The 284,316-nt window shown below is 50.3% G+C and overlaps 7 protein-coding genes, 1 non-coding gene and 2 pseudogenes across 11 annotated transcripts; 6 read left to right on the top strand and 4 right to left on the bottom strand.

The window, feature by feature from the left end:
• Window positions 1-31,878: 31,878 nt before the first annotated feature.
• TRNAL-UAA (transfer RNA leucine (anticodon UAA)) lies at window positions 31,879-31,961 on the bottom strand. Its single transcript has one exon. It is a non-coding gene; the product is annotated as a tRNA-Leu (tRNA).
• A 22,482-nt stretch (window positions 31,962-54,443) lies between these two features.
• Window positions 54,444-69,257, top strand: LOC127052526 (N-acyl-aromatic-L-amino acid amidohydrolase (carboxylate-forming)-like). The gene is given in 10 exon segments (XM_050956343.1): window positions 54,444-54,531; window positions 54,534-54,634; window positions 58,106-58,125; window positions 58,127-58,224; window positions 58,866-59,109; window positions 61,587-61,782; window positions 61,868-61,961; window positions 67,598-67,705; window positions 68,096-68,205; window positions 69,066-69,257. Coding segments are annotated over 10 exon segments (1,251 nt in total).
• Window positions 69,258-75,651: 6,394 nt separating this feature from the next.
• Window positions 75,652-80,792, bottom strand: LOC127052643 (calcium-binding protein 1-like). Its single transcript, XM_050956527.1, has 4 exons — window positions 80,546-80,792; window positions 78,101-78,549; window positions 77,410-77,519; window positions 75,652-77,277 (listed from the first exon to the last, which is right to left on the bottom strand). The coding sequence occupies exons 2-4, from the start codon at window positions 78,120-78,122 to the stop codon at window positions 77,098-77,100; spliced, it is 312 nt and encodes a 103-aa protein (XP_050812484.1). The 5' UTR covers window positions 78,123-78,549; window positions 80,546-80,792; the 3' UTR covers window positions 75,652-77,097.
• A 34,415-nt stretch (window positions 80,793-115,207) lies between these two features.
• Window positions 115,208-234,128, top strand: GPR152 (G protein-coupled receptor 152). 2 transcript variants are annotated; one of them, XM_050956388.1, is made up of 2 exons: window positions 115,208-115,282; window positions 231,278-234,128. In XM_050956388.1, exon 2 carries the CDS (start codon window positions 231,328-231,330, stop codon window positions 232,279-232,281), a length of 954 nt encoding a protein of 317 aa, XP_050812345.1. In that variant the 5' UTR covers window positions 115,208-115,282; window positions 231,278-231,327; the 3' UTR covers window positions 232,282-234,128. The 2 variants fall into 2 exon arrangements, with proteins under 2 accessions (XP_050812345.1, XP_050812344.1); XM_050956387.1 differs by lacking the exon at window positions 115,208-115,282 and adding an exon at window positions 224,430-224,505.
• Window positions 126,430-127,398, top strand: LOC127052633 (probable G-protein coupled receptor 152; annotated as a pseudogene).
• Window positions 146,471-181,441, top strand: LOC127052552 (probable G-protein coupled receptor 152; annotated as a pseudogene).
• LOC127052593 (calcium-binding protein 2-like) lies at window positions 195,196-203,904 on the bottom strand. The gene is made up of 7 exons (XM_050956444.1): window positions 203,834-203,904; window positions 203,126-203,455; window positions 201,154-201,184; window positions 200,384-200,527; window positions 198,445-198,554; window positions 198,164-198,311; window positions 195,196-196,509 (listed from the first exon to the last, which is right to left on the bottom strand). Exons 2-7 carry the CDS (start codon window positions 203,369-203,371, stop codon window positions 196,481-196,483), a joined length of 708 nt encoding a protein of 235 aa, XP_050812401.1. The 5' UTR covers window positions 203,372-203,455; window positions 203,834-203,904; the 3' UTR covers window positions 195,196-196,480.
• A 1,668-nt stretch (window positions 234,129-235,796) lies between the features above and the next one.
• On the top strand, window positions 235,797-245,166 carry CORO1B (coronin 1B). Its single transcript, XM_050956266.1, has 11 exons — window positions 235,797-235,941; window positions 236,845-237,047; window positions 237,489-237,611; window positions 237,859-237,988; window positions 239,887-240,068; window positions 240,547-240,666; window positions 242,387-242,491; window positions 242,744-242,889; window positions 243,058-243,115; window positions 243,481-243,759; window positions 244,194-245,166. The coding sequence occupies exons 2-11, from the start codon at window positions 236,847-236,849 to the stop codon at window positions 244,317-244,319; spliced, it is 1,470 nt and encodes a 489-aa protein (XP_050812223.1). The 5' UTR covers window positions 235,797-235,941; window positions 236,845-236,846; the 3' UTR covers window positions 244,320-245,166.
• Window positions 245,167-246,912: 1,746 nt separating this feature from the next.
• PTPRCAP (protein tyrosine phosphatase receptor type C associated protein) lies at window positions 246,913-259,056 on the top strand. Its single transcript, XM_050956469.1, has 2 exons — window positions 246,913-247,058; window positions 258,037-259,056. The coding sequence occupies exons 1-2, from the start codon at window positions 247,056-247,058 to the stop codon at window positions 258,625-258,627; spliced, it is 594 nt and encodes a 197-aa protein (XP_050812426.1). The 5' UTR covers window positions 246,913-247,055; the 3' UTR covers window positions 258,628-259,056.
• RPS6KB2 (ribosomal protein S6 kinase B2) lies at window positions 256,113-267,011 on the bottom strand. Of its 3 annotated transcripts, XM_050956271.1 has the most exons (16): window positions 266,907-267,011; window positions 266,103-266,137; window positions 265,719-265,839; window positions 264,963-265,031; window positions 264,724-264,871; window positions 264,422-264,479; window positions 263,344-263,444; window positions 263,164-263,254; window positions 262,871-262,961; window positions 262,442-262,549; window positions 262,051-262,113; window positions 261,628-261,705; window positions 261,047-261,154; window positions 260,839-260,951; window positions 260,215-260,382; window positions 256,113-257,603 (listed from the first exon to the last, which is right to left on the bottom strand). In XM_050956271.1, the coding sequence occupies exons 1-16, from the start codon at window positions 266,976-266,978 to the stop codon at window positions 257,522-257,524; spliced, it is 1,506 nt and encodes a 501-aa protein (XP_050812228.1). In that variant the 5' UTR covers window positions 266,979-267,011; the 3' UTR covers window positions 256,113-257,521. The 3 variants fall into 3 exon arrangements, with proteins under 3 accessions (XP_050812228.1, XP_050812226.1, XP_050812227.1); XM_050956269.1 differs by lacking the exon at window positions 256,113-257,603 and having other exon boundaries at window positions 259,373-260,382; XM_050956270.1 differs by lacking the exons at window positions 256,113-257,603; window positions 265,719-265,839 and having other exon boundaries at window positions 259,373-260,382; window positions 266,907-266,959.
• Between the last annotated feature and the right edge of the window lie 17,305 nt (window positions 267,012-284,316).

Genomic DNA, 284,316 nt, shown 5'->3' with positions numbered 1-284,316 from the left:
GAGCGGCAGAGTGCCCCCTGCGGCATGACATCATGCTTGGGGTGGCAAAATGTGTAAAGCCGCCCCTGTCGACTGCTTATCTCATAGTTTGTGTGGTGGAAAATGCACCAATACGTCTGTTAGTCTATAAGGTGCCACAGGACTTTTTGCTTCTTTTATAGATCCAGACTAACACGGCTACCTCTCTGATACCATTCAAATGGAATTGCCCTGGTCACGAAAATGGCTGCTGCCCAGAGCACACCCATGTTTCAAGTGTGACTTCTGTGGGGAGGTCACTAAGCAATAGATCACCTGGTGAGGGACTCTAAGCACCTGATGAGGCTGCCAGGGTTTCACCTGGCAAAGGAGATGGGAGGTTGTAAAAGAGAGGGTTTGTTGGTGGCCATTTTAGAGACAGAGAACGAGGGCACTAACTGCAGAAGAAAGAAAGGGAGAGAGATTGCCTGGTTCAGAAGAGGAGCCATGTGCGGGATTGGGAACCTGGGACCCCTGAGGGACTTTGACCTTCACCCAAAGCATACATCTGTATGGTGAGGAAAGTGAGGCAGATTTCTTATTGCTTTGTATAGATAAGTATATTTCTTGCACTAGCTACAGTAATGAGTAATTGGTTTTAAACCCTTTTGCAAAGCCCATGTGTCTATTTGCTTCACTATCACGACCCCCTGAAGAGCTGAACTGTAAACCCAGAGTGCTGACAAGTTTGGTAGTCTTGGGGGGTCAGCACTGTTCCTGGGGGCGAGGGCTGCTGGGCTCTCTGGTCCCATTTCTGTGAAGGGCAAACAGAAAAAGAGCCTGGGCCCAGGAAATGTGCCAGACAGGCCAAGGGGAGGAAAATGCTGCAGCCTACTCAGACTGAGGGACGCTTGAGAGCACAAAGGGCCAGTGGGGTGGGACCCAAACCCAGCCTCCTGGTGAGTGTCCAGCTGGGGGAGCTTTGCCAGGGCTGGGTGGGACAACATGAATAAACATCGTGCTTTTTGTCTCTTGTCTGAATGGGAGCCTTTTGCAAAGGCCCCAATGTCCAGAAGGATCAGACCAAACAGGTTTTTATTCCTGGGGGTGCTCGTGGCATTTCCAGAAAGATTCTTCTCTTCTTCCCAAAAGAACTGAAAACCATAATTTCAGCAACGTCAAAACATTTGGACATTTTCTAATGAAAGCGTTTTGACATTTCATTTTGATGCACCATTTTCTAAGCAAAACATTGACTGGAATCGAAAGGCCATTTCAAAAGGACATGCGAAAACCTGCCTTTGATCTGACTGAATTGTCTTTTTGATGCATCGTTTCAGCAAGAAATACAAAAAAATCTTCTGTTTTGGTTAGAAACAAACCAATTTTCTTTTCCTTGGTTTCTCGGTTTGACCACATAGAGTGGCTACATGGATGCTCTTACATCAGCGCAGCTGCATCGGCACAGCTGTGCCGCTGTAAGCTCTCCACTCTAGCTATGGCCTAAAGATGTAGAGAAATTGTATGAGGTTCAACCATACTGTCTGAGGAACAGCAGGCACTTCTGCTATTACAGGCTGGGTCATAATGCAGACTCTTTGGGGACCAGGTGACATTCAGCTGCTATGGGACACATCTGGAGCCAGTTCGACACAGAGAGTGACAGCCTCACACTAATACCGTCCCCTGCTGCAAAACAAAATCAGCCCCTGAAAACTGCAGCACAAGGTTTGCCGGATTTTGTAAACATTGTTACTCACACAAGGAGCTGCTAGGGTGCTAATGGGGCTCAAACTCAGGACCGTCCCTCTGTAAAGCAGATGTGATAACCACTGCATTGCATATTCATTTCAGCAAAAATGGGTTAGCCATTTTTGAACATGAGATCAGGGGGAAATACACTCATTTTCTCATGTTAAAAAAATTCCCAACCCCATTTTGCCACAAGCCTCTAGCGCCCTCATGCTTGGGAGCAGAGACTTGAAATTTTGCTGGAGGATAGGAGGGGGATTGATCTGGTGTCAGGGATGTGCCTTTTAGTGTTTCCATGAAAAATCACCCACATTTAGCCAGGCTATGAACATTTTAAAAATCTCAATTTGCAAATGCTCCATTCCCTCCCAGCGCCTACATGTGACCAGACAGCACGTGCACTCACTCTACAAAGTGACTGAGCATGCTCCAACCTGGCAGTGGCAGAAACCAAGCAGGATTTTCACATGCATCCGACGAAGTGGGTCTTCACCAACGAAAGCTCATGCTCCAAAACTTCTGTTAGTCTATAAGGTGCCACAGGACTCTTTGCTTCTTTTACAGATCCAGACTAACACGGCTACCTCTCGGATACTTTCTCTGCAATTGTTCCCAGCTGCTGTATTGCTGGGCACCAGAAATGAGAGCAGGGAGACTGTCTCACGTGCATTCTCAGTGCTCCCGCCAGCACATAGGCAGCATGGAGAAGGGTGACGGAGCCAAACTCAAACATTGGGGAAACAGGAGCTAGACCTAGGCGATGTAGGGGAGGGGAGTACATTCAGGGAGCCTGGAGGCAGGGAGACTGGGACTGAGTGGGCAAAGAGAACAAGACAGGATGCTGGGGGGAAATCATGAGGACTAGGAGGCAGGTGAGGACAGAAGAATAAGACTAGATGAGGAACTCACGTTGGGGGAGACTGGGATTGGCGGGAAAAGGACAATGGTACAAAGAGCCTGAGAGAGTGAGAAGTGGTAGGGAGACCAGGACATGAGCAAGGCAGAGAGGATAGAGACAGTAGAGTCTATGCCCACTGAAGCATACTTCCTCCCAAGCCTGGAATGGAATTCCACCATTCCTGAGTCTCTCCATTCCTCTCTGCTGGCCAATATCACTGAAACACACTGGGCCACAGAGACGATGATAGCCTACTACTGCTAGCAGTTACTCCATTAACTGCAGTGGCAGAGGATGGTATGGTGGGTCTAAAGGGTCCAGACCTGCTGATGACCCATGTGAAAATCAATATGGTGCCACATGAAGGAATTGTCACAGAAATGAGTTAATTAGAAAAATTAAACATTAAGAAGGATCTTGATTCCATGCTAATTAACAGTCAGATTATAGCCTATGTACACTGTCCATGGCCCTTTAAACAATAAGTGTGGCTTTCTATCATTTCTGTCCCATGAGACTTAATCTCTAGAAGCCATCTCCTTTATGTTTAGAAGATCAGAAGCACTTAGCAGATCCCTGTTGTAGCTTGATATTATCAAACAGTCCAGTGCTCATGAGACCTCCTGATACTGCAATCACTTTGTCCTACCTTGCCCAGCGGGGGGAAGACATTTCTCTGGCAGGTACTAGGTGTCATACATTGCACAGGGACTGGCAGGGGAATTTTCCACGTCTGGATAACAGATCATTACTTGGAAAACTTTCCCATGTGATTGTATGGGGAGAATCTTAGTTAGTGACAGTGTAAAACTGAGATTCTGAAGCAGATCTTTTTCAGTCCAGCTCCCATAAACATTTGGATAAGGCCCCAGGGTGTTCAAAGAAGGATGGTAAGGGACTGCTGGATGGATTCTAAGCTCTTTACCCCCCTTTACCAGACATGATTGTTCCCTCTCTTGTTCTCCACAATTTCAGTTCTTAGTAGGAGATCCTCAGGGCAGATGTACTCAGAACCACTAGCCTAGAGTAGGTCTAAGACTTAGATTTAGATATCAATGATTTCAGTTCTGCATTATACAACAAGACTTCTAATAGAAACAAAATTTGCTCTATTATCCAGTGTCACGGAGTGTGGGGGAGTCCGGTCCTGCACCCCTCTTCCTGGGACCCACAGTGACTTTTAGTCAGCCAGTAAAACAGAAGGTTTATTGGACAATAGGAACACAGGTTACAGCAGAGCTTGCAGGCACAGTCAGGACCCCTCCACTGAGTTCTTCTGGGCTTTCAGGGTGCTTGGATCCTAGCTAGGATACCCTGAATTCCACCCACACAGGTCCAAATCCAAACTCAAAACTGCTTCCCTCCTGCCACTCCCTTCCTTTGTCCTCCAGCCCCTACTCCATCACATCCAGTAGCAACACTCCTCAAATACCTATTTCCAATCTCTGTTAGTTTACTAAGAGTTGGAACCCATCTCCCTTGCCTAGCGAGTACTACTTACTTGAGGGTGAATCCCTCAGTCAAAAAATGACAAGTACAGTTCTACTGTCCTTGATTCACATAACCAGGAAAACAACACTTCATTACTCCTGCCCCAATAACAAAGAGACTGGAGATCCCAAAGCACCCAAAGTGACCATTTGGGCAAGCAGTCCCATCATGCTAGGGAGGGTGGATGAGCCCATGCAAACAAGATTAGCCTCTGAAATCTTTTTCTAAAGCTCACCACCAGATGTCAGGGTAGAGCTCATTCTGACGCTGCTTACATAGAAATGTCCCTGACAAGCAATTTCAGTTTTGGTGGCAAGTTTCTCCTTGTGTCACCTGGTGGATGTTGTCTCTTCAGCAAAGAACTATTGTCAGGGACTCCTAGCAGCTTTGTGATTATCCCTGTAAATATGCTGAGTAAAATGCATTGGTCAGGAGAAATGGTGGTGGTGGAAATAACAAAACAACAGTGTTACAGGATTATCTCTCTGTAACTCATTCCCCAGTCAGCTCCCCTGCGCAGAGACACTCCCATGGAATGCTGTTGATCATTCTATGCAGCTCTGGACGCTCGCTAATCAGCTGATATTTGAACCTTTCACCTCCACGCTGAGGGAAACAATCCAAAATTGCTAGAAAGTAATTAGTAAGTTAAAATTCATCTACTAAAAATGCCTGGTACCTGTGCCCCCAAATCACTGTGGTAAGTGCCTGGTGTGAGTCTGTCTTTAATCCTTTTTCATCTCTATTCATCCTTTTGTTACTCTGTGTGACTATTTAGGGATCAGTTTACAGCTTATGAATTTTGTGTGTGGTGATGAACTTTCTGTATGTCTGTTTATCAAGCTATGAACTCCATTTTGACTGTAAGGCTGGTCTTTGCTTCCCTGTTGTCTTCTCCATCTTGGACTAAAATTCCAAGGGCTGGTGGCCCTAGGCTACCAATGGAAGGTTGTTTAATTTTGATGATTGTCCATTCAAACACAGAATCCTTGGACACAGAGATGGTTGCTGCCTGGGGTACATCATTTTTCAATTCTAAACTCCACAGTGGGAGGTAACTAGCCAACAGATCTCCCCATGAGGGACTTTGATCACCTGATGAGGCTGATAAGGGGGTTACCTGACAAAGGGGTCAGAAGGTTATAAAAGAGAGGGTCTCTCAATGGCCCTTTTTGGGGGGAGGGGATAGAATGGAAGGAACTGATTGCAGAGGAGAAAGAGAGACTTCCTGATTTGGAGAAGCCATTTACACAAGGGGGACCTGGGACACCCCCGAGGACTCTGAATGGAGCCCAAAGCATACTCCCAAGTGGCAAGGTGTGATGCTCTGTATCTCAGGGCAATGCCCTACACCGCCATGTTCATCTTTATAAAATGATTATGTGCTATCCAATGCAAAGTTTGTTGTGTTGGGTGTCTTCGGAAGGCTCATGATGAACATGGTTGTTATAGTGTTGTTATAGTAATGTTACAGTAATTGTTACAGTAAGGTTATAGGTTATAATTTCATGTATACAGTTATGAGGATGGAAAAGGTATCCTTATGGCTTAAAGCAAAGCCCAGGCAAAAACTCTCCAAGAATAGAGAGGCTGTTCATACCTCATCAGGGCATGTATGGGACAAACCCAGTCCAGCCTCACAGGAACAAAGGATGCTGGCCTAGGCAGCAACAAAAGGATCTGTTGGACTCTCAAGTGAGTCACCCTTCCTCCTTTGGTCAGTTTGGGACTGCGATGAGGTAATGCTCACCCGAATCAAGGGGGACAAAGCCAAGAGAGAAGAAAGGACATGATAAATGGGAGAGACACTTGCCATGATCGCTCGCTCTCTTCCACCTACATCTTCAGACACCACCACCACCAAGCAACTGAAGCACTGATCAAAGGGGAAAGCCTAACTGAAAGGCAACCAGCCAGCATGTGGTGAGAAGCATCTAAGTTTGTAAGGACATTGAAAGGGTTAAGATCAGCTTAGAATGCATTTTGCTTTTATTTCATTTGACCAAATCTGACTTGCTATGCTTTGACTTATAATTACTTAAAATCTATCTTTATAGTAAACAAATCTGTTTGTTTATTCTACCTGAAGCAGTGCGTTTGGTTTGAAGCATGTCAGAGGTTCCCTTGGGATAACAAGCCTGGGACATATCAATTTCTTTGTTAAATTGACAAACTCATATAAGCTTGCAACATCCAGTGGGCATAATTGGACACTGCAAGACGGAGGTTCCTAGGATTGTGTCTGGGACTGGAGATATTGGCTAGTGTCATTCGCTTGCACAATCCAAGGAGCAGCTTACATGCTGGAGGCTGTGTGTGAACAGCCCAGGAGTGGGGGTTCTCGCAGCAGAGCAGGGTAAGGCTGGCTCCCAGAGTCAAAGAATTGGAGAGGCCTAGCAGATCACTGGTCTGGATAATACCAGAGGGGAATGTCACACAAGGAAATGCGCATAGGTGTGTTGTTGTTTTGTCTAAATCTGTATATTTCTTGTGATAGTTAAAGAAAGGAGTGATTGGTTTTGGGAATCCTTTGCAAAACTCATGTGTCTGGTTTCTTCTTCCACTATCACTTGTCCCTGAAGAGGTGAACTGTAACTCCAGAGTGCTCATAAGATTGGAGGTCTGAGAAAGGATGATGTTAGCACCTAGGCCTAAAAGCTCTAAGCATTCTTCCCAGTTATACTAAGGGACTGTTAGTATATTGGCTGGAGTCCCATGAAGCTTTGCAAAAAGTAAAGCTACAAGAGAGAATTTACACTTACTAGTGGACAGAAGTTAAACGCCTTGTAGAATGGAAATATGTTTAAAAGCATGCATAACTTATATTTACAGCTGCTTAAGGTTGTTTCTGTGCTTTATGATTGGCTATGCTTTGTGAATAACAAGTTATGAAGTTCTAATCGAAACAGCAAGCCAGGGCATATTGGATGGAAATAGTTAAGCGGAACACTATTCACCTTGCAGATGCATGACCGCAGTTGACATTAACATAAGATTGGACAATGTATTAAATGTTCCAAACCATAAAGGACAAAATGAAATGATGGGTTACAGATTTGTTTATTGTTAAGCAAGTTAAAGTTGTTATGATGGAAGTATAGGCCCGATGGAACATGATATTTGATAATGATTGGATGATATACAGCTAAGCACAAAGTATTGAATGAGCTAAACAAGGGGTCTATAAAGACCTAGAGATTGCAAACCAACTCAAGCCAGGGTGAGCTGGTGGGCGCCTGATTGCCTTTCTGTTTGTGCTGACTATTTTTAGATGTCTAATCTTTGATTAAACCAGTTGAACTTGCCTATTTGATGTCTCATCGATCAATCAATCAAAACAAACCCATATATTGTACTGTCTTATCTACTAGGCAGGCTGGGGGTCAACCTGGTCCTGGGGCAGCTGTGCTGTGGGGTCTCATTTCTGTGAAGGGATAACAGACAGACAGGCTGGACCCAGGAATGTGTCAGAAAGACCAAGGGGCAGGACAAGTGTTGCAGTCTATTCAGACCAAAGGACACTTGAGATTTCAACAGTCCAGTGAGGTGGGACCCAAATCCAGCAGGCTGGTGAGTGTCCAGCTGGGGGAGCTTTTCCAGGGCTGGGTGGGACAACATAAATAAATACCATGTCACAGTCCCTCTCCTACACCTGTGGCTGCTCCTGGTCTCTTGCCCCAAACGGGAACCACACACAGGTTCCAGAAGGATCAGACCAAATGGGTTTGTCATTCTTTTGAGGGCTTGCAACATTTTCAGAAAGGTTTTTCTCATCTGGCCAATGGAATCTGAGTGCTGGGGGTGTCCACAGAAAGGGGCAGAATGGCGGCGGGTGGGGGATGGCGGCTAAGGTTCTGGCTACCAGCTGGGATTTTCAAATACCTGTACAGCACCCCTGCCCACATAGTCAATTCAGCTGGGATCCAGTCAGGTCAGGGCGCAGCTAACTCACCAGGCGTCAAGTAAGCCCTTCACCTAAGACGAACTCACTGACTGATTCAGAGACAACAACAGCTGCCCCAGACTCTGCACTGCATGCTGATTAGAAAGGGCCCGGAGGTATGATTGTGGTATGAAGTTATCTGGATCTGAGCCACACCTACCCCAAGTGTGTGACCAAAGCTAAGAGACGCATGGGCACCTTTAGGGATCCAACATGTGTCACTTCAGTGCTGAGTTGTGTAGGTTGTGGGGCACAGGGATCTTCTTGCCATGGAGGTCGTCAACAATGAGGTGAGAGGTGAGAATAGTCTTGTTTTTAAAGATGAGTGAGTCAGAGTATAGTGTTAGATGGAAACCTATGAGTAGGAATGAGAGGGGTTATAAAAGGATGTGAAGGGGTTTTAAAATGTAACAAACATTGAGCGGAGCAGGCTCAGTGTTTGAGCATGAAATCGGTGAGGGTAGCTCCTGTGCAGTACAGCTCACCTAAACACAAGGTCTGTCCTAGCAAAGAGACGGCCTTAGATGCTGTCCTACAATTGTCATGTGCCCCATTCCCTAAGTGATGTGCACTATCTGCAAGGCAGAGTGCAAGAACGGGTGTTCTAGGCATATTAGGTCATCAGTCAGAGAGGGCAGAGTTCAAATTGCTTTGACATGTACCTGACCTCTGAATTTTCTGGGTTGTCAAAGTTGAAGTTTGAAATACCTTAACACTGTGTTTCCTGGTTTTCAGAAGTTTAAGTTTTGTGGAACTCAATATTCTTCTAGGGCACAAGATACCTCTGGGCAACCTTTACTCAGCATTAATGAAGTTTTTTGTCAGTGAATTTCCTAGTTCTTTTAACAGGAAGAAAAATGTTTGGTGTAGGAGTTAATAGTAATTTAGGTGGTTGTGGTTCTTACCTGAGTTTGCAGCTGATACGCTGCTTTGACTAGGTAGTAACAACAAAAAGACTTAGCTCTGGTAAAGTACTTTTCACTAATAGATCTCAAAGAACTTCATTTCATCCCCTTTATACAGTTGGGAAACTGAGGCCCAGAAAGAGGAAATGATTTACATAAGGGCACTAAGTAGGGCAGTGGCAAAGTCAGGATTACTCCCAGTCCAACCACAGTTGCTGTGTGATGCCTCAGTGCTCCTTCCCGCTCCTGTACGTTTTGCTATAGTGGAATGATGCTAATGGTCATGCTTTGAAATGTTTGCAATGTGTAGCTGCTGAGAGGGCCTGAGAGAGCAATCTCAGGCATTGTCTACATCCCAAAATCTTGACAGTTCTATTACATGTTACAGTAACTTGAAGCACATACAAGAAAACCGGGGTGTCTCTCTCCTTCTCCACACCCCTCCTCATCATTCCCCACAAAGTGTCCCAACACGCACCCCAAGATTTCCAGCTCTCCCCCCCGCCTTCCATACTATTAAGGCATTAGTTGGAACTGTAGAAGCCACTAGAGAGAAGTTGCTTCTTTCTGCATTATGCTGGTGCATACACAGGCAGCAGTTTGGCCGCACACTACCTCAGATTACATAACCCGGGCTGCACTCTGAGCGTGGCCCCTCACCCCCACTACTCACCCCCAGCTGAGTCCCCCACCCCTACTTCAGCCTGCCTTTCCCAGCCATGCTCCAGGCCTTCCTAGTCTACCCCCACTTCAAACCAGCCCATCCACCCCACAGAGAGGTGAGGTGCACTTTAATTAATCATTTCCTGGTTTTCAGGTGTTTAAATGTGTATTACCTTCATCCTGCCCCCTCTAATCCTGGCTCACATTCGGGGGTGAAGAGAGAGGCAGGAGAAGAAGGGGATCAAAGTACAAAAGAATAGCACAAGTACATAGGGACAAAATCAGAAAGGTTAAAGCACAAAATGAGTTATTCCTAGCAAGGGACGTAAAAGACAGTAGAGTGAGTTTTTATAAATATATTAGGAGCAAGAGAAAGATAAAGGAGAGCTAAAAACACAGGAAGGCTAAGATATTTTGCTTTGGTCTTCACTAAAATGGTTCACGGTGACCAGATACTTAACATAGTTAACATTAATGACAAGGGAGAAGGAACACAAACCAGTATAGGGAAAGAACAGGTTAAAGGATATTTAGATAAGTTAGATTTATTCAGACAGAAGGAGCTAATTAAATTCATCCTAGGGTACTTAAGGAACTAGCTGAAGCAACTGCTAGCAATTATCTTCAAGAACTCATGGAGCATGGAGGAGGTCCCAGAGGACTGGAGAAGGGCAAACACAGAACCTATCTTTAAAAAAAGGAACAAAAAGGACCCAGGAAATTACAGACTAGTCAGCCGAACTTCAATGCCTGGAAAAATACTGGAACAATCAATTTTCAGCACTTGGAGGACAGTAGGGTCATAAGGAATAGGCAACATGGATTTGTCAAGAACAAATCATGCTAAACCAACCTAATTTCCTTCTTTGTTGGGATTACTGGCCTAGTGGATAGGGGTGAGCTATAGATGTGATAGATCTTGTTTTTAGTAAGGTTTTCAACAGTCCTGCACAATATTCTCATAAGCAAACTGGGGAAATGTGGTCTAGACAAAATTGCTAAAAAGTGGGTGCACAACTGGTTGAAAGATGGTACTCAAAGACTAGTTATCGATGGTTCGCTATCAGATTGGGAAGACATAGTGGGGGTCCCATATCTAGTGTTCTGGGTCCAATACTATTCAATATTTTCATTAATGACTTGGGTAACTGAGTGGAGGGTATGCTTGTAATATTTGCAAAGGATACCAAGGTGGGCAGGGTTAGAAGCACGTTGGAGAACAGGTTTAGAATTCAAAATGACCTTGACAAATTGGAGAATTGGTCTTAAATTAGCAAGATGAAATTCAGTAAAGACAAGTGTAAAGCAGGGCCAAGTTAACTCTCCTGTGGGCCATAGGCTATTAGATTTTGTGGGGCCCCTGTATACAAGCCTTTTTCCTAGGAGGGAGTTTGATGCAGGAGGAGGCTCCCGTTGGTTCCTGGCAAATGGGAGCTGCGGGGAAAGTGCGGGGGGTAGAGGCAGTGCACGAAGCTGCCTCTCCCCACCTCCGACAGGAGCCGCAGAGACATACTAGCAGCCAGCACTTCCGGGAGCAGTGTGGGGCCACAGCATGAAGGGAGCCTGCCTGAGCAGCCTGGAATTGGAGATCACTGCCTGTGATTTATTTTTGCGGAACCCCCCTTGAGCTGGGGACCTAGGCTGCAGTCCCTTAAGCCCTGGCCTTAATCCGGCCCAGGTGTAAAGTACTGCACTTAGAAGGAAAAATCAAATGCACTACTACAAAATGAGGAGTAACTGACTAGGTGGTAGTGCTGCTGAAAAGGACCTGGGGTTATAGTGGATTGAAAGTGAGCTAATCATGTGATGCAGTTTCAAAAAGGGCTAATATCATTCTGGGGTGTATTAGCGGAAGTATTGTACATAAGGAATGGGAGGTAATTGTCCTACTTGGTACTGTTGAGATCTCAGCTAGAGTATTGTGTCCAGTTTTGGGGCCAGACTTTAGGAAGGATATGGACAAATTGAAGAGAACCCAGAGGAGAGCAACAAAAATGATAGAAGGATTAGAAAACCTGACCTAGAGGAAAGGATACAAAAAATGGGCAAGTTTAGTTATAAGAAAAGAAGACTGAAGGGGATACTGATAAATCTTCAAATACATTGAGGGCTGTTCTGAAGAGGATGGTGTCAATTCTTCTCCATGTTCACTGAAGGTAGAACAAGTAATAAATTTAATCTGCTGCCCAGAACCTAGCACATACATAGAGGGGAGAAATACTGGGCTGATAGCCCACCCCTTCCTCTATCCCCACCCCATGTCACCCCTCATATTGTCGAATCACTCCTGTCTTCTACTCACTCAATCCCCCCAGTCATCTCTTTTCCCCTGTACCTGAGCCCCCAAACTCCTTTTCCCACCCCTACCACCCATTCCCATTTATCTCCCCATAACCCCCCATCTCTCACTCCAGACCCAAACCCCTCACCCCTATTCCAGCCTCCTCTGCCACTCCTAATCACCCCTCCCTTCCCAGCAAGCATTCACATGTGTAATTTATTTTCTTTTCAAAAACCACTTGAGTGCCTTCTGAATCATTTCCTTTCCTCAGATTACATTTCTCCAAAATAATAATAAAAAAAAGCCTTGACAGAGACAGATTTTAGCCAAATGTTTACAGTCCATTCACAGATTCCTGCCCTGGGTGGGTTTCAGATGCCAAAGTTGCTAGAATCTGTGAACTTTAAGAATTGCTATTTTAATGTTTTTCAGAGGGGGCAGGGAATCGTATTTCAGGAACCCTCTACTCAAATTACCCCAAATTTGGATCACTGAACCTACTCCACACCCCTATGAGGCACAGCAAATTTCAAGACAACCCATGTAATTACGGGGATTTTCGAACCCTTAGGAGAATCATCCGTTAAACAGGAAAAACTTCCCAATCTTAACCATAGCAGACTGGCACTCCACTGTAATATTGCATGAAATAGATCATCATCAGTTGCTTTGCTGTCCCCAAATCCGCAGCAGGGGGAAACGCTGAAAGGAGGAGTTTTAGGAAGGAGAGAGGAAAGGGTCCCTGCACATCCATCTGCAGTATAGACAGCTCCAAAAGATGTGAGGGGGCCCATTTATCTCAGTGTGAAGGACAGTGCCTATGGAGATGATACACCCTGAGACAATAGCTCCAGTCATCTCAGTGGGTGTTCTCAGTACCCCGTGCTCCCCCGGGTCAGTGTTTGGGAGCCTGTGCTAGGCACCAAGCCTGCCCATTCTCATCTCCTCATCCCAGTCTCAGCACTGTGCACTTGGTGCATGCTCCTAGCATGCCTGGACTCAGCTCTCCCCGCAAGAGGGGAGGGCTTCCTCAGCTGCTGGCTTGCATGGGGGGCTAGGGAGAAGGGGCTCAGACCCCTTCGGAGTAATAGGGGCCCCAAGATCTTGGCTCCACATGGAGGGCAGAGCAGGAGACAAGGCAGAGACACCCTCAGAGGGGCAGCCCTCCCAGATCCCAGCTCAGAAGCACTCAGTCCAGGGGATTAAAAGAGAACTTTATCGGGGGTTGGCAGAGAAGAAGCAGAGAAACTAGAATAAACTTGGGAAAGCAAGCAATTAATTACCAAAACCTATTAGATAAGGCTTCCTCCCCACCCCTTTGGTGTCTTACTCATCCACATCTCAGTCCTCCTCTGGCAGATGTCAGTGGCTTCCCTCCCCAGCAATCTCTGTCGCAGTTTGTTGTCCAGAGATGGAGGAATCTGACATTTCTGGCAGGTCAGTGTTTCCCGTGGTGCTACTGGGAGCTGATGAGATTTGTGTAAGAATTTTGGGTTTTATGATAAAAGCATGAAACTTGACAGTCTTAGGGCTTGATCTAATGAGGATTCTCAGATATGGGGGCATCACCAGCTCATGCCAGGTTGGCTCTGACAGCCATATGAAATTCTAAGATGTATTTTTTCTACTGATGTTTTTTCTGATACTGATTGTTTATGGTATTAAACCACCCAGTGGGTTTTCATTTTTGTATATTTATATTCCTATTGTCTTAGGTGTCCTAAAAATTAAAGCAATGAATTATTATGGATTGAGATGGGGGAGTCAATAAGCGGACCGCAGGCCAAATCTAGACCTCCAGATGCTTTTAAACAGATCCCAAATCTTTTTGTTTTTTATTATTATTATTATTATTATTATTATTATTATGTCTGATGTCTGGACCTTGACTATACATTGAACAAGAAATTTGGACCTTGACAAAAAGTAATTGACTTCCCCTGACTTGACATCATACAAGTATATTAAGAATTAACATGCTCGGTAGCATGCCACTAGGGAGTATTCATTAAAAAGTTAATGCTATAGAAAAATAACACAATCAGTTGAAAAGTTTATGTCCATGACCAGAAAGTTACATTTCTCTTTGCTAAGAATGATATTTCAGATTGATCTAGACGTAAAAGATGTTGCTGAGTGTCAAAAAGTTTGAATTAAAAAACAAGAAAGTTGTTCACAGGCCTCCATGTATTGAAACGTCGCATTCCCTGCCATTTTTCCAGGAGGAGAGCTGTAACTGGGTCTTGGAGATTTCCCTTGCAGGAGGTCTGTGGAACAAGGAGATTGTTTTGCTTGGTGGGCTCCATTAATGGCTTGGTTTTGTCTTGGTTTGTCTGTTACAAACATCGTTTGCTGCTGCCGCCCAATCTTCTCAGCTTCCCTAACAGAGACAATCACAGAAGGATTGGCAATGTTTTTGGTGTCCAGTTTAACTAAGTCTACACTCTCTTCTGACAGGGGCAGCAAGCTGCGGGGGACGGCCTGCTGGTCGCTGCGAGGGCAGCAGGCAGAAGGCTTTCGGAGGCATGCCTATGGGAGGTCCGCCGGTCCTGCAGCTTCGGTGGCAATTTGGCAGTGGACACGTCAATGGCGTGGCACCGGTGGACCTCCCGCAGTCATGCCACCAAAAGCCTCCTGCCTGCCGTGTTTGGGGTGGCAAAAAGCATAGAGCCGCCCCTGTCTCCTGAGAAGGGGTTGCCCCTGTGTCAAGGTTCCCTCCCCACTCTGAACTTTAGGGTACAGATGTGGGGACCTCATGAAAGACCCCCTAAGCTTATTTTTACCAGCTTAGGTTAAAAATATGCTGCCACTACCAAGCGTTTCAACCAAATATTTATGGAGAACCACTTGGACCTCTGCCTTTTCCCAAATATCTCCCAAGTCCCTAACCCCCTTTTCCTGGGTAGGCTTGAGAATATCCCCTCACCAATTAGTCCTGGTGAACACAGATCCAAACCCTTGGATCTTAAAACAATGAAAAATCAATTAGGTTCTTAAAAGAAGAATTTTCTTAAAAGAAAAGGTAAAAATTATCTCTGTAAAATCAGGATGGAAAATAACTTTACAGAGTAATCAGATTCAAAGAGCCCAGAGGAAACCCCTCTAGCCTTAGGTTCAAAGTTACAGCAAACAGAGGTAAACCCTCTAGCAAAAGGAACATTTACAAGTTGAGAAAACAAAGATAAAACTAATATGCCTTGCCTTGCTGTTACTTACAAGTTTGAAATATGAGAGACTTGTGCAGAAAGATTTGGAGAACATGGATTCATGTCCGGTCCCTATTAGTCCTAAGAGTGAACACCCCCCAAAACAAAGAGCACAGAAACAGAAGCTTTTCCTCCCGCCCAAGATTTGAAAGTATCTTGTTCCCTTATTGGTCCGTTGAGTCAGGTGACAGCCAGGTTACCTGAGCTTCTTAACCCTTTATAGGTAAAAGGATTTTGATGCCTCTGGCCAGGAGGGATTTTATAGTATTGTAAACAGGAGGATTGTTACCCTTCCCTTTCTAGTTATGACCCTGTCTTCTATGATGTCAACAAGTGCCTTGACATGTCATGCCAAAGAAACCTGAACACGTTTCACCTGCTCACAGTGCTTTGTGTTAGACCCTTTTTGGTTGGTTCATCTCTCTAGTGAAGTTTCAAATTCTCCTATCAGCCTGGCCACCCCTTGGCCCACTGTCATTGAGGAAAAAGGGCCTCTAGACATTGTGCTGACCAAGAGCTCCACCATCCCCTTTGATTATGGCATTATTTTGCTCATGAGCTTGGCCGAGTGCTATTGCAGAGCAAACGTTGTGGCTTGCAAATTGTGAAGATCACCTTTAGGAATGCTCTAGCTGTGTCTGAGTGCACTGTATGAAGGGTAACCATATCTCAGAGGTGAACAGTCACCCAATGAGTATAATTACTGTGATCTAATGCAAAGAACCAGGGTTGTAGCTTTCCAAGATGTTCAATGTATGGAGCAAAGTTTGCCAGGCAGATTGACAGCACATAGGTCAATACAAGACGCTCCCGATGAAGTCTGGCATGCCAGAAGTGGAACATAGGGTTTTCTAGTTTTTGCTTCATTTATCCTACCCCATGGTGGCCTCATCTTCCTTGAGACATTGGGTAGACTGCATGTGTGCATTCTTCAGCAAGATGTACAGACCGCTGGCAGTTGCTTCATGGGCATGCCTAGTACGTGTGACATGAGATACTTTCAAGAAGTCAGCTGTTCCTGGGGAGTCCACTTTGGCTTCCATCTCTCTAGTATCTTCTAGCCAATTGCCAGTCTCCAATGAGCTTTAGACTTGTCATTTCTAGTTCCAGCTTAATGACAAATTTGTCCTCTCCATCCCCAGCAGACCAGAACCACTGTATCTGTTTGGTTAACAGTGAAAAGGGGCTGCTCCACAGCAAGTGTATTTTCTCTGTAGTTCTTCTTTCTCAGTTCTTTTTTGTTAGTGTGTTTGTTTCTCAGCCCTTTTATATGTGGTGCTGTTAAACTTGATGTAGCAGGCCTTATGCCAACATCCAGTGTTCTTGTTTAAAGTCTTTGCAATTCCATCACCATCATCTAATCTGTACATGTCTGTGGCTAAGGGAGTCAGAAGGGACAAAGGGTGATGGGAAATGAGTGGGTGATATTGGGAACCAGAAGGGGCCAGAGATGATGCAGAGGTGGGGGGAGCCTGGAGAGGCAGTGGGGGCCAAGGGACATGGGGGGATGGATGGAGAAGCAGAGGCAGTCAGGGGGGCTGGGTGTGGGGGCTGGGGAAGGCAGCAGGGGCCAGTGGTGATGAAGAGATGGGGAGGATCCTGGAGAGGCAGTGGGGGACAAGGGGAATGGGGAAGCAGCAGGGGTCAGAGGAATGAGTGAGGAACAGGAAAGCAGTGGGGACCAGGGGCAATAAGGGTGTGTGTGGAGAGCCCAGGAAGGCAGCGGAGCCAGGGATGCCAAAATACAAATTCACACAGGGCACCGTTTGCCATAAGACTGGTCCTGATCTAGCTACTGCCTCTCACAGAGGTGGATTTACTACAGCGATAGGGGAACCCCTCCTGAGGCCATAGTAAGCGTCTGCATTGGAGTGCAGCAGTGTTTAAGGGTTGATGTAGCCAGAAAGGTCTGGTGGTTCCACTGTAGCACAAACCCGGGGCCTTCTTCAGGTAAAGCAGCTGTGATAAACATTACATCGGGGTAGGCAACCTATGGCACGTGCGCTGAAGGTGGCACGCTAGCTGATTTTCAATGGCACTCACACTGCCCAGGTCCTGGCCACTGGTCCAGGGGGCTCTGCATTTTAATTTAATTTTAAATGAAGCTTCTTAAATATTTTTAAAACTTTATTTACTTTACATACAACATTAGTTTAGTTATATATTATAGACTTATAGAAAGAGACCTTCTAGAAATATTAACATGTATTACTAGCACGTGAAACCCTAAATTAGAGTGAATAAATGAAGACTTGGCACACCACTTCTGAAAGGTTGCTGACACCTGCATTACATTGTGGCATCTCACAAGAAGACTCCAAGCATCTGGCTCAATGGTAAAGAAGAGAGGAGTTCCTCTCCCCCACTAGGAGAAGTGACACATGAGAAATGGTCTCCCAAAAAATCTAGCAAAACCCCTCCACATTAAAATTGACAGAGACACATCTACAGACTCCAACCTTCCTCTAGGAAGACCAACTTTTCTCCGCAGCCCAGAGAGGTAACTAGGTAACTAGAGCTAGAGGCACTCAATAATCCCTCTTTTCATCAATGGTCTTAATTAGAGCCAAGCAAATGATTGATGTTTTCATTCAGGGCCCAAACCAAAAAATCAAGAGCAAAAATGTGGGTTGATTTGAACCGAAACTGATTTTTTTTCATTTCGTTTCGGATGGTTTGGGGTGTTTTTCCATGTCTTTTTGAGGTATTTTTAATTAGCTAAATTTCTAAACAAACTACCCTTCAGAAATGAAAAGTTGTAAGGTTTTATTTTGAGATGATCAGAATGGGCCATTTAACTTTAAAAAATCCGCCCCCCTTTGTTTTTGGCCAAAACTATTCACTGAATTCAACCCAAATTTACAAGTAGTTTCAATGACCTGTACAATGTATTTTTTGGTGAATTTATTCTTGAGCAATTTTTTTGAAAAAAACCACCCAGCTCCAGTCTTAATTTCAAAATTCTGGATCATTCTCTGATTGTTTTCTTTGCTTTCCCTGCCCTCCGTTTTGTCATGATGACTCAGGGACCTTCAAATCTTCTGTCTGATGCCATATCTAGCCAGAACAGGTAGGGAAGTTAAGGAGAGCCAACTAAAGGTATGATGTCAGTGCACATAGGTTATAGTATGTTCTGGAGTAAAGTAGCCTTTGTTCTGTGTAACTTAATCCTCTGTTTGCCAGAAGCTGGGAAAGGGCAACAGGGGATGGATCACTTGATGATTACCTGTTCTGTTCATTCCCTCTGAAGCACCTGGCATTTGCCACTGTCAGCAGACAGGCTACTGGGCTGACTGGACCATTGGTCTGGCTCAGATTGGCCATTCTTATATTCTTTTTGCCTCCACACTCTATGATGTGCAACCCATCATTTCTTCCATTCTTTGTTTGTGTTGATAGACAAGCTGGGGCTTGAGTCCCTCAAGCTTCAAAAGCCTGGTAATTATGCAGTTAATTCCTGGGGCTGCTGGTGGTGTGGAGTCAGCCTCTGGTAGGTGTCTCTGTACTAGCAAGGAGCATTTCTGCACCACCTAGAATGGCTGAGTCATTAAGGTGTGGGCCTTAAATTCCTGTGGATGTGTGCCCCATGTGGGTTTGAGTCCCACTGTTAGTACAGCTGTTCTTTTATCCCTCTCAAAAGCAAGGTCTTCTCTATTTAACAACAAGGATATAGGTTTCAGAGATGGCGGGTCATTTCTCAGGACTTTCTCTACCTAGAAACCATCTGGGCAGATCTTTGGAACGATTGATTAGAACCATTTTCCTATTCCTCAGTTCTTAAGGTAATGGCTAAGCAATGAATTAATTGCAGTCCTCCTTTGAACAACAGTTTATGTTAAAATTCCATAGTAAGGCAGTTGAAGGTGGTTGGGGTGGGGCTAATGTGCTGTACTGTCTGCTCCATGGACTTAGCAGTTATTTCAGTCTGACAGTTCAGACTAGCCAATGGTGCTTCCAGGCTGAGGTCTGGGTATGTGACTATTTCAGTTTGTGTGTGTGATTTCTTGCCTGAAATAATTACACCAATACAATCGCTGGGAGTAAACTATGCTGGTACAAGCAGCACTTAATTTGTGCCAGGGTTGAGCGCAGCGCCTCTGCTCTTGGCATTTCATAGCCCCAGCACCTCTGACCTTGCTGTTTCAGTTATGAATGTAAAAAAAAAAACTGCTTGAGCCCCAGCACCCATTTCATTACAAATTAAGTACTGCATACAAGGCAACTTTATACTGATATAATTACATCTGTACCTCTATAGCTATCCTGGGATAGTATCCTTTTCTTCCAGACAAGCCCTTAAGGAGCTTCAGTTAGCTCAGGAATGTGACTTTAGGGCTGAGAGATTGTAATGCGAGCTGGAATTCAAAGTTCATCTCCGATTCATGGGGGATTTTGCAAAGGGGCATTTCTCATGAAGCTGTTGTTAGAACATGAGTGACTGAAATTCTCTTAATTCCAAAGAGATATAAATGAAAAAATCATGGATCTCACTCTGATTGTTTTGTGCTGTTTATTTCTTCTTTGCCCTGGTCTACATTTAAAATTTAGATCGATCTAACTACGTTGTTCAGAGGTGTGAAAAATTCACACTCCTGTGTGCCACAGTTAAGCCGAACTAACCCCTAGTGTAGATACAGCCACGTTGATGGAAGAATTCTTCCAGCAACCTAGCTACCACTGCTCAGGGAGGTGGGTTACCTACATCACTGGAAAAGTCCCCTCTGTTGATATTGTCATAAACAGATAGCTAAGGGTTAATGTCTCTTTCACCTGAAGCACCTGACCAGAGGACCAATCAGGAAACCAGATTTTTTCAACTTTGGGTGGAGGGAATTGAGTGTCTGAGTCTTTTGTCTTTGTTTTCTGTCTGCCTGCTTTCTCTGAGCTTTGGAGAAGTAGTTCTACTTTCTAGTCTTCTGTTTCTAAGTGTAAGGACAAAGAGATCAGCTAGTAAGTTATATGGTTTCTTTTCTTTGGTATTTGCATGAATATAAGTGCTGGAGTGCTTTGATTTGTATTCTTTTTGAATAAGGCTGTTTATTCAATATTCTTTTAAGCAATTGACCCTGTGTTGTATCATCTTAATACAGAGAGAACATTTGTACTTATTTTTCTTTCTTTTTATATAAAGCTTTCTTTTAAGACCTGTTGGAGTTTTCTTTACTTCAGGGAAATTGAGTCTGTACTCACCAGGGAATTGGTGGGAGGAAGGAATCGGGGAGATCTGTGTGTTGGATTGCTAGCCTGATTTTTGCATTCCCTCTGGGGGAATAGGAAAGTACTTTTTGTTTCCAGGATTGGGAACAGAGAGGGAGATTCACTCTGTTTGGATTCACAGAGCTTGTGTCTGTGTATCTCTCCAGGAGCACCTGGAGGGGGGAAGGGAAAAAGGATTATTTCCCTTTGTTGTAAGACTCAAGGGATTTGGGTCTTGGGGTCCCCAGGGAAGGTTTTTCAGGGGGACCAGAGTGCCCCAAAACACTCTAATTTTTTGGGTGGTGGCAGCAGGTACCAGGTCCAAGCTGGTAACTAAGCTTGGAGGTTTTCATGCTAACCCCCATATCTTGGACGCTAAGGTCCAAATCTGGGACTAAGGTTATTACATGAGTGGCAGCTGGTGGGAGATAGACAGAATCCAGAAGCCAGTAGAAATATTATATTTTTCTTTTCTCTGCTAAGGGCTTTTTAGCAGAGAGAAACAGTTGGTTTTAAAAGGGAACCAGAGAGAATTTTTTTTTCTGCTCTCTCTGGCAGTTTGTGGCTTGCATGTTAAGGGTCTTTTGTCATGCAATAGCCCTCCCATTAGGAGGCAAGTACCAGCACTTATAGGCATGCAAATAAAGTGGTTTTTCTGGTTTCCTTTCATTGAACATTAGCTAGAGAGAGAAAAGGAAAATTAGCTAAAGGCACTGTTGCTAGGCAGACTTCAGGAGGCAACAGAGAACCTGCAGTTCAGAAGATAAACACCGGAGGGCACCCCAACACAAGAAAACAGGAATCATGACTTCTAAGGCAAAAATTGAGGCCGAAGAACAAATCAAAGAAGCTGAACACAGGCGACAACTGGAAATAAAACAAAAAGAGATGGAGATGAAAGAAAGAGAAGAACAGATCAAAGAGGCAGCCTACCAAAGAGAACAGGCAGCCAAAGAGGCAGCCAAAGAGGCAGCACACAAAAGAAAACTAGAAGAAGAAGAGGTGGCCTACCGAAGGAAACAAGCAGAAGATGAGTTGGCCCACAGAAGGAAGCAAGAAGAAGAGGAGGCGGCCCACCGCCGAGACATGGAAAAACACCAAAAAGAAATGGAAAAACAACAAAAAGAAATGGAAAAAACAACAAAAAGAGAATGAAGAGAAGGAAAAACAGAGAAAACATGAACTGGAGATGGCAAAAGCTGGGCTGCCTGTGCCAGCCAACCCTAACAACCCGGCGCCAAATATTGCTCCACAGCACAGGAAATTTCCCACCTACAAGGCAGGTGATGACACCAAGGCCTTCTTGGAAAACTTTGAAAGAGCCTGTCTTGGGTACAGCTTCCCCGAAGACCAGTACATGGTAGAATTAAGGCCACACCTCAGTGGACCTTTAGCAGAGGTGGCAGCTGAAATGCCTAAGCAGCAAATGAATGACTATAAACTTTTTCAAACCAAGGCCAGATACAGGATGGGGATAACCCCAGATCATGCCCGTCGGCGCTTCAGAACCCAAAAGTGGAAACCAGAGGTGTCATTTCCCAAACACACCTACTACATTGCAAAAAACTATGAGGCCTGGATAACAGGAAACAACATTCAAACCTTGGAAGAACTGAACCTCCTCATACAAATGGAGCAGTTCTTGGATGGTGTTCCTGAAGACATCACACGGTACATACAAGATGGAAACCCCAAGAATATCGCTGAGGCGGGGGAGATTGGAGCCAAATGGATGGAACTGGCAGAAAGCAAGAAAGCTACTGTCAAGGGGAACGATTACCCCAGGGGGCACACAGACCATAAACCCTACAACCGAGGACAGCCAAAGACCCCACATACCACCCAAGTAAAGCCACAGATACCCTACCCTTCAACCTCACCAGTCTCCAGTAACTCACCTCGGCCCAGTGACCCATCAGATGGAAGATGCTTTAAGTGTAATGAACTGGGACATATCAAGGCCAAGTGTCCCAAGAACACCATGCGAGTGCAATTCATTACACCACCATCACACCAAAGATCCCCAGGCCCGGATGCCTCTCAAATACCCTTGGAGCGAAGGGAAAATTTGAGAGTGGGCGGAAAGAAGGTTACTGCGTGGAGAGACACGGGGGCACAAGTGTCAGCTATCCACCAATCCTTCGTTGACCCCAAATTCATCAACCCAAAGGCCAAAGTTACAATTTACCCCTTCATGTCACAAGCTGTAGACTTGCCTACAGCTCAACTGCCTGTCCAGTACAAAGGCTGGTCAGGAATGTGGACTTTTGCAGTCTATGACAATTATCCTATCCCCATGCTACTGGGGGAAGACTTGGCCAACCAGGTGAGGCGGGCCAAGAGAGTGGGAATGGTTACACGTAGCCAAACCAGGCAAGCTTCCAGACCCATTCCTGTTCCTGAGCCGTCCACAGAGGCCCCGTCTGTGTTACCAGAGACCCAGACAGAGGTAGTGGACCCGGATTCCATGCCAACCACTGAAACAGCCACAGCACCTCCAGTCCCAGGCCCGGAACTGGAACAGCAACCAGCACCAGCAAGTGCAACCACATCTTCAAACTCAACGCCAGAGGGCGCCAGCGAGCCACAACTGGCAGAAGCAACAGACAGCCATACCCAAAAGGCTCAGCCAGAGCCTGAAATACCCTCAGGTGCACCAGCGGAGAGCGGTTCACCAGCAACGGAAACAACCCCATCACCTACATCGCTTCCAGAGGGACCAAGCCCAAGTCCACAGTCTGAGGAAGAACTGGTGACCCCAGCCTCAAGGGAACAGTTCCAGACTGAGCAGGAAGCGGATGACAGCCTTCAGAAAGCTTGGGCGGCGGCACGGAGCACCCCACCGCCTCTCAGCTCTTCTAATCGATCCCGGTTTGTTATAGACCAAGGACTTTTATACAAGGAAATTCTTTCTGGTGGACACCGGGAAGAATGGCAGCCGCAAAAACAGTTGGTGGTTCCAACTAAGTACCGGGGGAAGCTCTTAAGCTTAGCCCATGATCATCCCAGTGGCCATGCTGGGGTGAACAGAACCAAGGACCGGTTGGGGAAGTCCTTCCACTGGGAGGGGATGGGCAAGGACGTTGCCAAGTATGTCCGGTCTTGTGAGGTATGCCAAAGAGTGGGAAAGCCTCAAGACCAGGTCAAGGCCCCTCTCCAGCCACTCCCCATAATTGAGGTCCCATTTCAGCAAGTAGCTGTGGATATTCTGGGCCCTTTCCCAAAAAAGACGCCCAGAGGAAAGCAGTACGTACTGACTTTAGTGGACTTTGCTACCCGATGGCCGGAAGCAGTAGCTCTAGGCAACACCCGGGCTAACACTGTGTGCCTGGCCCTAACAGACATCTTTGCCAGGGTAGGTTGGCCCTCTGACATCCTTACAGATTCAGGGTCTAATTTCCTGGCAGGGACCATGGAAAAACTGTGGGAAACTCATGTGGTGAATCACTTGGTTGCCACCCCGTACCACCATCAAACCAATGGCCTGGTGGAAAGGTTCAATGGAACTTTGGGGGCCATGATACGAAAATTCATCAACGAATTCTCCAATAATTGGGACCTAGTGTTGCAGCAGTTGCTGTTTGCCTACAGGGCTGTACCACATCCCAGTTTAGGGTTTTCACCATTTGAACTTGTGTATGGTCACGAGGTTAAGGGGCCATTACAGTTGGTGAAGCAGCAATGGGAGGGGTTTACGCCTTCTCCAGGAACTAACATTCTGGACTTTGTAAGCAACCTACAAAGCACCCTCCGACACTCTTTAGCCCTTGCTAAAGAGAACCTAAAGGATGCTCAAGAAGAGCAAAAGGCCTGGTATGACAGACATGCCAGAGATCGGTCCTTCAAGGTAGGAGACCAGGTTATGGTCTTGAAGGCGCAACAGGCCCATAAGATGGAAGCATCATGGGAAGGGCCATTCACCGTCCAAGAGCGCCTGGGAGCTGTAAACTACCTCATAGCATTTCCCAATTCCTCACTAAAGCCTAAAGTGTACCATGTTAATTCTCTCAAGCCTTTCTATTCCAGAGACTTACAGGTTTGTCAGTTTACAGTCCAGGGAGATGATGCTGAGTGGCCTGACGGTGTCTACTACGACGGGAAAAAAGACGGTGGCGTGGAAGAGGTGAACCTCTCAACCACCCTGGAACGTCTGCAGCGGCAACAAATCAAGGAGCTGTGCACTAGCTTCGCCCCATTGTTCTCAGCCACCCCAGGACGGACTGAACGGGCATACCACTCCATTGATACAGGTAATGCTCACCCAATCAGAACCCCACCCTACCGAGTGTCTCCTCATGCCCAAGCTGCTATAGAACGGGAAATCCAGAACATGCTACAGATGGGTATAATCCGCTCATCTACCAGTGCATGGGCATCTCCAGTGGTTCTGGTACCCAAACCAGATGGGGAAATACGCTTTTGCGTGGACTACCGTAAGCTAAATGCTGTAACTCGTCCGGACAACTATCCAATGCCACGTACCGATGAGCTATTGGAAAAGTTGGGATGTGCCCAGTTCATCTCTACAATAGACTTAACCAAGGGGTACTGGCAAGTACCGCTAAATGAACCTGCCAAGGAGAGGTCAGCATTCGTCACCCATGCGGGGGTGTATGAATTCAATGTCCTTCCTTTCGGCCTTCGAAATGCACCCGCCACCTTCCAGAGGCTGGTAGATGGTCTACTAGCTGGACTGGGAGAATTTGCAGTTGCCTACCTCGATGATGTGGCCATTTTTTCAGACTCCTGGCCCGAACACCTACTACACCTGGAAAAGGTCTTTGAGCGCATCAGGCAGGCAGGACTAACTGTTAAGGCCAAAAAGTGTCAAATAGGCCAAAACAGAGTGACTTACCTGGGGCACCAGGTGGGTCGAGGAACCATAAACCCCCTACAGGCCAAGGTAGATGCTATCCAAAAGTGGCCTGTCCCACGGTCCAAGAAGCAGGTCCAATCCTTCTTAGGCTTGGCCGGATACTACAGGCGATTTGTACCACACTGCAGCCAAATCGCTGCCCCACTGACCGACCTGACCAAAAAGACCCAGCCAAATGCAGTTAAGTGGACTGATGAGTGTCAAAAGGCCTTTACCCAACTTAAGGCAACGCTCATGTCGGACCCTGTGCTCAGGGCCCCGGATTTTAACAAGCCATTCCTAGTAACCACAGATGCATCTGAGCGTGGTATAGGAGCAGTGCTCATGCAGGAAGCAACAGATCACAACTTCCATCCTGTCGTGTTTCTCAGCAAGAAACTGTCTGAGAGGGAAAGTCACTGGTCAGTCAGTGAAAAGGAATGCTATGCCATTGTGTACGCCCTGGAAAAGCTACGCCCATATGTTTGGGGACGGCGGTTCCAACTACAAACTGACCATGCTGCACTAAAGTGGCTTCATACTGCCAAGGGGAACAACAAGAAACTTCTTCGTTGGAGTTTAGCTCTCCAAGATTTTGATTTTGAAATTCAACACATCACAGGAGCTTCTAACAAAGTAGCTGATGCACTCTCCCGTGAGAGTTTCCCAGAATTCAGTAGTTAAAAAGTGTTCTTAAAATGTAGAAGTCTGTTAGTTATATACTTAGGAGTATATGTAAAGGTCTATGTGTTGTATTAATCTGTTTATTTTCAAGTTCTAGAAGGAAATCGCCGCCAGTGAGCTTCCCCACTGTCTGCAATTTGGGGGGCGTGTCATAAACAGATAGCTAAGGGTTAATGTCTCTTTTACCTGAAGCACCTGACCAGAGGACCAATCAGGAAACCAGATTTTTTCAACTTTGGGTGGAGGGAATTGAGTGTCTGAGTCTTTTGTCTTTGTTTTCCGTCTGCCTGCTTTCTCTGAGCTTTGGAGAAGTAGTTCTACTTTCTAGTCTTCTGTTTCTAAGTGTAAGGACAAAGAGATCAGCTAGTAAGTTATATGGTTTCTTTTCTTTGGTATTTGCATGAATATAAGTGCTGGAGTGCTTTGATTTGTATTCTTTTTGAATAAGGCTGTTTATTCAATATTCTTTTAAGCAATTGACCCTGTGTTGTATCATCTTAATACAGAGAGAACATTTGTACTTATTTTTCTTTCTTTTTATATAAAGCTTTCTTTTAAGACCTGTTGGAGTTTTCTTTACTTCAGGGAAATTGAGTCTGTACTCACCAGGGAATTGGTGGGAGGAAGGAATCGGGGAGATCTGTGTGTTGGATTGCTAGCCTGATTTTTGCATTCCCTCTGGGGGAATAGGAAAGTACTTTTTGTTTCCAGGATTGGGAACAGAGAGGGAGATTCACTCTGTTTGGATTCACAGAGCTTGTGTCTGTGTATCTCTCCAGGAGCACCTGGAGGGGGGAAGGGAAAAAGGATTATTTCCCTTTGTTGTAAGACTCAAGGGATTTGGGTCTTGGGGTCCCCAGGGAAGGTTTTTCAGGGGGACCAGAGTGCCCCAAAACACTCTAATTTTTTGGGTGGTGGCAGCAGGTACCAGGTCCAAGCTGGTAACTAAGCTTGGAGGTTTTCATGCTAACCCCCATATCTTGGACGCTAAGGTCCAAATCTGGGACTAAGGTTATTACAGATATAGGAAGTGTCTATACTACATTGGCAGAGCTACAGCTGTAACGCCCATCGTGTAGATATGGTCTTGGTCTTGCTGGGTTGCTGAGGCAGCATCTGCAGCTGATGAGTATGGTGTGACAGTGATCAAGGAGAAATATAAAGGTAGCAGTCAGATGTTCCTCTGAAGCATTTTTTCAGTTGATTGAAATAGGTGAGTTAGCCCTGGTCTACACTACGAGTTTAGGTCTAATTTAGAAGCATTGTATTGATTTAACCCTGCACCCGTCCATATGATGAAGCTGTTTTTTTTTTACTTAAAGGGCTCTTAAAATCAATTTCTGTACTCCTCCCCCAACGAGCAGGTTAGCACTGAAATTGACCTTGCCGGGTCAAATTTGGGGTAGTGTCGTCGCAATTCGATCATATTGGCCTCTGGGAACTATCCCAGATTGCTCCATTGTGAGCACTCTGGACAGCCAGAGTGCTCCATTGTGAGCGCTCTGGACAGCGCTCTCAACTCAAAGCACTGGCCAGGTAGACAGGAAAAGGCCCGTGAACTTCTGAATCTCATTTCCTGTTTGGCCAGCATGGCGATCTACGGGTGAGTGCAGATGTCATCAGAAAAGGTGGCCATAATGGAGTCCCAGAATCGCAAAAGAGCTCCAGTATGGACCGAACAGGAGGTACGAGATCTGACCGCTGTATGAGGAGATGAATCTATGCTATCAGAACTCCGTTCCAAAAGACAAAATGCCCAAACATTTGAAAAAATCTCCAAGGGCATGAAGAACAGAGGCTATAACAGGGACCCACAGCAGTGTCTGCCACATGAAACTTAAAGAGCCGAGGCAAGCCTACCAGAAAAACCAGAGAGGCAAACGACCGCTCCGGGTCAGAGCCACAGACATGCCACTTCTATGATGAGCTGCATGCCATTGTAGGAGGTGCAGCCACCACTACCCCAACTCTGTGCTTTGACTCTGTCAATGGAGTAGCATGCAACAGGGATATGGGTTTTGGGGACATGGATGATGAGGAGGAGGAGGTTGAAGATAGCTCACAGCAAGCAAGCAGAGAAACTGTTTTCCCTGACAGCCAGGAACCTGGATCTGGAGTCAGTACCCTCCAAACCCACCCAAGGCTGCCTTGCGGACCCACCAGGTGAGTGTACCTTTGTAAATATTGGACATGGTTTAAAAGCAAGCGTGTTTAATTATTAATTTGTCCTGGCATTCGCAGCCAGTACAGCTGCTGGAAAAGTCTGTTAACATGTCTGGTGATGGAGCGGAAATCCTCCAGGGACATCTCCATAATGCTCTCCTGGAGGTACTCCCAAAACCTTTGCAAAAGATTTCTGGGGAGGGCAGCCTTATTCCGTCCTCCATGGTAGGACACTTTACCATGCCAGGCCAGCAGCATGTAGTCGGGAATCATTGCAGAACAAAGCATGGCAGCGTATGGTCCCGGTGTTTGCTGGCATTCAAATAACATCCGTTCTTTATCTCTCTGTGTTATCCTCAGGAGAGTGATGTCATTCATGGTCACCTGGTTGAAATAGGGTGACTTTATTAAGGGGACATTCAGAGGTGCCCGTTTCTGCTGGGCTAGTTGCCTGTGGCTGAACAGAAATGTTCTCTGCTGTTAGCTACACGATGGGGGGAGGAGTGACATGATCATCCCAAAGAATTGGATGTGTGTGTGGAGAGGGGTTATGCACGTTAACCCCAAAACCGCAGCCCCTCCTTTTAAATTGCCAACTCATTTTAAATGGCCAACCCAACAGCTGCTTGGTATGGGAAATGAGGGCGCTGCTGTTTGAAACCATTCCCACATGTTATGAAGTTTAAAGCAGCCAAAAGACTGTATTTTACTATGGCTGCCTGCAAGCCGAATTCTGTTGCCCAGCCCTGTGTGAGTGATCTCTCACACCAAACTGGCATATCCTCAATAAGAGGCAAAATGTGACCTTGTACTGAAAGCACATGTGCTATGTAACGTTAACAGCAAGGTTTACCATGAAAGAGTCTACCTATTGTTCTCTAAAATGTGTCTTTTAAACTACCACTGTCCCTTTTTTTCCTCTACCAGCTGCAAACGTTTCAACACTCACACTATCTTCTCCTTCCTACAGGCTAGCGAAGATTAGAAGGCGAAAAAAAACGCACTCCCAATGAAATGTTCCCTGAGCTCATGCAGTCCTCCCACTTTGAAAGAGCCCAGCAGAATGTCTGGAGGCAGACTCCGTCAGAGTGCAGGAAAGCACAATATGAACACGAGGACAGGATGGAGGGCTGAAGATGTTAGGTGGTATCGGCTTGGTGACAAAAGGAAAGAGGCAATGCTGAGGCTACTGGAGGAAAATAATGGTATGCACCGGTGTATGGTTGAGCTGCAGGAAAGGCAGCATGAGCACAGACTGCCGCTGCAGCCCCTGTGTAACCAACCACCCTCCTCCCCAAGTTCCATAGTCTCCTCACCCAGATGCCCAAGAACACAGTGGGGGGGCCTCCGGGCACCCAACGACTCCACCCCAGAGAACTGCTCAAGCAACAGAAAGCCGGCATTCAATAAGTTTTAAAGTGCAAAGTGGCCTTGTCCTTCCCTCCTCCCCCACCCCATCCAGTGCTTCCATCCTCCCTCACCCCTCCTAGCCTACCTTGACAGTTATTCCGCTATTTGTGTAATGAATTAATAAAGAATGCATGAATGTGACGCAACAGTGACTTTATTGGCTCTGCAAGTGGTGATCGAAGGGAGGATGGGAGGGTGGCTAGTCTACAGGGAAGTAGAGTGGGGTGGGGGGTTTCATCCAGGACAAACAAACAGAACTTTCACACCGTAGCCTGGCCAGTCATGAAACTGGTTTTCAAAGCTCCTCTGATGCGCACCGCACCCTCCTGTACTCTGCTAACCACCCTGGTGTCTGGCTGCACATAATCAGTGACCAGGCGATTTGCCTCAACCTTCCACCCCACCATAAATGTCTCCCTCTTACTCTCACAAATATTGTGGAGTGCACAGCAAGCAATAATAACAATGGGAATATTGGTTTCGCTGAGGTCTCTCTGAGTCAGTAAACTGCACCAGCATGCTTTTAAACATCCAAATGCACATTCAACCACCATTCTGCACTTGCTCAGCCTGTAGTTGAATAGCTCCTGACTACTGTCCAGGCTGCCTGTGTACAGCTTTATGAGCCATGACATTAAGGGGTAGGCTGGGTCCCCAAGGATAACTCGAGGCATTTCAACATCCTCAATAGTTATTTTCTGATCTGGGAAGAAAGTCCCTTGCTGCAGCTTTTGAAACAGACCAGAGTTCCTGAAGATGCGAGTGTCATGTACCTTTCCCAGTCATCCCACGTTGATGTTGGTGAAATGTCTCTTGTGATCCACCAGTGCTTGCAGCGCCAAGGAAAAGTACCCTTCAGGTTTATGTACTCACTGACTTGGTGCTTGTGCCAAAATAGGGATATGGGTTCTGTCTATCGCCCCACCACAGTTAGGGAATCCCATTGCAGCAAAGCCATCCACTATGGCCTGCACATTTCCCAGAGACACTACCCTTGACATCAGCAGCATTTTGATTGCATTGACTACTTGGATCACAGCAGCCCCCACAGTAGATTTTCCCACTCCAAATTGATGCCCGGTTGACCGGTAGCTGTCTGGCATTGCAAGCTTCCACAGGGCTATCGCCACTCACTTGTGAACTGCGAGGGCTGCTCTCATTTTGGTATTCTTGCGCTTCAGGAGAGGGGAAAGCAAGTCACAAAGTTCCATGAAAGTACCCTTATGCATGCAAAAGTTTTGCAGCCACTGGGAATCATCCCAGACATAAAACACTATGTAGTCCCACCAGTCTGTGCTTGTTTCCCGGGCCCAGAACTGGTGTTCCACGGCATCAGTCTGCCCTATTAACACCATGATGTCCACATTGCTGGGGCCCGTACTTTGAGAGAATTCTGTGTCCATGTCCTCATCACTCTCATCACCACGCCGCCGTCACCTCCTCACCTGATTTTGCTTTGGCAGGTTCTGGTTCTGCATATATTGCAGGATAATACATGTGGTGTTTACAGTGCTCATAATTGCCGCGGTGAGCTGAGCAGGCTCCATGCTTGCCATGGTATGGTGTCTGTGCTTAAAAAAGGTGTGAAATGATTGTCTGCTGTTGCTCTGACAGAGGGAGGGGCGACTGATGACATGGCTTACAGGGAATTAAAATCAACAAAGGGGGTAGCTTTGCATCAAGGAGAAACACACACAACTGTTACACAAAATGGCCCCCTCAAGGATTGAACTCAGAACCCTGGGTTCAGCAGGCCGTTGATTTCATGGAGAGAGGGGGGAGCAAATTAACACAAAACAAAAATGGTTTCTTTCTTATTTTGGTCCACTCCATTTCTCTAATACATCTTAGGCTGGCAGTAGACCATGCAGTACAACTGCAAGCTGTTGTCGTCTCCTGGCTGCTCACTGATTACTCTCTGGGGACGATTTTCCAACCAGTTATGCACCCACCTTGGGTGCTCCATCTAGGTTGTATTTGCCTAGCTTGTTTATGCTAAAGTCATGCAATACAGTATCAAAAGCCTTACTAAAGCCAAGATAGACCATGTCTACCACTTCCCCCCATTCACAAGGCTTATTGCCCTGTCAAACTTCAAGGGGAAGTGTTGCCCATTGGGTGTTCCCAGGGTGGTATATATAGTTTCCTAGATTTCTAGGTGGGGAGGTGGAGACAATGTTGCTGGAGTTTTTGGCAGGAACCCCTATAAAATTGAGCCTGTACCTTTTTCCTGCTGCCAACATCTGCTAGAAGGATTATATGTTACGAGTGCTATTGAAAAAGCTGAGTCAGATTAAATGAGTTAGGAAGGGGCTAAATTGGGAATTTACTTTTGTGTTGGTTGATTGATGATTGAAAATCAAGAGGATTCATCTTTATCCACTAAATGAAAAACTGTGGGAAGGAAAATGGTTTTATTTATGGTGTTAAATGGTGGAGATTTTGGGTGCTTGAGAAACAAAAAAAACTTTTCTACCAGAAGTGGGGTTTGAACCCACGCAGACAGATGTCCATTGGATCTTAAGTCCAACGCCTTAACCACTCGGCCATTCTGGTAGTCACTGCAGTATGCCTCTTGTTATAATGAGCTTTGATCCCCAGAGCATCACTTTACCCACTACTGGTTTCCATGGATTTTTAACAGCTCTGGAGCAGGGAGTGAAACTGTAAGGTTGAGGATTCCCTCATCTCTCCCTTTTATTTCCTAAGAGTGGTTGCTTCATACAGTTTCTCTCGTGGCTCGCTAGTGAAACTCTGCTTAACAGTTGCCTTCGGGCTTCCAGCTTGCTACAAAAGAAGCTTCTTCTCGCAACGCCTGCCTTGGAACCTAGTATAAAGTGAATCTTGGCCACAGCTGGCACTTGTCCCAGCATCTTCAAATTTTTCTTGATGCTTGATGTACTTCCTCTCCAACCTTGCCAAATTCAGTTTATGGGTGCACCTCTTCCAGCATGGTAGGTGCCATCAAGCATTGTGTTTGACTAGGTCCTCCATGGTGGTAGTCCCCAAAGATTCACCTACTAGGTGATACACTTTGTCTCCCCACTGATGCCTAAAAATCATCAAGACCACAGTAAAATCAAGGATTTATGCAATAAATTACTTTGGGATTGTAATTAATTATGTTATGCAACTCTGCGTACTGCTTGCTGATGGACTCTCGTAATTTCTGGCTGGAAGCTGACGTCACAACCCTTTTGACATAATAAACAAAGCGCATAATCAATACCACTGAACCACTTCTTTTTAGCCAATGACAGCAATCAACTTGAAGCCTTCCTTCTATTTATAGTCATCTGTAACATAAAAAAAATTAATTAGGTGTCAGCATTAACTGATAATACAGTAGTGTCAGTCAAGGGTTATCCTTTAATTTAGTGAGGGCTGCATGGTTGACATGCCTGTGTTAACGTATAATTTAAAAAAAATATTTTTAACCATTTTCTCAAATATATATCTGCATAACGAAGGAGACAAATTGGAGAAAATCCAGAGAGAAGCAACAAAAATGATTAAAGGTCAAGAAAACATGATCTATGAGGGAAGATTGAAAAAATTGGGTTTGTTTAGTCTGGAGAAGAGAAGACTGAGAGAGGATATGATAACAGTTTTCAAGTACATGAAAGGGTGTTACAAGGAGGAGGGAGAAAAATTGTTCTTCTTAACCTCTGAGAATAGGACAAGAAGCAATGGGCTTAAAAAACAGCAAGGGTTGGACATTAGGAAAAACTTCCTAACTCTCAGAGTGGTTAAGCACTGGAATAAATTGCCTAGGGAGGTTGTAGAATCTCCATCATTGCGAATTTTTAAGAGCAGGTTGGACAAACACCTGTCAGGGATGGCCTAGATCAAGGGTGGGCAAACTTTTTGGCCTGAGGGCCACATCTGGGTGGGGAAATTGCATGCAGGGCCATGAATGTAGAGCTGGGGCACGGGGTTGGAGTGCAGGAGGGACTGTGGGGTGTGGGAGGGGGTGTGGAGTGTACAAAGGGGATCAGGGCAGGGGGTTGAGGTACATGGTGTTGGGGTGCCCAGAGGGGTGCAGAGTTTGAGAGGGGGCTCAGGGCAGGGAGTTGGAGTGCAGGGGGTTGAGGTGCAGGGAGGGATGCAGAGTGCAGGAGGGGGCTCAGAGCAGGCCGTTGGGGTGCAGGGAGGGGTGCAGAGTGCGGGAGGGGGCTTAGGGGTGGCTATCCTGTGGGCCCGAACCAAAGCCCTGAGGGCTGGATCTGGCCCACGGGCCATAGTTTACTCACCCCTGGTCTAGATAATATTTAGTCCTGCCTGAGTGCAGGGGACTTGACTAGATGACTTCTCAAGGTTCCTTCCAGTTCTATGATTCTATAATTGTTCTGGGTTTGTCATCTTTGGTACCATTGTGTTTGAAGGAGAAAGGGCTTTCAAATTATATCCAACTCAATCCATTTCTGCCAACATTGTGTCATCAAAATTTTTCCTCTTCCTGTGAACTTTTAAAATGCGAATGTTTAACAAAAATGTTGGACACTTTTTGTTTGGAAATGGAGGGGAAACTCCCCTCTTTCTCCCTTTTAAAAAACCAACAACAACTTTTCACAAGAAAAATGTGAAAAAAGAGGGTGTGGATGAGAGGGTTTAACCCTCCATGACCCCTTTTTTTTGAGGGAGGGGAATGAAAAATAAGAAAAAGTGTCTGAGGGATCCCACTGACATGAAATTTTGAGTTGAAATATGAAAAATGTTCTGAAAAATATCAAGTGAAACAAAAAACTTTGACTTTTTTTAATCAAAGATATTTTTTTTCTTTTTGTGGGATTTATTTCCTAGGTTTCCTCCAGCTCTAGGCCAGGCTGGGCAGCCCCTCATCTCCATGCTTCCTCTGACCTATGGCAATTTCTATTTCCATGTGGTTCTTTCATCTCCTCCTGAGGAAAAGTTGGTGTGACTATTGGTCCAGAACAGAACTCTTCCCATCCCCTCATGCTGCTTTCACCTTCTCCCGATCCTGACCAGGGACCATCTGTAACTAGAGCAGAGACAATCTGCAAGGCACTGTCCCCTCAGGATCAGGAATAGGCCCACTGCAGAAGGGGTTGGTCGACTCAGAGGGAAATTTGATGAGCAGGAGAGCCAGTAGCATGAGCCTTGGTAGAGGGAGAGTTGCTGAGAGACCTGCAGGTCAGTACTTCCTATATTTCTTCCCATCCCGCCTGGATGCCCTTCTAAGATCAGCATTAGTCAAACACAAGTTATCGGCTTCAATACAGGGCTGAGTGAGTCAGTTTCTCTGCCCTGTGGATATCAAGATAGTAATGTTGATTTAATGGCCCTGTCCGGTCTTAATATTTGTGAATTTCACACCTGATTGAGACTAGCTTAGAGGGAATAGGGGTTGTCCTGGTGTAATTATTTCATGAAAGGAATCACACCCCTCATTGAAATAGTTATGCCAGTACAAAACCTGAACATAGTCCAGACTTTGGTCTGGAAGTACCATTGGCTAGGCTGAGCTAGCAGACTGGAATGACTGCTAGGTCCATAGAGCAGACTTTAAAAACATCAAAATGGCCATACCAGATCAGACCAATGGTCCGCCTAGCCCAGTAGCCTGTCTTCCAACAGTGGCTAATGCCAGGTGCTTCAAAGAGAATGAACAGAACAGGGAAATAATCAAGCAATCTGTCATCCAGTCCCAGCATTAGGCAGCCAGAGGCTTAGGGACATGCAGAGCATGAGGTCACATCCCTAAGCATCCTGGCTAATAGCTATTGACAGACCTATCCTCCATGAACTTATCTAATTCTTTTTTGAACCCAGTTATACTTTTGGCCATCACAACATCCCCTGGCAATGAGTTCCAAAGGCTGACTGTGTATTGCATGAAGTACTTCCCTTTGTTTGTTTTAAACCGGCTGCCTACTTTATAGCACATTAACCACACCCCCTATAGGCTCGGACCAATCAGCTCCCTCCACCTGTCTCACAGTGGCGTTTTAATGCAACTCTCCTTCAATGTAGCCCACTTTCAGACCAGCTCCTGGGTCTCCATGCTCTTTGTGAGGGACCCACTCCCTCACATCTTTCATGTCCTCTTTGTGCTGACAGAAAGCTAGGGCTTGTGTTCCTTGAACTTCAAAAGCCACGTAATTACCCAGTTAACCCCAAGGGCTGCTGGATAGTGGCAATGCCTGAAATGTGGTGTGGAGTCAGGTTCCAGTAAGAATCTCTATGGTGCAATGCAGACTTTAAATGCACTAACCAGAATAGCCATGTGGTTAAGGTGTTGGACTTAAGATTCAATAGACCTGTGTCTGTGTGGGTTCAAACACCACTTCTGGTAGCAATGTTCTTTTCTCCCTTTCAAAGCCCAGTGTAGCCTCTATTTGACCATACCCTGCAAACTCACAGGGGCTAAAGGGAAGGACTGTTTAATTGCAAGGTATAACCCTTGAGGCTTGAGCTATTGCCCAGGATCTAGGACCCAGCAAGGTGGGAGGGTCCCAGAGTTTGGGCTGCAGCCTGATCCAGAACATCTACAGGGCAAGTAAACAGCCCCTTAGGCCAGCTGTGAGTTTTTAACTGCAGCATAGATTTACCCATGGATGCAGGACTGTCTGTGCCTGCCAGTTCCCTGGGCGAATCTTTGGAATAATTCATTGAAACCATTTTCCTGTTCCCCAGTTCTTAATGTAATGGATTAGCCAATGATCATTTTCAGTCTTCATCTGAATAGCACAGAGGTAAGTGATTAACTTTGGCCCCTCATTGACTCACTGGGTCTGGCTTAGCTTTTCTCTATCTCTTCCCTCAAACTAGTTCCCGGCAGTGAATTCCAGGGGCTGTCTGAGAAAGCTGAGATTTGAGTTACTTGGATGAAAGATGAAACCAGCCACTGCAAATCCCACCTTGTCTCCTGTCAGCCCCTTCCACCTGCCCACCATGGACATTTAACACCACTAACCCCTGTAGTCCATTCACAGCCCAGCTCCTCAACTCCTATGCTCTCTGTGAGGGACCCATCCTATCCCATCTTCCGTCTCCTATTCATGCTGACAGACAAGCTACAGCTTGAGTCCCTCTAATGTCAAAGATGCCCTGGAATTACTCAGTTAACTCCCGGGTATGTGTATTTTCCTTAAGTGAAGGGTGAAAGCAGCATGTTCTAGGTGGCCCTGCAGCAGACTGGATAGCATGCCTTCTAGGGCAGCGCAACAGTTCAAATGTTGTAGGCTTGAGTTAAGTCTTGTTCTAAATTAATTGATTCCAGCAGCTATCGCTTAGAAAATACAATTCATCAGGGAGGTATAGTCCAATACTTTACTTCTCATCAGGGCTCCAGTTCATCTCTCCTGGTATTGCTGATGTCTAGTGATGTGTTCTAGATAGATGTCCCTTGACCACCTGATGGCATCTGACACCATGAGTTGCTGCATCAGCCAAGCATAGCACTGATTGTACATTCTCACAACACTCACTTGTTACTGGGGTCTCATGCACCCCTACAATCAGCACATGAGTTTGAACCTCATAGCCCCTAGCTCTCAAGGTGTTGGTCAGAGGAGCATATTTCTCCCGCTTTCAAGATCGGGCATCACAGATCCTGTTTTCAAAGGGAACTGTGACATCCACTATGATGATCTCTTTCCAGTCCTCATTGGTGATGATGAGGTCCAGTCACAGTTGGTTGTTCATCCTAGGAATGGCAGAGTTCACAGCAACCTTTCCCAGCAGTGGCAGGATGGCTCTGACTAGGCAATTCTGGCAGTGCAGCTGTTAGGCTCAGGAACAGGGCTTGGTATTATACAGTGTCACTAAGACTGAACCATGAACCCAGGACCTTCGGGTTATAAAGCAGATGTGATAACCACTACACTACAGAACCTGCTGCTTAGAGGAACTGATGTCCTCTGTGCATTGGTCTATTGCTCCTAGCCAGGACTCTACAGGCCATTCCTGCCCCTTTTCCTAGCTCTTTAGCTCAAGCTGTAGGGACCCATCATTTTAGCTCAGGAAGCTTGCTGATCTTAAACACAAAAAAGAAGCTTACAAGAAGTGGAAGCTTGGACAAATGACCAGGGAGGAGTATAAAGATATTGCTCAGGCATGCAGGAGGGTTTCTACAGGTATGTTAGCAACAAGAAGAAAGTGAAGGAAAGTGTGGGCCCCTTACTGAAGTGGGAGGCAAGCTAGTGACAGAGGATGTGGAAAAAGCTAATGTACTCAATGCTTTTTTTTTGCCTCTGTTCACAGACAAGGTCAGCTCCCAGACTACTGCACTGGGCAGCACAGTATGGAGAGGAGGTGACCAGCCCTATGCGGAGAAAGAAGTGGTTCAGGACTACAGTATTTAGAGAAGCTGGACGAGCACAAGTCCATGGGGCCGGATGCGCTGCATCTGAGGGTGCTGAAGGAGTTGGCTGATGTGATTGCAGAGCCATTGGCCATTATCTTTGAAAACTCATGTTGATTGGAGGAGGTCCCGGATGACTGGAAAAAGGCTAGTGTAGTGCCCATCTTTAAAAAAGGGAAGAAGGAGGATCCAGGGAACTACAGGCCAGTTAGTCTCACCTCAGTCCATGGAAAAATCAAAGAGCAGGTCCTCAAGTAATCAATTTTGAAGCACTTTGAGGAGAGGAAAGTGATCAGGAACAGTCAGCATGGATTCACCAAGGGCAAGTCATGCCCGAATAACCTAATTGCCTTCTATGAGGAGATGACTGGGTGGATGAGAGGAAAGCAGTGGATGTGTTATTCCTTGACTTTAGCAAAGCTTTTGATACGGTCTCCCATAGTATTCTTTCCAGCAAGTTAAAGAAGCATGGGCTGGATGAATGGACTGTAAGGTGGATAGAAAGCTGGCTAGATCATTGGGCTCAAAGGGTAGTGATCAACGGCTCTAGTTGGCAGCCGGTATCAAGCAGAGTGCCCCAAGGGTTGGTCCTGGGGCCAGTTTTGTTCAGTATCTTCATTAATGAGCTGGAGGATGGCATGGATTGCATCCTCAGCAAGTTTCCAAATAACTCTGAACTGGGAGGAGTGGTAGATATGCTGGAGGGTAGTGATAGGCTACAGAGGGAGCAAGATAAATTGGAGGACTGGGCCAATAGAAATCTGATGAGGTTCAACAAGAACAAGTGCAGAGTCCTGCACTTAGCACTGAAGAATCCCATGCACAGCTACAGACTAGGGACCAAGTGGCTAGGCAGCAGTTCTGCAGAAAAGGACCTAGGGATTACAGTGGAGGAGAAGCTGAATATGAGTCGACAGTGTGCCCTTGTTGCCAAGAAGGCTAAAGGCATTTTGGGCTGCATAAGTAGGGGCATTGCCAGCAGATCGAGGGATGTGATCATTCCCTTCTATTCTGAATTGGTGAGGCCTCATCTGGAGTACTGTGTCCGGTTTGGGCCTTACACTACAAGAAGGATGCGGAAAAACTGGAAAGAGTCCAGCGGAGGGCAACAAAAATGATTAGGGGGCTGGACTTCCGAGGAGAGGCTGCGGGAACTGGGATTATTTAGTCTGCAAAAGAAAAGAATGATGGGGGATTTGATAGCTGCTTTCAACTACCTGAAAGGAGGTTCCAAAGAGGATGGATCTAGACTGTTCTCAGAGGTAGCAGTTGACAGAACAAGGAATAATGGTCTCAAGTTGCAGTTGGGAAGGTTTAGGCTGGCTCTTAGGAAACAAATTTTCATTAGGAGGGTGGTGAGGCACTGGAATGGGTTACCTAGAGAGGTGGTGGAATCTCCTTCCTTCGAGGTTTTTAAGGTCAGGATTGACAAAGCCCTGGCTGGGATGATTTAGTTGGGGTTGGTCCTGCTTTGAGCAGGGGGTTGGACTAGATGACCTCCTGAGGTCTCTTCCAATTCTGATATTCTATGATATTATAAGCTGCGAGTTGAGTCCCTCATGGACATCAAACTAGTAGCAATTACTGGGCAGCCTGCACCCCCACAGATGGGTAGACATCACTTTTTTTTCCTAAGGAGAGCACTCCTTTAGCCCATGTGCTACATCTGCTCCCTCCATTCTGAGCAGGCACAAACTGCATCTTGAACCCAGAACCTTTGCACATCCCTTCTAGCTCTAGAAGTCCAATGCACAACAGGACTGCAAGAAGTATCTCTCCACTGCAGTGAAAGCCAAGGCTTAGCAGGAACTAAGGGTTGGTCTACACTATGAAATTAAGTCTAATTTATAGAAGTCTTTTTTAAGAAATCGTTTTTACAGTCGATTGTGCGTGTCCCCACACAAAATGCTCTAAGTGCATTAAGTTGGCAGACTGCGTCCACAATACTGAGGCTAGCATCAACTTCCAGAGTGTTGAACTGTGGGTAGCTGTGGGTAGCTATCCCACAATTCTCACAGTCTCCACCGCTCATTGAAATTCTGCATTGAGATCCCAACGCCTGATGGGGCAAAAAGAGTGTCATGGGTGCTTCTGGGTACATGTCGTCAGGCCCTCCCTCCCTCTGGCACACAATGCAGACAATCATTTTGCGCCTTTTTTCCTGGGTTACCTGTGCAGACGCCATACCACAGCAAGCATGGAGACCGCTCAACTCACCATCACCATACATGTCCTGGGTGCTGGCAGACATGGGACTGCATTGCTATACAACACCAGCTCATTGTCTTTTGGCAGCAGACAGTGTATTACAATTGGTATCTATTGTTGTAGTACTCCTGGGTGCTCTTTTAGCCAATCTCAGTGAGGTTGGTCAGGGGGACCTGGGCAGACATGGGAGTGACACAGCCAGGTTATTCCCATCTTCTGCTGAGCACTCAGGAGATGACGATGGCTAGCAATTGTAATGCAGCATCTTTTACCAAGCACCCAGGAGATGATGTGACTTGCAGTCGTACTACACGGTCTGCTGCCATCCTAAGATGTAAAAGATAGATGGAGTGGATCAAAACAAGAAATAGACCCGATTCGTTTTGTATTCATTTGCTCCCCCCTCCCTCCCTCTGTGAAATCAACAGCCTGCTAAACTCAGGGTTTTGAGTTCAATCCTTGAGGGGGCCATTCTGTGTGACAGTTGTTTGTGTTTCTCCTTGATGCAAAGCCACCCCTTTTGTTGATTTTAATTCCCTGTAAGCCATGTTGTCAGTCGCACCTCCCTCTGTCAGAACAATGGCAGACAATTATCTCGTGCCTTTTTTTAGCACAGATGCCATAGCACTGGAAACATGAAGCCCGCTCAGATCACCACGGCAACTATGAGCACTGTAAACGCCACGCGCAGTATCCTGGATTTTTGCAAAACCAGAACCTGCCAAAGCAAAACCAAGTGAGGCGGCGATGGCAGCGCGGTGATGAGCGTGATGAGGAAATAGACGTGGACATAGACTTCTCACAAAGTATGGGCCCTGGTAATGTGCACATCATGGTGTTAATGGGGCAGGTTCATGCTGTGGAATGCCAATTCTGGGCCTGGGAAACAAGCACAGACTGGTGGGACCGCATAGTGTTGCAGGTCTGGGACAATTCCCAGTGGCTGCAAAACTTTCGCATGTGTAAGAGCACTTCCATGGAACTTTGTGACTTGCTTTCCCCTCTCCTGAAGCGCAAGAACACCAAAATGAGAGCAGCCCTCATAGTTCATAAGTGAGTGGTGATAGCCCTGGGGAAGCTTGCAACGCCAGACAGCTACCAGTCAATCGGGTTTCAATTTGGAGTGGGCAAATCTACTATGGGGGCTGCTGTGATCCAAGTAGCCAACACAATCAAAGTGCTGCTGATATCAAGGGTAGTGACTCTGGGAAATGTGCAAGTCATAGTGGATGGCTTTGCTGCAATGGGATTCCCTAACTGTGGTGGGGTGATAGACGGAACCAATATCCCTATCTTGGCACCAGAGCACCAAGCCAGTGAGTACATAAACCGCAAGGGGTACTTTTCAACGGTGCTGCAAGCACTGGTGGCTCACAAAAGACGTTTCATCAACATCAACATGGGATGGCCGGGAAAGGCACATGACACTCGCATCTTCAGGAACTCTGGTCTGTTTCAAAAGCTGCAGCAAGGGACTTTCTTCCCACACCAGAAAACAACTGTTGGAGATGTTGAAATGCCTCGAGTTATCCTTGGGGACCCAGCCTACCCCTTAATGCCATGGCTCATGAACCCGTACACATGGAGCCTGGACAGTAGTCAGGAGCTATTCAACTATAGGTTGAGCAAGTGCAGAATGGTGGTCGAATGTGCATTTGGATGTTTAAAAGCATGCTGGTGCAGTTTACTGACTCAGAGAGACCTCAGCAAAACCAATATTCCCATTGTTATTACTGCTTGCTGAGCGCTCCACAATATCTGTGAGAGTAAGGGGGAGATGTTTATGGCAGGGTGGGAGGTTGAGGCAAATAGCCTGGCCGCTGATTACGCGCAGCCAGACACCAGGGCAGTTAGAAGAGTACAGGAGGGCATGGTGCGCATCAGAGAAGCTTTGAAAACCAGTTTCATGACTGGCCAGGCTACAGTGTGAAAGTTCTGTTTGTTTCTCCTTGATGAAACTCCCCACCCCCCAGTTCACTCTACTTCCCTGTAAGGTAACCACCCTCTCCTCCCCTCTTCAATCACCACTTGCAGATGCAATAAAGTCATTGTTGCTTCACATTCATGCATTCTTTATTAATTCATCACACAAAGAGAGGGATAACTGCCAAGGTAGCGAGGAGGATGAAAGCACCGGGTGGGGTGAGAAAGGAGGGAAGGACAAGGCCACCCTGCACTTTAATCCTTAAAATCTTTAAAACTTATTGAACACCAACCTTCTGTTGCTTGGACAATCCTCTGGGGTGGAGTGGCTGGGGGCCCCCCCCACTGTGTTCTTGGGCATCTGGGTGAGGAGGCAATGGAACTAGGGGAGGAGGGCAGTTGGTTACACCGGGCTGTAGAGGCAGTCTGTTCTCCTGCTGCCTTTCCTGCAGCTCACCCATATGCTGGAGAATATGAGTGTGATGCTCCAGCAGCCTGAGCATTGACTCCTGCCTTCTGTCAGCAAGCTGATGCCACCTATCAGCCTGCCACCTCTCCTTGCATTCACATTGTGCTTTCCTGCAGTCTGATATTGTCTGCTTCCACACATTCTACTGTGCTCTGTCAGTGTGGGAGGACAGCATGAGCTCAGAGAACATTTCATCCCAAGTGCATTTTTTTTGCATTCTAATCTTTGCTAGCCTCTGGGAAGGAGAAATATATGCAGCTGGTGGAGGGAAAAAAAGGGAGAGTGGTAGTTAAAAAGACACATTTTATAGAGTAACGGGTACATTCTTTCATGGTAAACCTTGCTGTTAACATTGCATAGCACATGTGCTTTCGTTACAAGGTCTCATTTTGATGGCTTCACCCCCTCCCCCCACCGTCTAGCTAACAGCGGGGATGATTTCTGTTCAGCCACAGGCAAACAGCCCAGCAGGAACAGTCACCTCTGAATGTTCCCTTAATAAATTTCCCCTATTTCAACCAGGTGACCATGAATGATATCACTCTCCTGAGGATAACACAGAGAAATAAAGAATGGATGTTGTCTGAACGCCAGCAAACATCTGGACTATATGCTGCAATGCTTTGTTCTGCAATAATTCCCGACTACATGCTGCTGGCCTGGCATAGTAAAGTGTCCTACCATGGAGGATGGAATAAGGCTGCCCTCCCCAGAAACCTTTTGCAAAGGCTTTGGGAGTACATCCAGGAGAGCTTTATGGAGATGTCCCTGGAGGATTTCCGCTCCATCCCCAGACACGTTAACAGACTTTTACAGTAGCTGTACTGGCTGCGAATGCCAGGGCAAATTAATCATGCTTGCTTTTAAACCATGTCTAATTTACAAAGGTACACTCACCAGAGGTCCCTTCTCTACCTGATTGGTCTGGGAGGCAGCCTTGGGTTGGTTCGGGGGTTACTGGCTCCAGGTCCAGGGTGAGAAACGGATCCTGGCTGTTGAGGAAACTGGTTTCTCTGCTTCTTTGCTGTGAGCTATCTTCAACCTCCTCATCATCATCTTCTTCGTCCCCAAAACCCGCTTCCATGTTGCATCCTACTCCATTGACGGACTCAAAGCACAGGGTTGGGGTACTGGTGGCTGCACCTCCTAGAATGCCATGCAGCTCATTATAGAAGTGGAATGTTTGGGGCTGTGACCTGGAGCGGCCATTTGCCTCTCTGTTTTTTGGTAGGCTTGCCTGAGCTCCTTAATATTCATGCGGCACTGCCACAATTCCCAGTTATAGCCTCTGTCCTTCATGCCCTTGGAGACTTTTTCAAATGTTTTGGCATTTCGTTTACTGGAACGGAGTTCAGCTAGCACAGATTCGTCTCCCCATATAGCAATCAGATCCCGTACCTCCCATTCAGTCCATGCTGGAGCTCTTTTGCGATTCTGGGACTCCATGGTCACCTGTGCTGATCAGCTCGCCATGCTGACCAAACAGGAAATGAAATTCAAAAGTTTGCGGGCCTTTTTCTGTCTACCTGGCCAGTGCATCTGAGTTGAGAGCGCTGTCCAGAGCAGTCACAATGGAGCACTCTGGGATAACTCCTGGAGGCCAATACCATTGAATTTCGTCCACACTACACCAAATTCGACCTGGCAAGGTCAATTTCAGCACTAATCCCCTTGTCGGAGATGGAGTAAAGAAATCGATTTAAAGAGCCCTTTAAGTCAAAAAAAAGGGCTTCATCGTGTGGACGGGTCCAGGGTTAGATGGAGGTAATGCTGCTAAATTCAACCTAAAATCGTAGTGTAGACCAGGCCTGAGTCAGCAGACCCTGGCTTCGGGACCCAGGCCTTGAGCATCTACCCTGGTTGTCAGCATTCAGTTAAGGATTTTCTAACCTGGGTTTGCCCCTGGGGCTCTGGTGTGCATGCTGCAACATGAAAACCTGAGTCTAACCAACCATACCCCAGATTCACTAGAATCTTCCCCAAACATGGCTGCTCTGGCCCTTTGACCATGGTGAGATGTGGGAAAACTTGACTGTCCTCTCTGCGCGTTGCAGGAAGTTCAAACTGCCTGCTGACATGTCCTGATGAACTGTCCCTTTGGACTGTGCGGTCCCAGCAACGCAAGCCAGCAACAGGAAGAAGCCACCCATTGAAGAATTTCTCTTGCACTGTCATTCCTGTCAGGAGATGGACAGAGCTTCCTTGAGATGCTGGTGGACATTTTGGCAGCTTTTTCTGACCCACCAAAGGCACATGACAGAGCTTATGATGGAGCAGGAGGACATAGAAATGGCAAATTGAGATTGGCTGATGCTGCTTGTGACAGCTGCTGATGTGCCCTCTGTAGACCTGGAGCAGGGCCACAAGCCCAAACGGGTAGGATTACATCATCACGCAGACCTGGGGTGACCAGCAGTGGGGCCAGAACTTTGGCATGAAGAAAGCTATGTTGTTGGAGCTTTGTGAGCAGCTTGCCCCAACCCTCCAGTATAAGGACACTTCCCCATGCTGATTGAGGAACAGGTTCCTGGAATGGGTTGCTATAACTGTCTGGAACAGGGGCCGGCAACCTTTCAGAAGTGGTGTGCCGAGTCTTCATTTAATCACTCTAATTTAAGGTTTCATGTGCCAGTAATACACTTCAATGTTTTTAGATGGTCTCTTTCTCTAAGTCTATAATATATAATGAAACTATTGTTGTATGTAAAGTAAATAAGATTTTTAAAATGTTTAAGAAGCTTCATTTAAAATTAAATTAAAATGCAGAGACCCCACCCCACCCCCCACCCCCCGGCCACATCAGGAGTATTGTAGGCCCCCCACTACAGAAGGGATGTGGACAAATTGGAAAGAATCCAGCGGAGGGCAAGGAAAATGAGCAGGGGGCTGGGGCATATGCCTTACGAGAAGAGGCTGAGGGAACTGGGCTTGTTTAGTCTGAAGAAGCGAAGAGTGAGGGGGAATTTGATAGCCTTCAACTATCTCAAGGGGCTAGGTTGTTCTTAGTGGTACCAGATGACAGAACAAGGAGCAATGGTCTCAAGTTGCAGTGTGGGATGTCTAGGTTGGATCTAGGTTGGAACTATTTCACTAGGAGGGTGGTGAGGCACTGAAATAGATTACCTCAGGAGGTGGTGGAATCTCCATCCTTAGAGGTTTCTAAGGTCCAGCTTGACAAAGCCCTGGCTGAGATGATTTAGTTGGGGTTGGTCCTGCTTTGAGCAGGTGGTTGGGCTAAATGACCTTGTGAGGTCTCTTCCAACCCTAATCTTCTATGATTCTATGCCAGCCTTCATGGACTACAGAGGGAATTAATGAATGTTAGCATGGGTTGCACTGGAAAAGTTCATGATGCCAGGATTTTTCGCTGAGCGGTAATTTATATTCAGAGACAGGCTGGGCTTTGTCATAACTGGACTTACTGGCCCCACAGTTATTCTGGGGGGCCCAGTGTACCCTGTTTTGCCTTATGAACAGAGCCGGCTCCAAGCACCAGCACAGCAAGCTGGTGCTTCGGGTGGCCCATGGAAGGGGGCGATACGTCCATGTCTTCGGCAGCAATTCAGTGGTGGGTCTCTCAGTCCCTCTCGGAGGGAAGGACTGGCCGCCGAATTGCCACCGAAGAATGAAGCGGCGTGGGAGAGCAGCCATTGAAGTGTCACCAGTCACAGCTTTTTTTTTCTCTCTTCGCCGCTTGGGGAGGCAAAAAAGCTGGAGCCGGCCCTGCTTATGAACCCTGATATCAGAGGCCCTGGCAGATTACACTCTCAGCTGGTGCAGAATGATTGTTGAATGTGCTTTTGGCGGTGTGAAATCCCTTTGGAGATGTCTACAAACCCCTTGCCAGGTAGGCCCACTGCCATTACCACACCAAGCCACCAGTAAGAACACAACATTACCGAAAGAAAAGGTGCATGAACAAGTGCAAACAGTGAAACCATGCACAAGATAGACACTGTCTACCATTGCCTGGCACCTGTCTCCCCCTTTTCCTTCCCCTTCCCCTTCCTTCCCCATTTGCCATGACCCTGGGTCAGCCTTTCATATGGCTGGCTTTCTTCCCTGGGTTCTCCAGCTGATGACCTAATTACCTCCTTAGCTCATCAGGCTCCCTACAGTTCTAAGTGATTTTCTACCCTGCCATAACCAATCAAGCCACCCAACTCCCTCCTACTCTAACCACACCTGGTGTCCTGGGTGATTAAGTGACCAGCCACTGGCCTCCAGGCAGCTCCATTTGTAGCTGCTCACAGCCCCCTGTCCCTGTTGCAGGGCTGACCCTGCAAAACACACTACAGGGTGCAAGCATAGAAGCATTGGGGATTGGCCCTGCTTTGAGCAGGGGGTGGGACTAGATGACCTCCTGAGGTCCCTTCCAACCCTGATATTCTATGATTCTATAATTCTAAGCAGATACAACATACACAAATGGAGCCAAACTCTATTAGCTGAACCTCTGCATTATCTGAAGCCCTTTCTAGCCCCCTGGCATGAGATAGCTCCCTCTGCTGCATGTAGCTCCTGCTAGGGGACAAGGAGAGGACTTGAATAATGGAGCAGAGACCAGCCAGGATTGCAAGGAGGAGGAGCCCTGGGCCATGGAGGAGGACCCCCTGCTGCTGAATGACTCCTGCCACCTTGATTATCCAAACTCCCAATTATCTGAATAAAATCTGTGTCCGCCCTGCTATTCGGAGAATCAGCAGTGTACTGGAGACAGTACCATGGCACTCACCCTGTGCTTTTCACCGGTTCCTATAGTCCCAGGCCAGAAGAGACCATTGTGATCATAGAACTTCCCCCAAATCATTGCTAGAGCAGAGCCATTAGTCCAACATCCCATCTCGAGTTAAACATTGCCAGTGATGGAAAATCCACCATGCCCTGGGTAAATCATTCCAGTGGTTAACTGCTGTCACCCATAAAAATATACACCCTCTGGATTTGTCTAGCTTCAAAGTCCACCAATTGAGTGGTGTTAGACCTTTGTCTGCTAGACTGAAGAGCCCATTGTTAAACATTTGTTCTCCATGTAGGTACTTACAGACTGTGATCAAGTCACTCTTAGCCTTCCCTTAGTTCAGCTAAATAGATTGAGATCCTGGAATCTAGCACTATAGTGTTTTCCTCGCTGTCCCACCACGGGATACCAGGGATCCAATTCTGATAGGAAGGCTGATGGATAGGGCCTCATGGTGGGGAACTCAGGAGACCAGAGTTTCATTCCTTGCTCTACCCAGACTTCCTGTATAAAGTTGGGTAAGTCACTTTGCTGCCTCGTGCCCAGGGATGAAAGTAACTTAAAGGACTTACCAGTACTCCAGAGTCCTGTGGAGGGGGAGGGGCCTCAACTGGAAGAGGCGTGGCCTCTTTTGGAAGAGGTGGGGCCTTTAAATCCTGGGGCATTTAATCAGGATTTAAAGGGCTCAAGGATTCGGTTGAAGCTAGGAGCCAGGCCCTTTAAATTAACCCCAGAGCTACCAGCTGCAGAGGCGGCTGGGAGCCCTGGGGTTTGGGCAGGGGTGAGAGTAATTTACATTTCTTACTCATATGGTCCAATCGCAAGCAACACACCCACCTCACCTATGTACTTCATGGATCCCTCCCATTGCATGACAGAGATAGAGAAAATAAAGCTACTATTACTACTACCAGTACTGTCTGTAATAAAACTTTACTATTGGAATAAGCCTGAAAAAGTGAAAACTCACTGTCACATTTTTCTCTGTGTCTTCCCTCCTCCTCCTCCAGCCAGGCTGCTGATTCAAGGCTCTGTGCTTTCTCCCTGTCTGGCACTCAGCAGCTGCTGCTGCAGAGGCTTTCCTCTAGCTTGCAGCAGGGAGACTGCCTCCTGCATAAGAACAGTTTAAACTCAGTTGTTCCCTGATGCTTCAGCCCCCAGGGTTAAGAGAGGTTTCTGGCATCCTTGTTAATTTCACTCCCAGTTGTTGGGGGGCGGGGGGAAGCTGTGTGTGACCTTGGCAAGGGCAGTTCTTTTCTGCCCCCTGGATTAAAATACAATAGTAGGAGCCGGTTGCTGGGATCGGGCAGTTGGTGGCAGGCTGCAGCTGCATTGTTTGTGACACACACATTCATACATACACATACATACTGTATGTATGTGTATGTGTATGAATGTGTCATAAACAATGTAGCTGCAGCCTGCCACCGACCAGCAGCTAACCCAGCAACTGGCCCCTGTGGACTGCTGCCTGCAGAGAGCCAGCAGGTGCCGCTGGGCAGGGTCTGTCAAGGAGTAAGTAACCAAGGCAAAAACCACAGCCAGCCAGCCAGGGAGGGAGCCAAGGGTGGAGGAGGAGAGGAAGGGAAAGTCAGGGGTGAAAGAAGGACAACTGGAATAGCCTTCATGAAATCTACAAGATATTTAGAAAGTTTTATCAATTTAAGCCTCTGCACTCTGCAGGCAGGACAAAACAAAAAGAGATCTGAGATTGCACCTGATGTCCTAAGGACATTTCAGGTGTTTAAATCAATATAGAAAGAGGGTGAATTGGAATAAAAACTACTATTTCTTTCAAAGGAGGCACAATAATTTAGCTGAATATTAAGTTTTCCCCTCCAATCCCTTTGTGGTTTTGTCTATGGGGGCTATTTGCTTTCCCTGTAAATCTTTAGTTGCTTTAGCAAAATTGGTTTGCCCAAAATAAATCCTAATCATCACAACACATCTTTCCACCATGTTCTCCATGTTTTTTGTGTTGTTTTTTTTAAACAGTAACATTTCAAAGAGGATCTGCAAGCAGTTTGGACATCACAACCATGATCCTCTGCTGGGAAGGAAATGGAATATATTTGAACTTGGAAGTGGTTCCTGATTTTGATCGTGTTTAGGAGATCCCCTCATCCCGGGGGCAGAAAAGAACTGCCCCTGCCATGGGCACACACACCCAACAACAACTGGGAATGAAATTAACAAGGATGCCAGAAACAGCTCCTAACTCTGGGCACTGAACTGCACAGGGAACAGCTGAGTTTAAACTGTTCTTTTGCAGGCAGCAATAGCAGGCATCTCAGCCAGTGTCCCTACTGCAAGCTAGAGACTAGAGGAAAATCCCTGCTGGGGGGAATGGGGAGGAATTCAGAGCCTTGTCTGCTGCCTGGCTGGAGGAGCGGGAGGGAGGAGGCAAGAAACCAATGTGACAGTGAGTTTTCCCCTTTCACTTGCTTTTATTAGCTCAGGATTTAAGCTGTGCAGCCAAATGCTTGTATTTGTTGTGTATATTAGTAGGAGAGTTCCCCTCATCCCCGGGGGCAGACAGGGACTGCCCTTGCCATGGTCAAACACACTCTCCCCTCGACCCCCTCCCCCCAGCTACTGTGAGTGAAATTAACAAGGAGGCCAGAAACCTAGCCCTGGGGACTGAACCATCAGGGAACAGCTGCGTTTAAACTATTCTTATGCAGGGAGCAGGCTTCTCTTTCCCTCCCTCAGTCAGTCTCCTTTTCTTACTGGTCCTCCCGTACCAGCGCATACCAGCTTACTTTCACCTCTGACCGTGCCTCAGTTTCCCCTGCTGTGAAAAGGGGACATTGCTGCCCTAAATAAATAAATAAAAATAATATTAATTGGAGATATACCTATCTCCTAGAGTTGGAAGGGACCTTGAAAGGTCATCGAGTCCAGCCCCCTGCCTTCACTAGCAGGACCAAGTACTGATTTTTGCCCCAGATCCCTAAGTGGCCCTCTCAAGGATTGAACTCACAACCCTGGGTTACAACCCTGCCCTACCTCACTTTGTGTGGGGAGGCAATTGTGATGACAAAGTCTATGACTGATTTGTAGATTTTAAGGCCAGAAGGGATCATTGAAATGTCTGGCCTCTCCCCCTGGATAACTCAGGCTGTAGGACTGCGCTGATTAGTGCCTGGCTGTGATGTGCCATGGGGTGAGGGACATACATGCACCTAAACAGCCCCATGTCAGTGCAGAGTGGCTCCCCTGATGAGAAAGGAGGCTGAGCAGTGCTTGACTCATGGCCTTGCTGCCTCTCTAGAGCACTGCTCTCTCCTTTACATGCCAGCCAAGACTGAGCACCTAAGGCTGGACTAAGTGGACCCCCACGGGGTATGGGGCAGCCAGGCCTGAGGCCTTCTGTGCTAATAATACTCATCCCTAGTACTTCTTTGCCATAAATCTTAGAGTGCTTTTCAAAGGAGGGCAGTATTATTATCCCCCTTTTCCAATGTGAAAACTGAGGCACAGAGCAGTGCAGTGACTTACCCAGGTCACCCAGCAGCCGAATCAGGAATAGAACCCAGGTCTCCATCCACTAGGCCATGCTGCCTCCAGATCAGGTGCATAGGCAGAGGAGACTGGGTGAAGGAGCTATTTGGGGTGAGTGCCCTGAATTCTAGGTCCCACCTCCCAGGTGGCAACTGAGGGAATGCTCAGGGGATCCTGGCCTTGGGCAGGCCTTGCGCTCAGACACCCACCTTGACCTTGATGGGTGTTTCCCACCCACACAGCAGCGAGGTGGCGTGGTCCACTGGTTAAGGCTGGGACTCGGGAGATGTTGGTTTGACTCCCAGCTCTGCCACAAACTCCCTGTGTGATGTGTGCCCATGCCTCTGTTTCCCCTCTGTACAATGGGATAATGGCACTGCCTTATCTCCCAGGGGTGTGGTGGGGATAAATACATTAACAGTTGTGAGGCCTCAGGCCTACAGGAGCCAGTTAATTGTGTGTGGAGCGGGTACGAATGTATGTCACTGCATCGTCCCCCCAGAATGCCCCAGTTTACAGCTGTATGAGCTGAGTCTGCAGCTGGAGAGTGACAGCCCCAGAGCACACTCAAAGCAAGGACTCCTCCCAGCTTGGACTGAGGCCCTGGGGGGTGGGGGAGCATGGCACAGGCTGGCATCAGCCTGACTCCCAAGCTCAGCACTTTCACTTCCACACTGCAGTTTCCTAACTTCCATCCACTAAGACAATAAATGGGGAACTGAGAAATCTATACTGCTGGGAAAGGATGGGGGGAAGATGCAGGTAGGGAATACTGCTGCCTTCACAAAACTAAATCTACCGACTTTAAAAAATAGCCTGTCTCGTGCTTTGAGCTTGTCACGCAGCTTGCTATAGAGCCAGCAAGCTGAGGGTCATCAGACCATCCACTGTGACCTCCTGCATAGCACAGGCCAGAGACTGTGGCCCATTTACCCCTGCACTGAGCCTCATCACTTGTGTTTGGCTAAAGCATCTTCCGGGAAGGCCTCCAGGCTGGTTTTGAAGCCACCAAGAGAAAGAGAATCCACTAGCAGTCTGTTCCGATGACTAACCACCCTCGCTGTTAAAGCCGTGCCTTGTTTCTAGTCAGAACGTGTCTGCCATCAGCGCCAAGCCTTTGGTTCCTGTCATGCCTGTTCTCTGCTCAAAGAGCAGCTGGTATTTTCTCACAGGCAGGTACTGATACGCTGTCACCAAGACCCCACTCTGCTTGATCTTCTACTCCATAAGCTAAACCCATGGAGCTCTGTCAGTCTCTCAGTCTCAGGCATTTTCTCCCACCCTTGAAGCCTTTCTGTGGCTCTTCCCAGCACCCTCTCCAATTTTTCTGTATCCTGAGTGCTCTCATTATGGGGCCAGAGAGACTGAGATGAGAATGAGGAAGCCCAGGTGGCAAGGAAAGGCAGGCCCTGCAGTAGCCCTCAGCAGCAATGGGGTCTGGGTTGACAGGGTCAGGAAGCTGGAAGAGAATGGAAGAGGTTCCCCGTAGTACATTTGGCACAGGGTGCTGGGGTATGGGAGGTGCAGGGTGGGAAGGTGACTGGCTCAGGGGTGTGCATGGCAGGAACTGAGCAATAGCCCCAGTGAAAGAGCCCAAAAGGGAAGGTGACACTGATTCACTGGCCCAGAAGATCCCCACAGCCCCAGGGACTAGCAGAAAGGGCAAGCTCAGCAGCAATCCCGCTATCTTTGTGAGGGAAGCTCCAATGAGGAGGCTGCATGGAGATTCCTGGGGACTGACAGCCCCTTTATGATGAGATAACTGGCTCCGTGGATGAGGGAAAAGCAGTGAACATGTTATTCCTTAACTTTAGCAAAGCTTTTGATATGGTCTCCCACAGTATTCCTGTCAGCAAGTTAAAGAAGTATGGGCTGGATGAATGGACTATAAGGTGGATAGAAAGCTGGCTAGGTCAGCAGGCTCAACAGGTAGTGATCAACGGCTCCAAGTCTAGTTGGCAGCCGGTTTCAAGTGGAGTGTCCCAAGGGCCAGTCCTGGGGCCGGTTTGGTTCAATATCTTCATTAATGATCTGGACGATGGCATGGACTGCACTCTCAGCAAGTTTGCAGATGACACTAAACTGGGAGGAATGGTAGATACACTGGATGGTAGGGATAGGATACAAAGGGACCTAGATAAATTAGAGGATTGGACCAAAAGAAAACTGATGAGGTTCAACAAGAACAAGTGCAGGCCTCATCTGGAGTACTGTGTCCAGTTTTGAGTCCCACACTACAAGAAAGATATGGAAAAATTGGAAAGAGTCCAGCAGAGGGCAACAAAAATGATTAGGGGGCTGGAGCGCATGATTTATGAGGAGAGGCTGAGGGAACTGGGATAGTTTAGTCTGCAGAAGAGAAGAATGATGGGGGATTTGATAGCTGCTTTCAACTACCTGAAAGAAGGTTCCAAAGAGAATGGATCTAGACTGTTCTCAGTGGTACCACATGACAGGACAAGGAGTAACGGTCTCAAGTTGCCATGGAGGAGGTTTAGGTTGGATATTAGGAAAAACTTTTTCACTAGGACGGTGGTGAAGCACTGGAATGGGTTACCTAGGGAGGTGGTGGAATCTCCTTCCTTAGAGGTTTTTATGGTCAGGCTTGACAAAGCCCTGGCTGGGATGATTTAGTTGGGGACTGGTCCTGCTTTGAGCAGGGGGTTGGACTAGATGATCTCCTGATGTTCCTTCCAACCCTGATATTCTATGATTCTGTGTAGCTGCTGACTGGCTATCCGGGCCACCAGTGTGCCCCCACCCCCGCACACACTGCCTCACCCCTTCCCTCTGCTCCCCTACCTCCTAGACAAAATATCTCACCCCTGCCATGGAGAAACGCCCCCTACAGGCATGTGAAGGAAATACAGTCTCTATCCCACCCGTAAGGCCAGATCCCTCGCTGGAGTCAGTTGGCCGTAGCTCCATTGGAGCCAATTGGCTGGATATCCAGTTGGGGTAAATCAGCGGTCGCTCTGTGGGAATCAATGAAGCAATGTCAATTTCCACCAGCCGAGGATCTGACCCTTTAAATGTCTCTGTCGCCTTAGCGCCAAGGATAGTGGCTGTTTTGTGGCACTGCAGCCTGGGTGAGCTCACTCCCTGTGTGGAAGGAAGACAGTCACAGCGCAGTCGCCAAAGTGGATGACTGTGCCTCATCTTCCAGGGAGCATGGGCACCATCAGTGGGAGGGGGAAAAGGAACTGTAGGCGCTGACTGCTGGGTCCCTCTCAACCGGATCCCTTTGGTGTTCCTGTCTATGTGTTAACTACATATCTCACACAGATGGGCATTAAGTTACTAGCAGTGACTTACTGTTCAGAATCGTGGATTACTCTTGAATATAAACAACACAACTCCAGGGGCTGGAATAGAGTGTGGGGGCTGCTCAAAGAAGAGATGGACACCACCGGGTCTTAGTACAAGGGAGCAATTCCTTTAAGGGAGAAGGGGCCCAGTCTAGCCAAGGCTGGCTTCATTAGAGAGAACAATCCCAACTCAGCCCACCTGTAGTGATTAACCATCGAGGTGGCTGGTTGGCAGCTCATTGAGTAAGGAGCACCTGGGCCTGCAAAGCTACCAGAGTGCAGTTTAAAGAGAGTGGGCACAATGAGAGGGATTCCCCGGGCACCCAGCCTGGCCCCAATCCTATCCCATGAGAGGAACCTGCCTGGTTTGTACCAACCCAGCTCCAGGGGCTGGGCTTGTGATTCCTGGAAGAGAGAGATGTGGCCTAACTGAGCCTTTATAGGGACACTAAGGAAGAGAGGTTTAGACTCACTCCAACAGCTAATACATCAGACTTCCCTCTGCTTGAGGTACTCTGCTGTGAGTAACTGATTGGTAGAATGGAGGGAGCTGAAGGCAATGCACCCTCAGGGCCACCAGGGGGCAGGTTGGAGGCCAGCACCACAACAAGCACTTGCTTGGGGAGCCGAGGCCATAGCAGTGAATCTGGCTTAGACACCCACTGGCTCCCATTAAGCTCCTGGGTGGAGTTTCCCTCTGGCCTTCTCCTGTTTTCCCTCCCCCGTTATAGCTGTGCAGCAGCCCTTAAGGTCAGTGCCATAACAAGGACGAGGTGAGTGAGGCACTTGCCCAGGGCGCACAAAGCCAAGGGGCGCAGAAAGCGGTGGAGAAAAAAAAAAGCCGCTGACACGGAGATATTTATAACCCAGGTCATCTCCCCCCGGCCCCATCTGCCGCCCCCCCCCCCCGAGTGTCCCCCGGCCCCGACTTGCTCCTCCCCGCCTTCCCGGCCCTGGAGCAGAGCCTCCCTGTCTCTCTCCTGCAGCTCCATGCTGCCTCCCTGCAGCAACTGCTGCCGCAGGGTCCTAGTGCCCGCTGTCCACATCAACTGCCAGGGCAAACTGACTCTGAGCCTGCCCTTCCACCTAAGACCCTTCCCTTTTCCGGCGTGACCCTCCACCAGCGTAGGGGGGCCCCCTGCCTGCAGTCACCGTTCCTGCCCCATGCTGGGCAAGGAGGCAGCCCCATCCCTCACCCCCAGTGAGGCTACAGTCAGGGGCAACAGCAGGGGAGGAGGTGCATGCAGAACCCCCCAGCAAGGGGGGCTCCTCCCCCAAGAGCTTGTTGCTGCCAGCAGGGATAGGGCTGGGGGAAGTCCTGCTCTCTGGCCCCTGTTGCAGAGAAGCAGCAGAGAATCCTGTGGCACCTCATAGACTAACAGACCTTTTGGAGCATGAGCTTTCGTGGGTGAATACCCACTTCTTCAGGTGCATCTGACAAAGTGGGTATTCACCCACGAAAGCTCATGCTCCAAAATGTCTGTTAGTCTATAAGGTGCCACAGGATTCTTTGCTGCTTTTACAGATCCAGACAAACATGGTTATCCCTCTGATACTTGTCCCAGAGAAGTCTGCCTGCACCCCAAACTCATCCCCAGCCCTGCCCCACCTCAGAGCCCACACCCCCAGTCAGAGCTTTCACCTCCCCACCACACCCTCAACCCTCTGCCCAACCCCTGAGCCCCTCCAGCACCCCAAACACCTTATCCCCAGTCCCAGTCAGAGCCCTCACCCCCCACACTCTTGCTCTTGCCCTGAGCCCCTCCCACACCCCAAACCTCCCAGGCCCAGAGAAAGCCCTCCCTCCTACTCTCACCCTGAGCCCCCCCCACTCCAAACCCCTCATCTTCAGCCACAACCCACAGCCCTCACCCCTGCACCCCATCCCTCTGCACCCCTCCCATCCCCAAACTCCCTCCCAGAACCTGCACCCCAATCCCCTTCCCCAGCCTAGGGCCTACACCCCAGACCTCCTTTCTCACCCAAACTCCCTCCCAGAGCCTTGGACGGGTGGGGGGGAGTGGAGTTTGGGAGGGCGGAGTTTGGGCAGGGGTGGGTTCTGGGCACCACCAAAATTTCTACAAACCTGCCACCCCTGATCCTGCCCTGCAGACCTGAACTACCAGCATTGTCAGGACACGTGCTGATCCCTAGTGGCCACTGCTGATATCCAGCCCCTCCCTCCTCTCTTAACCTATGAGTCCCTCTCTGGATTGGAACTGAACTGAAACCAAAGACCATCTTGGAAGCAACATTACCAGCCCAAGCAGTCAAAAATCATGAGTTAGACCCCCAAAATCACAGGATCTACCGCTGCCTCTTCATTCATTCTTCGGCAGCAATTCGGCAGCAGGCCCTTCCCTCCGAGAGGGACTGAGGGACCCGCTGCCGAATTGCTGCGGAAGAGCTGGCCCTGTGGGAGGGCACAATTTTATATTCTTACTTCGGGCATAAAAATACTAGATACGGCTCTGCTTAAGGTCTTCCATGCCCTCGGGGCCAGAGGCGGCCTTGTGGCCCTTAGACCTGCTGCGTCATGCTTTCTCTGGGCAGCTGCAGCCCAGTTCCCGGCTGGCTTGTCCCTGCCATCACAACCAGCTTAGTGCCACTCCCACTTTGGAAAGAAATCAGGGGGTCAGGATGGTGGGCCTTCAGCAGAGCAGGAGGAGCCCAAGACAGCAGGGGGGCTGTGAGCCAGGATTGAGGGGCATTGGCACAGCTGCAAGGGGCAGGGCTTGGATAGCTGGGGCGGGGTGGCTGCGGGTCAGGCCTAAGCTGCATTAGAAGAGTTGTTGTGGTGCTCCACCTGGAGTAGTGAGGGACAAGAGCGGATCAGCAAGGGGGCCAGTGGACAGTGGAGGGGCGGGGCAGGAGGCACTAGGGCAGGAACACTAGGGGGCTGAAATCAAGCTTGCAGGGATTTCCTTTCTATTCTACCAGCTCCCACCACCACCAGCAGATAATTCCACACACACACACACCGATCTCCCTGTGTGGGGCAGGCTGGGAGAGAATGCAGGACGCAGGAGAGGCACTGAGAGATCTGGGCAGGCTTTAGAAAAGCATGTGGGGCCTGATCCTCAGTGGGTGTAAATGAGCACTGACTCCAGTGGAGCGATACGGATGTATACCCGCTGGGGCCCTGTCCCTTGGACCCTGGGATATGGAGCCAGAGGAGTCCAGACAGTGCTCCCCAAACCCCTCAAGGTTCCCCTCACCCTTCCCAAGGCCTGGGGTTTGCCTTCATTTCCTGGGGACTGTACATCCAGCATCTGGGCCCCTGAGATGCCTGTGATCTGGGGATGGACTGCCCCCACCAACAGCGGAGGTGCAGCAGGTCTCCGGGCTGGAGGCCATGAGGGAGGCCTCAGTGCAGAGATCACTGCAAGCTTTAGGGAATAATTCATCCAAGTCCCAACAGCGGGAGGTAAATATTAAACACTGAGAGGCTCCATGGCTTGCACCTTGAGCAGATTCTCATATCTGGGAGCCCTGAGGAGGAATTGTTATGGATGGCCCTCGACCGGCAGTGAACAGGATAGGAGCTGAGGGGTCTTTCTTAACATACACTCCCAGCCAGCAGGTGGGCTGGGACCTTTATCGGCTGCCCGAGAGGTGAGTGTTCAGCACTTCCAGGATATGCCTTTGGCTGGACCATTTCTAGCCTGTTTCACTCACTGTCACCTTGCCCCCACATGGCAAAAAGAAGGGGCTGCGCCGTGGAATGGAGCCAACTGATCAGAGGAAATGCCTTTGTGCCCCACGCCCAATCAGCCTGCACAACTCATTGCCACAAGGTATTGCTGGTGCTTAGCAGGATTTCCAATAAAGACAGTCTTTTTGGAGGAAAACAAGACCATGCAGAGTTAGGTTACATGTTCAAGGAATAAGCTAAGGTTATGTAAGGACTTTAAACCCTCATGCTTCAAGGCACAACCTGCAGCCTCTAATGACTAGGGGCTAAAGTGACCTTTCTCTGGGGGGCTGGTGATCCCGCAACTGCAGCATTTCTTGCATGTGAAACAGCTGGGGCTGGCTATTGTGCGAATCAAGATGCTGGGCTAGATGAGGCATGGGTTGGAGCCAGTCTTGCTGTTCCTCAGCCCTGTGCCCCCAGGGGAAGGAGGCACAGGAGGGAATGGTGGAGGGCCAATCTCTGCCCTCAGTGCCTGGAAACTCCTCCCCATCCTTGTGGGCTTTTCTTTTTGGTGACCTTGGCAGATTTGGCTTCCTGCCAGTGGCATGTGTTCCTCTTATAACCCATTGGCTCCAGCATCCTGCTGAGGATTCTGTCCACATCTGGATCGTCCTGAGGTTCTTCCACACCTGCCTGAGAGTAAGTGCGACTGCCTGGGTATCACAGGGTGACTGGCCCTTTAAGAGGAGCAGGGATCCCCCTTGGCAGCAGGGAAGCCATCACAAGTGCTCCAAAACCCCACTCCCTCTTAAAGGGCCAATTGCCCTGTGTCATAGGTTCCAGCCTTTGGAGAGCCTGCTGTGGCAAGTGCACCTGCTGAAAGCCAGGAAGGCCAGCCCCAATGCCCCTGCCATGCGCTGTGAAGCCTGGCACGGGCACTGCCCCAGCAGATTCCCAAGAAGAGCAGGGCACCGTCCGTTGTCTGAGCGAGGGGAAGCCCAAGTAATGCCTACCCCGCTGAAAGGAAACCGTTCATAGAGGCGTGGAGACAGGAGTGGGTTCCGCACTCCTCTGGCTGAGGAAGCCCCACTAGATACTGATGGGGGAAGATTCCAGTAGTGCCTCCAGCTAGAGAGTGACTGTAGCAGAGAGCATCCCAGCTGGCTTCTGGGCATCAGTCCCCTACAGTTGCCCGGGTGGTGGCGGGTGGAGGGGGCCACAACCCCACCACCAAAGGCGAGGCCAGTGGAGATGACATCAGAAGAGCCACTGGATGGGGAAGATCCCATGTGGGCTCAGACCTGGGCAGCATTCTCTGTTCTTCCCCCTCCAACAGAAGCAGAGCAGCCGCAGAAATGGCAGCCTCTTGTCGTCTCAAGCCCTTGAGCTGTGTGGCGGTGTGTGGGGGCACCCACGGTAATGAGATGTCAGGCATCTACCTGGCCAAGCACTGGCTGCGGGATCCCATGGAGCTGCAGCGTGGCAGCTTTTCCGTCACGCCCTTCCTGGGCAACCCACGTGCCATTGAGAAGTGTGTGCGTTACGTGGGACAGGACCTGAACCGCACCTTCACCACCGAGTTTCTCAGGTGAGCTGCCCCAGCATGCACCGCTCTGCACTGATCCCCAGGGTGGTGGGAAGAGCTGTCCCAGCATGCACCGCTCTGCACTGATCCCTAGGGTGGTGGGAAGAGCTGTCCCAGCATGCACCGCTCTGCACTGATCCCCAGGGCGGTAAGAAGAGCTGTCCCAGCATGCAGCACTCTGCACTGGTCCCCAGGGGAGAGCTGTTCCAGGATGCAATGCTCTGCACTGGTCCCCAGAGTGGTGGTGAGAGCTGTCCCAGCATGCAGTGGTCTGCACTGGTCCCTAGGGTGGGGGAGTTGTCCCAGCATGATGCATTGTTTTGCACTGGTTCTCAGAGAGTGGGTGGGAAACTTATCCCGTGATGCATCACTGTGGAGAGGCTTCCAGTGATGAGTAAGGTTTCCCATGATGCATTCTTCTGCATGAGTTCCCAGGGTTGGGATGAGTTATCCCAGCATTCAACACTCTGCACTGCTATCCCAGGGGGTGGTGGGAAGCCGAGGGATCTTCCGTGAGCTAGGGCTTCGTAGTCCATGAGAAAGCATGGTGTGGGTGACGGATCACATGCCCCTCATCAGTGGATAGGCTTCCCCTCACACTGCAGCCCCTATGGAACCCCTCTTCACTCACACTACTCCCCCCCCCGCCCGGGATCCTGCCCCAGAGGGATCCTCCACCCCTCACACTGACCCCCTGGAACCTTTCCCACATCATGATTGGGGCCAGAGCAGTACTAGGTATTTTTGCACCCAAGGCAAGAATATAAAATTGCGCCCTCCCCCAGGGCCGGCTCTTCGGCAGCAATTCGGCAGCGGGTCCCTCAGTCCCTCTCGGAGGGAAGGACCTGCCACTGGATTGCCGCCGAAGAATGAATGAAGCAGCGGCGGTAGAGCCTGTGATTTTGGGGGGTCTAACTCATGACTTTTAACTGCTTGGGCTGGTAATGTTGCTTCCAAGATGGTCTTTGGTTCCAGTTCAGTTCCAATCCAGAGAGGGACTCACAGGTTAAGAGAGGAGGGAGATGCTGGATATCAGCAGTGGCCACTAGGGATCAGCACGTGTCCTGACAATGCTGGTAGTTCAGGTCTGCAGGGCAGGATCAGGGGTGGCAGGTTTGTAGAAATTTTGGTGGTGCCCAGAACTCGCCCCTGCCCAAACTCTGCCCCCCCCCAACTACACCCCCCCCCACCCGTCCAAGGCTCTGGGAGGGAGTTTGGGTGAGAAAGGAGGTCTGGGGTGCAGGTCCTAGGCTGGCGAAAGGGGATTGAGGTTCAGGCTCTGGAAGGGAGTTTGGGGATGGGAGGGAGTGCAGGTTCTGGGAGGGAGTTTGGGGATGGGAGGGGTGCAGAGGGATGGGGTGCAGGGGTGAGGGCTGTGGGTTGTAGCTGCAGATGAGGGGTTTGGAGTGTGGGAGGGGCTCAGGGCGAGTAGGAGTGGGGAGGGGTGAGAGCTCTGTCTGGGACTGGGGATGAGGTGTTTGGGGTGCTGGAGGGGCTCAGGAGAGGTTCAGAGTGTGGGAGATGGGGGCTTTTGCTGGGACTGAGGATAAGGTGTTTGGGGTGCTGGAGAGGCTCAGAGCTCAGGCAGAGGGTTGAGGGCGTGGTGGGGGAGTGAAAGCTCTGACTGGGGGTGTGGGCTCTGGGGTGAAGCAGGGCTGGGGAGGAGTTTGGGGTGCAAGCAGGCTTTTCTGGAACAAGGGCCAGAGAGGAGGACTCCCCCTAGCCCTTTCCCTGCTGGCAGCAGCAAGTTCTGGGGGAGGATCCCCCCTTTTCTGCCCCCCAGCAGCACACTCACTCCCACCACTGTCACTGCATGTGCTCCTATGACCCCTCTCAGGTCCAGAAATCTCCCTCACCTCCCCCGTGGTGGGTGCCAGGGAGTGCTCTGTGCACTTCCTCTCCGACTGTTGCCCCTGACTGTAGCCTCACTGGGGATGAAAGATGGGGCTGCCTCCTTGCCCAGCATGGGGCAGGAGCGGTGACTTCAGGCAGGGGGCCCCCCTACGCTGGTGGAGGGTCCCGCCGGAAAAGGGAAGGGTCTTAGGTGGAAGGGCAGGCTCAGAGTCAGTTTGCCCTGGCAGTTGATGTGGACAGGGGACACTAGGACCCTGCAGCAGCAGTTGCTGCAGGGAGGCAGCATGGAGCTGCAGGGGAGAGACAGGGATGCCCTGCTCCAGGGCCAGGAAGGCGGGAAGGAGCAAGTCGGGGCCGGGGGATACTCGGGGGGGGGGTGGCATGTGGGGCCAGGGGGGAGATGGCTTGGGTTATAAATATCTCTGTTCTGCACCCCTCTGCTTTGTGCGCCCAAGGCAAGTGCCTCACTCACCTTGCCCTCATTACGGCACTGATTGGAGCCGCCAATGTGAGCTGGAGGGGAGCAGGCTCCCAGTGGCATTGGGGGAGGGTAAGCCCTACTTGGAGCCGTTCCCTGGTTCCAGGGGCCCTGGTGGCTCCATATTACTTGTCTCTCCCTGTCCCAGCTCCACAGAGGCAGAGGACGAGCCCTATGAGGTGGTCCTGGCTCGCGAGATCAACCAGACCTACGGCCCCAAGGGCTCAGCCCAGGCCTTTGACTTCATGTTCGACCTGCACAACACCACGGCCAGCATGGGCACCTGCCTCGTCGTGGACTCAGAGGAGAGCCTGCTGCCCATGCACATGTGCCACTACATCCAGGTGGAGCCAGCCCCCGATTTCTCCACTCGCCCTGCATTTGGCCAGGGTCCCCCATCCTAACCCCTCTCCTCTCTCTCTCCCCCAGATGAACTACACACGGAGCCCCTGTCCCATCTACCTGTACAAGTTGCCAGGCGAGGAGACTTACTCCATCAACTCGGTGGCCAAAGCCGGGCTAGGTAGGGAGCAGGCACTGCCAGGGGTCAGGGAGAGCCCTGTGGAGTGAGCGAGTCTGTCCCAGGGCAGGGAATGGCATTGCTCGGCTACCTCCCAGAGCCCACCTTCCCATGCCCCTCTGGCACCAAGCACTGCTGCCCCCCACCGCGTCCTTGATCATGTCACCTCCTTACCACCCCATCACCATTCCATGAGCTTCACGCCCCTTCCCTCTGTGCCCCATGTCCAGCACCCACTGCACCCTCAAGCCCACCTCCCCATCCCCAAGTCCATCACTCTACTCCCAAGTTCTGCCCCCACTACTAACCCCTGCCCTTTTCTCCCCAGCCCTCAAGCCCTGCCCCTTAGTCACTTACCCCCAAGCCTTCGCTCCCTCCATTCCCAGTGCCCTCTCTTCCCCTCATTTCCATGGCTCCCCATCTCCTTGTCCTGGGAGACATACTCCCTCCCACTGCTGCTCCCAGCTAAGCCCCACCCTGATCTCCTCCCTCATAGGGCACTGCCTGCCCCAGCTCTGAGACTGGCTCCTTCGGGGCTCCCATGGCAAATGGGGTGAATTGGGGGTGGCTCGACAGAGTGCGGTAATGCTGTGTGGGGCTCTATCACCCTCTAGCGTCCATAATACAAATACAGGTTTCTGAGGCTGCTGCCTCCTGTAGCTCACACTGTAGTGGCTGTGATGGGCTGGATCACAGAAACCGCCCTGGGAGCTGCCACCCGATGTGCAAAGACTACCCCTGCTCTTATTTTCCCTGCCAGCTCAGGACTCCAGCACCCTGTCCTGCTGAGCCAAACACTGCCGTCTGCTCCAACACAGACCCAGGGTCTCAATTACTTGTCCAAAAGCTGCAGGTTTACCTGAAAACAGCTAACAGAAGTGTGCTTGTCTTTAGCACTCAGATGGCCAACTTCCAGTGGGGTCTAAACCCAAATAAATCCGTTTTACCCTGTAGAAAGCTTATGCAGGGTAAACTCATCAATTGTTTGCCCTCTATAACACTGATAGAGAGATATGCATAGTTGTATGCTTCCCCAGGTATGACATACTCTGAGTTAGTTAATAAGTAAAGAGTGATTTTATTATATACAGAAAGTAGGATTTAAGTGGTTCCAAGTAATAACAGACAGAACAAAGTAAGTCACTAAGCAAAATAAAATAAAATGTTCAAATCTATGTCTAATCAAACTGAATACAGATAATCTCACCCTCAGAGATGTTTCAGTAATTTTTTTCTCAGATTAGACACTGAGGCCTGGGCACAATTCTTTCCCCTGGTACAGATCTTATCCCAGCTTAGGTGGTAGCTAGAGGATTCTTCATAATAGTGCCTCCTTTTGTTCTGTTCCACCCCCTTATATATCTTTTGCATAAGGCAGGAATCCTTTGTCTCTCTCTGGGTTTCCACCCGCCCTCACTGGAAAAGCACCAAGTTAAAGATGGATTCCAGTTCATGTGACATGATCACATGTCACTCTAAGACCCCAAGCCTTCATTCCTCCCAGCCTGACTCTCAGGAAGTCTTGCTTGCAAAGAGAACCCCAGTTAATTGTCCTGGCTGATGGGAACCATTAAGATTCCAAGCCACCATTAATGGCCCACACTTTGCATAATTAGAATAGGCCCTCAGAGTTATATTTTATATTTCTAGTCCCAGATACAAGAGTGGTAAATTTATACAAATAGGATGATCACACTCAGTACATTATAAGCTTGGTAATGATACCTTACAAGAGAACTTTTGCATGAAGCATATTCCAGTTACATTATATTCACTTATATTTTTATAAAACCATATAAACTGCACAACGTCACACCCTCCTCCTGAACTTACTGCCAGAGACTTGGTCACTGGCCATGGTGGAGGCAGTATACCTAAAATTTGTTTCTGGGCTCCCCTTTGGGGCAGACTCTCCTGTGTCCCCCAAAAGGGAAAGAGACCCTGATCCAGCTGTAGGCTCACAGCTACCCACTATGAGAGACCTTTCGCTGGCCAGCAAAATCCCTCCCACTTTCACTCAGGTTGGGTTTGCTTCCATCTAGAGTCCTTGGGGTTTGTTCCCACCGCCGCAGTCACCAGGACCCCAACTTCCAGCTCCAGGTACATGTCTCTGTGCCCCTCTTTCACTCTATTAGAGCCAGTTCATGCTTCTGGGTCTTAACGGCTTTGTCTCTTAAGTCCAGGCTGGTGAGCAGCCTTTTCTTTTTCCAGGGAGGCCTTTTCACAGGCAAACTGTACATCAATTTTTATTTGTCTTCCCTTAAGACCATCACTAGATCACGCGATGAGCTGGGATACCACAGAGAACCCCCTCCTGCCAGAACAGGCACCCCTCCACTACTGTCTTGCTAAATTAGACACTCCAGTCGGCTTCAGCACAGACACAGAGGTTGTGCAACACCTGTCTGCAGTTCATTGAAACTGAGATGGACTTAGCTCAGGGGATTCTTAGGCCTTGGCTACACTGGCACTTTACAGCGCTGCAACTTTCGCGCTCAGGGATGTGAAAAAACAGCCCCCTGATCGCTGCAAGATACAGCACTGTAAGGCCTCAGTGTAATCAGTGCCGCAGAACTGGAAGCGCGGCTCCCAGTGCTGCAAGCTACACCCGTAAGGGATGTGGTTTACGTGCAGCGCTGGGAGAGCTCTCTCCCAGCGCTGGCGCTCTGACCACACTCACACTTCAAAGCGCTGCCGCGGCAGCACTTTGAAATTTCAAGTGTAGCCATACCCTCAGTTAACAGAGACTTTCACAGTGCCCAGTGTTCAGCCTTTCTGGCAATTTGCAACTTGTGTAGTTATAGCTTCTTCTGATCTTCCTTCTTACTTATTTTGCTTTCTTTTCTGTTCCTACTTCCCTTACCCGAAATAAGCAAACAGAAAATAACAAACCAGTAACCACTTTGTCTGTTCTCCAGCCACCACACTTAAAACTCACTTAAAATCACAACCAGTACCTCAAAGCAATCAGCTGTGCACAGACCTGCTCAACTACGCCACTGTGACGGGTTGGATCATAGAACCCCCCTTGGGAGCTGCCACCCGATGCTCAAGACTACTTCTATTCCTGTTTTCCCTGCCAGCTCAGGACTCCAGCACCCTGTTTTGCTGAGCCAGACACTCCCGTCTGCTCCAACACAGACCCAGGGTCTCAATTACCTGCCCCAAAGCTGCAGGTTTACCTGAAAGCAGCCAACAGAAGTGTGCTTGTCTTTAGCACTCAGATGCCCAACTCCCTATGGGGTCTAAACCCAAATAAATCCGTTTTACCCTGTAGAAAGCTTATGCAGGGTAAACTCATCTATTGTTTGCGCTCTATAACACTGATAGAGAGATATGCTCGGCTGTTTGCTCCCCCAGCTATTAATACATACTCTGAGTTAATTAATAAGTAAAAAGTGATTTTATTAAACACAGAAAATAGGATTTAAGTGGTTCCAAGTAGTAACAGAGAGAACAAAGTAAGTTATCAAGCAAAATAAAATAAAATGTGCAAATCTATGTCTAATCAAACTAAATACAGATAAGATCCTCACCAGTTCCAGAATGCTGCCTTTTACAGGCTAATCTCCTTTTAGCCTGGGTCCAGCAATCACTCATACCCCTTGAAGTCGCTGTCTTTTGTTCTAGTTTCCTTCCAGTATTCTGGGGGATGGAGATGCTCCTTCTTTAGCCAGCTGAAGACAAAATGGAGGGGTCTCCCAAGGGTTTAAATAGACTTTCTCATGTGGGTGGAGACCCCCTCCTCACCCTGTGTAGAATCCAGTCACAAAATGGAGATTTGGAATCACACAGGCAAGTCACATGCCCATGCATGACTCAGAACTTGCAAGTAGCGGCCTTTACCCACATGCTACCTTGAATGTCCTCAGGTAGACTTCTTATGAGGACTGGAGTCTTCCAAGCTCTTTTGTCTGTTAAGTGCTCCCTGATTGAGCACCTAATTTGCACATTCCTTTCCCAAGAAGTGACCAAATGTTCTAACTAAGACTACTGATAAATCAAGCAATTATACAGCCAATGTTCATAACTTTGAACACACAAATGGTACCTGCATACAACTAGGATGAACATAACCAGTAGATCATAACCTTTACATAGATATGTTACATGGCATATGTAGCAAAACCCTATCTCAGTTATATCATACATACATTTATGAGCACCTCCCCATAAAGCCTTATGGGGTACACTGTCATAGTGGCTTCTAGCTGTGACTATAGAGGCCAAGGGTTCAATCCCCATACTGAGGATCATTGCATAGGTGCTCTGTCTGAAGATAGTAGCCATCCTTTCTCCAGTCCTGCCTGGTTCATTGAATCCACATTCCTGCTGACACACATACCAGCTCACAGACTTACCATGCTCCATCTTAACCTTAATTAGTCATCACACTGCTTTTCTAAGCAAGAACATTTATTCCTAAGGTGAAAGCAGAACAGAGAAAACCTAAACCAAAAGAATCTAAACCACTGCTAATAAACTTCTCAGCAATCACCCTGACTCCTGCCATGGTTCTGCTCGGTAATCAGTCCTTCAGACTCCATCCATGGGTGTTTTTGTTCTCACCAGTTAATAATAGTGGGGGGGGGCTCAGAACAAGCATGAATGAATTCATGTGTCCCTCCTTCCTTCAGCTTGGCTCTCTGCTCTTGTCCTTATATAACCAGTGATCAGCAGACAAAGTTTCCATCATCAGGGCAAAGCTCCTGGCATAGCCCAGAGAAGTTACGTGTGCATCCTCCTCCCCCTTGAGATTTCCTGGGGAATCACTTCACTTGAAAAGCCCAGTCTTGCCTGGCCCATTGCTCCAAGTAGTCCTTTGAAGCGCCTAATGTGTACCAGGGTTTACATTAGTCCCGCCCCACCAAGAGACATTCCGTGCCATCCCCCAATAAAACACAGACATCTGTATTTTCAATACAAGCAACACCTAAGGTGCTTAAACATATCAGATTAAGTCAAACTTCCTTGAATGAAGTTTTGTCCAGGATATTGCGGGGAATTGCCCTACACAGACCCTCAACCCACTGGGAGGCTCATCTGGACACTCATTGCTCTGATGGATAGAACCCACCTTTCATTTCCAGCCTGTGTTTATTCATGGCTGGGTGATCCCCTTTCATTCTTGTGCTGACACTGCCCCTTTAGGTTCTTTAGCTCAGCCCCCGCCGTGGTGTTTGACCGCTGAGGTGGTTAAAGTTTTCCCAACCCCTGGGATTGAGCCAGGCTTAGCACGTCGGGCTGACGCTCTCCTGTTCAGGTGCCTTCAGAGAGGGATGAGTTCAAGGTCACTCCTGAGGTTGATAGCAGAGGCAGGGATGGACCCCATGGCTTCTGCATCCCTATCCAGAGCCTTTTCCACTGTCCCATGCATGGGAGTGTCTTGAGAGCAGTGAGGGCCGGGTGTGTGAGGTAGGTGTTGGGGGTGGGTGGGATGAAAGGACAGAGGTGGTATTTCAGCAGGCACCTGGAATGTAGCAGTGACTGAGGGAGGTGGTGGGTGCTGGGCAGGGCCCCAGGGGTAGCAATGGGCATTGGGGCATGTTCGGGGGACTCCTTGCAGCGTGCTCTTGGGAGGAGCGCTGGAGAGGGCACAGTAGCTGAGCCGTAACCGAGTCCTTGTGGTCTCCCTGCAGCGCTGGAGCTGGGGCCACAGCCCCAGCAGGTGGTGAGAGCTGACCTGTTCAGTCAGATGAGAGACCTCATAGCTTGCGCATTGGACTTCATTGAACTCTTTAACAAGGGTGAGTTACCCCAGAGGGGGCATGAGCTATCCCATCAGGCATCACCCTGGTGATGAATTGAGCTATCCCAACATTCATTGCTCTGCAGTGGCCCCAAGGATAGGTGAGGCTAGGGTGACCAGACAGCAAGTGTGAAAAATCAGGACGGGGGTGGGGGTAATAGGCTTCTATATAAGAAAAAGCCTCATATATCAGGACTGTCCCTATAAAATCAGGACATCTGGTTACCCTAGATGAGGCTCTCCTCCCATATCAGTACTTTGAGGGGGTCACCTTCCTCTCTAGCCACAGTGGTGGGAGCCTGTTATTAACTGGGGTGGGGTGGGAAGGACAGGGCAGCTTTCCTATGCAGTATCCCCCCCCACATTCTGAGCCCCCTTTGCCCCATAGGCACAGTGTTCCCTGCCTTTGAGATCGAAGCGTACAAGATCACTGGGCGCATGGACTATCCCTGCTACCCCGATGGAGAGATCTCAGCCATGGTGCATCCCAAGCTGCAGGTGGGTGTGGGCTGGGAATAGAGTGGTCCCAGCCCCTGCATTGTTGTTCTCTTTGGGAGGCAGAAATCACAGCTGTAGCTCCAGAATGCCCGCAAAGCCAACCTGGCAATGACAAGGACTGACTCACCAGCCTGGATTCTCCCCCAGCCCTTCTTTGAGCTCAGGGCAGAGTAGGGGGGAGTGGCTTTAAACCACCTCTGTGCCCTGCATTGTGGGCTGTGCGCCTGGCCCTTGGTGTGGGTTAAAGCAGCCCAAGGGCTGTTGTGAGCTATCCTTTGCTCTCCATGGTCCCAGGGAGCACAGAATAGCCAGAGCATAATGCACCCCTCCCCCCCATCCCAGTCTATCCCATAGTGGGGGCTGGGAGCTGGGCTCTTACACCAGCTCTAGAGCAGCCGGGATACCTCTGCTCCTGTTTCTTCTACTAAGTGGCACAAAGGGGCCTTAGCACAACTGAGGCTTGGACACCAAAGGCTCCACCATGGCAAGGCAGTGCCAGGGTTAGCCCCCGAGCTCAGCAGGGTGAAGCTGGGTTTACTCTGGGGCATCGGGTGAGTGGAGTTGATTTCATGATCTTGGAAGGGAGCTGTAGACTGTAGCTATACAGCATCAGGCTGGGTGACACTGGACAGCCAGGATATGAGTTGAGGTGGGCTTAGATCACAAGGCACTGTGACCTGCATGGGGTCTTGCCACATGTCTAATAAAATGTTTGGTTACCAGAAGGTAATTCCAGGACAGTGAGGATCTTGGCCTCAACCAGCAGGGGGTGCTGTAGGGAGCAGGGCAAGAGCGCTGGCTGTCAGGGGAGCTCCCGGCTACTCCAGTCCCAGCCTATCACCAAGCTGTTCCACCCTTAGGATAAGGATTTCCTCCCCTTGAACCCCAGGGACCCAATCTTCCAGACCTTCAGCGGGGAGGAGATCCTTTACGAGGGCAACACCACCATCTACCCAGCCTTCATCAACGAGGCTGCCTACTATGAGAAGAAGGTGGCCTTTGTCAAGACGGAGAAGAACACGTTCTCCATCCCCGGCCTGCAGAGAGATTGAGCCTGGGGCCAGGTGGGCCATGGGCTAAGAAGGAATAAACAGACTGAATGGATATGATGGTGTGTGCCATGAGGGATGGGATGGGGGTTACCAGGCGGACATCACCCTTGTGTTGTGATGGAGGGGCTGGGCTGGTTGTGGACTGCATCATCTGGTAGCACCACCTATTGTCCAGGTTCCGCGACACTTTCCAGTGCAAAACTCTTTGTTTTTTCTTTCTTATAACTTTGAAAAACTTTAACTCTTCAGGCTGAAACTTTCCAGGCAGGTCTGGCGTCTGCCTCAGGCAGACATTTTTGAGGAATGTTTCAGCCATTTGGCCTTTTCCCAAGAACGAGGCTAGGGCAAAAGCCATTGTTTTGCCAGGTTATTTTATACAACAGTTTCTTTGCAATGCTCCAGCGCTCTCAAGCAGCAGGGTGGCTTAGAGGAGGGGATGTGCCTTTTGCTGTCCCCATCAAAATCCACCCACATTTGGCCAAGTTATAAGTCTTTGGAGAATCTGAGTTTGCACATGCTCAGTAGAGTCTTTTTAATTCCCTGAAGATTCTGCTTCACCCCGTCCCAGCTCCTAGAATGGATTAGACTGCCCATGGGCCCGCCCTGCCGGGTGACTGAGCATGCTCCAGCCTGGGCCTGCAGGAGCTGAGCCTGATTTTCACTGCAATTGTTGTTGTTCCTGTCTGCTGTGGTGCCAGGCACCAGCACACAGAGCAGGGCACCTGTATCTCCTGTGTACTCAGTGACCCCCCTCAGGTGGTGTGGGGGAGGTGCGACCTGAGTTGACTGCAGTCTCAGGAGCAATGCAGGAGTGAGAACAGGAGCAGGGTGGGAGAGTGAAGAGGCAGGACCTGTCCTGGGGAAGGCTGTGGGGGAGGAAGGTGGGCAGGAACCAATGAAGCGGGATGGGGGCTGGAGCCAGGGAAGTGATGGGGTGGGGAAACAGGGCTAAAGGTGGGGGTGGGAGGTGTGGTGAGTCCCATCAGGCATGCCATGGCCCGGCTCAGAACTGAGCGATCATGGAGGCCGGTTCCAACCTGCTGAGGGGAAGCAGAAGAGGCTCAGGATAGCATGGGATGGGTCTGTCACAAGCAGGACTTACCCACCCCCACATACACACACACACAGGGGATCCAGTCCATTGTTTTCTTCTTCTTATGAGGGGCCAGGTCATAACCAGGATCGTCAACACTTCTCCAAAAAATCATGGCCTTGATCCAAGTGCCCCTTCCTGCCACCAGTGGGCCAGCTCCAGCGGCTGCCCCGACTTCACAGGGGATTGATTACTCAGCATGGCTCTGACACCCGGGGCATAGCCTGGCTTCCTGCACAGTACTGAGCCTGAGTGGTGGAGCCCTCTTTGGACACAGGATTTTGCCCCCTGCCAGGAGCAGATGCAGCTGGGGCCAAGAGCAGGGAATGGGCCCCACTTTGGGCTCAGCTGTTCCACACCCAGCCCTGGGGTTTAGCTTTAACCAGCCCCGTGGGAGGCAGAGAAGCTGCAGGTGGCTTCAGCCAAAGGCCAAAGTTAAAGATTAGCCCTGCAGACTGCTCCGGCCTGGGGCTGCCCTGTCTGCCTGCTGGCTCCCTTGGGGAGCACAGGACAAATGACACTTGCTCAGTGCTTCAGGGGCCAGGGGCGGCGCCAGCCTCTTCCTGGTGTGGGGCTGAGGTGGGCTAGACAAAAAAGCCGGGGCTCTGCCCCGCTCACCATGAGGCCTCACTCCTCTCTGTGGCCCCACCCCCTGCTACTTCACAAAAGGTTTCACCTCCTCCTTCCCCGTCCCAGGTCCCACTCTCTGGCCAGGTTAGAGGCTGGAAGCCGGAGTCAGGCAATTTGGGGCACTGGCTACTCGCAGCCAGTAGGAGATGCCTGGGCAGGGGGACTCAGCTCTAGGGCCAGCAGAGCCCTCAGGGGGCAGTGACCACGAGGGGTGGGGCCTAGGAGCCCCAGCCAGAATGGGTTAGGCCAGGCTGCTGTGGGGATCCCCAGACACTCCACTTGCCCTGCGCAGTGTACCTCAGCACGCAGGGCCAGGGGCTGCTCTCAGGCACGCCGGCTCCCCTGCACAGTCTTACTCCTGCGCTGCTGCTGGAGCTAGGTGCCCAGCCAGTAGCCACTGCTCTCTCTGCTCTGCCTTCAGAGCTGGGCGGCCGGAGAGCAGCAGCTGCTACAGGGGGCTATAGTGGTGGTGTGCTGGGGGGCAGGAATGCAAATTTTGCAGTGACTATAGCTCCAGCAAGTCCCCTCCCCTGCTGGAGACACTGTTGGACACATAAACCTCATTGTGGAGCAGCCACTGGAGGGAGACAGAGACCAGCACAGCGGTAACCTGGAGGATGGTAAACTCATCCCCATCATTGCTTTATCTTCCTAGGGCTGGACGGGAGCTGGGGACCTGGAGGAGAAAGGCCCTGGGTCCCATTCCCTGCTCCCCTGAGCCAGACAGTTCCACCCCCTGGGAGCACATTGGATCCAGCACCCCCAAAAGAAGAAAGACCCCGTAATCCCACTTCCCACCCCCTAGCCAGCCAGCCCCCTACCCTCTGGGGCTGGGTCAGAACACAGGAATGGCTAGACTGGATCAGAGCTGGTGCAGCGAGCCCAGTGTCCTGTTTTGGACAGTGGCTAACACCAGATGCATGAGTTTAGTAGTCACAGTACTTGCCACGATCAATGGCTCTGCATTGCTAGACACATTCACCTCTCCCTCCCACCTCTCCTAGCTCCTTTATTCATAGGAACGAGATGTCTCCTTCTACTAAACCTCAAAGAAGGGGAGCCATGTAGACTCCTCCCCCCAGCCAGAAGGGGGTGCTGCAGGGTTACAGGGATATAGCAAATTGTGACAGAAAAACATTCCATCCCCCTATGAAAAAAATCCCATCTCTGCCTTCCCAGGAATCTGGCCTTGCTTCCTAGAAGCAAGAAACAAATGACAAGCATGTGGGAATACCTCCATCCTAGAACCACCGCAGTATGTGGAGAATCTGGTGGGAAACAGGTTTGTTTCTATTTATTCTATTGTGCTGAAGTTTGGATGCAAACTGGCAGCAAATATTTCACCACCGTGAGAAAGAGCTCGTCTTCACAAGCTTGAGCCTAATTTATCCATAGCTGCTGTCAAGCCCCATGACTGAGCTGTCCCCCAGTATCTCTGGCCACCCTCTGAATAGGGACCTCTATCATAGGCAGCGGGCTCCTGTCTACTGCACACATAACAGGGGCTTTTTCCAGTCTTGCACAGTGTCACAGAGTGTGGGGGAGTCAGGGCCCTGCACCCCCCCACTTCCTGCGATTCACCAGGACTCTCAGCCAGCCAGTAAAACAGAAGGTTTATTAGATGACAGGAACAGTCCCAAGCAGGGCTTGTAGGTACAGCCAGGACCCCTCAGCCAGGTCCCTCTTGGCGGCAAGGATCTTAGACCCCAGACTTGGAGTTCCCTGCCTCTTCCCAGCCAGCCCAAAACTGAAAACAAAAAACCCTCCAGCAGGCTCTCTCCCCCTCCTTCTCTCCCCCTCTCCCACTGTCCAGTTTCCAGGGCAAAAGTGTTGACTCTCCCCACCCCCCTTCCTGGCTCAGGTTACAGGCTCAGGTACTGTCCCTCATCTAAAGTCATCCCCTGCTCTCCCATCCCCCATGCAGACAGTCCCAGTAAAACTAAACGACATTCCCAGGTCAATCTGCCCCGCTCCATATTGCATCACACATAGGAATCACATATTGTGCAGTATTCCTCAACGTTTGCCCTGTTCAGTGGGGAGAAGCCCCAGGGAAGGGTAAAGCAGCTGGACGGCAGCTACTGGACATGGCCACAACTTGTCAGGGCATGGCCATGGAACTGATGGGTTCTTCTACCCAAGAGAGCCTGAATCACAGCCCATCGGGGCAGGGGGCCCTAAGACAGGCCTCTGTCCTGAGGGTGAGGGCAATAGGATGATCCCACCAGCAGAAATGCATTCCCAACATATGCATAGCCCTGGCCTTGAGACACAGCTCCAGAGGGGGCCTGCCAGTATGGGGCATCCCCTGGAATCCATACCTAAGCGCCCCGGGACACCAGTGCCCCAGAGATATGGCTGGGTTAAGACCACCCTTGCAGGGGAACAAACCTACACTGATACCCCACCAAATGCTCATGGGGTCACTTCCTAGCCAACCTAGGGCTCAGGACACCCCAGGCTGCAGCCAGGAGGGCTGACCCATGGAGGAATGTGGGTTCCCTCCCCTCATCTTTCCCTGGAAGAAGACAGGGAGGAGGTAGCATCTGGACCCAGTTTCAAACCCAAAGGTTCTGGAGTGGCCAAAGGGCTGGGGGCCGCATGAAAACTTCCCATGTGCACCCTGCTCAGGTCATCAAACAGACCAGCCTGAATGAAGGACGTGAAACTGCTCTACCCTGTACTGTGAAAACTGTACACTTGATTAGAAACTGTGCTGTACGCATCTCACAAGTGGCAGGTAGAACTGCTGCCATGGAAATGGGCACTATGCTGGGGTGTCTTTGAATAACCATGGTGGACTCAAACCTCCCAGGTCAGAGGATAAAGCAGCCCTGCTCAGTTCAGCCCCCGAGGGAGAAGAGCTGTGATGAAGTGGGAATCTTCTGTAATATTTTTATGAATCTTGTGCGCCTTGGTTTCCCTCTGTACTCTGTGTTGCTAGCCAGTTTGGGAGTGGAGAGTTAAATCTGCTCTTGCGGGGCAGTGCAGGGCAGGAGAGGGAGTGTATGTGAGAGACCTTTCTGACTGGGCCCCAATGAATAGGGTCATCAGGGAACTAGTTGAAACTGACCCAGTTCAAGAGAGGGTCCTGAGGGACAATGGGAAGCCCTAAGGACTGGACACTGGACAGCAGGCAGGACTGTGAATTCTGCATGGCTTTGTCTGAAGCCAAAGAATTGGGAGGTGACCAGTGGAGGACCAAGAGTAGGCTTCTGGAAGAATTGGCCTGACTAAGGATGCCGGAGAGAGAGAGTGCCTGAGATGGAATCCACTACAGTGAGGCAGGTGGGTTGCTTGGGCTTGGCCAGAGGGATTGTGCTTTAACCTTCCTTTCTCTGGGCTACCCTCAGGACTTGGAAAACTGTGTGTCAGGGGACTAACCAACCCTGCTCTGGCTGGAAAAGCTGCCCTGTGTCACTGCAGACACCGGCTGGGGTGCATCAGAGTTACACATCCCTAAGAGGACATCTGGCTCAGTTGGCCTCACTGGCCAGAGCTCACCACATGAGGCAGGAAGACTGGAGCCCAGAGGCAAGTGAGGTTTTGTGGCTGGCCCTGGAGGAAGAGTGGGACCCCCTTGGGGGCCTGGTCCACTGAGCCGAGTCCCCCAAAGCAGTTGTTCCCAACATTTTTCTCTGCCATGGCACACCTTGATACTATCATGTGACTCCCATAACGTCAAGTTCATATGACCGTGGTGTAACATTGCATCTATCATAGGCCACTCTTAATTTGGACTCTTGAATATTCAGGAACCAATCCAGAACGAGGCTAGTAGGGTTAAAATCAAAACAAACATGGCAGCTAGTGTTAGATCGCGATCTGTTGTTTGTGCCAGAATTAACATTTTCAGACAGTGGAAACTAACATTAAAGCTAAATATAAGAACTCTGGACATAAGCATGCCCAGTGGAGACAGCGACATGCCCTTGAGAATAATGTTTGGAGATGAGAAGCAATTAATAGTTAAGCATTTCTGCTCATTCCCAAAATAGTGTTCCCACATGCGTGTCACTTTCTCCACTGTTTTTAAATGTGATATAATTACTTACAATTATATCACAATTACTTACTTCCAGGTCTGGCTGGTTCCAGCTATTACCCTAAGTCAAATGTAAATTTAAAACTTAGGCTTGAAATCTATGTCTTTTTTTACGTGCATCATCATCAAAGGCTCATTGCAGCACATTGCATTCATCAGGGCACATCCGTCTGTGTTTACGTTTTCTCCCTTAGCCTCACTGTGGGGAATGGAATGTGAGCTGTGCATAGTATTTGAAAGGGGCCTCGTACAGACTGCCATCCAGCTCTAACGCTCATTAGAATACAAGGGAAGGTTTTTTGTTCTCACATGTAGTTTTTCAAAAAATTCCACAGCCCACCTGCCAGCACAGCAGTGTGCCATGGCACACCGGTCGGGAAACTCTGCTCCAAGGAACTGTGGAAAAGCCAGGGTGTAACGCCGACCCTGTGGATCCATGACAGAGGACAAATGGAAACAGCACCACTGTTAATGCTCTGTCACCGCCAACCATTTTAGCAGAGCCATTCAGTGAACAAAGGGATGGGGTGGAGCTGGAGCAGTGAAGGGTTGGGTGGTCTCCTCCACTCCAGTCTAGCCACTGGTGGGGAGGGGGGATTTCCCTGACTTGGGGCAGGAGCAGGAAGGTGGGTACCTAGGGCAGCTCATGGGCTGGGCTGGAGGCGGAGACCAGCACAGGACAGAAGCAAAGGCGAGCTGCAGGGACAGTCTGATTGGGAGTGAGGGGAGATTATCTGGAATCCCAGATAAGGAGCAGGGCCTGGCCTAGTCAGAGCCTTAGCAGCCCCCAAAGGAGTTGCCAACTGGGCATTCAGGCCCCGCCCCCTGGCAACACACTGTGAGGGAGAGCGGCCAGCAGAGGGGCAGGCAGACCCAGAGGGAGGGTTCTTCTTAGAAAGGCCCATAAGGGAGTTGCAAGGGAACTTCCTGCTGGTGAAGAAGGGGGGTCACCAGCTGTCAAGAAGCGGGGATCCACTTGGAGCTGCTCTGTCCCCCTAGAGGCTGGAACGGCGACAGCAATGGGGGGTGAGGGATCCCCTCCCCCAGGCCTTGTTAGCGGTTTGACAACATCATCACAAACTCTGAGAGAGACACAACTGGGATCTGGAGTGAGTGTCTCCCTCTGCACATCCGGCACAACACAGCCTGACTGCACTGTCCTGTGCTGCCCCCCACTGCATCCCACTCCTCCACCCCTGGACTGTGCCCCCAGCCACAGCTCCCTCTACCAGGCTTCAGGATGCTGCAGCCCACCCCAAGCAAGTAGAGCTTCCACAGCAGAGGGCACGGGGCTTCAGGGGGGATGTGGAGAGCAGGGCGAGGGCTTGGAGCAGCCAAAGGGCAGGAATCATGCCCCTGGGAGGCAGGATGCTGGGGGAAGATTGTCCCCTCCACCTCCCAGCCATCACTGCCCCTCCTCTTATCTGCCCCTCCTCAGTCCTAGCTGTGGCTCCCTCCTCTGCTCCAGCCAATCCCACAGCAGGCAGCTCTGCCCCAGGCACCACCCACCCCAACTCTGTGAAAAAACAGCCCTCCTGGGGCTGCAGAAAGTGGGGCTGAGCCTCACCCTGTTCTGGAGAGGGTTGGGCATGGCTCTTTAGCCCAGGGCCCTAGACCCTATAGCTCTGGGTTGAGGGCCCAGCACACAACTAAACACAAGGGGAAGAGCACAGACAGGACTGATTGGTGGGTGTGTCACAGGAAGACACTGGCCGGCTCTACCACTTTTGCCACCCCCAGCAAAAAATAGCCGCTCGGACTGCCGAAGCAAAAACAAAACAAAACAAAACAAAAAAAAAACGCTGCTCAGACTGTGCCGCCCCAAGAATGGACAGAATGCTGCCCCTTAGCATGTGCCGCCCCAGGCATGTGCTTCCTCCGCTGGTGTCTTGAGCCGGCCCTGGCAGGGAGAGAAGGGGGAGGTCTCTGCAGGGATGAGTCTTTGCTGCGGGAGCAGAGAAGGTATCCCCAGGGCTCAATGTGGAGGGAGGTGGGGGGTCTCTGGCATCAGTGGGTGGGAGGCAGGTTCCCAAAGGCCAGTGCAGTCAGTGGGGAGAGTGGAGTCCCTGGAGTCAATGGGTGGGGGCTGCAGAGCATCTCTCACCGTCAAAATCCACATGGCCGTCCCCATTGAGGTCAACATCACGCAGGATCTCCTCCACCTCCAGCAGTGGGACCTGCTCCCCCAGCAGGGCCAGGAGGGCGTCCTTCAGCTCTGTGCTGCTGATCTCCCTGACCCCATTCCTGTCCAACTTGGCAAGGGGGCGGGGAGGAAGAGAACAGGGAGAGTGTGCAATGGCCTGGCTGGATGGGTGCCTGCCACATCCCCACCCTGCTCCCCCACCCCCGAGCCCATGTTCCCCCTTCTTCCTACACCCCCATACCTCATGGAAGGCAATCTTGAGCTCATGCACCCCCACCATGTGGGATGTCTCCCCATGCAGCTTCGGCCCCATCATCTCCACAAAGTCCTCAAAGTCCACGCGCCCACCCACTGCAGGAGAGACATGGAGATCAGTGCCCAGCCCCCGCAATGGAAGTTGAGTGAGGGGAGGAGGGGTCTCTCTGGTGCTGAAGCAGGTCCTACAAGGGTAACAGTGTGAGGGGAGGGGGCTGCCCAAGGTGAGTGCCTGGGCTCCCAACCATGCTTCTTTTTCCCAGAGATAAACCAGGCTCCCCACTTTACACTGGGCTTCAGCCCCACCCTTTGCCAGATGCTCTAGCTTGCACATAATCATCAGTGAGATCGGCTGCTTTTTGGACAGAATCCAGAGGCTTGTCCCAAATGGCTTGCCTGATCTCTTCAGAACAACATGCTCAGGAACTGTTCCTGAGTGAAGAGATCAAACAACTGGTCCTAATTCTCTGCCTGTCTCCTTGGCCCATTTTCTCATCAAATCACACTATTTATACACACATTCCCTATAACTCGTCTTGTCATTTGTTCTGAGGCCTCACCACTTCATCTAAATGCTTCAGGAGTAATTCACATCCTTTGCAATGCACCCTTTTAAAATTCATCATATTTCAAAGCTTGGTCAATTGGCATCTCATTAAATACATCCAATGCTTTACCCGAGAGCTTAGTAGTCAACATTGCATTGTTCTTCTGCTCTGGACCTTTATGGACTTCACAGAGCCTTTCAAAAGTGGTAAGGAATTCGTTAATACGGTCTACTCCTCTGTATGCAGGGCACAGCTTATCCCAGCTGGGTGTCCCTTGGGGAGAGAGAGCTCCTGTGGGTTGGGGGAATCTGTCCACGCCTTTCCTGCTCTTTCAGCTCCATCGCTCATTGGTGGGCAGCCACTTCCAGTTCCAGGGCCCAGCGATGTGCTTCTTTGGCTCTTCGCGCCACTTCCCATTTTGGGTATTCACACTTGCTCTCTCGTTGTTCAGCTTCCCACTCTGGTGTCCTCGTGCTGCTTGCTCAGCATCTCTTGTCAGAGCTTCTTCCTCCTTTTCCAGGCTAGCCAGCTCTTCTTTGCCGTTGCTTCACTGTCACTCATTTGAAACTTCCTTTGTTCTATTTCCACACCTGAAATAAACAGAAAATAATCAAACTGTAACCATTCTTCGATTTGTACGTGGGCATCACTTACAACTATTTTACAAAAAAATGACCCAACAGACCAAGGGTCTATCTAGCCCAGTATCGTGTCTGCCAACAGTGGCCAATGCCAGCTGCCCTGGAGGGAACGAACAGAACAGGGCAATTATCCAGTGAGCCGTCCCCCATCATCCAGTCCCAGTTTTTGGCAGTCAGAGGCTAGGGACACCCAGCACATTGGGTTGCACCTTTGCCCATCCTGGCTAATAGCCATTGATGGACCTATCCTCCATGAACTTATCTAGTTCTTTTTTGAACCCTATTATAGTTTGGCCTTCACAACATCTTCTGGCAAAGAGTTCCACAGGTTGATTGTGCATTGTGTTAAGAAATACTTTCTTTTGTTTGTTTTAAATCTGCTGCCTTGTTTTTGGGGTGGAATGACCAGAACTGCACACAGCAGTCAAGATGTGGGCACACCATGGATTCTACTAGTGCTTGAAGTGCAAACCCCAGTCAGATAGCAAGCTGTGTGTGTAAATCTTGTTTGACTACACCAGTGTGATGCTTGGGGATTCAACCCAGATCAGTAAGGGCTTTTGTCACCGCCTGCCCTATAACCCTGTTGTGCAGCTTTGAATAAGTGTCCTGACACCAGCAATGGGTATAACCAGGGCCTCCAGCACATCATCTCCCAGGGCCTCCTTCTGCACAGCCCCACAGCATTCTCCCTTATGGAGTTCAGGAGGTGGGGCCCTGAAACAAGGAGGAGGCAGGATTTCTCTCAGGACCTACATCTCCAGACTGTGGTTAATGAGCTGCAGGAGCAGAGTTACCATGAAACAACCCATGTGGTGGCATGAGGCCACCAATGACAAGGGGGCCCCCAAAATGCAGGACAAGTCTCATCTGACAACTTGTCCCCAAGTCCCAGCCAGCAGCGCAGCAAGGTTCAGGCAGGCAGGCTGCCTGCGTGCCGTGGTCGGTGGCCTTACTCCTGGAAGTGGCCAGTTGCTGGCATGTCTCTGCACGCCTCTGGTGTGGGGAGGTGGCTCTGTGCGCTGCTCCTGCCCCAGGCAGCACATGGAGACCCACTGCCCCCCTCTTCCCAAGGGACACGCAGAGATGTGCCAGCAGCAGGGCTAAGGCGGTTTGCTGCCCACTCTGCCTTCCTCCCTCCCTCCATGCTGCGCTACTCCCGGAAACGGCCAGCATGTCCCTGCAACTCCTGGGGGTGTGTGTCTTCACACGCTGCCCCCGCCTTAAGTACCAACTCCGCAGCTCCCATTGGCCTTACTATCTCGTGTGGCAGCTACCCTCTCTCCTGAGCTTAGCATATTCCCCTCTGAGCTACAGTGATAAGGGGAAACCACTAACAGACAGAGCCAGGGTGTTGTGGGGCTGCTTCCTCTTGCACATCTGATAAACCCCACTGACACTTGTTCTACGTGGTTGATAAGCTGTTCACTGCCCCGGTGATCTGGCCTTAACAGATCTTGGCTTTTTCTGTTGAGTTGAATTTTTGACTGGGATAGGAAATGCCAGATAGGCAGGCTAGGGAGGGGGCCCAGGGGAGCCAACTCAGGTCACTCACTTAGGGTGAACTGCAAAGAATGGGGCAGAAAATCCCCAAAGCTGGTGGATATTCCAATACTTAAATTTACCAAACTAGCCCAAAACAGCTTCTATAATATCTCACTGGTTACCCGGAAGCCAACAACATAGTTCCCTTAAATTAACCCAGCCTCAGGCTTCAACCTAGATACCCAAGTCAGATATGATGAGGATTTCTGAAAAACTTATACATCATATAAAAAAGCTCTACCAATCCCAAAGGATCGGACACATTACCTTCCAGGTTAATGAATATTCCAGATCTTACCCAAATACACACTTACAGCCAATTCTAATTAACTAAATTAAAATTTATTAAAAAAAGAAAAGAGAATGGTTAAAAGATCAGTATACATACAGACATGAGTACAGTTCTTGAGCTTCTGATTCATAGCAGAGATGATGAGCTTTGTAGCTGCAAAGAGTTTTTTCAGAATTAGTCTGTAGGTTATAGTCCAGTGTTTATATTCAGGATGGTCCAGTCAGGACTGGGATCTCAGTCCTTGGGACTGGTAGAACTCTTTTACCTGATGAATAGGATTTTCAGTAATCATCATCATATTTGACTTAGTTCTGTCTCATTATCTATTCCTTTGTCAATGGTTCCTAACATTCTGTTAGCTTTTTTTGATTACTGCTGAATGGCTTGACGGCAGGAGTATTTAAATATAGCCAGAACTGTGAGTTATTGTGTTATCCCTTGTGATAAATGAAAGGGGTGGGGGGTAGTTCTCTTTTATGGACACCCAGCCAGTGCTATAAAATCTCTCTTAGTAGTTGTTCTCTACTTGCTTTACTTGTAAAGGATTAAAAAGTCTCCCTGCATAAGTAAAAGGGAGTGAGTTGGCACCTGGCCAAAATGAGAAGGCTAGAACTCTTTAGAATTGAGGAAAAAACTTCCCCTTTGTCTGTCTGTGTTGTTCTTGGGGAGAAGCAGAGACAGGGCTGCAGCTATGTTGTAAGAGCTTGGACCAGGTAGGAAAAACCATCAGATCATACCTCATTCAAAACCCCAGATATGTAAGTAGATCAGGAAATGTCCAGGAAGACATGATTAGGTTTATTTCTTTATGGCTTGTGGATTCCTCTGTGCTAAACCCAAATGCATTTGTTTTGCTTGTAACCTATAAGCTGGACCTCAAGAAATCTATTCTTGATTCTTAATTTTTGTATTTTTTTTAAATCTAGCAATAGCCTGAGTTTTCAATGTATTTTCTTTTTTTTTGTTTTTAAATAAAATTTACCTTTTTTAAGAACAAGATTGGATTTTGTGCCCTAAGAGTCTTGTGCATGTTGTTTAATTAACTGGTGGCAACAGCTGATTTCCTTTGTTTTCTTTCTCAGCTCTTCCCTGGGAGGGGGGGTTGAAAGGGCTTGAGAGTACCCCACAAGAAGGCATTTCAAAGCATCTTCCTGGGTTCTCAAAGGGGTTTTCGCACTTGGGTGGTGGCAGCATCTACCTAGCCAAGGTCAGAGAAAAGCAGTAACCATGGGAGTTTAATACAAGCCTGGAGTGGTCAGTGTTAATTTTTTGAATCCTTGCAGGACCCCACCTTCTGCACTCAGAATGCCAGAGTGGGGAATCAGCCTTGACACCCCTGTTCCTCAGCAGCAGTGAGCTTTTCTGGCAATGAGACCGTGTGTCAGCTCCCAGCCTGTCTGCTCTCCCAGCAAACTCCTCAAGAGGCTGCCAGTCCAAACCTTGCCTTGCTGGTAACAATCAGTCCACTCCAGCTCCTGTGTTCCCCAGGGATGTCTCCCTGCAGCGTCCAGTCCCTCTCCCGGGACACTCACTGAAACCGCTATGTTTGCTTCCTGTAGAGAGACAGAGCACACACCAGCCTCATAGGTTAACTGGGGACTCACACCTACATTGGTACAACAGCCCTGAGATGGTTTATGGGAAAATGAAGATTAAGTTAAAGAACAGAGGGTTAAGTCAGGGGTTCCCACTCTGTGGGATGTGACACAGTCCTGGGAGGTCTGCCGGCAAGGGTGGAGATCGGGGATGGGGCAAGTAGGGGCATTGCCCCCCCTCCAAACTACCCTGGCCCTTCAGCACAGCTCCATGGCACACAGCCCTCTCCACCTGCCCTGCATAACAGAGCCTGCCTGGAGACCATGTGTGGGGGGAGTTTGAGGGGAATGGCCTGGAAGAAAGGGATTTTACAAGGTGGGAAGCTGGGGTCGGGGGAGCAGCAGAGGTGCAGCTGGAAAGTTTCCTCCTCCCTTCCTCAGCATCTGGTTTGCAGGAAGAAGTACCAGTAAGTGAGCCGCAGGGAGAGGGGGCCCATAACTGCCAATAGTGGAGGGGGGGCAGCATGAGGGCAGCCAGCTTCAGCAGTGTCACTGAGCATGCTCAGTATAAGCCAAGCAGCAAATTGGAGTGGGGAGGAATGTGACCCCACATGCATCACCGCGCCTATTGCAGTTGTACGAGTGAGTGTCAGGGAAAAAATTTGGGGAGCCCTGCTTTTAGTGATACTATGCTAGAGGAAAAGACAGGGCATGGGTACAAAACAAAAAACAAACAAAGAAAACAAAACAAACTTGCTTCCTAGGGTCCAAACCTTTCTTTTGGCCAGTCAATCTTTGTCTAAGCAGTTTTCTTACTCAGACCAGATGGTCAGCATCTCTAGCCCCACAAGCTAATGGCTCCAACTTTCACAGGCTCTGAAGGTGCTTTACCCTACGCCCCTGCAGTGATGGATAACTAGGGGGTCTCTCCCCTTCTTTTTCTAGTCCAGTAAACATTTTACAAGTATTCTTTGGGGGGTTTTCTCCCCTGTGTGTGTGTGTGTGTGTGTGTCTTCCTATGGATTTCCCATCCCCCTGCTGACTCATATGTAATTGGGGCTTCCATTGTTTAGGGTCCACAATGTTCCACATCCATTAGAGACAGGGAGACAGCTGCCCTCCCTGCCCATCTGCAGGAAAATCTGTTTCTCCCTTTGTTTGGTCACAGACTTTAAAGCTCAATGTCCATGAGTATCCATGATTCCACATGCAGTGATATTACAGACTGTGACCCAAGGTGCCTAGAGTAGCCCACACTGAAAATGCCAGGGTCAGGGCAGGCAGCCAAAACTGGTGGTTCACAGTGACATTAGATTCACCAATCTGTCACAAACTGCTCCTGATCCCCCATGCTAGTTATCAAGAAGCTGCAAAAAAGAAATCACACAGCTCCCTTTATTGCATTCCAGTTCTCTGGCTCCCAACTGGCTCATAGATCTGGTAAAGCGAGAAGTTACTTAAAACTCTATTCATTATACAAAATGTTAGTCTGATTCCGAAAGGGCAAGCTGCATTACCAGATCAAACTGAGAAGATATTAAACTGATAAGGATTACCCAAAATACCACTGCCAGCCAATCCTTTAGTACCTAAAACCAAAGGTTTTATTATAAAAGGAAAAAACAAGAAGAGAATTGTTAAATGGTCAAAGCAATCAGATACAGACATGTGACTTCAGAGTCCCTATATCAGGTTTTTAGCAGCATTGGTGAGTTTGCTGGTTTGTAAAGTCTCTCTGGAACACATCCAAAGCTTGGATGGGTCTATCAGTCCTTTGTCCAAAACTTCAGTTTGTAGAGAAGTTGCTCCAGAGGTAAGGCACAGGATTGAAGACAAAATGGATGTGATGAAGCTGCCTTCTTATATCCTTTGTCATGTGGCTTCTGCATCCTTTGTCCCAGACACAAGCTCATAGCATATGGGCATGGAAAAGTGTTTGCAGTTCCCTGTCGATAGGCATGTCCCTACATGTCCTGCTGACTCATAGGCTTGATAGGCCATCAAGCGGGCTGGATAGTGCTGATGCTAATCTGTCTGGGAGTGTCACCCAGATACACAGCACAAGTTTGAGATATCACATATTTGTACTCATGATACAAAGATGATACATACCTATTGTGACAAAGTTCCTCCTCTACCTTGGTGGATCCTGCGCTTATTGGCAGATTTGCTCGCCTCAGTGATTTACCCTGTGGATCAGGCAACAGCCTAGAGACCTTCCCCTCCGGTAGAATCCACAGTCCAGGTCAATTCCTGCTGTGTTTGAGGTTGGGAGGAACCTGTGCCCACCCTCTACTCCAGGTTCCAGCCCAGGACCCTGTGGACTGCAGCTGTCTAGAGAGCCTCCTGGTACAGTTGTACAACAGCTACAACTCCCTAGGCTACTTCCCTATGGCCTCCTCCCAACACCTTCTTTGTCCTTACCACTGGATCTTGCTCCTGATGTCAGATAATGCTTATACTTCTCAGTCCTCCAGCACTATGCCTACTCACTCTCAGCTTCTCACACCTCTTACTCCCAGCTCCTCTCACACACTCTTCCTCTTCCCTGGCTCTCTTTGGCCTGACTGGAGTGAGCCCTTTTATAGCATCAGAGGGGACTCAATTAGAGTCAGGTGCTTACCAGCCTCACCTGACTCTTAGAGGGTTAATTGGAGTCAGGTGTTCTCATTAGCCTGGAGTAGCCTCTGCTCTGGTCACTCAGGGAACAGACACCTGCTTTTCCAGTGGCCAGTATCTCTCCCATCTACTCCTCTGCTGTAGAGGGAAGGAGGGAGAGGGCTGCTGCTGCTGTTCCTGTTCCTGCTGGGCACTGGGCCCTTGCTACTGTTGCTGCCCCAGCTGCTCCCCTGGCTGGGTTAGAAGCCACAACCCACCCCCTTTCTCTGCTATCTGCTTGCTAGCTGGCTGACCCTCGATTGCTGCTGTTACTCCAACTGCAGACCCTTTGTGGGGGGGGTGCTGCTGGCCCGCTCCCCAGAGGAGGGGAGTGCAAGACCCCAGCTCCAGCCCTTGTTGTAGAGGATACCACCACTACCACCACCACCATCTGAGCAAGGTCCCTTCTGCCTGGCCACCAAACTGCCACCTGGAGCTGCTGTGTTTGCTGCTGGGGAGCTGCTGGAGCCCTGAGGATGAGAAGAGGAGGATGGCCTGCTGCTGGAGGAACGCACAGAGGCTCTGAAGACCACCATGGAGGGGACTCTTAAGGACTGAGTATTTTTTTGAACTGTGCTCTTGTGGTGGGGGTTTGGACTGTGTTTGTGAGGACACTGGAGGTGTGGTGTGGAGCCTGCCCCCGGTCCATCTGTGTCTCCCTTTGCCCCCACCACCACTGTTGCCCCCTCCACCACCCCCGCTGGCTGTTCTCCATCTGCCTCGACCTCCTGCCTCTGGGACTGAGCTGCTCGCCAGCTTGCTGCACCCACTTCCACCATTTGGGCCTGCAGCAGCAGCCGGCCTAACATTGACTTTTTGCACAAGTGCTCGTGGGTGCGCCCCCCGACCCCCTAAACTGACCCCCTCTCCTTTGCGACAGGCCCCCCAACTTTATCCCTTGCTACCTCTCCCGTTTGCCCCTGCAGCCTTTGTCCCTCCCCAACCTCAGCTCTGGGTTGTTTGTCTGCCCTGCCCGTTTCCCTCTGCAGCCCTGACTGTCCTGCCCCAGCCCTGAAGCCAGCCCTTGGTCCCTCCGCCCCGTTCCCAGTTTGATTCTTTTTCCCCTACCCCGTGGTTCCCCCAGCCCTGATTAGCCCCTCCCCTTGTGTGCCCATGCCCCCTCTCACGTGCTTGTGCCCCTCCCCTGTTTAAGCTTACCGTTGTTCACTGCACTCCCTTATGCCGTTATTGCCCCCAATCCCCTAGTGCAGCTAGAGGAGCTGGAATTCCCCTCTGAGTTGGTGACTGACACCCTCCCCCCACCCCCAAGTCCTTGATAGCTCCCCAAGCCCATTTAGCCTCCCTTTCTGGTGCCCTCCTCCCCTGCCTGCACCTAGCTGGGAGGGGTGGTTGCCTCCTCTCCCTCCCCTCCCCTCCCCTCATTGTTTGTCCCCCTTCCTGCTCTCATTATGGCGGAGGACATGGCGAGGGAGACTTCTCGCAATGCTCCCACCGCCCTTCCTCCACGTGCCCCCATGTCCATTTCCCAAGCCTCTATGTCAACCGCCGCTGCCGGTCCACCTGCCACAGTCCCCGCTGGGGCGCCGACAACGGTGAGTACCGGGGAGACCTCCACTGCTGCCACGTCCCTCTCCCCTTCCGATTCGGGGGGAGCCCCCCCAGACGTTGGGAAAGGTCAGGGAAGAAAAAAGGGTAAAGGCCCCGCTAAAAAATCCAGGCCCTCCATAGCAGGGGCTACCTCCGCTGCCGCAGTCCCGTTGCTCCTTACACTAGCTTTACGGGTGCCCCTCCCCCGGCCCCCAGAGTATATGCCCGGGTGGCGGCAGCCCCCCCGCCTGCCGCTGCTCCTCCGACCACCATTTCTATTATTATCTATAGCTGCCGGGGCCCCTTCCCCACCTTGACCAGGAAGCATGGCGTCCGTTGCCTCCTGGTGCCCACCTCGCCCCATGTGGAGACCTACGTGCTGGCACTGGCGAGGGTGGTGAGGCCCACGGCCATCATGGCAGCCTCCAAAATGTACGAAAGAGTGGTCTTCTTCCTAGCATTGGAGGCCGCCGCCCAGGAGGTGGTGGAGTCGGGCCTGGCGGTGGGGGGCATGTTCATCCCCCTGGAGCGGTTGGAAGACCTGGGGGTCCACTTAATCTTGACCTCTGTCCCTCCCTTCCTGCCCAATGCTGCCCTGCTGCCTGCCCTTTCTGCCCTGGGGCCATCAGACCTCTTCCATTGGGCTGCAAAGATCCCACCCTCCATCACTTCCTCTCGTTCCGCTGGCAAGTGCAGCTTCAACTGCTGCCAGAAGTGCGTGACGGAGAGGCGCTTGAGGGATCCTTTCTGGTCCCCTACCAGGGAGCTTGCTACCGGATGCAGTATTGTACGGGGGAAGCCCGATGCTACCTCTGCCGGACAATGTGGCACTTCTGGAGGGACTGCCCTTTGGCCTGGCACGGAGGAGCGTCTGGGACCCCTGAGCCCCGGCAAGGTGCTGGCCCTGTCATCGCCAATGCCCCTGGCTGCCCGGCACCCGAAGCTGCCCCTCCTCCTTCTCGGTCCATCGCTACTCCTGCTCGGGCCTAAGGGGTACTCCCCCTAGCGCGCCCAGATGAGCGGGAGAACCCTGCCTCCACTGTCTGCGATCTGGTAGGGCCTGTGGAGGAGGGTGTGGCGGAGATACCGCCGGGTGTGGGAGAGGGCCCACCCCAGGGAGAATCCTCCCTCCTTCATGCTGCCCTACTGTTGCCTCCCCGAGTCCCTGAGCCATCACCCTTGCCCCCCGACCCAAGCCCTGTTAGCCAGCCCCCGAATGATGCCATGCAGGGCTGGTCCGTAGTACAGGGGAAGCGGGGCAAACGGAAGGTTCGAGCCCCGTTCCATCCTTCAGATTCGGAGACCCCTGGAAGAGCAGGAAGGGGGGCACCGATACCGTGCCTTCCGCTTTTCCTCCTTGACAATGCCCATTCGTTGGTGCCAGCTGGGGACAATGTGGCAGCACCAGAAGGTAACATCACCCCTCCTCCGGAGTCCCTTCCTATGGAAGCCCCCAATGGAGCCTCTCTCGCCCCCCTACCATCCAAAGCCCTTCCAAGCACTGAGGCGAGCGTCACTTCGGGTGCTGGAGGGGAGAATCCTAGGGTGGTGGAACAGGATCTCCCCTCCACCTATGAGGAGATTGAGGCCCTGGGTCTGACCCCGGTCACCCAGGGGGAGGACGACCCTCTGCCAGCGGGCCTCGATCTGAGTGACTTCACCCCAGTTCCCCATTCCCCGTGTTCCCTTCCCCTAACTGCTGCTTCTGCTCCTGCTTCTGAGGATCCTCTGGAGTCTTCCATCTGCCTGGCTGCAGATGGAACCCCACTGACGGTCACTGAGCCTATTGAGGCGACGGGCGGTGCCATGCTGCTGGGATACGAGTCCCATGGGGTGTCCCTCTTAGGTTTGGGGCAATCGACCTCCTTCTCGGGCGGGGACCCCACTGACGACCATCCAACTCCAGATGCTATGGCTGCCACACCAGCCATAGTGGCTGAGTCTGGCACCATTAAGGATCCTCTTCCCATTCTCCAGATTCCTGAGCCAGACCGAGATGGGCCGCCTTCCAGCAGCCAACCTACTGGAGCTTGGGATCCTGCCTTTGCCCCCATCCCCAATTCTGTTCCTGTCCCTGCGCTGACCCTACTCCTGAACCCTGCCCTGTCTCTGATGCCAGCCCTATTCTTATCCCCCCCACCTCCCATGATGCCATTGCCGCCCCTGGGTCTGATTTCTTCCCAAACGATACCCCCCTGGGAGCGGCCTTTGTATTTCCCTGTTCCAACCCACCAGGGGCTGCTATTTTCCCTCCGCTACCCCCTGTTGAACCAGGGAGCGGGGCAGGCTGCGTGGCGTCAGCCCATCGGATGCCATGTCGGGGGTCTGCCCTCTGCCTGCCCACCTCGGTGAGCCACAGAGCTGTGATGGGGGCCCTGCTGGGGGAAAGTCATAGATCGGTAACCCCCCCCCCCCCATATGCTGAGAAAGGAGCTGAGGGAGTTCCTTGAGGACGTCCGTGGCTCCCATAACAAGGTCTAGCTTCCTCTCCAGCGGTGGGGGGATTTCCATCAGATCCTCCGGGCCACGAGGGCCCTCATCGGGGAGGGTAAGAGGACCGGGAAGCAAGCCGCCACGGCCTACCAGTGGGTCCGCCTCTTCCGTGATTCTTTACTCATCTACGGGGTAGGTCACGGATTGCTACGCTGCCCGACGGAGGCCGTGGGCATGTCTGCCGGTGAGGATCCCCCCCAACCCTCCTCATGGCACCAATCATCTTTGCAACATTAAACACCTGGGGCTGTAGGATGGGTCTCCGCAGAAACAGATGCTCTCCTTCCTTCGGGAGGGCGGGTACTCTGTGGTCTTCCTGCAGGAAACCCATACAGATCCGGCCGCTGAAGCTAGCTGGTGGCTGGAGTGGGGGAACAGGGTCTACTTTAGTCACCTCTCAGTTCACTTGGCTGGAGTGGCAACCCTGTTCTCCCTCGACTATGGCCCGAGGTGCTGGAGGTCACCAAGGCTGAGCTGGGCCTCCTGCTGCGCCTCCAGGTCCACATGGAGGGGCTTGCGGTCTATCTCGTTAACGTTTACTCCCCAACATCGGACTGAGAGAGGTTGCTTTTTTATCAGCAGGTGTCCGCCTTCCTCAGCTCTTTGGATCCTCGCTAGTGCCTGGTCCTGGGCGGGGACTTTCACACCACCCTCGAGGAACAGGACCACTCGGGGATCGAGCAGTGCCCGGCCGCCGCTGACGTCCTCCGGGAGATTGTCGAACGACACTCCCTGGTGGACGTCTGGCACGACCACTACCCAGACAATGTTTCGACATTCACCTTTGTCCAGGTGGAAGCCCATCGGTCGTGCCACTCCCGGCTGGACCACATTTACCTGTCACGTCTCCACCTTTCAGGGGCCCAGTCCTCTGGCATTCGGCTGGCCCCTTTTTCAGATCACCACCTTGCCACCGTGATGGCCTCTCTCTGCGCGGAGAGGCCGGGGCCGGCCTATTGGCATTTTAATAATAGTTTGCTGGAGGATGTGGGCTTCGTGGCATCCTTCCGGGAGTTCTGGCTGGCCTGGCGAGGGCAGAGGCGCGCCTTTCCCTCACCGCAGCGGTGATTGGACCTGGGGAAGGTGCGCACCTGGCTCTTCTGCCAGAACTACACCCGGGGTGCCAGCTGACCGAGGGATGCGACTACAGAGCAGTTGGAACAGGAGGTCTTAAAGCTGGAGAGGCATCTGGCCGCCATCCTCGAGGATCCATCCCTCTGTGAAGTGTGCTTTGAGAAGCGGGAGGAGCTCTGGGCCCTTGAGGACCATCGAGCCCAGGGCGCCTTTGTTCGATCCCGCATCCACCTCCTTTAGGAGATGGATCACGGCTTCCGCTTCTTCTATGCCCTGGAGACAAAGAGGGGGGCCAAGAAACACATCACCTGCCTCCTGGCGGAGGATGGCACCCCCCTCATGGATCTGGCGTAGATGTGCGGGAGGGACAGGACCTTCTACGCAACTCTTTTCTCCCTGGATCTGACAGATCCTAACGCTTGCAGAGTGCTCTGGGATGGACTTCTGATGGCTAGAGAGAGGCTAGAGCTGCCTCTCACTCTGGCCAAGTTCTCGGAAGTCCTCCGTCGCATGCCCATCAATAAATCTCCGGGCATGGATGGGCTGACCGTGGAGTTCAACTGCGTGTTCTGGGACATCCTCAGCCCAGACCTAGTCACCGTCTGGGCTGAGTCTTTGCAGGGTGGGGTCCTCCCTATTTCATGCAGGCAAGCTGTGCTCACCTTATTGCCGGAGAAGGTGGACCTCCGCAACTTACGGAATTGGCTTCCTGTCTCCCTCCTCAGCATGGAGTACAAAGTCATAGCAAAGGCCATCGCGCTGCAGCTACGGTCCATGCTGGCGGATGTGGTCCACCCAGACCAGACCTAAACCGTCCTGGGCCGCACAATATTTGATAACCTGTATCTGCTCTGGGACCTCCTGGAACTAAGGTAGAGATGGTCTGTTGTTCGCCCTCTTGTTCCTGGATCAGGAGAAGGCGTTCAACAGGGTGGACCATGGGTATTCTATCTCCTGAGCACTCTGTGAGAATTTGGCTTCGGACCCCAGTTTGTGGGTTTTCTCCAGGTGCTGTACGCTTCCGCAGTGTCTGGTCAGGTTCAACTGGACCCTGACTGAACCGGTCAGCTTTGGGCGAGAAGTGCGGAAGAAGTGTCCCCTCTCGGGCCAGCTGTACGCTCTGGTGATTGAGCCCTTCCTCTGCCTCCTCCGCCGGAAGCTGACGGGGTTGGTGCTCTGAGAGCCGGAGCTGTGGCTGGTTCTGTTGGTGTACACTGACGATGTGCTCCTTGTGGTCCAGGACCCAGGCGACTTGGTGCGGGTGGAGGCTTGCCAGGCCATTTACTTGGCAGCCTCCTCCACTCGAGTCAACTGGGTCAAGAGCTCTGGCCTGGTGGTCGGGGACAAGTGGCAGGCGAGCTCCCTCCCACCTGCACTTCAGGTCATCCAGTGGAATGCAGATCCGCTGCTCTATCTCCACATTTGCCTTTCTGCCACATGTCCGTCTCCACCAGAGAAGTGGCATGGCTTAGAGCGCAGGGTGATAGAGCGGCTCCAGAAATGGACAGGACTACTCCGGTGCCTCTCCCTCCGAGGGAGGGCACTGGTGCTCAGTCAACTAGTCCTGTCCATGCTCTGGTACTGGGTCAACACCCTGGTCCCGGTCCTGGATTTCCTGGCCAACTTCCGGAAGTCAGTTCTGGAGTTCTTTTGGCCAGGAGTGCCCTGGCTCTCTGCAGGCTTCCTCCACCTGCCCCTGGAGGAAGGAGGGCAAGGCCTGAAGTGCTTACACACCCAGGTCCATGTCTTCTGCCTCCAGGCCCTGCAGAGGCTCCTGTATGGTGCAGGTAGTCCGGCGTGGAGAGTACTGGCGCACGCCTTCCTCTGCCACTTCCGAGGGCTCCGATACGACCGGCAGCTCCTTCATCTCCATCCGAGAGGTGTTTCGCGAAACCTCTCCAGGCTGCCAGTCTTCTACCAGACCTCCTCCAGACCTGGAAGCTGTTTTCAACAACCAGGTCCATGGCAGCAGCTGTGGGGGCTGATCTCCTTGCGAAACTCCTGCTACACAACCCCCAACTCAGTGTGTAGGTGGCGGAGTCCCCCACAGTGCACTAGAGGTTGGTCCTGGCAGAAGTCACCAGGGTTGGAGACCTCCTGGACTATGACCGGGGAGACTGGCTGGATCCCCTGACACTCATTCAGTGCATGGGGGCTCTCCAGACCTCGTACTTCCCAGCGCATACTTCAGGAAGTGAAGGCCGCTTTGTCACCTGCTTGTCGGGCCTATCTCGACCAGGTCCTGCAAGAGATCACGCCCCGCCCACCCTCCACTCAAGGCCCTGTGGACCTTTTCATCGGGCCCCTGCCCTGTGGACCCAACCGGCCCCCCCACCGTTTCACTATGAGCCCGCTGCACGATTTGCAACCGGTTCTGTTCCAAGGAAACATTTGTACATGCTCGTGCTCCACACTCTTCACTTCCTCACACAAAGTGGTGGGACCTCCTGCCACCTCTTGGTGGGGAGGAGCCCCGGTGGGCCAGCCTATACTCCACCTTGGTTTCAAGGCCAGCCAGGGATATCAGTTGGTGGCTCCTTCATGGGACCGTGAGCACAGGTGTGTACTTGGTGTGGTTTACCCCCGTCTCAGCCCCTTCTGCAGCATGAGGGAGACCATGGCACAAGTTTACCTAGAGTGTGCCAGGTTACAGCCCCTATTCCGGTTCCTCTTAGATATATTATTATATTTTTGGTTGCACTTTTCCCCTCACTTGTTCATCTATGCACTCCCCATCCGTGGCCCTACAAAGTCACGGGACCTCCTTGTCAACCTCCTCCTAGCTCTGGCCAAAATGGCCATCTTCAAAACCAGGGAGAGGAGGTTGGCCCATGGGATTTCCTGTGACTATGGGGCCTATTTCCACTTCTCCATCCGTTCACATATCTGGGCAGAGTTCCTCTGGGCAGCGTCCGCTGGATCCCTTGACACCTTCGAGGAGAAGTGGGCGCTGTCTGGGGTTCTCTGCTCGGTGTCCCCATCAGGATCCCTTTGTTTAACGCTGTGACCTCACTCCCATTCCTGTTTTTTTCATTAGTTTTCCCCTGGAATTATTTGGTATCATGGACCTGTGGATCCTCCCCTTAGGCTGGGGGGAGGTCCTTTAGCAGTGGGTGGGCTTTGCCCGCCCACTCCCTGGATACCAACAGGTATACTCTGCTGTTCCCAACTGGCCTGGGTCTGTCACAATATAAACAAGCGTATCATATTTAACAAATTCTACCTTTTCCACTGATCACTTACATTGCCTATCCAGTATAAGATTCATTGCAATTTTGTGATATTGGTATCGATAATATTATAAATGGTCACCCATATTCCATACAGTGTCACACAGACATCTCACAATTATATTAATCACCAGAGTGTCCCTGGCTTCCCTAAAAGACCTTACTCACTACACTTTTATAAGTACAATGATATTGTAGACAACCAGTTGATTCAATTGCTTATTCTTTGAGGTTTAGATCCCCGTTGGGGTGTCTTGACCCTGATTGTCACTTATCCTTTTATGTCGTGATAGCTGGGGACAACAGAAGCCACCTCCCAAGGCAATCAACCACCAGGCAAAGCCTGAACTGAATTAAGATGTGTGGTTGGAAGGGTTTCCCTGTCTTGATTGACGGCAAATGCAGGGGCTAAGAGATTGCTTGGCAAATTCTGTGAGAGGCTGTTGCCTGATTTAGGAAGTTAATAATATTAATTTGGCTAGTATGCGTTTTCGGCTTGCCAATCTGTTTGATCAGAAGATAATAAGGTTCCTGTCCTCGGGGGTATAACAGGAAGGTCACATTGAGACAGATATAGCCTTAAAGACTTTTTATTAAGATAAATGACATAGTAATTAAATGGCAAAATAATCAAAGTTACAAAGTTACAATTGTATTACTGCTATTTAAAAGATACGTTGTATTATATGTTACAAAACTTTGATTAATATACTCGCACTCTTTCCTGATAACCTGGTGGTGAGAGACACAGGACCAGCCTTGCCTCTGGATGTTCAGGTTCCTTAATTCTTTGGTGAGAGGTGCAAAGCTTAGAAGAAGCTAGAGCTAAGAACTATCGAAGCTAACTTACAGTTTATTTAACTAACTTAAACTAACTAACTTAAAATTAAAACCCAATAAACGAAACTAAGAACAAAATCTTAGGGAAACTAAGCTTTTCCTAGTCCCCTTGGAACTTAGAAAGCTCTAAGGAAAACAAGCAAAGCCTCTCTAGCAAGGCCGTCTTTTATAGGGCACAGGTGTTTGAACCCTCCTTTTATGCCCAAACTTCATTGCTTACCCGCAAAAATGTTAGGGTACACTAATTCCATATACTAGTATGTTTGTACGTATTGATGACATGTACACACATATTAATGACATTAGAATAAACATACTTTTTTTTTTGTTTCCCAGTTCTTTCCTTGTGGTGTGCATGTTAAGTTTGAGGGTACAGACTTACAACCCCTCTATGCCAGTCTACCATTACCTATTTATCTAGGTGAAAGGTCCCAGACGTGTGTGTGTTGACTTTGCTATCTGGGTGAAAGGTCCCAGACATAGATATGCTAACTGTGCCTTAGCTCAACATACAAGATGTGGTCTGTAGGTGCCTTGCATTATAGCTGAACTTACTTTAATATAAATCTATAAACCTATTACAATATACCAAATACTTTAATTATAAGAAAAGATATAGATATAGATATATGCAAGCAAGCGGGTTAATCCTATAGGCTACATGCCTCCCTTTGACAGGGTGGCTTGCAACAATGAACCCCATCACATAGTTGCGGATGTAGATGGTGAAGTATCTGTGGGGACAGTTTTAACACCATTTTTCCTCGGTTGGGGTGGATGAAGGGTATTATAAAGATGGTATTCTGGACCCTGGCACATTTCTGGTGTGGGCACCATGTATACATATTTATTTTTCTCAATATTTGGTGCCCATCTAGGTCTCAGCTTGGGCCTTTTGGATTTATACTGCAGGCATCCTAAAGCAAAGAAATTAATTATTTGCAATTCCTTGGATAAAGACCCATTCTTTTAATCCAAAATTCTCCCCAGGAGTTGTTGCAGGCTCATTACCCTCATTTATTAACTGGGTAATAGCTTGTTTGGCTTTGTCCATATCTTTAGTAATTTGTATGAGGTGGATCTTCTTATGAGCCAATAATGACTTTAACTGTAACATAGTCGGGGAACGTAGATGAGAAAGGTGGGTGTACTTTGGATAGTTAAATCCTGATCGGCTGGGTCAGACTGGATAATGGTGATGTTTTCAAAAGTGGTATAGGGGAAATAGCTTGATTCCCTACCAAAGTAGGTTGCTTTGGAGTAAAACAAAAATTTGGTTCTGTCACAGGACACTCCAAGGGACATACTGGTACCTTTTTTGATTGCTAACCATGCAAAATTGGCTATTTCCAGCATAGGTCACCCTTTCCATCGGAGTCTTCCACTTGGTCAGCCTCATCAGGCATGACGATGATGAATTCTATCATTTTTTTCCCTGAATTTCACACAGAACAGTATCTGTCTCAAACATGTTACACCTACAGATACACTGAGGCCCTTTTTCAGAGCAACAGGCCATTTGTGGTACTTTTCACATCTGAGTTGGAGTGTGATAGACCACCAAGGGAGGTGCATTAATATGTTTCCTATAGATGTTGCCTTTGAGGTGACCTATAGAATGGACAACTACAATTGTCTGTACACACATTTTTGTCTGGGTCAAATACTGGTAACAAGACTGTGAATGAGACATAGAAGGATAGTGCCATCCTACGATCTTTAGAAAGAGAACAACCGTCTCGGCTGGGGTGAGGTGTCACAGATACCATCTCTCTCATAGCATCCACTGATAAATGCTGGCATGAATCCAAACATGTGAATTGTTTCTTTTCCAGCCTTTGAAAACATTTAGGACAGTACCAACCAACTTAATAGTTGCTCATCTTTAATTAAGTTAGGAACCTTTCCCAATCTTCAGGATCGTAATGTATCCGTGATTGCATTTACAATATATTCCCCATATCCCTGCATATCATCTTTTTTCCTAAATGTTGATCCCTGTGCTGATTTTTGTTTAAAGCAATTAGCTGATTAATTTTACGATGGGTCTCATTAAATACTTGGGTTATGTTATGCATATTATAAACAGTAAATTGCTCTTCCAGTGACAATCCCTTTATTTCCTGTAACATTGGATTGACCACTCGGTTGGCTTCCTCTTGTAACACATAATTTATGTTTGCGAATTTTCCAAATATCTGCACGGTTCCAAATTGACACTCCTGAACCAAATAGTCTTGTTAGGGATCCTAAACTTCCAAGAAGATTCAAGCTACGCTTTCTCCTAGAGGTATGTGGTTTATGGATTTCATTATCCATTCCCAACAGAACAACATTTTGCAGTTGTTGTTGATAGGCTGCAATTCTATCCACAAGTTGTACTGAGGAAAAAAAGAAGCCACTTTGGTATGCTGACAATAGCTAAATTTTTCTAGATACCAATGAGACAACTTTAACACTACAGGAATAAGCATAAACCAAACTTGAATAATCACTTCCCCTATTATGGGCGTTGTTGTCAGACCACTAGCAGGTTCTGGGTTTATCCTTGGACAAGTTACATCATTTGGTATTGGATTGCCATAATTGTATCAATAATTGGATTCTGAACCTTAAGTTTAAACGTTACATTTAGTACATATATTTTGCTTCTTGATTTGGTTTGAAAAGCAGCTATAATGAGCACTTTATATTGTCCTTTATACTTTATATATGGTTAACCTCCCCTCCGTTATTAGATTATTACAAATGGCTTTGTTTCTCCAAGTTCCATAAAGTATTTCGTGTCTTAGGGAAGCTGAATTTGTTGGTGACGAGGTATAGGTTTTACCAGTGGTGCAGCCAGGTTCTAACATCAGAGGGAGCAAACATATAAAAAAAGGCGCCACTCAACATATCAAACTACTAATTACATCCACTCCCTCCCACTTCCTGCCCCCCCTCAGAGCCCCCAACATCCCCCGCTGCTTGTCCCCTGACTGCCTCCTCCTGGGACCTCTGCCCTTAACTGCCCCCCAGGACCCCACCCCCTGCCTAAGCCTACCTGCCCTTTGTCCCCTGGCTGCCCCCTCTTGAGAACCCCTCCACCCTAACTTCCCCCCTAGGACTCTACCTCCTACCTGTCCCTGACTGCCCTGACCCTTATCCACACCCCTGCCCCCAGACAGACTGCCAGGACTCGCACACGTATCCAACCACTCCCCACCCTCTGACAGGACCCCCCAATATACACCAAGACACATCCCATAAACCAAAGTGTGTGGGGGGGGGCAAGGGACCACGCACAGATCCTGCCATTGAGGGTACATGGTAGCTGCTTCTGCCCTAGCACCTGGCTTTAGTGTTAAGCCAGAAGCCTTTGCGAGCAGGCTGAGGGATACTGCTATCAAAGAGAGCACTTGATTTTAGAGTCTGATCCAAACAGACCTAACAGAGAACATAATAATAGCGCTGCCTCTGCCATCCCAGCACAGAGCCCATAAACAAGAGAGGCAGAGATGTGCTTAATACAGTGCATGGGGTGGGGAGGTGTCATAACATTTTTTCCCAGATCTGGCCCTTAGCGTCCAAAATATGGGTGTTAGCATGAAAACCTCCAAGCTTAGTTACCAGCTTGGACCTGGTAAAGCTGCCACCAGCCAGGAAATTTACAGTGCCTAGCTCACTGTGGTCTCCCCAAAACCTTCCCTGCGGGACCCCAGACTCAGATTTCTTGAGTCTCACAACAAAGGGAAATAACCTCCTCCCCTTGTTTCCTGGTTACTTCCTCCCAGGCTCCCCTCCCTGGATGACCCTAGGAGATTCCCTGCTTCCAGTCCTGGAAACACAAGTACCAAGAGAGCTAATCTCTCTCCCCCTCACCCAGAGGGTATGCAAAGTCAGGCTTAGTAAATCTAACACAAAGAGATTTTCCCCCGACTTCTTCTTCCCACCAATTCCCTGGTGAGCTGCAGACTCAATTCCCTGGAGTCCCCACTAAAGAAAAACTCCAACAAGTCTTAAAAAGAAAGCTTTATAAAAAGAAAGACAAGTACATTAAAAATAGTCTCTGTATAAGGTGACAATCTACAGGGTCAATTGCTTAAAGGAAAAAAATGAATAAACAGCCTTATCCAAAAAGAATACAATTCAAAACACTCCAGCAACTACACACATGTAAATATAAAAAAAAACAATATAAACCTATTGTCTTACTATCTTTGTACTTGCAACTTGGAAACAGAAGATTAGAAAGGCAGGAGATAGAAAAATCACTCTCAGAGCCGAGAGGGCACAGACACAAAACAAAGAACAAAGAACTCACACCCCAAAACTTCCCTCCACCCAGATTTGAAAAAGTCTTGTTTCCTGATTGGTCCTCTGGTCAGGTGTTTCAGGTTACTGTTGTTACCCCTTTACAGGTAAAAGAACATTAACCCTTAGCTATCTGTTTATGACACGCCCCCCCAAATTGCAGGCAGTGGGGAACCTCACTAGCGGCGACTTCTTCCTAGAACTTTAAAATAAACAGATTAATACAACACATGCACCTTTACATGTACCACTAAGTATATAACCAACAGACTTTTACATTTTAAGAACATTTTTTAACTACTGGATTTTGGGAAACTCTCATGGGAGAGAGCATCAGCTACTTTGTTAGAAGCTCCTGAAATGTGCTGAATTTCAAAATCAAAATTTTGGAAAGCTAAACTTTAACAAAGAAGTTTTTTGTTTTTCCCCTTGGCAGTATGAAGCCACTTGAGAGCAGCATGGTCAGTTTGTAGCTGGAACCGCCGTCTCCAAACATATGGGCGTAGCTTTTCCAGGGCGTACACAATGGCATAGCATTCCTTTTCACTGACTGACCAGTGACTTTCCCTCTCAGACAGTTTCTTGCTGAGAAACACGACAGGATGGAAGTTGTGATCCGTTGCTTACTGCATGAGAACTGCTCCTATACCACGCTCAGATGCATCCGTGGTTACTAGGAATGGCTTGTCAAAGTCCGGGGCCCTGAGCACAGGGTCAGACATGAGCGTCGCCTTAAGTTGGGTAAAGGCCTTTTGACACTCATCAGTCCACTTAACTGCATTTGGCTGGGTCTTTTTTGTTAGGTCGGTCAGTGGGGCAGCGATTTGGCTGTAGTGTGGTACAAATCGCCTGTAGTACCCGGCCAAGCCTAAGAAGAATTGAACCTGTTTCTTTGACTTTGGGACAGGCCACTTTTGCACACCATCTCATAACATTTTTTCCCAGATCTGGACCTTAGCGTCCAAAATATGGGTGTTAGCATGAAAACCTCCAAGCTTAGTTACCAGCTTGGACCTGGTAAAGCTGCCACCAGCCAGGAAATTTACAGTGCCTAGCTCACTGTGGTCTCCCCAAAACTTTCCCTGGGAGACCCCAGACTCAGATTTCTTGAGTCTCACAACAAAGGGAAATAACCCCCTCCCCTTGTTTCCTGGTTACTTCCTCCCAGGCTCCCCTCCCTGGACGACCCTAGGAGATTCCCTGCTTCCAGTCCTGGAAACACAAGTACCAAGAGAGCTAATCTCTCTCCCCCTCACCCTGAGGGTATGCAAAGTCAGGCTTAGTAAACCTAACACAAAGAGAATTTCCTCCGACTTCTTCCTCCCACCAATTCCCTGGTGAGCTGCAGACTCAATTCCCTGGAGTCCCCACTAAAGAAAAACTCCAACAGGTCTTAAAAAGAAAGCTTTATAAAAAAAAAGCCAAGTACATTAAAAATAGTCTCTGTATAAGGTGACAATCTACAGGGTCAATTGCTTAAAGGAAAAAAATGAATAAACAGCCTTATCCAAAAAGAATACAATTCAAAACACTCCAGCAACTACACACATGTAAATACAAAAAATATATATAAACCTATTGTCTTACTATCTTTGTACTTGCAACTTGGAAACAGAAGATTAGAAAGGCAGGAGATAGAAAAATCACTCTCAGAGCCGAGAGGGCACAGATACAAAACAAAAAACAAAGAACTCACGCCCCAAAACTTCCCTCCACCCAGATTTGAAAAAGTCTTGTTTCCTGATTGGTCCTCTGTTCAGGTGTTTCAGGTTACTACTGTTACCCCTTTACAGGTAAAAGAACATTAACCCTTAGCTATCTGTTTATAACAGGAGGGAGTACAGACAAAGGGATGGGGCATGGAGAAAAATGGAGAGAAGGAGAAAGTGAGAAAGAAGGAGAAGCCAGGAGGCTGTGTCTCTGGAGGGAAGGCCTGAAGGATGGTCATTCGGATGCAGCATGTTAATGAGACCCTTACAAACACAAGGGAAAGAAGCAGGGAAGGGATTGCAGAGGACAAGTGGGGCTACTCACCCTGTCTCCCCTGTGGGGCCTTGTGGCATTGGGTAGCAGGGCCCAAGAAATGAAAATCTCTTAACCACACAGAATTGTTAACTGCTCTCAAATCCTTTTGTGCCATGGCTGCAAGCTTAGAAGAGCTTAACCTGTGAGATGCATAAACTGCCCCAATAAATATCTCTTGTGCAGTGCCTCAAGCAAGTTTGCAGTGTATTACCCAGATGAAGAGCCCAGCAGAGAAAGCTTGCAACTTTCCCAACTCTTTCAGTAGTGTTTTGGGCCTTTACATCACTCAGGCTGCATCTTCCAAATAAAATGCATTAATAATACAGCTCAGGCAAGCAGGCTGGGTGCCGTGCAGGCTGCCCGGGGCCAGCTGATAGTATTTCACAGTGAAGGCTGCTTTTATATGCTTGTGTTTTGCTGTTGGAAAGAGGCCCAGACTGCTTCCCATCTAACCTTCCTTGCTTCTTGACTGCCCCAGCCCCTCTCCACACCCCCAGAAAGTCCCCCCTGAACCATCCAACCCTTCTCCTGCTCCCTGACTGGCCCCCAGGGCTTCCCTTACTACTATGCAGCTCCAGCCCCTGGCTGCCTCTGGAGCCAAAGTTGAACACACTTCCAGCACACAGCCCCTCCTTCACAGCGTGCTGAGGCAGCCGGGGGGTGGTGGTGTCTGGCTGCTGGAGGCCCAATGGGAGCGGCTCAGTCAGGCCCAGGTGGCCAATCAGCAGTGCCACACTCTGCAGGGGGGGGAAGGGGAGGGGGGGAAATCCGGGACCTTTCTACCTTATTACAAATTCCTACTAAGGTGCCACTTTGGGGGAATGTGCTCAGTGGGGGAACTACGCCCCCCCTCTGCTCCCTCTCAGCTACGCTCCTGGGTTTTATATCCTCCCCTCTTTGAGTGATCATCCGAGCACCAAATCTTTTTCCAGCCACTGGATGGCAAAGAGATTACTCCAACCAATTGATATTCAAAGGTGACATCTTCCCCTCTAATTTCCTTAAACTGGTGGATAGGACTGTGGATGTTTTGGGTTGAGTATAATAGTCCATCCCTTTTGTGTCAGTATGTTCTGTTTCACATGCTCAGCCAACTGAGCACAACTGTGTCATCTGGTTTCATGGGGTTGTAACAGTTTTGTCCCAGATTTGTGATTTGGCTCAGTCTTACCCTTAGAGCAATGATGGGGGGGTAGTAAATCAGAAATTTCAATGTTCATTTTATGGTTGCAATTTGCTGGACTCCAGCTGTTGCAATTCTGTTGGATGCTGTTCACTGAAGTCCTGAGGAGGAAGTTGCTTCTGCGACCTAAATGATCTATACAGCTTTAACCGATTACTCTTGTCTCTATTACTCTTGCCTCCTGTTATTCTAATCTTATACACTGCTGAATTGAGTTTATCAATGACCCAGAAGGGTCCAGCCCATCGGTTACACAGTTCATGGTCTGGTGCTTTACATGGTAACAGCATTACCTGGTCTTTAACCTCCCAAGTATTCTCTCTCTGATTTTTTTCAAAGTAAACCTTTGCCTTTCATATGGATTTCCCCAATTTAGCTGCTACCCACAAGTGGACCTGATTTAAATGTTCTTGCAGATTCTTCAGGTAGGTATCCATTTTTATTTCCTCTAATTGAGTGCCACTGGTGTGCCAAATTAAGTGTTTCAGTAATCGCATTGTTTGGCCTGTTATTACTTTAAAGTGTGTTTTATTAGTAGATGCAGTCAGAGTCGCTCTCAATGCCATTAAAATTAGAGACATGAGAGTGTCCCAGTTATGCCCATTGGTATCAACCAGTTTCCTCAACATTACTTTTATAGTCCAATTGGTTTGTTCCACCATCCCAGATGACTGTGGTCTGTATGGAATGTGTAGTCTCTGCAGGACTCCCATTAATTTAAGGCGGTCCCTAAAGAACTGTCCAGTGAAATGTGATTCCTGGTCGAATTTTAACTTTGCAGGGATCCCCCATTGAGAGAAGACTTACTCTGCTAGGACCTTGGTGGTGGCTTTTGCAATATTGGCCTTAAGAGGAAATGCCTCTACCCACTTTGAAAAAGGATCGACAGCCACTAACTGGTATTGGTTACCTCTCTCAGTCCTTGGCAAAGGACCTACAAAATCAATTGCAAAGCCATCCAAGGACCTTCATGCACCTGAGATTTTAATGATGCAGTTCTTTTCAATGGAGTTGGATTGGCCTGAGCACATACCAGACAGTTATCACAATATTGTTGCACATTCATCCTAAGAAGTGGCCACCATTCCACAGATGCAAGATGCTGGACAGTTTTGTCCACTCCCTGGTGTCCTCCTGTAGGAGTGTCATGAACCATGTACATCATTTCCCTCTGTAAGTGAGCTGGAACTACCCACACAGGGAAAGGACCTCCTGTATACATGAGAACTCCATCCGCTACCTGCAAATGCTGCTCATATCTTCTGTACAAAGGATCCACTGTTAGCGACCCTTCTTGTGCCTTGGAAAGCTTTTGGATTACTTTTACTATGTCTTTATTTGATTTTTGCATTTCTTTTAAATGTGGTATGTCAGCCTGTACAACTTTAGTTGTGGCAATAGGGCATTTGGGTAGTAATAGAATATTTCTGATTTTTTTTTCCAGAATCCCCTAATTGGGCTCCTTTTGGGGCTAATTTATCAACCTTCCCATTTTTTGTAGCAAAGGGTTCTAATTTCCAGTGAGCTTTTATTTTTTTAACTTTAATTGGCCACCCTGGGACAGTGATTGTTACTGCTAACCAGTGGATATATTTCACCAGCGATGCATACCTAATAGGTGAGCCATTAGAAGATGTGAACCTATTTGTCTCCCAGCATGGTAGAAACTCTGTAAGAGAATTGCATACCCATGCAGAGTCTGAAAACGGACAGATACTTTGGTATGTGGTAATGATGAAGAACTGCAGACAGTACTCCAATTCACAAGCCACCGCTGCTAAATCAGCATATTGAGCTGAATGTGAAATGCATGAATATCCCTTTTCCCAAGGCTCTCCTTTTTCCTCAGGAGGAACTGCATAGACTCCAAACGCGATATAAGGTTTGCCTTGATGGTAATAACTAGAACAGTCAGCAAACCTCTAAACAAAATCTATCTCCTGGATCAATGGTCGGAGAAGCTTTTGTTTTTCCTCCTCCCTTAGATCCAATTGATCAAGATTGGGACACACATGTGGCTCCCTTGGTACAGTAGGGCAGTTGGTAACAAAGATAGTGTCCTAAAAGGTTTTACTGCAATATCTTTTCCTTGCCTCAGCAATGCCCTGTTGGCTAGGTGAGCATTTGAGACTTGCCCATCTTTTACCCTGTTGGACAGTAAGAACTGAAGGGGAGTGTGCGATGAGTGTAACATGATCGGGCTGAGGCCAATTAGAAAAGTGTTGTGTGGCCTAACTGGTTGCCAATAGGTGCTTTTCATAATTGTCATACTTAAGTTCAATTGATAACATTAAACATGAGGCATAGGCCACAGGTCTGATTTTCCCATGTCTGTCTTGTGAAGCCACAGCCGCTAATGCATTAACACTCACCACTACCTCCAGGTGATAGGGTGTCTCAGGATTTGGAGTGATCAACACTGGAGCCTTGACAATGGCCTGTTTCAGTTGGGATACTGCTTCTGTGTGTTGCTCATTCCATTTCCACTGGACACTCTTCTTTAACAGTTGGTACAAGGGACCTGCAATGGAAGCAATATTGGGAATGAAATCCCTATGGTACCCAGTTAAACCCAAAAAGGATTTTAAAGCCGTTGGGTCCCGTGGCAAAGGCAATGTTTGGATTTCATCCACTTTCTGTTGCGCCGGGGTTCTGCCCCATTTTGTCAGGGTGAGGCCCAAGAAAGAAACACTGTTGGCCATTAGCTGTGCCTTGGCTGGATTGCATTTTAGCCGTGCTTCCTTAGGATCTGCAAGAGCTCCTTAAGCCTTCCCAGATGCTCCTTCTTGGTCCGTGTTGCCAAACAAATGTCAGAAACAGAACAGTTGGTTTAGAAAATTGCGACAGTACCCACCTCATTTGCGCATGGAATAAAACTGGAGAATTTTTAAACTGGGGGTAAACTTGTCCAGGAATATTGGCCCCCTGGAAACTAAATGCAAAACGGTACTGTGAAATGTGGGCCAATGGTAATGTCCAAAAGCTGTTACTGATGTCAAGGACAGTAAACCATGTGGCCTCTGGATCAAAGGACTTGATTACATCTGGCATCTTGGCCACTGTAGGGGCACAAGTGGGAGTGACTTGATTCAGGAATCTGTAATTAATCGTGAGATGCCAAGAACCATTTGGTTTCTTCACAGGCCAAATATGGGAATTAGAAGTGGAAGTGCATCTAGTAGTACTCCCTATGTTAATAAAGACTTGATAGTCTTTCCTATGTATGAGTTTGCATGGTCTGGGTAAGGATATTGTTTTTGGGCTGATATATTTCCTCCTTCCACTACAATTGTGACTGCTATACATTCACAATCATGTTTGTGTTTAGCAAAGGCATCTGCATGCTTGTGAAGTACAGCCAGTAAGTCAGGTTGGGCTGTATGATTAGCCACTATTTTGTTCAAATCATACCTCTCAGGGTCAGGGTCCTCCACTGGAGACACCATGCCACACTCAGGTATGATTACTTGTGAGTCATCCTTTGCCTGTTCTACAGTCAGACACAACAATTGGTTAACCAAATCAAGAACACATTCCTGTTTGTATAATAAATCAGTTTCCAATAAGCAATTACTTGGGTCTGCTAATTTCATTAATGCAAAGGTATGAACTTTTCTTAGGTGACCTATCTGTACTTCAGTCAGTTTAGAACGTATGGTAACAACCTGATTGCTTGCAAAAGTTGAAAGTGTTTTTGTACGCCCTGATGACACAGAAGAGGATCTAGGAACCTTGACAGGGATAATGCTAATCACTGCCTCAGATTTTATAATAAAATTCCTGTGGCTGCCTCCTACCGCTGAAGATTCTGGGGGTCTCCCACTTGCATCCCTGCCTAAAGGGGCTATGACTACAGTTGGGGTCGGTTGGCGTCTTGCTGAGTAATTTGTAGAGTATGCAGACAAATAATCTACAGGTTCTCATTCTATCTCTTTGGAGCCAGCCAACTCTGGAGGAGGAGAGTCTGTCCATAGAAAAGTAGGAAATGGGTCTACGGAGACCACCGGACGGTTTGAGGGTGCTGGGCCTTGGTCCTCCATCATTAGCTCATTCACGCGTGCTTAGAGTTTCCGGATATTCTGTTGTTGAGCTTTAAGCATCTGCTGCACTATCTTAAACATTATTACAACTGAGTCCTCATCTCTGTGGGGAGGTGCTGACTTGGATCTCTGCAGGTGTGAACTGTTCTGGGCAGCATCTGAAAAGAAAGGAACACAGGCCCGGGCCCCTACATGGGGTCCAAATGCATGACCCTGTCGGAGGCACGCCCACTCGAAGGTCCAGTCTCATTTGTAGGTTGACCTGGGTCTGGGGCTTGATTCTTTGGGATTGAGAGAACCCTTTTTTTTCTTTATTGGGGTATTGGTTTTCATAACCATTTGTCCCCATAACAAGTGGCACTGGGGCTGATACTGGGAAACTGCAGTGTCTAAGGAGATTGCTTGTGTTACTTGTGGTTAGCCAGTGGGGTCTTCTTTGTCTGGGTGGTTTGGTTTGCCTTAGAGGTGGAAAAACCCCAGACTTGGGCTGTAACTGCCCTGTTTTAAGCAATTTGTCCTGAATTGGCACTCTCAGTTGGGTCCTGCCAGAACTCAGAGCTGGTGCAATGATTTAGGTGACCTAGGCAGTCGCCTAGGGCACTAGGCTTTGGGGGGGGTGCCATTTTCTTTGGCAGCAACTGCGGCAGCTGGATCTTTGGCTGCCTTGGTCGCTGCCAGCATTTAGGCAGAGGGAGCTGGGGCAGGGGAGCGCGGGGAGGACCATCTGCAGCAAGTAAGGGGGGGAACTCCCCACCCCAGCTCACCCCTGCCCCGCCTTCTCCCTGAGCACGCCGTGGTTGCTTCACTTCTCCTGCCTCCCAGGCTTGCAGATCCTTAGATGATTGGCTCTGCAAGCCTGGGAGGTGGGACAAGTGAAGCAGCGATGGCATGCTCGGGGAGGAGGTGAGGCAGGGGTGAGCTGCGTCATTTCTCCTGCCTCCCAGGCTTGTGGCACCAATCAGCTTAGGCACCGCAAGCCTGGGAGGCGGGAGAAGTGAAGCAGTGATGGCATGCTCAGGGTGGAGGTAGAGCAGAGGTGAGCTGGGGCAAGGGGGTCCTCAGGGCGGAGGGTGGGGAGCTGCCACTGGAGGCCACCTCAGGGCAGAGTGGGGGAGCTGCTGCGGCGGGGGCACCTCAGGGTGGGGGCTCAGGGATGGGGGAGGGCGCAAGGTGGAAGTTTTGCCTAGGGTGTGAAACATCCTTGCACCGGCCCTGCCAGAACTGCATTGTTACAGTGGCGTAGTTGGAAATCAGATCTTACCCACCAATCACTCTGTTGCCAATCCTTTAGAATCTAAAATCTAAAGTTTTATTCATAAAAGGAAAAGATATCTATGAGAGCTAGAATTGGTTAAATGGAATCAATTACATACAGTAATGCCAAAGTTCTTGGTTCATGCTTGTAGCAGTGATAGAATAAACTGCAGGTTCAAAATAAGTCTCTGGAGTACATCCCCAGGTGGGATCAGTCATTCAGTCCTTTGTGTAGAGCTTCCATTTGTAGCAAAGTCCCTCCAGAGGTAAGAAGCAGGATTGAAGACAAGATGGAGATGAGGCATCAGCCTTTTATAGTCTTTTCCAGGTGTAAGAACACCTCTTTGTTCTTACTGTGGAAAATTACAGCAAAATGGAGTCTAGAGTCACATGGGGAAGTTCCTGCATACTTTGCGGAGTTATAAGGCATATCTGCCTTCTCTCAATGGGTCATTTGTATAGCTGATGGTTCTTAATGGGCCATCAAGCAGGCTAGGCAAAGCTAACACCAACTTGTCTTGGATGTTATCCAGAAGCATAGCATAAGTTTGAAATACAGACAGGATATAGCCAACATTTATAACTTCAACTACAAAAATGACACATGCATACAGACAGCATAATTATAACCAGCAACCTATAACTTGGTCTTAGACACCTCATTTGACCCCCTTTATACAAGATTTGGTGCCACTACAGAACTTTGGTTGCAACCGTGTTCTATATGGTCCCAGATTATGTCAATAATGTCACATATGCATGTTAACCTTTTCCTGTAAGTGGGGAAGAGTTATTGACCACCAAACTAATGTGTGGTGGCTCATATGTTTCCTCTTTCATGTGACTATGCCATGCTGCACTTAACTGCAGGTGAAACTGATGTGGGGACTCATTAGGTCTCTGCTTTAAGTTAGACAGGATGGCCACTCCAGCTTGCTGATTATGTTTCAATAGGGCTACTGTGTCTTTAAAAGATCTCTTTCCTACTCTAAACTCAGGTGGCAAAGTACTCCATAATGCTTGATTTACTGTGAGTTGTAAGATTTTAATCCAGTCTTCCCTTGGTAAACCACTTTTGCTGTTTTTTGTACACGTTGTGCATGCATTGCAACCAAAGAATTCTCCATTATTCCTACTTGCTTAGCTACCAGATCTAGGGTCTTAATATCTGTAACAACTGCTACAGGGCAATCAGAATTAGAATTTGAGGATCTTCTCTTCAGATCGGGATTTGAGCTTCTATCTGAGTTTGAATCTATAATTCTTATGTTTTGATATTTTCTACCCAAATCCACATTTTCCTCATCAGAGCTATCAGAACTTTCCTCTGGAAATAATCCTGGATGAGCAGGGTAACTTTCCATAAAACCTCTACATCCTGCACTCAAAGCATTTCCACACTGATGCAGGATATCTCTCAGTCCATTAAGATCTGGTGTAGTAGGGTGTTCTACCCGTACATCAGGTGATACCGGCATATGCCAAGGGGATGTAGAGGGTCCATGAAATTCTAGGGACCTAGGCAATGCTGATGATAGCTCAAATGCCAATACATGTCTACTCAAAGGGACTGGGACTCTTGATCTATATGGTGCCAATGTAACATTGGGTGGAGGAGCAGGAATTGCATCCCTTGGTTGTTGTATCTCTCTCTGTTGTAATCTAGAGATTACTACATCACAGGCACCAGCAACTTGTGTCACTTGTGACATAGCATCTTCTAGTCCCTGAACAATCACTAAAGGCACTCCCTCTTTACTATCAGAGACGGACACTAACAGAGGAGAGGATATTTCCTCCCCCTTTGCTCTGCTCATCTCATTCTTTACATCATTAGTCTCCGCCTCTAGGATGACACTCAACTCCATCTTTTGTGATGCTGCCCTGGGACTTCCTTTTTCTATCTGCAGACTGCTAGTAGCTTCCACACTGCTAGCTTCCTCTTTTAACTCTCTCACAGAATTTACAAAGGATCCTCGGGGGCATGACAGGAAGCTCACACTTAATCTCCAACTCCGCTCCTAAAGATACTGTATTAGCTCTGGTCTACACTACAAGTTTAGGTCAAATTTAGCAGTGCTAGATCGATTTAACCCTGCACTTGTCCACATGATGAAGCCATTTTTTGTCAACTTAAAGGCTCTTAAAATTGATTTCTGTACTCTTCCCCGATGAGGGGATTAGCCTGAAATCAACCCTGCTGGGTTGAATTTGGGGTAGTGTGGACGCAATTCGATGGTATTGGCCTTTGGGAGCTATCCCAGAGTGCTGGATTGTGACCACTTTGGACAGCACTCTCAACTCAGATACACTGGCCAGGTAGACAGGAAAAGCCCTGCAAACTTCTGAATTTCATTTCCTGTTTGGCGAGCGTCGCAAGCTGATCAGCACAGGTGACCATGAAGTCCCAGAATTGTAAAAGAGCTCCAACATGGACCAAACGGGAGGTACTGCATCTGATCGCTATATAGGGAGAAGAATCTGTGCTATCCAAACTCCGTTCCAAAAGACGAAATGCCGGAATATTTGAAAAAATCTCCAAGGGCATGAAGGACAGAGGTTATAACAGTGACCTGCAGCAGAGCCCCAGACATGCTGCTTCTATGAGGAGCTGCATGCCATTCTAGGGGGTGCCTCTACAACGACCCCACTCCTGTGCTTCCCTCCTTCCCCACCCCTCCTGGGTTACCTTGACAGTTATCCCCCCCATTTATGTGACAAATTAATAAAGAATGTAACAGGGAAAAGTCAACCCTCCCCTTGTTGTAGGCCTGAAGCCTTTTCCCTGTAGGCCTTAAGCCTTTAGCTAAAAGCAAAATGTAGAGCTTCTGCTTAGCTTGTTTGTCTGTATAAGGGGCATACAGGGATAGAAAGGGGGTCAGGGCCCCAAAAAGAGGAACTGGAATTGGATAAAGGGGAACCAGGAGATCTGTTAAGTTACAACAGCTGAGCTTGCTGTCAGGACTACAGAAAAGGTATTAGAACAGTCAAACCGCAGACTTGACTGGCAAAGACAATAACAGGAAAAGCCATAGATGGAAAATTGGGGCTCTGCCATAGATGGAAAATTAATTGGTCAATTTGCTTGTTATCAACATTATATTCCAAATAAGGCAAATAACGTGTAACCAGCATGTTACATTTTGCGGTTTTAACCTTTATAAGCATGGTAAAATTTGTAGAAAACAGAGCAGCCTGCCTCTTGTGTGGGGCTATGCTGTCTCTCCCGGCATATATGCTTGTATAAAATAAAGGAGCCTCAGGCTGTCTGATCTAAAATCAACCGTGTGGTCAATTTTCCACAACAAATGCATGAATTTGAAACAAGAATGACTTTATTGCCTCTGCAAGTGGAGATCGAAGGGGGGAAGAGAGGGCAGTTGGCTTACAGGAAAGTAGAGTGAACCAAGGGGGAGGGGTTTTCATCAAGGAGATGAATTTTCACACCGTAGCCTGGCCAGTCATGAAACTGGTTTTCATAGAATCATAGAATATCAGAGTTGGAAGGGACCTCAGGAGATCATCTAGTTCAACCCCCCTGCTCAAAACTTCTCTGATGCACAGTGCGCCCTGCTGTGCTCTTTTAACCACCCTGGTGTCTGGCTGTGCATAATCAGTGGCCAGGTGATTTGCCTCAACCTCTCACCCCACCATAAATGTCTCCCCCTTACTCTCATAGTTTTATTGTGGAGCACACAGGAAGTAGTAATAACTGTGGGAATTTTGGTTTCACTGAGGTCTAATTGAGTCAATAAACTGCACCTGCGAGCTTTTAAATGTCCAAAGGCACATTCTATCACCATTATGCACTTGCTCAGCCTATAGTTGAACTGTTCCTTACTACTGTCCAGGCTTCAAGAGCCATGAGAGCAAGGGGTAGGCTGGGGTAGGCATGACCGCATGGTGCTGCCAACTGGGAGAGCAGCCTGAGGCAGAAGCCTCCAGCTGGCATGATATTCCAAGCAGGACTGAATCTCCATTAGACGAAACTTAAAGAAGAGAATGATCAGGAGTCATTTCCATTTTTGTCCAGGCGTTCCCAACTGACCTCACCGAGGCCGGCCAGGAGCACCCACATCTGCCCAGATGCCCCCAACCAACCTAAATGAGGTTGGCCAGGAGCACCCACGGGATGACAACAACAGCTAGCAGTTGTATTGCACTGTCTGCTGTCTGCAAGGCAAGGCAAGGGGATGCTGCTGTGTAGCACTGCAGTACCACGTCTGCCAGCAGCACCTAGGAGACATATGGTGACAGTGAGCTGAGCGGGCTCCATGCTTGCTGTGATATGTCATCTGCACCAGTAACCCAGGAAAAAATGTGAGAAACAATTTTTTGCCATTGCTTTCACGGAGGGAGGGAAGGAGAGGGCCTGACGACATGTACACAGAACCACCTGTAATAACGTTTTTGCCCCATCAGGCATTGGGAGGTCAACCCAGAATTCCAATGGGCACCGGAGACTCCGAGAACTGTGAGACAGCTGCCACAGTGCAACACTCCAAAAGTCAACACTAGCCTCAGTACTGTGGGTGCACACCACTGACTTAATGCGCTTCATGGGGACACACACAATCGACTTTATCAAATAGATTTCTAAAAAAATTGACTTCTGTTAAATCAACCTAATTTCATAGTGTAGACATAACCTTAGTCTGAACTAACTTTTTTGCCCTACTTCTAGTAATTGGCCCTGCAGGTTTCAATATTTCCATTGGTTCCACCATGCCAATAGGGATGGGAACCGATTCTTTGTCTTTCTCTAACAAATCTTCTACCTTTTCCAACTTTTTTATTCTTTCCAACAGCCGACCATGGTCTGATTTATAGCCATCCAGCAATTTTAAGCTGACATCCACTCACTTCTGCCAGCAACATGCTTCCTCTCCTGCTTCCTGTATCTGGAGGCTAAAGTAGGACCTACCTGAAATGTCTGCAGCAAGAGCCAGGCAGGGGTTAGGATGGAGTGAGCTGATCGAGAGGTCTCTTTCCTCTGTTAGGATCTGCCAAACAGCTGGGTGAAACTGAGGCAGGTGGATCAGAGGTGCAGCCTGGGAGAGTTATGGGGACTGAAATAAGGTAGCTCAAACCATACAACTGAGTTATTGCACCCTCTTGGTGGCAATTAATACATAGATCTATCAAGTTTCCTGCCAGCACAAGCGTGGGTCATTGGACCCGATGCTACTGCTAATATCTCATTGGTACCATTCGTTATAACTTCAACCTTTAACAAAGTCCCCTAAACCCACGTATCACTTTAAATAATAACACTATTAATCTTTATCTTATAAGATTAAATTTAAAACCTCTAAGCTAAAACTCTAAGTCAAACCACAGTACATAACAGGAAATACTGGGAACACTACCAAGAAGAAGTCAAAAGAAATCAGATTCCTTAAGAGTGAGTAAGACATACAATCTTGCTCTCTAACTCTAACTCTTTACTAATGCCTCAGATGAGATTCTCAGGGATCTAAAGATGCCTGGAATCCCTGAAAATCCCTGTCACACACTCCCCGAGTCTCCTGGCCACCTCACCAGTCTCTTGCCTGATTAGGAGGTTAATAATATTAATTTGGATAGTATGGGTTTTAGGCTCTCCAATCTGTTTGATCAGAAGATAATAAGGTTCTTGTCCCGAATCAGGCTTCACAGACTTTACAAAGGACCCTCAGAGGCATGACAGGAAGCTCACGCTGAGACAGATATAGCCTTAAAGACATTTTATTAAGATAAATGACATAGTAATTAAATAGTAAAATAATCAGAGTTACAAAGTTACAATTGTATTACTGCTATTTAAAAGATACATGTGGTATTATATGCCACAAAGCTTTGATTAATATACTCAGACCCTTTCTTGATAACCTGGTGGTGAGAGACACAGGAGCAGCCTCACCTCTGGACATTCAGGTTTCTTAATTCTTGAGTGAGAGGTGCAAATCTTAGAAGAAACTAGAGCTAAGAACTATCAAAGCTAACATACAGTTTACTTAACTAACTTAAACTAACTAATGTAAAATTAAAACCTAATAAACCAAACTAAGAACAAAATCTTAGGGAAACTAAGCTTTTCCTAGTTCCCTTGGAACGTAGAAAGCTCTAAGGAAAACAAGCAAAGCCTCTCTAGCAAGGCCATCTTTTATAGGGCACAGGTGTTTGGACCCTCCTTTTATGCCCAAACTTCATTGCTTACCCACAAAAATGTTAGGGTACACTAACTCCATATACTAGTATGTTTGTACATATTGATGACATGTACATACATATTAATGATATTAGAATATACACACATATGTTATTTTTGTTTCCCTGTTCTTTCCTTGTGGTATACCTGTTAAGTTTGTGGGTACAGACTTGGAAACCCCCTATGCCATTCTACCATTATCTATTTATCTGGGTGAAAGGTCCCAGACATGTGTGTGTGTTGACTTTGCTATCTGGGTGAAAGGTCCCAGACATATGCTAACTTTACCTTAACTCAACCTACAGGATATGGCCTGTAGGTCCTTTGTATTACAGCAGAACCTACTTTAATATAAATCTATAAACCTATTACAATAAACCATATACTTCAACTATAAGAAAAGATATATATATATGCAAGCAAGCAGGTTAATCCTATAGGCTACAAGGCAGAAAGGCATCAGACAGCAAGGGCACAAGTTGTGAGCATGGATGTGAGGAGCTGAGCTCCTTGGGACACAGGACTGGCTGGAGATTCAGGGTTCGGGATTTCTGAGCAAGGAAATAGTCAGCTGCTGATTGTTCCCAGGACCGGCGCCAGGGTTTCTTGCGAGCTAGACGCACGGCCATTTCTCCGCCCCCCGCGCTGATCCCGCGGCTCCGGTGGAGCTGCCGCAGGCATTCCTGCGGAGGGTCCGTTGGTCCGTGGCTCCGGTGGAGCTGACGCAGGCATGCCTGCGGAGGGTCCGTTGGTCCGTGGCTCCGGTGGAGCTGCTGCAGGCATGCCTGCTGGAGGTCCACCAGAGCCATGGGAGCAGCCGACCCTCCGCAGGCATGCCTGCGGCAGCTCCACCGGAGCTGTGGACCAACAGACCCTCCGCAGGCATGCCTGCGGCAAGTCAACCGGAGCCGTCTGCCACTTCTTCAATAATCCTGGCACCCTAGGCGATTGCTTAGACTGCCTAAATGGTAGCGCCGGCCCTGATTGTTCCTGCTGGTGCAGGAGCACAGGACTGTGAGAGAATTCAGTAAATAAACAGGACTGCACCAGGGAAATGCAGCTGGAAATAACCCGGCAAGGCCCCAAATACTGGGGGGTGGAGCAAACTCTGAGAGAAACCTGGTCTCATTGCACTGCTGTCCCCCCACCTGCAGCCGCGGTTTCTAACAGGCACTAAGCGAGGATCCTGCGGGCTGAGCTTCCCTTTGACTGCTCAGTTACCAAACCCATCTGCTCCCCCTCACCCACCCACACACCCACACACCAGGATCTGATTCTCAGAAATGCTCTCTCTTCCTTTAACCCAAACCCACATTTTCTCCCCAAAATAACCCTATCTCAGCATGCCTCTCTCTATCACTGGTTGCTGAGCAACACATGTTTTTTCTCTTCCTTTTCTCCCTCTGCTCTCAGCCCGCAACTCAGATCAGCGTGCTCCCCGGGCCAGGGCCAACTCCCTTGTTTAACCCCACACTTATCACCTGGAGCCAATCCCTGACAGTGATCAAAACCTCCTGCCCCAATTTTGCCCTAGGCTTTGTAGCCAGGCAGCGTTTGCAGCTGCGGTTTCCCAGTCTTGCTGGTCGGCAGTTTTCTTTAACCACATACCTGCTAGGGTGGCAAATCTTAACTCACCGCCCTCAGGACCCCCAAAGGAGAGGAGAGGAGCAGGCGGCAGACCGGCAGCACCTCCAGGACCCATCTGAGATCAGTCCCATCCCATCCCTCCCTTCCCCCATGCTGGGTGCTGTACAATCATCCTGTGAGACAGCCACTGCCCCAAAGAGCTTACAGTCTTAACAGACCACCCAGAAACAGGGTGGGAGAGGAAAATGAGGTGCAGGGCTGAGAAGTGACTTGATCCTAGTTACCCAGTAGGTCAAGGACAGAGCAGGTCTTCTGGCTCCCAGTCCAGTGCTCTATCCACTAGGAGACACTGCCTCTTAACTCATGTTATTCCCCAACTCTCCCAGACAAGACACTTGGTCACAACAGACTGTCCCTGCAGACATGCACTCCTAACCCTGTGAATTCCCCACCCCGAGATGGCAGGTGCCCTGTCCCTGTCCTTAGGGGCCATCCTTGGGCTTTCACTTGACAGAGTCTGCAGCCATGGGTGAAGCTAGCTGGACAGGTGAGGGCAGGATCCCAGGCTGGACGTCAGCTCTTCCCGACCCGACTGGGCCCAAAGGGCCTGAGACTTGGGGGTGGGGCCTGGAGGTGGGCTGTGGCAAGCGCTAGTTGGACTGCCACAGGGTTAGATGGTATCTGCCTCCCCTCCCCACTGGCTCACTCCATGTGCTTCCACCTCCCACCCCTCCCCTGCTTCTTCCTCCTTTGCCATCGAGATAAATCAGCGTCCTGCTCCTGTTGGCTTTCCTCCTTCTCCACAGACCGGGCAGCAATTGGACACCAGGCGGGGGCTCACTCCATCCTAACCCCTGCCTGACTCTCGCTGCAGACACTTCGGGTAGGTCCTACTTTATCCCCCCTTCCCATGGGTGACCTCCCAGCCTTTGGTGGCAGGTTGCAGGGGGGACTGAGACTCACACTTCATTAATGGCACTAATTAGCTGGCACCGGACCCTGCCTGGCTGGTCCTGCAGCCTTGTCTTGCTCTGAGGGGCTGGATATGACCCGGGAGCGTGTGACTGATGCCCAGGTGGCCCTGCCCATGGTCTCCATCTCAGGGACAGATGGTACAATTTGGTACTGGTGGGCACTGTGCCAACATGAGAGAGGGAATATCTTCTCCCAGCCTCAGAGTCAGGTCTTGGGGAGATCCCTGACCAAGGAGACAAGTTCTGCTGGGTCTCAGCCTGTTGGTACCAGTCTGAGCAGAGGGGCACTGGGGGCAGAGCCCAAGCCCCAGTGCCATGAGCTGCATGTCATGGCAATGTCCAGGCCCATCAGGCTGCAGCTGTGTGCTGTGGCAGTCAGAGGGAGCCGTCCCTTCCCTCCCTCCACTCTAGGCAAAGTCTCTCTCTCCCTGACACTCCATCCCTACCCCCTCCAGTCCTGTCCGTTTCCCCCAGGGGCAGATCACCTCTCCCTGGGGGCAGTTATGGGGCCTGATTCCCAATGGGGTAACCTTGGAACAGGGCAGGCAAGCAGCACAGGGGAACAATGACTAGCGTGGGTGCAGGGATGGATAGCAGCCACCCTCCTGGACAGACCCTCTGCTGAGCTGGCCCCCTTTCCCAGAGGAGGGGAGCAGTAGTGCCTGGATTTCTGATTGCCCCCCTGCAGGGTTATCAGGGAGGTGCTGGGGGTCATTAACCCTACTAGCTTCCATGGGGAGGCTCTGATGGGGCATAGGGTGAGGCCTCTGGGTCATGTTCTTTGAGCCAGGGATGGTGAGCAGATGACAAAAATCAGTCCCTGTGCCTTGCACAGATGGACCCTGCACCCAGATGGAATGAGCGGGCACTGGGTAGCCGAACAGGGCTGGTGCAAGGATATTTTGCACCCTAGGCGAAACATCCACCTTGTGCCCCCCCCTTCCCCTCTCCCTCCCCTCTCCCTGGATCTTCGCTTATTATAAACTTTAAAAAATGAATGGAGTGGAGTCACATCTTATGTCGCTGCCAGCCTGGGGTTCCGTTCACTCGGCTGGCAGCAGGCTGAGTGGGCCGGCAGCCGGGACCCCGATTGGCAGGAGCTGGTGGATGGAACCCCAGACCGGAATCCCAGGCCGGCTGCCAGGAACTGGTGGACGGAATCCCAGACCGGCAGCGGGCTGAGCAACTAAGCAATTGGTACCACTTCCAGTCTGGGGTCCCGGCGGCCAGCCCCGCTCAGCCTGCTGATGGTCTGGGGTTCCATTCACCCTGGCTGGCAGGAAGCTGAGCAGGGCCAGCAGCTGAGACCCTGGCTAGCAGTGGTCTGAGTGGGCTGAGTGGGGTCAGCGGCTGGGACCCCAGCTGGCAGCAGGCTGAGTGGTCTGAGTGGGGTCAGCAGCTGGAATCTCAACTGGTAACAGGCTGTGTGGGGTCAGCAGCTGGGACCCCGGCTGGCAGTGGGCTGAGCTGGCTGAATGAGGTCAGCAGCTGGGACCCCGGCTGGCAGGAGCTGGCGGATGGAACCCCAGACCTGTAGTGGGTTCAGCGATGGCTGGGACCCATAGCCCATTAAAAAAAAATTGGCTCACATCCCACCTCTAGTGTATACAGTGTATACGGTATATACTGTGTGTACTGTACTTTATGGTAATTTTCACTATATGCGATTTTCCTCTTACACACTGACCTTAAAACCTAACCCCTGTGTAAGATGTGACTCCACTGTAGTGTAAAAAAAATTGGGGCACTGCTTTTTGGTGCCCCTAAAACTTTGCACCCTAGGCGGCCGCCTAGTTCTCCTAGTGGTTACACCGGTCCTGTAGCCAGGGCTGGCGCCCTCAGCAGCAGCTGTCATGCCAATCAGAACTGCCTCACCCTCTCTCTGGAAGAAGCAGGATGGGCTGAGAGCAGGTGCGGGAAGAGCGGACCTAGATGCAGACCAAGGGAAAGGGATAGTGGCTGGATGGAGAGAGGGTGAAATGTGGGAGGGAAGGAGGGGAAGCCCCATACCAACCCCTCCTGCTCTGGCTCAGGAAGGCGGCCCCTGCCCCAAGATGGGGAACCCCTGCAAGCCGTCCTTGGGCACCTCTCCATCCAGGACCTTGTGCCTCCTGCTGCTGCAGTCCTCCCACCCACAGGAGACCTCACTTAGCACGGTGGCAGGGCAGCCCCTGCTCTCCAGAGGGGGAAATTGATTCACAGTGTTCATCTGGCCCATCAGCAGCAGACCTGGGGATAGGACCCAGGAGTCCTGACCACACCCTCCCCTCAATCCTATCACCACTGCTCGCTTACTGTTAGTGGCTAGGTTTCTCTGTTCTCCATACCTTGGGCACCCCCTCACTGGGCCAACGGTCCCTGACTGGCAGATCTATGCTGCCCCACAATGGGAGGGAGGGAGTGGGTCAGAGCTACTCTGTGCTATCCAGCTGGGAGCTAGTTAGAGCAGCCCTGAGGCTGCACAGCCTAGCACACACAGAGCCAGTCTCAGATCAGGGCCCCGCTGTGCCAAGGGCTGCACAGGGTAAGAGACAGTCCCTGCCACAAAGAGCTCATGGTTTAACTGGACAAAGGACGGCCCATCATTCCCTATGGTTGCCTGTGGGAGAGGCAGATATTGAAGCCAGATCTCCTGGGTCCCATCCCAGTGCATCAGCCGCAAGCCCAGCTGCCCCCGTCACGCTGTCTGGAATGGCTCATGAGTGCCAACCTCAGGGCAGGCTGTCAAACACAGGGCAGACACCTCAAACTGGTGGAGTATCTATCATTAGATTTCACCAAGTTCCAAATGTAATCTCCTGGATCACTATACCAGTGTTCCCTCAGAGTCACAGAAAGTCCTCAGACGCTCCACTCTATCTTGTCACCCAGACAAACTGGACTTAGTGATAAATGGTCACTTACACCAAAAATCACAGGTTGCTCCCAGTCCCAAGAGACCAGTCACTTACTCCAGATCAATTGGTACCCTAGATCTTACACCAAAGACAATGCCCTGCAATAAACTATCTAAAGGTTTATCAACTAGAAAAGAGAAATAAGGGAGTTATATACAGGTTCAAGTAAAGCAGATGTAAGCAGTCTGAATGAGCTCTCCCCTGACATCTAGTGGTGAGCTGTGGAAAAAGACTTCACAATCAGCTCTCGTTTGCATGGACACACACACCCTGCCTAGGCGCTCAGCATGATGGGATTGCTTCGCCAAATGATTACTTGATGGTGGTGTTGGATCCTCAGTCTCCTTGTTATTGGGGAAGGAGTAATAAAGCATTGTTAACCTTGTTGTGTGAACTGAGGGCAGCAGAACTGTACCTGACATACCCTGATGGAGGGACTCACCCTCAAGTGAAATACATTTGCTAGGCAAGGGACATCGATTCCAAACTCTAGGGAGTTGAAAGAGTAGGGATAAGAATGGGGGTGGTTTTTTGGGTTAATTAGTCTAATAGTCCTAGTTCTGTGATTTCAAGTTCTTATTTGAACCTAGATTTGTTGGGGGGGATTGTGTGATAGTATAAGAAAAATGAAGTGTTTTAGTTTTTAAGTGTTAGAGCTGTTTTGACACACTGTCTCTATTGCACAAGTTTCTCCAGTATCCACTAGTAGTGAGGCTCCCTCATTAACAGCTGAAATTACTGAGAGTTGTGTTGGTGGGGGGGGGGGTCAAGATATCTTGGCAAGCGGCCAGCAGGATGATGGGTGAATATTTGTATGTAAGGTGCCTTCTTCTGCTCCCCACACACACACACATATGGGGGGGGAGGAACTCTGTGATGAATCTCTGGACTCATGGGGCTCCACTGGCTAAGGACAGCAACTGTGAGTGGGGTACAAAGAAGGGATGGGCACGTTCAAAGCACTTTTGGGTTGTTGGACATAAGAACCTCAGGACACTGACCAACTTACTTGGGGGTGGGTTGTTTGTGTTTATGAACCCTAGTTGTGGTGTTTTCCCAAATTAATTCTTAGTTATTTCCTCCCTATTAAAAGTTTTTGCTACATTCCAGCTCTGTGCTTGTGAGAGGGGACGTATTGCCTCTTAGGCCTGGTCTACACTACGCGTTTATACCAAATTTAGCAGCGTTAAACCGATTTAACCCTGCACCCGTCCACACAACAAAGCCCTTTATATCAAAATAAAGGGCTCTTAAAACCGATTTCTGTACTCCTCCTCGACGAGGGGAGTAGCACTGAAATAGGTATTGCCATGTCGGATTAGGGTTAGTGTGGCCGCAATTTGACGGTATTGGCCTCTGGGCAGTATCTCACAGTGCACCATTGTGACCACTCTGGAAAGCCATCTGAACTTGGATGCACTGGCCAGGTAGACAGGAAAAGCCTCTCAAACTTTTGAATTTCATTTCCTGTTTGGCCAGTGTGGAGAGCTCACAAGCACAGGTGACCACGCAGAGCTCATCAGCACAGGTAACAATGCAGTCTCCTGAGAATCGAAAAAGAGCTCCAGCAGGGACTGCTCGGGAGGTACTGGATCTGATCGCTGTATGGAGAGAGGATTCCATGCTAACAGAACTCCATTCCAAAAGACAAAATGAAAAAACATTTGAAAAAATTTCCAAGGCCATGAGGCAGAGAGGCCACACCAGGGACTCAGTACAGTGCTGTGTGAAAGTTAAGGACCTCAGACAAGCCTACCAGAAAACCAAAGAAGCAAACAGAAGGTCCGGCGCAGGGCCAAAAACATGCTGCTTCTACGCTGAGCTGCATGCAATTCTAGGGGGGTTCACCACCACTACTCCACCCCTGTCCGTGGATTCCAAGGTAGGGGTAGAAATCTCAGCCATAGCTGAGGATTCTGCAGATGGGGAAGATGAGGAGGAGGAAGAGGAGGACGAGCTTGCAGAGAGCACATAGCACTCCATTCTCCCCAACAGCTAGGAGCTTTTTCTCACCCTGACGGAATTACCCTCCCAGCCCTCCCAAGCCACTGTCCCAGACAATGAAGCCATGGAAGGGACCTCTGGTGAGTGTACCTTTGTAAATATAAAATATGGTTTAAAAGCAAGCATTTTTTAATGATTAATTTGCCCTGTGGACTTGGGATGCATTCATGGCCAGTAAAGTTACTGGAAAAATCTGTTAACATGTCTGGGGATGGAGCGGAAATCCTCCAGGAACATCTCCATGAAGCTCTCCTGGAGGTACTCCAAAAGCCTTTGCAGAAGGTTTCTGGGCAGGGCAGCCTTATTCCGTCCTCCACGGTAGGACACTTGACCACGCCATGCATGTAGCAAGTAATCTGGTATCATTGCATGACAAAGCCTAGCTGCATTTGGTTTCAGTATTTGCTGGCATTCAACAACATCCATTCTTTATCTCGCTGTGTTAGCCTCAGGAGAGTGATATCGTTCATGGTAACCTGGTTGAAATAGGAGAATTTAATTAAGGGGACAGAGATGGCCATTCCTACTGGGCTGTTTGCCTGTGGCTTAAAAGAAATCCTTCCCTACAGCTAGCCAAGCGGGGGTAAGGGGGGAGGGGTGATTGGTGCTGAGCTTTTTCACGTTTGGCTAGCAGGGATCTTCCCTGCTACCAGCCACGCAGTGGGGAGGAGAGTGATTAGCAGCGATCTTCCATGATACCAGCCACAAGACTGGGGAGGGATAAAGCTATCATCCCAGAGAATTGGATGGGGGTAGTTCTGGTGCTGCACATGAACAGGAAAGAAGCAGCACTCAACGGGCTTTACTTGCTATTTGGGAAAGGAGGGCACTGCATATATGAAGGCTGCAGAAGCCGAAAAACAATGGCTTACCATGGCTGCATGCAAGCCGAATTCTGATGCCCGGACCTGCGTCTGTGATCTCTAACACCAAAGCCACAGGCACTCAATATTAAGATGCAAAATGCGACCTTGTAGTGAGATCATAAGTGCTATGTAAAGTGAATAGTGTTTTTCACCGTGAAAGAGTATAACCATTGTTCTGTAAAATGTATCTTTTTAAATATTTCTCTCTCTTTTTTCCCTCCCTCCTGCAGCTGCAAATTTTTCAAGTCTCCCTCCTCCATCCCGAAGGCTATCTCAGAGAAGGCGGCGGAAAAAAAAAGACACGAGACAAAATGTTCTTGGAAATCATGGAAGTGAGTCACAATGAAAAAGCTCATCTGAATGAGTGGAAGAACGTGGTATCAAAGGACAGGAAAGATGCCAGTGACCATGAGGACAGGAGGGACCAACGTGAGGATAGGAGGTACGAACGTGAGGAGAGGAGGGAAGCTCGAGATGAGAGGTGGTGGCAGGAAGATCTGAGGTGTCGAGATGCAACTCTGGGGCTGCTGCATGATCAAACGGAAATGCTTCAGTGTCTGGTGGAACTTCAGGAACGGCAGCAGGATCACAGAGTGCCGCTGCAGCCCCAGTATAACCTCCTTCCCCCCTCACCATGTTCCTTAGCCTCCTCACCCACCGGACGACTAAGAATGCATGGGGAGGGAGGCTCCGTGCACCCGCCCACTCCACCCCAGTGGACAGCCCAATCAAAATGCTGTCATTATTTTGAAATTTTTTTTAGTGACCTTCTCCTTCCCTCCTATCCTCCTCCCAAACCCCACCCGGGATACCTTGTCAGTTCTCGCCCTCTTTTTATAATTAATTAATAAAGAATAAATGATTTTTAAACGAGAGTGATTTTATTTCCTTAGGAAGCAAGCAGTAATCGAAGGGGGAGGGTGGGTGGCGTACAGGGAATGAGTCAATCAAGGGGGAGAGGGGTTTCATCAAGGAGAAACAAACACAACAGTCACTCCGTACCCTGGCCCGTGATGAAATTGGTTTTCAAAGCTTCTCTGATGTGTACCGCTTCCTGGTGTGCTCTTCTAATCGCCCTGGTGTCTTGCTGCACGTAATCAGCGGCCAGGTGATTTGCCTCAGCCTCCGACCCCACCATAAAGGTCTCCCCCTTATTCTCACTGAGACTGTGGAGCACACAGCAAGCAGCAATAACAATGGGAACATTGGTTTGGCTGAAGTCTGAGCGAGTCAGTAATGTGCGCCAGTGTGCCTTTAAACGGCCAAGTGCACATTCTACCACCATTCTGCACTTGCTCAGCCTATAGTTGAACAACTCCTGACTGCTGTCCAGGCTGCCTGTGTATGGCTTCATGAGCCATGGTATTAAGAGGTAGGCTGAGTCCCCCAGGATAACTACAGGCATTTCAACATCCCCAACTGTTAATTTCTGGTCTGGGAAGTAATTCCCTTGCTGGAGTCGTTTAAACAGAGTAGTGTTCCTGAAGACGTGAGCATCATGAACCCTTCCTGGCCATCCCACGTGGATGTTGGTGAAACATCCTTTGTGATCCACCAGTGCTTGCAGCACCATGGAAAAGTACCCCTTTCAGTTTATGTACTGGGTGCCCTGGTGCTCCGGTGCCAAGATAAGGATATGGGTTCCATCTATTGCCCCACCACAGTTAGGGAATCCCATTGCAGCAAAGCCATCCACTATGACCTGCACATTTCCCAGAGTCACAACCTTTCGTAGCAGCAGCTTAATGATTGCTTTGGCTACTTGCATCACAGCAGCCCCCACAGTAGATTTGCCCACTCCAAATTGATTCTCGACTGACCGGTAGCTGTCTGGCATTGCGAGCTTCCAGAGGGCTATCGCCATTCGCTTCTCAACTGTGAGGGCTGCTCTCATCTTGGTATTCTGGCGTTTCAGGGCAGGGGAAAGCAAGTCACAAAGTTCCATGAAAGTGCCCTTATGCATGCGAAAGTTTCGCAGCCACTGGGAATCGTCCCACACCTGCAACACTATGCGGTCTCACCAGTCTGTGCTTGTTTCCCGGGCCCAAAATTGGCGTTCAATGGCTAGAACCTGCCCCATTACCAGCAGGATCTCTAAAGCATAGGGGCCCACGGTTTGAGAGAATTCTGTGTCCATGTCCTCATCACTCTCATTGCCGTGCTGCTGTAGCCACCTCATCCTCGAACTGGTTTTGCAGATCCTGGTTCAGCATTGACTGCACGAGAATGCGCGAGGTGTTTACAACGTCCATGATTGCTGTCTTGAGCTGAGCAGGGTCCACGCTTGCCGTGCTGCACAGTTCACCCAGGGAAAAAGGCGCAAAATGGTTGTCTGCTACTTGCACGGAGGGAAGGGTGAGGCTGTACCCAGAACCACCCTTGACAATGTTTTTTGCCCCATCAGGCACTGGGATCTCAGCCCAGAATTCCAATGGGCAGGGGAGACTGCAGGAACTATGGGATAGCTATGGGATAGCTACCCACAGTGCAATGCTCTGGAAATTAACACTAGCCTCGGTACATGGATGCACACCGCCGAATTAATGTGCTTAGTATGGCCGCGTGCACTCGACTTTATACAATCTGTTTTAAAAAAGCAGTTTCTGTAAAATCGGAATAATCTCATAGTGTAGACATACCCTTAGAGGCACCCGGGAGGTGGTGTGTAATTGTCCCAGGTCACTGGGTGAGGGCTCGAGCCACTTTTGGTTGTATTGTTGAAAAGGAAGCCCTAGATACTGAACCCGGCCCTTGCTGCTGATGGCTCCACCTGGCAAAAGCACCAGCACAAACATGTACACACCAATGAGTTACCATCTAAATCCTAAGAGTGACAGAGTTGTCGAGAGCTGTCATTTCAAAGAGTCTTTCAGGGCAGATCCAGGAAGTAGCCCAGGGGTTCTCTGGCTTCAGAGTTAAAAAAACAAAAAAGAAGATGGAAAATTTTCCTTTGGCTTAAATTCATCCATTCAGCTTCCAAGCCCATATGACCAGCTTCCTGGCACCATAGCATTTCCCAGGTCTGACAGAGCCATTAATGAATCATTTGTATTGTGAGGTTCCATGATTCCCCATCTGGAGGGATAGAAGGGGTAGGGCATGAGAACGATTCCCAGGCCTGAGTGCACAAGCTCAGGCCAAACATTTTCAAAGTTATAAAGTAAAATGTACATATTTCTTCGTAGCATGGAGTGCCACCATGGCAAGTGAGATGAATGTAGGCAGCGACTCACAAGCATTTCACAGAGGCTAAACACTAAATATATTCTTGTAAAACTAATCCCTGTTTTGAGCAAAACTACTGTACAGGTGTGACCTGATCTGGGCTCCAGCTGCAAGAGTGTCAGTTCTTTGCTAACATCAGCAGCCTGGGCAAGAGCTGGCATCTGGCCTGCCAGGGTCACACCCGCTGGCATTTCTATGACATGACCGGTGTCTGCGGCAGTGGAGTGGAGGGGTTGTTCTCGGCGTGTGGTGAGGAGGGGACAGAAACCCTGTGAGGCTGCAGGCTCTGGGCCCCCATGGTCTCATGGATCCATAGATTGGAAAGGCAAAAGGGAGTGCTGTGATCATCCAGTCCAACACCCTCTTCCCACCCCTTGGTGACACAGCCTAGGAGCGTCCCACACATCAGACCCAGAACTCCATGGCAAATGCCCCAGCCTCTCCCCGGGCTCCGGGAGTTCTTCCCCTCCCCATTGTCCACAGCCTTGTTGCTTCCAGGCAGCTCATCAGGGGCAGCCTGCCAAGGCTCAGCTCATGAGGCACATTCTGATCCAACCAAGGGATGGGGAAATCTTAGCTGACAGCAGAAGCAGTGGCATGAGGCCACGACCAGCACAGATTAGCCTGCCTTGCCTCACCATAGCCTGGGAAAGGACACCTCCCCCCTCAATGGAGATGAGAGCTAGAGAGCTCCAGTGAGGTCTCCCCCGACTGTTGGGATACAAGGCCTCCCAGGGGCTCAGATTAGACAGCTCAGTCACTGCCTCGGGGAAAAATACCTTGATCTGCTGCCAGGGAGGCAGGCATAAGTCTGTCTAAGCGTAGAAGGAGGCACGAAAGAGAAACTGAGTCTGCAAACTAGGATTTGCACACGGTGAGACCCAGGGTTCCATATGTCCAGTGGCAGGGAGTTCCATAGGACTCATTCACAGTGCCGTCATCCTACAGGACCATGGTAGTATGTATGGGCATCTCTCCGGGATCCCTGGGAGTACATATCCTGCGAAGGTTGGGGTGGTGCATTTGCAGCAATCTGTATGGCTGTACAGTCAGGCAGCTGTGCTACAGCTGGAATCTTTTCACATCTGCTCCCAGTCAAAATAAGCCAGGCTGCAATGGCTGGATCCCTCTAGACAGGTCCATGTCCCTAGGACGGAGCGACCTCTGCTGGCCAGGGAGCATTTTGAGACAACATGGTTATTTGAGTACCATAACGAGTGGGGTGGTAATGCAGCCCAGTGGATCAGGATTCAGGGACCCATCTCTGCCCCCAAATCAGTGGGTGATCTCGAGTAACTCGTTTCCCACCTCTCTCTGCCTCAGTTTCCTCTCTCAAACTAACTCTCTGTGGGTTGTTGTTTAGATTGAGAGTTTTTAAGGGCAGGGACTGTCTCTCTGGAACATACCTGGTTCAGTCGGGTGCAGATCTCAGCTGAGGTATTAGCACAATGCCATTGACAAGGTAAATGTTCATTCCTAAATCTGACAGCTATCCTGTAGGGGCCCCAAAGGGGCTGGCAAACCAGTTAATCCCACAGGCATCAGAGCGAAAAGGGTGGTGCTGTTGAATTGAAACCCCTGAGGAACCAAAAGTATGCAGGATCCATGACCGGAGCAGCTGGCTGCATCAAAGCAGCTGGGAATAGAACTCAGGAGTACTGACTTTCCCCACCCCCAACACCTTCCTTCTCAAGTCATGTGCCAGCCTCTTCCTGACAGTGAGTTGGGGAAAAGTCCCCCTGGAGACAACGGTCTGATTACTATTCCTAGCACTTGGAGAGTGTGCGATAGACAGGCCCTCCTGCAAAGTGCTGTCAAGGTATATAGACTCAGAGTGAGGAAGGGAAACTGAGGCACCAGGGGGCCATTACTTGCTTAAGGTGGCCCAGGCCAGTGGCAGAACTAGGTCTCCATCTGCTGATCTAGCCACTGGACCACACTTCCCCTGCAGGAGATGAAGCTGGTAGTGCCCATGTCCTAGGGGCAGTGGTTGGGAGAGAAGCCCAGTGCCCACATCCTTTCCATTGGCAGGCTGGCTCGCCTGACGCTGCCCTCGCTGAGACTGCTGGGAGTGGTGGATGGAGCCATTTAACATCTCACAGTCCAACTGGACGCAACCCTTTATACCGGCATCATGGCGAGCAGCCTTCCTGATCACCACGCTGGCCATCGGGCTGCCAGCCAAAACATTCATCTTCTGGCTGACAGGGTGGCGGCTGCAGCGCCGGGGCCTGTCCATCTTCATCCTAAGCCTGGCCACCTCTGACTTCCTCTTCCTCTCCATCACGGTCATGCAGATCATGGAGACCTTGCTGGACGACAACTGGGTGCTGGGCACCCCCATGTGCCACCTGCGTACTTCCTCTACGACTTGAGCTACCACTGCAGCCTCTTCCTGCTGGCCGCCCTCAGCGTGGACCGCTGCCTGCTGGCGCTGCTGCCCCTCTGGTACCGCTGCCACTGCCCCCTGCGGCTCTCCTGCTACATCTGCTTGGGGGCCTGGCTGGTGGCCGCCCTGCTCACCATCAAGGGCTTCGTATTCACCGACGTCGTCCTGTATCCAGATGGGATGCTCGCCTGCTCCAGCAACTGGGGAAAATATGAGTGGCCCCTGCGCCTCCTGGAGGGGCTGCTAGAGGGACTCTTCCCCTTCGTCTTCATGGTGACCACCCATGTCGCCACCTTGTCCTGCACCTTCCGGCGCCACACCCGGCCCCCCAGCAAGTTCTACCACATGATGGCTGCCACCCTGTCAGCCTATGTGCTGCTCAACCTCCCCTTCCAGATCGTCCAGCTGCTCTTCCTGGTCTCCTGGGAGCACAAGGAGTTCAACAATCACGTGTCCTCCTTCATGGTCTACTTTGGCTACCTGATCAATCTCAACAGCAGCATCAACCCTCTCATCTACATCATCTTCGGCTCCAACATCTGCACGGCTGCAGCCGCCACACGACCTCCTCCCTTGCCATGGCCATCACTGAGGAGCAAGGGAAGAGCCCTCGGGACACGCCCAGCACGTCTTTCTCAGCTTAGCCTTGCCAGCAAGGCCCTGTTCTTCTCTCCCTCCATGGCCCAGACTCTGCTCTAGCAAAGTTTCAGTTACCAGTCGAGTGATCACTGGCTCCCCTCACAGGGCCTGGCCACAATGGGGGGGCAGGGTCTGTGCACAATTGTAGGTTCACTAGTGCAAAGACTTGTGTAAATTGGTGCAAGGTATGGGTTTGGTCAGGAGCAACCAGTTCCTGGAAGCTACCAGGAGAAGTCACACCAGTGCCAAGGCCCAATTTGCCCCATTTCCCCAGCCTAGACTAGCTCCCAAGAGGACAGATCCTCAGCAGATGCAAAGCAGGCCCAGCTCCACACGAGTCAATGGCCCAGGAACACCTGGCCCTAGGCAAGGCAATGTAAACACTGACGTGGCTGCAGCTGCCAACCCACAGATGCCAGGAGACACTGTGGTGAAGGGTTGCTTTGCAATCTTGCCTTTAGGTGTGGCTCCAAGGTCACTGTGTTCTAATACAGTGGCTGTTCTGTACATTACAGCCAGATACCCAGTGCTGAGGGTACAGTGCCCCCCTAACTCGGTCCCCCTGGGCACCTGCAGCCTGACTGTTCTGACGTGCTGAAAGCAGGCCCAGGCTCCTCTTAGCCCACATGACTATGACACAGAAGCTGCAGCCCAAGTGTATGTTGGGGGGGGGGGGGGGCTGCATCAGAACCACACACCCGAAGGGTCGGAATTAAGTCCACAGGGCTGTCCTGGGGATCCCATCTTCCCAAACCCATCAGGGGGCAGGTACTGCTCCCCCCTCCACTCCATGGGGGCAGGACACAACAAAGAGGGCCACACCCCATGGCTTTAATTCTGACCCCTTGGCCATGTGGTTCTTTAATTCTGACCTTCCCCCACACACAGACAGAGCTCCCCCCAGTTGCCCCAGCAGGGTGTCCAGTGTGTGGGCCTGGCCACCTGCCAGCACCTCCTGCTTAGGGACTCAGAGCCACCTTTGCCCCCACCAGGCAGGAGTGGGGTAAGAGAGGTGCCCTGGAGTTGCCCTGAGCTCATGTCAGCCCAGGGCTCCCAGGTGAGTGACCGCAGGTAGGGGCATGGGGGACCAAGAGGAGAAGGCTTCCCCCTGCTGAGCAATCTCAGCCACACTGACACTGGGCAAGGGGGCTGAGAGCAGCATCACAAGGTGTTGGAGGGGGAAGCGATTTTCTCCTACCCCCAGCTGGGGGCTTGCCCACATTTCCAGGGAGCTGCCCAATTGCATGGCAAAAGGGGAATCCATCGGGGGCCTTGGGATCCAGACCCCAATTAGTCTGGATCTGCCCCATGACCCCAGCAGGATGAGACAAGGGCTGCAAATTCATTCCTGGAGTGAAGAATGAGGAAGCAGGACAACAGCCCTGTCGTAAACAGATAGTAGGGTTTAATAGAACAGAAGTACTTCATATCTCTTTTGCCTGGAAAGGGTTAACAAGATCAGTGAGCCTGGCTGTCACCTGACCAGAGGACTAATCAGGGGACAAGATACTTTCAAATCTTGAGGGAGGCAAGTTTTTGTGTGTGCTGTTAGTGTTTGGTTGTTGTTTACTCTGGGGGCTCAGAGAAACCAGACGCGCAACCAGGTTTCTCTCCAATACAAGCTCTTATAAGTTCAGACTAGTGAGTACTAGGTAGATAAAGCGAGTTAGGCTTATGTTTGTTTTCTTTATTTGCAAATGTGTATTTGGCTGGAAAGAGTTCAAATTTGTATTTTGCTGAAAGGATTTTAATTTGTACTTGTATACTTAGGCTGGGAGGGTATTCCCAGTGTCTATAGCTGAAAGACCCTGTAACATATTCCATCTTAAATTTACAAAGATAATTTTTACTGTCTTTTCTTTCTTTAATTAAAAGTTTCTTGTTTAAGAACCTGATTGTTTTTTTTATTCTGGTGTGAGACCCCAGGGGACAGGGTCTGGATCCACCAGGGAATTGGTGGGGAGAAAGGTTAATTTCTTTCTGTGTTAGGATTACTGTCTCTCTCAGGGACAGTCTGGGAGGAGGAGAGAGAAGGAGGGGGAAAGGAGAATTTTCCTCTCTGTTTTAAAATTCAAGGAGTTTGAATCACAGTGATCTTCCAGGGTAACCCAGGGAGGGGAAGCCTGGGAGAGGCAACGGTGAGGGAAAGGGTTTACTTTCCTTGTGTTGAGATCCAGAGGGACTGGGTCTTGGGGGTCCCCGGGCAAGGTTTTGGGGGGGACCAGATTGTACCAGGCACTGGAATTCCTGGTTGGTGGCAGCACTACAGATTCTAAGCTGGTAATTGAGCTTAGAGGAATTCATGCTGGTACCCCATCTTTTGTACGCTAAGGTTCAGAGTGGGGAATTATACCATGACAAGCCCCTCTTTCCCACACAGGCCATTGGCAGGAGTGATTGAACCCGTGACCTTGGGAGCTAAAAGCATAAACCTCAACTGCTTGAGCTAACCTCCCCACTCTGGGAAGGGAGGGGTTGCTACTAAAAGTAATTTTCCCTCTGCTGATACTCACCCCTTCTTGTCAACTGTTTGAAATGGGCCACCTTGATTGCATTGGCCTCATTAGCACTACAAAAGTAATTCCCTTCTCCCCCTTGGGATTCACCCCTTCTTGTCAACTGTTGAGAATAGGCCACTTCCACCTTAATTGAATAGATTTGTTAGCACTGACTCTCCACCCACCCCCCTTGGTAAGGCAACTCCCATCTTTTCATGTGCTATAATATATATTCTGCTTACTGTGTTTTTCACTTCATGCATCTGATGAAGTGGTTTTTAGCCAACAAAAGCTTATACCCCAATAAATTTGTTAGTCTCTTAGGTGCCACAAGGACTCCTCGTTGTTTTTGCTGAGACAGACTAACACAGCTGCCCCTCTGAAATCTGCCCCCTGCTCTGTTAGCAGAGGTGGAGCAGGCCCAGCAAGCTGTAGCTAAGGCCCACGCACCCCAGCAAGAGCAGAGCACCATGGAGAACGGGCCTGAGTCACAACTGCTCCCCACAGTCCAATTCCACTCCCCTCCTTGGGGCCACATTCTGCCCCCTGCATCCCACAGGCCACCAGTCACCTCCTGCAGTCACAGTTGCTGCAACTTCACATCCCCATCTGAGGGCTCTTTTTACCCAGCGGTGCCAAGCTAGGGTGGGGACCCCATCTGTGTGTGTCCTGGACTGTAAGCAGGAGTGAAAGTAGAAATAGGAACTGTCATAAACAGATAGCTAAGGGTTAATGTCTCTTTCACCTGGAAAGGAGTAACCTGAAACACCTGACCAGAGGACCAATCAGGAAACAAGACTTTTTCAAATCTGGGTGGAGGGAAGTTTTGGGTGTGAGTTCTTTGTGTAATGTCTGACCCTCTCGGCTCTGAGAGTGATCTCTCTCTATCTCCAGCTTTCTAATCTTCTGTTTCCAAGCTGTAAGTACAAAAATAGTAAGACAATAGGTTTATATTGTTTTTTTTTTGTTTTGTTTTTACATGTGTGTAGTTGCTGGAATGTTTAAATTGTATTCTTTTTGGATAAGGCTGTTTATTCATTTTTTCCCTTTAAGCAATTGACCCTGTATATTGCCACCTTGATACAGAGACTATATATTATGTATTTTTTCTTTCTTTTTATAAAGCTTTCTTTTTAAGACCTGTTGAAGTTTTTCTTTAGTGGGGACTCCAGGGAATTAAGTCTGCAGCTCACCAGGGAATTGGTGGGAGGAAGAAGTCAGGGGGAAAATCTCTTTGTGTTAGATTTACTAAGCCTGACTTTGCATACCCTCTGGGTGAGGGGGGGAAGAGAGATTAGCTCTCTTGGTACTTGTGTTTCCAGGACTGGAAACAGGGAGGGTGGAGTCCCACTGTTTAGATTCACGGAGCTTGCTTCTGTATATCTCTCCAGGAATCCAGGGAGGGAACACCTGGAGGGGAGGAGGGGGAAGGGAAATGGTTTATTCCCCTTTGTTGTGAGACTCAAGGTATCTGAGTCTTTGGGTCCCCCAGGGAAGGTTTTGGGGAGACCACAGTGAGCTAGACACTGTATAAATCCCTGGCTGGTTGCAGCTTTACCAGGTCCAAGCTGGTAACTAAGCTTGGAGGTTTTCATGCTAACACCCATATTTTGGACGCTAAGGTCCAAATCTGGGAGAAAATGTTATGACAGGGACTTAGTGGCACAGGGCTGGACTGGGGCCAGTTCTGGCCCCTGGATGGGGCGGGGCCTCAGGCGGAAGGGGCAGGGATGGGGGGTCAGAGCCAGCCTCAACCCAGCCCCGTGCCAGTAAGTCCCTATTTCTAAGTGCCCTCCCCCTGGTAGCAGCAGCAGCAGCAGGGGACTCCAGTAGCAGTTTAAAGGGCCCAGGGCTCAGCCTTCACTACCGCCCCAGGCCCTCTGAACTGCTGCCGGAGCCCCCGGCTGCCGCTGCTACCTCAGGGCTCTGGCAGCAGGGCTCCAGTGGCTATTTAAAGGCCCAGGACTCCCCTGCTTCTGCTGCCCCGGCCCTTTAAATAGCCCCTGGAGCCCTGGGGTAGCAGCGGCGGGGCTCTGGCAGCTATTTAAAGGGCCCAGGGCAGTAGAGGCAGTGGGAGCCCCAGCCCTTTAAATAACCCCCAGAACTCCGCTGCTGCTACTCCAAGTTCCAGCAACAGGGTTCTGGTGGCAATTTAAAGAGTCTGGGCTCCAGCCGCTGCTGGGAGCCCCAGGCCCTTTAAATTGCTGCTTGGGGAAGCCAGGCCGCCCCAGTACGACGCACTGGCTCTTGTCGGTATGCCATTCTGGGGCGTAACGGCTTACTTTCAGCTCTGGCTTCAAGGAGACTGGGATCATCCATTGCATTTGCTATACTGCCATGTCCAGCACCAGTGGATTTGGTGGCTATGTGGCTCGGAGTGACTGGTACAGATGCTGCTTGGCCACCTGCTGCACCCCATATGCTAGTAAGCTTTTGCTCTGTTCTAAGGCCGCTGCACCAATCCAGCTAGGGAGGGGGTAGCATTAAAGCTGCTGTCACCCTCAGGGAGGAGGGATCATCTGTCAGTCGTGAGAGGGACATCCTGTGTTTGACGGCCCACAGCGAGTCTGTCCCCTGTTAGCCAGGCTCCGCGAGGAGTGCTGAGACCTGTGGATATGCCATAAGGCATCACCCTCGAGCTGAATTGAGCTGTCCCATCATACATTGCTCTGCATCATGGCCCTCCTCCCATATCAGTACTTTGAGGGGGTCACCTTCCTCTCCAGCTACAGTGGTGGGAGCCATCCTACACAGTGTCCTTTCCCCCCCAAATTCTAAGCCCCCTGCTGCCCCCTTTGCCCCATAGGCACGGTGTTCCCTGCCTTTGAGATTGAAGTGTACAAGATCACCGGGCGCATGGACTATCCCCGCTACCCCGAATGGGAGCTCTCAGCCATTGTGCATCCCAAGCTGCAGGTGGATATGGGCTGAGAATAGGGTGGTCCCAGCCCCTGCATTGTTGTTCTCTCTGGGAGGCAGAGCTCACAGCTGTAGCTCCAGAATGCCCACAAAGTCAGCCTGGCAACAACAAGGACTGACTCACCGGCCAAGATTCTCCCCCAGCCCTTCTCTGAGCTCAGGGCAGAGCGGGGGGGTGGCTTTAAACCACCTCTGTGCCCTGCATTGTGGGCTGTGTGCCTGGCCCCTGGTGTGGGTCAAAGCAGCCCAGGGGGCTGGGAGCAGGGCTCTTACACCCAGCTCTAGAGCAGCTGGGACATCTCCGCTCCTGTTTCTTCTACTGAGTGGCACAAAGGGGCCTTAGTGCTACTGGACTCCAAAGGCTCCGCCATGGCAAGGCAGTGCCAGAGTTAGCGCCCAAGCTCAGTGGGATGAAGCTGGGTTTACATTGGGGCATGGGGTGAGTGGAGTTGATTCCATGATCTTGGTTATGCAGCCCTCGGGCTCAAGGGAGCTGTAGACTGTAGCAATACAGCACCAGGCTGGGTGACACTGGACAGCCAGGAGATGAGTTGAAGTGGGCTTGGTTCACAAGGCACTGTGACCTGCATGGGGTTTTGCCACATGTCTAATAAAATGTTTGGTTACCAGAAGGTAATTCCAGGACAGCTGAGTGGTGAACAGCGGAGGCTAACAGAGGAAGTTTGCCGGGGATCTGTCCTAGAGGAGGTAAGCTAAATGCTGCATTAGGAGGGCTGTGTTGGTGAGTATCTGAGTGTCTGTTGCAGGGGACAGTTTGTCAGTTTGACCGTGTGCTTGATTGTTTGTTTGAAAAGTGTGTATTGGGAGTGCTTTGTTCCATGTGGGCCTTGAGTGGGCCTGACTGTTATAAAAGCAGCTAGCAGCGAACAAGCTGAGTGGTGAACAGCGGAGGCTAACAGAGGGAGTTCGCCTGGGAAGAGCCCACTGAGGCTTTCATCTCATGGGCTTCTGTGAGTTGCTGCAACAGCTGATGAAGCTCTTAGAAGGAAGAAATTATGGAAGGTGAGCATTCAGCTGTTGTAACCTGTACAGGTTGTGCCATGTTTGTCTTTCTTCCACAGTGTTGCCGGCAGATAACTGCCTGAGGCCAAGCAACAGCGGGGGGGTCCATTGCCTGGTGTGCCGCGCCAATAAACACACCAGGGTGGAGAAGCAAACCAAGTTTATCTGAGATCTCAAAGCGGTGCAGGGAGAATGACTCAAGTCAAGCACGTCTAAAACAAGCAGTCTGTTCCTTTATATCCATGAGAACTTTTCTTGCTGACTAGCAATCCCCCGTTTCCCCTCCCTCTTCTGTCCAGCTGCAGCATTCTCTTCTCACACATTTCTTTGTTTTTTCCCCTCCCTCTCCCCCTTTCTGCTGCAGAGACATGTATGCTGTATCTAAAAGTGGCCTTGAAACTTGCTTTAGCCTAGCTTCAATGTATTACAGCAGAGAACTGGCTGTTACAACCCAAAACTAACTGCTAACATTACATTTTTGCAACTATTAGTACACAAGGTTACACAAAGTGTTGAACATGGAGGAACAATGGTTCACTAAGGCCTACAACAGGAGGGCTTCATTGACACTTGTGATCTACCACTTTCCTGAGTTACCTAGATTTATACCTGGTGACACCAAGAACAGGACAGAAGCGACTTTGTCTGTATAAAGTGCAAGCTGGTCTCCATATTGGAAGAGAAGGTTCGCAGTCTGCAGCAACAAGTATCGACCCTGCATTGCATAAGAGAAAATGAAAATTTTCTGGACAGATGTCAGGATATGCTTCTACAGGCACAACGTCTTGAAGAATCGGAGCAGGCTGTGCAGAGGGGAGAGAGGGACAGTGAAGACATTTGGCAGCATGTGACCTCCAGAAGAAGAAAGAGGAGCGTCCATTTACCAGCAATGGAGATACAGATGAGCAACCGTTTTCATGTTCTTTCCACAGGTACTAATGCAGAGAGTGTACTAGATGATACACCTGAGGGAAGGGAGCAGAAGGAGACTCCACCGATTGGAAGGCATGAGATGCACTGTCCTAGGGATGAGGGTTCCACGACCACCCTTCCCAAGAGAAGGAGGAGGGTGGTGGTGGTTGGGGACTCTCTCCTCAGAGGGACTGAGTCATCTATCTGCCGCCCCGACCGAGTAAACCGAGAGGTCTGCTGCTTGCCAGGAGCTAGGATTCATGATGTGACGGAGAGACTGCCGAGACTCATCAGGCCCTGGGATCACTACCCTTTCCTGCTTCTCCATGTGGGCACCAATGATACTGCCAAGAATGACCTCGAGCGGATCACTGCAGACTACGTGGCTCTGGGAAGAAGGATAAAGGAGTTTGAGGCACAAGTAGTGTTCTCGTCCATTCTTCCTGTGCAGGGAAAAGACCTGGGCAGGGATCATCAAATTGTGGAAGTCAATGAATGGTTACGCAAGTGGTGTCGGAGAGAAGGCTTTGGATTCTTCGACCATGGGATAATGTTCCAAGAAGGAGGAGTGCTAGGCAGAGACGAGCTCCACCTAATGAAGAGAGAAAAGAACATCTTCGCAAGCAGGCTGGCTAACCTAGTGAGGAAGGCTTTAAATTAGGTTCACTGGGAGAAGGAGACCAATGCCCTGAGGTAAGTGGGGAAATAGGATACCAGGAGGAAGCACGAGCAGGAGAGTGCAAGAGGGGAGGACTCCTGTCTCAGACCGAGAAAGCGGGACAATCGGCGAGTTATCTTAAGTGTCTCTACACAAATGCAAGAAGCATGGGAAACAAGCAGGGAGAACTGGAAGTCCTGTCACAGCCAAGGAACTATGAAGTGATTGAAATAACAGAGACTTGGTGGGATAACTCACATGACTGGAGTACTGTCATGGATGGATATAAACTGTTCAGGAAGGACAGGCAGGGCAGAAAAGGTGGGAGAGTTGCATTATATGTAAGAGAGCAGTCTGACTGCTCAGAGCTCCGGTATGAAACTGCAGAAAAACCTGAGAGTCGTTGGATTAAGTTTAGAAGTGTAAGCAACAAGGGTGATGTCATGGTGGGAGTCTGCTATAGACCACCAGACTAGGGGGATGAGGTGGACGAGGCTTTCTTCCAGCAACTAGCAGAAGTTATTAGAGTGCAGGCCCTGGTTCTCATGGGAGACTTTAATCACCCTGACATCTGCTGGGAGAGAAATACAGCAGTGCACAGACAATCCGGGAAGTTTTTGGAAAGTGTTGGGGACAATTTCCTGGTGCAAGAGCTGGAGGAACCAACTAGGGGCAGAGCTCTTCTTGATCTGCTGCTCACAGAGAAGAGTTAGTAGGGGAAGCAAAAGTGGATGGGAACCTGGGAAGCAGTGACCATGAGAGGGTCGAGTTCAGGATCCTGACACAAGGAAGAAAGGAGAGCAGCAGAATATGGACCCTGGACTGCAGAAAAGCAGACTTTGACTCCCTCAGGGAACTGTGGAAGTAGGGAAAGAATTGACAAGGATTTGTAGGGGATCTTAATGCATATCAGTCTGTTAGCAAGAGTCAGGCTAGCAGTTAACAAGAGTTAGGCCAGCTGTAACCCTAATGACATGAGACTTGTAGAAGCGAGGATGGTGTGAGGCGAGTGGGAAAGAACTGTGTGAGATGTTGTCACGACCTTGCACTGATAACCAAATATGTAGACTGGCATCTTCTAGAAGTGAGAAAAATAAGACAGCAGGATGGCCTATGTATAAACAAAATGCAGCTGTTGCTTATTATTGTCTGGATTATTGCTTGTTATTGTCTGTAACAAAGGTATAAATGCTTGCTGTAATTGTTTACCTGTTGAGAGACCTGTCTGGGACTGGGGTGACCCTGTGTCCTAGGGCACTCCCTCCCTCTATTGCAATTGCTGGAGAAATAATAAAGTATTTGATTTTGCTGCACCCAAACAAAAAGCAAGAACTGAGTTTTTCTCCGACAATTTGGGGGCTCGTCCAGGATGGCAACGCCTACTGAGACAAAGGCAGCTGCTACGGATCGTTCCCCTTTGAACCCCATGGTGCCACAAGAGAGGTATGAGACCTTTTGAAATCTCTATTGGGGTGTCGTTGGAGGACTGTCCTTGGGGCCTTCTGTCTCTGTTGGGCTCACGCCATCTGAACTTATTGACTGTGCAGCAAGATCAGATGCAGAGTGGTTTTGGGGAAAGGCCCCAACAAGGTTAGTTTATAGCAGTACTGGGGAACTGCTTGGTTGACCAACAAGGTAATGCATAGGGAAACGCATTAGGTAATGCATAGGGAAATGCATTAGGTAATGCATCAGTGCTGAGGGGTTTTTACCGCCTCGAGAGGTTGTCATACCGCCTCATGGTATTGGGTCCGGACGTAAGGTACAGATGCATCGTGGTATTTGGAAATAAAGGCCTTGGTGTGTGTGTGTGTGTGTTTGTGTACACCAGTGTGAATGACTGTTACCAGAAGACACCCAGAGTACCCTGTGAAGCGAAAACTCGTGACCAAGACTACTCTAACGCAAGCCCGGTAACTGGAGGATCTTTAGAAGATCCGACCCACAGTGGGCTGACTCAGCCTGGCATCATCCGGCGAGGAAGCTACCTGGGTCTAGGAGCGTGTGAACCCATCTTCCCTTCCCCTTTCCTTCCCATGTGGGCTACTGACAGTCTGATCATCTCACTGGATGCAATCAGAGTAAGCGGCGCCATCTCCCAGAGACTAGCCGACGCTCTTTGCTGAAGGGAGATGTAGGAGGGTCGTGGCTATCCTCGTTAGCCTCTCCTGTGTGAGTACCCTATAGGGAGAGACCCTTAGTTTATGTGCCGCTAGCACGGACAGGGCATTCCCCCCGTGTGTGTGTGATTGGAAAATGGATAGGGGACAGTCTAAGCATTCCAGCTCACCTCCTAAGGGTACCCCATCTTATTTCATGTACATACATTATGGTCCAACAACCTGCAGGTATTTAGACAATTGGAATCTTTACACACGTGAAAATCCATCTAAACAATGCCCACTAGAAGGTACCTTCACTCTAGATAAGATCATACATCTAAGAGGACCTTTTAATCACCAAAAAGCCTCTGACAGTGTGAGCAATTTGTCTATTGAGAAAAGGAACGGGTTATTTTGAAATTCAGCTTGGCCCAGAGATAAAGAGAAAGTTGCTCTGCTTTCAAGATCAAGAATCAACGCAGACTATGCTAACTACAAAGAAAAACTGCTTTCGGCCCCAGCTGGCTGTGGAAAAAAAAATATAGACAGAGGCAAACCAAAGACAATACAAGTTACAGAACTGAGATTACATTTGCAAAGCTTAACTGTCCAGTGAGATCCAACAGAGTGCCTTTGTGACCCTGGAGACGGTGTGGCTTGGTGACACCAAAGAAGCCACAGGCAGCTGACCTGGACTGGAATCTCTGAAAGAGATGCCACAGGAGATTCCAGGGTGTAAAAGAACAGCCCTCCCAAGAGCGGAAGCATGTTGGAAATTCTGGACAAGCTGTATACAGGATAATCTCCTGTCCACCTCTCCCCCTATGTCTGTGTATAACAGACGTAGCCAGTCTGGACATGTGTGAGTATGAAAATGGCTTAGGGCCTGGGACATTAATGTTTTTCCTGAGTGATGTGGGTGTATTCCCAACACTCTCCATTGTTGTTTTATTATTTTATTAATGAAGCTTTAAAATTCAAGTCATGTGGTGTGTTTCCTTTATCTTCCCCCACCGTCCTGCAGTGTCAGCCTGATCACCTGACAGAAGGGATAGATTGGTAACAGACATTTGTCACAGTTTGGTGAGCAATTGAGACAGAAGGAGCCCTGCAGAATTTACACCATCTATTTGTTTTACCCTTGTTATTTTTATGTTTGCTTTGCTTGGTATTGTTGATGTTATATGTTGAGGATTGCATGATTAAAGGAGTGCCCACTCTCAGCTGCAGTAAGTTTGAGAACTGGAGAGGGGTTTAGCATTCCTCTCTCCACCCTGGTTGACCGGGAAGGGTGGCAGGTGGATCTACCCCAGTTGTAGCAGGACTGGGCAATAGAGAAGTTGGAGAAAAGGGAAGAGATGTGTACTTGATAACTAGAATTGAGCAATTAAGAGCATAGATCATGAACCAGGCAGCAACTCAAACCTATGCCTAGGGCAAGTTGCAGGCCTTGAGACAGGACTTCCAGGTAGAAAAGGAAGCCCTGGCTAAGCAAGTACCGGTCCTTCAGAGACTTGTCAAAATTTAACCGTTTGTGCTCAGCATATGCCATAATAGCAGTGTGTTTTGCTACAAGAGGAAATTTAATAGTTAAACGCCAATGGGCCATGCATTTCTGCCCAGGCGACAAGCCTCACGAGGGAGGACTTGGGTAGTCTTGTGAGTAAGAATGTTTAAGGGAAGAGACCAGAAAGGGTGGAGGCTAGTTGAGAAGCTCACCCTCCTAGCTAAACTGGTAGTGGAACAAGCTGGTGCCCATAGAAGGGACGGTTCAGCAAGAAAAGCAGGATCGGGCCCAAGCGGGCAGGAAACAGACAGACATTGGAAAACAGGTTGGAAAATGTTGAGGGCATAGTGGAAGGAAGGAGTAAGTAAGTGTAAGCATGGGGATTTCAAATACCCAGGACAATACTTGAAATGGTGATTTGAGTTGATAAAATTGGCTGTTGGGAGACAAGCAAGGGATTTGAGGAAGAGTGAGAAGTTAACTCTGTAGTTGCTGGAGGGAACAGCAGTTGAACTTTGTAAAAATGCTAAAGAGGAAAGTTCTTGGTGTCTTTAAAATGTTTGTAAATAAATCCAGGCAAAGAAATTATTTGATTGCAATTATTTGGCTATGAACAATTTAGTCGAATTAGCTAAAGAATGTATACAGTGCTATGTAACTGAAATCCTATTAGGCTCTAAGGGGCACTATAAGAAGTACTTTTCTTTCAGTGTTTGAAAGCAGGAGTTAGAATTAAAAAGGCATCACAATTCTGGTAAAGTTAATTATGTCCCTTTTAAGGTAAGAATCTTTAAGCTATGAATAGCTTTGGATCCAGAAGCAAACCAGAAAGCATCTGTATTAACGCAAATTATCTAACTGATAAGGTAGAAGCCACTGAAACCTGGGCTGGCAATTAAACAAATACAAGAAAATATGGGGTAATGCCTCTGTTCTGCCTGAAATCAACAAGGGTATTTGTATATTTTAAGTGATGATTGACTGCCCAGAAGGGGTAGATCTCTGTTTTTTGTCTTTCAGATAATCAGAGAAAACTGATGCCAGCTGAACAGCATTCAACGTATCATGCGTTTACTGGCACAATAGGAATTATGTTTTGTGTTCTATGTCCTGTCTTGTGGTAGTTGTCTCGTGGCCAGAATTGTTGTGTTTAATATTTTCAAAGGATAGTGTAGTTTAAAATCAAACAGAAGGGTTAAATTAAAATGCAGATACTTGTTTTATTCAACTTTGGAATACAAAGTGTCTGGATAAATCAGGAAAATGTGATATACTAAAGTCTAATACATTTACTTAAGTAAGAAAAAGAAACTTCATTGGCCAAATCATTTAATTGAAAATTGTTGTTTAAAATTTGCCTACAAACAGTCTTTGGAAGCAAGGACATGAAAAGTTAACCCACTCCCCATATTGTACATGGGATCCTTCTGGCTACCTCAGATTTCTAGCCAGAGGGCTGGAGATGGTGGGAAGCTATTGGACACCAGAGGTTATATTGAGTGAACTCCTCAAAGTGGGTGTGCTTGTCCTGGCTTGTTGCTCCAAAGCTCTGTAATAAAGCTATTTTAGTGGAAGGGTATATGTGGCATATATTAAATAATAAGACTAATATGCTGTATAATGGCAATGTTTTATGTGTTCATTGTTGGGAAAAGGTGTATGAGTGAAGAGTGAAAGTTTCCTTTGTAGGTTAAAAGAAAACAAGAAGGGAAGAAGGAAAATAGCATGCTTAGGCTAAAGATAAGATTGGCCCCATTCAGGGACACTCCTCACAGCTAAGACTTGGCTGACAGCCAAGAAATGGGGGGGCTTGAATGTGCCCAAACAGCTATGAGATCTGTAAAACAGTGCCAGGCACTAATGAAATGTGTTAGGTTTCCTTTCTCACAGGTGAAGAAGTGCTACCCAAAAACCCTAGCAGCCCTGCCACTCCTTGGAACCAGGAGACTGGATCTATGTAAAGGTCCACCAACGAAAGACTGCTTTGGCTCCATGCTGGAAAGGCCCTTATTAAGTCCTGCTGACTACCAACACCGCTGTGAAGTGCCAAAGACTGACTGCTTGGACCCATGATTCTCACTGCAAAAAGATCCCTCCACCTCGCGAGAATTCTCCTACTGATGATTAGCCTATTTCTCCTTCTGTGCCTTCTGGATAGCAGGAAAAAAGGACAAGGTGAAGTGCTGGTAACCTCTCCCTTGTCCACTGACAGACCTACTGTGCCTTTGGATTTTTCTAGAAGAAGCAAAACCATTACAGGGTGATGTGCTGGTAACCTCTCCCCTGTACGATGCTGAACCACGACTGTTTCGGGAAAGAAGAAGGAACACTCACTCCACCGAAATTGCCAAAGTCCAGGAATTCCTGACTAGAAAGGACATTAAGAACTGATCCTGGTGAAGAAACAAAGAATTATACACTGGGAGGAAGAAATTTGTGGGACCCTGCTTGGGAATGTAGTATTGATTGGATTTTCGGGTTTATTCTATAGGCTGCGCCCTGTGTTTTGGATAAATCCTTCAGCATATATTGCTCTCTCTAATTGGATTTTAAATGACAAGTACCAAAGGCACTTTGTTGCCACTGCCTCTGCCATCTCCTCCATTACCCCTGTAATACATCCAAATACAGACAATACCATATATTTGATAAAACCAATGGCCAAGGCCTTCACACTCGAGTGATTTATTTAAAGACTGTTTGGGAAAAAAAAGAAAAAAGTATTTTTAAAGTTCAGGATATCCCATATAAGTGAACAATTGAGTAGAGAATAAAAGGATCAGTGGAAATAGAAATCTATGATATCACTACAAATGAACCCCAAGAATCTGTAATTGAAATTGATGGGTTCCATAGTGAAGTAGATATGATGGCTATTCCTGGAATTTGTACTGTGTTACATGAAAGAAACCCTTATTGTTATTTGGTTACCCAATTAGTGAATAATCAAATGAATACCCAAAGAGTTTGTTCTGCCACTGGAAATTGTACTTGTATTGAAACCATTCCAGTGACTAATAATGTAACCTGTACCTTATTGCAATACACCCCCCCCCCATGCTATTAATGTCAATGCCTCTTGAAAGTACCTGAGATTAGTTAAAGGTATACAACCAACAGATGTGATATAGTACTGCACCAAAGAGATATGTATTAGGATATCAATGGACTGTGATTAATACAACACTAGGGACTGTCAAATTTACATTGCCCTCATCCAGTTTCCAGATCACCTCTACATACCCAAATTGCTCACAAGGGGCTGCCATTAGATTACGGTTTTGGGGTTCAGAACATGATGAGAAATTGGGACAACTAGAAAAGGCCACTAGCCTTATTTCTGGAGCTCAGGTAACCCAAGTACAGGCTAGAGTTGGTGAGTTACATGTTATTTCCACCCTTAGTTCTATGACCCAGAAGTTACTGACAGAGATGTTATTGAATATCACTGAGGCTGGGAAGGCATTGCAGTGGGATCTAGTGTGTTTAGAAATTCAGGATTTCCTGAATGACCAGCTGATGGCCATTTGGAGTGATCTTGAGCAGCAGACTTGACCCACTGCCCTTACAGACACATCAGGAGTACCATCTGATCAGAGGTCATGGAAACATACTTGGACACTTTCTGGGTGGAAGTGTGGACATTCACACTGCTCCTTCCAAGCATTTGGACTGGTTAGGGGGGTGTGGGCTCCCACATACCGAATCCTGATGGTCCATGGGGAGGATGCGTGTGGGATTGGATTATTCACCGAGATATCTGGGAAATTAGACCATCTAGTATGCCTAACTGATTTATAATCGGAGCCCCTAGAATAACACCTGATATTTTGGATAGAAATAGGGAGTCAATGGACATTTGGCGCAGCTTCAGTGTATCCATAAACTGAAGCCAGGGGCAATTGTTACTGTTCATGATAATGTTTGCTGGGAGGGTAGAGGACAAGGAACTATCCTGACAGGACACCAACTTTTTCAAGCTAATGATAGCTGTGTCTATGTTAAAACCACCACATTGCAAGATCTAAATTTTAATTTCATTACCACTGCAGGCAAACATATTGTTTATTGGCCTGCAGATAGAATTTTGCAAGTAGCCCTTAGTTTCCAGATACCCTCTAATTGGACCAGCTTAGTACCTGATTGATTTCAAAATTTGCTTTCATTGTTACCAGAGGTTCAAAGAATCTCTGAAATATAAGGGCAAATTCACATGCTTCAAAATATATATTAAACTGAAAAGAATGCCTTTCATACAGCTTATAGAGTGTCTACTTTGTGTACTAAGTATGATGTATTGTGCTTTGTAACCAAAGCTGTACAACAACCTCATCATATTATTGCTATGGGAATGATATTACTTACATTGCTGTTAGTTAGTTTAGGATTATGTTATTTTTGTTGTAAAAGACATAATAATAGTAATACCTTCCATGTCCATGCTAATCATTCATTGTCATTACATCCAATGAAAACCCCTAAGGTTGAAACATCTGATGTAGAATCAGAAATCCATGGCTTAATGCAAATAGAGATTTGAAAATATCTGTTGTACTAGAAGTACAAATGGGGGAATGCGGAAGTAGGGAAAGAATTGACAAGGATTTGTATGGGATCTTAATGCATGTCAGTCTGTCAGCAAGAGTCAGGCTAGCAGTTAACAAGAGCTAGGCCAGCTGTAACCTTAATGACGTGAGACTTGTAGAAGTGAGGATGGTGTGAGGCAAGTGGGAAAGAACTGTGTGAGAAGTTGTCACGACCTTGCACTGATAACCAAATATGTAGACTGGCATCTTCTAGAAGTGAGAAAAATAAGACAGCAGGATGGCCTATGTATAAACAAAATGCAGCTGTTGCTTATTATTGTCTGGATTATTGTCTGTAAAAAAGGTATAAATGCTGTAATTGTTTACCTGTTGAGAGACCTGTCTGGGACTGGGGCGACCCTGTGTCCTAGGGCACTCCCTCCCTCTATTGCAATTGCTGGAGAAATAATAAAGTATTTGATTTTGCTGCACCCAAACAAAAAGCAAGAACTGAGTTTTTCTCCGACAAAACTGATGGGCAGGATCTCCTGGGAAAATAGCATGAGGGCGAAAGGAGTCCAGGAGAGCTGGCTGTATTTTAAAAGAATCCTTGTTGAAGTTGCAGGAAAAAACCATCCCGATGTGTAAAAAGAATAATAAATGTGGCAGGCGACCAGCTTGGTTTAATAGTGAAATCCTTACTGATCTTAAACGCAAAAAAGAAACTTACAAGAAGTGGAAGGTTGGACAAATGACCAGGGAGGAGCATAAAAATATTGCTCAGGCATGCAGGAGTGAAATCAGGAAGGCCAAATAACACTTGGAGTTGCAGCTAGCAGGAGATGTTGAGAGTTGTCAAGCTTCCTTCCCCACTCTGAACTTTAGGGTACAGATGCAGGGACCTGCATGGACACTTCTAAGCTTAATTACTAGCTTAGATCTGGTATCGCTGCCACCACCCCCAAGCACTACTTTTCTTCCCTAGGTAGTCTTGAGAGACTTCCCCAATTTCCTGGTGAACACAGATCCAAACCCCTTGGATCTTAAAACAAGGAGAAATTTACCATCCCCCCCCCTCATTTCTCCCACCAACTCCTGGTGGATCCAGATCCAACCAACTTGGATCTAAAAACAAGGGAAAAATCAATAGGTAATTTTAAAAGAAGGCTTTTAATTAAAGAAAAGAAAGGTAAAAGAAAACCCTCTGGGAGAGATGATCATACCAGCTTCTCTCACAAACAACAGATTCAAAACACAGAGGATGTTCCCCTGGGCAAAAATCTTAATACACACAAGAATACGCAAATTTGATATTCCCTTAATGGTACCAAGACAAGTTACAAAGGAAATAAACATAAACCTATTTATCCCTTTCTAAAACTTACTACTCTGATAAGAGGCTGGTTCCTTGATCTTTTTCACTCCAGCTGAAACTGAAACTCTAAACAAAGGAAAACTTCCCTCCTTCCATTTGAAACATCTTGTTCCCCCATTGGTTCCTCTGGTCAGGTGTCAGCTAAGCTAGGTGAGCTTCTCAAACCTTTATAGTGACAGAGGATGTGGAAAAAGCTAATGTACTCAATGATTTTTTGCCTCTGTCTTCATAAACAAGGTCACCTCCCAGTCTGCTGCACTGGGCAGCACAGTATGGAGAGAAGGTGACCAGCCCTTTGTGGAGAAAGAAGTGGTTCGGGACTACTTAGAAAAACTGGATGAGCAAAAGTCCATGGGGCCAGATGCGCTGCATCCGAGGCTGCTAAAGGAGTTGGGGGCAGAGCCATTGACCATTATCTTTGAAAACTCATGGTGAACGGGGGAGGTCCTGGATGCCTGGAAAAAGGATTATGTAGTACCCATCTTTTAAAAAGTGAAGAAGGAGGATCCGGGGAACTACAGGCCAGTCAGCCTCACCTCTGTCCCTGGAAATATCATGGAGCAGGTCTTCAAGGAATCATTTCTGAAGCACTTAGAGGAGAGGAAAGTGATCAGGAACAGTCAGCATGGATTCACCAAGGGCAAGTCATGCCTGACTAACCTAATTGCCTTCTATGAGGAGAGAACTGGGTCTGTGGATGAGGGGAAAGCAGTGGACGTGTTATACCTTGACTTTAGCAAAGCTTTTGATATGATCTCCCATAGTATTCTTGCCAGCAAGTTAAAGAAGTATGGGCTGGATGAATGGACTATCAGGTGGATAGAAAGTTGGCTAGATCATCGGGCTCAATGGGTAATGATCAACAGCTCCATGTCTAATTGGCAGCTGGTTTCAAGCGGAGTGCCCCAAGGGTCGGTCCTGGGGCCGGTTTTGTTCAATATTTTCATTAATGATCTGGAGGATGGCATGGACTGCACTCACAGCAAGTTTGCAGATGACACTAAACTGGGAGGAGTGATAGATGCACTGGAGGGTAGGGATAGGATACAGAGGGACCTAGAGAAATTAGAGGATTCGGCCAAAAGAAACCCGATGAGGTTCAACAAGGACAAGTGCAGAGTCCTGCACTTAGGACTGAAGAATCCCATTCACTGTTACAGACTAGGGACCGAATAGCTAGGAAGCAGTTCTGCAGAAAAGGACCTAGGAGTTACAGTGGACGAGAAGCAGGATATGAATCAACAGTGTGCCCTTGTTGCCAAGAAGGCTAATGGCATTTGGGCTGTATAAGTAGGAGCATTGCCAGCAGCTCGGGGGACGTGATCATTCCCTGTTGTGTATTTGGTTGTCATGGTTTTTGTTCCTATGGCAACTGAGTTAGATTATTAGGGGATAGCCCAGCCAGCTTCGGCCGGTTAGGTGAGCTCCATGTCTGTAAATAAATGGTAGCTTTGTTAGCTGTTTGCTCTCTGGCCTCCAGTGATTTCTTCCTAGATCGGCTGTCCCCAAGGATATAACAAGTGGCGATGAGAGTGGGAACCCGGTGCTGCCCCAGCAACAGAAGGAAGTAGAAGTCAAGGTAAAGGACAAATAAACGAACAAAAAAACTGCTTGTTTGCACTGACTGTGAAAGTGAAACTAAAAATCATGGCTACTCTGACCGGGCCACTGGAACCTTTTCATAAGAGTATAGTGCAATGGCATGTGTATACTGAGCGTTTTGAGCTTTTTGTTATTGCAAATGACATTACAGAAGAGAAGAAGGTGCCAATATTCTTAAGTGTTCTAGGGGCTAAGATCTACTCCCTGCTACACAACTTACTACACCCTGTTAAGCCAGAGACTAAATCTTACAGTGACATTGTGGAAATCCTGGGGTCCATTTTTCCCCAGAACCACTGGTAATTGCTGAAAGATATAGGTTCCACAAAAGAGACCAGAAAGAAGATGAAACAGTTGTACAATTTGTAGCAATTTTAAAAAAACTAGCAGAACACTGTGAATTTAAGGAGATGTTAAATGATGCCCTGCGTGACAGGTTAGTGTGTGGCCTCTACAGTGAAGCTATACGGAAGCGCCTACTGACAGAGGCTCAGTTTACCTTACAGAAGGCTGTTGATATTGCTGTCTCCATGGAACTGGCTACAAGGGAGGCGCAGTACATCGGTGCATCCCCTAGGGTGCAAAAAGTGTCACAAGAACCTACCCACAAAACTGTGCAGAGTCAGGAATGTTACTGCTGTGGTAAGCCGGATCACCAGGCATCAGAATGCTGGTGTAAGGACCTGGTGTGTCGACACTGTGGCAAAAAGAGACACGTTAAGTGTGCCTGTAAACAAAAGAAAAAGAGGCCTGTGGTCTGGCCGACAAAAAGAGGAACCCTGCATACCCTAGAGCAGACCCAGGATGATCAAGGTGACACCTCATCACAAGAGGAAGTGCCACTGCATGTTTTGTCTTTGGCAGCGGGCTCACATGATTACTGGGTAACCCCGTTGTTGGATGGCCAACCTATACGCATGGAACTGGACACAGGTGCAGCCATCTCACTGGTCTCCGAGACAGTGTATAAAGAAAAGCTACAGCATCTTCTGCTTAAGGCAACAAAAACTGTTCTGAAGACGTATATGGGAGAAGCTGTGCCCATGTTGGGCACTATTGATGTTAAGGTGGAGCTCAATGGATAGGCTGCTAAATTGCCACTGTTTGTGGTGAGAGGTAATTACCCAGCCTTAATGGGTAGATCTTGGCTTGGGAAGATTCAGCTGAACTGGGCAGAAGTGCACCAGATGACTAAAGAAGAAACCAGTCTAACCCCTATACTAAGGAAACATGCTGCTGTTTTTGGAGAGGCTCTGGGAAGTATGAAGGGAATCACTGTGACAATCAAATTAAACCTGACAGTCCACCAAAATATCTGAAAACCAGAACTGTGCCATATGCCATCAGGCCAAAAGTTGAAGGAGACCTGGAGGCCTGGTCACCAATGGAATCCTAATACAAGTTACCTATAGCCCATGGGCCACTCCTATCATTCCAATAGTGAAGAAAGATGGCTCCCTCCGGATTTGCGGTGATTTTAAAGTCACTGTCAACCCAGTGTTGTATGCAGAGCAATACCCTCTTGCCCACATCGATGACCTCTTGCAGACCTGGCTGGGGGACAAAAGTTCGGTAAGATTGATCTGAGTCAAGCATATTTGCAGATGCATGTTGATGAAAAGTCCCAAGAGCTGTTGACTATTGTGACTCATAAGGGACTTTATCGATATTGTCGCCTACCCTTTGGAATAATGTCTGCTCCCGCCCTGTTCCAGAGGGCTATGGACCAGATCTTGTGCGGCTTGTCAGGAGTTCAGTGCTATCTGGATGATATCCTGGTCACTGGAAGGAATTAAAAGAATCACTTAAAGAATTTAGAGGTTACCCTACAAAGACTGGAAGAGTATGGCCTATGAGTTTGCAAAGACAAGTGTGAATTCTTCCAGTCCTCTGTTGAATATTTGGGACACATCATTGATGCTGCGGGTCTTCACAAGGCCCCTGCAAAAGTTAAGGCTATTGTGGAGGCTCCCCCACCTCGAAATGTAAGTCAGCTGTGCTCGTTTCTGGGACTACTGAGCTATTATGGAAAGTTCAGCTCACAGTTAGCCACACTGCCAAAACCACTTCATGAGCTCCTTGGGCAGAACGAGGCCTGGAAGTGGACTGAAGCCTGTGATGTTGCATTTAACAAAGCTAAGGATGCATTGCTAAATTCTGAAGTTCTAACGCACTTTGATCCATCCTTACCCCTACAATTGGCCTGTAATGCCTCCCCTTATGGAGCGGGAGCAGTCGTGTCACATATTATGCCTTCGGGAGAAGAGAGACCTATTGCTTTTGCTTCACGCACTCTAAGCAAAGCACAAACTAACTACGCCCAAATCGAACGTGAGGCATTAGGAATTGTTTTTGTAATTCGGAAGTTTCATCAGTACCTGTTTGGGCAGAAGTTTACTCTTCTCACAGAGCATCGACCTCTGATGTCAATTTTTGGACCCTATACAGGCATTCCCCCATTAGCTGCTAGTAGTATGCAACACTGGGCATTGTTACTTTCAGTGCACACATATGAAATCAAATATCAGAAATCCACTCTGCATGGCAATGCAGATGGCCTCTCAAGGTTGCCCTTGCCGGTCAAATATCAAGATAGTGCCCAAAAGGAAATCTTCTACTTTGAACAGGTAGAGAATACATCCATCACTGCTACTCAGATAAAGAAGGTAACTCGCGTTGACCCAGTATTGTCCCAAGTTATGGACCTGGTGATGCATGGAAAATCTCGACAAACCTCTCTGGTCTCACTTGACCTTGTTACCTACATGTCCAGGAGGACAGAGTTATTGGTCCAATCTGGTTGTTTGTTGTTGGGGAGACGTGTCATTATTCCACCACCACTGAGATCACAGATGTTAGAACAGCTACATTCCGGTCACTGTGGAATAGTGAGCATGAAGGAAATTGCACGAAGCTATTTTTGGTTGCCTGAATTGGACAGTGCTATTGAAGAGAAGGCAAAAGCTTGTATGTCATGTCAGGATGTGAGGAATGCACCCCAGTGGGCACCCCTACACCCATGGGACTGGTCTGAAAACCCGTGGCAATATATTCACGTTGACTTCGCTGGCCCCCTTGAAGGAAGCAAGTTCTTGGTGGCAGTAGATGCCCATTCTGAATGGCCAGAAGTCTCTATAATGCAGTCCACTACTGCAGAGAGTACTATCCAAAAACTATGGGGACTCCTTTGCCTTTTCGGTCTGCCAGAACAACTTGTGAGCGACAACAGACTGCAGTTCGTCTCTCAGGAGTTTCAAAATTTTACGAAGGCAAATGGGATACACCACATCACTTCAGCACCATATCACCCAGCCACCAATGGATTAGCTGTAAGATTTGTGCAGACAATGAAACACGCTTTGAAATCAGCAAGGGGATAACACTCCATTCAAAAGCGTCTGGATACCTTCTTACTTTCCAACAGAAACACACCTCATGCTACGACCCAGGCATCCTCGGCCTTTCTAATGATGGGACGACAGCTGCACACTTGCTTTGATCTGCTGAAACCTTCTGAACCCCGACAAATTGTGCAACTTCAGCAGCAATATCAAGTCATCAGGTGTGCACCCAGAGCAAAAGACTGAACCTTTAGCTCGGGACAGCCAGTTTTGGCTCAGAATTATACTTCCGGAGCTAAATGGGTCCCTGCCACGATCATCACTCAAACAGGACCTGTTTCCTACACAGTCCGGACTGCAGAGAATCTTACATGGCAGCAACATGTAGATCAGCTGTTGCCAGATCATGCCAGTCCTCAGGACACATCCGCAGTTGAGTGGTCTGATTTCACCTCTTCTGGTGAGACACTGAATCACGAATCATCTGTTCCTGCCTGTTCTCCTCCATTGCTGCCGGTGGCTGAGATACCCTTTTGCCCAGCACGAGCTGATACCACCTGCTCACCCATTCGTGCTGCGGACCCTTAGCCCATGGTACTTTCGGGTGCAACAACACCAGATGTTCACCCTAATCCACCTAGAAACAGAAGGCCTCTTCATCGGCTGGATCTTTAGCTAGGGCGAACCCATGGTTGTGGGGCAAAATATTCCTCGGTATTTAGCCGGGAATGGAGGCAGTCTACCCTCCTTCTCTAGTCTACTGTGTGTTTTATTTAGGGGATGTTCTTATTATGAGAGGAGGAATATGTTGTGTATTTGGTTGTCATGGTTTTTGTTCCTATGGCAACTGAGTTAGATTATTAGGGGATAGCCCAGCCAGCTTCGGCCGGTTAGGTGAGCTCCATGTCTGTAAATAAATGGTAGCTTTGTTAGCTGTCTGCTCTCTGGCCTCAAGTGATTTCTTCCTAAACCGGCTGCCCCTAAGGATATAACATTCCCCTCTATTCAACATTGGTGAGGCCTCATCTGGAGTACTGTGTCCAGTTTTGGGCCCCACACTACAAGAAGGATGTTCAAAATTGGAAAAGTCCAGCAGAGAGCAACAAAAATGACTAGGGGGCTGGAGCACGTAACTTATGAGGAGAGGCTGAGGGAACTGGGATTGTTTAGTCTGCAGAAGAGAAAAAGGAGGGGGATCTGATAGCTGCTTTCAACTACCTGAAAGGGGGTTCCAAAGAAGATGGATCTAAACTGTTCTCAGTGGTACCAGATGACAGAACAAGGAGTAACGGTCTCAAGCTGCAGTGGAGGAGGTTTATGTTGGATATTAGGAAAATCTTTTTCACTATGAGGATGGTGAAGCACTGGAATGGGTTACCTAGGGAGATGGTGGAATCTCCATCCTTAGAGGTTTTTAAGGTCAGGCTTGGTAAAGCCCTGGCTGGGATGATTTAGTTGGGAATTGGTCCTGCTTTAAGCAGGGGGTTGGACTAGATGACCTCCTGAGGTCCCTTCCAACCCTGATATTCTATGATTCTATGATTATATGACAGTAAGGATCCTGGCCTCAACCAGCAGGGGGTGCTGTAGGGAGCAGGGCAAGAGCGCTGGCTGTCGGGGGAGCTCCCGGCTACTCCAGCCCCAGCCTATCACCAAGCTGTTCCACCCTTAGGATAAGGATTTCCTCCCCTTGAACCCCAGGAACCCAATCTTCCAGACCTTCACCGGGGAGGAGATCCTGTACGAGGGCAACACCACCATCTACCCGGCCTTCATCAATGAGGCTGCCTACTATGAGAAGAAGGTGGCCTTTGCCAAGATGGAGAATCACACGTTCTCCATCCCTGGCCTGCAGAGAGATTGAGCCTGGGGCCAGGTGGGCCATGGGCTAAGAGGGAATAAACAGACTGAATGGATATGATGGTGTGTGCTGTGAGGGATGGGATGGGGGTTACCATGTGGACATCACCCTTATGTTGTGATGGAGGGGCTGGGCAGGGTGTTGACTGCACCATCTGGTAGCACCACCTATTATCCAGGTTCCCTGACACTTCCCAGTGCAAGACTCTTTGTTTTTTCTTTCTTATAATTTTGAAAAACTTTAACTGTTCAGGCTGAAACTTTCCAGGCAGGTCTGGCGTCTGCCTCAGGCAGACATTTTTGGGGCATGTTTCAGCCATTCGGCCTTTTCCCAAGAATGAGGCTAGGACAAAAGCCATTGTTTTGCCAGGTTAATTTATACAACAGTTCCTTTGCAATGCTCCTGTGCCCTCAAGCAGCAGGATGGCCTTGGAGGAGGGGATGTGCCTTTTGCTGTCCCCATCAAAATCCACCCACATTTGGCCAAGTTATAAGTCTTTGGAGAATCTGAGTTTGCACATGCTCAGTACAGCCTTTTTAATTCCCTGAAGATTCTGCTTCACCCCATCCCAGCTCCTAGAATGGATTAGACTGCCCATGGGCCCGCCCTGCCGGGTGACTGAGCATGCTCCAGCCAGGGCCTGCAGGAGCTGAGCCTGATTTTCACTGCAATTGTTGTTGTTCCTGTCTGCTGTGGTGCCAGGCACCAGCACACAGAGCAGGGCACCTGTATCTCCTGTGTACTCAGTGACCCCCCTCAGGTGGTGTGGGGGAGGTGTGACCTGAGTCGACTGCAGTCTCAGGAGCAATGCAGGAGTGAGAACAGGAGCAGGGTGGGAGAGTGAAGAGGCAGGATCTGTCCTGGGGAAGGCTGTGGGGGAGGAAGGTGGGCAGGAACCAATGAAGCGGGATGGGGGCTGGAGCCAGGGAAGTGATGGGGTGGGGAAACAGGGCTAAAGGTGGAGGTGGGAGGTGTGGTGAGACCCATCAGGCATGCCATGGCCTGGCTCAGAACTGGGCGATCATGGAGGCCAGTTCCAACCTGCTGAGGGGAAGCAGAAGAGGCTCAGGGTAGCATGGGATGGGTCTGCCACAAGCAGGACTTACCCCTCACTCACACACACACAGGGGATCCAGTCCATTGTTTTCTTCTTTGGAGTCAGGGCAGTAACCAGGATCGTTAACACCTCCACAAAAAAAATCATGGCCTTGACCTCGAGTGCCCCCTGCTGCCACCAGTGGGCCAGCTCCAGCAGTTGCCCGTGCCTTCACGGGGTATCAATTGCTCAGCATGGCTCTGCCACCCAGGGCATAGCCTGGCTCAGCTGCTCCACACTCAAACTTGGGGTTTAGCTTTAAGCAGCCCCATGGGAGGCAGAGAAGCTGCAGGTGGCTTCAACCAAAGGCCAGAGTTAAACATTAGCCCTGCAGTCTGCTCTGGCCTAGGACTATGGTATCTGCCTGCTGGCTTCCTTGGGGAGCGAGGTGCGAATGGCCCTTGCTCAGTGCTTCACAGGTAGTGTCTGCCAACTGGAGACCAGGGGCAGCGCCAGCCTCTTCCTGGTGTGGGGCTGAGGTGGACTAGACAGAAAAGGAGGAACTATAGCTCCAACAAGTCCCGTCCCCCAGCGCTGCCGCTGCTGCAGACACTGTTGGACACATAAACCACCAGGGATCAGCAACCTTTCAGAAGTGGTGTGCCGAGTCTTCATTTATTCACTCTAATTTAAGGTTTCGCGTGCCAGTAATACATTTTAACGTTTTTACAAGGTCTCTTTCTATAAGTCTATAATATATAACTAAACTATTGTTGTATGTAAAGTAAATAAAGTTTTTAAAATGTTTAAGAAGCTTCATTTACAATTAAATTAAAATGTAGAGCCCCACCTGGACCGGTGGCCAGGACCCAGGCAGTGTGAGAGCCACTGAAAATCAGCTCACGTGCCGCCTTTGGCATGCGTGCCATAGATTGCCTACTTCTGCACTGGAGGGAGACAGAGCCCAGCACAGTGGTAACCTGGAGGATGGTAAACTCATCCCCATCATTGCTTTATCTTCCTGGGGCTGGATGGGAGCTGGAACCTGGAGGAGAAAGGCCCCGGGTCCCATTCCCTGCTCCCCTGAGCCAGACAATTCCACTCTGTAATGGGGGTGAGACTCACGGCTGCGGCTCCTCCTGCTGTCGTCCTAGGAATTAGCTCATTCACGGCCTTGGAGTGCACTCCGCAGGCCCCTGTCTCATCTTGCCATTGGGTCCCCGTGTCCCTCCCGGATCCCGGTGCCCCTTTCCATTGGGGTGCTGCCCCTCACAGTACCTCTACAGTCTGGGTGAGTCTCCCCTCCCAGGGGAACCCCTACCCCCCATCCCCACTTTGCCTCAGTCCTGGCTACTGCCAGTCCCAATCTAGCCCCCGCTCACTGAGGCCCACTGCAGTATAATTGCCACTCATCGTTGGCAAGGAGGGTCTGAGCCTGCTGCCTCTGCCTACCCGTGGGCTGCCCTCTGTAACCCAGGGCCGGTGCAAGCACTAGGCAAACTAGGCTGCCACCTAGGGCACCGAGATATGGGGGGGTGACAAAAAGTGATGCCTAAATATAGGACCAGAGAGCAATCAAGACAGGCTGCAGATCACAAACTGTAGGGAGGATGTAGATAAGAACCACGTTCCCAATGAATTGCTTTCCTGCTGTTTAGACAGCCAGTGATTAGGGAAGTCCTTTGATTAGATCACAGACTATAGAGAGGTAATAAGTATCACGCTCCCAATTAATTGCTCTCTTAAGCAACATTTGGATCAATCAGAGAGCTATCCCTTGAAAAAGTACTGGAAGAAGCAAGGACTTCAATCTAGAAGTTGACTAATGAAGGCATTTATATTGAATCCTTAAGTGAAGAGGACAAGAAGTGTTTGTTAAGACACAGACTTGATTCTTAAAAATTTACAACAGCAACTTCTAGATTCTACTCAACCTCTACGTAGCTTTTACAGACCACCCCGCTGGTCTGGGGAAAGAGGCAACTTCCTAGGTTTACAGCCCCTCAGGCTAGTTATCTCTAATTTTGGATCAGACCAATCAGATGCTGTTCTACAGCTGTGTCATAGAATACATTTTCCTGAACCAATTCTATAGTCCCAAGATTTTTAAACAAGAGCCATCTACCTCCCCCACCTTTAACTGCCTTATTCTTATCTAAAAAAACAGGACCCCCCCCAAGCATCTTTCCTGCCCTTTTTCATAGAGGTTAAAACCATAAGCCCTCAGTAACAAACAATTTTTAAAAGTTTCCCCTATGTTTTAGCCTAAGATTGGTTATTTTTTAGTGAGGACAATTTGAAACTGCAGCAAAGCCCCTCTTAGCAAAAACAGCATCTGTGAGTCAGTGGATCAGAGATAAGAAGGCTGCTTCTTCCCCAACTTTTTAACAAATAGAGGTGAAAGTTATATTAAGTTTTGTAAAGGAATAAACACTTTAAAAAACAAGACTATATGAAGACAGAGCCCTTTATTTAACATTTTTACATGTGTTTTGATTTAAAAAAAAGAGCATGCAGAAACACCCCAGGTTTAAAACCACAGGACCTTAGTAACAGCTTGTTTATATTCCCCTTATTCTGTAATCCAGTGGATCAGAGAGAAGTTTATTTTCTTCCCCACTTTTTAACAAATCCCCTGGAAAGTTATATTAAGCTTTAATTTTCTTAGGATTCTTAGATTTAAGTATGAATTTTTCTGTTTCATTATCAGAATGTCTTTGTTTTTAAATGTTTGTAACCCGTTTGCTGAGACAGAGGTACAAGCTCTGTGTTTGTTTTGGGTCCATAGATTTTATTAAAATAATACATCACAGACTGGAACTGTGGCTTTCTCTACATTTAAAAAACAGATAAGACTAATTAGGCTAGCCAGTTATGCATGCACTATAGTCTGCCTTAGCACTGCTCTAGGGGTCACCCCTTCAGTTTGCTTGTTTTTCACACAGACTTCTTTCCTAACTTTTTCAATGCTGTTAACGTTTTAACAAATGGTGAGACTACATTGAAACACAGTTTGTGAAAGTTATAACAACTATTTTATTCCATTTTCTGATTGTAAAAGACAAAAACCATCGCTCCGTGACTGCATGAAGCTCAGAGATAGCCTGTCTGAAGAACACCCCATCTCTTGACTTTCCCCCAGTACTTTTAGCACTTGAAAAATATGCAGTGTTTCATTATATAAAGGTTTTTTAAACATTTAACATGAAAATACAGCTTTGACTGAGATGTAACATAACACGACCTTTTTTAAGGATATTTTGTATGCAGTGAAGGTTATTTGAAGCATTATGTTTGTTTAACATAAGAACATAAGAACGGCTGTACTGGGTGAGACCAAAGGTCCATCTAGCCCAGTATCTGTCTACCGACAGCGGCCAATGCCAGGTGCCTCAGTGGGAGTTGACCTAACTGGCAATGATCAAGTGATCTCTCTCCTGCCATCCACTCCATCCTCTGACAAACAGAAACTAGGGACACCATTCCTTACCCATCTTAGCAAATAGCCATTTATGGACTTAAACACCATGAATTTATCCAGTTCTCTTTTAAACGCTGTCATAGTCCTAGCCTTCACAACCTCCTCAGGTAAGAAGTTCCACAAGTTGACTGTGCGCTGCATGAAGAAGAACTTCCTTTCACTTGTTTTAAACCTGCTGCCTGTTAATTTCATTTGGTGACCTCTTGTTCTTGTATTATGGGAATAAGTAAATAACTTTTCCTTATCCACTTTCTCAACATCACTCATGATTTTATATACCTCTATCATATCCCCCCTTAGTCTCCTCTTTTCCAAGCTGAAGAGTCCTAGCCTCTTTAATCTTTCCTCATATGGGACTCGTTCCAAACCCCTAATCATTTTAGTTGCCCTTTTCTGTACCTTTTCTAGTGCCAGGACATCTTTTTTGAGATGTACACAGTATTCGAGATGTGGGCGTATCATGAATTTATATAAGGGCAATAATATATTCTCAGTCTTATTCTCTATCCCCTTTTTAATGTTTCCTAACATCCTGTTTGCTTTTTTGACCACCTCTGCACACTGCGTGGACATCTTCAGAGAACTGTCCTCGATGACTCCAAGATCTTTTTCCTGACTCGTTGTAGCTAAATTAGCCCCCATCATATTGTATGTATTGTTGGGGTTATTTTTAACAATGTGCATTACTTTACATTAATCCACATTAAATTTCATTTGCCATTTTGTTGCTCAATCACTTACTTTTATGAGATCTTTTTGAAGTTCTTCACAGCCTGCTTTGGTCTTAACTATCTTGAGCAGTTTAGTATCATCTGCAAACTTTGCCACCTCACTGTTTACCCCTTTCTCCAGGTCATTTATGTTTGTTTGTTTAAAAGTTTAACATGAAAAAACAGCTTTTTTTATATAAGCTACTTTTTCTTGTGTTTTTTGTATAAATCTAAACTTTAAAGAACAGTCTTGTTAATTTTTTTGTTGTTGTTTTGTTAATTAAAACACATATGTAAATTCCCCTAAATTGCCAGTTTTCATATTCTTACCCAGTTGCTGTTTTGGTACTTTAAAAACACTTTTTAAAAAAGGATAGTCTAGTATCTTAAGACTTTTTAGTTCACTAAACTTCTACAAAATATCCCTAAGCGTGGCCCTGCTTTGTTACATCTCAGTCAATACTGCCTTTTCATGTTAAACTTAAAAAAACCAAACAAACGTAATGCTTCAAATACCTATGGTTTTAAACCTGGGTGTTTCTGCATGATCTATTTTATTGAAACACGCCTGCAAATAAAGGGATGTGAATTCATATAGGTTTGTCTTTTAAAGTGTTTATTCCTTTACAAAACTTAATATAACTTTCACCTCTATTTGTTAAAAAGTTAGGGAAGAAGCAGCCTTCTTATCTCTAATCCACTGACTCACAGACACTGTTTTTGCTAAGAGGGGCTTTGCTGCAGTTTCAAATTGTCCTCACTAAAAAATAACCAATTTTAGTCTAAAACATAGGGGGAAACTTTTAAAAATTGTTTGTTACTAAGAGCTTATGGTTTTAGCCTTCATTAAAGCACCTATGTAAAAGGATGCTTGGAGTCTGTTTTTTTTAGATAAGAATAAGGCAGCTAAAGGTGGGGGAGGGAGATGGCTCTTGTTCAAAAATCTTGGGACTATAGGATTGGTTCAGAAAAATGTATTCTATGATGCAGCTGTAGAACAGCATCTGATTGGTCTGATCCAAAGTTAGCGATAACTAGCCTGAGGGGCAGTGAACGTGTGAAGTTGCTTCTTTCCCCGGGAACATTTGTAAGGGTAAGATCTCTCTCTCTTTCTGACTCAACCACATACTGTTTATCTTTGCCCATTGCAAAGGGGCTTTCATTTCCCTTTTCTTGCCCTGTTCTCTCTTTTAGCTCATTTGTATAGGTTTCTCTTTTATTTAACTCTTTTTAAATGCTCTGTTCTTAACCTATCCTTTTATGTAACAGTTTAAATGCTTTTCAGGGAGCATATGACTGATGCCCAGGTGGCCCTGCTCATGGTGTGCATGCAGGAGTGAAATCAGGAAGGCCAAATCACACTTGGAGTTTCAGCTAGTAAGAGATATTAAGAGTAACAAGAAGGGTTTCTTCAGGTATGTTAGTAACAAGAAGAAAGTCGAGGAAAGTGTGGGCCCCTTACTGAATGAGGGAGGCAACCTAGTGACAGAGGATGTGGAAAAAGCTAATGTACTCAATGATTCTTTTGCCTCTGTCTTCACAAACAAGCTCAGCTCCTAGACTGCTGCACTGGGCACCACAGTATGGGGAGAATGTGACCAGCCCTCTGTGAAGAAAGAAGAGGTTCAGGATTATATAGAAAAGCTGGACAAGCACAAGTCCATGGGACTGGATGCATTGCATTCGAGGGTACTAAAGGTCTTGACGGATGTGATTGCAGAGCCATTGACTATTATCTTTGAAAGCTCATGGCGATCGGGGGAGGTCCCGGATGACTGGAAAAAGACTAATGTAGTGCCCATCTTTAAAAAAGGGAAGAAGGAGGATCCGGGGAACTACAGGCCAGTCAGCCTCACCTCAGTCCCTGGAAAAATAATGGAGCAGGTCCTCAAGGAATCAATTCTGAAGCACTTAGAGAAGAGGAAAGTGATCAGGAACAGTCAGCATGGATTTACCAAGGGCAAGTCATGCCTGACTAACCTAATTGCCTTCTATGAGGAGAGAACTGGGTCTGTGGATGAGGAGAAAGCAGTGGACGTGTTATTCCTTGACTTTAGAAAAGTTTTTGATATGGTCTCCCACAGTATTCTTGCCAGCAAGTTAAAGAAGTATGGGTTGGATGAATGGACAATAAGGTGAATAGAAAGCTGGCTAGATCGTCGGACTCAACAGGTAGTGATCAATGGCTCCATGTCTAGTTGGCCGCTGGTTTCAAGCAGAGTGCCCTAATGGTCGGTTCTGGGCCAGTTTTGTTCAATATCTTCATTAATGATCTGGAGGATGGCATGGACTGCACTCTCAGCAAGTTTGCAGATGACACTAAACTGGGAGGAGTGGTAGATACGCTGGAGGGTAGGGATAGGATACAGAGGGACCTAGATAAATTAGATGATTGAGCTAAAAGAACCTGGTGAGGTTCAACAAGGACAAGTGCAGAGTCCTGCACTTAGGACAGAATAATCCCATTCACTGCTACAGATTAGGGACTGAATGGCTAAGCAGCAGTTCTGCAGAAAAGGACCTAGGGGTTACAGTCAACGAGAAGCTAGATATGAGTCAACAGTGGCCCTTTTTTTCCAAGAAGGCTAATGGCATTTAGGGCAGTATAAGCAGGGGCATTGCCAGCAGATCGAGAGATGTGATCATTCCCCTCTATTCGACATTGGTGAGGCCTCATCTGGAGTACTGTGTCCAGTTTTGGGCCCCACACTACAAGAAGGATGTGGAAAAATTGGAAAGAGTCCAGTGGAAGGCAACAAAAATGATTAGGGGGCTGGAGCACATGACTTATGAGGAGAGGCTGAGGGAACTGGGATTGTTTAGTCTGCAGAAGAGAAGAATGAGGGGAGATTTGATAGCTGCTTTCAACTACCTGAGAGGGGGTTCCAAAGAGGATGGATCTAGACTGTTCTCAGTGGTACCAGATGACAGAACAAGGAGTAATGGTCTCAGGTTGCAGTGGGGGAGGTTTAGGTTGGATATTAGGAAAAAAAAAATTCACTAGGAGGGTGGTGAAGCACTGGAATGAGTTACCTAGGAAGGTGGTGGAATCTCCTTCCTTAGAGGTTTTTATGGTCAGGCTTGACAAAGCCCTGGCTGGGATGATTTAGTTGTGAACTGATCCTGCTTTGAGCAGGGGCTTGGACTAGATGACTTCCTGAGGTCCCTTCCAACCTTGATACTCTATGATTCTATGATTCTATGGTCTCCATCTCAGGGCCAGATGGTTCATCTGGGCATCAGTGGGCACTTAGGCTCTGTGCCAACATGGGGCAGGGAGGAGAAATATCTTCTCCCGGCCTCAGAGTCAGGTCTTTGGGAGAGCCCTGACCCAGGAGACAAGTTCTGCTGGGTCTCAGCCCGTTAGTGCCAGTCTGGGCAGAGGGGCACTGGGGGCAGAGCCCAAGCCCCAGTGCCATGAGCTGCATGTTATGGCAATGTCCAGGCCCATCAGGCTGCAGCTGTGTGCCGTGGCAGTCAGAGGGAGCCGTCCCCACCCTCCCTTCACTCTAGGCAAAGTCTCTCTCTCCCTGCCACTCCATCCCTACCCCCTCCAGTCCTGTCCATTTCCCCCAGGGGCAGATCACCTCTCCCTGGGGGCAGTTATGGGGCCTGATTCCCAATGGGGTGACCCTGGAACAGGACAGGCAGGCAGCATAGGGGGGACAATGACCAGCGTGGGTATGGGGATGGATAGCAGCCATCCTCCTGGACAGACCCTCTGCTGAGCTGGCCCACTTTCCCAGAGGAGGGAGGCAGTAGCGCCTGGATTCCTGATTGCCCCCCTGCAGGGCTATCAGGGAGGTGCTGGGGGTCATTAACCCCACTAGCTTCCATGGGGCAGCTCTGATGGGGCATAGGGTGAGGCCTCTGGGGCATGTTCTTTGAGCTGGGGGTGATGGGCAGATGTCAAGAAGAGGTCCCCGTGCCTGGCACAGATGGGCCCTGCACCCAGACAGAGTGAGGAGTGAGCGGGAATAGGGTAGCCGAGGCTGGTGCCCTCAGCAGCAGCAGCTGACATGCCAATGAGACCTGCCCCACCCCCTATCTGAGAGAAGCAGGATGGGCTGAGAGCAGGTGCGGGGAAAGCAGACCCGCCGTAAACTGAGGGAAAGGGACAGTGGCTGGATAGAGAGAGGGTGAAATGTGAGAGGGGAGGAGGGGAAGCCCCATCCCAACGCCTCCTGCTCTGGCTCAGGAAGGCAGCCCCTGCCCCAAGATGGGGAACCCCTGCAAGCCATCCTTTGGCACCTCTCCACCCAGGACCTTGTGCCTCCTGCTGCTGCAGTCCTCCCACCCACAGGATACCTCACTCAGCATGGGCGCAGGGCAGCCCCTGCTCTCCAGAGGGGAAAACTGATGCACAGTGCTCATCTGGCCCATCAGCAGCAGAGCTGAGGATAGGACCCAGGAGTCCTGACCACACCCTCCCCTCACTCTTAACACCGCTGTTCACTCACTGTTAGTGGCTAGGTCTCTCTGTTCTCCATACCTTGGGCACCCCCTCACTGAGCCAACAGTCCCTGATTGGCAGGTCTATGCTGCCCCGCAATGGGAGAGAGGGGGTGGGTCAGAACCACTCTGTGCTGTCCAGCTGGGAGCTAGTTAGAGCAGCCCTGGGACTGCACAGCCTGGCATACACAGAGCAGGTCTCAGATCAGGGCCCCGCTGTGCCAAGGGCTGCACAGGGTAAGAGACAGTCCCTGCCACAAAGAGCTCATGGTTTAACTGGACAAAGGACAGCTCATCATTCCCTGTGGTTGCCTGTGGGAGAGGCAGACATTGAAGTCAGATCTCCTGGGTCCCACCCCAGTGCATCAGCCACAAGCCCAGCTGCGTCCGTCACACTGTCTGGAATGGCTCATGAGACTGTGAATGCCAACCTCAGGGCAGGCTATCAAACACAGGGCAGATACCGCAAACTGGTGAAGTGTCTGTCATTAGATTTCACCAACCAAGTTCCAAACTTAATCTCCTGGATAACTATACCAGTTTTCCCTCGGAGTCACAGACAGTCCCTCAGATGCTCCACTCTATCTTGTCACCCAAACTGGACTTAGTGATAAATGGTCACTTACACCAAAAATCACAGGTTGCTCCCACTCCCAAGAGACCAGTCACTTACCCCAGATCAATTGGTACCCTAGATCTTACACCTGCAATAAACTGTCTAAAGGTTTATCAACTAGAAAAGAGAAATAAGAGAGTTATATAAAGGTTCAAGCAAAGCAGATGTAAGCAGAGTCTGAATGAGCTCTCCCCTGACATCTAGTGGTGAGCTGTGGAAAAAGACTTCACAATCTGATCTCGTTTGCATGGACACACCCACTCTGCCTAGGCGCTCAGCTTGATGGGATTGCTTCCCCAAATGATTACTGGACAGTGGCGTTGGATCCTCAGTCTCCTTGTTACTGGGGAAGGAGTAATAAAGCATTGTTATCCTTGTTGTGTGAACTGAGGGCAGCAGAACTGTACCTGGCATACACTAATGGAGGGACTCAACCTCAGGCCAGACCATGTGCTAGGCAAGGGATATGGGTTCCAACAGCAAGTGACTGTAAGAGAGGGGGTGGATAAGAACATGGAGTTGTTGAGGTGGTTTAATTTAAGAGTCTTATTTTCGTATACTAGTGATTCTAGGTCTTAATTCAATCTATATTAGATTTTCTATCACAGTGTGAAAAGAATACAGATGAACTGATTTCAGATGCTATCTTTATTATAAGGACCTATCTAGTATCCACTGAGGGAGAGGGGGGTGAAGATACTTTGGCAAGTGGCCAGCAGGATGATGAGTGAGTATCTGCATGTAAGGTGCCTTCTTCTGCTCTCCCTGCACACACACATACAGAGTGAGAGGGGAACTCTGTGGATGAACCTCTGAACTCAGGGTGCTGTACTGGCCCAGTACAGGAACGGTGAGGTGGGTACAGAGAAAGGCCAGGCACATTCAAAGGACTTTGAGGTTGCTGGACTTAAGAAGCTCAGGACCCAGCCCAACTTACTTGGGGGTGGGTCGTTTGTGTTTATGAACCGTAGTTGCAGTGTTTTCCCAAATTAATGCTGAGTTATTTCCCTCCGTTTATTAAAAGTTTTTGCTACACTTATGAGAGAATGGAGGGTAGATAATTGTACTTGCTGGTGTGGGTCTTTGTTAAAGGCTCTAGAAACCATTTGTTCTGTCACTCTCCATGGTATGATAAAAGAGCTAATTTAGATTCAACTGAGAGTCTTGTTACACACAGCAGAGCTGAGATCACTGACACCCAGGTCTAAGTATTAGACCTATTTTGGGGCAGAGTCTCTATTGCAAGAGCCTACCCTGTGTGCACTAACAGCTGAAATCACTGAGAGCTAAAAGTGTTTGCTACACTCAGACTCTGTGCTTATGAGAGGGGAAGTATTGCCTCTTAGAAGTGCCCAGGGGCGGTGTGTAATTGTCCCAGGTCACTGGGTGGGGGCTTCAGCCACTTTTGTGTTATATTGTTGAAAAGGAAGCCCTAGTTACTGAACCCGGCCCTTGTTCCTGCTGGCTCCACCTGGCAGAAGGGTTACACAAACATGTACACACCAATGAGTTACCATCTAAATCCTAAAAGTGACAGAGTTGTCGAGAGCTGTCATTTCAAAGGGACTTTCAGGGCGGATCCAGGAGGCAGCCCAGGGGATCTCTGGCTTCAGAGTTCAAACAGCCAGAAAAAAAAAAAGATGGAAAATGACCAGCTTCCTGGCACATAGCATTTCCCCGTCTGATAGGGCTATTAACGAATCATTTGTATTGTGAGGTTCCATGATTCCCCATCTGGAGGGAGGAGGGGGGTGCGTGAGGATGATTTCCAGGCCTGAGTTCACAAGCTCAGGCCAAACATTTTCAAAGTTATAAAGTAAAATGTACATATTTCCCCGTAGCATGGAGTGCCGCCATGGCAAGTGAGATGAATGTAGCCAGTGATTCACAAGCATTTCACAGAGGCTAAACACTAAGTATATTCTTGTAAAACTAATCCCTGTTTTGAGCAAAACTACTGTACAGGTGTGACCTGATCTGGGCTCCAGCTGCAAGGGTGTCAGTTCTTCGCTAACATCAGCAGCCTGGGCAAGAGCTGGCATCTGGCCTGCCAGGGTCACACCCGCTGGAATTTCTATGTCACGACCGGTGTCTGCGGCAGTGGAGTGGAGGGGCTGTTCTCGGCATGTGGTGAGGAGGGTTCAGACACCCCGTGAGGCTGCAGGCTCTGGGCCCCCATGGTCTCATGGATCCATAGACTGGAAAGGCAAAAGGAGGTGCTGTGATCATCCGTCCAACACTTTCTTCCCACCCCCTGGTGACACAGCCTAGGAGCGTCCCATACATCAGACCCAGAACTCTGTGGCAAATTCCCCAGCCTCTCCCTGGCATCCAGGGGTTCTTCCCCCAACAGCCCCTGCTTCCCCTCCCCATTGTCCCCAGCCTTCCAGGCAGCTCATCAGGGGCAGCCTGCCAAGACTCAGCTCATGAGGCACATTCTGATCCGCTCGAGGGACGGGAAATCTTAGCTAATAGGAGAAGTTGTGGTGCAAGGCCAGGACCAGCACACATTAGCCTGCCTTGCCCCACCATAGCCTGGGAAAGGACAGTCCAACCCCCCATACCCCCAGAGTAGAGCGTTCCAGCGGTGTCTCCTCCCACTGTTGGGATACAAGGCCTCCCAGGGGCTCAGATTAGACAGATGAGTCACTACCTCGGGGAGAAATACCTCAATCGGCTGCCAGGCAGGCAGGCATGAGTCTGTCTAAGTGTGGAAGGAGGCACTAAGGAGAACCTGAGTTTCCAAACTAGGCTCAGCACATGGTGAGGCCCAGGGTTCCACATGTCCAGTGGCAGGGAGTTCCACAGGACCCATTCACAGTGTCGTCATCCTATGGGAGTGTCATAAACAGATAAATAAGATTTAATAGAACAAAAGTGCTTCATATCTCTTTTGCCTGGAAAGGGTTAACAAGAACAGTGAGCCTGGCTGTCACCTGACCAGAGGACCAATCAGAGGACAGGATACTTTCAAATCTTGAGGGAGGGAAGTTTGTGTGTGTGTTAGTTAGTTTTTGGTTGTTGTTCACTCTGGGGGCTCAGAGGGACCAGATGTGCAACCAGGTTTCTCTCCAATCTCTCCGATACAGACTCTTATAAGTTCAGACTAGTGAGTACTAGGTAGATAAAGCGAGTTAGGCTTATGGCTGTTTTCTTTATTTGCAAATGTGTATTTGGTTGGAAGGAGTTCAAATGTGTATTTGGCTGGAAGGAGTTTAAATTGATATTTTGCTGAAGGGATTTTAATTTGTACTTGTATACTTAGGTTGGGAGGGTATTCCCAGTGTCTATAGCTGAAAGACCCTGTACCTATTCCATTTTTTAAATTTACAAAGATAATTTTTACTGTTTTTTCTTTCTTTAATTAAAAGTTTCTTGTTTAAGAACCTGATTTTTTTTATTCTGGTGAGACCCCAGAAGACGGGGTGTGGATCCACCAGGGAGTTGGTGGGGAGAAAGGAGGGAAGGGGGAGAGAAAGGTTAATTTCTCTCTGTGTTAGGATTACTGTCTCTCTCAGGGGGAATCTGGGAAGGGGAGAGAGAAGGAGGGAGGAAGGTGGATTTTCCTTACTGTTTTAAGATTCAAGGAGTTTGAATCACAGTGATCTTCCAGGGTAACCCAGGGCGGGGAAGCCTGGGAGAGGCAACGGTGAGGGAAAGGGTTTACTTTCCTTGTGTTAAGATCCAGAGGGTCTGGGTCTTGGGGGTCCCCGGGCAAGGTTTTGGGGGGACCAGAGTGTACCAGGCACTGGAATTCCTAGTTGGTGGCAGCACTACAGGTTCTAAGCTGGTAATTGAGCTTAGAGGAATTCATGCTGGTACCCCATCTTTTGGATGCTAAGGTTCAGAGTGGGGAATTATACCATGACATGGTGTGCAACGGTGGGATAGATAGATAAGATAGAATCCAAAAGCCAGTGAGGTTTTTATTTCTCTCCCTGCTAGCTATCTGCAGGCAGACTGAGAGGTTTGGGTTTAGAAGCAAAAGCCAGTAGGATTTTTTCTTTCTTTTTCCCTGCTAGCTGTGGGTAAAGCAGGCTAGAGGAGATTGTTTTAAAAGCAAAGGTCTGCAAGTTTTTTGGTCTCTCCCTTCTGAGTACTCTGAAGGCATAGGTATTAAGTTTAACAAGGGTCTTTTGTTAAACAAAGGGACTCCAGTTGTGAGTTACCATACACCAGCAAAACACATTTGCAAATGAATGATTTTTTTTCTTTCTAACTCTGTCGGGAATAGCTAGGTAGAAGGAGTTAAAAAAAAGACTCTGTTGCTAAGCAACCCAAAGAAGGCAACAGAAAAGCAGCATTTCAAGCAGTAAACAGCAGAGGGCGCCCCAGCACAAGGAAGCCGGAAGTATGAGTTCCAAGGAACGGGCAAAACTGGAGGCAGAGAAACAAATCAAAGACGCAGACCACAAGCGAGACATGGAAAAGAAACAAAAAGAACTAGAAATAAATCAAAAAGAGATGGAGCTGAGAGAAAAAGAGATGGAGCTGAGAGAAAGAGAAAAAGAGGCTGCCCACAGGAGAGAGCTGGAGATAAAAGAAAGAGAGAGAAAGCATGAACTGGAATTAGCGCAGGCTAGGCAGCGTGCTCCAGCCAACCCTAACAACCCTTCTCCAGTTATTGTTCCACATCCCAAGAAATTTCCCACCTACAAGGCAAGTGATGACACTGAGGCCTTCCTAGAAAATTTTGAAAGGACTTGCCATGGGTACAGCATCTCTGAAGACCAGTACATGATAGAGCTGAGGCCACTGCTCAGTGGACCCTTAGCAGAGGTGGCGGCTGAAATGCCTAAGGAGAAATGAATGATTATAAACTTTTTCAAACCAAGGCCAGAATCAGAATGGGGCTAACACCTGAGCATGCCCGTCGGAGGTTCAGAGCCCTAAGGTGGAAACCAGATGTGTCATTCACCCGACACGCCTACCACATTGGAAAGAATTATAATGCCTGGATATCAGGAGCCAATGTTAAATCTCTGGACAACATGCACCTCCTAATACAATTGGAGCAGTTCTTAGAGGGTGTTCCTGAAAAAATAGAAAGGTACATCCTAGATGGGAAGCCCAAAACTGTAACTGAGGCTGGGGAGATTGGAGCCCGATGGGTGGAAGTGGCAGAAAAGAAATGAGCTACTATCAAGGGGAGCAAATACCACAGGGGGCACACCGACAATAAACCCTAAAACCGAGGGCAACCCAGGACCCCACCTGCAACCCCAGGAAAGCCTATTCTTTCCCTATTCTTTCACCTCACCAATCTCCAGTCACCCACCTCGGCCCAGTGACCAGTCAGCTGGGCGATGCTTTAAGTGTAATGAACTGGGACATATAAAGGCCAACTGCCCCAAGAACCCCAACCGAGTGCAGTTCATTACACCACCATCACACCAAAGATCCCCAGGCCCAGATGCCTCTCAAATACCCTCGGAGCGAAGGGAAATTTTGAGAGTGGGTGAAAAGAAGGTTGTCGCGTGGAGAGACACGGGGGCACAAGTGTCAGCTATCCACCAATCCTTAGTGGACCCCAAATTCATCAACCGGGAGGCCCAAGTGACAATTTACTCCTTCATGTCACAAGTGGTAAACTTGCCTACAGCTCAACTGCCTGTCCAGTACAAAGGCTGGTCAGGAATGTGGATTTTTGCAGTCTATAACAATTATCACATCCCCATGCTACTGGGGGAAGACTTGGCCAACCAGGTAAAGTGGGCCAAGAGGGTGGGAATGGTTACACGCAGCCAAGCCAGGCAAGCCTCCAGACCCATCCCTGTTCCTGAACTGTCTACAGAGGCCCCGTCTGTGTTAGCAGAGACCCAGACAGAGGTAGTGGACCAGGAACCCCTGCCTACGATTGCAACAGCCACAGTACTTCCAGTCCCAGATCCGGACCTGGAAACGCAACCAGCACCAGAACCATTGCCAGCACTGATGCCAGCACTTGCAAACACATCTTCAACCCCAACGCCAGAGGGCGCCAGCGAGCCTGAACTGGCAGAAGCAGCAGACAACCATACCCAAAAGGCTCAGCCAGAGCCTGAAATACCACCTGGTGCACCAGCGGAGAGCGGTTCACCAGCCACAAAAACAAACCCATCACCTACATCGCTTCCCAAAGGACCAAGCCCAAGTCCACAGTCTAAGGAAGAACTGGTGTCTACAGCCTCCAGGAAACAGTTCCAGACTGAGCATGTCATAAACAGATAGCTAAGGGTTAATGTCTCTTTCACCTGAAGCACCTGACCAGAGGACCAATCAGGAAACCGGATTTTTTCAACTTTGGGTGGAGGGAATTGTGTCTCTGAGTCTTTTGTCTGCCTGCCTGCTTTCTCTGAGCTTTGGAGAAGTACTTTCTACTTTCTAGTCTTCTGTTTCTAAGTGTAAGGACAAAGAGATCAGATAGTAAGTTCTATGGTTTTCTTTTCTTTGGTATTTGCATGAATATAAGTGCTGGAGTGCTTTGATTTGTATTCTTTTTGAATAAGGCTGTTTATTCAATATTCTTTTAAGCAATTGACCCTGTGTTGTATCATCTTAATACAGAGAGAACATTTGTATGTAATTTTCTTTCTTTTTATATAAAGCTTTCTTTTAAGACCTGTTGAAGTTTTTCTTTACTTCAGGGAAATTGAGTCTGTACTCACCAGGGAATTGGTGGGAGGAAGAAATCAAGGGGAGATCTGTGTGTTGGATTGCTAGCCTGACTTTGCATTCCCTCTGGGGGAATAGGAAAGTACTTTTTGTTTTCAGGATTGGGAACAGAGAGGGGGAGTCTCTCTGTGTAGTTTCACAGAGCTTGTGTCTGTGTATCTCTCCAGGAGCACCTGGAGGGGGGAAGGGAAAAAGGATTATTTCCCTTTGTTGTGAGACTCAAGGGATTTGGGTCTTGGGATCCCCAGGGAAGGTTTTTCAGAGGGACCAGAGTGCCCCAAAACACTCTAATTTTTTGGGTGGTGGCAGCAGGTACCAGGTCCAAGCTGGTAACTAAGCTTGGAGGTTTTCATGCTAACCCCCATATTTTGGACGCTAAGGTCCAAATCTGGGACTAAGGTTATGACATGGTGTAGCAGTGGTGGGATATAGACAGAATCCAGAAGCCAGTAGAAATATTATATTTTTCTTTTCTCTGCTAAGGGCTTTTTAGCAGAGAGAAACAGTTGGTTTTAAAAGGGAACCAGAGAGAATTTTTTTTTCTGCTCTCTCTGGCAGTTTGTGGCTTGCATGTTAAGCGAGAAGCCATTAAGAGACTGTTGAGGGTCTTTTGTCATGAAATAGCCCTCCCATTAGGAGGCAAGTACCAGCACTTATATGCATGCAAATAAAGTGGTTTTTCTGGTTTCCCTTCATTGAACATTAGCTAGAGAGAGAAAGGGAAAAAAGGCACTGTTGCTAGGCAGACTCCAGGAGGCAACAGAGAACCTGCAGTTCAGAAAATAAACACCGGAGGGCACCCCAACACAAGAAAACAGGAACCATGACTTCTAAGGCAAAAATTAAGGCCGAAGAACAAATCAAAGAAGCTGAACACAGGCGAGAGATGGAAAAACACAAACAGGAACTGGAAATAAAACAAAAAGAGATGGAGATGAAAGAAAAGGAAGAAAGCATGAAACTGGCAGCCTTCCAAAGAGAACAGGCAGCCCAAGAGGCAGCACACAAAAGAAAACTAGAAGAAGAAGAGGTAGCCTACCGAAGGAAACAAGCAGAAGAAGAGTTGGCCCACAAAAGGAAGCAAGAAGAAGAGGAGGCGGCCCACCACCGAGAAATGGAAAAACAACAAAAAGAAATGGAAAAAACAACAAAAAGAGAATGAAGAGAAGGAAAAACAGAGAAAACATGAACTGGAGTTGGCAAAAGCTGGGCTGCATGTGCCAGCCAACCCTAACAACCCGGCGCCAAATATTGCTCCACAGCACAGGAAATTTCCCACCTACAAGGCAGGTGATGACACCGAGGCCTTCTTGGAAAATTTTGAAAGAGCCTGTCTTGGGTATAACATCCCCGAAGACCAGTACATGGTAGAATTGAGGTCACAGCTCAGTGGACCTTTAGCAGAGGTGGCAGCTGAAATGCCAAACACGCCTACTACATTGCAAAAAACTATGAGGCCTGGATAACAGGAAACAACATTCAAACCTTGGAAGAACTGAACCTCCTCATACAAATGGAGCAGTTCTTGGATGGTGTTCCTGAAGACATCACACGGTACATACAAGATGGAAATCCCAAAGATATCGCTGAGGCGGGGGAGATTGGAGCCAAATGGATGGAACTGGCAGAAAGCAACAAAGCTACTGTCAAGGGGAACGATTACCCCAGGGGGCACACAGACCATAAACCCTACAACCGAGGACAGCCAAAGACCCCACATACCACCCAAGTAAAGCCACACATACCCTACCCTTCAACCTCACCAGTCTCCAGTAACTCACCTCGGCCCACTGACCCATCAGATGGAAGATGCTTTAAGTGTAATGAACTGGGACATATCAAGGCCAACTGTCCCAAGAACACCATGCGAGTGCAATTCATTACACCACCATCACACCAAAGATCCCCAGGCCCGGATGCCTCTCAAATACCCTTGGAGCGAAGGGAAAATTTGAGAGTGGGCGGAAAGAAGGTTACTGCGTGGAGAGACACGGGGGCACAAGTGTCAGCTATCCACCAATCCTTCGTTGACCCCAAATTCATCAACCCAAAGGCCAAAGTTACAATTTACCCCTTCATGTCACAAGCTGTAGACTTGCCTACAGCTCAACTGCCTGTCCAGTACAAAGGCTGGTCAGGAATGTGGACTTTTGCAGTCTATGACAATTATCCTATCCCCATGCTACTGGGGGAAGACTTGGCCAACCAGGTGAGGCGGGCCAAGAGAGTGGGAATGGTTACACGTAGCCAAACCAGGCAAGCTTCCAGACCCATTCCTGTTCCTGAACCGTCCACAGAGGCCCCGTCTGTGTTACCGGAGACCCAGACAGAGGTAGTGGACCCGGATTCCATGCCTACCACTGAAACAGCCACAGCACCTCCAGTCCCAGGCCCGGAACTGGAACAGCAACCAGCACCAGCCATTGCAACCCCATCTTCAAACTCAACGCCAGAGGGCGCCAGCGAGCCAAAACTGGCAGAAGCAACAGACAGCCATACCCAAAAGGCTCAGCCAGAGCCTGAAATACCCTCAGGTGCACCAGCAGAGAGCGGTTCACCAGCAATGGAAACAACCCCATCACCTACATCGCTTCCAGAGGGACCAAGCCCAAGTCCACAGTCTGAGGAAGAACTGGTGACCCCAGCCTCAAGGGAACAGTTCCAGACTGAGCAGGAAGCGGATGACAGCCTTCAGAAAGCTTGGGCGGCGGCACGGAGCACCCCACCGCCTCTCAGCTCTTCTAATCGATCCCGGTTTGTTATAGACCAAGGACTTTTGTACAAGGAAATTCTTTCTGGTGGACACCGGGAAGAATGGCAGCCGCAAAAACAGTTGGTGGTTCCAACTAAGTACCGGGGGAAGCTCTTAAGCTTAGCCCATGATCATCCCAGTGGCCCTCCTGGGGTGAACAGAACCAAAGACCAGTTGGGGAAGTCCTTCCACTGGGAGGGGATGGGCAAGGACGTTGCCAAGTATGTCCGGTCTTGTGAGGTATGCCAAAGAGTGGGAAAGCCTCAAGACCAGGTCAAGGCCCCTCTCCAGCCACTCCCCATAATTGAGGTCCCATTTCAGAAAGTAGCTGTGGATATTCTGGGCCCTTTCCCAAAAAAGACGCCCAGAGGAAAGCAGTACGTACTGACTTTAGTGGACTTTGCTACCCGATGGCCAGAAGCAGTCGCTCTAGGCAACACCAGGGCTAACACTGTGTGCCTGGCCTTAACAAACATCTTTGCCAGGGTAGGTTGGCCCTCTGAGATCCTTACAGATTCAGGGTCTAATTTCCTGGCAGGGACCATGGAAAAACTGTGGGAGACTCATGGAGTGAATCACTTGGTTGCCACCCCGTACCACCATCAAACCAATGGCCTGGTGGAAAGGTTCAATGGAACTTTGGGGGCCATGATACGAAAATTCATCAACGAATTCTCCAATAATTGGGACCTAGTGTTGCAGCAGTTGCTGTTTGCCTACAGGGCTGTACCACATCCCAGTTTAGGGTTTTCACCATTTGAACTTGTGTATGGTCACGAGGTTAAGGGGCCATTACAGTTGGTGAAGCAGCAATGGGAGGGGTTTACGCCTTCTCCAGGAACTAACATTCTGGACTTTGTAAGCAACCTACAAAGCACCCTCCGACACTCTTTAGCCCTTGCTAAAGAGAACCTAAAGGATGCTCAAGAAGAGCAAAAGGCCTGGTATGACAGACATGCCAGAGATCGGTCCTTCAAGGTAGGAGACCAGGTTATGGTCTTGAAGGCGCAACAGGCCCATAAGATGGAAGCATCATGGGAAGGGCCATTCACGGTCCAAGAGCGCCTGGGAGCTGTAAACTACCTCATAGCATTTCCCAATTCCTCACTAAAGCCTAAAGTGTACCATGTTAATTCTCTCAAGCCTTTCTATTCCAGAGACTTACAGGTTTGTCAGTTTACAGTCCAGGGAGATGATGCTGAGTGGCCTAACGGTGTCTACTACGACGGGAAAAAAGACGGTGGCGTGGAAGAGGTGAACCTCTCAACCACCCTGGAACATCTGCAGCGGCAACAAATCAAGGAGCTGTGCACTAGCTTCGCCCCATTGTTCTCAGCCACCCCAGGACGGACTGAACGGGCATACCACTCCATTGATACAGGTAATGCTCACCCAATCAGAACCCCACCCTACCGAGTGTCTCCTCATGCCCATGCTGCTATAGAACGGGAGATCCAGAACATGCTACAGATGGGTATAATCCGCTCATCTACCAGTGCATGGGCATCTCCAGTGGTTCTGGTACCCAAACCAGATGGGGAAATACGCTTTTGCGTGGACTACCGTAAGCTAAATGCTGTAACTCGTCCGGACAACTATCCAATGCCACGTACCGATGAGCTATTGGAGAAGTTGGGACGTGCCCAGTTCATCTCTACAATAGACTTAACCAAGGGGTACTGGCAAGTACCGCTAGATGAACCTGCCAAGAACAGGTCAGCATTCGTCACCCATGCGGGGGTGTATGAATTCAATGTCCTTCCTTTCGGCCTTCGAAATGCACCCGCCACCTTCCAGAGGCTGGTAGATGGTCTACTAGCTGGACTGGGAAAATTTGCAGTTGCCTACCTCGATGATGTGGCCATTTTTTCAGACTCCTGGCCCGAACACCTACTACACCTGGAAAAGGTCTTTGAGCGCATCAGGCAGGCAGGACTAACTGTTAAGGCCAAAAAGTGTCAAATAGGCCAAAACAGAGTGACTTACCTGGGGCACCAGGTGGGTCGAGGAACCATAAACCCCCTACAGGCCAAGGTGGATGCTATCCAAAAGTGGCCTGTCCCAAAGTCAAAGAAGCAGGTCCAATCCTTCTTAGGCTTGGCCAGATACTACAGGCGATTTGTACCACACTACAGCCAAATCGCTGCCCCATTGACTGACCTGACCAAAAAGACCCAGCCAAATGCCGTTAAGTGGACTGATGAGTGTCAAAAGGCCTTTACCCAGCTTAAGGCGATGCTCATGTCTGACCCTGTGCTCAGGGCCCCGGACTTTGACAAGCCATTCCTAGTAACCACGGATGCATCTGAGCGTGGTATAGGAGCAGTGCTCATGCAGGAAGCAACAAATCACAACTTCCATCCTGTCGTGTTTCTCAGCAAGAAACTGTCTGAGAGGGAAAGTCACTGGTCAGTCAGTGAAAAGGAATGCTATGCCATTAAGTACGCCCTGGAAAAGCTACGCCCATATGTTTGGGGACGGCGGTTCCAACTACAAACTGACCATGCTGCACTAAAGTGGCTTCATACTGCCAAGGGGAACAACAAGAAACTTCTTTGTTGGAGTTTAGCTCTCCAAGATTTTGATTTTAAAATTCAACACATCACAGGAGCTTCTAACAAAGTAGCTGATGCACTCTCCCGTGAGAGTTTCCCATAATTCAGTAGTTAAAAAGTGTTCTTAAAATGTACAAGTCTGTTAGTTATATACTTAGGAGTATATGTAAAGGTGTATGTGTTGTATTAATCTGTTTATTTTCAAGTTCTAGAAGGAAATCGCCGCCAGTGAGCTTCCCCACTGTCTGCAATTTGGGGGGCGTGTCATAAACAGATAGCTAAGGGTTAATGTCTCTTTCACCTGAAGCACCTGACCAGAGGACCAATCAGGAAACCGGATTTTTTCAACTTTGGGTGGAGGGAATTGTGTCTCTGAGTCTTTTGTCTGCCTGCCTGCTTTCTCTGAGCTTTGGAGAAGTACTTTCTACTTTCTAGTCTTCTGTTTCTAAGTGTAAGGACAAAGAGATCAGATAGTAAGTTCTATGGTTTTCTTTTCTTTGGTATTTGCATGAATATAAGTGCTGGAGTGCTTTGATTTGTATTCTTTTTGAATAAGGCTGTTTATTCAATATTCTTTTAAGCAATTGACCCTGTGTTGTATCATCTTAATACAGAGAGAACATTTGTATGTAATTTTCTTTCTTTTTATATAAAGCTTTCTTTTAAGACCTGTTGAAGTTTTTCTTTACTTCAGGGAAATTGAGTCTGTACTCACCAGGGAATTGGTGGGAGGAAGAAATCAAGGGGAGATCTGTGTGTTGGATTGCTAGCCTGACTTTGCATTCCCTCTGGGGGAATAGGAAAGTACTTTTTGTTTTCAGGATTGGGAACAGAGAGGGGGAGTCTCTCTGTGTAGTTTCACAGAGCTTGTGTCTGTGTATCTCTCCAGGAGCACCTGGAGGGGGGAAGGGAAAAAGGATTATTTCCCTTTGTTGTGAGACTCAAGGGATTTGGGTCTTGGGGTCCCCAGGGAAGGTTTTTCAGAGGGACCAGAGTGCCCCAAAACACTCTAATTTTTTGGGTGGTGGCAGCAGGTACCAGGTCCAAGCTGGTAACTAAGCTTGGAGGTTTTCATGCTAACCCCCATATTTTGGACGCTAAGGTCCAAATCTGGGACTAAGGTTATGACAGAGCAGGAAGCAGATGACAGCCTTCAGAAAGCTTGGGCGGTGGCACGGAGCACTCCACCGCCTCTCAGCTCTTCTAACCGATCCTGGTTTGTTATAGAACAAGGGCTTTTATATAAGGAGACTCTTTCTGGTGGACACCGGAAAGACTGGCATCCACAAAAACAGTTGGTGGTTCCAACTAGGTATCGGGGAAAGCTCTTAAGCTTAGCCCATTATCATCCCAGTGGCCATCCTGGGGTGAACAGAACCAAAGACCGGTTGAGGAAGTCCTTCCACTGGGAAGGGATGGGCAAGGATGTTGCCAAGTATGTCCGGTCTTGTGAGGTGTGCCAAAAAGTGGGAAAGCCCCAAGACCAGGTCAAGGCCCCTCTCCAGCCACTCCCCATAATTGAGGTCCCATTTCAGCGAGTAACTGTGGATATTCTGGGTCCTTTCCCAAAAAAGACCCCAGAGGAAAGCAGTAAGTACTGACTTTTGTGGACTTTGCTCCCCAATGGCCGGAAGCAGTAGCTCTAGGCAACACTAGGGCTAAAACTGTGTACCAGGACCTAATAGATATTTTTGCCAGGGTAGGTTGGCCCTCCGATATCTTTACGGATTCAGGGACAAATTTCCTGGCAGGGACCATGAAAGAACTGTGGGAAACTCATGGGCTGAATCACTTGGTTGCCACCCCGTACCACCATCAAACCAATGGTCTGGTAGAAAGGTTTAATGGAACTTTGGGGGCCATGATTCGTAAATTGGTGAATGAACACTCCAATGACTGGGACCTAGTGTTGCAGCAGTTGCTCTTTGCTTACAGGGCTGTACCACATCCCACTTTAGGGTTCTCACATTTGTGCTTATGTATGGCCACGAGGTTAAAGGGCCATTATAGTTGGTGAAGCAGCAATGGGAGGGGTATACACCATCTCCAGGAACTAACATTCTGGACTTTGTAAGCAACCTACAAAACACCCTCCGACACTCTTTAGCCCTTGCTAAAGAAAAGCTAAAGGATGCTCAAAAAGAGCAAAAGGCCTGGTATGATAGACATACCACAGAGCGTTCCGTCAAGGTAGGAGACCAGATTGTGGTCTTGAAGGCGCAACATTCCCATAAAATAGAAATGTCATGGGAAGGGCCATTCAAGGTCCAAGAGCACCTGGGAGCTGTTAACTACCTCACAGCATTTCCCTATTCCTTCCTAAAGCCTTAATTCTCTCAAGCCCTTTTATTCTAGAAACTTACGGGTTTGTCAGTTTACAGCCCAGGGAGGAGGTAATGCTGAGTGGCCTGACGGTGTCTACGATGAAGGGAAAAGTGACGGTGGCGTGGAAGAGGTGAACCTCTCCAAAATCCTGGAATGTCTGCAGCATCAACAGATCAAGGAGTTGATGCACTATCCCGTGAAAGTTTCCCAGAATCAACTGGTTAAAAATTGTCTTTGCAATGTGAAGAATTTTGTAGTTGTACATAATTAGTAGCATATGTAAGGGTGCATGTGTTTATTAATCTGTTTATTCTATAGTTCTAGGGAGAAATCACTGCCAGTGTGGTTCCACACTGTCAGCGATTTGGGGGGGGGTGTCATAAACAGATAAGTAAGAGTTAATAGAACAAAAGTGCTTCATATCTCTTTTGCCTGGAAAGGGTTAACAAGAACAGTGAGCCTGGCTGTCACCTGACCAGAGGACCAATCAGAGGACAGGATACTTTCAAATCTTGAGGGAGGGAAGTTTGTGTGTGTGTTAGTTAGTTTTTGGTTGTTGTTCACTCTGGGGGCTCAGAGGGACCAGATGTGCAACCAGGTTTCTCTCCAATCTCTCCGATACAGGCTCTTATAAGTTCAGACTAGTGAGTACTAGGTAGATAAAGCGAGTTAGGCTTATGGCTGTTTTCTTTATTTGCAAATGTGTATTTGGTTGGAAGGAGTTCAAATGTGTATTTGGCTGGAAGGAGTTTAAATTGATATTTTGCTGAAAGGATTTTAATTTGTACTTGTATACTTAGGCTGGGAGGGTATTCCCAATGTCTATAGCTGAAAGACCCTGTACCTATTCCATTTTTTAAATTTACAAAGATAATTTTTACTGTTTTTTCTTTCTTTAATTAAAAGTTTCTTGTTTAAGAACCTGATTTTTTTTTATTCTGGTGAGACCCCAGGGGACGAGGTCTGGATCCACCAGGGAATTGGTGGGGAGAAAGGAGGGAAGCGGGAGAGAAAGGTTAATTTCTCTCTGTGTTAGGATTACTGTCTCTCTCAGGGAGAATCTGGGAGGGGGAGAAAGAAGGAGGGAGGAAGGTGGATTTTCCTCTCTGTTTTAAGATTCAAGGAGTTTGAATCATAGTGATCTTCCAGGGTAACCCAGGGCGGGGAAGCCTGGGAGAGGCAACGGTGAAGGAAAGGGTTTACTTTCCTTGTGTTAAGATCCAGAGGGTCTGGGTCTTGGGGGTCCCCGGGCAAGGTTTTGGGGGGACCAGAGCGTACCAGGCACTGGAATTCCTAGTTGGTGGCAGCGCTTCAGGTTCTAAGCTGGTAACTGAGCTTAGAGGAATTCATGCTGGTACCCCATCTTTTGGATGCTAAGGTTCAGAGTGGTGAATTATACCATGACAGGGAGCATGGCCAATATGTATGGGCATGTCTCTGGGATCCCCGGAGGGACATATCCAGTGGAGACTAGGGTGATGCATTTGCAGCAATCTGTATGGCTGTGCAGTCAGGCAGCTGTGCTACAGCTGGAATCTTTTCACATCTGCTCCCAGCCAAAATAAGCAATGGCTGGATCCCTCCAGACAGGTCCATGTCCCTAGGATGGCGTGACCTCTGCTGGCCAGGAAGGATTTTGAGACAACATGGCTATTTCAGTACCATAATGAGGGGGCTGTGGGGTGGCAACGCGGCCCAGTGAATCAGGATTCAGGGACCCATCTCTGCCCCCAAATCAGTGGGTGATCTCAAGTAACTCATTTCCCACTGCTCTGTGCTTCAGTTTCCCCTCTCTAACTCTCTATGGGTTGTTGTTTAAATTGAGAGTTTTTAAGGGCAGGGACTGTCCCTCTGAACAGTCCCTGGTTCAGTCGGTTGAGATCTCAGCTGGGGTGCTAGCACAATGCCATTGACAAGGTAAACGTTCATACCTACTCCTGACTGCCACCCTGTAGGGGTCCCAAAGGGGCTGGCAAACTGGCTAATCCCACTGGCATCAGAGCAAAAAGGATGATGCTGTTGGACAGAAACCCCTGTGGTGCCAAAGCTACACAAGATCCTTGACAGGAGCAGCTGGCTGCATCGAAGCAGCCGGGAATAGGACCCAGTGGTCCTGACCTCCCCCAACACCTCCCTTCTCAGGACATGTGCCAGCCTCTCCTTGATAGAGAGTTGGAGAAAAGTCCCCCTGGAGACAAGGGTGTGATCACTGTTCCTAGCACTTGGAGAGCCTGCAATAGACAAGCCTCCTGCAAAGAGCTGTCAAGGTATATAGACTCAGCGTGAGGAAGGGAAACTGAGGCACCAGGGGGAAGTTACTTGCTTAAGGTGGCCCAGGCTAGTGGCAGAACTAGGTCTACACCTCATTCTCTAGCCACTGGCCCACGCTTCCCCTGCAGGAGATGAAGCTGGCAGTGCCCATGTCCTAGGGGCAACAGTTGGGAGAGAAGCCCAGTCCTGATTCCTTCCATGTCCTTTCCATTGGCAGGTTGGCCCAACTGGTGCAGCCCTCTCTGAGACTGCTGGGGGAGGTGGATGGAGCCATTTAACACCTCACATTCCAACTGGACACAACCCTTTACTACGGAAACCTTTATACCGGCATCATGGTGCGCAGCCTTCCTGATTGCCACGCTGGGTATCAGACTGCCAGCCAACACCTTCATCATCTGGCTAACAGGGTGGCGGCTGCGGCGCCGGAGCCTGTCCATCTTCATCCTAAGCCTGGCCATCTCTGACTTCCTCTTCCTCTCCATCACGGTCATGCAGATCATGGAGATCTTGCTGGACGACAACTGGGTGCTGGGCACCCCCATGTGCCACCTGCGTACTTCCTCTACGACTTGAGCTACCACTGCAGCCTCTTCCTGCTGGCTGCCCTCAGTGTGGACCGCTGCCTGCTGGTGCTGCTGCCCCTCTGGTACCGCTGCCACCGCCCCCTGCGGCTCTCCTGCTACCTCTGCCTGGGCGCCTGGCTGGTGGCCACCCTGCTTACCATCAAGGACTTCGTCTTCGCCGACATCGTCCTGTATCCAGACAGGATGCTCGTCTGCTCCAGCGATCGGGGCAAATACAAGTGGCCCCTGCACCTGCTAGAGGTACTGCTGGAGGGACTCTTCCCCTTCGTCATCATGGTGACCACCCATGTCGCCACCTTGTCCCGCACCTTCTAGCACCACACCCAGCCCCCCAGCAAGTTCTACCACATCGTGGCTGCCACCCTGTCAGCCTATGTGCTGCTCAACCTCCCCTTCCAGATCGTCCAGCTGCTCTTCCTGGTCTCCTGGGAGCACAAGGAGTTCAACAATCACATCTCCTCCTTCATGGTCTACTTTGGCTACCTGATCAACCTCAACAGCAGCATCAACCCTCTCATCTACATCTTCTTTGGCTCCAACATCTGCACAAGCTGCGGCCACCACATGATTTCTTCCCTTGCCATGGCCCTCACTGAGGAGCAAGAGAGGAGCCCCAGGGACATGTCCAGCAAGTCCTTCTCAGCCTAGTCTTGCCAGCAAGACCCTGGGGGGGGGTCTGTGCACGATTGTAGGTTCACTAGTGCAAAGACTTGTGTAAATGGGTGCAAGGTGGAGCTTGGTCAGGTGCAACCAGCTCCTGCAAGCTACCAGGAGAAGTCACACCAGTTCCAAGGCCCAGTTTGCCCCCTTTCCCCAGCCTAGACTAACTCCAGAAGGGACAAAGATCCTCAGCAGATGCAAAGCAGGCCCAGCTCCATGGAGGTCAATGGCTCGGGAACACCAGGCCCTAGGCAAGGCAATGTAAACACTGATGTGGCTGCAGCTGCCAACCCACAGGTGCCAGGAGACACTGCAGTGAAGGGGACTTTGCCCCTTTGTCAGGGCCGGCTCCAGGGTTTTTGCTGCCCCACGCAGCAAAAAAAAAAAAAAAGCCATGATCGTGATCCGCTCAACCACCACCGCTTCGGTATTCAGCAGCAATTTGGAGGCTGGTCCTTGGCTCCGAGAGGGACCGACGGACTGGCCGCCAAATTGCCGCCAAAGAGCCGGATGTGCCGCCCCTCACCATTGGCTGCCCCAAGCACCTGATTGCTGGGCTGGTGCCTGGAGCTGGCCCTGCCCTTTCGGGCCTATTTGTGCTTAGTAATCTTGCCTTTAGGTGTGGCTCCAAGGTCACTGTGTTCAAATACAGTCGCTATTCTGCACACTACAGCCAGATACTCAGCGCTGAGGGTACAGGTGCCCCCCTAACTCTGTCCCCCTGGGCCCCTGCAGCCTGATCGTTCTGACCTGCTGAAAGCAGGCCCAGGCTCCTCTTAGCACACATGACTACGACAGAAGCTGCAGCCCAAGTGTATGTTGGGGGAGGGGGCTGCATCAGAACCACGCACCCAAAGGGTCAGAATTAAGGCCACGGGGCTGTCCTGGGGATCCCCACCTTCCCACACCCACCAGGGGGCAGGTACTGTTCCCCACTACCACTCCATGGAGGCAGGACACACCAAAGAGGGCCACCCCCGATGGCTTTAATTCTGACCCCTTGGGCATGTGGTTCTTTAATTCTGACCTTCCACCCCCGCCACACAGAGCTTCCCCCAAGTTGTCCCAGCAGGGTGTCCAGTGTGTGGGCCTGGCCGCCCGCCAGCACCTCCTGCTAGGGACTCAGAGCCACCTTTGCTTTGAGTATGCAGGACAACAGCCCCTCTTTCCCACACAGGCCATTGGCAGGAGTGATTGAACCCGTGACCTTGGGAGATAAAAACATAAACATCAACTGCTTGAGCTAACCTCCCCACTCTGGGAGGGGAGGGGTTGCTACTAAGAGTAATTTTTCCTCTGCTGATACTCACCCCTTCTTGTCAACTGTTTGAAATGGGCCATCTTGATTGCATTGGCCTCGTTAGCACTACAAAAGTAATTCCTTTCTCCCCCTTGGGATTCACCCCTTCTTGTCAACTATTGAGAATAGGCCACTTCCACCTTAATTGAATTGGCTTCTTAGCACTGACTCCCCCCCGACCCTGCCTCCTCCTTGGTAAGGCAACTCCCATCTTTTCATGTGCTATAATATATATTCTGCTTACTGTGTTTTTCACTTCATGCATCTGATGAAGTGGGTTTTAGCCCACAAAAGCTTATACCCAAATAAATTTGTTAGTCTCTTAGGTGCCACAAGGACTCCTCGTTGTTTTTGCTGAGACAGACTAACACAGCTGCCCCTCTGAAACCTGCCCCCTGCTCTGTTAGCACAGGTGGAGCAGGCCCAGCAAGCTGTAGCTAAGGCCCAGGCACCCCAGCAAGAGCAGAGCACCATGCAGAACGGGCCTGCATCACAACAGCTCCCCACAGTCCGATTCCACTCCCCTCCTTGGGGGCTACGTTCTGCCCCCTGCATCCCACAGGCCACTAGTCACCACCTACAGTCACAGTTGATGCAGCTTCACGGCCCCATCTCAGGGCTCCTTTTACCCAGTGATGCCAAGCTAGGGTGGGGACTCCATCTGTGTGTGTCCTCCTGGTCTGCCAGCAGACTGGGATCATCCATTGCATTTGCTGTACTGCCATGTACACCACCAGTGGATTTGGTAGCCACGTGGCTTGGATTGACCAGTATAGATGCTACTTGGCCACCTGCTGCACCACATATGCTAGTAAGCTTTTGCTCTGCTCTAAGGCCGCTGCGCCAGTCCAGCTGGGGATGTGGTAGCGATAAAGCTGCTGTCACCCCTACGGAAGAGGCACCACACGCCAGTCGTGAGAGGGATGTCCTGTGTCTGACATCCCACAGAGGGTCTGCTCCCTGTTGGCCCAGGCTCCACGAGAGGTGCTGAGACAGACCTGCGGCTATCCCATCAGGCATCACCCTGGAGATGAATTGAGCTATCTCATCATGCATTGCTCTGCATCATGCCCTCCTCCCATATCAGTGTTTGACGGGGTCACCTTCCTCTCCAGCCACAGCACTGGGAGCCTGTGATTAACTAGGGCAGGGTGAGGAGGTGGGTAGAGGGAAGGGCAGCCTTCCTACCCCACCCCCCCCCCACCATTCTGAGCCCCGTTTGCCCCATAGGGACAGTGTTCCCTGCCTTTGAGATCGAAGCGTAAAAGATCACCGGGCGCATGGACTATCCCCGCTACCCCAAAGGCAAGATCTCGGCCATGGTGCATTCCAAACTGCAGGTGGGTGTGGGCTGGGAATAGGGTGGTCCCAACCCCTGCATTGTTGGTCTTTCTCGGGGACAGAGATCAGAGCTGTAGCTCCAGCATGCCCACAAAGCCAGCCTGGCAACAACAAGGACTGATTCACTGGCCCAGATTCCCCCTCAGCCCTTCTCTGAGCTCAGAGCAGAACAAGGGGGCATGGCTTTAAACCACCTCTGTGCCCTGCATTCTGGGCTGTGCGCTTGGCACCTAGTGTGGGTTAAAGCAGCCCAAGGGCTGCTGTGAGCTACCCTCTGCTCTCCATGGCTCCCGGCAGCAGAGAATAGCCAGAGCATAATGCACTCCTCCCCCCCATCCCAGTCTATCACATAGTGGGGGCTGGGAGCAGGGCTCTTACACCAACTCTAGAGCAGCCGGGATACCTCTGCTCCTGTTTCTTCTACAGAGCAGCACAAAGGGGCCTTTCAGCAACCGAGGCCTGGACCGCAAAGAGTCTGCCATGGCAAGGCAGTGCCAGAGTTAGCCCCCGAGCTCAGCAGGGTAAAGCTGGGTTTACTCTGGGGCACAGGGTGAGTGGAGTTGATTCCATGATCTTGGTTATGCAGCCCTCGGGCTCAAGGGAGCTGGAGACTGTAGCAATACAGCACCAGGCTGGGTGACTGGACAGCCAGGAGATAAGTTGAGGTGGGCTTAGTTCACAAGGCACTGTGACCTGCATGGGTCTTGCCACATGTCTAATAAAATGTTTGGTTACCAGAAGGTAATTCCAGACCAGTGAGGATCCTGGCCTCAACCAGCAGGGGGTGCTGTAGGGAGCAAGGCAAGAGCGCTGGCTGTGGGGGGAGCTCCCAGCTACTCCAGCCCCAGCCTATCACCAAGCTGTTCCACCCTTAGGATAAGGATTTCCTCCCCTTGAACCCCAGGGACCCAATCTTCCAGACCTTCACCGGGGAGGAGATCCTGTATGAGGGCACCGCCACCATCTACCCAGCCTTCATCAACGAGGCTGCCTACTATAAGAAGAAGGTGGCCTTTGTCAAGATGGAGAAGCACACGTTCTCCATCCCCGGCCTGCAGAGAGATTGAGCCTGGGGCCAGGTGGGCCATGGGCTAAGAGGGAATAAACAGACTGAATGGATATGATGGTGTGTGCCATGAGGGACAGGATGGGGGTTACCACGCGGACATCACCCTTGTGTTGTGATGGAGGGGCTGGGCTGGGTGTTGACTGCACCATCTGGTAGGACCACCTATTATCCAGGTTCCCCGACACTTCCCAGTGCAAGACTCTTTGTTTTTTCTTTCTTATAACTTTGAAAAATTTTAACCATTCAGGCTGAAACGGCAGGTCTGGCGTCTGCTTCAGGCAGACAGTTTTGGGGAATTTTTCAGCCATTCAGCCTTTTCCCAAGAACAAGTCTAGGGCAAAAGCCATTGTTTTGCCAGGCTAATTTCTACAGCTGTTTCTTTGCATGCTTTAGTGCCCCCAAGCAGTAGGGTGGCTTGGAGGAAGGGATGTGCCTTTTGCTGTCCCCCTTGAAATCCACCCAAATCTGGCCAAGTTATAAGCACATGTTCAGTAGAGCCTTTTTAATTCCCTGATGATTCTGTCCACACTGAGCATGTTCCATCCCCTCCCAGCTCCTAGAATGGACTAGAGCAGAGGTCTCAAACACCTGGTCCGTGGGCCACTTGTGTCCCGCGAGGTTATTTTCTGCAGCCCTCAAGCTCCTCGCGGCCCCCCTGCCTTCCCTCAGCGTTGACCTAGAGCGGCTCCGCCCGACATGCACTGGGGGCAGGGCAGGCTCCCTGCCTGCCTACCCTGTCCCCGTGCTGCTCCAGGAAGCGTCCAGAACCTGGGAGAGGAGAGGCACAGGGGTGTGTGTTGATGTTGCTTCAGGCACCACCCCCAGCAGCTTCCATTGGCCAATTTTCACTGCAATTGTTGTTGTTCCTGTCTGCTGTGGTGCCAGGCACCAGCACACAGAGCAGGGCACCTGTCTCTCCTGTGTACTCAGTGACCCCCTCAGGTGGTGTGGGGGAGGTGCGACCTGAGTCGACTGCAGTCTCAGAAGCAATGCAGGAGTGAGAACAGGTGCAGGATGGGAGAGTGAAAAGGCAGGATCTGTCTCAGGGCGGCTGTGGGGGAGGAAGGTGGGCAGGAACCAATGAAGCGGGATGGGGGCTGGAGCCAGGGAAGTGATGGGTTGGGGAAACAGGGCTAAAGATGGGGGTGGGAGGTGTGGTGAGTCCCATCAGGCATGCCATGGCCTGGCTTAGAGCTGGGCGATCATAGAGGCCGGTTCCAACCTGCTGAGGGGAAGCAGAAGAGGCTCAGGATAGCATGGGATGGGTCTGCCACAAGCAGAACTTACCCAACCCCCCACCCCCCGACACATGGACATGGGATCCAGTTCATTGTTTTCTTCTTCTCATGAGGGGCCAGGGCAATAACCAGGATCGTTAACACACACCCCCAAAAAAATCATGGCCTTGATCCTGAGTGCCCCCTGCTGCCACCAGTGGGCCAGCTCCAGTGGCTGCCCCTGCCTTCACGGGGGATTGATTGCTCAGCATGGCTCTGACACCTGGGGCATAGCCTGGCTTCCTGCACAGCCCTGAGCCTGAGCAGTGGAGCCCCCTTTAGACGCAGGATTTTGCCCCTTGCCAGGAGCAGGTGCAGCTGGGGCTGAGAGCGGGGAATGCGCCCCACTTTGGGCTCAGCTGTTCCACACCCAGCCCTGGGGTTTAGCTTTAACCAGCCCCGCGAGAGGCAGAAAAGCTGCAGGTGGCATTGAATGGCCCTTGCTCAATGCTTTACAGGTGGTGTGCCAGCTGGAGACCAGGGGCAGCCCCAGCCTCTTCCTAATGTGGGGTTGAGGTGGCCTAGACAGAAAAGGGGGGACTATAGCTCCAGCAAGTCCTGTCCCTCAGCGCTGCCCCTGCTGGAGACACTGTTGGACACATAAACCTCATTGCAGAGTAGCCACTGGAGAGAGACAGAGACCAGACCAGCGGTAACCTGGAGGCTGGTGAATTCACCACCATCATTGCTTTTTCTTCCTGGGGCTGGACGGGAGCTGGGGTGGTACCTGGAGGAGAAAGGTCCCATTACCTGCTCCCCTGAGCCAGACAATTCCACCCCATGGGTACACATTGGATCCAACACGCCCAGGAGGAGAAAGGCACCGTAGTACCATATGCATGAGTTTTATAGCCATAGCACTTGCCATGATCACTGTCTCTGCATTCCCAGACACATTCATCTCTGCCTCCCACCTCTCCTAGTTGCATTATTCATGGGAACAAAATGTCTCCTTCTACTGCACATCAAAAAAGGGGAGCCATGTGGACTTCTCCCCACATCCAGAAGGGGGTGCTGCAGGGTTACAGGGATATAGAAAATTGAGACCGAAAAACATTCCATCCCCCTATGAAAAAAATCCCATCTCTGCCTTCCCAGGAATCTGGCTTTGCTTCCTAGAAGCAGGAGACAAACAACAAGCGTGTGGGAATACCTCCATCCTAGAACCACCCCAGTATGTGGAGAATCTGGTGGGAAACAGGTTTGTTTCTATTTATTCTATTGTGCTGAAGTTTGGATGCAAACTGACAGCAAATATTTCACCACAATGAGAAAGAGCTGGTCTTGAACCTAATTCATCCATCACTGCTGTTGAGCCCCTTGACTGAGCTGTCCCCCAGTATCTTTGGCCACCCTCTGAAAAGGGGCCTCTATCATACAGAGCTGCCTCCTGGCTACTGCACACATATCAGGGGCTTTTTCCAATCTTGCATTGTAATCACATATTGTGGAGTATTCCTCAACTGTCTCGGTTTCCCCATTTTCGGCTAGGGTCTTGGCCAAAGCAATGCAGAATTGTGCCTCAATTTCCCCTTTTTCAGCTCAGTCTTGGCCGAAGCAATGCCAAGATGTGCCTCATTTTCCCCAAGGCTAACACAATCCTATCCCCTAAAGAATTTGGTTAAGGATCAGTGCTGGGATGCAGGAGGCCCAAGGTCAATTCCCTGCTCTGCCGCAGATTCACTGTGTGACATTACTCAAGTCATTTCACTTCTTCGGACTTCACTTCCAAAATCAGGATAACGATGCAGCTTCGGTTTGTTTAATCTATTTAGACTGCAAGCATTTCACACAGAGATGGCCCCTTCCTCTGTGCCTGGGACAGTGGGCCCCAATCTCGTTTACTGTGTCCATGCAGAGTCTAGCAGAACAGAACATCTCCATGACTGTCTGTGCAGCGCCCTACACAATGGCACCCTGATCTCAGCCAGAACCTCTGGGCACTGCCATAAATACAAATAGTAAGAATAATAGATTTAGAAGCTAGAAGGGATCATTATGATCAGCTGGTCACATGCATAACACAGGCTAGAATATCTTGTGGCAGAGGAACTCATTTATCTGCACTCACACAGAAACTGCTCTCTCAGGGGGTGAGAATCAGCAGTGTGTGTCAAACCCACAACCTTTCAATTGCTTCTAAGCTCTAAAAGGCCAACACACAATCCATTATCGCCACCAGTACAGGATGCTCACTGCACACTGAGCCAGACCCCAATGGGAGTGTCTTCAGCAGCCTCCGTGCGCTCTAGATTTCACCATTAGCGTATTTCCTCTCTCAAAGATGAATCGGGGTTTGCCAAAGCCCAGAACCGTAGAGTTTGAGATGGAAAAGTCCCTTTACTTTCTGAAAACTAAACCAGACACACCCTGAGGCTTATCTTCCTGCAGAGACTGACCGGGATAGCTATAGTGTAGCACACTGGAGCAGCCTCAAAGGGCTTAATGAGCATAAGCGCTGTGAGGAAGTTGCTGACTAGCAACAGCTGAGCTCATAGGCTGCTCCTGGAAAGAGAAGCCTCCTAGAGAGAGGGAGCAGCTGAGCTCCCAGGGGCAGAGAGACTCTGGCCAGAACAGCATCTGAGCAAGGGGTCTCCCAAGGAGCTGGAACAGGCCCAGCCTGCTAGGGGCTGTGTGGCCAGGCAACCTGAGCAGACTTGGCATCAGCCTGAAGGTAGGAAGTGGCCATGGGAGGTAGCATTGAGTGGGATGGATGGAGCTGCTTACTTCAGGGTTCCTGGGCTGGAAGAAAACCCAAGGAGTGGGAGGCCTGGGTCCCCATGTCACCCCTGCAGGAAGGGGAGGGCACAGCTCTGCCACAAGGGAGCACAAGGACTATTGAGCCCTGGGTGGGGATGATGGCTCATGCTCATTATTTTCTTGAGGAAGGGGCTGGGATAACTAGGACTGGGGATCTCAACTGGAGGTGTCGGGAGGTCACACCTGCCCTGCCCCTCCGAATTGCTAAATGGGAGGGATGGATGGTCTAGTGGTTAAAGCACTAGCCTGGGACTTTGGTTCAATTCCCTGCTGTGCTACAGACTCCCTGTGTGACCTGGAGCAAGTCCCTTAGCAGCTCTGTGCCTCAGTTTCCCAATCTGTGCAGTGGGGATCACATCACTGCCCTACCTCCTGGGGCGGGGACGTGATGGTTCATATATCAAAGATTGGAAGGCACTCCATTACTATGGTGATGAGGGGCAGATAAGGATGATGTCACACACAGCTGGGTGGCTTCTACTCCAGGGGCCTGGAGAACAGCTGATGCGCTGCTGAGATTGGCAGAGCTGGGTGACTGCGGCATCAGCAATGGAGGATGCTATGCAGTGGAGATTAGCTTGTCGCTGGGGTTAGAACCAGGGGCGAGCATGGATTTCCCTATACCCCCCCAGGAGTACACACTCTCCTGAATGTCCCCAACACCCCCCACAGTGTTGTGAACTAGTTACATGCAGTGTTGCCAATTTAGCGATTGGAAATTTGAATTGAAATTGAAACATTAATGCACACTTTAAAAGCATATAAAGTATCTGATAAAATACATGTGTCTAAAAAAGTATAATAGATTTTAAAAGTATGAACATAGACTAGCTTCCTTATACAGCTGTTGTTTTTTGTGACAATGTCAGTGCATTCATTTTGGTGATTTTGGCCAACCTAATCATTTCAAATGACGATTTGTAAGCAAAGCCCTTGAGCTCTCCCTGACAGCTAGTGATGAGCTGTGGGCTGGGGGGAAAGGTTTCAGGACCAGGTTGTATTTACATTCACACCTAATCTATCTAGGAATCCAGCAAACAGAGGTGCATTGCCCAAGTGATAGATTTTGGCTGGGGTTGGGTTACAAGTCACTTGAATGCGTGTGGTGGTGGGCGGGGAATGAAATGTTGTTGTTCTTATTGTATGACTAAAGGGCAGTCAAACAGTACTTAGCCTGTGCTGAATGAGGGCATCAAGAGAGAGGGTGGAAACAGGTGTTTTGCTTGATGGTCTGCCTGAGTCACAAGTACTATTTGACTTGCCCCTCTCCATTGTTGAAAGACAGAGCTGATCAGGCTTCATAGATAGTCTTTTGTTTTGTTAAAGTGACTACTACAGCTGAAATCACTGATAAGCAGGTCTAAGTGCTTAAAGCTGCTGTGGGACAGTTTTTCTGTAGAAGAGAGGGCCCAGTCTGCACTAGCAGTGAAGTTCCCCCACTGAGAGCTTAGCTGAAATCACTGAGAGCTGGGTGGAACCTCAAGAGATCAACTCCCAGAGGTCACAGTGGCAGATGGCAGCAGAAGGTGATGGCACAGGGCCATTGGCAACAGAGCAATGGACTGAACAGTGGCACAATGAACAACAGTGGCCAAAGCGAAGAGTAAGCACACTTGGGACTACCTCTGAACTAGGTAAGGCCAACGCAATGGCAGCCCAGTGGGGAAAGGGCAGTGCTAGAAGCAGCAGAGGGGAAGCACCCCATAGGGCAAAGAAAGGACATGGGGCTGACATGAGCTTTGAGGTCCCAGAGCAGAAATACAGTGAGTCTGGGGGAACTGATGCCATCCACTCCATCCCCCACCCCAATCGCATTGGGTAAATGCTGATGCGCGCACACCAAGGGAGCAAATCCAGATGAGGGCAGGGATTGCAATGGGGGAATACACTCTCTGGTGCCCTTCTCCCCCAGCCCCACCCTGACCCCTGGCTGTAACATGGGCAGAGAAAGAAATGAGACTACAAGCACAGAGATCTCCCTGTGGGTGTGTGACAGCCGACATGCTGGGAATTGAAGTGGGGTCCACCAGAGCTAAAAGCACAGAGCCACTACAGCTGGCGCTAGAGACCTGGAACATGTGACTCTGGATGGGCAACTGTAATACGCACTCACCATGCCCTCTGCTGGCTGGGATCACAACTGCTCATCTACATGCCATAGCCCCTCTACTGCTGGTGGGGATTCTCCTTTAGCTCAGCAGCCTGGGCAGAAGGCTCTCAGTTCTATCCCCACTGAAGAGCAGGGACACATGGAAAGGCCTAGGGGGCAACAGCCAGGTGATACCCTGTAGTGCAACAGTCAGCTGTTAGGCAGCATGTCAACCATGGTCCTCAGGACTGGCCCACGGGACCTAACCCGTGAGAAACAGCTTTTTGGGACCCAAGAGATGATTCCCTCTAGTGAGTTGGGAGCTAGGGGGCTTGCCCCAGGCCTGGAGCCTGGTCTGTTTCCAGCACGGAGATCCCCATGGTCCACAAAAAGAGTTAGGTCCCAGGGGGAAGTGCTAGAGCAATGGGGGGAAGTTGAGATGGAAGGCTTGCCCAGTGGTTAGGGCACTGGCTTTGGGGGGCCTGGATTCAAGTTTCAGCTTTCCCATGTGCTCCCTGGATAACCTTGGGCATATCACTTAGCCTCTCTGAGCCTCAGTTGCCTCATCTGTACAATAAGGATCACAGCACTGCCCTGCCTCATGGGGAGCTGCAAGGGTCAATACACTAAAGGGTGCACAGGTAGTAGCTTGTGTCAGCTCAGTGCACTGCATCGTATGGGTTCCTTGCATCCCTCCATCCCCCCACAGCTCTCTGGTGCCAATCTGCCATCCCCCTCTATTGCTGGGACTCTCTGCATCCACCCAGTCCCTATATGTCTCCATTCTCCCATGCTAGGGACTCCCTGTGCTCCCCACTGGCCCCTTCCCCTATATCAGGGCCACCCATCTCCCCCCCACATGCCAGGGGCTGTGTGCACCCCTCCATTCCCCTTTTATCCAATATCAGGTTCCCTCAATCTCCACCCCACCAGGTTCCCAGGTACCTCTATAGAGGGGTTGCTCACCAGCCAGTGAGTGGGGCTGGAGCAGCCTCTTCAGCTCCAGCGCCCCCTGGCCACAGTCACTCTTAGGCCTGAGTGGCCCCTTCCCATGCCTCCGCGCTCTGGCCAGGTCCCTTCCAGCCCCATTCCTTCAGGTGAGGTGAATCAGTCCCTGAAAAGTGGACAAGTCTCTACCAGGAGTCTAGCTCAGTTGGACTTGCTGGTCAGTGCTCAGAGCATGAAGCAGGAGGACTGAAGCCCTGACAAAAATCACGGCGTCAGTGAGGCTACAGGGCCTACCCTGGAGGAAGAGTGAGACCCCTTAAGAGTCTAACACACTGAAGGGGTTCCTCCAAGAAACTTATTAAAAGATGCAATGGAGCACCAATCCTGTGGGTCCATGGTAGTTAGTGTTAGCAGTGGGATACTGAATGCATCAGTAGTGTTTTGCAATGCGTGACTTGCTGAAGTAAAAAACAAGGTTAGTCAAAGGAAAAAGGAAGAAAATGGAATATAACCATCTCCCTAAGAAGGACATCATCAACCTGTGTGGGGCGAGAGGGTATTGGGAAGCTCAACAAGGAGCAACTGATTGTATGGCTGGAGAAGGATGATTGGACCAAGAACCAGAATCCAGACCCAGCTGAAGTTCCAAGGGGGTCTATGTGTGAGCTGCAGCCAGTCAGTCACACATGGATGATGCTCTGGCTTTCACCAGCCTTAACTATATTGCAGGGTGACACTAACACACCCCCAAGATCAAGAAAGGCTGCAGCCATGGCAGCAGCAGGGCAAGACCTGATTCCCCTTCCAGCAGGCACTTTCATGACTGGGTTCCCCATCAATTAACTTGAAGTGGTGAGAATTGAAGCTGGGAGCTTCATGTAGAGCATCAGAGACTGGAGGACCATGCAAGGGAGGGAGCAGACCAGGAAAAGCAGCAAAAAACCTGAGAAAGAACACAGAAGCATGAACTGGAGATGGAGAAATAGAAGTGGGGAAAGACCTCGGGATGCCAATCGTCAGGAAACCTAGATACCAAACAGTTGCCCCAGTTTAAGGGAATGATATAGATGCCGACATCACTGCCTTTGAGAGTACTTGTGATTTGAACCAGGATGACCCTGCTGACCAGCTCCAATGTCTTACCCCCTAACTTGGTACCCAGGGTACAATCCAGACTTGTGAGTAGCTGCCTTCTAACCTGGGGTGCCCTGTGCTGCCCTTTCCTGGCCAATACACATTCATATAAAGTCCATCATTTTATTAATAGAAATGATGTGCATCCCGCCTGCTGTCCCAAATGGAGGTTCTCAAACACTTCCGTTTAAATACACTGGATTAGATAAAACAAGTTTATTAGCTACAGAGAGAGAACTCTGAAGTGAATACATAACGAGGCATAAAAGTCAGAAAAGGTTACAAGAAAAGTAAAGATAAAACACAACTAAAGCCTCACTGAACAAACTATGTGACATTCACTGCAAAATTTCTCTCACCACATACTCGCAACAGTTTTACAGGCCAAACATCCGAAGCCAGGCCCCCTTCTTCTGTGTAATGGCTGCTTGCTTTGTTCCTTCTGGTGCAGCAAATCGATGGACAGAGTGAAAGTAAGGAGAAGGAGTCCCTTGGGGCGTCTGCCCCTCTTTTTATAGTCCTGTCCCCATGTTGAGATGCATTTCCAGCTAGGAACAGGCGACAGGCAGCCTGTGTGGAGTGGAACCCCAGGCTGGTTCTTTGCTAAGATGTAGGTTTTTGGTTTGGAGGTTAGGTTTTTTTGTTTGTTTCTTTTGGGGTTTTTTGCCCCTTCCCCCTTTCCTGCCAAAGAATGACCACTTGGCAGGTAATGGCCCTGCTTGTTGACAACTGGCTGAGTTTTCAGTTTGCCCTTCCTCTCTGAGGAACTGGTCTGGCCACTCCCCGGACATTTCTGGAAAATCTACTTCTAGTCATGATCTCCGCTTATGTTTAGAACTTCCCACAGAATGCGGATACGTATATTTTGCCATGATATTACTGATCAGCTAATTATGAGTTTTTTTCACTGATACCTCCCAAGGCATACCTTGTACAATAGGGTGTGGACACAGGGGTGCAGGCTGTCTCACTCAGTCCCAAAGCAATACTCTACTGCTCAAGTCTGAAATGACATCTGAGACTTACAGGAAAAGGTTTGGAGTGTGTGCAAAAGATCAAGGTTGTGACACAAATGGAAGCCACCACCCTGATGGGAGAATGGTGATGGGGCAAGGATGCAGGTATCACGACACTGGAGGATTTGGGGAACAATTCTGTAAGATACTTCCCCACAAGCTTAAAACATGGTTATTGGACAGAAAGCCTAAGGCTGAGTGGGAGCAGAAAGTTAATGGGAAGACATTCATGGGCTGGAGGGACTGTGGGACAAAGAGAACCCTCGCTGGTGAAACTCCATCAAATCCTGAAAGGCAGAACAACTTGAGGTAAGGTTCCAAATGGGTAGCCATTGACCCTACCTATAGCTGAGATTCCTGGTCAGACACAGGAAGGATAGGGGTGGCTGGTCTCCAGGATATCAGCTTTGATTCTTGGGAATGAATGTGTCACTTTAAGACAAAATTCAGCCCCTCTTGCTGGACCAGCCCAGGGTTTGAACCAAGCAGACCAGAGGTGTTAGCGAGAAGGAGGAAAGGTTGTTAATGTCAGGAGACCTGTCTGTCTGTCTGTTTGTAAGCAGAGAGATGTATCCAAGTGGGGCAGAAGAATGCACCCATCCATCTCCGCACAGCAGATGTGTCACATGGGCTCAAGCACAACTTGCCTGAGGCCTGCTGCTGTGACCAAGGGAGTCAGCCTGGGGAAGTAGAGGCCGAACTGGGTCCAGTGGTGGCTGAAGCCCTAGCTGAGCATGGGAGGACATGGGCAGGACAGGACAACTGCCAGATACGTTTGTCTTGTTCAGGGTGGGAGAAGCCCCAGGGAAGGGTAAAGCAGCTGGATAGCAGCTACCGAACATGGACACAACTTATCAGGGCATAGCCATGGAACTGATGGGCTCTCCTACCCAAGAGAGCCTGAATCACAGCCCATCGGGGCAGGGGGCCCTAAGACAGGACTCTGTCCTGAAGCTGAGGGCAACAAGTTGACCCCATCAGCAGAAATGTGTTCCCAACATATGCATAGCCCTGGCATTGAGATGCAGCTCCAGAGGGGGTCTGCCAGTGTGGGGCTCCCCCCAAAATCCATACCTAAGCACCCCGGGACACCAGCGCCCCAGAGATATGGCTGGGTTAAGACCAACCTTGCAGGGGAACAAACCTACACTGAACCACCAGATGCTCACGGGGTCACTTCCTAGCCAACTTAGGGGTCAGGACACCCCAGGCTGCAGCCAGGATGGCTGAGCCATGAGGGAATGTGGGTTCCCTCCCCTCATCTTTCCCTAGAAGAAGACAGGGAGGAGGTAACAGCTGGACCCAGTTTCAAACCCAAAGTTTCTCGAGTGACCAAAGGGCTGGGGGCCACATGAAAACTTCCCATGTACACTCTGCTCATGTCATCAAACAGACCAGCCCGAAGGGAGGACGTGAAACTGCTCTGCCCTGTGCTGTGAAAACTGTACACTTGGTTAGAAACTGTGCTGTAGGCACCTCACAAGTGCCAGGTAGAATTGCTACCATGGAAATGGTCACTGCGCTGGGATGTCTTTGAATAACATGGTGGACTGGAACCTCCCAGGTCAAAGGATAAAGCAGCCCTGGTCAGTTCGGCCCCCGAGGGAGAAGAGCTGTGATGAAATGAGAATCTTTTGTAATATTTTTATGAATCTTGTGTGCCTCGGTTTCCCTCTGTACTCTGCATTGCTAGCCAGTTTGGGAGTGGAGAGTTAAATCTGCTCTTGGGGGGCACTGCGGGGCAGGAAAGGGTGTGTGTGAGAGAGACCTTTCTGACTAGGCCCCAATGAATAGGGTCAATAGGGAACTGGTTGAAACTGACCCAACTCAAGAGAGGGTCCTGAGGGACAATGGGAAGCCCTAAGGACTGGACACTGGACAGCAGGCAGGACTGTGAATTCTCCATGGCCTTGCCTGGAGCCAAAGGATTGGGAGGTGACCAATGGAGGACCAAGAGTAGGCTTCTGGAACAATTGGCCAGAATAAGGACGCCAGAGAGAGTGCCTGAGATGGAATCCACTACAGTGAGGCAGGTGGGTTGCTTGGGCTTGGCCAGAGGGATTGTGCTTTAACCTTCCTTTCTCTGGGCTACCCTCAGGACTTGGAAAGCTGTGTGCCAGGGGACTAACCAACCTTGCTCTGGTTGGAAAAGCTGCCCTGTGTCACTGCAGACACCAGCTGGGGTGCATCAGAGTTACACATCCCTAAGAGGATGTCTGGCTCAGTTGGCCTCACTGGCCAGAGCTCACCACATGAGGCAGGAAGACTGGAGCCCAGAGACAAGTGAGGTTGTGTGGCCAGCCCTGGGGGAAGAGTGGGACCCTCTTGGGGGCCTGGTCCACTGAGAGGAGTCCCCCAAAGCAGTGGTTCCCAATGTTTTTCTCTGCCGTGGCACACCTAGATAACATCACGTGACTCCCGAACGTCAAGTTCATATGACGTGGTGTAACATTGCATCTATCATAGGCCACTCTTAATTTTGACTCATGAATATTCAGAAACCAATCCAGAATGAGGCTAGTAGGGTTAAAATCAAAACAAACATGGCAGCTAGTGTTAGATCGCGATCTGTTGTTTGTGCCAGAATAATGTTTGGCGATGACAAGCAATTAATAGTTAAGCATTTCTGCTCATTTCCAAAATAGTCTTCCCAAGTGTGTGTCACTTTCTCTGCTGTTTTTAAATGTGATATAATTACTTATAATGCCGTTCCAGGTCTGGCTGGTTCCAGCTATTACCCTAAGTCAAATGTAAATTTAAAACTTAGGCTTGAAATTTGTCTTTTTTTTATGTGCATCATCATCAAAGGCTCATTGCAGCACATTGCATTCATCAGGGCACATCCGTCTGTGTTTACGTTTTCTCCCTTAGCCTCACTTTGGGGAATGGAATGTGAGCTGTGCATAGTATTTGAAAGGGGTCTCGTACAGACTGCCATCCAGCTCTAACGCTCATTAGAATACAAGGGAAGGTCTTTTGTTCTCACATGTAGTTTTTCAAAAAATTCCAAAGCCCACCTGCCAGCACAGCAGTGTGCCATGGCACACGGGTCGGGAAACTCTGCTCCAAGGAACTGTGGAAAAGCCAGGGTGTAACGCCGACCCTGTGGATCCATGACAGAGAACAAATGGAAACAGCACCACTGTTAATGCTCTGTCACCGTCAGGCATTTTAGCAGAGCCATTCAGCGAACAAGGGGATGGGGTGGAGCTGGAGTAGTGAAGGGTTGGGTGGTCTCCCCCATTCCAGTCTAGCCACTGGTGGGGAGGGGGGATTTCCCTGACGTGGGGCAGGATCAGGAAGGTGGGTACCTAGGGCAGCTCATGGGCTGGGCTGGAGGCGGAGACCAGCACAGGACAGAAGCAAAGGCGAGCTGCAGGGACAGTCTGATTGGGAGTGAGGGGAGATTATCTGGGATCCCAGATAAGGAGCAGGGCCTGGACTAGTCAGAGCCTTAGCAGCCCCCAAAGCAGTTGCCAACTGGGCATTCAGGCCCTGCCCCCTGGCAACACACTGTGAGGGAGAGGGGCCAGCAGAGGGGCAGGCAGACCCAGAGGGAGGGTTCTTCTTAGAAAGGCCCATAAGGGAGTTGCGAGGGAACTTCCTGCTGGTGAAGAAGGGGGGTCACCAGCTGTCAAGAAGCGGGGATCCACTTGGAGCTGCTCTGTCCCTCTAGAGGCTGGAACGGCGACAGCAATGGGGGGTGAGGGATCCCCTCCCCCAGGCCTTGTTAGCGGGAGGACAACATCATCACAAACTCTGAGAGAGACACAACGTGGGATCTGGAGTGAGCGAATACCAGTGCCTCCCTCTGCACATCCAGCACAACACAGCCTGACAGCACTGTTCTGTGCTGCCCCCCACTGCATCCCACTCCTCCACCCATGTCATAAACAGGTAGTTAAGGGTTAATGCCTCTTTTACCTGTAAAGGGTTAAGAAGCTCAGTAAACCTGGCTGACACCTGACCAGAGGACCAATAAGGGGACAAGATACTTTCAAATCTTGGTGGGGGGGAAGTCTTTTGTTTGTGCTTTTTGTTTTGGGGGTTGTTCGCTCTTGGGACTAAGAGGGACCAGACGTCAATCCAGGCTCTCCAAATCTTTCTGAATCAGTCTCTCATGTTTCAAACTTGTAAGTAACAGCCAGGCAAGGCGTGTTAGTCTTATTTTTGTTTTCTCAACTTGTAAATGTTCCTTATGCTGAGAGGATTTTACCTCTGTTTGCTGTAACTTTGAACCTAAGGCTAGAGGGGGTTCCTCTGGGCTATATAAATCTAACTACCCTGTAAAGTATTTCCCATCCTAATTTTACAAAAATAATTTTTACCTTTCTTTCTCTAATTAAAAGCTTTCTTTTTAAAAACCTAATTAATTTTTCCTTGTTTTAAGATCCAAGGGGATTGGATCTGGACTCACCAGGAATTGGTGGGGGAAAGGAGGGGGGGATGGTTAAATTCTCCTTGTGTTAAGATCCAAGGGGTTGGATCAGTGTTCACCAGGAACTTGGTGAAAAAGCCTCTCAAGGCTGCCCAGGGAGTGGAAGGTTTTGGGGGGGCAGGAAGTGTTCCAAACACTAAAATTTCTAAATGGTGGCAGTGTTACCAGATCTAAGCTAGTAATTAAGCTTAGAAGTGTCCATGCAGGTCCCCACATCTGTACCCTAAAGTTCAAAGTGGGGGAGGAACCTTGACAACCCCCTGGACTGTACCCCCAGCCTGGCTCCCTCTACCAGGCTTCAGGATGCTGCAGCCCACCCCAAGCAAGTGGAGCTTCCGCAGCAGGGGTCACGGGGCTGCAGGGGGGCTGTGGAGAGCAGGGTGAGGGCTTGGAGCAGCCAAAGGGCAGGAATCATGCCCCCGGGAGGCAGGACGCTGGGAGGAGATTGTTCCCACCACCCCACAGCCATCACTGCCCCTCCTCTTATCTGCCCCTCCTCAGTCCTAGCTGTGGCTCCCTCCTCTGCTCCAGTCAATCCCACAGCAGGCAGCTCTGCCCCAGGCACCACCCACCCCAACCCTGTGAAAAAACAGCCCTCCTGGGGCTGCAGAAAGTGGGGCTGAGCCTCATCATGTTCTGGAGGGGGTTAGGGGTGGCTCTTTAGCCCAGGGCCCTAGACCGTATAGCTCTGGGTTAAGGGCCCAGCACACAACTAAACACAAGGGGGAGAGCACAGACAGGACTGGGGGCAGGGAGTGTCACAGGAAGACACTGGCAGGGAGAGAAGGGGGAGGTCTCTGAGGGATGAGTCCTTGCTGCAGGGGCAGAGGAGGTATCCCCAGGGCTCAGTGTGGAGGGAATTGGGGGGTTTCTGGCACCAGTGGGTGGGAGGCAGTTTCCCAAAGGCCAATGCAGTCAGTAGGGGGAGGGGAGTCCCTGGGGTCAATGGGGCTAGGGCTGCACAGCATCTCTCACCGTCGAAGTCCACATGGCCGTCCCCATTGAGGTCAACATCACGCAGGATCTCCTCCACCTCCGGCAGCGGGACCTGCTCCCCCAGCAGGGCCAGGAGGGCATCCTTCAGCTCTGTGCTGCTGATCTCCCCATCCCCGTTCCTGTCCAACTGGGGGGGGGGTGGGGAGGAAGAGAACGGGGTGAGGGTGGAATGGCCCGGATGGATGGGTGCCAGCCACATCCCCGCCCTGCTCCCCCTCCACCCTTAGCCCACGTTCCCCCTTCTTCCTACACCCCCATACCTCACGGAAGGCAATCTTGAGCTCACGCACCCCCACCATGTGAGCCGTCTCCTCACGTAGCTTCGGCCCCATCATCTCCACAAAGTCCTCAAAGTCCACGCGCCCACCCACTGTGGGAGAGACATGGAGATCAGTGCCCAGCCCCCGCAATGGGGAGGGGTCCCACGGAGGGAAGTCATGTGAGGGGAGGGGAGTCTCTCTGGGACAGAGGCAGGGTCCCATGGGGGGAGCAGTGAGGGGGAAGGGGGATCTCTGGGGCTGGAGTGGAGTGCCACGGGCAGGGCCAGCTCTAGGTTTTTTGCAGCCGCAAGCAAAAAAATTTTTGGCTGCCCCCCACCCCAACCCTGGGCTCCTCCCCCCACACCCGCACCCCATGCTGCCCCAGCTCTGGGTTCCCCTCCTACCCCCCAAACAGTGCCCTCCCCCCACCTACACCCCCCTGCCACCGCAGCCCTGGGCTCTCCCCCCACCTACACCCTCCTGCCGCCCAACCCTGGGTCACTGGTAACTCACTCCCAAGGTGGGTCATCAGCATCTCGCTCATGACACTAGCAGAGGCAGAGGCTGCATCCACCAGACTCCTTCCCGGTGCCCAGGGGGGCCCTGATTCCACCCACTCCCCCTTCGCCTCCAGCTGGTCCGGTGCTGGCAGGGTCGGGGTAAGCAGCAGGGCTTCCGGGCCGTGCCTCAGCCTAGGGTCCCTCCAGCCGGGAATCTTGCCCCCAGGTCCGGCCCGGAATTGGGAGGGCAGAGCCAGGGAGACCACACCAGCAGGGGACTGAGGAGCCGTGGCAGGGCAGCCTCAGAGGGAGCGGCCGGCGGGGAACAGAGCCCTGGAGAGCGGGACGTGGGCCTCACACAGCAGCGCACCAGGCATCGGTCCTCTCTATGGCCCCGCTGCTATTCCTGGCCACCCTGCCGCAGCCCCTGGGCAGCTCGGGCCACTTCGCCCAGCCTCAGCTGAAGCGCTGGGGGGTGGCTGCAAGCAGCCTGCAGGTTGAGAACCACTGCACTAGATACTACTATCAGTTTGGCCCTTCCAGTAGGGTAGAGCTCAGCCCAGCACTGCATATTGCACGTGGGGTCTAGCCAGCCTCCCGTGCCTTGCAGTCTGCTCTGCTCTCATCATGCCCATGGATTCCTCGCTGGAGACCCCCGAGGATTCTGGATCTGTTCCCATGGGATCCCTTACTCTGCAGATGCCGGATAAGATCACCTTACTACCTCATGTGGCAGCTACCCTCTCTCCTGAGCTTAGCATATTCCCCTCTGAGCTACAGTGATAAGGGGAAACCACTAACAGATAGAGCCAGGGTGTTGTGGGGCTGCTTCCTCTTTCACACCTGATAAGCCCCACTGGCACTTGTTCTAGGTGGCTGATACGCTGTTCACTGCCCCGGTGATCTGGCCTTAACAGATCTTGGCTTTTTCTGTTGAGCAGGGCTGACTCTAGGTTTTTGGCCGTCCCAAGCAAAAAAATTTTTGGCTGCCCTCCACCCCAGCCCTGGGCTCCTCCCCCACATCCCGCTGTTGCCCCAGTCCTGGGATTTTTCCCCCACACCCGCACCCCCTGCCGCCCCAGCCCTGGGTCACTGGTAACTCGCTCCCAGGGCGGGTCATCAGCATCCCGCTCATGACACTAGCAGGGGTTGTGTGGTGCAGGGGCAGGTTCCACAGGGGGAGCAGTGTGAGGGGAGTGGAATCTCTCTGGAGCAGAGGCAGAGGCAGGTCCCACAGGAGGAGCAGTGTGAGGAGAGTGGGGTCTCTCTGGGGCAGGGGCAGGTCCCACAGGGAGAGAAGTGTGAGGGGAGTGGGGTCTTTCTGGAGCCGGGGCAGAAGCAGGTCCCACGGGGGGGGAGCAGTGAGAAGGGGTCTCATGGATGGGTGGGATGCTATGCGGAGAGGGACCCCTGGGGGTACAGCCATTCCCCACACTCACTCCTCATCTTGATGTGCTGGGAGATCTCGATGAGTTCCATCTCGGTGGGCATGTAGCCCATGGTGCGCATGCAGGCGCCCAGGTCCTTGTAGCTCACAAAGCCATCCTGGTCTGTGTCGAACTCCTTGAAGGCATCCAGCAGCTCTGCCGAGGGGAAAAGCCAGAGCCGCTCTCAGCACTGGGGTGCCTACCCCGGGCATCGCTAGAGGGGCTCCAGCGAACCTGTCCACAGTGGGGTGAGGGCTGGGTCAAAACCAACCCAAACTGGCCATAAGTGTGTGAGGGGTGACCCCTTCTTTGGCTGCTGCACTGATGCCACCCAGTGTCCATGACCCTGACACCAGGACACCTAGGGATGCACGGTGAGGGGTTCCACCAATAGCCATGGTAACAGCCAGGGCGCCCCCTAGTGGTCATTCTAATCATAAAGTGGACAACGCCAGGTGGGCTCTGCTACCCTGAATCTTCTGCTGCAGGCTGAGCGTGCCTGGGTTTGCACAGATACGTTCTAACCCAGGACAGGGTCACAACTGGGAGAGTCTAAAAATAAATCCAGCCCCACCTCCCCGGGAAGCAGGCACTGTGCCCTTCCTTGTGTCCCTGGTCTTCGACCCACAGGGGGCTGGGCATGGCTGAGAGATGGGCACAATCCATTGCCCCATCTCTGAGAGGGCAAACAGACATGCCCAGGCCCGATGTCCCTCTGCCAGAGGCAGCCCCCCCACTCCTAATTGAGAGCCCTGCAGCCACCAGGGCTCTCGCCAACTCACCATCCAGTTCCACTGGGGACAGATCCCGCTCCTGGGGGCAGAAACAAGGGCAGGCAATTAGACCCCAGGAACATGGGGTGGACCCCCTCAGATAGGCTGCCCCAGTATGGAGCTTGTTCCAGGGAAACCCTCCCCACAAAACCCACCCCTAGGAGCCATGCAGGCAGGGCAAGCGGGCTCAAGAGCCAGGGCGGGCGACAGCAGGAAAGCGCTAAATAGGTAAAACTGCCCCCATCCCAGGGCAAGCAGGGATTGAACAAGGAAGTGGGTGAGGAGGGCAGAGCAGCCCCCCAAAGCAAGCAGGGGTGGAGGAGAGGGGCTCCATGTCCAGGGTGTTTCCGTGGCTCCCAGGGATGCTGGGAGCTCAGTGCGAATGCCCCCACCCGCTGCCCTTTGTAACTCAATCCCCATCAGCTCCCCCACTAGGATGCCAGCCTTGAACAACAGGGCCACATGCCTCCAGCCCCACAGCACAAGGAGTGCCCCATGCCAGTCTGCCTCAGCCAACTCGCCCCCCACTGCCCAGCGCCTGAACCTGCCTGTGCCCCCGCCCCAGGCCCTGTGTTCCATTCGCTGCCCCCTGAGCCAGGCAGTCCCCCTGCCCCAGGGCCAGATCAGAGACAGTGCCCCCTAGAGGATTTTGGGCTGGGCAGTGATATTTTATTGGGGAAATGTGGGGAGGGATCTCAGCTCTCTGAGCGCACACCTCATTATGGAGAGGAGTGATGTGAAGGGGACAGCGGGGGAGGGAGGGCACGGGAGGTGCTGTCAGGGTGTCAACTTCAGTTAGAAGTCACAGAAGTGGGTGAGAAATCCCAGCCAAAATTAACCTGCTGAAAGCGGGATTAAGGAGATTGTGGGCAAAGCTGTGATCTCCAGCCCCAGCCTGCTCCCAGTGTCCCCTACCCCACCCACACTCCAGCCCTCCAGTGATTCCCGTCCAACCCCTACCCCACTCCCCCCAGCAGGGCCCTGCTCCTCCCTCCATCCCCTGAGGGCCCCTACTCCCACTCCCCTGGAGGGGGCTGACCTGCTCCCCCATCTCTGACTGGCCCCAGCACTGGCTGCCCCACACCCAGGGATAACAGGATTGGCAGGCTCCCAGCAGGGAGCTGAGAAGGGGCTAATTATACCAGCTAATCGGGGTGACAGGGTGCAGGCAGCAGGGCTATTGTTAAGCCCCATGGGCGCCATACCATGCTGCAGCCCACTAAGCCACCAGGGCAGAGAAGGACCTGGAGGACTGGGCTCCAACGCTCCAAGCTCTTGGCCCCAAGAAATAATGGGCACCGGTGGGGCTTCCCCATTTCCCATCTGGGAGTGGGGACCACTGGCCCACCAAGGACTGCAGTGTCCCATTCTCCCCCGCTCCTTGGGCCTTCCAAGCCTGCCCAGTGTCTCCCCTCTCTAGAGGAGCCTGGGGGCAGGGTGCCTGCCCCCCAGCACTGTTCTGGGAGAGCTGTACCTGCTGCACAGACACCGTGCCCAGCTGCCTCCATCCCACCCTAGCATGCCCCCCCATGATCGTGCCCACCCAGCCATGGCCTGCCCACCCCACACACACAATCCAGCTAGTCATGCTCCAACCCACCCCCGAAGTACCCCCAACCAACACCATCCAACCAGCCATGCCCCCACTGCCTCCCTGCTGCAGCTGCCCCTCCTCTCCCAGCCCACCCACACACAGCACCCCCCAACCTCACGCCTACCCCTTCTCTCACCACTGCCTTGTCCTCTCCATTCCCGCACTCCCCTGGCACCTTTTTGCCCACCCCTCTTGGTAGCCATGATCCACCCTCCTCCCCTAGTGCCCAGCCCTCCCGGCAATCCATCTGCTCCTCCTGCCCCCACACACCCATACTCCACCGCCACACCTCTATCTCTGCTCCTACCCCCCGTGCCTCCATGCCCTGCCCCATCCCACCCCCATGTCCTCATCCCACTCTGCCCCCCCTACCCCTGGCCAGCGCACCCTGCCGAAGACAGTGTTGAGGAAGGGCGAGTAGGCCTTGGTGGCATCGGCATGGGCGTCAGCGTGATGCTTCTTGCTGTGCTTGCGCCCGTGGCTGGAGCGGGAGCTGCGGCGCGACTTGGAGCCGGGGCTCTTGCTGGCTGTGGGCTCCTCTTCCTCCGTAGGGGGTGCCTGCCCCCCCTTATTTGGGTCCTGTCCCTCTTTGCGTGTCTCCGACTCGACCTCGTTGGGCCACTTGTGGGGCATGGGGCCGGGCACAAGGCGCGGCAGCCGGCTCCGGGACAGGCAGCTCCAGGACGGGCACAGACCAAGGGCATGGGAGGGCAGGGCCTTAAGAAGGAGTCAGAGAAATCCTCTTATTTCCCAACCTCCACCTCCAGGAGCACCAGGGCTGGGGGGCAAAGCCAATTAGCTGGGATTGCAGGCAGGAAACTGGCAGCTCAGCTGCTCCAGCACCAGCCCCACTGGTACAGATCACTGCCTCCCACCAGTGCCCCCTGGCACCCCCCAGCTCCCTGTCCCTCCCCACTGCCCCCCACTGCTCCCTCTCCTCTCCTCATCCCCTCCCCACTATCTCCCATGGTTCCCCTTCCCCTCACTACTGCCCCCCAGCTCCTCTCCCCTCCTTATCTCCTCCCCACAACTCTCCAGCTCTCCTTCCCCACAGCTCCCCCTCCCCTCACTACTGCCCTCCTGTCATGGACTCACAGATCGAGCTCGCTCTTGGCCTCGTGCGGTCCATGGGGGGAACTCCCTTCAGTGTGACAGCCCTTCTCGGGGGTCCACTCTCTCTCGGCATCAGGCCCCTCCACCTCCTGGAGCCGCATCTCTCATAGTCTTAGCACACCTGTTTCTCACCGTGAGCCCCCTCAGGGAGTCCACTTGCTCTGGACTCCCGGGGCCTCCACCCCCAAAGGGGATGATGCAGCCCTGTTCTCTAGACTGCAGTGACAGCCAGCCAGCACAAAACAGGATGGTTTATTGAGCATCTGAACACAGCATAGGAAACTCTCATGGCCCTCAGACCTGGCCTCCCTCAGCACAGTACATCCAAGTTTCCACTGCAGCCAGGTGGGCTCTGCCTGCTCCCCCTCTCCAGCCCAGAGCCCCCCTGCTTCCCAGCTGGTCATCTGATAGCACCCCCCCCAGGCCCCACCTCCGTCCATTGTCTTCTTTCCAGGTAAACAGGGTCTCCTGGGCCTCCTCTCCTCTCTTCTGTCCTCTGGCCCCTCTGGCTGGAAGCAGCTGGTTAGGTCACGGGGATCCTCACTTTGCAGCCCATTGTCCTCCCACTGGCCAGAACCAGCTGTGTCTCCTGAGCTGGGCCTCCAGGTCACCAGTCTCTGGGGTATCCATTCTCCAGGCCATTGGCTTGGGTCCCAAGTTCCCTCGCTGGTCCTCTGTAACAACAAACTCCCTCTCCCATCACCTCGTTAAACCAGTAACACCCGGGGAAACCGAGTCTCTGCTGCAAACCATTGGAAAAACAAGGAAAACACAAGACAATCCCCCATTTCATCACACCTCCTGCTCCCAGCTATCCCTCCCTTCCACTCCCCAAAACTCCCCTTCCCCCCTCCCCTCCTCACCCCTGGCCTGCCCTTCCCCGGCTTCCCTTCTCTTCTCATTGCACCACCCACAGCTCCCTGTCCCCTTCCCACTCTGCTGTCTGCCCAGCTCTCTGTCGCCTGCCCACTGCCCTCCTCTCCACGCAGCTCACCTTCCCCTCAGCACTGCCTTCTCCCTACACTCCCCCTGTTGTGCCGATCCCCACCACTCCTGCTGCCCCTGCTCCTCCCTCACTCTTCCCAGATTTCACAGCCTGACCTAGAAGCTCAGTTCCACACCCCTGGGCCACTCCCAGTCCTGCCAGGAGAAACTGGGGGTCCCCTGCTGGGGAGGGCAAGCTGGGCAGTGCAGGCTCCTCCCCGTTCCTGGTGTCACAGCACCCCCTGCTGGGGAAGGTGCAGCTGGGCAGGTCAGACTCCTCCCCTTCCCTGGAGTCACAGCGCCGCCTGCTGGGGAGGGTGCAGCTGGGCAGGTCAGACTCCTCCCCTTTCCTGGAGTCACAGCGCCGCCTGCTGGGGAGGGTGCAGCTGGGCAGGTCAGACTCCTCCCTTTCCCTGAAGTCACAGCGCCGCCTGCTGGGGAGGGTGCAGCTGGGCATGTCAGACTCCTCCCCTTTCCTGGTGTCACAGCGCCGCCTGCTGGGGAGGGTGCAGCTAGGCAGGTCAGACTCCTCCCCTTCCCTGGTGTCACAGCACCCCCTGCTGGGGAGGGTGCAGCTGGGCAGGTCAGGCTCCTGCCCTTCCCTGGTGTCACAGCACCCCCTGCTGGGGAGGGTGCAGCTGGGCAGGTCAGGCTCCTCCCCTTCCCTAGTGTCACAACACCCCCTGCTGGGGAGGGCCCCTTGTGTTAGAGCCACTGCTCTGGATACCCAATGGCAAATCCACTATAACCAAGATATTTTTCCCCCTTTGGTTAGGCATAGGACCCACAGTGTCCAATGCTCAAATGTGTCTTGTGTCGGCAGCAAAGGGTGCAGAGGAACTCGCTGGTGTCCTGCAGGTCTCTCACCGCTGGCATCTGTCCCAAGATCTGCAATAGTCTCTCACATCACTCTCCATCCCTGACAAGCAAAAACCCATCCTTCTTTAACCTCTCATGGGTCCTCTATGCTCCCACGTGCCCAGCCAAAGGGCAGTTGTGGGCCTGCAACTGTTCACCACCACCCAACCGGCGCTGGGCAGGCACAAGTCTGCTTGTAAGGTTTCCCAGGGCTTTTGTTGTTCCCCAGGAGCTTCCCTGTACAACCTTCCTCCCTCTTCAGAAACTCTTTCCCTGTTTCCCCTCCCTGGGGTTCCCAAGGGGTGGCTCCGGATGCTTTCTAGATTTGGGGACGCTCTCTGCTCCAGGCTGGCAGCTGCTAGCTGGGACAGTGTCTTCAGTTACAGGGGTTAACTCCCCCACCCAGCCCAGCCCCAAGGCTATGCTGCTTTCTTCTGCTAAGTGGCACTTGGTATCAGCCTCTACCACACCTGAAAGCACACTGCTTTCTCCTGCTGAGTTGGAGCTGGCTGCACCCTCCCCACCTCTGCCAGTGGTTTCTTGGTCTTTACCATTTCCTTCTGGGATCAGAACATTGCGTTTTTGCAGCAGGTTACGGCATTAACAGCTTTCGTCAGCGTTCAGCCATCCTTTCCCATCGGCCCTTCTGTTGGAACACAATCCAGCACCCCTGCTTTTAAGGTATTCACCAAATCTTCTCACTCCAAACAAGAGCAGCAGAAACTACCTCAAAGTGGGGGGACCATGAGCACCCAAAGAGTGTCCCCCCCCCTCATGCCAGGCATTGCCCCTTCTCCCCAAGCCCCATCCTTGTGCCATCCCATCTTCCCAAGCCCCCAACCTTCACTTGCTCCTCTGTGCCCCCTTCCTCCTCATCATCACTCCCCCTTATGGCTGGTAACAAGTGGTGGGTCCATGGCCCCCAATCCCTCTCACTCCAAAAGGCACAGGAGTTTTCTATTGTCCTAGTGCCAGGAGATCTACGCTTCCTCCCTGCCGCTTGTCACAGTCCCTGACCATCCCCCTCTGACCAGAGAAATCTGGGCCCCACTGTCTCCACCCTCAGCATTCTTTACCATTCATCTTTCATAAACTCCAGTGGTGGAGACCTCACAAAATTGATCAGGCATCCCTCAAGCACCTCTGTTAATGACAGCTGTATTAACCTGGGCCCGACAGGACATAGGTGTGACACACAGACCCGGTTGTGGTTCAAACTCTGTGTCAGCAGCTCTTGGCACACCTGACTCACTCACTACACCTAACGCACAATTGTCACGCTTTAGAGCCAGAAGGTAGCATGTACGATATCACTGGAAAAACAAACAGCTCACTGGTCATTAATATCCTTGAGTGATGTATGTCTGGGTCTGAAGAAGGAGTTCTAAATATAGGCCAAAGTTATGTTCTTAAAACATGTTTGGCTAGCAATGCATAAGCCTAGTCTGCCCTGGACAAAGAAATGGGTGTTTCTGTGTCTGACCAGCCTCATCCTCAGGCAGAGTCAACGAAGGCACCTTTACATAAAAGGTAAACAAATCCGTCAACCTAGCCAGTAGAGGAGATAGCATCTTAGCTGTAAAGACAGGCGGTCCGGACCTCAAATGAATCAACTGATTGTCCACAATATTACTGTATTACCAAAGTGTATCAAGAAACATCTTTTATGAAAGCTAATGACACACTGGTGATTAATATCATTGTGAGATGTCAGTATTAACACTCTATGGGGAATTATGGATGCTCACTGATGATATGCTTCAAAATCTGTGACCACATAAAGAGAGAAACAGGTTTTTTCCCCAGACAGGAGGGAAGGCAGCTGGCTACCTGTCACCAAGAAAATTAAGCAATATATGACCAAAAGCAATAAAAAATCAATTTACATATGAGCCAGCAGGGGGATGGGAAAACCACAGGACAGGGAGAACAGCATGAGGTCATCCTGAGCCAGGAGTGAAAACAATGAGTTTTGGAAGATCTAAGGAGACAGAAGAAGCCAACATTGCATCCAGCATTGGACAGACACAAGGGGCCAGAACTTCTCCCAGCTGAGGAAGATGGGCCCTTCAATCAAGGGGTTGACTTCTCCTGGGAATTGAACATAGGTGAGAAACCTGCTTAGTCAAAGATATTTCACCTAGGAAGACAAGGGACACCAGCCCCTTGTACTTCAGTGGAAGGTCCTGAGAGAGAGAGAGATGGCTAGAAAGAAATACACCATGAACCAAGGCTGTCGCTCATTAAGTCTTAGCCACTGGAAAGTGTATTTTACTTTTATTTGCTTGTATCCACTTTGTCTTTATCCCTTGTACCTGAACTCACGGAAAACCTCTGTCTCTTTGTTAATTAACTTGCTTTACTTGTTTCATAAACAGATAGCTAAGGGTTAATGTCTCTTTCACCTGAAGCACCTGACCAGAGGACCAATCAGGAAACCGGATTTTTTCAACTTTGGGTGGAGGGAATTGTGTGTCTGAGGTCTTTGTTGTCTGTCTGCCTGCTGTCTCTAAGCTTTGGAGAAGTAGTTTTACTTTCTAATCTTCTGTTTCTAAGTGTAAGGACAAAGAGATCAGATAGTAAGTTATATAATTTCTTTTCTTTGGTATTTGCATGAATATACGTGCTGGAGTGCTTTGATTTGTATTCTTTTTAAATAAGGCTGTTTATTCAATATTCTTTTAAGCAATTGACCCTGTATTTTGTCACCTTAATACAGAGAGACCATTTGTATGTATTTTTTCTTTCTTTTTTATATAAAGCTTTCTTTTAAGACCTGTTGGAGTTTTCTTTTCTGGGAAATTTCAGGGAAATTGAGTCTGTACTCACCAGGGAATTGGTGGGAGGAAGAAATCAGGGGGAGATCTGTGTGTGTTGGATTTGCTAGCCTGATTTTGCATTCCCTCTGGGTGAAGAGGAAAGTGCTTTTGTTTCCAGGACTGGGAACGGAGAGGGGGAGTCACTCTGTTTGGATTCACAGAGCTTGTGTCTGTGTATCTCTCCAGGAGCACCTGGAGGGGGGAAGGGAAAAAGGATTATTTCCCTTTGTTGTGAGACTCAAGGGATTTGGGTCTTGGGGTCCCCAGGGAAGGTTTTTCAGGGGGACCAGAGTGCCCCAAAACACTCTAATTTTTTGGGTGGTGGCAGCAAGTACCAGGTCCAAGCTGGTAACTAAGCTTGGAGGTTTTCATGCTAACCCCCATATTTTGGACGCTAAGGTCCAAATCTGGGACTAAGGTTATGATAACTTGTAATCTGAACAAACCATGCGCTGTGCTCGAATTGAAGTGATTGCCAAAGCTAGTTAAAGCACAAAGTTGAGCTTTTGTCTCATTAAAGGAGCGATGGACTTTCTTACTCCTTGGAGTGTTCCAGGAGAGGGCCGGACATTTCAGGGCAGATGGTTAGGGGGAAATTTGGGACTGGGAGGCATTGGGGTCACCCTGCAAGTAGTAACCAAGGCTGGGGGAGACCAGGGTGGGGCTGTTGTGTTACAGGCAGGCTGCCAGGGCCAGAGCGCTGAACAAAGTGGCACAGCACAGACACTCAGGGAACTGCATGCTTGCAGCAGAGCATTTAAGGCACCCAGGGTTACAGGACAGGCAGTGACAACCTCTCGCTGGTCTGGGTTGAGCCCCCTAAACATGACAATGGGCTTAGTTTCTTTTCACTTAGAGCAAGCGTGTCTCATGCTCTCAGTCACTCCCATAGGTAACGCATTCTCTCATACAGTGGGTCTGCGAGTGAGATTCCCAAGGTGCGTGCCTGGGCTCCCAACTATGCTTCTTTTTCCCCAGAGGTAAACCGGGCTCCCCCCTTCACACTGGGCTTCTGCCCCGCCCTTTGCAGTTTGCGCTCGCTGGATGCTCTAGCTTGCACATAATCATCAGTGAGATTGGCTGCTTTTTGGATGGAATCCAGAGGCTTATCCCAAATGGCTTGCCTGATCTCTTCAGAACAACATGCTCAGGAACTGTTCCTGGGTGAAGAGATCAAACAACTGGTCCTAATTCTCTGCCCCTGTCCCCTTGGACCATTTTCTCATCAAATCTCACTATTTATACACAGTATCAGAGGGGTAGCCGTGTTAGTCTGGATCTGTAAAAAGCAACAAAGAGTCCTGTGGCACCTTATAGACTAACAGATGTATTGGAGTATAAGATTTCGTGGGTGAATACCCACTTCATGAGATGCACGCGAAAACTCATGCTCCAATACATCTGTTAGTCTATAAGGTGCCACAGGACTCTTTGTTGCTGTTTATACACACATTCCCTATAAATCATCTTGTCATTCATTCTGAGACCTCAACAGTTCATCTAAATGCTTCAGGAGTAATTCACATCCTTTGCAATGTACCCTTTTTAAATTCATCATATTTCAAAGCTTGGTCAATTGGCATCTCATTAAATACATCCAATGCTTTACCCGAGAGTTTAGTAATCAACATTGCGTTGTTCTTCTGTCAGGAACTTTATGGACTTCACAGAGCCTTTCAAAAGTGGTACTGAATTCCTTAATACGGTCTACTCCTCTGTATGCAGGGCACAGCTTATCCCAGCTGTGTGTCCCTTGGGGAGAGAGAGCTCCTGTGGGTTGGGGGAATCTGTCCACGCCTTTCCTGCTCTTTCAGCTCCATCGCTTATTGGTGGGCAGCCACTTCCAGTTCCAGGGCCCACCGATGTGCTTCTTTGGCTCTTCGCGCCACTTCCCATTTTGGGTATTCACAATTGCTCTCTCGTTGTTCAGCTTCCCACTCTGGTGTCCTCATGCTGCTTGCTCAGCATCTCTTGTCAGAGCTTCTTCCTCCTTTCCCAGGCTAGCCAGCTCTTCTTTGCCGTTGCTTCACTGTCACTCATTTGAAACTTCCTTTGTTCTATTTCCACACCTGAAATAAACAGAAAATAATCAAACTGTAACCATTCTTCGATTTGTACGTGGGCATCACTTACAACTATTTTACAAAAAGATGGCCCAACAGACCAAGGGTTCATCTAGCCCAGTATCGTGTCTGCCAACAGTGGCCAATGCCAGGTGCCCTGGAAGGAACGAACAGAACAGGGCAATTATCCAGTGAGCCATCCCCCGTCATCCAGTCCCAGCTTTTGGCAGTCAGAGGCTAGAAACACCCAGCGCATTGGGTTGCACCTCTGCCCATCCTGACTATTAGCCATTGTTGTCAGATGGCACTGGTGTGGTGCTCTGCTCTGTTCAATGTTGATAACAGTCGGCTGCGTGTGTGTGTTCCCTCTGTTTGCTGCCCCAGCTCTGCAGATCACTGGTTCAGCAGACCCTGAGAGAACCCCCAATGACCACAGACTCTGACAAGGTACGAAGGCACCCGGCCAGGTTTATTGCCAAATGAAACACAGTCTCTAGCGCTCCAGATCAGATATCTACAGTTCTGCTAGTACATATGTGCTCCCTGACAATGGGCACAGCTCAGTCCGTGGCGGGACACTTCACTGCCCCCTAGGCTGGACAAAGACACTGCCCCAGGCGTGCATTCTTATACACAGGTACAAACATGTTACATATCACTTCTGACGCACAGAGGTGCAACCCCTCTATGTGTGAGGGTGCCGCCTTTCACACAACAACTCTACCATATTACCTTCCTACCCCTGTCTTTAGGATAGGTCAGCCTGTTCCTGTTATCTGTGGGGAATGTGCTCTGGTACCATCCTGGCATGTGTTTCCATAACTAGTGCCCAGTACCTTTTAGATATGTGTATTTTTGCAACATCAGCCCTCTTCGTGCCAGATTCTGTGAGCAGGGCCTGCCTCTGGCTCACAGCTTAACTTTGCTTTATGTTAACAAAGTCTTGAGCATTACTTTAGTTCAGGCCTTAGGCTTCATACCAGGCCTCTGAAGCAGGACCTCACCTTACTACAGCCATTGATGGACCTATCCTCCATGAATTTATCTAGTTCTTTTCTGAACCCTGTTATAGTTTCGACCTTCACCTCATTGCCAGGGGATGTTTTCCACAGGTTGATTGTGCATTGTGTGAAGAAATACTTCGTTTGTTTTAAAACTGCTGCCTAGTCATTTCAGTGGGTGAAGTTGCTTAAATTCATTGGCATGTTACGTGAAAGCATAAATAACACTTCCCTATTCACTTTCTCCACACCAGTCATGATTTTATAGACCTCTATCATCTCCCCTCTTAGTCTCTTTTCCAAGCTTCAGTCCCAGTCTTTTCCATCTCTCCTCATGTGGAAACTGTTCTAGACCCCTCATCATTTTTGTTGCCCTTCTCTGTACATTTCCCAATTTTAACATTACTTTTGCATTACTTTATATTTAACATTTTAAAACTCTGAACCAGAGCAGTATTCAAGGTGTGGGCACACCAGGGATTTTACCAGTGCTTGAAGTGCAAACCCCAGTCAGATAGCAAGCTGTGTGCGTAAATCTTGTTTGACTACACCAGTGTGATGCTTGGAGGGGTTCAACCCAGATCAGTAAGGGGTTTTGTCACCACCTGACCTGTAATCCTGGGTGCCTCTGTTTTGCACAGCTTTGAACCAGTGCCCTGACACTAGCAATGGGTATAACCAGGGCCTCCAGCACATCCTCTCCCAGGGCCCCCTTCCCCACAGCATTCTCCCCTATGGGGTTCAGGGGATGGGGCCCTGGAGCAAGCGGGCGGGGAATTTCTCTCAGGTCCCACTCCCCAGACTGTGGTTAATGAGCTGCAGAAGCAGATTTACCATGAAATAACCCAAGCAGTAGCACAGGGCCCCCAACAACAGACGGCCCCCAAAATGCAGGACAAATCTCATCTGACAACCTGTCCCTGAATCCTGGCTGGCAGCGCAGCAGGGCTCAGGCAGGGGGTTCTGGTTCAGTAAGTGGTGTGGGGGTCGGTCACTTTATTTTCATTTACTTCCCATTAATTATAACATAGGAGGAGGATGAAGAAAAAAATGAAAAACTGGGGGGAGATAAAAGAAAGTGTTTTTTTTCTGGGCTGGTTCCTGAGGGGGGGGGCCGAAAATTATGCTGTGCACAGGGCCCCACTAACTTTAAATCCACCACTGATGAGCTGACACTCAGCTACAGCAAGGATGGGGCCGGGGTGCTGGAGTACAGTGAGGTTCACAGATCCTTATATACCCCATTGCTCACCCCACCCCAGAGGAGACCCCAGACCTTGCCCTCTCCAGGGCCCATCCTCCCCTCCGCCGGAACAGTTAGTGGTTGCTGTGGTGGGGAGTTCTCACCCGCCCCTCCAGGGACCACACACCCAAAGCCCTGCACCCTCATGCCCAGCCTTGCTCTGCCCTGGCATCCTGTCAAGGGCAACAGACCTCCCTGGGTGATGGGGTAAGCCCTGCAAGAGCCTCTCAGCTGGGGTCTAACTGTGGCCTAGGGGGTTACAGCATTAGATTGGGCCTCAGGAGGCCTAAATTCAAGCCCAGATTGGCCAAAAACTCCCTGGGGGACCTTGGGCAGGTTCCTGTATCTCTCTGGGCCTCGGTGCACAGGGGAGCCAGGGCTGCCATGGGTATGGGTAGGAGCACACTAGATCAGTGGTTCTCAAACTATTTACCATGGGGGCCACATATGCAGCTCCCTAGATGTTATGTGGGCCACTTCCACTCAACATATATACTACCTGTATGGCTGTGAGGATGTCATGTGGGCTGTGGCTGTGTACTGATTGGGCTGCAAGAAGCCTGCAGGTTGAGAATCACTGCACTAGATACTATTATCAGTCTGACCCTTCCAGTAGGCTAAGGCTCAGCCCAGCACTGCATTTTGCACATGGTTTCTAGCCAGCCTTGCAGTCTGCTCTGCTCTCATTATGCCCATGGATTCCTGGCTGGAGGCCCCAGAGGATTCTGGATCTGTGCCCAGGGGATCCCTTACTCTGCAGATGCCAGATAAGGAGCTGCTCCTGTTGCCTTACTATCTCGTGTGACAGCTATCCTCTCTCCTGTGCTTAGCATATTCCCCTCTGAGCTACAGTGATAAGGAGAAACCACTAACAGATAGAGCCAGGGTGTTGTGGGACTGCTTCCTCTTTCACATCTGATAAGCCCCACTGGCCCTTGTTCTAGGTGGCTGATAAGCTGTTCACAGCCCCTGGTAATCTGGCCTTAACAGATCTTGTTTTTTTCTGTTGAGTTGAATTTGTGACTGCAGTAGGAGATGCCAGATGGGCTGGCTAGGGAGTGGGGCTCTGACCGGAGTCCCAGGGGAGCCAACTGAGGTCACTCATTTAGGGTGAACAGCAGAGAATGGGGCAGACAATCCCCAAAGCTGGTGGATATTCCAATAATTAGATTTAACAAACTTGCACAAAACAGCTTCTATAATATCTCACTGGCAACCCAAAGGCCAACTGTGATGGATTGGATCACAGAAACCCTCATGGGAGCTGCCACTTAATGTGCCAAGACTACTTCTATCCCTGCTTTCCCTGCCACCTCAGGACCCCAGCACCCTGTCTTGCTGAACCAGACATGCCTGTCTACTCCAAACCAGACCCAGGGTCTGAATTACTTGCCCCAAAGCTGCAAACTTAACTGAAAGCAGATAACAAAAGTATTCTTGTCTTTAACACTCAGATGCCCAAATCTCAATGGGATCTAAACCCAAATAGATTTGTTTTACCCTGTATAAAGCTTATACAGGGTAAACTCATAAATTGTTCACCCTCTATAACACTGATAGAGAGATATGCACAGGTGTTTGCTCCCCCAGGTATGACATACTCCGAGTTAATTAATAAGTAAAAAGTGATTGTATTAAATACAGAAAGTAGGATTTAAATTGGTTCCAAGTAGTAGCAGATAGAACAAAGTAAGTCACCAAGTAAAATAAAATAATATACGCAAATCTATGTCTAATCAAACTGAATACAGATAAGATCCTCACCAGTGCCAGAATGCTCCCTTTTACAGGCTAATCGCCTGTTAATCCGGGTCCATCAATCACTCACACCCCTTGCAGTCACTGCCCTTTGTTCCAGTTTCTTTCAGGTATCTTTGGGGGTGGAAAGGCTCACGCTTTAGCCAGCTGAAGGCAAAATGGAGAGGTCTCCCCTGGGCTTAAATAGACTTTCTCTTGTGGGTGGAGACCCCGTCCTCCTTCCTATGGCATGTCCAGCTACAAAATGGAGTTTTGGAGTCACCCGGGCAAGTCACATGTCCATGCATGACTCACAGTCTTTACAGGCAGAAGCCATTGTCCACATGGTATCTTGTATGTCCTCAGGAAGATTTCTTATGTGGATTGGAGCATTCCAAGATGCATTGTTCCCCAAGTGCTTCCTGATTGGGTACTTAACCTTGTGAATTCCTTCCTAAAGAAGCTGGCCAAATGCCTCACAAAGTTAAGGCCTTGGCTACACTTGCGAGTTACAGCACAATAAAGCCGCCCACAGCACTGTACCTCTCTCCCCATCCACACTGGCAAGGCATGAACAGGACTGTATCTCCGCAGCTACAGCGCTGCTGGTACTCCACCTCCCCAAAAGGAATAAAGATTATTGCGCCACTGCTGCTGCACTGTGGCACCAGTGTGGCCGCCCAATGCGCTCTGATTGGCCTCCAGAAGTATTCGGCAGTGTCCCACAATGCCTGTTCTAGCCACTCTGGTCATCAGTTTGAACTCTACTGCCCTGGCCTCAGGTGACCAACTGTCAGACCCGCCCTTTATATTCCCCAGGAATTTTAAAAATCCTCGTCCTTTTTGCTCAGCCAGGCGTGGAGTGCTATCAGCGAATCTTTCCAGGTGACCATGCCTCCATGCGCCAAGCAAGCCCAAGTATGGAGCAATGGTGAGTTGCTGGACCTTATCAGTGTTTGTGGGGAGGAAGCTGTCCAGTCCCAGCTGCGCTCCAGCCATAAAAATTACGATACTTTCAGGTATATATCAAGGGCCATGATGGAAAGGGGCCATGACTGGGATGCATTTCAGTGCAGGATTAAAGTGAAGGAGCTGCGGAATGCCTACCACAAAGCCCACGAGGCAAACAACCACTCCGGTGCTGCCCCTGCAACCTGCCAATTCTACAAAGAGCTGGACGCGATACTTGGCGGTGACCCCACCTCCACTCCGAGTATGACCATGGACACTTCAGAGCAGAGGAAGGAAGAGGAGGTGGAGGAAAGTGGGAGTGAGGGTGCTGGGGTGGGGGGAGACAGCCTGAAATCCCTGGAAGCATGGGGCCAGGAGCTCTTCTCGAGCCAGGAAGAAGGAAACCAGTCAAAGCAGGTGGTACATGGTGGAGGACAAACAGAAGAGCAGGTTCCCAGTAAGCGTTTTTTTTTTTTTCGGGAAGGAATTTTTTCAGTGCGGGCTCTTTGGGAGAGGAGGGTTAGGGCTGCATACATGCCTAGATGTGGAATAGCCACATTGATGTGGTCTATCACATCGTGGTAATTGTCCTCAGTGATCTCTTCGAAAGTCTCATCCAGAACGTGGGCAATGCGCTTGAGCAAGTTTCTTGGGAGAGCCACCGTGGTCCTTGTCCCAGTCAGGCTACCTTGTCCACACCAATCTGCAGTGAGGGGCAGGGGGACCATTGCTGCACACAGGCAAGCTGCATATGGGCCAGGGCAGAAGCCGCATAGCAGTAGAAGACCCTCCTTTTCTTTCCAGGTCACCCTCAGCAGCGAGATATCTTCTAGGACAAACTCCTGTGGAAATTGTTGGGACAGTGTTCAGTGTAGGTGCCCCCTGCAGCTGTTGGCTCTCCCCAAGGCACGGAAACCCAGAGGACAGTACAGCCATGAAACAAAACCCAGAGGACACTACAGCCATGAAACAATCAGTCCCCCTTACACACCATTTTGCGGCTCCCGTGGGTTATGTGTGCTCTCTTTGGGATGGGAAAATTATGCTATTGTGTAGACTGTGCGTGCCCTCCTTAAGTGTGGGGGAATCATTACTCTGTCTGATATAAACAATGCTGCTTCTGTTAAATGTTGCATTTTGCCTTTACAGATGCAACCTTGAGATCTAAGCAGTCCCTGTTATCACCGGCTGAGAGACTGCAAAGACTCAGGAAGAGGCCGCAAAAAAGCAAAGAGATGCTGCAGGAAGTGATGCATCAATCTCTTAAAGGGAATCAAAAAGCATAGGAGTGTACCAGGAAAGCAGGAAAGCGAAAGCAGGATCCTCCAGAAAAACGCAGCACACCAGCAGCGAAGCACAGAGCACTAGCAGCAAAACACAGATCAGCTGATAAGTATCATGGAGCGCCAAGAGGACTCTATCCAGGTGCTTGTAGCCATGCAGGCGGAGCACTACCACGCCCACACCCCCCGCCCCGCAGCCCTTGTCCCAGAACTCTTTCCCTTGTGCCCCCATGTCACCTCCAACCCACTTTCCCCAATATCCGGGTTCTTACCACCACCAGCTGCCTCCAACACCTGTATCTTCACTATCCAGCCCTGAAAACTACGACCCTTACCCACTGCACTCAACCCCCATCACCATGCAGTATAGCCATCCTGAAGTGCAGCACACATTGCACAGCACTCCAGACAGGACATACGTCACCCTACCCCCTTGCCCTTTCTGATTCCCAAGAAGTTGTGTTTCTTTCCAATACTTGAATTTTCTTTTCAATAAATGGATTCATTGGCTTTGAAAACATTCTTCATTATTGCATAAAGTAAAAGATACCTTAGCCCAGGAAAGCAACAGGCACTGCAAATCAGCTTAGCAAACACAGATTCCTACTAACATTGAAACCACTGCACTTCACTCCCATGCAGGGCACCAGACATTATTGCTGGTATTCAGCCTCAAATTGCTCCCTCAAGGAATCCCTTATCCTTGCAGCCTGGCACTGGGCACCTCTAATAGCCCTGCTCTCTGGCAGTGCAAATTCAGCCTCCAGGTGTGGAACCTCGCAGGTCCATGCCTGACTGAAGCTTTCACCCTTCCCTTCACAAATAATATGGAGGGTACAGCACACGGATATAACCGCGGGATGCTGTGTTCGGCCAAGTCCAGCTTCCCATACAGAGATCGCCAGCAGCCCTTTAAATGGCCAAAAGCACACTACACAGTCATTTGGCACCAGCTCAGCCTGTAGTTGAACTGTTCCTTTCTGCTGTCAAGGCTCCCTGTGCAGGGTTTCATGAGCCATAGCATTAATGGGTAAGCCGGATCTCCAAGGATCACAATGGGCATTTCGACTTCCCCTACTGTGATCTTCAGCTCAGGGAAAAAAGTCCCAGCCTGCAGCTTCCTAAGCAGGCTAGTGTTCCGAAAGATGCGTGCATCATGCACCTTTCTGAGCCAGCCTGCGTTAATAGTGAAACGCCCATGGTGATCTACTAGCGCCTGGAGAACCCCTTCCAATTAATGACTCGGATGCTAGGTGGGGTGATGCCAGAATAGGAATATGCATCCCATCTATCGCCCCTCCACAGTTAGGGAAACCCATTTGTGCAAAGCCATCCACAATGTCCTGCACGTTACCCAAGTGTAGCTATACCCTTAGAAATCAAGCAAATGTACAGCCAATATTCTTAACCTCAAGTTCAAAATAATACACGTGTACAAATAGGATGAATAGATATAGTAGACCATAATCATTACAGAGATATGTTACATGGCACAGGCAGCACAAAACATATTCCAGTTATGTCATATTCCCATAAAGCATTATGGGGTACAGCGTCACACCAACAACATAGTTTCCGTAAAGTAACCCAACCTCAGGCCTCCACCAGGACACCCAAGTCAGGTATGATAAGGATTAATGAAAATTGTATTCATCATATAAAAAAGTTCTTTCAATCCCAAAGGATAGCACACATTACATCCCAGGTTAATGAATATTGCAGATCTTACCCAAATACATGCTTACAGTCAATTCTTATTAACTAAACTAAAATTTATTTAAAAAGGAAAGAGAGAGAATATGGTTTAACGATCAGCATACATACAGGCACGAGTACAATTCTTGAGATTCCGATTCATAGAGGAGGTGGTGAGATTTGTAGTTGCAAAGAGTTCTTTCAGAATTAGTCCATAGGTTATTGTCCAATGTTATATTCACGGTGGTCCAGTCAGGACTGGGATCGCAGTCCTTGGGATTGGTAGAACTTTTTTATATGATGAATAAGATTTTTAGTAATCATCATCATATTTGACTTAGTTCTGTCTCATTATCTATTCCCTTGTCAATGGTTCCTAACATTCTGTTAGCTTTATTGATTGCCGCTGAATGGTTTAATGGCAGGAGTATTTCAATACACCCAGATCGGAGAGTCATTGTGTTACCCCTCTTCCTCAGCAACAGTGAGCTTTCCTGGTAATGAGACCATGTGTCAGCTCCCAGCCTGTCTGCTTTCCCGGCAAACTCTTCAAGAGGCTGCCAGTCCAAACCTTGCCTTGCTGGTAATAATCAGTCCACCCCAGTCCCTGCGTTCCCCAGGGATGTCTCCCTGCAGCATTCAGTCCCTCTCCTGGGACACTCACTGAAACCGCTATGTTTGCTACCTGTAGAGAGACAGAGCACACACCAGCCTCATAGGTTAGCTGGGGACTCACACCTACATTGGTACAACAGCCCTGATATGGTTTATGGGAAAATGAAGATTAAGTTAAAGAACAGAGGGTTAAGTCAGGGGTTCCCACTCTGTGGGATGCAACACAGTCCTGGGAGGTCTGCCGGCAAGGGTGGAGATGGGGGATGGAGCATGTAGGGGCATTGTTCCCCGTCCAAACTACCCTGGCCCTTCAGTGCGGCTCCAGGGCACACAGCCCACTCCACCTGCCCTGCCTGACAGAGCCTGCCTGGAGACCATGTGTGGGGAGAGTTTGAGGGGAATGGCCTGGAAGAAAGGGATTTTACAGGATGGGAAGCTGGGGATGGAGGAGCAGCAGAGGTGCAGCTGGAAGGTTTCCTCCTCCCTTCCTCAGCATCTAGCTTGCAGGCATCAGGGTACAGGGTGGCTATTTTGCAGTGGGAAGAATTGGAGATCCCCCTACTGGTGCACAGAGCTGTCCCCTCCAATTCGGTTGCTGGTGGCAGGGAGTGGGTGTAATGTTTTGCAGTGGGGGGGCAGGTATACCCCTCCCCAGAGCACTGAGCTGTCTCCTTCCCCCATGCCATCTCTGCTGACCATGCTAGGAGCCACCTACCCCCTCCATTGCAGGGTTCCCTCCCCACCCATCCATCATTCACCAGGGTGGGGCATCCTCAGCCTGTCCTCCTTCCTGGTGCAACAACATGTCTTTGTGAAGCTGGATTTTCAGCACCAGCAGCTATCAAAAAAGCAAGGATGAAAATTGAAGAGGAGATCAGGTTGAGCCTCACTAACACAAACCCAGCTGGAAAAGTTGTGCAAGAAGAAACAGGCACATCCACCCTATTAAGAAGACTGCTGGTCCGTGAATAATTGTATACTTTTATTGACAATCTTTGATTCTGTTCTAATTAGCAGAGAAGGGTTTGGTCTTTACTTACACAGACTTGGACAACTCTTCTGTTTTAAAAATCAACAAATAATTACAAAATGTGTTTTGTTAACCATGTTGTTAACATTGTTTGCTTGCTTATTATTCAGTTTGGTATGAATTTGTGTTTCCTCTGTTTGAACACCACATTTTGCGCTCATCTGTTTTTTTTAAAGTGTAGTCTGACTAAAACTGGTTTCAAAGATCTTGAAGCATTTCTCAGGGGCATATTACTAAGGAATTCTCTCATTACAAGTGCTTCCATTGAAATGAAGAGGAAACACGTATATTGTTTAGTTACAACAGGGATTGGCAACCTTTGGCACGTGACCCATCAGGGAAATCCGCTGGCAGGCCTGGACGGTTTGTTTACCTGCAGTGTCTGCAGGTTCAGCCAATCGCAGCTCCCACTGGCCATGGTTCACCGTTCCAGGCCAATGGGGGCTGTGGGAAGCGGCGTGGGCCGAGGGATGTGTTGGCCGCCACTTCCCATAGCCCTGATTAGCCTGGAATGGCGAACTGTGGCCAGTAGGAGCTGCGATCGGTAGAACCTGCAGCGGCTGCAGGTAAACAAACTGTCCTGGCCTGCCAGCAGATTTTCCTGATGGGCCACATGCCAAAGGTTGCTGATCCCTGCATTACAGCGTGAGAGTAATAATTAACATTCATAATTTCCCTCCAGAAGTGCCAGTAAGTGAGCCGCAGGGAGAGAGGGCCCATGCCTGCCAATAGTGGAGGGTGAGGGCAGCATGAGGGCAGCCAGCTTCAGCAGTTTCACTGAGCATGCTCAGTCCATGTGAGCGTGCTCAGTACAAGCCAAGCAGCAAATTGTGGGGAGGGGAACGTGACCCCACATGCCTCCACACGTATCACTGCACCTATTGCAGTTGTACCGGTGAGTGTCAGGGAAAAAATTTGGAGAGCCCTGCGCTTAGTGATACTATGCTAGAGGAAAAGACAGGGCATGGGTACAAAATAACAAAACAAACCCGCTTCCTAGGGTCCAAACCTTTCTTTTGGCCAGTCACAATCTTTGTCTAAGCAGTTTTCTTACTCACACCAGATGGTCAGCATCTCTAGCCCCACAAGCTAATGGCTCCAACTTTCACAGGCTCTGAAGGCGCTTTACCCTACGCCCCTGCAGTGATGGATAACTAGGGGGTCTCTCCCCTTCTTTTTCTAGTCCAGTAAACATTTTACAAGTATTCTTTGGGGGGTTTTCTCCCCTGTGTGTGTGTGTGTGTGTCTTCCTATGGATTTCCCATCCCCCTGCTGACTCATATGTAATTGGGGCTTCCATTGTTTAGGGTCCACAATGTCCCACGTCCATTAGAGACAGGGAGACAGCTGCCCTCCCTGCCCACCTGGAGTAAAATCTGTTTCTCCCTTTGTTTGGTCACAGACTTTGAAGCTGAATGTCCGTGAGTATCCATGATTCCACATGCAGTGATATTATAGACTGTGACCCGAGGTGCCTAGAGTAGCCCACACTGAAAATGCCAGGGTCAGGGCAGGCAGCCAAAACTGGTGGTTCACAGTGACGTTAGATTCACCAACCTGTCACAAACTGCTTCTGATCCCCCACGCTGGTTATCAAGAAGCTGCAAAAAAGAAATCAAACAGATCTCTTTATTGCATTCCAGTTCTCTGGCTCCCAACTGGCTCATAGATCCGGTAAAGCGAGAAGTTACTTAAAACTTTATACATTATACAAAATACTAGTTTGATCCCGAAAGGGCAAGCTGCATTACCAGATCAGTACTACTTTGGATATTACCCAAAATACCACACTGCCAGCCAATCCTTTAGTATGTAAAACCAAAGGTTTTATTATAAAAGGAAAGAATGAGAAGAGAGTTGTTAAATGGTCAAAGCAATCAGATACAGACATGTGACTTCAGAGTCCATATATCAGGTTTTTAGCAGCATTGGTGAGTTTGCTGACTTGTGAAGTCCCTCTGGAACACATCCAAAGCTTGGATGGATCTATCAGTCCTTTGTCCAAAACTTCAGTTTGTAGAGAAGTTGCTCCAGAGATGAGACACAGGATTGAAGACAAAATGGATGTGATGCAGCTACCTTTTTATATCCTTTGTCATGTGGCTTGTGCATCCTTTGTCCCAAATACAAGCTCACAGCATATGGGCATGGAAAAGTATTTGCAGTTCCCTGTCCACAGACATGTCCCTACATGTCCTGCTGACTCATAGGCTTGATAGGCCATCAAGCGGGCTGGATAGTGCTGATGCTAATCTGTCTGGGAGTGTCACCTAGATACACAGCACAAGTTTGAGATATCACATATTTGCACTCATGATACAAAGAGGATACATACATATAAACAAGCTTATCATATTTCACAAATTGTACCTGTTCCACTGGTCACTTACATCACCTATCTGGTATAAGATTAATTGCAATTTTGTGATATTGGAATCAATAATATTGTAAATGGTCACCCATATTCCATACAGTGTCACACAGACATCTCACAATTATATTAATCACCAGGGTGTTCCCGGCTTCCCTAAAAGACCTTATTCACTACACTTTTATAAGTACAATGATATTGTAGGCAACTAGTTGATTCAGTTGCTCATTCTTTGTGGTTTAGATCCCCGCTGGGATGCCTCGCCCCGATTGTCATGTATCCTTTTATGTCATGATAGCTGGAGACAATAGATCCCACCTCCCAAGAAAATCAGTCACCAGGCAAAGCCTGAACTGAGTTAAGCTGTGTGGTTGGAAGGGTTTCCCTGGCTGGGATTGACAGCAAACACAGGGGGGATTGCTTGACAAATTCTGTGAGAGGCAGGAAGGCATCAGACAACAAGGGCAGGAGTTGTGAGCATGGATGTGAGGAGCTGAACTCCTTGGGGCACAGGACTGGCTGGAGATGCAGGTTTCGGGATTTCTGAGCAAGGAAACAGACAGCTGCTGATTGTTCCTGTTGGTGCAGGGGCACAGGACTGTGTGGGAGAATTCAGTAAATAAACAGGACTGCACCAGGGAAATGAAATTGGAAATAACCCGGCAAGGCCCCAAATACTGGGGGGTGGAGCAAACTCTGGGACAAACTTGGTCTCATTGTATTGCTGTCCCCTCGCCTGTAGCAGTGGTTTCTAACAGGCACTAATCGAGGATCCTGTGGGCTGAGCTACCCTTTGATTGCTCAATTAACAAACCCACCTGCTCCCCCCTGGGATCTGATTCTCAGAAATGCTCCCTCTTCCTTTAACCCAAACCCACATTTTCCTCTCCAAAATGACCCCTTCTCGACCTGCCTCTCTCCATCACTGGTTGCTGGGCAACACATGTTTTTTCTCCTCCTTTTCTGCCTCTGCTGTCAGCCCACAGCTCAGGTCAGCGTGCTACCCGGGCCAGGGACGACTTCTTTGTTTAACCCTGCACTGATCACCTGGAGCCAACCCCTGGCAGCTGATCAAAACCTCCTGCCATTTCCCAGTCTCGCTGGTCGGTAGTTTTGTCTAACCACATGCCTGCTGAGTCATACGGACGGAACCAGGCGGCAAATTTTAACTCACCTCCCTCATGACCCCCAAAGGAGAGGAAAGGAGTGGGCGGCAGACCAGCAGCACCTCCAGGACCCATCTGTGATCAACCTCGTCATCCCCCTCCCCCTCATGCTGGGTACTGTACAGCCATCCTGTGAGACAACCGCTGCCCCAAAGAGCTTACAGTCTAAACAGACCAGCCAGAAACAGGATGGGGGAGGAAACTGAGGCACAGGGCAGGGAAAAGACTTGATTCTAGTTACCCAGTAGGTCATGGGCAGAGCAGGTCTCCTGGTTGCCAATCCACTGCTCTATCGACTAGGCAACGCTGCCTCTTAACACGTTATTCCCCAACTCTCCCAACCAAGGCACTTGGTCGCAACAGCCTGTCCCTGCAGACGCGCACTCCTAACCCCGTGAATTCCCCACCCTGGGATGGCAGGTGCCCTGTCCCTGTCCACAAGGGCCATCCTTGGGCTTTCACTTAACGGAGTCTGCAGCCATGGGTGAAGCTAGCTGGTCATGTGAGCACAGGATCCCAGGCTAGATGTCAGCTCTTCCCAACCCAGCTGGGCCCAAGGGGCCTGAGGCTTGGAGGTGGAGCCTGGAGGTGGGCTGCGGCAAGCGCTAGCTAGAGTGCCACAGGGTTAGATGGTATCTGCCTCCCCTCCCCACTGGCTCACACCACGTGCCTCCACCCCCCACCCCTCCCCTGCTGTTTCCTCCCTTGCCACTGTTATAAATCAGCGTCCTGCTCCTCCTGGCTTTACTCCTTCTCCAGAGACCGGGCAGTGATTGGACACCAGGCGGGGGCTCACTCCATCCTAACCCCTGCCTGACTCTCGCTGCAGACACTTCAGGTAGGTCCTACTTTATCCCCCCTTCCCATGGGTGACCTCCCAGCCTTTGGTGGCAGGTTGCAGGGGCGACTGAGACTCACACTTCATTAATGGCACTAATTAGCTGGCACCGGACCCTGCCTGGCTGGCTCTGCAGCCTTGTCCTGCTCTGAGGGGCTGGCCATGACCTGGGAGCATGTGACTGATGCCCAGGTGGCCCTGCTTATGGTCTCCATCTCAGGGCCAGACAGTGCATCTTGGCATTGGTGGGCACTTAGAGCCGGGGGGCAACAAGGCTGGGGCCAGGGCAAGGGAAGTGGAGCGGCCTGGGGTTGCGTCACACTGCTTCCCGCCGTCGGTGAGTGCAGGGGGCAATCCTTTCCCCGCATTCACCGGCGTCGGGAAGTGGAGTGCCGCCCCTGGGAGCTGATGGAGTAGAGCGGGCTGGGGCCAGGTTGCTCCACTTCCCCCCACTGCCGGTGAGTGCAGGCATCACTGGGGGAAGAGGTGGAATGGAGGTGGGCTGGGGCAGAGCAGGGGAATGGTAAGAGGCAGGGCAGAGGGAGTTGTCTGAGGCCCCACATCCTCCTAGGGAAAGCCCTGCCACTTGCAGGAGGGGCCAGCTGAGGGACGTGGCTGGTCACAAGGACTGGTGCTAGCACGTATGCAGCACGCAGCTGGCTAGGACACTGTGAAATATGGGGCAATTTGGTGCCCTACGTAGCTGCATATGCTGCGTATGCCTAAGGATGGCCCTGGATGTGGGAGGGGAGGAGGGGAAGCCCCATCTCAACCCCTCCTGCTCTGGCTCAGGAAGGCGGCCCCCACCCCGAGATGGGGAACCCCTGCAAGCCACCTTTTGGCACCTCTCCACCCAGGAGCTTGTGCCTCTTGCTGCTGCAGTCCTCCCACCCACAGGAGACCTCACTCAGCATGAGCGCAGGGCAGCCCCTGCTCTCCAGAGGGGGAAACTGATGCACAGTGTTCATCTGGCCCATCAGCAGCAGAGCTGGGGATAGGACCCAGGAGTCCTGACCACACCCTCCCCCCATTCCTAACACCACTGCTCGCTCACTGTTAGTGGCTAGGTCTCTCTTATCTCCACACCCTGGGCACCCCCTCACTGAACCAACAGTCCCTGATTGGCAGGTCTATGCTGCCCTGCAATGGGAGGGAGGGAGTGGGTCAGAGCCATTCTGTGCTGTCCAGCTGGGAGCTAGTTAGAGCAGCCCTGAGGCTGTGCAGCCTGGTACACACAGAGCAGGTCTCAGATCAGGGCCCCGCTGTGCCAAGAGCTGCACAGGCTAAGGGACAGTCCCTGCCCCAGAGAGCTCATGGTTTAACTGGACAAAGGACAGCTCATCATTCCCTATGGTTGCCTGTGGGAGAGGCAGACATTGAAGCCAGATCTCCTGGGTCCCATCCCAGTGCATCAGCCGCAAGCCCAGCTGTCCCCGTCACGCTATCTGGAATGGCTCATGAGTGCCAACCTCAGGGCAGGCTGTCAAACACAGGGCAGACACTGCAAACTGGTGGAGTGTCTATCATTAGATTTCACCAACCAAGTTCCAAACGTAATCTCCTGGATCACTATACCAGTGTTCCCTCGGAGTCACAGACAGTCCCTCAGACGCTCCACTCTATCTTGTCACCCAGATAAACTGGACTTAGTGATAAATGGTCATTTACACCAAAAATCACAGGTTGCTCCCAGTCCCAAGAGACCAGTCACTTACTCCAGATCAGTTGGTGCCCTAGATCTTACACCAAAGACAACGCCCTGCAAGAAACTATCGAAAGGTTTATCAACTAGGAAAGAGAAATAAGAGAGTTATATACAGGTTAAAGGAAAGCAGATGTAAGCAGTCTGAATGAGCTCTCCCCTGACATCTAGTGGTGAGCTGTGGAAAAAGACTTCACAATCTGATCTCGTTTGCATGGACACACCCACCCTGCCTAGGCGCTCAGCATGATGGGATTGCCTCCCCAAATGATCCCTTGATGAAGGTGTTGGATCTCCAGTCTCCTTGTTATTGGGCAGGAGTAATGAAGAGTTGTTATCCTTATTGTGTGAACCTGGCATACCCCAATGGAGGGACTCACCCTCAACTTAAATAGCATTTGCTAGGCAAGGGACTTGGGTTCCACAGCCCAATGAATTGAGAGTGGTTGTAGGTGAATGTTTGCTTCTAGTGCTTTGGGTTGTGTGTAAGTTGATGTGACAAGTGTGAAAAATCAAGAGATGGGCTGGGGTATAATAGGAGCCAATATAAGAAAAAGACCCCAAAATTGGGACATCTGGTCATCCTGGTTGTGTGTAGGAGTTGCAGATAATATTTGGCCTTTTTTTTCTGTTGATGGTGTGATAAAAGGGTTAATTGAGTGTCTTGTTAACACTGATACACCTCTACCTGGATACAACACTGTCCTTGGGAGCCAAAAAAAATCTTACCATGTTATAGGTGAAACTGTGTTATATTGAACTTGCTTTGATCCACTGGAGTGTGTAGCCCCCCTCCTCCACCACAGCACTGCTTTACCATCCAAATTCGTGTTATATCGAGGTATCAGTGTACTTAATATTAGACCTAGTTTGGGACAGTGTCTCTATTGTAAATGCCTATCCAGTATGCATTGACAATGAGGCTCCCCCAATAACTGCTGAAATCAGTGAGCGCTGAGTTAAGGAGAACCTCAAGACATCTTAGCAAGTGGCTATCTGAGCAGTGGGGCATGTAAGGTACTTCTTCCCCTGCCCACCCCCCCCCCAGTGTGGGGGAGTCAGGGCCCTGCACCCCCCAATTCCTGTGATTCATTGTGACTCTCAGCCAGCCAGTAAATCAGAAGGTTTATTAGACGACAGGAACACAGTGTAAAACAGAGCTTGTAGGTACAGGGAACAGGACCCCTCAATCAGGTCCATCTTGGGGGTAGGGAGCCCAGATCCCAGTTCTGGGCCTCCCTCCATTTCCCCAGCCAGCTCCTAACTGAAACCCCCAACAGCAGTCTCACTCAGCCACACCTCTTGCTCCTCCTCCAGGCTTTGTCCAGTTTCCTGGGCAGAAGGTGTCACCTGGCCCCAACCCTCTCCTGGGCTCAGGTTACGTGCTCAAGTATCATCCCTCAAGTGAAGTCACACCCTGATATCCCACCATCATCTAGTATCAATGCAGACAGTAAACTAGTAAAACTCCCATGCAACACTCCCAGGTTAATACTCCCTACTCCATCCTCCCCCCCACACACCTCTCCCCAGCACACACACATACAGATAGGGTAGCAGGTGAGCTCTGCAGATGAACCTCTGACCTCTGGGGCTGCACTGGCCAAGGACAGCAACTGCAAGTAGGGTACAGAGAAGGGACGGGCATGTTAAAAGGACTTTTAGGTTGCTGGACTTAAGAGCCTGAGGACACTGACCAACTTACTTGGGGGTGGGTTGTTTGTGTTTACGAACCCTAGTTGCAGTGTTTTCCCAAATTAATGCTGAATTATTTCCCTCCTTTTATTAAAGGCTTTTGCTACATTCAGACTCTGTGCTTGTGAGAGGGGAAGTATTGCCTCTTAGACACGCCCCGGGGGTGGTGTGTAATTGTCCCAGGTCACTGAGTGGAGGCTCGAGCCTCTTTTGTGTTGTATTGTTGAAAAGGAAACCCTAGTTACTGAACCCGGCCCTTGTTGCTGCTGGCTCCACCTGGCAGAAGGGTTACCCAAACATGTACACACCAATGAGCTATGATTAAATCTTAAGAGTGACAGAGTTGTTGAGAGTTGTCATTTCCAGGGCCGGCTCTACAGTTTTCGCCTCCCCAAGCAGCACACCGAATTGCCTCCACGAACAGTGGGGGCAGTCCATGTGCCCTTAGGGCGGCAGGTGCGTTTCCGTGGTGGCGGCAATTCGGCTGCAGCTTCTATGTTTAGCTGAAGCCGCTGCGGACAGCTAAACATAGAACCTGCTGCCGAATTGCCCTCACCGCAGAAACGCACTTGCCGCCCCAGGGGCACACTAACTGCCCCCGCTGTCCATGGCGGCAATTCAGCCGATGGTTGGGGGCAAAACAACAGGGCCTGCCGCCCCTTGCAGATCGCCGTCCCAAGCACCAGCTTGGAATGCTGGTGCCTGGAGCCAGCCCTGGTCATTTCAAAGGGTCTTTCAGGGCAGATCCAGGCGGCAACCCAAGGGATCTCTGGCTTCAGAGTTCAAACAGCTAAAAAAAAAAGATGGAAAATTTTCCTGTGGCTTTTATTTCTTCCATTCAGCTTCCAAGCACATAGCATTTCCCAGGTCTGACAGGGCCATTAATGAATCATTTGTATTGCGAGGGTCCATGATTCCCCATCGGGGTGGGGCTGGGGGTGGGGGCTCTGAGGACAATTCCCAGACCTGAGTGCACAAGCTCAGACCAAACATTTTCAGGGTTATAAAGTAAAACTTACATATTTCCCTATAGCATGGAATGCTGCCATGGCAAGTGAGATGAATGTAGGCAGGACTCACAAGCATTTCACAGAGTCTAAACACCAAGTATATTCTTAAAAAACTAATCCTTGTTTTGAGCAAAACTACTGTACAGGTGTGACCTGATCTGGGCTTCAGCTGCGAGGGTGTCAGCAGCCTGGGCAAGAGCTGGCATCTGGCCTGCCAGGGTCACACCTGCTGGCATTTCTATGTGACGACGGTGTCTGCGGCAGTGGAGTGGAGGGGCTGTTCTCGGAGTGGGATGAGGAGGGACAGAGGCTGCAGGCTCTGGGCCCCCATGGTCACATGGATCCATAGACTGGAAAGGCAAAAGGGGGTGCTGTGATCATTCAGTCCGACACTCCCTCCCCACCCCCTGGTGACACAGCCTGGCAGCTTCCCGCACATCAAGGCCACAACTCCATGGCAAATGCCCCAGCCTCTCCCCAGGCTCTGGGGGTTCTTCCCCCAACAGCCCCTGCTTCCCCTCACCATTGTCCCCAGCCCCGTTGCTTCCAGGCAGCTCGTCAGGGGCAGCCTCTCAAGGTTCATGAGGCACATTCTGATCCGTCTGAGGGACGGGGAATCTTAGCTGATAGCAGAAGCAGTGTCATGAGGCCAGGACCAGCACAGATTAGCCTGCCTTGCCCCACCACAGCCTGCGAAAGGACACCTCCCCCACACTGGCGATGAGAGCTAGAGAGCTCCAGTGAGGTCTCCCCCAACTGTTGGGATACAAGGCTTCTGAGGGGCTCAGATTAGACAGATCAGTCACTGCTTTGGGGAGAAATACCTCGACTGGCTGCCAGGCAGGCGGGCATGAGTCTATCTAAGCGTGGAAGGAGGAACTGAGGAGAAACTTGAGTCTCCAAACTAGGCTCTGCACACGGTCAGGGGCAGCTCCAGCTTTTTTACCGCCCCAAGTGGTGAAGAAAATAAATAAATAAATAAATAAATAAAAGCCGCGATCAGCGGCACTTCAGCGGCAGCTCTGTCACACCGCTTCATTCTTTGGCTACAATTCAGCAGCCAGTCCTTCCCTCCAAAAGGGACCGAAGGACGTGCTGCCAAATTGCCACCGAAGACCCCAGACATGCTGCCCCTTTCCATTACCCGCCCCCAAGCACCTGCGTCCTGCACTGGTGCCTGGAGCTGGCCCTGTACATGGCGATGCCCAGAGTTCCATCTGTCCAGTGGCAGGGAGTTCCACTGGACCCATTCACAGTGCCGTCATCCTACAGGACCATGGCCAATATGTGTTGGCATCTCTCTGGGATCCCTGGGTGGACATATCCAGTGGAGACTAGGGTGATGCATTTGCAGTGATCTGTGTGGCTGTACAGCCAGGCAGCTGTGCTACAGCTGGAATCTTTTCACATTGTCCCCCAGCCAAAATAAGCCAGTCTGCAATGGCTGGATCCCTCCAGACAGGTCCATGTCCCTAGGATGGGGCGACCTCTGCTGGCCAGGGAGTGTTTTGAGACAACATGGCTATTTGAGTACCATAATGAGAGGGCTGTGGGGTGGCAACGCAGCCTAGTGGATCGGGACTCAGGGACCCATCTCTGCCCCCAAATCAGGGGGTGATCTCTGGTAAGTCATTTCCCACCTCTCTGTGCTTCAGTTTCCCCACTTTAACTGTCTCTCTGGGTTCTTGTTTAGATTAAGAGTTTTTAAGGGCAGGGACTGTCCCTCTGCACGGTCCCTGGTTCAGTTGGGTGCAGATCTCAGCTGGAGTGCTAGCACAATGCCATTGACAAGGTAAACATTTATTCCTAATCCTGACTGCCACCCTATAGGGGCCCCAAAGGGGCTGACAAACTGGTTAATCCCACAGGCATCAGAGCGAAAAGGGTGGCATTGTTGGACAGAAACCCCTATGGTGCCAAAGCTACACAGGATCCATGACAGGAGCAGCTGGCTGCAACGAAGCAGCCGGGAATAGGACCCAGGAGTCCTGACCTCCCCCACCCCCAATACCTCCCTTCTCAGGACATGTGCCAGCCTCTCCCTGATAGTGAGTCGGGGAAAATTCCCCCAGAGACAGGGGTGTGATTACTATTCCTAGCACTTGGAGAGCCTGCAATAGACAGGCCCTCCTGCAAAGAGCTGTCAAGGTATATAGACTCAGAGTGAGTAAGGGAAATTGAGGCACCAGGAGGAAGTTACAGGCTAAGGTGGCCCAAACCAGTAGCAGAACTAGGTCTCCACCTGGTGATCTAGCCACTGGACCACACTTCCCCTGCAGGAGATGAAGCTGGCAGTGCCCATGTCCTAAGGGCAATGGTTGAGTGAGAGGCCCTGCCCTGATTCCTTCCATGTCCCTTCCATTAGCAGGTTGGCCTGCCTGGCGCTGTCCCCACTGAGACTGCTGGGAGTGGTGGATGGAGCCGTTTAACACCTCACACTCCAACCAGACGGAACTCTTTATAAAGGCATCATGGCGGCCAGCCATCCTGATCGCCACGCTGGCCATCGGGCTGCCAGCCAACGCCTTCATCATCTGGCTGACAGGGTGGCGGCTGCAGCGCCGGGGCCTGTCCGTCTTCATCCTAAGCCTGGCCACCTCTGACTTCCTCTTCCTCTTCACCACGGTCATGCAGAGCATAGAGACGCTACTGAATGAAACCTGGGTGCTAGGCACTGCCATGTGCCAGCTGCGCTACGTCCTCTCTGACTTGAGTTACCACTGCAGCCTCTTCCTACTGGCCGCCCTCAGTGTGGACCGCTGCCTGCTGGTGCTGCTGCCCCTCTGGTACCACTGCCATCGCCCCCTGCGGCTCTCCTGCTACATCTGCTTGGGGACCTGGCTGGTGGCCGCCCTGCTCAGCATCAAGGGCTTCGTCTTCGCCAACGTCGTCCTGTATCCAGAAGGGATGCTCGTCTGCTCCATCAACCGGGGCAAATATGAGTGGTCCCTGCGCCTGCTGGAGGTGCTGGTGGAGGGACTCTTCCCCTTCGTCGTCATGGTGACCACCCATGTCGCCACCTTGTCCCGCACCTTCCGGCGCCGCACCCGGCCCCCCAGCAAGTTCTACCACATCGTGGCTGCCACCCTGTCAGCCTATGTGCTGCTCAACTTCCCCTTCCAGATCGTCCAGCTGCTCTTCCTGGTCTCCTGGGAGCACGAGTTCAACTATCGCATCTTCCCCTTCATGGTCTACTTTGGCTACCTGATCAACCTCAACAGCAGCATCAACCCTCTCATCTACATCTTCTTTGGCTCCAACATCTGCACAGGCTGTGGCCGCCACACAACCTCCTCTCTTGCCATGGCTCTCACCGAGGAGCAAGGGAAGAGCCCTGGGGACACGCCCAGCACGTCCTTCTCAGCCTAGCCTTGCCAACAAGACCCTGCTCTCCTCTCCCTCCATGGCCCAGCCTCTGCTCTGGCACAGCTCCAGTTACCTGTCGAGTGATCACTGGCTCCCCTCACAGGGCCTGGCCACAATTGGGGTGGGGGGGGCGATCTGTGCACGATTGTAGGTTCACTAGTGCAAAGACTTGTGTAAATTGGTGCAAGGTGGGGTTTGATCAGGAGCAACCAGCTCCTGGAAGCTACCAGGAGAAGTTACGCCAGTGCCAAGGCCCAGTTTGCCCCATTTTCCCAGCCTAGACAAGCTCCAGTAGGGACAGATCCTCAGCAGATGCAAAGCAGGCCCAGCTCCATGCAGGTCAATGGCCCAGGAACACCTGGCCCTAGGCAAGGCAATATAAACACTGACGTGGCTTCAGCTGCCAACCCACAGGTGCCAGGAGACACTGCGGTGAAGGAAACTCTGCCCCTTTGGGCCTATTTGTGCTTAGCAATCTTGCCTTTAGGTGTGGCTCCAAGGTCACTGTGTTCTAATATAGTGGCTATTCTGTATATTACAGCCAGATACCCAGCGCTGATGGTTCAGGTGCCTCCCCTAACTCTGTCCCCCTGGGCCCCTGCAGCCTCACCGTTCTGACCTGCTGAAAGCAGGCCCAGGCTCCTCTTAGCACACATGACTATGACACAGAAGCTGCAGCCCAAGTGTATGTTAGGGGAGGGGGCTGCATCAGAACCACACACCTGAAGGGTCAGAATTAAGGCCACGGGGCTGTCCTGGGGATCCCCACCTTCCCACACCCACCAGGGGGCAGGTACTGCTGCCCACTACCACTCCATGGGGGCAGGACACAACAAAGAGGGCCACACCCCATGGCTTTAATTCTGACCCCTTGGCCATGTGGTTAATTCTGATCTTCCCCCACACACACACAGAGCTCCCCCCAGTTGCCCCAGCAGGGTGTCCAGTGTGTGGGCCTGGCTGCCCGCCAGCACCTCCTGCTAGGGACTCAGAGCCACCTTTGCCCCCACCAGGCGGGAGTGGGGTAAGAGAATTGCCCTGGAGATGCGCTGAGCTCATGTCAGCCCAGGGCTCCCAGGTGAGTGACCGCAGGTAGGGGCATGGGGGACCAAGAGGAGAAGGGTTCCCCCTGCTGAGCAATCTCAGCCACACTGACACTGGGCAAGGGGGCTGAGAGCTGCATCACAAGGTTTTGGAGGGGGAAGTGATTTTCTCCTACCCCCAGCCAGGGGCTCGGCCACATTTCCAGGGAGCTGCCCAATTGCATGGCAAAAGGGGGATCCATTGAGGGCCTTGGGATCCAGACTCCAGTTAGTCTGGATCTGCCCAGTGACCACAGTAGGATGAGACAGGAGCTGAAAATTCATTCATGGAGTGAAGAATGAGGAAGCAGGACAACAGCCCCTCTTTTCCACACAAGCCATTGGCAGGAGTGATTGAACCTGTGACCTTGGGAACTAAAAAAAATAAACCTCAACTGCTTGAGCTAACCTCCCCACTCTGGGAGGGGAGGGATGGCTACTAAAAGTAATTTTCCCTCTGCTGATACTCACCCCTTCTTGTCAACTGTTTGAAATGGGCCACCTTGATTGCATTGGCCTCGTTAGCACTACAAAAGTAATTCCCTTCTCCCCCTTGGGATTCACCCCTTCTTGTCAACTGTTGAGAATAGGCCACTTCCACTTTAATTGAATTGGCTTGTTAGCACTGACTCCCCGCCCCCACCTTGGTAAGGCAACTCCCATCTTTTCATGTGCTATAATATATATTCTGCTTACCGTGTTTTTCACTCCATGCATCTGATGAAGTGGGTTTTAGCCCATGAAAGCTTATACTCAAATAAATGTGTTAGTCTCTAAGGTGCCACAAGGACTCCTCGTTGTTTTTGCTGAGATAGGGTATGGCTACACTTGCAGTCGTACAGTGCTGCCGCGGAACCGCTTTGAAGTGCGAGTGTGGTTGCAGCACCAGCGCTGGGAGAGAGCTCTCCCAGTGCTGCAGGTACTCCACCTCCCCGTGGGGATTAGCTTGCAACGCTCGGAGCTTGGCAGCGCTGTAACTTGCTGCGCTCAGGGGTGTGTTTTTTCACACCGCTGAGCGAGAAAGTTGCAGAGTTGTAAAGTGCCAGTGTAGCCAAAGCCACAGACTAACATAGCTGCCCCTCTGAAACCTGCCCCCTGCTCTGTTAGCACAGGTGGAACAGGCCCAGCAAGCTGTAGCTAAGGCCCAGGCACTCCCGCAAGAGCAGAGCACCATGCAGAACGGGTCTGAGTCACAACAGCTCCCCACAGTCCGATTCCACTCCCCTCCTTGGGGCCACATTCTGCCCCCTGCATCCCACAGGCCACCAGTTGCCTCCTACAGTCACAGTTGATGCAGCTTCATGGCCCCATCTCAGGGCTCCTTTTACCCAGTGGTACCAAGCTAGGGTGGGGACCCCATCTGTGTGTGTCTTCCTGGTTTGCAAGGAGACTGGGATCGTCCACTGCATTTGCTATGCTGCCATGTCCAGCACCAGTGGATTTGGTAGCCATGTGGCTCAGAGTGACTGCTACAGATACTGCTTGGCCACCTGCTGCACCCCATATGCTAGTAAGCTTTTGCTCTGCTCTTAGGCTGCTGCGCCAGTCCAGCTAGGGCCAAGGTAGCAATAAAGCTGCTGTCACCCCCACAGAGGAGGCATCAAACGCCAGTCTTGAGAGGGATGTCCTGTGTCTGACAGCCCACAGCGGGTCTGCCCTCTGTTGGCCCAGGCTCCACGGGTGTGATGTCATTTGTCCTCTTTTTGGTTTTATCAAATGTGTTCCTGGAGAGGATGTCCTGTGCGTCTTTGGGGACCTCCGCAAAGGGACGTGGAGAGCCATGTATCTGGATTGGAGCCGTGTCCCCTGGAGGGGAAAAGCCCTGGCTCTCATTCCCTGGTTCCTAGAGCCAACCAGTCCCCATCACACACTGGCCTCTCTCCCCCCCTGGTTTGACAGAGGCAGCCCACAAGGGCATGCTCCATCTCCTCAGTCCCTGGGGCGTGGGGCAGTTCACAGGAGTCAGGCCCAGCCCCTCATGGGTGTCTGCGATGACAGGATCCATCCTCACCTCCCTGTGGTTCCTCTGAACTGGCCCATCCCCCCCACGTTGACCCATCGCTCCCGGTCCTGACCCATTCTCCCCATACTGGCCTATCCCCCTCCCACTGTCCTGACCCATCCCCCTATGTTGGCCCATCTCCGTTCCCCACCCCTCCTGCTGGCCCATCCACATTCCCTCCCCCTGCCCATCCTCCTCCTACTGTCCTGATCCATTCTCCCCCCGCTGGCCCATCCCCCTTTATTGGCCCATCCCCATTCCCTGTCCCCCCCGCATCCCTGCTGACCCATCCCCCTACGTTGGCCCATCGCTGTTCCCTGCCCCTCCTGCTGGCCCATCCCCATTGCCTCCCCCCGCCCATCCCTCCATGTTGGCCCATCCCCATTCCCCGCCCCGCTGGCCCATTCCCACCTCCAGCTGACCTCCCCCACTCGCTGCCCGGGGCGGGGCGGGCCGATCTCGGCGCAGCCAGTCCCAGACCCAGCCTGGTCCGGCCCGGCCCACGCAGGTGGAGGGAGCGGCCTCCCCCGCTACTTCCTGCCGGCCCGGCGCCCCTATCCGCCAGCCCCAGCCCGGCCGGTGACTGCGGCCCCCAGGTGAGGGGGGCCCGGGGGTTTGGGGGGCCCCTAATCCCGCTCCGGGGCGGGGTCGCTGATCGTTCCCGGGCGGCCCAGGGAAGTGGGAAATGAAATCCTGCGGGTAGATGGTGAAACGGGGGGGGGGGGGTGCGCAGGTTACAACGTGCCTCTCCCCCCGCTTCAGTTTCGCTCCCTCCGGCCGAGCAGAGTTCATGGCATTTTGCCTTCCCGTCTCCAGGGTGTGCCCCCCCCCCCCACGCGGCTGGGGTAGGGCGGGGTTTGCCTGGCTGGCTCTGGGGCGTGTCTGATTCCCTGGGCATTGGTTTCTGCTGCGGGTGGGAATCAGGCTGTGGTTTCAGGCCGGACCCAACAGGCCCCTTTGCCCTGCAAAGCTTTGGGCTGGTAAGGGAGGAATTTGGGGTTATTTTGTGGGGAGGTCTTCACCCCTTGCCCTATCCCATGGGACCTGTGGTCCTGGCTGTGCCCCAAGTAGTAGGATTGATTCTTCCCACACACACACACACCCTGTAGATCACAGTTGGTGGGACTTAGCCAGCCCTACTGCCCACACAAGGCTCCGGCAGCAGTTTTTAGGAGACTTTGTCTCCACTTCCCAGTTCCCTCATACTGTGGCACTAGATACTTTGTTCACTTCCTGCTCTTTAGACTCTTGTACAATATGGCTGTGCTGGTACAGCTGTCAGGCTTCACCCCAGAGGCAGCTGCATCTTGGCATTAAGCAAAGGATCCTCTATATAAAGCAGTTGCGCTCCACCTCAGAGACAGCTGCCACTCAGAGTTGGGTGAAGGGTCCTGTGCTTATAAATCAACTGCTGTGTTGTACCCCAGAAGTGGCTGCATTTCAGGCCTGGCCTCTCTGACTCTTCCCCCCCCCCCCCCCCAGCCATGTCGTTCAGGAAGGTTGTGCGCCAGAGCAAGTTCCGCCATGTCTTCGGGCAGCCCGTCAAGAATGACCAGTGCTATGATGACATCCGCGTCTCCCGCGTCACCTGGGACAGCAGCTTCTGTGCCGTCAACCCCAAGTTCGTGGCAGTGATCGTGGAGGCCAGCGGGGGAGGGGCCTTCATGGTGCTGCCAGTGCTCAAGGTGACTGGGGTAGCAGGGGGCAGGAGCTGAGTCCTACCAGCTCATAGCACTGGTGACACTAATGTGCTTTAAGCCTCAGGAGAGATGTAAATGGGGAGAGCTGCAGTTAGCAGTGTGGGTGGAGAATGGGTCTGTGAGGGACTGTTCTCCCCCGTGTCCCCAGCTGTTTCCCCCTGGCATTAAAGGGACAGTGTAGTTGGGAAGGTGATGTCCTGGAATTTTGTAGTTCACAGATGTAATGAGTTTGTTCCCAGCTGCATCACATGTGCATCCCTGCAAATACACCCCTCCACTCGCCCCTCCCTCCCAAAAAAATCAACAGGATTGCAAGTGTATAGGAGTCGTCCAGGGCTGGAATAGCAGGGGACTGCTAGTCAGGGTGGAGGGGCTCTGGCTGTAGACTGAGAAGGAATCTCCTGTGACTCTGCCCTTCTCCCCCAGACAGGGCGCATCGATAAGTCGTACCCCACAGTGTGTGGGCACACGGGCCCTGTCCTGGACATCGACTGGTGCCCGCACAATGACCATGTCATCGCCAGCGGCTCTGAGGACTGCACTGTCATGGTGAGAGGGCTGGAGGCAGGGGTGGCCCTATGTGCGAGAAGGGGTTGGGGCAGCCATCTCTGTCTGGATTCAATGTGATTAGCAATCTGTCTCCTCCTCGTGTGTGTCAGGGCATGCCCATGGTGGCAGGTGGAGCAGATGCTTGTGTCAGCCAAGAGCATTCTCTGGTGGGGTGAGGGGGCACAGTGGCGGGGGAGGCGGGGTGCAGGCTTTCCGCAGGCCCCCTCTAACGTCTGTGCCCTGACAGGTCTGGCAGATCCCGGAGAATGGACTAACACAGCCCTTGACAGAGCCTGTGGTGGCCCTAGAGGGGCACTCGAAGCGCGTGGGCATCGTCACTTGGCACCCAACCGCCCGCAATGTCCTCCTCAGCGCAGGTACAGCCTCCTCTCCCCGTGATTGGTGGGGTGGGGTGGGGTGGGGCAGGGTCACTGCAGGGGAGCAAGGGGAGCCGGTGGGGCTGTAGGTGGAGGGCTCTGTACCAGATGACTGGCGGATAGTTAATGTAAAGCCTTGTTTGTTTGCTTTGGTTTTAAATGGCTCTGAAGCAGTAACCCTAACTTCAATCTCAAGCAAATTAGTAAAGGACAGAATTAGCAGACGCATGGATGAACACGATATGTTAGGGAGAGTCAACACGTTTTTTGTAAAGGAAATGATGCCTCACCAATCTATAAGAATTCTTAGGGGTGGAGGTGTCAACAAGCATGGACCAGGGTGATCTAGTGGATATAGTGTACTTGGACTTTCAGAAAGCCTTTGTCAGAAGTCTCTCACCAAAGGCTCCTAAGCAAACTGAGCAGTCATAGGATAAGAGGGAAGTTCCTCTCGTGAATCAGGAACTGGTTAAAAGAGAGGAAGTAAAAGGTAGGAATAATTAGTCAGTTTTCACAGTGAAGAGCAGTAAAGAGCAGGTCTCCCCCCCCCATGCATCTGTACTGTGTTCAGTGCTGTTCAACATGTTCATAAGTGATTTGGAAAAAGGGGTAAACTGAAGTGTCAAAGTGTGCAGATGATACAAAATTACTCAAAATAGTTAAATCCAAAGCAGACTGTGAAGATTTACAAAAGGGTCTCTCAAAACTGGGTGACTGGACAACAAAATGGCAGATGAAATTCAATGTTGATAAATGCAAAGTAACATCCATTGGAAAACATACTAACTATACAAAATGATGAGGTCTAAATTAGCTGTTACTACTCAAGAAAGAGACCTTGGGATCATTGTGCATAGTTCTCTGAAAACATCCACTCAATGTGCAGCAGCAGTCAAAAAAAGCAAACAGTATGTTAGGAACCATTAGAAAAGGGATAGATAGTTTGTCTTGTCATATAATGCCTCTATATAAATCCATGGTGTGTCCACACCACGAATACTGTGTGCAGCTCTGGTCTCCCCATTCCAAAAAAAAAATTAGAAATGGGAAAGATACAGAGAAGGGCAACAAAAACAGTGAGGGGTCTGGACCAGCTTCCATATAAGGAGATATCAAAAAGAGACAACTAAGGGAGACTATGATAGTGGTCTATTAAATCATGAATGGTGTGGAAAATACGGAAGTGTTACCAACTCCTTCACGTAACACAAGAACCAGTGGTCACCCAGTGAAATTAAGAGGCAGCAGGTTTAAAACAAACATAAGGAAGTGCCTCACGTAAGTCAAACCTGTGGAACTCATTGTCTGGGGATGTTCTGAAGGCCAAAGTACAGGTCCATCAATGGCTGTTATCCAAGATGGTCAGGGACACAACCCCATGCTCTGGGTGTCCCTAAACGTCTGACTGCCAGAAGCTGGGACTGCACAACAGGGATGAATCACTCGATAATTTCCCTGTTCTATTCAGTCCCTCTGAAACATCTGGTCACTGGCAGTGGCTAGGATACTGGGCTAGATGGACCATTGATCTGACCCAGTGGCCATTCTTATGCTCTCTGGAGTGGGGACAGTGGGGGTGGGTAATGTGGTGGTCATGTGGAACATGGGCATGGCCGAAGAGTTGTTGGGGGGAGGGGGGAGAAGCTGTCTCTGGGGATCGAGGTGTGATGGAGTGGTCCCCCCAGGCTAAAATAACGTGTTGATTGTGTGGAACGTGGGCATGGCCAAGGAGCTGAGGGGGGGGGGGTGTGTGTGAGGGGAGCTGTTTCTGAGGCTCGGAGTGTAATGGACCGGTCCCCCTTAGGCTTTGAAAATGTAGTTATCATGTGGAACATGGGCATGGCTGAGGGGGGGAAGCTGTCTCTGGGAGTCTAGGTGTGATGGATCGGTTCCCACAGGCTGTGATAACATGGTGATTGTGTGGAACGTGGGCACAGCTGAGGAACTGTACCACCTGGACAGCATGCACCCCGACCTCATCTACAACGTCAGCTGGAGCCACGACGGGAGCCTCTTCTGCTCCGCCTGCAAGGACAAGAGTGTGCGCATCGTGGATCCTCGCCGAGGGGTAGTCGTGGCGGTACGGACCCCTCCAGGGCCCCCCCCAGTGTGGTCTGTAGACAGTGGGAGAGATCGACCCTGGACCCCAGACCCTCAGCTCCTACATAATGGCCCCTGGGTTCTCCCCCACCCTGGCAGCACTGCCTGGGAGTTCCCCTCCCTCCTGTGCTCTGCAGACCCATTCTGCCCCCTGGCTGAGTGTGGGGCCCAGAGGTGTTAGAAGCCTGATCTGGGGAGCGGGGAGTATTTAAATACACCAGCTGCTTCCATCAATGCTGAGGTGGGCGGTAAGTTTGTCATTGCCCCCTGGTGGTGGGGGTGAACCTGACTCTTTTCCCCTAGTGGAGCTGAAGTTCAAGGGGGGGTGGCCCCAGGACCCTTCTTGCTATGCAACAGTTGGTGCGTGGAGGGGGAAGCTGGTGCTTGGCAGGGGGGCAGTGTGTCAGTCTGTCCCTCATCTTGCTGTCCCCCCCCACACACACACACCCCACCTCCAGGAGAAGGAGCGTACGCACGAGGGAGCACGGCCCATGCGTGCCATCTTCCTGGCTGACGGCAAGATCTTCACCACAGGCTTCAGCCGCATGAGCGAGCGGCAGCTGGCGCTCTGGGACCCGGTGAGCTGGGGGCTTTGTGGATACAAGGGGCAGGGGTGCCCAGGAGGGGAAATCAGTGGATGTGTTATTCCATGACTTGAGCAAAGCTTTTGATATGGTTTCCCACTGTATTCTTGCCGGCAAGTTAAAGTGGGCTGGATGAATGGACTATAAGATAGATAGAAAGCTGGCTAGATCATCAGGCTCAACAGGTAGTGATCAACAGCTCCATGTCTAGTTGGCAGCCGGTTTCAAGCAGAGTGCCCCAAGGGTCGGTCCTGGGGCTGGTTTTGTTCAATATCTTCATTAATGATCTGGAGGATAGCGTGGACTGCACTCTCAGCAAGTTTGCAGAAGATACTAAACTGGGAGGAGTGGTAGATACACTGGAGGGTAGGGATAGGATACAGAGGGACCTAGACAAATTAGAGGACTGGGCCAAAAGAAACCTGATGAGGTTCAACAAGGACAAGTGCAGAGTCCTGCACTTAGGACGGAAGAATCCCATTCACTGCTACAGACTAAGGACTGAATGGCTAGGCAGCAGTTCTGCAGAGAAGGACCTAGGGGTTCCAGTGGACGAGAAGCTGGATATGAGTCAACAGTATGCCCTTGTTGCCAAGAAGGCTAACGGCATTTTGGGCTGTATAAGTAGGGGTATTGCCAGCAGAACAAGGGATGTGATCATTGCCCTCTATTCGACACTGGTGAGGCCTCATCTGGAGTACTGTGTCCAGTTTTGGGCCCCACACTAGAAGAAGGATGTGGAAAAATTGGAAAGAGTCCAGCGGAGAGCAGCAAAAATGATTAGGGGGCCTGGAGCACATGATTTATGAGAAGAGGCTGAGGGAACGGATTGTTTAGTCTGCAGAAAGAGAAGAAAGCAGCTATCAAATCCCCCCTCATTCAACTACCTGAAAGGGGTTCCAAAAAGGATGAATCTAGACTTCTCAGTGGTACCTGATGACGGAACAAGGAGCAATGGTGTCAAGTTGCAGTAGAGGAGGTTTAAGTTGGATATTAGGAAAACCTTTTTCACTAGGAGGGTGGTGAAGCACTGGAATGGGTTACCTAGGGAGCTGGTGGAATCTCCTTCCTTAGAGGTTTTTATGGTCAGGCTTGACAAAGCACTGACTGGGATCGTTTAGTTGGGGGTTGGTCCTGCTTTGAGCAGGGGGTTGGACTAGATGACCTCCTGAGGTTCCTTCCAACCCTGATATTCTATGAGGGTCCCATGAGATGGGAGGTATGCCAGTTTGCAGCAACAGGGCTGCATGGCACTGCCGCAGGGCAGAGTAGTGATGTCCTGGCTGCCACTGATTGCCCCACAGATGCTGACCCACCATCTCCTGTTACCAGCAAGGCCAGGAGCCAGCCCTGCCCCCTCTCAAAACCACTTGGAGCCAGGGATCCATCAGCTGTAGTGGTGATAATGCTGGAGAGGGACAGATGGACTCCCTTTTTTTGGGGGGGGGGGGGAGAGGGAGGGGGAGGGGGGAGTTGTTTGGGGGAGGGCAGTGATCCTGGATGTAGGGGACTGGAGGGGAAGATGTGGGGGAGGGGGCAGCAGTGATCCTGGAGATGCTGGCTTCCCCTAGCCTGTCTTCCATAAGGATGAGATCCCTTCTTGACCCCAGAGCCCTGAAGCATGTCTGTAGGTAATATCTTGACTTTGACAGGAGGCGTCTGGAGGGGCTTATCCTCTCCATCACCATCTCCTCCCTTCCCCATCTCACTGCAGGAGAACCTGGAAGAGCCCATGGCGCTGCAGGAACTGGACTCCAGCAACGGAGCCCTGCTGCCCTTCTACGACCCCGATACCAATGTCATCTATGTCTGCGGCAAGGTAGGGGTCCAACCATCGGGGGTGTCATGCCTCTGTTGACCCCAGGCTAACACTGTTAGGAGCAGCCTGTGGCCTCACAGGGAAGGGGCTGGGACCAGCTAGTGCTGATCCTTACAAGTAGAGGACGGGTGGGGGCAGGTGGCACTGCCAGTGTCCATGGGGATTGGGTGGTGTGATGATGCCCATACGCCGCCGCCCCCCACCACCCAAACGCACACGTACACTTCTCTCTGCCTCCCTCTTCACCCACAGGGGGACTCAAGCATCCGGTACTTTGAGATCACAGAGGAGCCACCCTACATCCACTTCCTGAACACCTTCACCAGCAAGGAGCCCCAGCGTGGCATGGGCTGGATGCCCAAGCGGGGTCTGGACGTCAGCAAGTGTGAGATCGCCAGGTGCGGGCTCCCGAAACAGGGCATTTGGGATGTGGCCGGCAGTGATAGAGGGATTGGGGGTGACTGGTGGGGGTGGCAGTGATCCTGGAGATGGGGGAAATCTGGAGGAAATCGTGGGGGGGGTGACTTCTTCTGCTCCGCTAACTCCTATGCTCCCCAACTGTGCAGGTTTTACAAGCTTCATGAGCGCAAGTGTGAGCCCATCATCATGACAGTGCCAAGGAAGGTGAGCACCTGGCACAGCAGGGGGAGGGGAGTACTGTGTTTGGGGGTCAGACTTTGGGTGGGGGACATCACTGTTCTGTCCCCCTCCTTGGGAGCAGGGATGGGTGCAGAGCAGTGGCTGTGGGAGGTCCGGTTGGAATGCTACTTCTGCCCCTCGCAGGAAGGAGCTAACTTCCCCGCCCCCCCCCCCCGCCGCCACCCCCACAAAGTTCTTTTCCAAGCCAACGTCTTGGAGCTGGGAATCCCCAGCCTCAGCTCTTGCTGGCCATGGGGATGCCCATGGTAGGGGGGCTGCCTCCTCCCCAGTGGCTGGGAGTTCCACAGGCTGGTGCTGCATAGCTGACGCTGTGTGTGTCTCCCTTGCAGTCGGACCTGTTCCAGGATGACCTGTACCCAGACACAGCTGGGCCAGATGCAGCCATGGAGGCGGAGGAATGGGTGGCCGGGAAGACAGCAGGTCCTGTGCTGATCTCACTGCGCGAAGCCTACGTGCCCAGCAAGCAGCGGGACCTGAAAATCAGCAAGAAGAATGTGCTGCATGAGAGCCGCCCAGCTCCCGCCTCCAGCACTGGCAGTGCCACACGCCTCAGTGCCACGGCTGCACCTGCCACGGTGCCCAGCATCAGCATCAGCACTGCCCCTGGGGTATGTACAGCATCCCACTATTGTCCTCAGCTGGGTTTGAGCCTGCCCAGCCCAACCCTGTGACACAAGCCTGTGCTGTCTGGCCCCGCTCTGTGACGCCGGGGCTGTGACGCTGACCTGGGGCCGCTCCAGCCACAACCCTGTGCCTGTGCCTTCAGAGGCGGGGAGGCCAGCTGGGGGTCTGGGTGCACTAGCCTGGGGCAGGAGCCAGTGGCCACAGTGGGGGCTGGGCTCTGGTGGGTATGGAAGGGGTGGGGCCTCAGGGAGGCGGGGCTGGGGGGCTAGTTTCCATGTCTGGTTCACCCACTGCCCATGGGGTGGGGTCCTGGGCTTTGGCCCCATGGTTGATAGTCAGTCTGAAGGGAAGCGGGCGGGCGGGTGGGGGCTGGGCTCTGGCCCTGTGGCTGATGGTCGGTCGGCCTGTCTGTCTGCAGGGAGGCGGGCGGCTGGAGGAGGTGCTGCAGGAGCTGCAAGCACTGCGGCTGCAGGTGAAGGAACAGGGTGAGCGCATCAGCAGGCTGGAGGAGCAGCTGAGCCGCATGGAGAATGGGGATGTCTAGGGTGGGGGGTGGCACGGTGCCCCCCTCCTTAAAGGGATCGCATAAACCAGGGTTTTGACTCTTCACCTCGGAGCTGCCAGTAATTGCCCCCCCTGAGGTGAGGGGGGGCCCTTGTCCCACTCCCACCTCTCCCCTTTCTGCTCTGCCATGGAGAAACCTCTCCCTCTTTTGTATGGCTGACCAAAACATCCCACCACTTAAAGGAGTGGTTGGTTCTCTCACACACCCCCTGCCTTAGGCAGCATCGCCCCCTCCTGGAAGCTCCTCCCAGTGGGTGGGGTCACTCACCCCAAGAAGCTGATGTGCTAGGGGTGGTTTCCTGCCTCTCAGCCCCATGGTGGGGGACGGTGCTGGGTTCAGCTCTGTCCTTTTCTTCCCAACCCCATGCAGGGGCCCCTCTCTGCCTGCGCAACCCTCTCCCCTCCCAGCACACATTTAGGGGAGACAAACGCTAAGCTCCACTACCATCCGCCCATGCTGCTGGCAGAGGTTGGGTGCAGCCTGGCTCCGCCCTCCTCTTCCTGTGCCCATGGGAGCGCAGGGGGCAAGATCGATGGGTCGCTGTGCTCAGCCCTCCCCTTTATATCAGACTTGGGTCTGCAGCTGCCACCACCATGCCAGTGCAGTGGGGTCAGAGCATGGCACGAGCCCTGGAACCCACCCCTGTTTTTATGTGACTGTGCCCTCTTTAATAGCCAGAGGGGGGCAGTCATAGCAGGGACCATTCAGACCCAGCAAAGTGGCTTCTGCCTAGATGCAATTAAGGAAAAGAAAAAAAACTACACACAGAGCCCTGTGCAGGGCCAGATCTCTATTTTCATTCCAAATAAAAGGTCTTTATAATAAACCCTTGGGTTGGGCATGTCTTACTGTGCGCCTGTGGGCCCCATGCTTCCGCTACTGTGCTGGGGGCCAAGAGCTGCAGCAGCTAACCAGGGTCCTGCAGGGAAACCAGGGCAGAGGGAGACATGAGCAGGAGAGCTGAATGGGGTGCAGACGGTGGGTATATACAAGGCAGGAGGGGAGACCTTTGTACCAGCAGTGGGCACTTGATACCCTGGGAAGGCAGCACCCATATAGCTGTGCTGAAAAGAAATGGTTTGCTTTGCCCATGTGGACGTGTGTAACTCACTGCCACTGGACAGCACTGAAGTGCTTAGCCAGCTGCAAGGGCCTGCTCTGCTGGAGAATGAAAACAGGCAGTGCGTTGCCAGGGACAGCCCCCCTCCAGCCACAGGTGAATGCGGTGGCAGGGCTGGTGGGGGGACTAGAGCCTTCCTGCAGAGGCTGGCTTTCCCAGAAGTGCTCACTTGGGGGCATGGGGCTGTTGGGGGCAGCTGAGCAGGGAGGCGATGGCAGGTGCCTCCTGATTTCATTTGTTACTCTGGCTGGGCTGTTCCCCAGTCCCTAGGAGCTCTGGCACCATTTTCCCCCTTTGGCTGACTTGTGTCTGTTGCAAGGAGAGCTCAGCTCCAGCCCCCTGGGCAGTGTACCCCCACCACTGTGGCTGGCAGAGATGCAGTGGCTGGCAAGCACATCATCCCCCTTTCTTCCCCCCCTAGCCCCTCAGGGCCATGAGAACAAGGGGAAGAGATGGCTTCCCACCCGCATGCTGAGCTCAGGGTCCTTCCTGTCACAGGCGCAGGCAGGGGCCATGCAGGGGAGACAGGAAACCAGTGGTTGGGGCTAATGAGCCGATACGGCAGCAGGGCTGGGGCAGGCAGGAAAGGAGTCTGCAGTGAGCATAGTGTGGTTCTGGGTGGGTGAATTCAGGGCCCATCTACTGAGCAGTAGCCCATGCCTTCCTTGTGGCACCCGGACAGAAACCAGCCATCTTACTTCCCTGGGCAGCTACAGTTGTTTATCCCCCTGGGCAAGTCTGTCCTGTCCCTCTCCTGGACCTGTTTAGACTAGAGGATAACAGCCTGCTACTGCTACCCGTGCCTGTTCTGTGCCCAGGGGAAGAGATGTGTGGTGGTGGTTTGACCAGCCTAGGAGGAAATGAGCATCACCTCCCAGCTTCTGTCGGTGGGCACCATCTGCCTTGCGTTTCCTCTTTTCCCCCTCCCCCCACCCATGGCAGCTGTCGGTCCGGAGAGGAGCCTGTGAGCATGAGCTGATGGGAGGGATATGGGATGATTGTGAGTAGTTGAGCCCCAACTCCCTGAGAAGTGTCCTGTGCTCCACCCAGCAATTTCCCAAAGGCAGAACCTGGAGAATACTGGGCTTCCTCTGTGCCCTGTCTTTCTGCAGCTCCACCTTCCCCACATGGGCCAGGCTGGGCTGGCAGAGGGCACAGCAGGTGAGTTGTACCCCATCCCCTGCCAGTCACTGGTTTGAATCCAGCCCTGCTTGGGTGGTGGTGGTGTGCCCCTCTACTGGCTTTTGGGAAACCCCCTTACATAAGAAGAGTTGGTTGGGCCTCAGTTCCTATGCTCTCAGCCTCAGGCACTGCCCAAATGGCTGGGATGGGCAAAGATGCCAAGGACCAAGCCCCCTTGCCCAGATCTTGGGGTGGAAGGGGGAGTTGAATGAAACCTGTGGTCTATCAGCAGTGGAGGGCTCGATGCAAATCAGGGCTGCACAGCCCTTGGCCGCTGTTGCAGCTGCTCCCCAGTGCAGCAGGCTGGATGGGCTGGGAGGAAACGCCCGCCCACGCCTGCGCGCCTCTGCTGGTCCCCGCCACTTGCACAGTCCCCCACCCTGCCGAGAGCTGCCGGCTGCCATCACCTCGCAATGGTAAGGACCCTCTCTGGGGGCTGAACCCCCACCACCACCCCCAGGGTAGGAGGGGGGAAAACTCCAGGGGAGATGAGGTTAATGGGCTTCTTCCCCTGGCTCTGCCTCACCTGCTAGGCCAGGTATGTTTGGAGGGAAACTAGGCAGGGGGTTGGTTTCAAGCCAGGAATGGCCTGGGGGGGGAGGGTAGAGATGGGCACCCCCCACAAACACACCAACCACCTGGAAACTCAACAGGAGCAGGGACTGGCCTGGGTCTGTGTTGTCTTTGGGGCAGGAGGCTGGAGCTGGAACTCTAGGGCAGTGGGTTGGAGTATGGGGTATCCTAACTCCTCCCCCATACCTGCCCAGGCCCTGCTCCCAAGGTCTGGCTCTCAGCCCAGTTTGTCCCCTCTTCCCCCATCTAGGTGAAGGGACCATGTACCTGGAGGGGGAGGAGGGGGCTTGCCTTTGCTGTGCCTCAATTTCCCCTCTGTTAAATGGGAAGGAGATCCATTCCTGGGTCTGTGGAGGAAAGAGCTGTGTAATGGCCATTTCTGCCCCTGCCATTTTCCCTGTGCCTCACCACAGCACGGGCTGCTCTGCTAACACCAGCAGGCTCCCTTCAAACCCACTGCTCCCTCCCCTCCCCTGCTCTCTGGTCTGCTCCTCTTCTCCCTCCCCCGGCTCCCTATTAACTGTCCCTCCCATATGGGAGCTGCTGCTAGCCCTCGTGAGCTGCTCTGGAAGTGGGGCGAGGGGACTGTAATCCCTAGCCCTTAAATATGAGGGGATGGTGCCTGTGCTTGTGTTGTGCTCCCCAGCTTTGACTAGAGATGTGCAGTCTCTATGCTGAGGGGGGTGTTAGTTGGAGCACCTTGCCAGGCTGTGATATATGTCATGTTCCTGGGGTACCCTGAGCCCTGCTCCCCCTCCTCCTTTCAATGCATGTGTGCCTGGGGTGCATGAAGGCACCAGTCTGCCTGGTTTCAGTGCTGAGTTCTGCAGTAGTTGGGCAAAGGGTGTCTTGGCCTGGGGTCTGGCCACTCTGCGGTGCCATAGATGCTTCAAGGGAATGGGCCAGGTGGGGAGATAACAGCCCAAGTATAGTTGAGCGGTGGCACAGCAGCCAGGGAGGCAGCTCCTAGTCGCTGTCCTAAAAAGAAGCTGTTGGCCTGATGCCCAGCAAGAGCTGACCTGAGAGCAGCGAGCACCAGCCCGGGGGTCCTGGGGCATTGCTCGGAAGGCAACTAGTTGGTTGCATGGCAGAGAGGTGGATACCTTGGCGCTTCTGCTCCTGGTTGGCTGAAGTTTAGTCTCTCCCTGCCCAGGAAGAGCACGAGCCAGCACGGGACACTCTGCTCTTCAGGCCATTTCCGGTCCATGGGCTGTAAAGACTCATTTCTCAGCAGCCCAGCCCAGCCCACCTCCTCCCCTCAGCCCCCTGTGCCCCCAGCGCTGTGATGAGTTAGTGCCAGTGCTGTCCCTGTCTCTCGGGCTGGCCGCATACTTATTCTACTTGGCCCAGCAAAGGACTGAGCCACTTAAGACAGGCCAGAGCCCCAGCCAGAGTCACCTGCCCTGCTGAAGACAGGGCTGCTGTCCACTGACAGCAGAAGCAGAGCTGGGCAAAGATCAATTGCCCCCTCTGCCAAAGTTCCTGCTAGCCCAGCCCTTGTCTCCCCCCATGCACAAGGCAGCTGCCCAGGAGGGAGCTGGAGGCAGAGACGGGCTGGGGCATGGGGGCAATCCAAGTTAAGGTGATAAAGCTGCATTAGAGAGAGGCCTTCTGAACTGTCAAGTGTTACAACAGACCCCCTGCAGCCCATTCTGCCCCTACTGGGCAGCCCCCACCTCCTCTTCTGGCCTCCACCTCCCAGCCCTCAATGTTAGGGGCTCCTGGGTCTGCCCTGAGGCAGCTGCCCTCCCATCCCAAGCAGCTCAGCTTTTGGCCCTGCTCCCTCCCAGCCAGCTGGAATCTCCTGCCTCTCTGGGCACTGGCCAAGGCCCTATGGGGCTGTCTGAGTCCCAGTGGCTGGCAGTGCAGTGGGCTTGGGGGCCACGGGAACTCAGCAGAGAAGCTGCTAGGTGAGGGACACCATCCAATCCCACCAGGCCTCCCAGCACCTGCACTGTTGGGCACCCCCCACGCCCAGCACGGGTCAGGAGGAGAGCGGGCAGTTACAGCCTCTCAAAGGCAGGTCTGAGGAGGAGCCATTAACTACACACACACACCCCCCCTCCCCTCACTCTTCCCTACTGCTCCATTACACTACAATAAGCTCTCCCAAGGGTAAATGCCTGCAAGCAGCAGGGGAACTATATCAACCCTCCACATGAGCAGCTCAGACTAAACGTACACCCCAATGCCACAAAGCCAGTCGAGGGCCAGATGAGCAGCCCCATGGCAAAACAGCAGAGTCAAGGAGGTGTCAGCAGCAAAAAGGCATCCTTTATGTCAAATCATAGTGAGGCTAATAGGAACAAGCAAAATGTTAAGTGTGAAAGTGTAGCTAGGCTGGCCAAAAATTGAGCCACAGCTTGCTAAAGAAGCAAAAAATAACAGCATGCATTTTTTTGAAGTACATCAGAAGCAGGAAGCCTGCAAAATAGTGAGGAGATGACACAGGTGCTAAAGGAGAACTCAAGGAAGACAAGGCCATTGCAGAGAAGCTAAATGAATTCTTTGCATTGGCCTTCACTGCAGAGGATGTGAGGGAGATTGCTCCATCCTGCCCTGAGAGCTAGCCTTTTGGGGGGAAAATCTGAATCACAGAATATCAGGGTTGGAAGGGACCTCAGGAGGTTGTCTAGTCCAACCTACTGCTCAAAGCAGGACCAATCCTGAGACAGATTTTTGCCCCAGATCCTGAAATGGGCCCCTCAAAGATTGAGCTCACAACCTTGGGTTTAGCAGGCTAGTGCGCAAACCACTGAGCTATCCCTCCTACGCTGAAGTACTATCCCAAATTGATGTGTCAGTAGAAAAGGCTTTGGAACAAATTGGTAAATTAAACAGTAATATGTCCCCAGGACTGGATCTTATTCACCCAAGAGTTCTGAAGGAACTCAAATATAAAACTGCACAACTACTAACTGTGGTATTGCGCAAATCAGCCTCTGTAGCAGATGACTGGAGGATAGGTAATGTAAAACCGATTTTTAAAAAGGGTTACAGAGGCAATCCTGGCAATTACTGGCCAGTAAGCCTAACTTCAGTATCGGGTAAATAGGTTGAATTTGTGGTAAAGAATAAAATTATCCGACACATAGATGAACACTGTATGTTGGGATAGAGTCAACACAGCTTTTGTAAAGGGAAATCATGCCTCAGCAATCTATTATAATTCTTTGAGGGTGTCAACAAACACGGTGACAAGGGTGATCCAATGGATGTTGTGTACTTGGCCTTTCAGAAAATCTTTGACAAAGTCCCTTCACCAAAGGCTCCTAAGCAAACCAAGCACTCATGGGATAAGAGGGAAGGTCTGCTCATGGATCAGTAACTGATTAAAAGACATGAAACAGAGGGTAGGAATAAATGGTCCATTTCAGAATGAGGCAAGGTAAATAGAGGGGTCCCCTAGGGATCTGTATTGGAACCAGTGCTGTTGAACGTATTTATAAATGACCAGAAAAAGAAAGTGAATGGTGAGGTGGCAAAATCTGCGGATGATACAAAATTATTTGAGATAGTTAAGTCCAAAGCAAATCGTGCAGAGTTACAAAGATATCTCACAAAGCTGGGTAGTGATTTGGCAACAAAATGGCAGATGAACTTGAATGTTGCTAAGTGCAAAGTAACGCACACTGGAAAAAAAATAACTCCAACTAGACATACAAAATGATGGGGAATAAATTCACTGTTACCATTCAAAAATGATCTTGGCGTCATTGTGGACAATTCTTGGAAAACATCTGCTCAATGCTAGCACTGTTAGCAAAAAGGCTAATAGTGTTAGGAGAAATTAGGAAAAGGATAGATATTAAGACCAAAAATACTGTAATTACTAAATAAATCCATGGTACTCCCACAAATCTCAGAGCTGATATGGCTGAACTGCAAAAAGTTCAGAGAAGGTCAACAAAGATGATGGAGGGTCTGGAACAGCTTCCGTACTAGGAAAGACTAAAAAGTTGGGGGCTGTTCTGCTTAGAAAAGAGATAACTAAGAGGGGATATAATAGAGGTCTAGAAAATGAATGATGTGGAGAAAGTGACTAGAAAAATGTTATTTACCCTTTCCTACAATACAAGAACCAGGGGTCACCCAATTAAATTAATAGACAGTAGGCTTAAAACAAACAAAAGGAAGCACTTCTTCTGACAATGCATCTGTGGAATTCATTGCCAGGGGATGTTGTGAAGGCGAAATGTATAACTAGGTTTAAAAAAAAGAAATAAGTTCATGGAGAATAGGTCCATCAATGGCTATTAGCCAAAAGGGTCAGGGACACACATCCCCATGCTCTGGGTGTCCCTAAACCTCTGACTGCCAGAAGCTGGGACTGGGCAATGGAATGGCTCACTGGATAATTTTTCTGTTCTGTTCAGTCCCTCTGAAGCATCTGGCCCTGGCCACTGTTGACTGACAGGATACTAGGATAGATGGACCATGGCCTGACCCACTATGGCAGCTCTTTATGTTCCTATTCCTTGCTTCTCAGAGCCCTCTGGCAACATGGGTGACCCTTTGCCCGCTGGCAAGGCCCTGCCGTCTGTCTGGCTGCAGTTCTGGGAAGGGCTGCTCTCTCGGGCAAGGACAAGTGAGACCCCAGCTCTGCAGTGGTCAGTGCTCTGGCCTGCTGCTCCAGGGAGCCAGGCTCAGCTCACACTAAGAGCCCAGGATTGCTGCGCTGGGCCCAGTACCAGCCCAGAGGGCTGAAGCTCGGAACAAGTGGGGCTGGGCCCTGCAGCTGCTGCCAGCTGCAAAGCCACCTCTCTCTCACTACTGCTGTCACCTGCCTGACCGCAGCTTCCTGTTACCCTTGTCAGCCTGATGAGACCTGCACCCCCAGGAGACACCCACACAGGCCACGTAGCATGTGATACACGCCACCCACCACCCTCCCCTACCCCCCAGACACACACACAGCAGGGTGGAGAAACCACACCAGAAAAGACTCACAGAACCCCTCCCCCAACACACACGGCCTGGCAACTGCCTGCGAGGGGCATGGGACCCAACAATGCACCAGCCCGACCTGCACCCATTGCCTGAGGACAGGAGGGTAAGGCACCCCATACACTCACACAGCCTGCCTAACTCCCTACCCAGTGCCAACCCACAGCCCCCTGCACCCAACTCTGACCTCCCCCTCAACCCTGCCTAATGCCCCCACTACCTCCGTGCCAACCAAAGTTCCCTGTAAGCTACATGGCCGCAAAGCAGCCTATTTAGCACCACACAGGCACCCAGGGAACCCCACACTGGGATCTGCCGTGGCTGAGGGAGGGGCACCTCTCCCCCGGCCCCAACTCAGCCCTGGACCTGCCATGGCTGGGAGAAGGGCGGTCTGAACCTGCAACAGCTGGGGTGCCCCTCCTGCAGCCCTGGACCTAGCCCTGGCCCAGACCTGCCATGGCTGGGGCACCCCTTCCCTGGCCCCTACTCAGACCCAGACCTGCCGCAGCCAGGAAGGGGCTCCCCTTCTCGGCCCGAACCCAATGCCTGGTCTGAACCTGCCACGGGCCAGGAAGGGGTGCCTCTCCTCACTAGCCCAAGTGCTGCTGTGGGGGAGAGAGATTGCTGAGCAGAGTCCTCTCTCCCCACCATAGCCCCAGAGCACGCTTCTCCACCTGAGACACCTCATCTCTGGCTCCACCCTAGAGCCCTCACCCCAACCCTCTGCCCCAGCCCTGAATTCCCTTCCACACTCAGAACCCCTCAGCCCCACCCCCACCACATGAATTTTGTTATGTGCACCAATATGGAAGTGATGTTTTAGGTAAAATATAAAACAGATTTATTTACTACAGAAAGATAGATTTAAGTGATTATAAGTAGCAGGCATAGAGATTAAAGTTGGGTACACAAGAAATAAAAAAATCTCACAGTCCAAATTCTACAGACTTAACAAGATTTGAATCTAGCAGTTTCTCACCCCACTGGATGTTTCAGGCAGTTTACAGTTTTTATTACATGAGGGAATTTGATTCCCAGCCTGGGACCAATCTCCCCCATACAAAGACTTTGCTTTCCAAACGAGCTTCCAGGTGTTGAGATGGGGGAGGACAGAGGCCAGGTGGTGATGTCATCGACCCTCACTTAGACTTTCTCTCCAGGTGCTAGAAAGATCCTGGCTGCAACATTAGGTTAGGCAGCCCCCGATTGCATACGTGCCCTCTCTGAGGAGGCTCTGGGAGAGTGACTTCTTCTTGATGGGCCATTAACTCCTGTCTGGCTGGGCCTGATTTAAATCTGTCTCACTAGGTACTGCTTTGATACCACTGAAAGGCTGGCTGTGGGCATGTCCCGCTTACCACATATTTCAGTACCAAACATATAGCAATGCTTTATGTGCCATGACAGTACAGACAATCCAACCAAACAGCAATGTTCAATGGCTCAAGACTTTATAAATGATATCTCACAAGGCATACTTTGTAAAAAAACATATCACAATCACATCACAGTGGCGAATATGGGGATCCAAGGTGCTACTTTGAGATACAGAGTGTCACACCTCCCCCTACTGCAAGAGTGTTAATCCCTAAAGCAGAGACAGTGTGGCCATGGTCCTCTTTAGGTTTTGACAATATAATGCCCACGTGTTGCTAAACATTGTAGTATTACCCACATGAGCTCTTGCAAAGTTCAGTGTACCTCCTGATACTTTGTGGATCTGTCCAGTGATCTCAAAAGTCAGCAAGCGTGCCTTCTCTGGGTTGCTAGAAAGCATCTATTTACATCTTTGCAGCATTGTTAGCCCTTCTGCTTCTCCCTTTGGTGTTAGCTCAATGTAGATATTAATGTGTTCTATAGCATAGATATTTTGGCATTTAGCTATTAAAGAGATAAGGTGCTGGGTCTCAGTTTCCCCTTCCATGTAGCAGAACAGGTTTATTATGGTTTCTCTGCTGTGACAAGCTCTAAGTCCGTTTACAGGTAGGAGCTGAAATGCAGCACTGCCACAGAGCTTCTTAACACATGGTTTGATCTTATTTACCACTCCGAGCATGTTCAAAAGCTTTCCCAAAAATCATGCATCAGGCTTACCCTCAGCCCCAAATTCTTCTTTGCAAGGTTTAACATTAGCATTAAAAATTTTATCAGGAGGTCTGAGTAGCACCAAACCCTTTACCACACATGCGTGTTTGTCATACCATGTTCTCTATTTAGACAGTCTGGTTTGTTCAACACCCATTGTGTCTTTCAACTCCTTCCTGAACCTTAGCATGTGTTCAGTTCCTAGCTTTTCTTTCCCTTCAGTGTGGGTTCTCAATCCATTCATATCTTTAGGGCTTTGGTACTCCACAATCTAGTGAGATTAAGGGGATTCTGCATTTTGGCTGGTCCTGTGTAGAGCTGTCTCCCAATCCCAGTATGTCCATATGCAAGAAATCCATCTCCCCTTTTGGGAGCTTCCTCACCCTCCTTTTTTAGAGGTTCATGATTTGTGTCTCTAGGTTACAAGTGCTTGCTCTTTAGTCAGACACACCTTTTTTCGGCAGCTCTCTGTCAGCTGCTTTGTGTGTCTTACCAGCTCTCCTCTGCCAGCTGAGTGATTTGCATGCTCACAGACCACCATTGCCTGGAAGCTTCCTGGACTCAGCTTCTTGGCTGTTACAGGCATGGGAGCTGCATCTTGACTGGACTTTTCACAATCATATAAAGATGAGTGTCCTAAAAACCTGGGACCTGGACTGAAGTACCTCCATCACCCCTTTCCCTGAGAAATTAGCTACGTGACTGGTACCCTCCAAAAGGTCACACAGTCCCTTCTTTGAACCTAAGTTACAGGCGGCACGCATGGGTGTACGGATGCTGAATCAGTCACTCAGTCCTGGGCATCCTCTCCCAAGTGACCAGTGAGATATCCATGTGCTCCCACTATTCTTTTTCCATTTTCCTTCTCTGGGGTCCCCTCTAGGACACATCTCTCTAAGCTCTCTAGAGCAAAAATCTACCCCTTGTTTAGCTGCAAAGAGCTCACAGCTAACAGCTGAAATAGTTTTCTCAGTGCCAGGCACTCCACCCCTCTCTCTTCCTGAAGAGGTGCTGCCTTCAGCTGTGGTGCAGGAGTTGGTCTCCATCTCCCCTCCCACACACACCCACCCACCCACCTGGAATAATATTACTTCCCTTTGCTGCAGAGGAATCAAAGAGATTTTTCTCCCTTTCCCTCAGCAGTTTCTGGGACTTTACCCTTTCCCTCTGGGGTCTCAGCAAAATATTCTTTCTTGCTGCAGGCTACAATAGAGCTATACAGAAAAAATAATTCCCAATAAACATATCAATGGGGATATCGTCCACTACTCCCACCTTTAAATCACTTTCTAACCTATTGGTTTCACTGTGCATTATGGCCAAAGGCACACAAATCTGGAAACCTACTAATAAAAGCTCTGCCATCTGTCCTGGCAATGTGTCACCTTCTTGAATTAGATTCTACCTAACCACAGAAATCTCTGCACCTGTATCTTCCCATCCTAAATTTTCCCTGCCATTAATTTTGACAACCTTTATGAGTTCTATGTCTGCTTCTTCAGAGGCTAATCCCACAAAACCAATATAAGAAGAGTCAGGTGCGTTAGAGGATCCCGTACAGAGGACAGCAGCATTAACATGGGCTACTTGTTGCCCTCTTCCTCCCAGCATAGGGCATTTACTTCTCAGGTGATAGTAATTCCACTGATGATAGCACCTTTTGGGCTCTTCTATTTTCACAGGAGGTTTGGGATGGGGATTAGTGGAATGGTTTTGGGGTGGTAAGTGCCCAGCCTCCCTCTTTCTTCCCAGGGCAAAACGGGATTCTCCTTTCCCACCACGGTTTAACCCCCGCACACCACCCCCTTACTCTCAATAGATGCCTGGGTCTGCTCAAAGCCATCAGGTAGAGATACCATCTCATCTACAGTTTTTACATTTTTATTCCATAGACACCGTTTTACATCATCTTTATATACTGAGTAACAAGGTCAAACATTTGTTCAAAACTTTGAACACCTTTCTCCCTCACTCATTTTCCCATTAGATCTTTCATCCTGTTTACATATACCCCATTACTCATATCAGCATTGTTCTTAAAATTTCTAAATGTCACCCTCTGTGTTTCAGGGGTAATCTAAAATAATTTCAAACAGGGTTTTTTTTTAATTTACAGTAACCTAAAGCATCCTGAATTGGCATTCCATTGGAGTATATTAAGATCTTTACCAGCTAACTTTGCAATTAGGCTGGGGACTTTCTTGTCATCAGGAATCACATGAGCTGCACACAGCCTCTCAAACGTAGTAAAATATTCTGATATCACCCATCTCATGTGCAGGACATAAATGCTCCTGGCTGTGGATTTCTGGAGAGATAGCAATCAGTGGGGTGAGATGGTTCTGATATTGCTTTTCTAGTAAGTCCATTTGGTGTTTTCACTCTCTCTCCTTCCTCAGCCTCCTTGGGTTTCAGCTCTTATAGTCACTTGATGTGCTTTTTCCTCTCTCCTTTAGCTCTGGTTCTTTCATTTTCGCTGATGCTCAGTTTCTCTCTTTTTCTGCTACCTGCAGTCCGTACAGCTTTAACCTGGTAACTGTGTTACTCACTCATTCTTATGCCTTTCTCTTCCTATTTCCCTTTCCCAAAATATGCAAACAAAAAATAATAAACTTGCAATTCTTACACTGGTGTAGAGATTTTAAGTGGCCTGCCTCAGTGCAGTCAAGAAAATTACAAATCTCAGTCAGAACAAGCTGTGCATTTCATCCTGCTCATTGTGCCACTGAGACAGTATTCCTGGGGTACAACCTGGAACTTTGGGACCACTGTGCCCCCTTAACTCTATAACCTAGGTTGTTTCTCACAGTCACAAGCAGCAAACTTCTCCAGCTACTGTGATCAGCCAACGGCACATGGAGACCTACATCTAGCTAAATTGCATGAATGCTAAGTCACTCATGAATTGTACAAATCACTCTAGACCTCAGCTTGCACCCCTGAAATACAGCATCTTACAAGCTCAAGACTTCCTTGCACAGTGCAAGCCCATTAATTAGTTTGCCACTCCAAAGAAAGGATAGCAGATATGCACCAGCCCTTGTTAACCTGAGATTTCCCCAGCACTTCAACCGAAAACAGTTTTAGGACAAAACTAAAACAATTTATTTACTATAGAAAGATAAGATTTAAGTGATTATAAGCAGGCATAGATATCAAAGTTAGTTATGTAAGAAATAAAAAAACTCGCAGTCTAAATTCTACAGACTAAAGCAAGATTTGAATCAAGCAGTTTCTCACCCCACTGGATGTTTCAGGCAGTTTATGGTTCTTATTACACTGGAGGAATTTGCTTCCCAGCCTGGGACCAATCTCCCCATTTCAAAGACTTTGCTTTCCCAATGATCTTCCAGGTGCTGACTTGGGGGAGGAGAGAGGCCAAGTGGTGATGCCATCAACCCTCAGTGGCCTGATGTAAATCTGTATTGTCTGTTGCTCCTATGTTACCACTGAAAGGCTGACTGTGCGCATGTCCCCCTTACCACATATTTCAGTACCAAACATATAGCAATACTTCATAACTTCACACGCCATGATAGTACAGACAATCCAACCGAATGGCAATGTTCAATGGAACAATGATACCTCGCAAGGTGTACTTTGCACAAAACATATCACAATCATAGCCCAGTGGTGAATATGAGGTCCAGGGTGCTGTCTTACAGCAGCACAAAGCGATTGTATTGAGCACAGGGAAGGGGTATCTATGCAGTGCCAAGGTCCTTGGCATGTCCACAAGCCTGGCACATCTGCAGTCATTAACCTCATCCCCTTTCCCTCCTCCCCCAGCACTCTGCCATCTGTGCCCCACGGAGCCTGCTCTCTGCAGGGCTGGCACTCCTGGTGCTTCCGGGAGCCGTGCTGGGCTCAGACTCCAACCCAGACAGCAACTCTGTGGCTGTGGTCTTCCTGGTCTTCCTGCTCCTGCTGCTGCTCCTGGTGCTGGCCCTGGCCTGGCGCAAGCTGAGCCATGATTCAGATGGCAGGTATCACCCACGCCACCTGTGCCAGCCACAACACCTGCTAGCAGCCCTGGCCAGGTGCTGGCGTGAGCTGCGAGGGCAGGTGCCCCCTGAGAGGCAATGGCAAGGCAAGGACAACGAGGATGAGGACGATGACGAGGAGGACGAGGAGACCCTTCAGCGGGATGAGGAGGAAGGTGGAGGAGGGCAGGAGCAGCAGAGCGAGGAGGAGGGCGCTGCTGTGCCAGAGGGGACCCCGCCCCGCGATGCCCCTGAGGGAGCCCTAGAAGAGGGAGGGAAGGCAGAGGGTGCCAGCGCCGGAGGCCTGCTCAGTGACCTGCACTCGTTCTCCGGGACAGCTGCCTGGGAGGACAGCGCCGCAGAAGGAGGCAGCCGCCAGCATGTCACTGCCCTCTAGGAGAGCTGAGGGAAGGATACAGACTGTGGGAGAACTGCAGCCACCCACTTGCTGACTGGGGAGCAACTGCAACTGCTCCCAGCCCCCCTACAAGGAGGTGGGATGAACTGCTCCCCACACCCCACCCCTCCCTGCAGAGCTCTTCACCCCTCGCCATGGGGCTGCAATGGCCCCTCCTGCACCCCACTTCTCCCCACCACCCCCCTCACACCAGGAGAGACAGCCCAAGCAGAGCAGGGAGCGCCCCGTCTCCCCTAGACTCTGCACTGACTCCAGCACTCCTCCTCCCTCCCCACCTGCACCAGGATATAGGGTGTGACACCACGGCACGAGGGCGTGGCTCCACTGCCACTGAGGAGCTGCTGATTGGCCCACAGGCAGCGCTACAGGCACCAATAAAGGGGCAGCATTGCTCATAACCTGCCACAATCTGCAGTTTCATTTACCCCAGAGGGGAATGCTGGGGGTAGGGCTGCATGGAAGGGGCAGAACTCACTGTGAACCACACTCCTGGAAGAGGAAGGGAGGGTGACCCCAGCCTTCTGGCCTCAAGGAAGGCTTGTCAGGCCCCCCTGCCCTACAACATGGTGGGAGTAGTGTATGAGGCTTCCCCATTGGACAATCTCCCCAACTGGCTGCCCACCAGCTGGAGTGACACCCCTCCCCCAAACACCATGGAGCAGCTGGCAAGGGGGTGGTGGCAAACTACCTCCTCTCTCCCAGCAACAAGAAGGGGGGACCACAGCACAGCCATACCCGGGCTTTAACTGGCACAGACCTGCCACAGAGAGGGGCTGTCTGCCCCCCACACATCACAAGGTGACACAGCATACAGCAAACAAGCCAGCAACCCTCCCACTCAGAGAAGGCAGAGCGTGGTCACCTCCCTAATACTCAGTACCCCCACTGTCTCCCCCCACACCATGCCTCTCCAGGCTCTGCCCCCCCCAGACTTCCAGGGCTCTGAGCCCCGCCTCCTCACCCCAGCACCCTAACCCCTACCATATACCCTGAACAATGGCCTTCTTCACACAGGCCTCTCAGCCATGCTCTGCTCCCTCCTCAACACACACTGACCCCCTCGACAATGCCCCTGCCACGCTCTGCTCTCCTCTCGCGCTGACACACACACACCCTGCCGTGCTCAGCCCCTTGAACCCGAAACATGATCTCGCGCTGACAGACGCGCACACACACACACACACACACACACACCCCACCATGCTCAGCCCCTTGAACCCGAAACATGATTTGTAGCAATAAAAACAGAGCACCAAGGAAGGGTTAAAAGTCCCATGGGTGGGAGCTGCAGCCTGGGGGCCATGGGGCCACTCAGAACATGCCGAGCACCCCCTGCCCTCCCCAGCCGGGGCTGCCCCACCCGCTGTAATTGCAGCCCTGACAAAGCATCTCCTCCTGAGTCCATCCAGGCTGGGAACCCCGACAACCCCCAGCCTCACTCAGCTGTCAGGGGGCTATGTCCATCCCATGGGTCACCGACAGGCTAGGCACCTCCACGGGGAGCCTCCCACCGGCCCAAGCTGAGTCTCCTGCCCAGGCAGGGGCACCATGCCTGCCTCAAGCTACCTTGCCACCCGGCCCCGGCCCCCCTTCTGCTTCTTGGTGCCTGTCGGCGTCTTGATGGGCAGGGGGGCCGTGCCCTCTGGTTGGGGCGGCAGCAGCGGCAGCCCTAGCTCCATCGGCTCCACCGCCAGGCTGGGCTTGAAGGCCTCGAAGGGAGAGAACTTCAACGGGCTGAAAGCAATAAGGGAACTGGGAGTGAGACCCCCATAGAAAGAGAGTGAGCCGGCCCCATCCCAACCCCCGTAGGGGGCCAGGCCTGGAAACCCTGCAATCAATAGCCCCAAGCCTTGGTACTCAACTCCCCCAAACCCCAATCCACAGCCCCCATCCCAACCCCTCCACGGGAACCCTGTTAACAACCCCACACCTTGGCACTGCCTCCTTGCCCACCCAGCTCCACAGCTCCACATGGCAATACCATACAGAGAGACGGGTATCTACTGTTGGGAAATCCCAGGAAGGGAATGCTAGAGCCACTGCCCCCTAGAGGGGAAAAGCCTCATATCCCACTCCCCATGCCCGAGTCAACCAGTTCCTCCTAGCCTAGTGCTGGATCAGAGCCAGTGCCTAGAGGGGAAAGGAGCCATGCCTGTTGGTCACCTCCTTTGGAGGTGCCCCTAGCCGTACCTGACTGGCGTTCTGGGGCTGCTATTGAGGCGGCGAGGGGAGCGCACCTTTGGCTGGAAGGAGAAGCCCTCCTTAATGCTCTCCAGCACCGACGGGGCCACATACGTGAAGCCCTGCAGAGAGCACAGAGGTCAGAGCAGCAGGGATGCCATAGTGCAAGCTCCACCGCCTCCCAGCTATGACAGCACCCCCTTCTGGGAGTCCTTACCAAGAAGGCCTGGTTGGCACTCTCACTAATGGAAGCGTCGTCAGGGCTGTCCACGGGCGTCTGACGAGTGAAGCGGATGTCAAACTGGCTGACATCATCATCCGATTGCTGCAGGGCAGGAGAGAGTGGGACAAGGAGGGTCATTCCAGAACAGGAGGGGCAGTTTGGCATCAGCGCCATCCACCAGCAGGGGAGGATGGCAACCAGGCTTGCCACATAAAGGATCTGGCTTCGGATTTTCCATCCAGATTTTCCTCTCCCAAGGGGCTGGGAGCTGCAGGGCCCCATGGGGGCTGAGCGCCTTGCACAGCTTTCCTGGACATCTGGGTCCCATTCTCCAACACTGTGTCAGTAGGACTGGGCTGCAAGGAGCCCTAGGTGCAAGTGCTCTGCACTGCCACCTGGGGGAGGGTGCTGGGAGCTGCAAGGCCCCCTAGGAGTGTGAGACATCTATTGCCACGTGGGAGAGAGCAAGGCAGGCCTGTTCTGAGCTCAGCCCAGGCTGGGCTGGGCAAGGCACGCAGGGAGCAATGGGCTAGCTCTCTCCTGCCATTGGGGGGTGGCTGGGGGCAGGGTAGTACCAGGCAAGGCCTGAAGGGTGGGTCCAGCTTGCGCGCCAGCAGTTCATCCCAGTTGACTTGGCGGAAAAATGGCTGCTTCTGTAGGAACAGATACGTAGGCAGGAGGTCAGAAACCCAGCAGCTGCTCCCTCCTCCCCCGTTGCCCAGCTCAGGCCTGTGCCCTCTCCTGGGCTCCCCATGCAGACGCCCTGTGGTGGGGGGGAGTCCTGAGCCCAGGAAGGCTATGGCAAGGCTGGGCACGAGACTGTGCCCATGTGGAGAGGAGGCTCCGCCCCCAACCCAGAGCCATGGAAGGGAGACGCCTCCTGCCACTGACTCCAGTGTACCCATGGGTGCAGCTAGGGGAGAAAATCCCCTCTTCAGAGTACTGAATACTGCCCCTCCCCCACCTCCAGAGGGCACCCTCCCACGCCACCTACCTACCTGCACATCAGCTGCATCGCCCGTCCCACCCCCAATCCTTTGGCTGGGGTTTCTCTTGAGGAACTGAAAAGAGAATGGAGTCAGGGGGCCCTCAGGAAACACAGCCTGACGGACATGGGACGGAGGGTTCCCCCCTGCCCCTATCCTGATTCCACATCTAGTGGCAGCCATTTTAGTGAGACCCACACAAAACCCATATTCAAGATCATGCCCTGCTGGTTCTGGAGCTGATGGATCAGCAACTTTGAGGAGCGGAAGTGAAGGAAATGGCAACAGTGTTAGACAGCAGCAGGGGCTGGTAACCTACTGGGGGGAGTGGCACCTCCTTGCACAGGTCAGGAGCGTGAGACGGTATCCTAGTTTGGGGAGGGGGGGCGCCTGCAAGCAGTACCTTCTTGAGTAGATCCCGGGCATCAGGGGTCAGGTAAGGTGGCAGCACCAACTTTCCCTTGAGGATCTTGTCGATGGTTTTCTTCCGGTTCTCAGCCGTGAAGGGCGGCTGCAAAGGAAGCACAGAGGGGGCTGAGCATGGGGATGGAGCAGGGGGTGAGCTCCAGCAAAAAGGGGATCCAGGGGTAAGTGGCGGCCATGCTGGGAGAGAGGCATGGCTCAGCATCGGGGGAAGGGGCACTGAACCTGGCGCAGAACAAGGGTCTGGGCTGGGGCAGAGGGTGCGGAGTGAGGGACCGTGCTGGTGTGAGGGAAGGTGCCATTTGACAGAGCGACAGACAGGCCCAGTACTATACCTGGGGAAAGGGAAAACACTCAGCCTGTGGCTCCGGCCCCCCACCCCCACGTTAACAGCATGAGCAGGACTTGCCGATCCAGTGAGCATGTCGTACATCAAGGCCCCGAGGCTCCACCAGTCCACGGCCCGGTTGTGTCCACTCCGCATCAGGATCTCTGGAGCCCTAGGGACAGCACAGACACCCTGAGCTGCTGGGCCAGCCACTGACCACCCCAAGGCCCTCCAGGGGAGCAGCATGAGGGGAGAGGGGATGTCTCGGGGGCCAGGTCGCATGGGGGAGCAGTGCGAGGGGAGATGGGTGTCTCTGGGGCCAGATCCCACAGGCAAGCAGTGTGAGGGGAGGTGGGTGTCTCTGGTGCACCTACATGTACTCAATGGTCCCACAGAAGGTGTGGGTGACGGCTCCCTCATGGATCGACTCCTTGCACAGTCCGAAGTCCGTCAGCTTGATGTGTCCTGAGGAAGACAAGACTCCACGGGTCAGACCTCCTGAGCCAGGGCTCTCTGCACCCCACATCGAACCCTGCTGCCCCTGGGCTCCATACCTTGGCTGTTCAACATGATGTTCTCCGGCTTCAAGTCCCGGTAGATGATGCCGTTGCAGTGCAGGTGGCCCAGGGCCAGAGTGATCTCGCTCAGGTAGAAGCTGTGGCACAAGCAGGAACGAAGCAGTCAGTACCACTGACACTCGAAGCTCATGGGGGCACTGCTCCCTAATGTGCCAGCCATGCAGCTCCCCCGGCGGGAGCCGCAGCTGATATGCCCGATCAAACCAGTGGGATGGCTCCCACCATGTCAGAGAACTGGACACTGCCCAGGGGCTACAGTCAGGCCCTGGGAAATGCTGGTGGCCACCCCTATGGCACAAGAAGCTCTTCACCACTCACAGCCCAGTACGGCCCCCCTCTCCCAGGCTGGCTGGGCCCCAGCTGGCATTCCTCTCTGCCTTCCTGTGCCCTCCCTCCTGCTTAGCTCTGCACCTGTGCGGCCCAGTTCCTCTCCCCCATACCTGCCTCCCCCTTGCTGGGACCCCTGCCCCCCACCCCCCGTCCCACCACTATTCTCCCTTGCTGGGACCCCCATGCTCCCCCCAGACCCCCACTACCTCCTCCCAGCCCTTGCTTGTCTCCACCTGGAGGAGACTGGCTGCCATTCGAACCAGTGGTGACCAACACTGTGTAACCAAGGGCTATGGTCTTGACCATGGCGTCAATAGGTCACAGTGAGCCCCGGGCTGCCCTTGGCAGTGTGCACAACATGGGATGCGAAGCTGTGCCAGTTATTATGTATTCCAACCTGCCCCCATTCCCTGCTGCACACAAGCCCCCGCCTCCCTCAGGTCCTGGCACCAGCCGGTTAGCTCTGCCTTGGTGCTCTGGCACAGGGGCACCGTCTGGTTTTAAATACAGCTCTGCACTCGGCAACAGCTCAGTGATCCCTCTGAAGAGCCCCGCTCTGTGGTGTGTTGCACAGTGGGAGCAGGTCCTTTCCACACAGACTTTGGTCAACTTAGCAAGGGTGAGACGGGCACTGGGCTGGAGATTGGGAGCCTACAAAAACAATCACAACACAGCAGGAGCGGGGATGGGGGATAGTGTGCTCCCAGCTACTCCAGTCACTGACCATGCTGTGTCCTCCAGGAAAATGCCCTCACGCTCCAGCTGCATGAAGAGCTCACCACCTGCAAACCCAAAACAAAGAGGTACCTGAGCTCCCCACACAGGTCCTGGCTCCTGCCCCACTCCCAGAGAGGTCATGAGGGTAGAGAGGGGCCAGCCCTGGTCAGATTGCAGGCCGACAGCACTATACAGTCTCTGACAACACTGTTCTCACATAGGTCACTCACATGCAGCCTGGTCTCTCCCCCAACCCTTGCCAGGGCCGAACCCTCCCAAGCCACCCCCAGCCTCAGCCCTGCCCTGTACCACTCAAGCACTCGAGGATGAGGTAGAGCTTGCCACCCGTCTGGAAAGCATAGATCAGGTCCACGATGAAGGGGTGTTTGATAGCCTCCAGGATGTTCCTCTCAGCCTTAGTGTGAGCCGTGTCCTTGGCGTTGCAGGCAATTTTGGCCTGGGGGGAGGCAGACAAAGAGAAGGGCATTAGGGTGCCAGCAGAAGGCAGCTCCGAGCTCAGCAGCAGGAAGGGTTGGCCAGCTAGTTACCTTCTTCAGGACTTTCATGGCAAAGATCTTCCCAGCATTGGTCCCCTGCACCTTCCGTACCTGGAACACCTGCGAGGGAAGAGAGGGATCTTTAGGGCAGGCAGTTGTACAGCTAGCTCCACAGTGCCGTGCCAACGGCAGGCAGGCAGCTTCCTCCGGCAACTCAGGGGACCATCTGGGAGAAGATGCCCCGATGGAAACATGACAGGATTCAGAAATGCAGCCATGGGGCCTCATGGGAGTTGTAGCTCAGTGGCCTTATGCAGCCCCTTTATAAGCCAAGCTCCCCAACCACACTTCATTTCCCATGATGCACTGGGGCCAAGGGAGAGTCACTTGGCGCCACCTGTCCTCCACAAAAATTGAGTTCATGGTGCATCCTGGCAGAGGTAGTCCAGCTAAGGAACCAGGTCCACAGAGGAGAACAGGAAGCATCTGAACTATACTACCCATGTGGCACTACAATGGCATGTCAGAATTTAAATTTCTGACCAGTTCCCTCCACGAAACAAGTTTTCCCCCATATAGAGCCCTAGAGCAGACCCTCGCAAGGGTCCCAATCCCTCCCTCCCACCCTGCTTGTTCTCTTCCATAGAGGTTTCTGGCTAGCAGGGGTCCAGGAGAGAAATAGGGGTGAGTCAGTCCCACAGTGGCATCCCCCAGTAGAGAGAGATGGAGTAGTAGGGACATGTGAGGCACACACCCTTGCCCCCCGCAGCTAGCGCCATCAGTCCCATGCACCTGGCCCTTCCCTACCTTGCCATAGCCACCCTTGCCTAGGACACGCAGCAGTTCGAAACAGTGGGGCCCAATGCGCTCAGGGCCATTGTTGACGCTGCTCTCTGAGATCTCGATCTCCTCATAGTGCCCCACCGGCCTGAAGGAGATGGGCAGAGACGTGAGCAGGGAGCACATGCTGGAGATGCCGTAGGAAACAGGGAGGAAGAGCCACCCAGGGAGAGGGCATACTGGGCCAGTGAACAGCTGGGGGAAAGCCCCTGGGAATAGGGCAGGTTCTGGCTCCTGAGTGCCAGCTCCTTCCACCCAGGGAGGCTGGTTCGATTCATCAGCTCCCCAAAGAAAGAATGACATTTGTCCAAAGCCCCTGCACCCACCCAGCCCCTTCCCTAGGCTACTTACTCCAGGCCATTCCCCCGCAGCTCCAAATCCATCTCCTAGGACAGAGGAGGGGAAATCAGACACACACACCCTGACAACCCCCACAAGGACAAGGGGTCACAGGAGTTAGGGGCAGTCTGCCAAGTGCACAGGGGCTAGTGGCACCAGAACTAGAATCAGGCACTTGGAGTCTAAGGGGGCACCAGGGCTAGGAGCAGATAGCCAGGGGTTGGCCATGGGGCAGAGAGGTGAGACGTGTACCAGGGCTAGGAGCAGACTGCCAGACAGTGCCAATGGGGTGGGCGGCACCAGTTTTCAGGTCTGGCTTCTAGAAGGTGCCAAGCTGTGGCATAGCAAGGGGACAGGGAGATGACAGCCTCCCCAGGGGCAGGGTGAGGTGCTGGTTTCGCTGGGGCGTCATTAGTCACCGGTAACAAGGATGCTCCGGGATCAGGGTGCAGTCACCTTCCAAGGACATTGCTCATCATGCTGTCCAGAGTCACAGACTGTGGGGAGGTGGGACAAGACGTAGGGGGCCGAGTTGCTCGCGCCCCATCCTTGGGGGGAGGTGGTGGAAGAAAATCACATGCTACCCAGACACTGGGGGCAAGTGCAGAGGGAGATCTTAAGGGGCGGGGGGGGCAGGTGCAGGACGGCTGGGGACTCTGCAGGGGGGCAGGGAGCAGGGTTGAGAGGCAGATTAGGGTGCCGGGCGGCAGAGGTTCAGGCAGGGGATACAGGGGGGCCCTGGAGGACCAAGTTGGGGGCCAGTCAGGGGCCCTGGGGGGTCCCGGGTCCGTGGCTCTGTCCACCCCGCGCTCTCACCGCCCCCAGCTCGGGCTCGTCCCCGTCGCTCCCCTCCTCGGTCTCCAGGTCGATGTCGAACACCCCGGCCATGGCGGCGGCGGCCCCGGGTGCCCCCGGCTGGGCCCCGCCTCCTCTGTCCTAGCGCCGCGTTAAAGCCCCGCGCCCGCCACCGCCCCGGGCCCCGGGCGCAGCGTGATGACGCCACCAAGGTTTCTGGGAGCTGTAGTCCTGGCTCGCTGAAGGACGCGGAAAGGGAAGAGGCGCGGCGCGGCGCGGGGGCCGCTGGGAAACACGCCGCCGGGGCGGAGTGTGCGTAGCTCTGGGCTTAGGCCTGGGCGCTGCTCTCCCCGGACAGTTCCCTGCGCCTTCCCCGCGGCTCCCGCACCTAGCGGTGCCTCTTCCCGTCCCTGGGCGGGGCTCGCTCCGTATTCCTGCGCCGCTCAGAGCCCGCCCGCCCCACGTGCCCGGGGCCCTGTAGCGCGGGCTGGAGTAACTTTCCTGGGGGCCTGGGGGTTGGGGGCAGGGGATTGGAGTGGGGGGGGGGCAGCTCTAGTTGGGGGTGGGGCCAGGGATGCGTCAGAGGGGTTGGGTGTGGCAAGCGGTTTGAAGTGAGGGCTCTGGGAGGGAGCTCAGGGCCGGGACAGGAGCCTGGGGTGCAAGTGGGGGTGAGGGCTCTGGGAGGGAGTTTGGGTGCAGGAGGGAGCTCAGGGCTGGGATAGGAGCCTGGGGTGGGGGTGAGGGTTCTGGGAGGGAGCTCAGGGCTGGGACAGGAGCCTGGGGTGCGGGTGAGGGCTCTGGGAGGGAGTTTGGGTGCAGGAGGGGGCTCAGGGCTGGGACAGGAGGCTGGGGTGGGGGTGAGGGCTCTGAGAGGGAGTTTGGGTACAGGAGGGGGCTCAAGGCTGGGGTGGGGGTGAGGGCTCTGGGAGGGAGTTTGGGTGCAGGAGGGGGCTCAGCTGGGACAGGAGGCTGGGGTGGGTGAGGGCTCTGGGAGGGAGTTTGGGTGCAGGAGGGGGCTCAGGGCTGGGACAGGAGGCTGGGATGCTGCTGAGGATGAGGGCTCTGGGAGGGAGTTTGGGTGTGGGAGGGGGCTCAGGGCTGGGGTAGGGGAGTTGAGCTCTAGGGTGCAGGCTCTGACCAGGAGGAACTCATCTCGAGCAGCTCCTGGTTGGTGGCACAGCAGGATCCCTGCCTGCCTTGGCTCCATGCTGCTCTGCTCCCCGAGGTGGCTGGCATGTCTGCTCTGCATGGTGCACAGTTACTGTGGCCAATGGGAGCTGTGGAGCTGGCACTTGGGCTGGGGGCAGCACAGAGAGATTCTCTGAATGCCCCTCACCTAGGGGCTGCAGGGGCACATGGGCAAGCCAGCGCTGATGGCCCCTGCCTCAGGGTCGGGGGGTGCCGAAGCTGGGGGACTGATGTGCAGCCTCCAGCGCGGAGGCTTGCCACAGTCTGGGTGAAAAGAAGCCACTTACCTCATCCTGGCTTGTGGCGCTCCCCCTTAGCCTGAGGCTTTGGGCTGCAGCCCCTACATTAATCCGGTCTTGCCTGTAACAAAAACAGATGCCCTGGGTTCCAATGCTGTGAGGCTTTGCTGGCCTGCCTATCTAGCCCAGCAAAAGCCAGGGCCCCCAGGTGACTGAGCAAGGGGTAACTGATGTTCCCCACGGTACAATCTGGGTCTGAATAGCTCTGCCCTCTCAACTCTCCAACCTGGGGTGCTTCACTGTGAGAACAACCACTCCCCGTCTGCTCACGCACAGTCTCACTCCCTGCTGCATTATCTGAGAGCTTCTAGCCAGCCGCTCCTGAATTATGTTACAGAGCAACACCAGTAAATTCCTAGTCCCAGATTTGTGCATCTTCTACTGTCCAGCTCTTTCCTTCTGGGCACTACAAGCTCATAGAAAGTCTCATTTCATTCATTGAAAATGATATGCACAAACCCTTTTATCTCAAATGGAGTTTCCCAAACCATTCAAACACATGCTGGTTTAGATAAAACAATAAAGCAAGTTTATTAACTACAGGAAGATAGATTAATGATAAGTGATGAGGCATAAAAGTAAGAACTGGTTACAAAGCAATAAAAAGTAAAATGCAAACTAATGTGTAACTTAACAAGCAAAGTGAATTTAAAGCAAAAGATTTCCCTCACCATATGCTTACAGTAGTCTGGCTGGATTCCCTCAGCCCTCCCCCAGTTCAATGTTGCTTCTTTTGTCTTTTAAACATTATTGATAGAGATGAGGGGAGAGAGGTGATTTGAGGCCTCTGTTCCTCATTTTTATATCTTTTCCTCCTCTATGAGAATCATCTCCAGCTGGGGTTCAGGGACAGCCAGTCTGTCAAGATGTAAATTTTTCACTCACACCTTTCTTCCTACCAAAGAATGGCTGATTTAGGTGAAAGTCCATTTGATTGTGTATCACATATCATTATATGTGAAGTTATGAAGTTTTGCTCTTGTGTGTGGTACTGAAATATGTTGTGACTTGGGAGATGCCCACAGACAGCCTTTCAGTGGCAACAAAGGAGCAACTAGTAAGGCAGATTTACATCAGAATCAGCCAGACAGGTGTTGATGACTCCTTAGAGAGAGTATGTATGCAATGGGGGCTGCTTAGCCCTCAAGTCACAGCCCGGATCTGTCTACCCCTGGAAAGAAAGTCTAAATGAGGGTTGATGACATCACTGCTTGGCCATTCTGCTCCCCAGTGGAATCATAGGACTGGGAGGGATCTTGAGAGGTCATCTAGTCCAGTCCCCTGCACTTATTGCAGGACTAAGTATTATCTAGACCATCCCTGATAGGTGTTTGTCTAACCTGCTCTTAAAAATCTCCAATGGTGTGACAAATGGGGTGGGGAGGGACGGTTGGACACCCAGCCAGCCAGTTAGCTGCAGAATCCCTGTTAGTAGCTATTCTCTACTTGCTTTACCTATAAAAGTAAAAAAAAGCCCACAGGGAAAAGGAAGGGAGTGGGCACTTGACCAAAAGGGCCAATGGGAGGGCTAGAACTTTTTAAAATTGGGAAAAATCTTCCCTTTGTCTGTCTGTTGTTGCTGTCTTGGGAGAGGAGATACAGAGCAGCAGTGCGGTAAGAAGCTTGCGCCAGGTATGAAAAAGCATCAGATCATACCTAGAATTACTCATTTGAAACCCCAGATATGTAAGTAGATCAGGAATGTCTAGGAAGATGCGATTAGGTTTCTCTCTTTTATTTCTGTAAGGCTTGTGGACTCCTTTGTGCTAACCCCCAAATGCTTTTGTTTTGCTGGTAGCCATTAAGCTGGACCTCAAGAAAACCATTCTTGATGCTTAATTATTATATTTCCTCTTTTTAAATCTAGCAATAGCCTAAGTTCCAGATGTATTTTCTTTCTTTTTGTTTTTAATAAAATTTACCTTTTTAAAGAAGAGGACTGGGTTATTGCACCCTAAGAGGTTTGTGCATATGTTGTGTAATTAGCTGGTGGAAAGCTGATTTCCTTTGTTTTCTTTCTCAGATCTTCCCCAGGGTGTGTGTGTGAAAGGGCTTGAGGGTACCCCACAGGGAGGAATGCCTTCCTGGGTTCAAAGGGTTTCGTTGTTGTTTTTGTATTTGGGCGATGGCAGCATCTACCATCCAAGGTCAGAGAGAAACTGTAACCTTTGGCATTTAATACAAGCCTGGTGTGGCCACTATTAATTTTTAGAATCCTTGCGGGCCCCCACCTTCTGCACTCGAAGTGCCAGAGTGAGGAATCTGGAGATCCCACTGTCATAAACAGATAGCTAAGGGTTAATGTCTCTTTCACCTGAAGCACCTGACCAGAGGACCAATCAGGAAACCGGATTTTTTCAACTTTGGGTGGAGGGAATTGAGTGTCTAAGGTCTTTGTTTTCTGGCTGCCTGCTTGCTCTGAGCTTTGGAGAAGTAGTTCTATTTTCTAGTCTTCTGTTTCCAAGTGTAAGGACAAAGAGATCAGATAGTAAGTTATATGGTTTCTTTTCTTTGGTATTTGCATGAATATAAGTGCTGGAGTGCTTTGATTTGTATTCTTTTTGAATAAGGCTGTTTATTCAATATTCTTTTAAGCAATTGACCCTGTGTTGTATCATCTAATACAGAGAGAACATTTGTACTTATTTTTTCTTTCTTTTTATATAAAGCTTTCTTTTAAGACCTGTTGGAGTTTTTCTTTACTTCAGGGAAATTGAGTCTGTACTCACCAGGGAATTGGTGGGAGGAAGAAATCAAGGGGAGATTTGTGTGTTGGATTGTTAGCCTGACTTTGCATTCCCTCTGGGGGAATAGGAAAGTACTTTTTGTTTCCAGGATTGGGAACAGAGAGGGAGATTCACTCTGTTTGGATTCACAGAGCTTGTGTCTGTGTATCTCTCCAGGAGCACCTGGAGGGGGGAAGGGAAAAAGGATTATTTCCCTTTGTTGTGAGACTCAAGGGATTTGGGTCTTGGGGTCCCCAGGGAAGGTTTTTCAGGGGGACCAGAGTGCCCCAAACCACTCTAATTTTTTGGGTGGTGGCAGCAGGTACCAGGTCCAAGCTGGTAACTAAGCTTGGAGGTTTTCATGCTAACCCCCATATTTTGGACGCTAAGGTCCAAATCTGGGACTAAGGTTATTACATGGTGGCAGAGGTGGGATATAGACAGAATCCAGAAGCCAGTAGGAATATTATATTTTTCTTTTCTCTGCTAAGGGCTTTTTAGCAGAGAGAAACAGTTGGTTTTAAAAGGGAACCAGAGAGAATTTTTTTTTTCTGCTCTCTCTGGCAGTTTGTGGCTTGCATGTTAAGCGAGAAGCCATTAAGAGGCTGTTGAGCGTCTTTTGTCATGCAATAGCCCTCCCATTAGGAGGCAAGTAACAGCACTTATATGCATGCAAATAAAGTGGTTTTTCTGGTTTCCTTTCATTGAACATTAGCTAGAGAGAGAAAAGGAAAAAAGCACTGTTGCTAGGCAGACTTCAGGAGGCAACAGAACCTGCAGTTCAGAAGATAAACACCGGAGGGCACCCCAACACAAGAAAACAGGAACCATGACTTCTAAGGCAAAAATTGGCGCCGAAGAACAAATCAAAGAAGCTGAACACAGGCGACAGATGGAGATGAAAGAAAAGGAAGAAAGCATGAAACTGGCAGCCTTCCAAAGAGAACAGGCAGCCCAAGAGGCAGCACACAAAAGAAAACTAGAAGAAGAAGAGATAGCCTACCGAAGGAAACAAGCAGAAGAAGAGTTGGCCCACCACCGAGAAATGGAAAAACACCAAAAAGAAATGGAAAAACACCAAAAAGAAATGGAAAAAACAACAAAAAGAGAATGAAGAGAAGGAAAAACAGAGAAAACATGAACTGGAGTTGGTAAAAGCTGGGCTGCATGTGCCAGCCAACCCTAACAACCCGGCGCCAAATATTGCTCCACAGCACAGGAAATTTCCCACCTACAAGGCAGGTGATGACACCGAGGCCTTCTTGGAAAATTTTGAAAGAGCCTGTCTTGGGTACAGCATTCCCGAAGACCAGTACATGGTAGAATTGAGGTCACAGCTCAGTGGACCTTTAGCAGAGGTGGCAGCTGAAATGCCTAAGCACCAAATGAATGACTATAAACTTTTTCTAACCAAGGCCAGATACAGGATGGGGATAACCCCAGATCATGCCTGTCGGCGCTTCAGAACCCAAAAGTGGAAACCAGAGGTGTCATTTCCCAAACACGCCTACTACATTGCAAAAAACTATGAGGCCTGGCTAACAGGAAACAACATTCAAACCTTGGAAGAACTGAACCTCCTCATACAAATGGAGCAGTTCTTGGATGGTGTTCCTGAAGACATCACGCGGTACATACAAGATGGAAACCCCAAGAATATCGCTGAGGCGGGGGAGATTGGAGCCAAATGGATGGAACTGGCAGAAAGCAAGAAAGCTACTGTCAAGGGGAACGATTACCCCAGGGGGCACACAGACCATAAACCCTACAACCGAGGACAGCCAAAGACCCCACATACCACCCAAGTAAAGCCACAGATACCCTACCCTTCAACCTCACCAGTCTCCAGTAACTCACCTCGGCCCAGTGACCCATCAGATGGAAGATGCTTTAAGTGTAATGAACTGGGACATATCAAGGCCAAGTGTCCCAAGAACACCATGCGAGTGCAATTCATTACACCACCATCACACCAAAGATCCCCAGGCCCGGATGCCTCTCAAATACCCTTGGAGCGAAGGGAAAATTTAAGAGTGGGCGGAAAGAAGGTTACTGCGTGGAGAGACACGGGGGCACAAGTGTCAGCTATCCACCAATCCTTCGTTGACCCCAAATTCATCAACCCAAAGGCCAAAGTTACAATTTACCCCTTCATGTCACAAGCTGTAGACTTGCCTACAGCTCAACTGCCTGTCCAGTACAAAGGCTGGTCAGGAATGTGGACTTTTGCAGTCTATGACAATTATCCTATCCCCATGCTACTGGGGGAAGACTTGGCCAACCAGGTGAGGCGGGCCAAGAGAGTGGGAATGGTTACACGTAGCCAAACCAGGCAAGCTTCCAGACCCATTCCTGTTCCTGAACCGTCCACAGAGGCCCCGTCTGTGTTACCGGAGACCCAGACAGAGGTAGTGGACCCGGATTCCATGCCTACCACTGAAACAGCCACAGCATCTCCAGTCCCAGGCCCGGAACTGGAACAGCAACCAACACCAGCAAGTGCAACTACATCTTCAAACTCAACGCCAGAGGGCGCCAGCGAGCCAAAACTGGCAGAAGCAAAAGACAACCATACCCAAAAGGCTCAGCCAGAGCCTGAAATACCCTCAGGTGCACCAGCGGAGAGCGGTTCACCAGCAACGGAAACAACCCCATCACCTACATCGCTTCCAGAGGGACCAAGCCCAAGTCCACAGTCTGAGGAAGAACTGGTGACCCCAGCCTCAAGGGAACAGTTCCAGACTGAGCAGGAAGCAGATGACAGCCTTCAGAAAGCTTGGGCGGCGGCACGGAGCACCCCACCGCCTCTCAGCTCTTCTAATCGATCCCGGTTGGTTATAGACCAAGGACTTTTGTACAAGGAAATTCTTTCTGGTGGACACCGGGAAGAATGGCAGCCGCAAAAACAGTTGGTGGTTCCAACTAAGTACCGGGGGAAGCTCTTAAGCTTAGCCCATGATCATCCCAGTGGCCATGCTGGGGTGAACAGAACCAAGGACCGGTTGGGGAAGTCCTTCCACTGGGAGGGGATGGGCAAGGACGTTGCCAAGTATGTCCGGTCTTGTGAGGTATGCCAAAGAGTGGGTAAGCCTCAAGACCAGGTCAAGGCCCCTCTCCAGCCACTCCCCATAATTGAGGTCCCATTTCAGCGAGTAGCTGTGGATATTCTGGGCCCTTTCCCAAAAAAGACGCCCAGAGGAAAGCAGTACGTACTGACTTTAGTGGACTTTGCTACCCGATGGCCAGAAGCAGTCGCTCTAGGCAACACCAGGGCTAACACTGTGTGCCTGGCCCTAACAGACATCTTTGCCAGGGTAGGTTGGCCCTCTGACATCCTTACAGATTCAGGGTCTAATTTCCTGGCAGGGACCATGGAAAAACTGTGGGAAACTCATGGGGTGAATCACTTGGTTGCCACCCCGTACCACCATCAAACCAATGGCCTGGTGCAAAGGTTCAATGGAACATTGGGGGCCATGATACGAAAATTTATCAACGAATTCTCCAATAATTGGGACCTAGTGTTGCAGCAGTTACTGTTTGCCTACAGGGCTGTACCACATCCATCCCAGTTTAGGGTTTTCACCGTTTGAACTTGTGTATGGTCACGAGGTTAAGGGGCCATTACAGTTGGTGAAGCAGCAATGGGAGGGGTTTACGCCTTCTCCAGGAACTAACATTCTGGACTTTGTAAGCAACCTACAAAGCACCCTCCGACACTCTTTAGCCCTTGCTAGAGAGAATCTAAAGGATGCTCAGGAAGAGCAAAAGGCCTGGTATGACAAACATGCCAGAGATCGGTCCTTCAAGGTAGGAGACCAGGTTATGGTCTTGAAGGCGCAACAGGCCCATAAGATGGAAGCATCATGGGAAGGGCCCTTCACGGTCCAAGAGCGCCTGGGAGCTGTAAACTACCTCATAGCATTTCCCAATTCCTCACTAAAGCCTAAAGTGTACCATGTTAATTCTCTCAAGCCTTTCTATTCCAGAGACTTACAGGTTTGTCAGTTTACAGTCCAGGGAGAGGATGCTGAGTGGCCTGACGGTGTCTACTACGACGGGAAAAAAGACGGTGGCGTGGAAGAGGTGAACCTCTCAACCACCCTGGAACGTCTGCAGCGGCAACAAATTAAGAAGCTGTGCACTAGCTTCGCCCCATTGTTCTCAGCCACCCCAGGACGGACTGAACGGGCATACCACTCCATTGATACAGGTAATGCTCACCCAATCAGAACCCCACCCTACCAAGTGTCTCCTCATGCCCAAGCTGCTATAGAACGGAAGATCCAAAACATGCTACAGATGGGTATAATGCGCTCATCTACCAGTGCATGGGCATCTCCAGTGGTTCTGGTACCCAAACCAGATGGGGAAATACGCTTTTGCGTGGACTACCGTAAGCTAAATGCTGTAACTCGTCCGGACAACTATCCAATGCCACGTACCAATGAGCTATTGAAAAAGTTGGGACGTGCCCAGTTCATCTCTACAATAGACTTAACCAAGGGGTACTGGCAAGTACCGCTAGATGAACCTGCCAAGGAGAGGTCAGCATTCGTCACCCATGCGGGGGTGTATGAATTCAATGTCCTTCCTTTCGGCCTTCGAAATGCACCCGCCACCTTCCAGAGGCTGGTAAATGGTCTACTAGCTGGACTGGGAGAATTTGCAGTTGCCTACCTCGATGATGTGGCCATTTTTTCAGACTCCTGGCCCGAACACCTACTACACCTGGAAAAGGTCTTTGAGCGCATCAGGCAGGCAGGACTAACTGTTAAGGCCAAAAAGTGTCAAATAGGCCAAAACAAAGTGACTTACCTGGGGCACCAGGTGGGTCGAGGAACCATAAACCCCCTACAGGCCAAGGTAGATGCTATCCAAAAGTGGCCTGTCCCACGGTCCAAGAAGCAGGTCCAATCCTTCTTAGGCTTGGCCGGATACTACAGGCGATTTGTACCACACTACAGCCAAATCGCTGCCCCACTGACCGACCTGACCAAAAAGACCCAGCCAAATGCAGTTAAGTGGACTAATGAGTGTCAAAAGGCCTTTACCCAACTTAAGGCAACGCTCATGTCGGACCCTGTGCTCAGGGCCCCGGATTTTGACAAGCCATTCCTAGTAACCACAGATGCATCTGAGCGTGGTATAGGAGCAGTGCTCATGCAGGAAGCAACAGATCACAACTTCCATCCTGTCGTGTTTCTCAGCAAGAAACTGTCTGAGAGGGAAAGTCACTGGTCAGTCAGTGAAAAGGAATGCTATGCCATTGTGTACGCCCTGGAAAAGCTACGCCCATATGTTTGGGGACGGCGGTTCCAACTACAAACTGACCATGCTGCACTAAAGTGGCTTCATACTGCCAAGGGGAACAACAAAAAACTTCTTCGTTGGAGTTTAGCTCTCCAAAATTTTGATTTTGAAATTCAACACATCACAGGAGCTTCTAATAAAGTTGCTGATGCACTCTCCCGTGAGAGTTTCCCAGAATTCAGTAGTTAAAAAGTGTTCTTAAAATGTAGAAGTCTGTTAGTTATATACTTAGGAGTATATGTAAAGGTGTATGTGTTGTATTAATCTGTTTATTTTCAAGTTCTAGAAGGAAATCGCCGCCAGTGAGCTTCCCCACTGTCTGCAATTTGGGGGGCGTGTCATAAACAGATAGCTAAGGGTTAATGTCTCTTTCACCTGAAGCACCTGACCAGAGGACCAATCAGGAAACCGGATTTTTTCAACTTTGGGTGGAGGGAATTGAGTGTCTAAGGTCTTTGTTTTCTGGCTGCCTGCTTGCTCTGAGCTTTGGAGAAGTAGTTCTATTTTCTAGTCTTCTGTTTCCAAGTGTAAGGACAAAGAGATCAGATAGTAAGTTATATGGTTTCTTTTCTTTGGTATTTGCATGAATATAAGTGCTGGAGTGCTTTGATTTGTATTCTTTTTGAATAAGGCTGTTTATTCAATATTCTTTTAAGCAATTGACCCTGTGTTGTATCATCTAATACAGAGAGAACATTTGTACTTATTTTTTCTTTCTTTTTATATAAAGCTTTCTTTTAAGACCTGTTGGAGTTTTTCTTTACTTCAGGGAAATTGAGTCTGTACTCACCAGGGAATTGGTGGGAGGAAGAAATCAAGGGGAGATTTGTGTGTTGGATTGTTAGCCTGACTTTGCATTCCCTCTGGGGGAATAGGAAAGTACTTTTTGTTTCCAGGATTGGGAACAGAGAGGGAGATTCACTCTGTTTGGATTCACAGAGCTTGTGTCTGTGTATCTCTCCAGGAGCACCTGGAGGGGGGAAGGGAAAAAGGATTATTTCCCTTTGTTGTGAGACTCAAGGGATTTGGGTCTTGGGGTCCCCAGGGAAGGTTTTTCAGGGGGACCAGAGTGCCCCAAAACACTCTAATTTTTTGGGTGGTGGCAGCAGGTACCAGGTCCAAGCTGGTAACTAAGCTTGGAGGTTTTCATGCTAACCCCCATATTTTGGACGCTAAGGTCCAAATCTGGGACTAAGGTTATTACACCCACAACCTCCCTAGGCAATTTAGTCCAGTGCTTAAGTACCCTGACAGGAAATTTTTCCTAATGTCCAATCTAAACCGCCCTAGATGCAATTTAAGCCCATTGCTTCTTGTCCTGTCCTCAGAGGTTAAGGTGAGGTTAAAAAAACTTTTTATGCACATGAAAACTTATCATGTCCCCTCTTAGTCTTCTCTTCTTCAGACTAAACAATTTTTTTTCTATCTTCCTTCATAGGTCCTGTTTTCTAGACCTTTAATCATTTTTGTTGCTCTTGTCTGGACTTTCTCTAATTTGTCCACATCTTTCCTGAAATGTGGTGCTCAAATGTTTGTTTGTTTTTTGCTTCAGTGTTACACTGTTGACTCATATTTACGTTGTGATCCACTATGACTCCAGATCCCTTTCTGCCGTACTCTTTCCTAGGGAGTCATTTTCCATTTGGTATGTGTGCAACTGATTGTTCCCTCCTAAGTAGAGCAAATATTTGTCCTTATTGAGTGTCATCCTGTTTATGTCAGATTATTTCTCCAGTTTGTCCAGATCATTCTGAATTTTAATCCTATCCTCCAAAGCACTCACAACCCCTCCCAGCTTGGTATCATCCCCAAGGTTATAAATGTATTCTCTATGCCATTATCTAAACCATCTCAACACCTGGAAAACTCTCTGGAAAACAAAGACTTTGAGAGGGAATGCAGCCTATATATAAAGAACTGTAAATTGCCTATAATCTCTCTTAGGGTGAGAAACTGCTTGATTCAAATCTTGCTTAGTCTGTAGAATTTAGACTGAGTTTATTTGTATTTCTTACGTAATCAACTTTAATGTCTGTTCCCACTACTTATAATCACTTAAAATCTTTCTTTCTATAATTAATAAACCTGTTTCCTACTTTATCTAAAACAGTGTGTTTGTGGCTGAAGTTCTTAGAGAATCTCAGATCAGGTTAACAAGGGCTGTTGCATGTCCACTACCCTTTGTCAGAGTGGCAAACTAATTAATGAGTTTGCACTGTCCAAGGGAGTTTTGAGAAGTGTAAGATGGTATACACCTCTACCTCGATATAACGCTGTCCTCGGGAGCCAAAAAATCTTACCTCGTTATATCAAACTTGCTTTGATTCACCAGAGTGCTCAGCCCCGCCCCTCCAGAGCATTGCTTTACCGCGTTATATCCGAATTCGTGTTATATCGGGTCATGTTATATTGAGGTAGAGATGTATTTCTGGGGTGCAAGGCTGAGGGCTGGGGTGATTTGCTGATGCCTCTCTCTGTATAATTCATGAGTAGCTTGGAAAGCCTTCATGCAATTCAGCTGGGTATACGTGTCCACATGCTGATGGCTGAGTGATCACAGTGCCTGGAGGGTTTTGCTATTTGTCAGGGACATAGCATTGTGAGAGACAGCCCAGGCTGGAGAGTTAAAGTGGCACAGCAGTTCCAGGTTGTACCCTGGGGATCCCATCACAGTGGCACAGCAAGGAGGATGAAATTAGGGAGACCAGATGACAAAGATGAAATATCAGGATGAGGGGGGTGGAGAAAAAAAAAAAGCTGCAGGAGCACACACACGCCCTGCCACCAGAAGCTGGACTGGAGCCATTGGCAGGGTGAGTGCTGGGGGCCACCCCCTCCCTCCAGGCTTGCACCACCATACAGCTGATCAGTGCAAGCCTGGGAGGGAGGAGGAATGCTGCGTGCTTGGGGAAGAGGTGGGGCCAGGGCAGGGATTAGGGGAGGGATCCAACGGGGCTGTGATGGGGTGGGGCTGGGGGCAGGGCCAGTGCAGGGATTTGGGGAGGGATCCAATGATGGAAGGAGGGAGCGGGGCTGGGGGGGCGAGAGCCCCTCCGGGCTCCCCCTGTGCCAGAGTGGAGGGCAAAATTGCTTGTTTGTCCAGTGTCCCAACCGAACATCGGTCGGAACGCGGGACAAACAAGCAAATATCGGGACAGTCCCGATAAAATCGGGACGTCTGGTCACCCTAGGTGAAATGCACAGCTTGTTGTTCTGATCAAGATTTGCACTTCATACACTAGTGTCCTTATTTTAAGTGAGACTTTAAGTGGGTTGCCTGAACACAGTCAAGAGAGAATTACAAGTTTGTTATTTTCCCTTTGCTTATTTCGGGAAAGGGAAATAGCAGCAGAAAGGCATACAATGAGTGATAGTGGTGAAGCTGCAAAGTTAGCGCTGTACTGCAGGTAGCAGAAAAACAAAAAGAGCACCAATGAATCTTGGAGCTAAAGCAGGTGGAGGCAGAGAGAGAGGTGGGCAGAAAGGAAGCAGTGCACAAATGAGCCCTAGAACTCCAAGCCAAAGAAGCTGAGGAAATGGAAAAAGAGCAGAGGCACCAGTTAGACTTGCTAGAAAAGCAGAACTAGAACCATCCCACCCTAATGATTCCCATCTCTCCAAAAATCCACAAATGGGACCAGTTATGTCCGGTACATAAAGAGACAGATGATGTCACAGAATATTTTACTACTTTTGAGAAGCTCATGTGATTCCTGATGACAAGTCCCCGCCCTGATTGCAAAATTAACTGGTAAAGCTCTGAATATACTCAATAAAATGCCAATTCAGGATGCTTTAGATTATTGTAAATTCAAAGAAACAGTTTTTGAAATTACTTCAGATTACCCCTGAAACTGGGTGACATTTAGAAATCTTAAGAGAAATGCTGGTATGAGTAATGAGGAATCTAATGGGAAAATAGGTGAGGGGAAAAGGTGATGAAAGTTTTTGAACAAATGTTTGACCTTGTTGCTCAGGAGCATTTCCTAAGCATATATAAAGATGATGTAAAACAGTGTCTATGGGATAAAAATTTGAAAACTGTGGATGAGATGGCATCTCTGCCTGATGGCTTTGAGCAGACCCAGGCATCTACTGAGAACAAGTCACAGAAAGAGGGGCGGGGTTAAACCTGGTGGGAAGAGAGGATCCTGTTTTTCCTCTGGGAAGAAAAAGGATGGCTGGGCACTCACCTCCCCAAAACCATTCCTCTATTCCACATCCCAAACCTCCTGTGAAATAGAAAAGACCAAAAGATGCTAACTAATTCTACTGATCACCTGCTGGGAGGAAGCAGGCAACAAGTAGCCATGTTAATGCTGCTTTCTTCAGCACAGGATCCTCTGAGGCGCCTGACACTTGTAATATTGGTTCTGTGGGATTAGCCTCTTCAGAAAGAGACATGGAACACATAAAGGTTGCCAAAATTAATGGCAGGGAATATTTGGGATGGGAAGATACAGGTGCAGAGATTTCTGTGATTAAGCAGAGTGTAATTCAAGAAGATGACACATTGCCAGGACAGATGGCAGAGCTTTTATTAGTAGGAAATTTCAGGATTCTTGTGCCTTTGGCCAGAATGTACATAGAAACTGGTGTGTTAGAACGTGAATTAAAGCTGGGGATAGTGGATGATATCCCCATAGACATGCTATGGGAAATTATTTTTCCCTGTAGCTCATGCTGTTAAGGTGTCTTCCTGCAGCAAGAAGGAATATTATGCTGGAGCCCCAGAGGGAAAGGGTAAAGTCCCAAAAACTGCTGAAGGAAAGGGAGAAAGTCTCTGATTTTTCTGCAACAAAGGGAATAAACATGCCTTGGGGGGAGGGGAAGGAGTTTGAGACCAGCTCCTGCACTGCAGCTGAAGGCAGCACCTCCTCCAAAGGGCGGGGAGCAGGGCTGGTGCTTCCATTAGGTGACCCTAGGCAGTCACCTAGGGTGCCAGGATTCGGGGGGTGGCATTTTGTGTCCTCCCCATGGGATGCACGGGAGCTTCCGGTTCCTCTCTCGTTGTGCCGCCGAAGAAGGACCTTCTGCCAACGTGGAAAACAGTGGCAAGCAATTGAGCAGCACAATGACTGCTGCTGTCACCTGCAGCATTTTGGAGGAGGGTCCTTCTTTGGCAGCGTGATGGGAGCGGAACCAGAAGCTTCTATGTGCCCTGTGGGGAGCGCACAAAATGCCACCCCCTGAATTCTGCCTAGGGTGCCAGAAACCCTGGTGCTGCTCCTGGTGGGGAGTGCCTGTCACTGAGAGAACTGTTTGAGTTGTTAGCTGCAAACCCTTTGCAGCTGAACAAGGGGAAGATCCTGCTCTAGAGAGCTGTCCTAGATGGGAGCCCAGAGAAGGAAAATGGGGAAAGGATTTCTGCAGGAGATAAGCAAGCCTGTTAGCAATTGGCATTGTCTAGCCAGTAGCATGGGGAAAGAGTAGTGGAAACACATGATCATAGACTATCAGGGTTGGACAGGACTTTAGGAGGTTATCTAGTCCAAAGCAGGGCCAATCCCCAGACAGATTTTTGCCCTAGATCCCTAAATGGCCCCTTTGAGGATTGAACTCACAACTCTGGGTTTAGCAGGCCAATGCTCAAACCACGGAGCTATCCCTCCCCCCAGTGATAGCTCCTCACTGGTGACTTGGGACTAGATGCCCAGGACTGAGTGGCTGATTCAGCATCTGTGCACCCAGACATGCCACCTGTAACTCAGGTTCAAAGAGGGGGCTGTGTAACTGACCTTTTAGAGGATAGCAGTCACGTGGCTAACTTCTCAGGGACAGAGAAGGGGGTGATGGAGGGTACCCCTATCCAGGTCCCAGTTTTCCATGACATCAGTCCTAATATGCTTGTGGAAATTAACTGTCTCTCTTTAAGACAGGATGCAGATTCTACTCAGGAAGTGGTGATTGTCTGTGATCATGCAAATAACCAAGCTGGCAGAGAGGAGGGTGTCTTCCTCCAGTCTGGTAACTCACAGAAAGCAGCTGAGGGAGAGTTGCTGGGAGAAGGTGCATCTGACCAAAGAGTGACACTCTTAACCCAGAGAGGACAGATCACAACCATCTAAAAAAAGGGGGCTGGGAAAGTCCTAATGCTGGGACTGGGGAACACAGGGTAACCTCAGGAGGGGAGATGGATTTCTTGCATATGGGCAGTCCTGGGGTTGGGAGACAATTCCACACAGGACCAGCCAATATGCAGAATCTTCCAACAGCCTTACCTCTCCAGACTCTGGAGGACAAAATCTCCAGAGATATCATTAGATTGAAAACTGACACTGAAGGGAAAGAAAAACCAGTAACTGAACACATGCTAAGGTTCAGGAAGGAGTTGAAAAACACAGTTGGTATTGAACAAAACAGACTGTATAAACAGAAGGCGTGCCGTGTAATATGACAAAAGCTACCTGTAAAGGCCCATCTGTGACACAGGGTTTGGTGCTACTGTTAAACCTCTTGATAAAATGTGGATGCTAATGGTAAACCTGATGACAAAAAATTTGGGGCTGATGGTAAACCTGATGAAAAGGTGCAATGTGCATGATTTTGGGGGAAAGCTTTTGAATATGCTTGGAGTGGTAAATAAGATCACACTGTGTGTTAATGATAATGATAATGATAATGCTGTTTTTCAGCTAATACCTGTGAACAAAGTTGGAGCATAGTAAACCTTGTTTGCTGTGTGAAAGGGGAAACCTAGGCATACCACCAGGGGCAGCAGGTTTGTATAATTTTTGGTGGTGGCCAGAACGGGTGGTGCAAGAAGGGGTTTGGGGTGTGGGTTCTGGAAGGAATTTGGGGTGTGGGAGGAGTGCAGGCTCTGGGATGGAATTTGGGTGCTGAGTGCAGTTCTGGGCTGGGGCAGGGGGTTGGGGTGTGGGCTTAGAGGGAGTTTGGTTGAAGAAGGGGGCTTGGGGTACAGGCTCTGGGAGGACGTTTGGGTGCAGGAGGGGTGCAGGCCCTGGATGGGGTTTGGGTGCTGGGTGCAGGTTCTGGGCTGGGACAGAGGGTTGGGGTGCAGGAGGGTTTGCAGGGCATGGGGCTGGGCTGAGGATAAGGGGTTTGGGGTGCAGCACACAGGCTGCCCTGGGGCTGGGATGGGGGGCCAGAGAGAACTCTCCCCAGCCCTCTCCCCACTGGCAGCAGCAACACTTACTCAAGTCCCCCAAGGCTGCTGCTCAGGAGGTCCAGCCAGGATAAGACCCTCCCTGCCCCCGGAGTCACCTCAAAGTTGCCTGCTGGGGGGCAAGGGGGTTGCCATGCTCAGCCTGCCCCAGGCGCCACTCCCTTGTAGTCAGCCACAGTAGCGGCCAGGGAGGGACCGCAACACAGAGCTGCCCGGGGCATGTGGGGGTGGCAGGCAGGGCCAGCCCTCCGAATTTGCTGGAGCCCAGGCACCACGGGCCTATACAACTCGCTGTCCCTGCAGACCACTTCATTGCTTTGATGGCTAAATGCCAAGGTATCTACACTTTAGAAAACATTAATAACTCAACGTAGATAACACCAATTGGAGAAGTAGAAGCATTAACAATGCTGCAAACATACAAGCAGAAGCTTTCTAGCAACTCAGAGAAAGCACACTTGCTAACTTTTGACATCACTAAACAGATCCACAAAGTGGTAAAAGGTCCACAGAACTTTGCAAGAGCATATAGGTAACAATACAATGTTTAGCAACACTTGAGAGTTAAGTATCAGAGGGGTAGCTGTGTTAGTCTGGATCTCTAAAAGCAGCAAAGAGTCCTGTGGCACCTTGTTCCAATACGTCTGTTAGTCTATAAGGTGCCACACAGGGCCGGCCTTAGGATTTATGGTGCCCTAGGCAAGATTATTAAACTGGTGCCCCTGTGCCTGATCTGCTCTTAGCAACACAAACATAAGCTTAAAGTATTGGAAAACTTG

Source organism: Gopherus flavomarginatus, chromosome 5, assembly GCF_025201925.1.
Source record: "Gopherus flavomarginatus isolate rGopFla2 chromosome 5, rGopFla2.mat.asm, whole genome shotgun sequence".
Lineage (NCBI taxonomy): Eukaryota > Metazoa > Chordata > Testudines > Testudinidae > Gopherus > Gopherus flavomarginatus.
The sequence above is the reverse complement of the archived record's forward strand: the minus strand, read 5'-3'. Positions and strand labels throughout refer to the sequence as shown.

What these genes read in the sequence shown, in the direction of transcription:
- RPS6KB2 (XM_050956271.1), bottom strand. Translation starts at nt 266,978, where the DNA reads ATGGCCGGGGTGTTCGACATCGACCTGGAGACCGAGGAGGGGAGCGAC. An exon ending in TGTGGGACCATTGAGTACAT is followed by an intron (nt 262,962 to 263,163) that starts GTAGGTGCACCA and finishes TGCTGTCCCTAG; the next exon opens with GGCTCCAGAGATCCTGATGC. An exon ending in ACGACATGCTCACTGGATCG is followed by an intron (nt 262,550 to 262,870) that starts GCAAGTCCTGCT and finishes CTTCCTTTGCAG; the next exon opens with CCGCCCTTCACGGCTGAGAA.
- LOC127052643 (XM_050956527.1), bottom strand. Translation starts at nt 78,122, where the DNA reads ATGTTGACTACTAAGCTCTCGG. An exon ending in GTTGACTACTAAGCTCTCGG is followed by an intron (nt 77,520 to 78,100) that starts GTAAAGCATTGG and finishes TCTCTCCTGCAG; the next exon opens with TGGGTGGGCGCGTGGACTTT. An exon ending in TCAAGATTGCCTTCCATGAG is followed by an intron (nt 77,278 to 77,409) that starts GTATGGGGGTGT and finishes CCCCTTGCCAAG; the next exon opens with TTGGACAGGAATGGGGTCAG.
- GPR152 (XM_050956388.1), top strand. Translation starts at nt 231,328, where the DNA reads ATGGAGCCGTTTAACACCTCACACTCCAACCAGACGGAACTCTTTATA.
- CORO1B (XM_050956266.1), top strand. Translation starts at nt 236,847, where the DNA reads ATGTCGTTCAGGAAGGTTGTGCGCCAGAGCAAGTTCCGCCATGTCTTC. An exon ending in CTGAGGACTGCACTGTCATG is followed by an intron (nt 237,612 to 237,858) that starts GTGAGAGGGCTG and finishes GTGCCCTGACAG; the next exon opens with GTCTGGCAGATCCCGGAGAA. An exon ending in AGCAAGTGTGAGATCGCCAG is followed by an intron (nt 242,890 to 243,057) that starts GTGCGGGCTCCC and finishes CCAACTGTGCAG; the next exon opens with GTTTTACAAGCTTCATGAGC.
- LOC127052593 (XM_050956444.1), bottom strand. Translation starts at nt 203,371, where the DNA reads ATGCCCCACAAGTGGCCCAACGAGGTCGAGTCGGAGACACGCAAAGAG. An exon ending in CCAGCACATCAAGATGAGGA is followed by an intron (nt 198,555 to 200,383) that starts GTGAGTGTGGGG and finishes TCTCTCCCACAG; the next exon opens with TGGGTGGGCGCGTGGACTTT. An exon ending in CGGCCATGTGGACTTCGACG is followed by an intron (nt 196,510 to 198,163) that starts GTGAGAGATGCT and finishes TGTCTCTCTCAG; the next exon opens with AGTTTGTGATGATGTTGTCC.